Source organism: Zalophus californianus, chromosome 5 (assembly GCF_009762305.2).
Source record: "Zalophus californianus isolate mZalCal1 chromosome 5, mZalCal1.pri.v2, whole genome shotgun sequence".
Lineage (NCBI taxonomy): Eukaryota > Metazoa > Chordata > Mammalia > Carnivora > Otariidae > Zalophus > Zalophus californianus.
The window spans coordinates 140,865,720-141,154,077 of NC_045599.1; the positions used below are offsets into that span (position 1 = coordinate 140,865,720).

At 42.4% G+C, this 288,358-nt stretch overlaps 4 protein-coding genes across 6 annotated transcripts; 2 read left to right on the forward strand and 2 right to left on the reverse strand.

The window, feature by feature from the left end:
• The first annotated feature begins 798 nt into the window (after positions 1 to 798).
• RETREG1 (reticulophagy regulator 1) lies at positions 799 to 126,164 on the forward strand. Of its 3 annotated transcripts, XM_027605056.1 has the most exons (9): positions 799 to 1,112; positions 33,713 to 33,819; positions 39,687 to 39,717; positions 115,317 to 115,443; positions 117,951 to 118,035; positions 120,044 to 120,181; positions 120,991 to 121,055; positions 121,300 to 121,426; positions 123,933 to 126,164. In XM_027605056.1, exons 1-9 carry the CDS (start codon positions 799 to 801, stop codon positions 124,424 to 124,426), a joined length of 1,488 nt encoding a protein of 495 aa, XP_027460857.1. In that variant the 3' UTR covers positions 124,427 to 126,164. The 3 variants fall into 3 exon arrangements, with proteins under 3 accessions (XP_027460857.1, XP_027460858.1, XP_027460859.1); XM_027605057.2 differs by lacking the exons at positions 799 to 1,112; positions 33,713 to 33,819; positions 39,687 to 39,717 and adding exons at positions 87,189 to 87,697; positions 105,839 to 106,061; XM_027605058.2 differs by lacking the exons at positions 799 to 1,112; positions 33,713 to 33,819; positions 39,687 to 39,717 and adding an exon at positions 87,191 to 87,697.
• An 8,277-nt stretch (positions 126,165 to 134,441) lies between these two features.
• On the forward strand, positions 134,442 to 148,683 carry ZNF622 (zinc finger protein 622). The gene is made up of 6 exons (XM_027605490.2): positions 134,442 to 135,227; positions 136,225 to 136,473; positions 136,703 to 136,865; positions 140,777 to 140,889; positions 147,039 to 147,182; positions 148,409 to 148,683. The coding sequence occupies exons 1-6, from the start codon at positions 134,600 to 134,602 to the stop codon at positions 148,534 to 148,536; spliced, it is 1,425 nt and encodes a 474-aa protein (XP_027461291.1). The 5' UTR covers positions 134,442 to 134,599; the 3' UTR covers positions 148,537 to 148,683.
• A 70,879-nt stretch (positions 148,684 to 219,562) lies between these two features.
• LOC118357022 (40S ribosomal protein S17) lies at positions 219,563 to 220,042 on the reverse strand. The gene has a single exon (XM_035727813.1). It carries the CDS (start codon positions 220,014 to 220,016, stop codon positions 219,609 to 219,611), a length of 408 nt encoding a protein of 135 aa, XP_035583706.1. The 5' UTR covers positions 220,017 to 220,042; the 3' UTR covers positions 219,563 to 219,608.
• A 56,412-nt stretch (positions 220,043 to 276,454) lies between these two features.
• On the reverse strand, positions 276,455 to 277,211 carry LOC113929683 (transcription initiation factor TFIID subunit 9B-like). The gene has a single exon (XM_035727787.1). The coding sequence runs from the start codon at positions 277,205 to 277,207 to the stop codon at positions 276,455 to 276,457; it is 753 nt and encodes a 250-aa protein (XP_035583680.1). The 5' UTR covers positions 277,208 to 277,211.
• Positions 277,212 to 288,358: the final 11,147 nt, after the last annotated feature.

Genomic DNA, 288,358 nt, shown 5'->3' on the forward strand with positions numbered 1-288,358 from the left:
GCTTCCCCAGAAATACCAGGGCCAGTGAGAGCCGGGGTGGGCGGTCTCAGGAGTCCCTGTCACCCCCACTCCCAGACGCCTTACCCATGTCCTGATGGCTGTTGAGACACGGAGACCAGAGTGACTCAGAAGTAACCGTGGTCAAGGCTTGCCAAACCTTACTTGACACGCGCCAAGCGTCGGGTCTCCGCAGGGATCTGACTCCTCAGCTCCCGCTCACCTGCACCTCCCGCCAACCAGCGTGCGTTCGGGACCCCGCTGACTCCGCCCGCGATGGGGAAGCGCCCTCCCCCATCGCTGCGGCCTGACGCTCCTTAATTGACCCAAACGTTTTTGTTTTTTTTTTTCCCCTTCGTTTCTCAATCCAGCATTTATAGCATCACGTTACTCCCAGAGAACGAAAGACCTCTGCTGTGGTTGCAGAGGCGGCCCCCGCCGGGGCGCGGGGCTCAAATCCGCTGCCAGCGGGAGGGGCGTCTGGGCAAGCGGGGACCCAGAAAGTGAAGATGTGCGGGTGACTTGGCCGGGTCCCGGGCGCGGCCAGCGAGGGGGCGCGCGCTCCACGGGACGCCGCCCAGCCCCTCGGCGCCCAGCGCCCCGCCCCTGCGCGAACTTGGCCGCACCCACTTCCCCCGGGAGGCGCCCCTGCCGCCGCCGCCGCCACCGCCGCCGCGAGGGCTGACGTCACAAGGCACCCAGCCGCCAGCGCCCCGCGGTGCGCGCCCCGCGCGGGGACTCGGCGCCGACAGCCAGGCGCGCCGCGCGCGTGCCCGTCCCCGCCTGCGAGCGCGGCTGAAGATGGCGAGCCCCGCGCCTCCCGAGCACGCCGCCGAGGGATGCCCGGCTCCGGCAGTCGGGGAGCAGGCGCTGCGGCCGCCGCCGCCGCCCCGGGCTCCCCCCGAGGAGCAGGGGGAGGAAGCGCAGGAGGAAGGGGCGGTGGCGGCCGGCGCGGGGCGGCAGGTGGAGGAGGCCGCCGGCGGGGTGGCCGCCGCCGTGACCTGGCTGCTGGGGGAGCCCGTGCTGTGGTTGGGCTGCCGCGCGGACGAGCTCCTGAGCTGGAAGAGGCCGCTGCGCAGCCTGCTCGGCTTCGTCGCGGCCAACCTACTATTCTGGTGAGAGCTCGGGGTGGGTGGGGACGCCCAGGAGGGCAGGTGACCTTGGGGCGCCCAGGAGCAGGCGGAGGGCGCGCCCCAGGCCCGGTGTGGGGGTGCACCTTGAGCCCCGCGGAGGAAGTGTCAGCCCTGCCCCACTTTCTGGGCCACCTTTCTGGAACAGGTAGACGCACACTTCAACTTTCCTCCAGAAACACTTCCCAGTGAACAGTTGCTATCCTCCGTGTGCGTATCCAGCCTGGCATGGGAGGTGGTCGGCTGATCCGCATGCACCTGTACTTACAGGTGTGCCCAGCGTGCTTGGAAACTTTGGCTTTTGCTTTAAAAAACTCACAGGTCTTGGCCTGCTTCCCCAAATCATGCCAGTGCAAACGTGCTTGTACTTGTATTCGCTCTTTCACCCCGAGCAGACATCTGGACCGGCATAGGTACACGCCCAAGACTGTGCCGCCTTCATCAGCCACCTGAGATAGGCACTGAATGATTTGTTTTTCCATTCCCTGGAGGGTTAGGTTTACTGTCTTTACTCCCTGGTGAGAAAACAGGAGGCAAACAGGTGGATTATGTACATCGCCCCGCTGCCCGCGCCCCGTCCCGGGTATGTGCACAGTGTGATAAACAGTCATACTTTCAGGTGAAGTACAAGATAGAATCTACAGGAATGTTCTCTGAAAAGCCCCTGATCAACAGGTTTGTCTCTCCAAAAAGCTCCCCTCACCAGTAACGGCAGGCAAAGTGGCTCCTTCATTCAAGGACGTGCCCTGGCATTGGTTAGGAGTCTGATGGAGGGTGGAGAAAAGCTTCGTCTTTTTTGCAACTGTGTCCTCATAATCATGATCCCCACAGTGCAGAATAAGCAGGGGTTCAGCAGGAGATACCTTGTTACAGGACACGGACTTATTAACCTTAAAGTTAGGAAGTAAGAAAGTACATAAAACATACACCGCTTGCTATTTTCTAGGCTACCTGGAGCAACTTGAAAATTTTTCTGTTCTGTGCTAGTCTTGATTTCTCTTTAAAGTGAGCTGTATCTTCTCAGGGTCGCTGAATGTGAATTTATTTTGGTTATTTTAGCTGTATGTATTCTAGTGTTTATTCCAAATTTCTGTATCCTGTTCTGAAGTTATGTGAGTCCTCAGATAAGGAGGATATATTGCATTGTACTAGATCAAGCCACAGTACAATAATCTTAGGACGGTGTTTCCCTCATTGTACCAGTGAGGAACATGTTTTTAAAATTCTCTTAATTTTAAATTGTATTTACTTAAAAAACAGTTAATAGCCTCAGAGTTCAAACGTTTAAAGGTAAAAAAAGATACGTATTTCAGAGATCTCTTTCCCATGCCTGTCTCTGGCCACCCAGTCTTCTCCCAGAGACAACCAGTGTTACCAGTTTCCTCTGTATTGTTCCAGACTGTGCATATTTTTTAAAAATAGGAAATATTCTATGCAAACTGTAGGGTACTATTTGGGTTATTCCTCTTGTATGTCTTGGAGATCACTTCCTTGTTCTTTTTCAGTTGCAGAGAATTCCATCATAAGGATGTCAAAAATTATTTAACCTTTCTCCTACTGATGGACTAAGATATTTTCTAAACTTCTGCTATTTGAGTGTTCTAGCTAATGGCCTTGGACATGCATTATTTTGCATATATGAAAGCATTTCTGTAGGCTACGTTCCCAGAAGTGGAATTACTGGGTCCAAGAGAATGTGCATGTGTAATTTTTTTTAAGATTGATTTATTTGAGAGAGAGATGGAGCGCATGTGAGCAGGGGGAGGGGCAGAGGGAGAGGGAGAGAGAGAGAATCCCCAAGCGGGCTCCCCACTGAGCAGGGAGCCTTCATCCTGAGCTCAATCCCAAGACCCTGAGATCATGACCTGAGCTGAAATCAAGAGTTGGGTGTTTAACCGCCCCGGTGCACATGTTATTTTGATGGCTATCATTATAGAATTTCCTTGGCGGTCTATAAATTTATACTCCAGCCAGCAATGTGTATGACTGCCCATTTCTCTATACCCTTGCCAACAGTATTTTACCAGACTTTTTGATCTTGTATATCAGGTAGGTGAAAAGAGCATCTCAGTTTGGTTTTAATTTATATTTCTCTGGGTTTGGGCATTTTTTCTTCTGTTCAAGAGCCACTATAATTTTCTTTGCATTATCTATAAATAACTTTGTCCATGTTTTTAGTTGTGCCATTGGGCTTTTTCCCTATTGATTTGTAGGAACTCTTTTTAGATTAACAACTTTAGCCTAATTTCTGGAATGTAAATTACAAACATTTTTTTTCTATGATGTATTTTTAATAACATCCATTAAAGAAGGATTTTTGCATAAAATAATTGAAAGGCATATTTGGTATTATTTTGGAGTGATGTCTTCCATCCATTTTTTTAAACTTTTTTTTTTTTTTTTAGAGTAAGCTCTGCGCCCAGTGTACAGCTTGAACTCATGACCCTGAGATCAAGAGTCACACGCTCTGCTGACTGAGCCAGGAGAGCGCCCCCGTCCATTTTTTTTTTTTTTTTTTAATGAGTCTGATGGAGAGGCAAACAATGGCCAGGCATTCAGCCCAGCTAGTTATAGCTAGTTATAAGCTGCTTATCTGTTTTATTTCTTCTCCTCTTTGCAGTATCTACATTCCATGCATGTATTTTCTTTGACAAAAAGAGTCCTGCTTTTAAAATTCTGAAATACTTACACTAGTTGTAATTTCTGATCCATTTATTAATTTCATTAAAATGTTGGTGTTTTATCCCCCTCTCTTGCTTTTGTGGTTAAAATGATTTTCAGGGTCATCATTTTCTTTAATGTGCTTCTTATCAAGTGATCTTAAATTATGTGACACTCTAGCATTCTCTGTCCCAGGGACTCTAAAATTGTATTTTTTTATGAGAAAAAACGATCAATGTTAAAAATATAAGGAACCCAAATCTTGTCTTAAGCAAAAGTGATGATGTTTTTTCTTTAATTGGTGTTACTGCATTTTTGTGGAAATTAACTTTTTAAACCTTTTTTGAATGATTTGGTACGTGGTCCCAGCAGTAGCTTTCAAGACTTTGAGTTGGGGTTCAAAAGCTCTAACATTTTTCACCTGTCCTTTATCTGCAAGATTTTAGTGCTGTGCACTAGAAGCACAAAATCCGAGACACAGCCATAACAAATGGGTATAACATAAGGCCGCATGAAGCAGGTGTGGTGGAAGAAGCAGAGAAAGCATCATGCATTTGATGGAGTTTTGGGGGAGTGACAGCATAGTGGCTGGAATAGATCATGGGGTCTTCCTAAGGCGATTGTGCTTGAACAAGACCTGGGTGGACAGGACAATTTGGGTGGATCTAATATAAGGTCAACAGCATTCCAGCCCTAAGACATTGTTCTTAATGTTTTGACCAATATACTGAACAAGTGCGATCAGGTAGTGGTTGGTAGAGAAAAGTAGTAAGAGGAGACTGGCTAGGTGTTTTGGACACACAGTTGGGGACAGTGTGGTCACCCTGAATGTCAGACCATGTGTTTGGACTTGTTTTTTTTTTATAGGCAGTGGGGACAAAAAAATGTCAAAGTGCCCATGAATCTTTTAATGGGTAACTAAATTGTGGTACATGCATTCCTACCATAAAATACTATATCACGGTGAAGGGCACCTGGGTGGCTCAGTCGGTTGGGTGTCTGCCTTCAGCTCAGAACACGATCTCAGGGTCCTGGGATTGAGCCTGGTGTGTGGCTCCCTGCTCAGTGGGGAGTCTGCTTCTCCCTCTCTCTCTGCCCCTCCCCCAGCTCGTGCTCTCTCTCTCAAATAAATAAAATCTTTAAAAAAAAATACTATATCACAGTGAAAATAAACTGCAGCTATAGGCAACAACGAATTTTACAAATGTAACTTGGGCAAAAAAGCACACAATATGTGTAGAATGAATCAGTTTTTTAAAGGTTTTTGAACACATTTAACAGTATCGATTAGGGCTATAGACATAAGAGATTAGAAAGGCTTTTTTTTTTTTTTTAAGAGAGGGGGAGAAAGGTGGGGGAGAGGCAGAAGGAGTGGGGAGAGAGAATCCTAAGCAGGCTCCACGTTCAGTGTAGAGCCCCACGTGGGCCTCGATCCCAAGACCCTGAGATCATGACCTGAGCCGAGATCAAGAGTCGGACGCTTAACTGACTGAGCCACCCAGGCACCCCTAGAAAGACATTTCTTACCCCTAAAATCAAGAAAGTGTTTATCTCTGGGAGGAGTGAGAAGGTATGACCACAGAGAGGCACATAGAAAGTTCTGGGGTGTAGGCAGTGTTCTGTTTTTTGGCTCTGGTGGTGGTTACATGACATTCAAGTTCTGATTATTTTAAAACTGTGTGTCTGTGTGTATGTGTTCTTATCTATGATATATTTTATGAAAAATGCTGGAATACTAAATAATACTAAAAAAATGGCATTCACTCATAGCTCCAAGGAATTTGATAAAACACAGACCACAGATAGTGCCTGTCTCAAGTAGCAGGATTTCTACAACCTGAAATAGATTGAGCAATGGCCCAAGAGTCTTAGGGTTGTGTCTTTTTCATCTTACCAACAAAGAACATGTTTTTAAAATTCTTTTTCTTATTTTTAAATTTTACTTATTTTAAGAAATCGCTAATACCGCCTCACAGTTCAAAAGTTTAAAAGTACAAAAGGGTAAACAGCTTGAAGAACTCTTTCCCACGCCTGTCCCTGGCTACCCAGTTTCCTCTCAGAGGCAATCAGGGACACCACTTTTAGGCACAACATAAAATAGGATGGACCCAATGAAGCAGAAAACACCATTTATTTTTGTTTTTAAGGGATTAACTTGCAGTATACTGTCATTGAAATGCACACACTTCAAGTGTACAGCCAAATATATGCTCTGTATGCTATAACCATACAGCAATCAAGATCTAGAACACTCCATCACTCCACAAGATTTCTTCGAGTCCCTTATCTGTCAGTACCCACCTCCGGGGGTTAATCTGCTTTACATCACTATAGATTAGATCTGTCTTCCCTGAAGTTTCATATAAATGATACCATATTAACATGATGTCTTTTGTGTCTGGCTTTGTTTACTCAGCATAAAGTTTTGAGATTCATCCCTGTTGTATATATCCATGATTTGTTCCTTTTTATTGTTACCTAGTATGCCACTTAAGGGATATGCCACAATCTGTTTATCCATTTGCTAGGTGATGTTCATTTGGCTTCTTTTCAGGGTTGGCTATTATGAATAAACCTATTAAAAACTCCAGGCACAGATCTTTGTGTGAAATGTCTGTTTATGGTGAGAGTAGTGGCAAGCTCGGATCTTTGTTTTGTCTGGCGACATGGCCGTTGCCTCGGATAGGTAAGCGATGGAGCCAAATGACCCTCTCCTTAGTCTTCTTGCTGGTCAGAGTACTGCTATTGAATGCCTTATGATGCAGCCCCCCTCTTGGTTCAGATTGCCCCCACAGCCTAGAAAGCCGCTCTGGTGTGATTTAGTTTTGAACCCGCAGTTAGAGACCATGGCCTACAGAACAGTCTTAGCGTAGGCTGTTTCCTTCAGGGCATGTAACGTTGCACGATGACATTCCTCACCATTTGTGTAAATAAAAAAACTGCAAGAAAGTGGTTTGCTTGAGGTGACTACACAAGGGTGTACGTGGCAAGAGACCCGTGGAACTCCGCCTTCTGGGCATCTGTGCTGTCTGCCATGCCCAGGACCCACCGGGAGTCCTTGCGGCACCATCCTCAAGAGCTGGTTTGGAAGGTTGCAAAGTCCAACTCTCGCTTGGTTTCAAGAGCCCCCACTATACCGCCACTGATGGGTTCTTCCAGCTTGCATTGGAATAGTGGTCCTCAAAGAGTGGTCTCTGACCAGCATGGTCAAGGGCACCACCTGGGCACTTGTTAGAGACAAAGATCATGGGCTCCACTCCACCACGCCTACTGAACCAAGATCCCTGGAGGTGGGACCAAAGCATCTGAATTTTCTTCAGCTCCCTGGGTAACTCGATACACACACAAGTTTGAGAACCACTGCGTTTGATCCCACTTTCTGGGATCACAAGCCCAGTTCTCCATAAGGCAGCATTTCCCTTGGTGACAATGAAATAGTAAATATTTTCCTACAATGAATTAAGCCCACCTCTTGATTATCTCGGCAGCTGCCCAAGATCCACATCCCCTTTCTAGGACAATCCTTTGTTTCAAGATGCATTTTCTTCTTGCTCCTGCTGCGTCCTTTTCTCCCAGTTGAGAACTTCTGGGCTTCTTCCCTCACTGTTTTCCAGACTCTTCCGGACATGCTTCAGTTTATCTGTATTCCTCCTGAATGCAGCATTCCTGAGATGGTCTCACCGGTGTGTTCTCTCCCCCCTCCTCCTGGACAGCATTCACATAGCCTGAAATAGAATTTCTTTACTCTAATTGATAGTAACTCCCTTTGACAGATGCTATTATTGACAGTTGTTAGACTCTTATTTTATATACATACTTAAAGCTATACATATATGTATATAACTATACAATTATAGTTTGTCAAGCTATACTAAAATTACTAGGGACATTCATATTCAGTACCTTATTTAAATCTTATAGCAACTCAGTAAAGCAGTTATTGTTCCCTTTTTACACAAGAGGAAACTGAGGCTAGTAGGAGTTCAATTGAATTATCAAAGGATGACATTGACCTGTACCATTCAATAGAATATGTGCAGTGATGGAAATAGTCTACATTTGTACTGTCTGGTATAGTAGCCTCTTGTGGCTGTTGAGCATGTGAAATGTGGCTAGTCTGATGCAGGAACTGTATTTTAAATTTAAAGTTAAATTTTAAATAGCCACATGTGGCTAGCGGCTACCGGGTTGAGTAGCACAGTGCTAGACCATAGTCACAGGGCTGGGTTATGAAGCCATGCCCTCTTTCCACAAATTTTGTGTTGTTTTGTTGTTTTGTTGTTTTGTTTTACTGTGTCACTCTAAAGAGAAGATAGATTATGGCAGCCAATGATTAGGGCTTACATTTTGCAGCGTTATAGAATTAATGATTTCAGCATAGTGCAAAAATAATTATGTTGGAAGAATGTTGCTTCTGCATTAGGAAGGATTTTTTTTTTAGCTTGATAGCTAGTCTAGTCCATGTTCCTCACCTTATCTCTGCTCCAACTGGGCAATCAGCAGCTGTAGATGAGTGTCTGCTCCAGGCCCACGTGGTGCTGGGCCTAGAGGGTATACCAGAAGCCCCAGGTCTGTCCTTGGCTCTGAGGGCTTACGCTCCAGTTTATGAGGCATGGCTGGTTCAGCGAACTGATTGAAACAGTACACCACAATTTTAAATCGTATGCCACAGTCCCTAGAGCCTTACAGTTTTGCAATAGTGGAGATCAGGAGGGTTGGAATAGTTAATGAAAGCTCTGTATGAATTATCGATCGTATAGACCTAAAAGAGAAGATATAATTGTAAAAGCAAGATTAACAATGAGGGACAAACCCAGGAATAAATGGGGGTAAGAGCCAGATTCTGTCAGCATGGGGAGACTCACCTGTCTCATGCTGAGGGTACATTCTGGGGAGCGTGGAATAGAAGTTATTGTTCTTGGATGCCTGGAACCAGCATGGGATCTGAAAGACTGTAAGATATTCAAAAGGTTTGGTGAACTGAGCTTGGACTAGAGGATATTCCCCCCGCCTGAATAGGGTGGGGCTGGTTAAGAAAAGTCTTGCGAAACAGAAAGGCTACAGTTCACTGAAAATAGTTATGGACTTTTTTGTATTCAGCATTTAGCAGACATTTCTTGAGCGGTGGTCTCATGTGCCTATTATTAGACACAGTGTCTCTTTCATGAGTTCCCATGTAAAGCTGTTCTCTCAGACCTCAGTATCTTAGCACCAGGAACTTCTGGTTGAGGACCTAAAAGACAGGGTTGTTTTTACCAGATTAATTCTCATTCTAGAAACCCATCAGGTTTTCCTCTCTAATAACTACAAAGCTCTTCTTTAGTGATTTTGCACAATTTTGATTGTTATTTGGATAACTTTACCTCAGCTTTTTCCTACTTTTTTTTTTTTTCTTTTTATCCTGTTGTGCATGACTGTTTTTAAATTGGGGATGGATTCAAATGAGTACAAATAAATGAGGTGTATCATGATTTCTAGCTGCTGGGAATACAGTGATGACAAAGACACATTCTGATTCCTGGTGATAGAAACAGATTAGTAAGCAAATAATTCTAATGCAAGGTTATGCTATGCACACTAAATTATCACACGTGGGCCGGGAAGAAGCAATAGAGTTTCCTTAGATAACAAACAAGAGCCTAGGGCGCCTGGGTGGCTCAGTTGGTTAAGCAACTGCCTTCCGCTCAGGTCATGATCCTGGAGTCCCGGGATCAAGTCCCATATCGGGCTCCCTGCTCAGCAGGGAGTCTGCTTCTCCCTCTGACCCTCCCCCCTCTCATGTGCTCGCTCTCTCTCTCTCTCATTCTCTCTCTCTCAAATAAATAAATAAAATCTTTAAAAAAAAAAAAAAAAAACAAGAGCCTATGGGACTGGGCAGGAGACAAGACGATCAGTATTGTGAAAAGTCCAAGAGAGCTAAGACATATTGAGTAGCGGTTCTGTACTATGTACTCAGTTAATTCATGGAAGCCTGAACAGTAGCACTCTTACATACTCGCTTCTACAGATGGATGAAGAGACAGAAAGAAAAGGAGGAGGGGAGGGGGAGAGTTGTTTTATGTGCTCCGGGGAATATCCAGAGGTGAGGTTGGAAAGAGAAATGTTGGGGCCAGTTTATGAAGGGATTACCGTTGGGCTGTGCAAAGAATTCGGACTACATCAACACAGCAGTTTCCATCTGTCACCCCAATATAAATAGCATCGTGTTAGACCCTTCCTTCTGAAGGCTCCATTCAAAAATTCAACAAATATTTATTGAGTGTCTACTCTACCAATGTGGTTTTAGGTGCTAGAGATGTAACAGTGGACACAAAATGGGTATAGAGGATCCCTTTCTTCATGGAGCTCGTATTCCAGTGGTGGAAATGGCGGAAGAAAGACGACAAACAAATACACAAAAGGCTAGAAGCAGCTGGATGCTCTGGAGGAAACAAGCAGGGACAGGAGACAGGGAGTGGCAAGGAGGTGCTACTCTGCTGAAGTGGTCATTGCTGGCATCTCAGGGAGTGACCTTGAACAGACACCTGAAGAACGAGCTGGGGAATGGTCCACGCAGCTCCCTCTGTGGTGGAATGTCCAGAGGAAATGGTGTGCGCAGAGGCCCTCAGTGGAGGGGGCTTGGGTGTGAACGGGATTGCAAGGAGTGCAGCGCGGCTGCAGCTGGGTGAGCAAGGGGGAGACGCTGTTAGGTTAGCCCAGAAGCCCACGCAGCCGCTGTGCCAAATTCTGCTTTTTCGCTTTTTCTCGCCCCCCCCCCCCACCCCCGAATGAAGGAGGGGAGCGAGAGCCTGGGACCAGAGACCAGTTAGGAGCATCGCAGGAGCATGGGGGTGGTGAAGAGAGGCAGTGGGGGGTGGAGAAGAGGAGGTGGATTCAGGGGGGTACTGGAGGTAAAATCGGGAGTATCGAGTGACTTGGGGGGTGGGAAGAAAGAGGTGGAGGGTCTACGAGGAGCCCCCCCTCTCTTTCTGCACACTGCATTAAACAGTGTGAGGGTCCCTGAGGTTCAGCAGGTCGGGGCCATGGGGAAGGAGGGTGACCTGTCCAATCGTGGGAGGTTGAATTTGATGTGCCTGTGGGCCACCAAGTAGTTGTCCGAGTAAGTCCCTACCAGGTTAGCTCCATGGGCTGATGCTCAGGGGACAGATGGTTGCAGTACAGACTTGGGTATCTGGGGGTGCAAGCGTGGGCAGTTGGGGAATCCCCGGGGGAGCACTGACTGGGCAACAAGAGGAGGGCCTGGAGGACAATGTTGAGGAAACTGTCGTTACCAAGGTGGGTGCCCCCAAAGAGCCTCCTTTGCAGGAGCGTTGGAGGACGGTGGGTCCCAGGGGGAAGCACCAGGGAGGAGCCAGTTCAGCTAACTCTCTAGGGCATCAGCGAGCATTCCACGTGCAAGTGCTCCTTCCTGGCCTTGGTGAGAGAGAACAGTGTCTGCAAGGGCCCAGCAGAGGGGACAGATTCTCAGTTCTGTCCTCCCAGCCATGTCCTCCTGGCCACTTTGCGATTTGGCTAGCGCCCGACTTGGCCAAGATTCATGCCAATGCCTAGCTTTCACGCCAATGCCTAGCTTTCATGCCCGTTGAGATAACCTATTTGAATGTCAGAAGGTACGTTTTAAAGCTGTTCCTCTTTGCCTTCCTGTAGAGTCCTACCCCTGTCCCCTCCATGCCATTCTCCAGGTGCTGTGAGACCTCTGGGCGGGTCCTCCAAAGGACACTGGGGCCTGGGGAGCTGGCTACAGCTTTCCCGGGAAGGAGAGCAGGAAATCACACGTGATTGGGGGGAAAGCTCTCAGGTACATTGTTTTCTTGGCTTTATGTACGTTTAGCCATTTCTTCAGCGAATCCATTTTTATCAGGTTCCTGTATTTTCATCTTTGCCCTCATAGACCAGTTTTTTTTCAAGGAGCATTTTAGTCTATATTAGTTTAACAGTCAGTATTTTGAGGGGCATTCCCCATTTGCTTAAAGAAGTGCTATCAAATGTGTCCATGGTATCCATATATCATCACAGACATGCTTTTAGAAGCATAAAATGCTTCACTATCATCAAAGATTCTTCTGAAACGTTCTCTAGAGTGCTTTTTGTTCTCTGCAGATTTCTATGTATTTGGGAAGGAAATTTTCCTGTCTGGGAACGCAGGGGGCAGTACCTAAGTGAAACACATTGGGCCTGGTGTGGCCACTTGCATGGAAGGAATCTTAGAACCAGGGAAAGAGCAGGAGCCACCCATGGGGCAGCCAGCTGACTGAACCTTTCCAGTGAAAGGTTAAGCAGAAAGCTCACTCTTGCTGTGGCCCCCAGGTTCACTGGGTTTCTAGATAAACTGATTTGGCTACTGTGTAACAAGGCAGGTTTCACTGGACAGATGGGGATGCACAGTGTTGTAGCCTTGCATGATTCCACTTCATGGTGCCTGCAGTGGTCATCGATTTTAACAGCGACCATTTACTGGACTCTCCTGGGCACTGGGTATAGTTACTGTCTTACTGAATTCTCCTCCCACCGAGCAAGGGATCATAGACCCGTTTTGAAGGAGGGATACTGATGCTCGGGGCTTTTGAGTTGCTTGTCCCAAGATGCAGAGCTGCCATTCCAACCAGACTTCTTGTATGTTCTTCCCTCAATAACTAGACTCTCCTGCAAGGGGAGATTACTACATAAAATGAGGCAAGATTTTATACGGCTTACCCTGTCTGTCTTCTAGGACAAGTTCATTCTCAAATTAAAATATCAGCTGCCTCCCACATAGCTGGGTATGTCTGCTGTAGGGAAAGAAGTGAATTTCTTTTTCCTGGTAAAATTTCAGCACCTACCATGGCCTTCACCCACAGCTCCACTCTGCCACCTCGGTATTCCATTTTAGGCATTAATTACCCAAACTCCATGTGCATCAGTCCGAGATGCCAAATGGTCCAGCTTCATCCTATTTCAGGTCCCTTTTGGGCGGGCCCTCTAGCCTCAGGGATGGCTCTTTGTCCACAGGTAAAATGTCAAGTGGACTCTTGCATGTTCTCAGATGGCTCCACCCCGTGTACTTTGGGATGTGACATCTTGCTTGGTGTTTGGGAAATGAGGTCTTGTCTTTAAGGAGCACTCTGCCGCACCCTGGGTGGGGTTGGGCTGATACTGATGGCGGTGCCTTTATGGGAGGAGCACAAGAGGAGGTGGAGAGAGCCTAGATCTTCCTGCTTCTCCCCTGGCTCGTGTGCAAAGCCATCGTGCTCTGCAGCTGTTCGGGGCCCCAGGACCCCTCGTATTGGGAGTCCTCCCCCTGGGGCTTCCTGTTAATTTCAGTTGTGGCTCTGCCTGTCTTCCACGGTGCAGGGCGCAATTTGAAGGTATTTTATTTTTCTGATTCTTAGAAACGTAGGAAACCTTTGTTGACTACCACCTGGGTCAAAGAAAAAACCCTACAATTACAGAATATGTAGTAAATGATGATGAGAATCCTACACATGAAATGCAGTCACTGTCTTTCTTTGTATACACACAAATAGACTTTCTCTCTCTCTCGGGTCAATTAATTCCACCAGACTTTTAATAAAAAACAGTTGTCTCTTGCCCTGCCTTTTCTTAGGTCTCAGTCCTGTTTCTCAAAGCAACTATTGTTATCTTTCTGCTTTTGAGGTTTGTTTTTAGGCTTTTCTAAATAATATCCTCAAAATGCCATTCCTTTTTTTTTCTTTTTGACAATTATAAGCAATTTCTTGAAATTTTTTGAGGTATAATATATAATGTCAAACAATTGGTTTCAGGAAATCAACATAAAGATTTGATATTGGTATATAACGCAAAATGATCACCACAGTACGTCTAATTACTGTCTGTCACCAGACTTAGTTACAAGTTTATTTTTTTAAACGCCATTTCTCGACTTAGCTATCAGAGATAATATTTTTTCCCTCCCACCACAACCCACATATACACCCTTCCCTCTCCCATCCACTCTAATGATATCATAATTTGGGGCTCAGTCACTGACTGTAAGCATTGTTCATACAGGAGCTAAGGAGAACGCCCCATTTGCATTTCCTTCCTGGTCTAACTTTATTTTGCTGTTATTCTTAGCATGTTTTTTCTATTTGATCATTTTAACTCTCCAACGTTTCTAGAAAACTCCCTTTGATAAAGGGCAAACATCAGGCTGACACTTCAGTCTCTTTCCCTTTTACCTTTCCCTTGGAGCCATCCCTGCTGGAGCACCCACCCACTTGTTCCAGTCTAGTCCCCTGGGCCTGCTGTCCCTATAGGACATCCACACCATCACCTCCTCGCCTGTAGTGGAGCCTCTGTTACTGGATCCATGCTGAAAATTGGGTCAGGGGAAAGTTAGCAGCCTGAATGGGGGAGCTCCCATTTCTCCTTGAGAATTTTCATGGTAGCTCAAGGTTTTCTTTTTCTTTTTTTTTTTTTTTTTTAAGATTTTATTTATTTATTTGACAGAGAGTGGGAGAGAGAGCAGGAGAGCACAAGCAGGGGGAGCAGCAGAGGGAGAGGGAGAAGCAGGCTCCCCACTGAGCAGGGAGCCCGATGTGGGGCTCAATCTCAGGACCCCGGGATCATGACCTGAGCTGAAGGCAGACGCTTAACGACTGAGCCACCCAGGCACCCCAGTGGTAGCTTAAGATTTTCAGATGTTAATTTGAGTTTTTCATTTGTTTTTTCTCTGTTACTAGACTCTTTCTCGGTGAACTCTTCATTGTCCAGAGAGCACATTCCCTAGCTTTGAGAGAACTCAAAGGAAACCCATGTTTTGAGAACTTGCGTGCAGAAAACATCTTGATCCCAACCCTTCCAGTTGATTGCAGTTTGGCTTGGTTTAGAGTTCTGGGTTGGGAAACATTTCTCCTTAAAGTTTGGAAGCATTGCCTGTCCCCATCTGCTGCTTGTGTCCAGTGTTGCTTTCGAGCAGACATGCCTTTCCAAAGCCTCACCTCTTATAGATGATCTAGAGTTGGTCTGGCTTTTGACTTATGATTTCTGGTGTTTAGGTAAGCAGGGAATGGACCATGTTGCTGTGTTATTATTGCTCATGCTTTAGGTCTTCCAGGCAAGCTTAAAGCAGTTCTTTTTGGCGTTTGTGCCTTAAGGACCCAGTATTTCCTTGCAGTATAAAAGCTGCATATGACTTTTGTAGTCTGTTCTCTGGGTGGATGGAGTTGAACACAGGGCTTCTATGCGCATCCCAAGGGTATTCACTCAGAAAACAGCATGAGTGCTCCCCCCCCCCCGCCAGAGTGGTTCAGCGAGTCTTTCCTGGCTGGATGCTGTAGGCTTTGCTGAGCTGAACCCTGGGGGGGGCTGGGTGTCAGGCCTGGCACATGGCCTGGCTTTGAGTGAACACAGAAGATCCTAGAAGAGGCTGTGCCTAAACCAAACAAAAAGCAGAGAGAATTCATGCCTTGACCTTGTCAGCACAGAGCTCAAAACAAGTATCTTAACCTGCCACAGACAGGAGGTGCTGAGTTGAGAAAGCATCAGTGCGATTTGCATTTTAGATTTGGATTGGAGCTTAATGATACTTAGGTGCCAGTTTCTGCTTGTCAGCTTCCAAAAAGCCACCCTGGCACTTTTGCTTGTGTTTTGCTGGGCTTTGTAGCCCTGAAAGCAATGTACATCCAGAGTAACAGATTTCAGCCAAAGAATGAACGGAACGAATCTGTCAGAATCATCGAGGACCCTGAGTTCCCTGGTTCTTTGGAAGTACTAACCTGTGTTCGGGATTTAAAAGAAGATGCTTCTGTCTGTGATCACATTGAACTAGCTCTGACCTAGTAAACCACGTCATTTATTTTGTTAGCAGCTAAAGCCTTTCAAAAGAAGGCACCTGTATGATGAAATAAAAGGTAGAGGATCTCTGCTCTAGTTTAATCACCTCATTGTACAGATGAAGAAACTGAGTCCCAAGGCTCCACAGTGAGCTGGTGGCAGCATGACCCGTATCAGAGCCTCCTGACCCCTTTTTCTCAAAACTGCATGCCATTGAATGTTGAAAGAGTGAGCATGATGAAACCTAGGAAGCAAAATAATAATGCTCCCAAGTGTGGAAATCACCGACAATAGTTTGTAGGTCAGCGTGGAGATTATACTCTGTTGATCCAACCACGTCTTTGGGGGGCTTGAGAATCTGGAGCAAGTGATTGACCGACCTCCCCACGATTTGCCAGGACCCTCAAAAGCTCCCAGCAGTGTGCCTTGGGCATTTGCTTCTGACTTCACCTTCCCTTCTTCCCCACCATCAAATGAGCCAGAGTCTGTTAAAAGTCACTTTTGGCAAAAGGAGACTTTCTCTTGCTCTCTGTAGTAATGGCTTGCATTTGACTACCTCTACTTGAATCATCCAACTAATGGCAACACAACTTCTTTCAAATGATGAGGGTAAAGTCCATTCTGGAAAACCTTTTGTAAGAAGAATTCTTGTCATGTAAAAATACATTTGCCATTCAAAAGAGAAACATTTTTATGTTCCTGAATTACAAATTGATACTTGTGTTTTCTAAAACAGTAACAAGACCTGTCAAAATAGAGTCACTTTCATAGTTATCAATATCATAGTTACTTATCAAACACAACTTAAGGGCTTTTGTTGTTGTTAATAAAATCTCTAAAAGAGCTGCTGGCCTTTTCTCCTCCAGCTCTCCTGTTTATTCACAAAAAACATGCATGCACTCAGCGTTTTAAAAAACTGAAGGTTTCATGGGAAATAAAAAAACGTAAAATAAAGATCAAAGTTGTCCTTTAGAACAGCATGAGGGGAGGGACGCCTGGGTGACTCAGTTGGTTAAGCATCTGCCTTTGGCTGAAGTCAATCCCAGGCCCCTGGAATTGAGCCCCGCGTGGGGCTCCCTGCTCAGTAGGGAGTCTGCTTCTCCCTCTACCTGCCCCTCCCCCTGCTTGTGTGCTCTCTCTTTCTCTCTGACAAATAAGAAAAAAAAAAAAAAAACAGCATGGTTTAGGGAGTATGAAAGGGGATTCCACCATGAGTCAGAAGGCAGTTGCTCGTCTGGGGCTCTGTGGCTCACAAGTGCATAAAACCCAAGTCCATCTTTGCGGAAGAAATGGCCCGTAAGCTGGAGGAGGGACATAAGAAATTCTTTCTGCAGTTGAGTTCCTGTACCTTGAATGGGTATATCCTGGGGTACTGACTGTAGGATGGAAACCTTATTTCATCTACAAATTCATCTTTTTAGGAATACATATTTTCTTGGTCTACCTTTTGAATTTAACTTCTAGATACCGTCTCAGTAAATTCAAAACAACTGCATTGATGAACATCAAAAAGTTTTAGTGAGATACTTTCAACAGTTTATTATTGTAGTTTATGAGAAAATGGTATAATAAATTTTCAACTTTTTCTTAAAAATGATATGAAATAGTTAAAGATATTTAACAACAAAGTTTCAACTTCAGCTCTAGCTTTGTGTGTTAAAATAGATTTTAAAATATCCAATGGAAAATGATTTAAAAATTGCTTTTTTTAATTCACTAGTATTAGTGAACATTAGCTTTCTTTTATCAAAATGGATACTGATCATTTCCATTAAAATTTTTCACTTTAAATAATATCATTAAATATAGCTGAAAAGCTGACATGTTTGTATATTTTTTTAAGATTTATTTTAGAGAAAGAGTGTGAGCACAAGTGGGGGGAGGGGCAGAGGGAGAGAATCTCAAGCGGATGCTGTGCTGAACACAGAGCCCGACGTGGGGCTGGATCCCAGGACCCTGAGATCATGACCTGAGCTGAAATCAAGAGTCGGACGCTTAACCGCGTGAGCCCCGCAGATGCCCCCACGTTTGTATGCTGATGTCGTGTATGATTAAAACCCTGGATTCTGTGTATGTGCCAGCTCTCTTTAGTGCTGCCCATGAATCTCTGCTGTGTCGGGGGTTTACCTGCTGTAGACAGGTGCATGCCTTATGGCTTATAGCACATGCTTGACACATACCTGTGGCATTCAGGAGCATGGCTGTTAGCAAAAGAACCAGTCTTGGGCTGTAATCCCTAGAATGTCAGTGCTGATTGGCTTCTAGTTAGAACTCCCAGATGCCTAGTATGAAGCCCGGGACCATATTGGGCACTGGTATGGCTTTCATTATAAGTATGTCTGCTTGGGCTTGAGGGAGGTACATCTGCTACCCCTCCTCCGGATATGAGGATGTGTGAGTTGGCCAGGGCACCATTCTCTTTGTCCTCTTTGACCTGACCAGCCACATCATTTCAACAGGCCTTAGGCACAGTGGCATAATAGGACTGTCGCACTGACTTCCAGTAGGTTGTGAGAAGCCACATCTTCCCTTAAAGAAATAAAAATTGATCTAAGCAGAGATCCAAGGACCATTCATGTTATTGGTTGCTCCCCAAAAGGTCTTCAAAAATTGTCAAGAAATTCTGATGCTTCCCACACATTTTTTTTTCAGTGTTGGCAAGCTGTTACTATTATGATAGTGTGCTTTTTGGGAATTCATGATTAATGATTACATTAATTACATGCCTGATTACTTAATTATGTTAATTGACTTATTCAGCAAATATCGAATGAACAACAATACAAAAAAATATTGAGTACCTGCTGTCAGCCAGGTAATGATCTAGTGCTGGAGTGTCACCAGCAAGCAGGAGAGGTGGACCCTTCTCTTATGTAACCTGCAATTTGGTGTCAGGAAGGGCAGACGGTAAACAAATGAACAAGCAAATAAATACACAAGTAGAGATCAAGATGAGTACTATGAATGGAAAAGACTACCCTGGAAGAGCCCGGAGTGGACTAATTTGATTGCAGGCTGCCCAGGAGACGACTTTTCAGCACCATCTTGACTGAGTGTGACCACGGGCCACAGGGTGATGTCTTGATTCATTCATGTGCCTTTGCCAGGCTTCTGAAAACAGACACCTTTTGCTAAAGAACTTATGTTCTCCTGGATCAGAATAGCCAGTTCCGTTTGGGCATGGCAAATTTGAAGTTCGGAGGTCACCAACGACATGGTTGGGGTTGTTTTTAGAAGATGGGTTATTGACTCACAGAGGGCATCTCTATCATTTGTAGGCACAGTTTCCCTCCCATTCAAGGGTCATCCAATTGAAATGCAAGCTCATGATTAAAATGTAGATCAGGTTCTACTCCAGGCTCATGGTGCTTGCTGACTATGTTTGTGGTTGAACAGAGGTGTTTCCTTTTATTGCTCATGTTTAACATCAAATGTTATAAACACAGACACTGAGTCGCTCACTGAGGGGAGCTTAATGAGAGACTGTCATCTTTCCTTGTTACATATTATTGTATTCTTCTCCCCTCAGTTGTTTTTCACGGGGACTGGCTGTCTTATTTGGAGAGTTACTATGGCCCTGGGAATCTCCGGTGGAATTACCAGGAGAGTCTTATATTTTCCAGTAGAGCTTGGTGAGGGCTGTGCTAAGGGTTTGTCTCCCTTGTTTAATTAGAGAAAGTTGTTAGGGTTATTTCTACCACTGTGTACTGCCCACGTGTACACACCGAGGGGACAGGGAATGGGCAAGCCTGTAAAGGTAACACCTTCTAGGTCACCCATGTGAGTTTTTACACTGAGTGTGTTGGAGGAGGTGGCTCCTAGAACACTGCCCATCACTGTTTCTCTTGTTCTTCCTATTTTATAGCTCCCTTTTGGTAAAGAGTGAGAAGCCTTAAAAACAAAGAGACATACCCAGAATTTCACTTTTAACAAGTTGGGATGGTTCAGTTCATTATTGCTGTTCACCTCATAATGGTGGCTCGGGCTCTCAAAGTGAGCTTGGAGTGGTCATCTGCAATGTCCACTTATTTTACTCACTTGCTGTGTTTTACTGATTGATTCTTTCCACATTAAGAAGATATGGAAATGTTCACTGTATTAGTTGTCTTCTCTGTGGGTAAAAAGGGGGTGCCCTAATGATGAAGTATTAAATTCTTATAATAGGCTTTCGGGTCTGATCAAGATTCATTTGCCCAAAAAGGGATTGGTTGGAACTAGGGAGGCAGAGGCCAGGCAGGGGCTTCCTGTGAGGATGGAGAGGAGAGGGTGCAGGAGATAGGCTGGAGAACCAAGCCAACCTACGAAACAGAACCAAGACAGGGTGGGGGCCACATGGAGACATGGGGCTGAAGTCCAGCTATTTGTGCCCTTGAGTTTTTGGAGTAAAGGAGATGGAGAAACAAAAGGATCATTTGCACCTGTGGCAATGTCATCAGTCTTAGAGCTGCAGAGTGGCTGGATTCCTTTCAGGACCGTGGACAGGTTCAGGTACATTGGGGTGGGCTCTTGAATGGAATGTGGACATGAGCCGATGAGTGGTTGACCTTAACTTAATGGGCATTTGTTATTTTTTTTTTAAAGATTTTATTTATTTGACAGAGAGAGACACAGCGAGAGAGGGAACACAGGCAGGGGGAGTGGGAGAGGGAGAAGCAGGCTTCCCGCGGAGCAGGGAGCCCGATGCGGGGCTTGATCCCAGGACCCTGGGATCATGACCTGAGCCAAAGGCAGACGCTTAACGACTGAGCCACCCAGGTGCCCCTGGGCATTTGTTATTTTTTTAAAAAAAGTTTATGTATGTATGTATGTAATCTCTACACCCAACATGGGGTTCAAGCTCCTGACCCTGAGATCAAGAGTCATATGTTCTTCCAACTGAGCCAGCCAGGCGTCCTCTGAATGGGCATTTAAAAAGCAGGAGCTGATATGACGGTTGTTCTTTCAACTCTGGTCTCTAGAACGTGATTAAAGTGAGATGCCAAGGGCCTCTATATATGGCATGTAAATAGAATTTGTGAACAGGAGTCAATAAGACCCAATTCTTTCACTTACAGACTGCATGGTTTTAAACACATTGCTCCAGACTACTCTATTTATGAATATATTGCCGTATATCTTACTTCATTGGGTTGTTGAGGAACATAAAACGATATGGAGAAATGAAAATATCCAGCACATGGTAGGTTCTCATTACATGTCAGTTCATTTCTTAGGTGTGCCCGTAAAGGTTCACTGAATTCATTAGTGGGTGTCCCACTCACTTAAGAACTATTCTTCTTTGAAGCGTCTTCAGCACCTACCTGCCCTATGCTTACACCCAGTATATGCGTTGATTTATTTATGAAGGAGCTTGATATTTGGATCAATAATGTGGACAGCCTCTATGTTCAGAGTTATGGGTTCAGAGAGTGTTTGAATGGGAAACACCTTGAGAGATCTTCCCTTCTTCCCTCTTAATGTTCCGGTGCTGCATTGCAGTGCATGACTTTCATCAGATCTCTCTTTTCTTCTTCTAGCTCGTTTCTATGGCCGAATCTGGTAGTTAGTATGTAGCTTGCTGGTAACTCGGCTGCAGTGGGCTGCAGAGATTGACTCACCCACCCTGCTGGAAAGGCTGCTTCTACTGAGCAGCACTGACCACCTCGAGTAGGGGCAAGGCAAGATGGATTGGCAGATATTATACACTAGGTGGAGCTAAAGTACCCATTGTACTGCCCCTGGGGTGCTCCTTATTGATTTGCTCACGGCTTTTTTCATTAAAGCCAGAGAAGAGCAGGCCTGATTTCACTTTGCCTTGACCTCACATGAATTTGGTTCCACTCCATCAGTGCCTTTGGCTTCTCCCATTCCCTGGGCTCAAGAACACAGACTCCCTGCTGCTCCACGCCACTGTCCTTGTGTTTCATCACCAGGCCTTGCTGACCTGGGCACATTCCTTGAATTCACTGGATTATCACCACCCTTTTCTACTAGAGGCAGCCGGTTTCCCTCCTCCACTGCAGTGTGCTCTTTCTGATGGCTGTGAACCAACGTTTCCCTGCCCATGGGTGCCTTCCAAAATGTCTCATCTCCCTGTAGAAATTCTCTCATCTATTTTTTTTTTCTTCATTTTTCTCTTCTCTCTTGCTTCTAATTCACTTTTTTGGTCATCACGACTAAAGAAATACTTCTCTAGAAGAAAAGTCTTCTGAGTTTTATTTAGGCTTCAATTTGAAATTAATAGAGTCATTACTTCACTTCATGATTACCCTCTTTCTTTCCAAATTATTTAAAACCATACATTTTATTGACTTTTGAGAAACACATCTCCCTCTCTCCAACATACATGCATGTTTAAACAGATCTGAAATTGGGAGGTATTTTCATCTTACAATTCAGAGCATTATGGTTATTTGGCAGCTTTTTCTTTTTCCCTTAATGGTGCATAGTTTAATTTCATAAAGCATCTTCAGATACTGTTTTTGCACAATCTGTATAAAAGGCCAGGAAAAATGAAAGCCAATTTTAGTTGACATTCAGAATTTTGTAATGTTAGGGAATTTGGCTACCAGTATGCCTAACTCTCAAGAAGATGACAGAACTATCTTCCAGCAAAATGTGATAATATGGACTTGGAATAATGTTGGATAAATCATTATGCCTTATGAAGCCCTTCTTTTGTGATATGAGGTACTGTACTGTTACATAAAGCCAACATACATAAAGGACTCTGTCTAGGCAAAGTCTATGGTTATATACATTTCAGTAAAGGAAAACAGAACCCGCTTTTTGGATCTCTAGCTAAAAAAAGTTACAAACCAAATACTACAGATTAATTCCTACCTTATAATTATGGAGGGTTCCAGTGCTTTTATCCATGTATTTCCTTTCCTTGAAGACAAAAAAAAAATTGTATCTTTGCTGTTGACATCATTTCATTTCATAAGACAAAGTGGGTTATGCTATACCTAGAAGGGAGGGTTATAACGGGTTTCACACATGGGACACACTAAATGTTATCCTTTTTGTTCATAACAAGAGAAGGTTTTTTTAAAGATTTATTTATTTTAGAGAGGAGGGGGCACAGGGCAAGGGAGAGAGAATCTCCAGCAGGCTCCCCACTGAGCACGGAGCCTGATGCGGGGCTCAATCTCATGACCCCAAGATCAGACTGGAGCCGAAACCAAAAGTCGGACACTTAACCAACTGCGCCACCCCAGTGCTCCCATAACCAGAGAAAATTTTTGTTTGTTTTGTGAGTTATCCTTTTATTTGCTTTATGACAAATTTAGCCCATTGAGACATTTAATTTGGCCTTGAATGCTCATCATGAAGAAATGGAAAATTTAGCTTTTCCTTGTCAAATGGATACACAACTAGTAAAACAAATTTTTTTCTTTTTTAGAGATCTGTAGTTAGTCATGGAGTAGAGCTCACGGAACCTTTGCATCCTTTTGCATCATGTTGTCCACGGAACCCAGGGCCTGTCCTGCCCTCCAGCCAGTCTGGCCACTGTGCTGGGACTTTCTCCACTGCCGAGGCTGAGCGGGCACCTCCGGGGTCCTGCATGCATGCGGGTTGCTTGCAGATCCATAAAGGGACAAGGAAAAGCGGTGTTCCTGAATGATCCATGCACAGAAAGCTAAAATGATGGGTTACCTGAGAGTCGTGGGGTGCAGGACTGTCACATGGCGATGAGCAGTGAGTGTGGACTAACTGGACAGGGGCCAGAGCACATCATTTGATAGGAAATTTTCTATTTAAAATCGTGGACATGATTTAGAGATACCACACCTCTTCTGTTTTGTTTTGTTTTGTTTTTTTTAAATTTTATTTGAGAGAGAGCACGAAGGGGGAAGGTCAGAGGGAGAAGCAGACTCCCCGCTGAGCAGGGAGCCCGACGCGGGACTCGATCCCGGGACTCCAGGGTCATGACCTGAGCCGAAGGCAGTCGCTTAACCAACTGAGCCACCCCGGCGCCCCCTTCTGTTTTTGTTTTTTGTGTTTTTTTTAATATATATAACCATTAGACCCTTAACAATCTTTTAGGCTTTCTCTGGATCTCTGGCTATTGTCCTTACACTCTCTTTGATCTCTGAACATAGGGATTGAGTCATATTTCTTAGCTGACCCAGATAGCAGAGTGGAGACCAGTCCTACGAGTAGAACTAGTAAACCATCCCAATGCCAAGTGGGCTATGGCAGGTTATTTGAAAATCAGATGAAAATTTAAATTAGTGTTGCCAAATGAGAGAATAAAAGGCAGAAAGTGTAGAAAAAAATAGAAAACAGAAAAAAAGCACTTAGCAAGAAAACAGCAAGGGAAAAAAATGTAGGCAACCCAGAAGTGAATCAGAAATGATGCTATGCAAGCATGGCTAGCAGTCATCCATGGGCCCTAATAATCACAAGCTAAACATGAGTCACCTGGGCAGTGTGGAATTTTTTAAAGCAGTCATCACATTGAGGTGTAGAAATTGGATACAGTTTGCTAAAGGAAAAGTGCACGTACTGATTTGGAACTTTACCTTTCCATAGCAGCTAAACCATATAGTATGTTTTTATAAAACAAATGGGATATGGGGCACCTGGGTGGCTTAGTCGGTTAAGCATCTGCCTTCGGCTCAGGTCATGATCCCGGGGTCCTGGGATTGAGCCCCACATCGGGCTCCCTGCTTCTCCCTCTCCCCCTGCCTGCCGTTCTCCTTGCTTGTGCTCTCTTTCTGTCAAATGAATAAATAAAATCTTAAAAAAAAAACAAAAACAAATGGGGTTATTATTATATAAATACAATTTTATATGTTTGTAAAATTTATACACACACACACACACACATAATGTGGAATTGTCATTTGCAATGTTTACCTATCATGATATGTCTATGTATGTTGTAGTTGTCATATATAATGTTTGCTTGCCTTGGTTTCCAAAATCCGGAATATCCTTTATCAGATAGAAATTATATCCAATGTCAACTTAAAGAAGTACCTGTATCAGACTGATATTTTAATTTTAAAAAGATGTTTTTGTTGTTTTTTTTTTTTTTTGCCCCTGTGAATTAGGTATAGGAAAGCCCATCCATCTATAGAAAGATGTTTCGGATAGCCAGTCTTAGGGATTAGTGGTGCTTTCTCCATTTTGGGATCCACAGATATCCTCACAGGTCCCTAGGCTAATTTTGATAAAGGCAAGCGTTGGTGGCCTTTTTTATTGAATCAAAAATTATTTTAAGGAGAAAAAATAATTGGTCAGCTTTGGGGACCCCCCCCCTCCAAGATATGGTTCAGAAGGCCCCACACTTGGGGATTAATGCTGTGCAGATGCTGCCTTGCAATTCTGTAGTCTTTTTTTTTTTTTTAAGATTTTTATTTATTTATTTGACAGAGAGAGAGATAGAGAGAGCAGGAACACAAGCAGGGGCAGTGGGAGAGGGAGAAGCAGGCTTCCTGCTGAGTGGGGAGCACGATGGGGGGCTCGATCCCAGGACCCTGGGATCATGACCTGGGCCGAAGGCAGACGCCTGACGATTGAGCCACCCAGGCGCCCCAGACCTCCCTCTTCAAAATCTGTACTTTATCACTCTGCTTCTCATGATTTCTTGGACATCCTGCATTTTAAACACAATCTATCTCTCAATTATTGTCGAACAGCATTCAGGAATCCTCTGATCACCTGTGTATGGCCATCTTTGCCTTAAAATTGCACCATGGGAGATGTGATGACCACATGTGAGTTCTGTGAATGGGCAGACCGGCAAGGTCACTCTGGGGCTCGGATCAGGCTGTGCCCTGTGATACTCTTTGGCAGGTTCTAAAGGTGTTTAGTCCTGCAACTGAGAACTGTTTCACACCTCAAAGTAATTCTCAGCATAGTCAAGCAGATTGACACTTACACTTAGACTTTAGGAATGCATTAGGTTTCAGCAATGTGTTTAAGAAAATCTATTATTATGTCTTTGTGAATAAGATGGGGTAATATGGACAAAAATGTGGTAGACTGATCTATCATATTCATAAAGTGCTGATTAATCTGGGCCACTCTGGGAGCAGTCGCTAATGGGGAGTGACGGACACCAGGACTGACTGATAACTTTGATCAGTAGTGTCGCTGGGGACCAAGGACCCGCAGAAAGCAAATGGGTGGGTGCCGTGAAGCCGGACGAGAGAACAAATGGGGCCGACGACGCCATGAAGGTCTGTAGGTTTGTCTGTAGGTCTGAATGACGCTGTGTCAAATAAGAACACATTTGATAGGGCACACTTAGAGTCAAAAGTTGCATCTAAAAAATAGAATCCGTGGAGGTTTTAACTGTCTATAAATCCAAAAGAAGCTGGCATGCGGATGGACCTGTTTAAAAAAAAAAAGAAAAAGAGGCTGTTCCCAAAGAATTTGAAAACTTGTGACCACACAAAATCCTACACACAATAGCAATTTTATTCACAATTGCGAAAAATAGGAAGCAACCGAGATGCCCTTCAGTAGGTGAATGAAGAAACAGTGGTCCATCATATGACAGAATATTATTCAGTAATAAAAAGAAATGAACTGGGGCGCCTGGGTCGCTCAGTGGGTTAAGCATCTGCCTTCGGCTCAGGTCACGATCCCGGGGTCCTGGGATCGAGCCCCATGTTGGGCTCCCTGCTCGGTGTGGAGTCTGCTTCTCCCTCTCCCTCTGCCCCTCCCCCTGCTCGTGCTCTCTCTCCCTCAAATAAATAAATAAAATCTTTAAAAAAAAAAAAAAGAAAAGGTTGTACTGAAGAACTCAGGATCCTGCCGAAATAAGCTCCCACCAGCCAAGATGGGACACTTGAGGATCAGTAGGAATTACTCTGCTGTGCGCTGAAGTACATCAAATATGTTCATAACACTAAAGAAAGGAATGAAGAAAACCAACTTAGTTACCTTTAGAGGATACTAAGGAACTGCCTCATTATCTTGACAGCTGGTAAATAAAGAGAAAGAATCAAGTACTAATCCTGTCTCTCCACAAAAACAGACACATAGATCAATGGAACAGAAGAGAGAGCCCAGAAATGGACCCTCAACTCTATGGTCAACTTATCTTCGACAAAGCAGGAAAGAATGTCCAATGGCAAAAAGACAGTCTCTTCAACAAATGGTGTTGGGAAAATTGGACAGCCACATGCAGAAGAATGGAACTGGACCATCTCCTTACACCACACATGAAATAGACTCAAAATGGATGAAAGACCTAAATGTGAGACAGGAATCCATCACAGTCCTTGAGGAGAACACAGGTAGCAACCTCTTCGACCTCAGCAGTAGCAACTTCTTCCTAGAAACATCGCCAAAGGCAAGGGAAGCAAGGGCAAAAAGGAACTATTGGGACTTCATCAAGATAAAAAGCTTTTGCACAGCAAAGGAAACAGTCCACAAAGCCAAAAGACAACCGACAGAATGGGAGAAGATATTTGCAAATGACATATCAGATAAAGGGCTAGTATCCAAAATCTATAAAGAACTTATCAAACTCAACACCCAAGGAACAAATAATCCAATCAAGAAATGGGCAGAAGACATGAACAGACATTTCTGCAAAGAAGACATCCAAATAGCCAACAGACACATGAAAAAGTGCTCAACATCACTCGGCATCAGGGAAATCCAAATCAAAACCTCAGTGAGATACCACCTCACACCAGTCAGAATGGATAAAATGAACAAGTCAGGAAACAACAGATGTTGGCAGGGATGTGGAGAAAGGGGAAACCTCCTACACTGTCGGTGGGAATGCAAGCTGGTGCAGCCACTCTGGAAAACAGTATGGAGGGTCCTCAAAAAGTTGAAAATAGAGCTACCCTACAACCCAGCAATTACACTACTGGGTATTTACCCCAAAGATAAAAATGTAGTGATCCGAAGGGGCACGTGCACCCCGATGTTTATAGCAGCAATGTCCACAATAGCCAAACTATGGAAAAAGCCTAGATGTCCATCAACAGATGAATGGATAAAGAAGATGTGTATATATACACACACATACACACACAATGGAATATTATGCAGCCATCAAAAAAATGAAATCTTGCCATTTGCAACAATGTGGTTGGAACTAGAGGGTGTTATGCTGAGCGAAATAAGTCAATCAGAGAAAGACAAGTATCATATGATCTCACTGATATGAGGAATTTGAGAAACAAGACAGAGGATCATAGGGGAAGGGAGGGAAAAGTGAAACAAGATGAAATCAGAGAGGGAGACAAACCATAAGAGATTTTTAATCTCAGGAAACAAACTGAGGGTTGCTGGAGTGGTGGGGGGTGGGGGGAATGGGGTGGCTGGGTGATGGACACTGGGGAGGGTATGTGCTATGGTGAGCGCTGTGAATTGTGTAGGACTGATGAAATCACAGACCTGTACCCCTGAAATAAATAATACATTATATGTTAATTAAAAAAAAAGAAAAAGAATCCTGCCTCTCTTATGACATCCATCTCTCAGGGTACCAAACATCGATAGGGGAAGTTTCTCTTTATAGATCTTTAAAGATCTCCCCTTGGTATAGATCTGATCCAGCTCATACCTGAAGCAAGAATGAAGGGCGCTCACTCTTGTGTATCTCCTAAGGAACAGATAGTCAGGTAGTCCTCATCAGTGGCTGCTGATATCACAGAAATAGAGACACCAGACACCCAGACAGTATGTGCCTCCTGACAGAAATGCACACCACCATCTATCATGTAGTTGGAATTTTGAACCTAAATCCGGTCAAGTCTCTAGATCTAACTACCAGTTTTTTATAGTCTGCTCAAGGCATGGAGGAAAATGTTAAACTAAAGCACAGGATTCCATGAATGATTCTCAGACTGGAAAATTTTACTGGACAAATGAGTCTGTTTCTTCCACAAAGAACTTCAAGCAAGAGAGAGAGAGAGCAGGAGACCTATAAATTAAAAGAAACTCAAAACTCAATCAATTTCAATGTATGACTTCTTCACATCTTGTTTCTGTCTGTGTGTGCATGTCACGTGTGTACAAAAGGTGATTGGGTAAATGTGCATGCTGATGGGATATCTGACAGCATTAAGGAATTAAAACAATTTTTTAAGGGGAGATAGTGTTTTTATTGTTAGGCTAAAAAGTCCTTTTGGGGAAGATATGTGGCAATACTTGTAAATTTTACTTGTCAATAAATATTACAATATTATGAGAATTATATGATATGTCCAGTTTGCTTCAAGTAACCTTGGGCGATGGGGATGTCAGGTAGAATGGGGCCATAGATGCAAATTTGTTGTGACTTCTTTATTATACTTTGGTCTCTCTTGACCTGCTTGAAATTTACTAAAGTAGAACTTTTCAAGAAATAACTGTAACAACCCAAGCTCTCCCGAATATTAGGCAATTCGTGGAAAATGAAGAAATTAAACTCAAGTGTTCCTAAGATTTTATTTTCAAATCACAATTCTGTATAGCCACATACTTTATTTATTTTTTAAAGATTTTATTTATTTATTCATGAGAGACAGAGAGAGAGAGAGAGGCAGAGGGAGAAGCAGGCTCCCAAGGAGGAAGGAGCTCGATGCGGGACTCGATCCCAGGACCCTGGGATCATGACCTGAGCTGAAGCCAGACGCTTAACCATCTGAGCCACCCAGGCGCCCCAGCCACATACTTTGAATTGGAACCATGAGATGAATCATCTTAAATGTTGTAAATAATTAAAATACCAAATATGTATAGGTTTTTCTAAGTATGAATGATTAGTATTAGGGATTTGCTTTGCAAACATTTCTGTACTTAAGTCTTAGGGTCGAGGATGCTAACTTACCAAGGCGACAATCATGGAATCCCATATAATTTCAGCATTCCCTTCCTAAGTGGTTGTTGGGATTGCTTGCCTTTGCACCTGACCAAGGATTCGTATGTGTGTGTGTGTGTGTGTGTGTGTGTGTGTGTGTGTGTGTGTGTGTTGGTAAATAAAGTTTATTGGAATACAACCATACCCATTCTTTTATATAATATCTCTGCTGTTTTCACAGTGACAGAGTTAACAGATGTGACAGACTGTATGACCCATGAAGCTGAAAATATGTTCTATCTGGCCCTTTGGGGAAAATGTGCTGACCTGGTTGCAAAATATTATTTTTCCTTTCTCATTCACCTTAATGTGTTTGGCAATAGACATACAATTGTCCTTACTTCCAGACGGATTACAAATGATCACAGCATCATTTATTAAATAGTCCAGCCTTTATGATTGAGGATTCTTAATGACCAGTGAGACCCTTAGCCAAAATGTCCCCCTGGACCCTTGCCCTGGACCCCTAACGTTGCTATGGCAGTCAGTGCCCTCTAAGTGAAGTGTTCCAGGAGCCATGGCTGAGGGTTAAAGTCCCGTCATTACCTGATTTTTCTATTCCTGGAAGATCATAACTTCCACTAAGAAAATAACTAATGACCTTCACTGCTTGGGCTGGTTTTGCATGTCTTTATTTTTTTAAAGACATTTAACTGGTTTCCTGGCTAAGTGGACACTTTTAAACTTGAGAGAACTTTCCTAAGGCTTTGCCTGACTCTGCAAAGCAGGTTATTCTAATAAACCATACGAATTTAACATCTGTAGATTTTCTCTGATGCAGTGAATGGAACTGTGAGTTACAACTCATTTATGAGCCTTGAATCACCTTAGAATTATAGTCAACATTTAAAAATATAATAGAATTAAATGGAAAATATCAGAAGGCATTACAAATTATAAGGATAAATAATATTTGGGGGCACCTGCTGGTTCAGTCAGTAGAGTGTACAACTCTTGATTGCAGGGTTTTGAGTTCAAGCCCCTCACTGGGTATAGAGATTACTTAAAATATCTTTAAAAAAGGGATAAATTGGGGTGCTTGGGGTGGCTCAGTTTGTTAAGCATTCAACTCTTGATTTCGGCTCAGGTCATGATCTCGGAATTGTGAGATCGAGCCCTGTGTCGGGCTCCATGCTGAGCACAGAGTCTTCTTGAGATTCTCCCTCTCCCTCTGCCCCTGCTCTCTCCCTCTCTCTTTCTAAAAAAAAAAAAAAAAAAAAAGGATAAATATTATTTTTGAGACTTTGGTTTCATATGTATGTATTTAGATGTACATGAATTTCTTACCGTGGGTCACTATCAAATTTCGAAAACTTCCATGTCAGGGTCAGGTGGGGAAAACTGAGCGAGCCTGGCACACACACACACAACAGCAAGCAGTGATCATAAACTGATAGGAGGAGGTGAGCAAGAAGAAAACAAATACCAAAAAACAGCCTTGGTTAATACAAACATATACAAGCTCAAAGAATAGAGCCAGCAGCAGTCCCAGAGTAGAAGGACAAATTATTGTTACTAAAAAGCATAGTTGGCATTATAGATTTTCTGGTGTGTCTGCTCCTTCCCTCTGGACTTCTTGTTCACTATTTATTTCCTTTTGGTAGCACTGGCTGGCCCAATGTAGACACTTTCCAAAGAAGTATTTATTGAATGTAGATACTAGTAATTAGACCACCTGTTTCAGAGGATCTGGGGGAAGGAACCTGAGGTCTGGGAATTTGTATTTTAACAAGCTTTCCAGGCAGCAGCCTGTGGCTGTGGCAGACCAGTATTTAAGAAACACGGACTTATTCTACCTGCACGTTTTCCTGACCCAGGTCACACACACAGCTAACATTAGAACCAGAGCTGGAACCTGGGTTGCCCTGCTTCTGCAGGAGGACTTTACCCATAACTTCACCAGCATCTCACATTGACCGCTTCTCACCAAATACATTGCACAACCTTCTAATAAATCCTGAACTCCATGCTTTCTCACCGTCCCACCTCATCTTCTCAGTTGCCCTCAGGCGTTTTCCTAAATCGCCCATCATTCCATTTCCCTACCCTATACCTTTGGCTTTCTCTTTATTGCCAGTAACACTGAGACCAAATGCCCTAGCGTATCATTCAGGGCCTGCCACAGTGTGCCCCCAGCCTGTCCCCTCAATATCTTCTCTCTTTGCCAGTCTCCCAAATCTCTCCTATATCCATCTCCTTCTGCTGGGGGACCCCAGAACACTCGGCATACCCCAACACACCTTCCCCTTCCCTGACTCTGATCTTCTGTATATGTTGTATCCTCCAAGTGGAACAGCCTGTTTTCCTCTGAATTACATCCATGCTGCCAGGCCAAGTTCAAGGGCCATGTCTATAAAATCTTCCCTCAGCGAGTTAATCATCCTTTCTTCTTTGCTTCTCTTTGTTCTTTGCTCAATTTTTTTGTTTTTTTAAATTTTATTATGTTAATCACCATACATTACATCATTAGCTTTTGATGTAGTGTTCCATGATTCATTGTTTGCATATAACACCCAGTACTCAAATGCAGAACGTGCCCTCTTTAATACCCATCACCAGGCTAACCCATCCCCCCACCCCCCTCCCCTCTGGAACCCTCAGTTTGTTTCTCAGAGTCCATAGTCTCTCATGGTTCATCTCCCCCCTCCAATCCCCCCCTTCATTTTCCCTTCCTGCTATCTTTTTCTTCTTCTTCTTCTTCTTCTTTTTTAATATATAATGTATTATTTGTTTCAGAGGTGCAGGTCTGTGAAAGTCTTACGGTCTTACACAATTCACAGCGCTCACCATAGCACATACCCTCCCCAATGTCCATCACCAGCCACCCCATTCCTCCCACCCCCCATCACTCCAGCAACCCTCAGTTTGTTTCCTGAGATTAAGAATTCCTCATATCAGTGAGATCATATGATGCATGTCTTTCTCTGACTTATTTCGCTCAGCATAATACCCTCCAGTTCCATCCACATCATTACAAATGGCAAGATCTCATTCCTTTTGATGGCTGCATAATATTCCATTGTGTATACACACCACATCTTCTTTATCCATTTATCTGTCGGTGGACATCTTGGCTCTTTCCACAGTTTGGTTATTGTGGACATTGCTGCTATAAACATCGGGGTGCACATACCCCTTTGGATCACTACATTTGTATCTTTGGGGTAAATACCCAGTAGTGCCACTGCTGGGTCGTATGGTTCTTTGCTTATATTTTATTAGAGTACCTAAGACTCATTGTCTTGGATTTTGTTAGCTTGGCCTATGTTCCTCTCTGATGAGGAAGTAAGTTCCTGGAAGACGGGATTCTTTCTTTGTAGTATGTGTTTTTCTCTGTAAAGCTTACAGTGCCTTGCAACCAGTATTAAATGACATATATGTTAAGTTAGTGTTTCTGTGATTTTGATTACATCAAAATTAATATTAATTGACAGTTTGGCCAATTAACCTATATAGAACAGGCTTCACCCTCTACAAAGCCTCAGAGCTTGTGACTTATCAGCCATTCCATTTTTTTATCGGCCCAATTTTAAAGAAGTACTGCAGTGTTCATGTGCTCTTCACGATAAAGAATTCTTTGTTTCCCTCTGGAGAGGAAGGGGCCAGATAGACCAAAGAATAGTTATCTTGAAGAGAAGAGGCCAGCACCTTGGATCCTTAATTGCCATTTTCAAGAGATTGGAGGGAGGGGGCAATAGTTAAATAAATAAATGTGGCATAAAAGCAGCACATAGAGAACAGCGAGTAAAGGGCATCTGCAGTGGCTACTCTGCATATTGGAAAACCCTGCGGCTCTGCCTTTCTAGCACCTCATGATTTGGTTGCAGGTCAATTCCAGTCTCCATCTGTTAGCAGAGTGATATTTGGGCCACACCCAACATAGCAAATCCTCTGCCCAAATTAGAGGTTACAGCAGAAAGCCTAGCACAAAAGCATACTGGCTCAAGCGCTTTTATTTTGCTGACTTTGATGCCCATGAAATAACTTTGATGTGGGCTCGTTGGAGTGATTCTGAAAACTGAAATTTGGATTGTTGTTTCTGTGCTGAAACTAAACCTAATTTTTTTTTCTTCATTTGAGAGAGGGTGTGTGAGAGAGAATGAGAGAGTAGGAATAGGGGGAGGGGCAGAGGAGAAGCAGACTCCCCGCTGAGCAGGGAGCCTAACCATGAAAGGGGTAGGGTGCCTTGACTCTATCCGGTCCCAGGACCCTGGCATCAGGACCTGAGCCAAAGGCAGACGCTTAACCAACTTGAGCCACCCAGGGGCTGTGAAAGTAAACCTAATTTTTAAAAAAGGATAAAAATCCTCAAATTGAAATAATGATTTGTCTGTTTTTGCTGTTATAGGTTCCTTGCACTGACTCCATGGAGAGTGTATCACCTGATTTCTGTCATGATACTTGGGCGTGTTATTATGCAAATAATAAAGGATATGGTTTTATCTAGAGCTAGAGGTAAGAAAACTGAGAATTCATTTTTATGGTATGTAATTTTCTAGACCCTGAATGTCTGATCTTTGTGTAAGCATATTAACCAAGTAGTTTTAAAAGGGAACAACATAACAAATTATGTAGGCATTGACTTTGGTATTATTGTTTATTGAATACTTATATATTTGGTAAATATTTAATACTTATCAGTTACTTAGCTGATGTCCCTAGTCATAGCTACTGATCCTGGACAAAAGGTTTGTGTGTGCTGGTTTCTCTTTGGCTCTAAGTGCTACTTAAATATCATTTTGATATGTAAGTAGGCTGCAGCAAAGATAACAGTGAAATATTTATTACATCCCACATGATGAAACTTGGATCACTGGAAGCTGGCCTCGTTTATATGAAAGCTTTTTCTGCCTCAGTGAAGAAAAAAACAATGCAGGGCTTAAAAACAAGTAATAGTTGGGGTGCCTGGCTGGCCCTGTCAGTAGAGGTATGACCCTTGATCTTGGGGTCATGAGTTCAAGCCCCATGTTGGAGAGTACTTAAAAACAAAACCCCAGAAAACAAGTAATAGTTAAATAATTTTAACAAATGAGTTCACACTGATGAAAAAGGAACTAATTTTAAACATTGTTTAGAAGTGAGAAGTTGAATTACTTTTGAAATTTGTTTAAGGTATTTTCTGAGTAATTTGTATTATAAATCTGAGTCAAGCTTTTCTGTACTCGGAGAGGCCTCTTCTACCAGCTAGTTTTTGTGAATGAGCAAAACTCCGTCCTTGGAATAATTGAGCCCTGGGAACCTAAATGTGGTAAGATGATGGATTTGATCAAAAACCAGCCAAGAGGAAGTGGTTACAGTGAGACATTTAATTTCATTAAGTGTAACCCCCACACGGAGGGATAATGCTGGGTGGGGTCCATATGGATCAGTGCATATAAGGACTTGCCAAAGTTCTTGCTCTGGCAGGAATCCCAAGGCCTGCCTTGTGGGAAGCACCCTTGTTCTCCCTAAAGCCAACTCTGAGACCGGGGATAGAAGCTGTTACCGATCTCCCATCGTCGTGTTCTACAATGTGCCTTAACTCCGGTTTATCCTTTAAGTCTTTACAGTTCTTAGAGCAAACCATGTGCAAACCATTTTTCGAAAGATGGTTTCATATTGCTGTGTTTCAAGGTTTGAAGGGAATTCCTTCACTCTAGTGATCTAGGAAGGTGACAGAAAACTTGTGAATTTAAAGAATTTATGTGAAGAATCAACCTCCTGGAAGGGGGCAGCACCAAACTGGAGGTTTGGTTAGGAGACCCCCCACCAGTGCGTTTGTGTGCAGTTACTGCTTTTCATGAATCTCTAGATTAAGATTATGTTCTTGGATGCAGTGTTCCTTCTCTCCTCTCCCTCCCCGCCCCACCATTTTCTGCTTCAGAGGACAGTCACCCAGCTCCCTCACTTCTGTTTTTAAGATTTATTTATTTGAGAGAGAGACAGAGAGAAGATGCAAGTGGGGGAGGGGCAGAGGGAGAGAGAGAATCCTCAAGCAGACTCCCCGCTGAGCGTGGATCCCGGCACGGGGCTCCATCCCAGGACCCTGAGATTATGACCTGAGCCGAAATCAAGAGTCGGATGCTTAAACGACTGATCCCCCCAGGCGCCCCACCAACTCCCTAACTTTTAACCCTATCAGGCACCTGCCCCAGTACTTTCTGTTCACCACAGATGTAGTAAGGCTGCCTGGAGATAGAGCAGCTCACACTGTGGGGTTTTGCGCAGGGCCGGTCCAATCCACGCATGGCGATGCCCTGTTTCTTGCCCTGATTCCTAATGGATACAGGAGAGCCCATTTTTCTCCACTAGACTTCGTAACATCTTCACCCTCTGGGACCTTCTTCAGGGGAATCTTAGAAGAAAAGAACTGCTTAAAAAGTCTATCAATGGCCATTTTAGATGAGCATCTCAGCAGTGTTGGTGTTGCATCAAACTGGGTCGCATCTGGGCACACCTTATAAGGAGCAGACAAGCACGGAAGGCCAGGACAGAGCTGGAAAACTTTGCAACTGCTCTTTTCTCATTCTTGACCACTCACGCAGAGGTCATTCTCAGCCTTGACTCATTGGCTTGATGTTCTTGCAAAGACGGGACTTTCGTATTCCTAAAGGGTGGGACACCTCTGCTTACAAAGGTTCAGTCCTTTACCAAACTAAGCTGGGAGAGTTGGAAGAATACGAGCCTGAAGGGTCTAGTCCTTGAGCTCATTCACTCCACTCCCCGGTCGTGGAGGGCACCCATCCTGGACTGTGTTAGTGTCCTGGGGCTGCAGTAACAAATCATCAGCGTGGTGGCTCAAAACGACAGAAATCCCTTCTCTCACTGTTCTGGAGGCCAGTCATGCAAAATCAGTATAGCATGGGGCCAAAATCAAGGTGCTGGCAGGGCTGTGCCCCCTCCAGAGGCGCTAGGGAAGCATTCTTTTCTTCTCCCGGCCTCCGGTGCTTGCTTGGTGTATTGGCTTGCAGCCTCAACACTCCACTCCCTGCCTCCGGTGCTCCTGGCCCCCTCTCCTCTTCCATCCTCACCAGATCTCCCTCTGCCTCCCTTTTACAGGGATCCCTGTGACTGCATTTGGGGCCCAACCTGGATAACCCAGGACAGTCTCCACATCTCTTGATCCTTGACTGAATCCCATGTGGTACCTCCCTTTTTCCATATAAAGTAAGATTTTTCAGGGTTCGGGGCAGAAAAGCCCACTGTCACTCGGTCTCCTTATCCCATGAAATGGCAGAAACTGACCCGCAACCACGCAGTTGTGTGAGGGCCACCTAAGAGCATCGACTAGAAGTGCCTCGGGCGCAGTGACCCTCTGCCCCCTGCAGCTCTGATGCAGAATCTGAACAACACGGGGTTTGTTGGCCCATCAGGCAGTCTGTGTGGAGCGCCTTTCTGTGCGGGGCCTGCCTCAGCGCGGGGCTTGCAGGGGCTTCCAGATACCCCACCCCCATAGGCCTCTCTGCCCCCCCACCCCACCCCGGGAGCTCTCATGCCTCCATCTTGTAGGGCAGGGTGTGTCCCAGGCCAAGCTTTACGTCAGGGTTTTAACTGGGTGGCCTGCTATGCACCGAGAGGAAAGGAGAACCAGGATTAACCGCTGTGCTTTCCCGGCACTCCTCAGCCTATGACTGAAGGAACACTGGTGCCCACCCCGGCCTCCTTCAGTGGAGTCTGTGGAGACAAAGCACATAGACAAAGTCCGTGTGAGCCCTGCACATAGCTGGCAGGAGCCCGCCTCTGCAGACCTTTCAGCCCAGGGCCCTGCTGTGATGAATGTGTCTCTGCGAGGCGCCCAGTTCGAGCCAGATGCGGTTATGGAAACTCCGTGGCTTCCACCAGACCTGCCAGCCACTCGGGCCGGATGTCTTGGCTTTGCCGCAGCAGCTGGGAAAGCGTGAGCGGGTCCTCAGGCTCACGGGGCTGTTCTCTCCCCTCCCATCTCGGGGTTTCCGCTCCCCCCCCCCCCGCATTCCTGGTTGAAGATAGCAAACTTCCATTGTTACGAATTTAGTTTTATACCTCCTCTTCCCCCATGGTTATCTTTTTTCCTTCAAGATTTTATTTGAGAGAGAGAGAGCATGAGCGAGAGAGAGTGAGAGCATGCGTGGGGGAGGGGCAGAGGGAGATAAGCAGACTCTCCACTGAGCGGAGAGCCCGGCGCAGGGCTCGATCCCGGGACCCGAAGATCATGACCTAAGCCAAAGGCAGACACATCACCGACTGAGCCACCCAGGCGCCCCCCACATTGTGATCTTTAATACCATCTTAGATGCTTCCTATGAAGTAGGTGAGGCCCGAGTATGAAGATCCTTTCAGGTAAATTAATCTTTGTGGAACCTACCAGAGCCCACGTGTCTGTTGCGAGTCAGCAGCGTGAGCAGCCTCCAGCTGCGGTGGATTTCTCGCTCACTCTTGCTGGTGCCTACCTTGAGTGCACACTTCTCTTCATCCAGGCCCTGGGGAACTTTTCTGCAGCCATAGGCTCTTCCTCCATCGCCTACCCCTCTCTCTCATGACAGAAGAGCCCAGAATTTCCACACTGGTTCCCTTTAATATCCTATTCAAGAACCGCCCTGTGTGGTGGGGGGGAGGGCTCAGCAGGTCCCCACGTGGCCACCTGTGGAGCATATCCACCTGTCTCTTTATACTCTTCCTCCTGTGAAACCTGCACTGCCCACTTATGCCATGTTCTGCCAGCCCCTCGCTCCTCAGGAACCCGCTCTCTGCTTTCCGTGTAAGTGCTGCCCTGCTCAGCGTCTCCCCCCGCACTGCCCCCCAGCCCCGCACAGCCCAGCCTGCTCTGTGCTCCGTGACTGTGGTGCTCCTGCCCCTGCCATTCTAAATGTCTTCGTCCCCTTAGCCAGCAACCATACTCCTTTTCCTCACTTTTAATGACAGACCAAACAAGCAAACACCCCTTAGTGTTATCTGCTTTCTCTACTCTTGGATCCAGTGTTAACAGAGAAATGTCCTATGACAGGTGGTTTGTTAGTGCTCAACTTTATCCCACTTTCCAACATTACCTTGAGGCCTCACTAGTGCTCAGAATTCCTTGGATTCTTTTGAATCGTTTATTTGCTTTGTTTGACAAGCCATCTAACCCCCAAGTAGATGCCATCTAACCCCAAAAGCTTATAAGGATCATAAAAAATGAAACTCATTTAAAAAGGTGTAGTAGAGGAACAGGATTCTGATACGGTGACCGTAACTGAGCGACAGAGTCATCTCTGGGTTTACTGGCAGCCAAGGCAAAAAGGGAAACTAGACCAACTGAACAATTCTTCTAATAGTCTGATGAAAGAATGTGAGCAATTTTGAGAAACTTTTTTTCCTGGGACTCAATTTAAGAATTTATTACATAGATCTTTGATAGGGGAGACTGCAGAACAAAAGGGACAACATCGTTGGCATTCGTTTCATGGGAAAATGCAGAAACGGCCTCGTGGCCACTTCTAATATTGCACTTCATTAAAGCTGGTAGCTGAGAGTATAATATTAAGATATAGCACAGTAAAGAAAGAAAGCCAATCAAGAAAGCAAGTGATTGATCTAAGTATACATTTTTTTCTGTTGATTTCATTTGAGCCTAGGTATAAGCTCAAAACACCTAAAGAATAAATAGATAAAAATCTCCTTTCTCAAGTAACAGTTGTCTTCATTCTCCTTCCGTCAGCACCATTTCAGAACCCACCTTAAATGCCACCTCGGTTATTGGTGCTTCCTTGAGCGGCCTGTTTTTCTCTCTTCCCTGAACTCTCGTGGTTTGGGCTTTTTGTGTAGTTCCTACACCACCTACCTCGGTTCATATGTACTTGAGTGCATGCTAGGACTACCGCACTGAACAGTCAAGTCCCTGAGGCGGGACCACGTGTGATGTAGAGCTCTATCTCTCATGGGACCTGTCCAAGTGTTTTACATGTAGTAGGATCTCAAGTATTCATGGACTAATCGCATGAATTAATTATGGTACCGGAGGTATACACTGAATGGTTTGATAATTCCTAGAGTTTAAATATTTAAGCATTTCATTTTTTTTTTAGATTTTATTTATTTATTTGAGAGAGAGAGAGTGTGTGTGTGTGCGCACAAGCACAAGCCTCGGGGAGGGGCAGAAAGAGAGGGAAAGCAGACTCCCTGCTGAGCAGGGAGCCTGATTCGGGACTCAATCACAGGACCCTGGGATCATGACCTGAGCCAAAGGCAGACGCTTAACCGACTGAGCCACCCAGGCGCCCCTAAGCATTTCATGTTAAATAGCTCAGAATATTTCTAAGTTGAGAAATGCCTCAAGAGAAAAACACCTCCATTAATGTCTTGCTTTTTGCCTCTCCTTGTTACAGGTGCACAGTTGTGGAGAAGCCTCAGCGAAAGGTAAGGAACTTGGTTTTTTTTCAATGTTATTGCTAACAAGAGGGTAGGTGACTGAGGCTCCAAGATGTCCAGTGGATTCAGATCTATCAGTTGGTTCTCTCCTTCTTTAAAATTGACTTTATGTTTTAGAACAGTTGAGATTTACAGAAAAATTGAGAAGATAGTACAGAGTTTCCATATACAGATAGTACACCCCCTACCTTTCTTCTCTTCACATAGTAATATTACATTACTACCATACATTGTCACAATTAATCAATATCTTCTTATTAGCTAAAAGTCCATGCTGTGTGCAGATTTCCCTAGTTTTCGCCTGATGTCTTTTTTTTTGTTCTAGGATCCCATCCAGGATTCCACAATGCATTTCATAGACATACCTCCTTAGGCTCCTCTTGGCTGTGACAGTTTCTCAGACTTTTCTTATTTTTGTTGACCTTGACAGTTTTGAGGAGTACTAGTCAGATATATTGTAGGATGTCCCTTTATTAGAATTTGGTGTTTTTCTTGTGACTAGACTGAGGTTATGGGTTTGGGGAAGAAGAGCACAGCGGTAGAGTGCCATTGTTATCACATTGTATTAAGGGTACGTCTCATCGATGTGATTTATCATTACAGTTTTAACCTTGACCACCTGGCCAAAGTAATGTTTGTCCAGGTTTCTCCAAGTTGGTTATTTTAAGCAGGGGAATCTGCTTGGGAAATCAAATTAAGATCAGAAGGCTGTTGATAAGAACAGGATCAGAGAGAGTGATTTGAAATTGGTTAATGATGCTGCCCTTGTGACATGCAGGCCCCTTTAGGCACGAACCCATCCCTGGCTGGCCTGGCAGTACGGGGCTTGGGTTCTAGTGCTGCCCACCGCAGACACACTGGACCTCCTTGGGCAAGTGTGTAAGCTTCCTGTGCAAGTGAAGAATTTGAGCTTGCTCCTTAATTTTGGTTGGGGGAAGATGCGACCCAGTGAGCTTTTTATTTTTTTTTTATTTTTTATTTTTTTAAATTTTATTTATTTTTGAGAGAGAGAGAATGACACAGAGAGAGAGATAATGAGAGGGCTGAGGGTCAAAGGGAGAAGCAGACTCCCCGCTAAGCAGGGAGCCCGATGTGGGACTCGATCCCGGGACTCCAGGATCATGACCTGAGCCGAAGGCAGTCGCTTAACCAACTGAGCCACCCAGGTGCCCCCCAGTGAGCTTTTTAAAAAAACACTTTGTGTTGGGCGCCTGGGTGGCTCAGTTGGTTAAGCGACTGCCTTCGGCTCAGGTCATGATCCTGGAGTCCCGGGATCGAGTCCCGCATCGGGCTCCCTGCTCAGCGGGGAGTCTGCTTCTCCCTCTGACCCTCCCCCCTCTCATGTACTCTCTCTCTCATTCTCTCTCTCTCAAAATAAATAATAAATAAATCTTTTTAAAAAAAAGCACTTTGTGGGCACCTGGGTGGCTCAGATGGTTAAGCGTCTGCCTTCGGCTCAGGTCATGATCCCAGGGTCCTGGGATCGAGTCCCGCATCGGGCTCCCTGCTCCTTGGGAGCCTGCTTCTCCCTCTGCTTCTCTCTCTCTCTCTCTCTCTCCCTCTGTCTCTCATGAATAAATAAATAAAATCTTAAAAAAAAAAGAGCACTTTGTGATTTACTGGTCCTTATTTTGACTGGTGAAAGTATCAATTGCCTGCTTTTTCTAGAGCCCTTGCTGTCCAAGCCCTGTTTAGGAGCTGTTTGAGGGGTGCCTGGGTGGCTCAGTCGGTTAAGCATCTGCCTTCGGCTCAGGTCATGGTCCCAGGGTCCTGGGATCGAGCCCCGCATCGGGCTCCCTGCTCAGCAGGAAGCCTGCTTCTCCCTCTCCCACTCCCCCTGCTTGTGTTCCCTCTCTCGCTGTCTCTCTCTCTGTCAAATAAATAAATAAAATCTTTTAAAAAAAAGAAGCTGTTTGAGTGTTTGATAATGATTTGGAAAAAATAAAATAGTGAGCAGGACCAAGGAACTCACTTTGCCAATGCCAGGTTTGGTCAGGGAGTAAGTAGCTTATCATATGGCTTTTTTTTAGATTTATAATATTTCACTGCTTTGGGAAAGTGCTTATGTGCCTCCAGAGAAGGCATGATAATGGAAATAACCTTTTTTTTTTTTTTTAGATTTATATATCTCAGTGAGAGAGAGAGCAAGCAGGAGGAGGGGCAGAGGGAGTGAGCACAGGACGGGGGGAGGGGCAAAGGAGAGGGAGAAAAAAATCTCCCGCTGAGCGAGGAGCCTGTTGCAGGGCTTCTTCTCACAACCCTGAGGTTACAACCTGAGCCAAAACCAAGAGTCGGTCACTTAACCAACTGCGCCACGCAGGTGCCTTGGAAATAAGCTTTTTAAGGGAGGGTCTCATTCACTTCACAATTACCTGGATACATATTCAGGTTCATCCTGGTCCCAGCCCCACAGCTGATGATCTTGCCAAGTTCATTCCTCTCGGCCTCAGTTTTTCTCATCTGCTGAGGAGGTGAGAGAGAGAATCATTTCAGATATCCCTTCCAGCCCTAAAAAGTCTGTAATGCAATTTGAGGTATTTGCGTGTGTGAGATATTGTGATTCATAATAAGAAATATAGATTTGGCCTTTGTCCCCAAGGTTCTGGCACCAAATCACTAAAACTTTTGCACTTTCCTAATTGTTGAGAGAAAGGTGTCTTTTGTTATGTTAATGAGGAGGCTTTTCTAAGGCACCTAAGGACAAGGGCTGGTTGGCATGGGAATTGATTAGATTGGAAGATTGGAACTTTCAGTCCTGCTTCCCTTCTCTGGGGAAGGGAGAGGAGCTGGAGGTTGAACCAATCACCAATGGCCAATGATTTAATCAATTGTGCCTGTGGAATGAAGCCTCCATAAAAACCCAAAAGGACGGTGTTTGGAGAGCTTCCAGGTGGGTGACCACGTGATTTGTGGAGGAGCAGCCCATTTGGGGAGGCCATGAAAGCTCCCCACTCCTTCCCCATGCCTTGCCCTAGGCTTCTCTTCCAGCTGGTTGTTTCTTAGTTACATCTTTTGTAGCAAACCTGTAATGTAGTAAGTAAAATGTTTGAGTGCTGGGAGCTGCTGGAGCCAAGTAATGGAACTCGAGAGGGGATTGTTGGAACCTCCAGTATATAGCAGGTTGGTCAGAAGCACAGGTGACAGCCTGGGTTGCAAATGGCATCTGAAGTGGGGGAGGGGACAGCCTTGTGGGATGGAGCCTTAACCTGGCGGGGGGGTCTGACTCTATCTCCGGGTAGATAATGTCAGAATCAAGTTGAGTTGTAGAACCCTCAGCTGGTGACCTAGAATCGCTAGGTGGTGTGGAGAAGGTCCCCCTCTGGTCCCACCCCCACCCAGAAACTTGGGGATAAAGGCCAAATCTATATTTCTTATTATGAATCACAGTATCTCAAACACACAAATACCTCAGATTGCATTACAGACTTTTTAGGGCTGGAAGGGATATCTGAAATGATTCTCTCTCTCACCTCCTCAGCAGATGAGACAAACTGAGGCCAAGAGAGGAATGAACTTGGCAAGATCATCAGCTGTGGGACCAAAATTGTAGCTGGTGGTCAGAAGTGGGATCAAAGAATCATTCCCATTTCTTTCATTTTGTTATCTTGTTACGTTTTTGTTTGGCCGGTGACTCCTTCAAAGGGATTTAATCCACAGTAGAAGGGATACTTTGCGGTATTTTTACACTGGTTTTTTTTTTCCCCCCAGATTTTTATTTAAGTTCTAGCTAGTTAAAATATAGTGTGATATTGGTTTCAGGAATAGAATTTAGTGATTTATCACTTACATATAAGTGCTCATCAAAACAAGTACCCTTGATACCCATCACTCATCTAACCCATCCCCCACCTACCTCCCTTAAATAGTCTCTTTTGTTTGCCTCCCTCTCTCTTTATTTATTCCCCTTCCCCTGTGTTCATCTGTTTTGTTTCTTAAATCCCACATTTGAGTGAAATCATGATATCTTTCTCTGACTGCCTTATTTCACTTAACATAATACTCTTTAGCCCCATCCGTGTCGTTGCAAATGGCAAGATTTCATTCTTTTCGATGGCTGAGTTCACAGTTTCTCCTGTGTAATTGTATTCTGTTCTCTATTCATCATGGAGACATGAAATTACAATATTTATTCCTCTAATTTCTTTGATTCGGTATGTTGCTTATGGTGATTCTTAGTGTCTTGTACTGGGTAGTGCTTGTGTTTTTCACACTGAAAAATTCAGAACCACTTTATTTGAAGGACAAAATGCAGTGCTGTATGAGAGGCTCTTCTGAGTCAGAGAGGCGCGGTTTTGCTCACATGAGCATTGTGGGATTAGGGTCTTTCCACTTCTGTGGCTGGTTTGCTGTCTCACTCTCAGAACGAGCCAGGCCTTCTCTCTGTGGGGCTTTAATTGCTTCATTAAAGATCATTAAGTTCACTATAAAAAGGTGAGGCAAATAATGGACCATTCTCTCTTCATAATGCCATTGTAAAGCTTTTTAATTACAAAAGAGCTCCTTGCAAAGGGAACCGTTGTGCACTGTTGGTGGGAATGTAAATTGGTGTAGCCCCTATGCAAAACAGGGTGGAGGTTCCTAAAAACTTAAAAATAGAACTACCCTATGATCCAGCGATCCCACCGCTAGGTATACCCAGAAGGAAGGGACATCAGTGCCACAAACAGAAACCTGTACCAGCATGTTTACTGCAATGTTATTCAAAACAGCCAAGACGTTGAAAGAGCCTAAGTGTCCAACAGTGGACGAATGGATACATAGGGACATATATACAAGGGAATATTATTTAGCCATACAAAAAGAAGGAAATTCCGCTATTTGTGACAATATGGATGAACCTGGAGGGCATTGTGCTAAGTAACATAAGTCAGAGAAAGACAAACCTGTGTGGTCTCACTTATCTGTGGCATCTAAAAAAGCTGCTGATAAAAACAGGAGCGGAGCCTGGTAGCTGCCAGGGGCTGGGAGGGAAGGGAAATGAGAAGTTGGCCAAAGGGCATACATACACTTGCAGTTATAAGACCAGTGAGTCCTGGCGATCTAACGTACAACATGGCCGCTCTAGTCAACAATGTAATATTGTGTACTTGCAAGTTGCTAAGAGAGTGCACTTCAGTGTTGTCACCACCTCCCCAACAAAATGGGAATTATGTGAGGTGGAGGATGTGTTAGCTATCTGTGTGGTAATCATGTCACAATTTATGTGTATCAAACCCTCATATTGTACACGGTAAACTTATACAATGTTATATGTCAACTATGTCTCAGGAAAGCTAGAGAACAAAAAGGATCTCCCGCCTTCGGCTCGGGTCATGATCCTGGAGTCAGTCCCGGGATCGAGTCCCGCATCGGGCTCCCTGCTCGGCGGGGAGTCTGCTTCTCCCTCTGACCCTCTTCCCTCTTGTGCGCTCTCTCTCTCATTCTCTCCCACAAATAGATAAAACCTTCTCTAGTCTGATGGCTTATTTCCCAGACTGTTATTTACTCTTCGGGAAAATTTGCTTCTGTTGGCTTAGCTGAAAGTATTTCCCTCAAAATTTAGCATGAAGATGATACTGTACACTTATGTATATGTGTAGTTTCTCTGGGCATTTAAAGGCTATTCATAAAGTTCACATAGATCATACTGGTAAATAACAATAAAGTCAGCATCTAATTTCTGATGTGGTGATCAGTAATAAAAGTTGGATAATTTTAATCAGATGCTACTCATATATGGATTTTCATACATGGAAAGTTGATTTTGTGAAACTGCGGTTCACAGTGGGTAAGTTCTGAGAAGGGCTCCTGCTTGACCTATTTTTTAATAAACAGTATGTCACTAACTCTACAACCTGGACAGGGTGTATACAGAGCAGTCTGTCCACTGAACCAAATTAACATCTCTTATGGCTCATTCTGAGTATTGAAATGCAACCTGACCTTCAGTGTCCTAAGAGCTTTTTATTTCAGCACGTGACTCTGGCAGCTGACTGAATAAAATCTCATGTTAACAAAGGAGACATTGTGCACACTGCCTTTTAAAAACATAAATTTGTTTTCATTTTGGCCAGGTTTTTCTAAGTATAAATTTGACAGGAATAACTTCACTTGCATATATCCTGATCATTCAAAATTTCTTTACAGACTTCTTTAATAGTTGGGTATGTTATAACCAGATGAGCTATTCTCAAAATTCTCATCAAAAATCTTGTTTTATCGTTCAGTGCCAATTTACAGAAAATACCACTTTTTTTCATGGCAGCTAAAGAGTTTGGAAATTATGGCTGAGAACTCTGGGTTTTTCTAACAGGTGTCCCTGGAATCTCGATGCCTCTAGCAGGGTGCCCTTCACAAGAATCGGGGAGTGGCTTTCCAGTGATTTCATGAGGACATCAGATCTACTTTGCCTTACCTGGAGTTGACTCTTCAGAGGCATAGCAGAGAATTAACAGTCAGTATTTCTAGAGCCAGCAGGGATTAGCAAGAGTCGTGACCTTTTTGCCTCTACCTTGGTCAAATGGCGGGGGTGTCAGCGTGTCTCCGTCTCACCTGCTCTCAGGAGAAATATCTGTGTGGCCCCCCTTCATGGGATAAAATGCCCTTCTGCCTTGTCAGCTTCCTGATAACTGCCAGTCAGAGTATTCTAGCTGGTTCTATTTTTTTCCAAGGAAAAGGAGCCAAGAATCTTTGGTTGTAAAACCCAAGTCCTAAGCTTGCCCCGGCTCATATGCCCAGAACAGACTGGAGCATTTAAGTAGGGGATGTCTAATTAATTAAACCCTTGAGCATGACTTTATGTCTCTGTTAAAAGTGAAAAGTCATCTAGAATTTGCTAAATTGTCTCTCTCAGGAATAGAATTTAGTGTGAAAACTGCATTTTCAGTATTTATGAATCATCCTTACTCATCAAAATTACATTGACAAGGTGAATTACTAAGTAAAAAGCCTTGCATAGTCATATGGTATCTTAAAAAGTATCCTTTCTTTGCTGTTAAGCACAGCAATGATTTTTGACTTGCCCATTGAAACTAGTCGATTTTTACAGTTTGAGCATTTTTGAATGTGTCTAAAAGTCACCTTGTGACTTGTGTTTTATAATCTTGTCCTTGTACCTTTGTCATAAGGCATTATATTTGAAAGCTGTATTTTTTTTTCAATTTAATTTCAGCCAGAACTGTAGACAGGGAGCCACATCTCCATGAGTTTTAAAAGAAAATTTTGCTGCGAAGGATACATTTGAATGAATTAAATTGGGTAAAAATTATTTACTTTTAGAGAAAATATTCCCTTAAAATCAAAGTCTGCTGGATTTTAGCATAAGCATGTCTGAACTTGAATAAGTCTTTGGCTGAAGATGTCTGGGCTGGCCTGGGAGCGAAACACTATTCAAATCTCTATCCTGCCAAAATAAAAATCCAAATAGGCCTTTATTCCTTTTTTTCTCCCAAAATAATAATTGAACTCTATTCTGTAGTCCTGTATTGCACAATGGAGAGTCAAAGCCTCTTTCTTCCTTTCTGTCAGGAAAGAACAGCCAGCCCCATTCAGTGACTGATAGATGGCGAGCTCTCAGCCAGAGCTGCTGAGACTTGGTCTGGAAGTTTCTCTAAGTTTTTCATCCGGATTCCAATCTGTTGTATTCATTTTTTAAAGTTGTGGTTTGAAAATTAGACCAGTTTGAAGACAAGTATGGAACAAAGGACTCTAAACAGTTTTTAAAGCTAGTGTGGAGGACTAGCAGAATTCTGCTGCCTCTCTCTTCACCATGAGTGGTATACCTACATAGAAAATTACTTATGGGTTTTTGAAAATGCCCCCTGCTAGACATTTAGGGGCTGTCTTTGTCTCTCGGGAGCCTGTCAAACTGAAACATGGCTAGAACATGAGTTCAAGAGAAAAATCTCACCCTGAAATTCACATGGATCCTCACCACCGATGGGATACATTTCCTGAAGCATTAAAAATAAAACCAGGGTGCCTGGGTGGCTCAGTCGTTAAGCGTCTGCCTTCGGCTCGGGTCATGGTCCCAGGGTCCTGGGATCGAGTCCCACATCGGGCTCCCTGCTCAGCAAGAAGCCTGCTTCTCCCTCTCCCACTCCCCCTGCTTGTGTTCCTGCTCTCACCGTCTCTCTCTGTCAAATAAATAAATAAAATTTTTAAAATAAATAAATAAAAATAAATAAATAAATAAATAAATAAATAAATAAATAAATAAAAATAAAACCAAACAGGAAGTGCGTTTCATAGCCCACCGGCTTCATTGACAAGGGCAATCAATGGTTAGACCTGTTTCTGGCTGCATGTTCCTTTCATGAGTAACATAGTCTCCTTCTACCCAAGCAGATTTATCAAGTCAGAACATGGACAGAAAGCCAGGGGTCAGGCTTTCTGGGTCTGGGAGCAGTAGCCTTTAGGTGAGCCCTAAATGACTTAAAACTCAAGGCTCCTAAGTGAAAAGCCATCAATATTATGTTTTACTATAATGTATCATTTTTTGTTTGATAGTTTTTGACATTCCTTTAAATTAATGTTAACTCCATAACATTTAACATGAGTTCCATCACCCCCATTTAAAAAATTATTTTAGAGCTTCTTTATCTTTGCATAAATAAAAGTGTGCATACACCTCCATTTCCCACAGCAGCACCTTGAGTCCCTACAGCCCCTTGATAACAAATGAAAACGCTGACTCTGATCATTTTCATCCATGTTTCAGTTTATCTTAACCTCGTGCTCATTAGGTTTGATTAGGTCGTAGATCCTGAGTTATTGAAGATTTGAAAATGTGGTTCATTTACAAATGCATTAAAAAACTAAGACTAATTAATGTTACCTAATAGCATTCTTACTTCATTAGATTTAAAAAGCCAGAGAAAGAATGATTAGTGGTTAACATTTCTCATAACTTGGGGCGCCTGGGTGACTCAGTCGGTTAAGCGACTGCCTTCGGCTCAGGTCATGATCCTGGAGTCCCGGGATCGAGTCCCGCATCGGGCTCCCTGCTCAGCAGGGAGTCTGCTTCTCCCTCTGACCCTCTTCCCTCTCGTGTGCTCTCTCTCTCTCTTTCTCTCTCATTCTCGCTCTCTCAAGTAAGTAAATAAAATCTTTAAAAAAAAAAACATTTCTCATAACTTATCCTGGCCTATATTGTGATTATTTGAATATAAATTCAGACTTCAGAGTTAGTTGGAAGTTTCTGTTTACCTCTAACTCGCTTTGTTTCTTTTCTTTTCTTTCTTTTCTTTTTTTTTTTTCCTGCCTCTGTGTTTCTATCTCTTGGTCCCTCTCTGCCTCTCTTTTTGTCTCTGTTTTGTTCTTCTTTTTTCTCTTTCTCTTTGTCTCTCTGTTTCTTTTTTTCTGTCTCTTCCTCTTTGTCTCTTTCTTTACCGTTCCCAAACATGGTTATTTATACTCCTCTTTGCCTGGTAGTATTTAAAATATCTTCCCCCCTCCTGATTTTAAAAGTAATACATGCAATTGAAAACTGAAAATCTAGGAAACGTATAAAGAAGAAAACCTAAATCCCTTATAAATCCATCACCCAGAAATTAAACTCTTCCAATTTTGCTTGTTTTCTTTCAGTCTTTTCATAAAATTATATATGTCTATTTATTCATTATCCATCCTTTCAACCAACATTTATTGAGTGCCTTTACTGCCAGTATTTCTAAGCATTTGTGGAAGAAAACCCAGCAAACTCTGTCCTCATGGAGTTCATATTCTAGTGAGTAGGCCAGAAAAATATGCTACACCACATAATGTTACATGGTGAACCACGTTTAAGGAAACGAAAGCAGAAGAGGGGATGAGGGTATGTAGGCATGGGTGGGGAGGACCAGGTTTTAATAAAGTGCTCAGGAAAGACTTGACTGAAGATTTTGAGCAAAGCCTAGGAAGTGAGGTTGTGAAGCATGTCTGGGTAAAGAGCTTCTAGGCAGAGGGAACAGCAAGTGCAAAGGCCCTGAGACAGGAGCTGTATATGATATATGTATATATTTTTTATTTTATACCAATAAGGTTTTTTTTAATGCAGCCATAATAACTGGAATAAATGGAGTATTATGCAGTTCATTAAGATCATGTTGTAAGAGTATTTAGCAATCTGAAAATTTACCCTTTATCGCTAATTGTGTAAAAAAAAGACCAAAAAACCAAAAAAACTGTAGGTTTAAATAAGTGCAGGAAGGTATAATGTATGACATTATAATGATATGTTGGTACACATGTGGGATCGCTCTGTTAGGGGAATCCAGGTAGTTTTCATTTTCTTGATTTTGTTTACCCGCATTACATTTCCCTTTCTGTAATGAGCATGGTAGCTTTTATCAGGAAGAGAGACCATGAAGGGGGGAGCGTCCCATCAGGCGGGATGAGGTGTGTGACTGTGGCTGTTGGAGGTGACACACGGAAGTCTGCAGGCAGTGTGGCTCCAAGTGCCTAAGGGCCCTGACTGCCAAGCTCCCGTCCAGAGACAGGGCTCTGGTTACAAGGAGAGAGACTGGCGTGACCCTGTCATTGGAAATAAAGGTCACGGCCGATGTCCAGAGAAGCAGCTGGGCTCTATGGAAGGATGGAGCCTCAGAAATAAGTCAGAGGCAAAAAAAAAAAAGAAGTCAGAGGCATTACTGGGGGGGGGGGGTGGCGCATGGGAGCTGACCAGGCCAAGTGCCACTTGACATTAAGCCTCGTAGGATTGGGGTGAAGAAAAGTATTAATGCATTATTAAGTAATAAATGAAAATTATGGGACACCTGTGTGGCTCAATCGTTAAGCGTCTGCCTTCGGCTCAGGTCATGATCCCAGGGTCCTGGGATCGAGCCCCGCATCGGGCTCCCTGCTCAGCGGGAAGCCTGCTTCTCCCTCTCCCACTCCCCCTGCTTGTGTTCCTTCTCTTGCTGTGTCTCTCTCTGTCAAATAAATAAAATCTTTTAAAAAAATGAAAATTACTCATTTCCAAGGTCAGGTGGTGTCCGAGGGGTGGGATAAAATTCTTGAATTCTTCCTTTCTGAGGTTCTGCTACAGGCCCAAGGTTGAGCCTCCACATACAGGGGAAGGGCCTAACTGCATCTTCTCCTGATTGACACATGATCCATGAGTTTTTACTTAAGTAAAATTTGGAAACTCATTGTATCACTCAGACTAGGATCGATAGCTCCCAACTATAGGAGGACTTTAGGCAATTCAAACAAGAATGGAGCTGAGAAGACCTCATGTTCTCTTCTGAACAACCCACCCCTGGGTTAGTCCCTCTGTCTAGCTGTCCATCTATCAGTTATCAATCTATCAATCTACTTACCTGCACATATTCCTTAATTATATTTTAATGATAATATTTGATATATTGAAGAATATAACATACTTGTAAGTTGTAAACATTATAATAAAATGAATACACATGAGCCTTTCCCCCAGACAGGACTGGTGCTACTGTTTCTCCCTTACCTCCTCCTCCTGCTGCCGCCTCATGCCAAAGGCAAGAATGATCCTGAATTTTGTGGTCTTCATTCCATTGCTTTAAAAAAAATTATATATATATATGTGTGTGTGTGTGTGTGTGTGTATCTATATTGAAATTACATATACATGTATTCCTAAGATTTTTTGGGGGGCGAGTCTATAAAAATGGTACCATATTATGTAGTCTTCTAGAAGTAATGTCTTGACACTAAACATTTTTCAAAAAGATTAATCCATGTTGCTGTGTATAGCTGTGGTTCCTTCTGGGTTGTTGCTGTACAATGTCCCACCATGTGACTATACTGTATTTATTTACATATTGTCTTTTTACTGGACTTTGGGCACTTTCTTTTACCAGACTGTCCACTACTTCTTTTGAGTTTCTGAGCTTACTATAGGGCACTACTAAAAAATCACAAGAAAAAAGGTAAATGCCTAACACATAAAGGGAAGAGTTTCTTAGGCCAGAATACTGTATGTTTGCAAGCGTGTGTAAAATCTGTACCAAAACTTGGGCTGAGACCTAGTGTGGAATGAAGTTCTTGCCACGTGGCACGGTGCCCATGCTGGCCACCACTAGAGGGCGTGGGAGGGTGGGGACATCTGTGTGTCCCAGAAGCCGAGAATAACGTGGTTGCTGCTGGAACTTGGACATGTGGCTGCAGTGTTTCCAGTACTTGCACATTTCAGGGCAAAAACATTTGCGTCGCTCCAGTTACGGGAAGAAAATCCAGTGAAAGGTTATGTCCGTATGCGTACATGTATACATGTGGATAGACGCATGTGTTCGTTGCTTCCTCTCCCACCTATATTAAAATATAAGGGTAAAGAGTAGTGACAGGGACACATTCGTGGGGAGGACATTCACATACAAACCAGCCCAAACTACTTTGAGTTCATCACCCTTTTACTGCTTATTTCTAACGACTCACAAAATCTTCCACATGATCTTTATTATGTGCTCTCCAGAGTCTCTGCTTCCCTCACCTGTCCCTGACTTAGAACTTTCTCCTCTCTTGGAAGTGAAATGCATGGATTCCTTCCTTCCTCCCCGCACCCCCTCACCCCCAGCTCTAAATAACCTTGAATAGGGAACCCCAGAAAATTGCTTCATTTGCTCTTCTGAGGAGAGAAGACTTCTTGCTGTGTGGTTGGCCGCTAGGCATGAACTGCCCCATACACCATTGAGGGTGAAGGTCCCTGCTTGGTTGGGAAGCGTACAGAAGTGGCTGCCAAAAGTTGTCTTCAGGACCCGGGAGTGTTTGTGGTAGACTGCATGCCGCCCTCTTTCCCCACAACTACCAAAGACGTCCACCCCCTGATGCCCAGAGCTTATGGGTGACTGTGTGCCTTACATGGCGAAGGGGACTTTGCAGATGTGATTAAGTTAAGGGTCTCTAGAATGGGGAGAGGATCCTGGATGACCCAGGTAGGCCAGTGTATTCACAAGGGTCTTTTTAAGAGGGAAACAGGTGGCCAGAGAGGAGAAAGACACTGTGCTTTTGGCTTTGAGGTTGGAGCCCAGGGCCACAAGTCAAGGATTGCAAGCTGCCTCTGGAAAGTGGAAGAGGCCAGGAAACAGATTCTCCCCCGAAGCTTCTAGAAAGAATGTGGCCCAGCAGACCCACTTTAGATTCTGGTCACCAGAACAGTAGGATGATAAATGTGTGATTTTTCTGCCACCAAATTTGGTAGTTCATTACAGCAGCAATTCGAAACCGTGTTCCTTATGTGTGAAAGAACCCCCTTTGTTAGAAAACGTTGAGGGTGCATTTGCCAACTTACATCTCCGTCCACTGAAGAAATGCAGTGTGACCCCAGTTTGTGGGAGGAAACAAGGAGGCTTGAGGTGGCCAGCCAGAGTGGTCAAGCCGACGAAGCACCAGACCGGACAGGGAGCCCGGAATGTTCCTACTGGGCAAATAGAAATAAGAGCTTGGAAAGGGAACACGTGGTCAGGATGGTCAAGAAGGGTCTTGAAGATGCCATGGGTGGAGGTCAGGGGCAAGGAGTGTTTCAAGGAGGAGGCTGTACGTGATGTTCTAAGGGCACTGAGGAAGGCGACCGGATTGTATAAAAATATGAGTGTTTGTGGAGAACTTTATAAATAGTTCCCCATACTTTTGTTTATATGTGTGGAGGAGGCAGTGACTTTTTGGAGTAAAAAACCAAATTAAGGGGCTTACGGATAAAACGAGGGCTGAGAAAATGCAGGTGGGTCGTGTGAACCACATATTTGGGAAAATATTGGCAGTGGGGGTGTGGAGAGAAATGAATCTGTGATTTTTTTTGTTAATTTGTTTGTTTTTTGTTAATTTATTTTTATTGTGGTAGAAGAGCCATAATTGACCGTGAGTGACCTTTAGTCCCTTCACAGTATCCGGCACCCATCACCACTGTTGAGTTCCAGAATATTTCCTCACCCGAAAAGGAAGCCCCATTCCCTTCCCTCTAGCCCCTTGGTAACCACAAATGTGCTTTCCGTCTCCATGGATTTGCCTTCTTCTAGATATTTCCCACAAACCATACAATACGCGGCCTTGCTGTGTCTGGCTTCTTTCACTTAGCATCATATTTTTAAGGCTCATCCATTTTGTAGCGGGTGTTATTACTTCATTCTTTTTTATGGCTGAAAAATATTCCATTACTTGGATATATCACATTTTGCTGGTCTGGTCATCCGTGGATGGACATTTAGGTTGGTTCTGCCTTTAGGCTGTTGTGAAGAGTGAGCAGCTTGGTTTTCTCTTGCTTGGTTTTGTTTTCAGAACAGGGAGGCGCGACCCTGTGGGGGAAGGAGAGGCCTGTGGCCGGGCAGGACCGCTTCCATCCAGCAGACAGCACCTTGGACCTGGCGCCTGGCTACTGGGGGCCAGTCTGCACTGTCTTGAGGGGGCAGGATTCTGTCTGGGGAGAGAGGGGAACCTGGGCAAGTGGTGGGCTTTGCTCATCGTCCACGAATCCTACAGGAGAATGGAAGGTAGCATTAGGGAACTGGATAAATGCCGGATGCCAACATGGAAGCTGATTTTAGGGAGCACCAATGCCTCCAGCAGTGAGAGGACTGGTTCTAAAGGAAGAGCCCAAGGGTGTGCCCTTCACTTGTCATTTTCGTCATGCTTCCTTTCTCATTTTTTTTTAAAGGGGAGAAAGCATGCAGGAAGGAGGGAAATGAGAGGGGCAATGTTATTATTTAGAGGTATCTGGTAAAAGGAGGCAAAAGTGCATGATACGGTATCCTTATTGGGTAGATTGCATTGCTCGTGTGCTATTTATTAGGTTTTTTTTTTTTTGAAGGCTATTCTTACTTGTGCCTGTTTTTAAAACCTGAACAACTGGGAGAGAGAACTTATAATCCTGTAGTCATTTGGCTTGTATTCTTAGAGAGTATTTTTAAACGCTAACTTTCAGAGCCATCTAATGTCACTTAAAACACAAGAAGTGGTTCCAGTATTTATTTCTCCTGATCTGCAGGTTTTAGATTGTGAATAGTATTTTTACTTCCACTGAAAACACATTTTCCCCCCAGATCTCTTTCTTGATGTTTGCCTAAATTTTTTTGGTCAGTTGTCATTATCTTTATTAAAATGAGTGATGATATTTTCAGTCATGACTCAAGAGTCATCTGCTATAGAAAGAAAACTGTCTGAATTCCAAAGCTTATCAAGCTAAACATCCTCAAGTCAGAAATGGATGTGTATTTTGAATAAATTGCGCATTTAAAATACTTTTTTTTTGTTTTCTGGAGGCTAAATTCAAATGAAATCATCTTGCTTTAAAGGGCTTTTTGTGGCTGTGCCAGGCTTGGAATATGTAATGAAGACTCAGTAATTGAGAAAATTTTTAAATGAAGACTCAGTAATTGAAAGAAAAGAAACTTGTATTTTTATTTATTTTATTTTATTTTTTAAAAAGATTTTATTTATTCATGAGAGACACAGAGAGAGAGGCAGAGAGAGAGGGAGAAGCAGAGTCTCTGCTGAGCAAGGAGCCCGATGTGGGACTCCATCCCAGGACCCTGGGATCATGACCTGAGCTGAAGGCAGATGCTTAACTGACTGAGCCACTCAGGCCCCCTGAAACGTGTATTTTTAAATTGAGAAATTGATCTGAAACTGATTTGAGGTCAAAACAGGGGTATCCTAATCTAGGTCCTCATTAAACTAGAATAGAAAAGACTGCCCTTCTCCACAGCCTTGCTTACATATACCTAGGTGATTGAGTTGGACCATTTCTACTTGCCTAATGCAAGGGGGGAAGGGATCCTGGTTTGAGGAATTTGTTTGTGCTCTTTGTGAGGGCACATGGGAAGTTAGAGATTGACTTGGAAGTTTGACTCTGTTCCTTGTTCAAGGCACAAAAGTCCTCAACAGTGAAAGGCAACGTGGCTGGTAACAACTTTTCTCATGCTGGTTAGAATATAGGAAATCGATAATAGCAAGAAGGTAGTTAGCTAAAACTTTGGAGAAAACTCTTTCTTTTGGTACTTCCAACTGATTTCTGAAATAGAAGAAAAGCTGTTCTCTGCTAAGCAAGTGCTTTAGAGAAGTAGAGAGAGGCCAGTGAAAAGTTGACGCTGTTGCATTTACCGGAGTTGAGACTCTGATGTTGCGTCTCTGCCTTTGTCTGGGCTCACCACCTAGACTGTGCGTGAACTCTTGGGCCTGAGATTCTCTTTCTTCCCCTCACCCTCATTTTGCCCTTTTGAATTTAATAATGAAGGGAAATAGAGGGAATTCATTGGTTGATACAATTCATAGGAATGCAGAATTAGTAGGATGAAGCTACAGGTAATCCGAGCCGGGAAAAGATCTTAATGAAACAAAATCGTAAAGATAAGCTGTCCAGCACTCAGAGTTCTCAGTCCAGGGGAATTATTTTCTAGTCGCTTTTGCTTAAATAGTTCTAGCATCTCATGACCCTCCTTCTTTTTAGATACAAAGAAGGAATGTTCCCTTTCATATTCTTTTTGGACACTCTTTCCTGTCTGTTACCATTGTGCTCTGGGACTCCTGAATTCCAGTAGTTATTTCAAGGGATGTTGTAAATACTGGGGTGTGGGTCATGGTGGACTAAGCTATTTTCAGGCACATACTGCCTTCACTCATATTTTGACACCTTTGAAAGATAACTTGACAGCCACTCCCATGGGTCTGACATTGTGGTAAGGTCTGAGAGGAAGCGCGGGTCACATGGCTGGGTTACCTAACATCAAGACAGTATCAAGAGCAGAGTCATTAACCAAACTTGATCACCCTCCCCTCTCCCAACCCTCAAGTCTGATGGATCCTGGCTCCTTCTCCGTGTTATATAGAAGGAGAGAATCCAGACAAAATATAAAAGTGGATCTATATAAAATATTTTTGGTCAAAAAGGCTACAATATAATACAGTATTCTCAAGATCTTCTAAATTTTTTTTAATCAGCAGTTCACATGAAGCTAAACAGAAACAGGATTGATAACGAATATGTCATGATTCCCTGATTGCCATAACTTTTCTCTTTATTGAGTAAGGACCTGTAGTCAGGTATTGCTGTGTAATAAGCATACAGATCTCAGGGCAGGCAGTCAGCATTTACTTCTTGCTTTCTATCTGTAGACCAGCTGGGGTTCATCTGATTCGGGCTGGACATGGCTCCAAGCTTTGGATGTATCTAGGCCTGCTCCTCAGTCTTTCAGCCTTGTTGGACTAGAGGCTATCCAAGGCAAATTGTTCTTATGGACAAAGACCGTAGGAACCTAAAAGGGCAAACCCAATCATTCATGCACATTTCAAGCTTCTGCCTGTTAATTTCCAGTTGGCCAAAGGAAGTGACATGACCAACTCCAAAGCCAAAAAGGGGAAAATACATCGAGTTACCATAGGCCATGACAAGGGTGTGGACATGTAATACTCCTACAGGGGGTGAAGAATTGGGACTCATGATTTGATCTGGCATTAGGGTTTTTTATTATTAGGTTAGGATATTTCTCATATGATTATATTGGTTTTTATTCTATGTTCAGAATTTTTTTTCGATGTTGTATATTTTTTTCATTTATGGGATAAAAACTTCGAAGTCCAGTTTCTGTATTTATTTCTGAAGATAGCTACTTTAACCACCTTTTCTTAATGCTTCGTATTTATAGGGGCTTCTTGGATTTGGGGCCATAATTATTAGTTTTACCCAGCACTAATTTTAAGGAATTTACTCAATTCCTTATTATTCTTATATCTTTCCAAACCAGAACCATTTTACCCACTAATAATTGGAGGATATGAAATTATTGGCAAATTTGACATTATGGTGGCACATCTGTGTGTGTGTTCATATATTCAGAGCTGAAGGGCTTGTTTTGTTTTGTTTTAGAGAGCGAGCGAGCACACGCATGTGTAAGTAGGGCAGGGAGGGACAGGGGAGAAGGAGAGAGAGAATCTTAAGCGGGCTTCCCGACCACCCCAGAGACCAACACGTGGCTCGATCTCACAACCCTGAGATCATGACCTGAGCTGAAATCAAGAGTTGGATGCTTAATCAACTGAGCCACCCAGGCGCCCCTAGAGCTGAAGGATTTTCTAAAAGCTACTGTTATTATAGGACTGAACACCGAACATATTATACAGAAGGGTCTCATTATACATATTGAAAGGGGAACTTAGAAGAACCGGGTCCATTCTTTGACAAAATCATCCACCTATCTGGAGCCTAAATTAATGTTGCTAAAACAAGAGTTACTGTTTTGGCATCATAAATTCCCGCTGTTGGTAACACACTCGTGTTTATTCAGCAAAGTTAACTAGAGAAGCAGCTGTGTGCTAGGCTCTGTGCGAGGGGGAAAGTGAAGGTAGTTAGAATGTATTAAAAATGTCCCTGTATTTGGAAGGAACCAAATTCTCCTGTTAGCTGTTCAGGAGCTCATTAGCCAGCTACATTTTCTTGCAATAAAATATCTCTTATCCCAGGCCTGACTCTGAAGTGCTTCACTTGAACTTCTTGTGATATTTGTAAAAGAATGAAACATTTGACCAATGTCAATTTTTTGGTTGTGAGTAGAGAAAGGGAGGTGACAGTTCCCATGGTCACCCAAGAGCGAGGTCTCTGATAGAGCTTTGCTTTTTTGGATTCCTGCTTAAACTTTGGGGCCACTTTCCCTGTCAGAGTCTCGAGCACAAGTCAATGGCTCCATTCTTCCGAGATTTAGTAAACGCCTGCTGTGTGGAAGGCACTCTGTGGGACATCTGGCATAGGACCTCCTATTATGTCAGGATTTTATTGTATTTCCCTTGATGCTGGAACAAGGGAGAAGGTCTCAAATGTCAGAGAGGTGGTAGGAATAACAAAAGATTTGTACATTGTCAGGCATAGTCAAAGCTGTGTCAATTCACTTTTCAAACGATTCCTAAGAGATTCCATTGCTGTTTGTTCTACATAAAGAGAGCCTGCAGGCACCGGGATAAAAAGAGCTGGAAGTATTACATCATCAGAAAACATTTTCATTGGTACATCATGACTTGAGAGGAGGAAGTCCATGATTATATTTAGATTGATTCTGTTTTGCTCAGTGAAATGATAATCTTAAGACAATGTAAGAAACAGGAAGATGCAGGATATTTGAAGGCCACCTGATTTGTTGTACACACATCGATTAATATTTCAAAATTGGGGTCTGGTATTTTCATGTATATCAGCATCCTATTTTATGTTTTCCAGTCAGTTGTAATAATAGGTGTCTCATATTTAAATTATAGAAGCATCTTTGAGGTAATGTGTTGCACCTAACAATGTACCTCTTTTCAAAGGTTGACTATTTCTTTTTTTTTTTTTTTAAGATTTATTTATTTTAGAGAGAAAGGGAGATGGGGGGAGAAGGGGCAGAGATGGAGAGAGAGAGAATCCTCAAGCAGAGTCCACGCCGAGCATGGAGCCGGACACGGGGCTCGACCCCAGGACCCGGAGATCATGACCTGAGCTGAAATCAAGAGCCGGCTGCTTACCCGATTGAGCCACCCAGGCGCCCCCAAAGGTTGAATATTTCTTTATCAAGAATATGAAATTTCAAGATTTACGCAGTGGAAAAAAACAGAAGTACCAAAGGAAATTTTCTTTTTAGTGTTTTGTTTGGTTTTGTTTTACCTTAGGATTTTGGTCATTGAATCTCCTAGCTTGGTTTTTCATGACCTGTGAAGACTGGACTTGTTTAGATTCTCCCATTACAGGATACAGGTGTTAGTGCCCCGCCCGTGTGTTACGTTTTGTCCTAACCCAGCAGTGCATCTGGCCCAGGACCTTCGCCTTGGCCCCCTGCAGTGACTGTGCTCCAAGTGACCCTGGGGTGGCATTGTGGATGGGGAGAACCATGAGTCTCTAATTGACCTGTCTTTCCAAGGAAGCTTCTGTGGTGACAACAAACAGAAACCCCTCAATCTAGCCTTAATAGGGGAGGAGTTACTATTTGGACTCAGAGTATCACATGGAAGCTGGAACCAAGAAATGCACGGAGCCAGAAGCTGGAAAGTTACCAGGAACAGAAGCACCTCTGAGGGCTCCCCAGGAATCAGAGGGGGCAGATAGGGAGCTGGGAGTGCGGGGAGGGGCAGTTGAGGAAGTGGGAGCATCCTGGATGATGGTGCTGATAACCTGCTAATAACCATCATCCATTAGGTGCTTAATATTGCTGGTCACTGTGCTGAACGCTTTCAGTGTTACCTAATGTGTCTTTATGACAGTTCACGAGGCAGGAAGTCATAGCCCCACTTATGAGACAAGGACACCAAAACCCGGGTAAGTTACTTTACCAAAGTGATGGAGGAAAGATTTCCATGCCCATCCCTCCCCAGAGCCAACAGGCTGATCTCCATATTCTACTGCATCCTCTGTCAACCTGCTTCTATTTCCTTTTCTAGAACATGACCTTGTAAATAGTACACAGGCAAAGAAAGGTACAGTTAGAATTTAAAGTAAGAATTTAAAAATGTTTCATCACATGCCGATAATGAGGAAGCAAACGGGCCTTTGGTGTCCGCGCGGTGCCAGGCTACGAGATAGTCAGAGCCCTGACTCAGTGTGGTAGGAGGGACAGTCTCCGTGTTGGAGAGGCAAGTTATGCTTTTTGTGACTGAAATGTGTTTCTTTTCTCTTACTAAAAGTTTACTTTTAATATTGCTAAAGCTTGTTTTCATCACAAAAATGAGGCTGTATTCTTAGTAAAAATATGTTCATCTCTGTCATATCAACTAATTTTTTTCTTGGCATAGAGTTCCTCTTTATGTGTAAAAGAATTAAATCTTAGGAGGTGATATGGCACCAAGGGAAGAAACAATGGACTTTGAGCACGCCAGTTCATCTTGTAGGCCTGTTTCCTTACTGACTAAAGAAAGTGAGTAGGCTTACTTTACAGCTGGGCTAATCAAGACTGTCTGGTGATAAATCAGTGGAACAGAGTAGAGTCCAGAAATCAGACTCACATGTATGTGACAACCAATTTTCAACATAGGTTCAGAGGCAGTTCAGCAGAGAGAAGATGGCTTTTTAACAGGTAGTGCAGAAAAGTTGAATATCCATATGCAAAAATATAAACTTAGATGCATACCTTGCATCACATATAAAAATTAACTCCAAGGGCATTTAAACAGGCCCGAATGTAAACTTAAATCTATAAAACTTCTAGAAGAGAACACAGGAGAAAGTCTTCATAACCCCAAGTTAAGGAAAGATTTCTGGGATACAAGACTATAGGCATCATCCATAAAAGAAAATTTTAACAAATTGGACTTCATCAAGATTGAAAAACCTTTGGTCTGTAGCAAACAGTATTGAGGGAATGAAAAGTCAAGGCATAGAGTGGAAGAAAATACTTATAAACCATATATCTGAAAAGATCTGTATGTGGAGTATAGAAAGAACTCTTAAAACTTAATAAGAAAACAAGCAACCCAAGTTTTAAAAGTCCAAAGGATTTGAACAGATACTTCAACAAAGATAAACACATAAAAAGATGCCCACCGTTGTTAGTTGTTAGAACTGCAAATTACAGGCACAATGAGATACCACGACACTTATTGGAACAGCCAAAATTTAAAAAGACCATACCAGGTGTTGTGAAGATGTAGAGCAATAGCAACTCTCATATTCTGCTGGTGGGAAGGAATGTCAGATGGTTACAACCATTTGCTAAAACAGATGGGCGCAGGTTTCTGAAAAGGTAAACATACACCTACCATGTGATTCAGCCATTCCACTCCTAGGTATTTACCCAAGAGAAATGAGAGCATATGTCCGTACAAAGTCTTGTGTAAGAATGTTCATAGGAGCTTTATTGGTAAGAGCTAAAACCTGCCCATCATCAGGTGCATAGATAAGTAAATCCACAGAGTGGATCACTGCTCTGTAATAAAAAGGAACGAGTTATTGATACACTAGCAAGTAAAACAACCTGGATGAATCTTGAAATAATTATGCTGAATTAAAGAAACCAGACAAAAAATAGTCATGCTGTATGACTCCGTTTGTATAAAAATCTTAAAAGGCAAACTAATGTATTGTCACAGGAAGCAAATCAGTCCTTGCCTTGGAAGGGACGGGGGTGGTGCCGGGAAGGGCAGGAAGGAAGGAAGGATTCAGAAGGGCACCGGCAAACTTTAGAAGGCTGATGGCATTCTTCATTATAGTGATTTTGGTGATGGTTTCGTGGGTGAATACCTATGTCAAAAGTTACCAAAGAATGCACTTCAAATATGCAGTTGGTTGTATGTCAATTGCATGTCATAAAGCTACTTAGAATAAAAGCCAGTGGGTACCGCAATCAACAGTAATACTTGAATGAGAGCACAAATAGAAGTAGGAGCTGCTCTGTTTAGAAGCCAGCAGGAATTGCATTGTTTTCTGCAGAAAATTCCAGAACTTGTTCTGACACCGTTCCATATTGCTGAGATACCCCTTTCATGTGTGTTGTGCAGCATGTATTTCTTTTAGTTGAAATAATTAAAAGGTCCTTTGACTTCTGAGAATAATGTATTTCTCATTTTAGAAAAATGTCTTAGGGAGGCACAGTGCAAAGGTGGACAAGCGTGGACCTGACTTCTGAGCTGAGTTTCCTGTGAGATGGTTTTTGGCCTTCTTGTTTGTATGTCGTAAAAACAGAAACCAGAGGACTGGGTGCTTGGGACAACAGGTTCCACTGACTCTAAGACAAAGGTCTCCCCACCCCCAGACCGGCCTTCTGTCTTTCACAAGCCCTGTCACCTGCTTCGGTATATAGAGATGAGCAAAATGAAAAATAAATGTGCTTTAACGCCCCCACCCATCCCTGAAAAACCTTCAAGTAGGAGGAGTCAGGTAGGGTGTTTTGTTTTGTTTTGTTTTCCTAGTACCTTTTACTAATCTGTTGTGACAGCAGAGTGATGGTTGCCCTGGGCTGGGTTGGATTTCAAAGGAGGTGATCATGTAGGTTGGGTAGGTGTTTTCAGGTGGGTATTGGAAATGTTCTGTATCTTGCTTCCGATGGTGGTTTCAAGGGTGTAAACAGCTGCTAAAACTCACCAGATTTTGTGCTTTTAAAAATGCATCCAGTTTATGCTCTGTAAATCATATCTTGATAAAGTTGTTATTTTAGGAACTCCATACATTTCTGCCTTCAGCTCTCTGCCCACAGCTTCAGAAAATAGTGGACCCGGCACATGCACCCCCCAATTATGTCTTAATAAAATAATCCTATTGTTGCCTCCCTGAATCATCTCTTCTTAGGAAAGAAAGAATAACACCTTGTAGTTGCTGTTTCAGCCGTAGACCTATAGATTAGGTTTTATTGTTAAGCTTGGATACTGTTTGTTTATATCTTGTTTCTAAGGGCAAAGTCAGGGTGAAATGGAGGCAGTTTGTTTTAGCTAATGAACTACACAAGAGTGTGATTATTAGTCCTGTCGCTTCAAACATGCTAGCTCTGGGGCAGGGCATGGACCAGGGTGGTGGTCTATCCTGGAATCTCTCAAGCACAGGGATGCCATATAATAGATACTTGTTTACTTGTCACTTGACTGAATTGATGTTTTTTCCCCCCTTTAGTTCTGAATCATCCCTGTTAGACAATCCTCTCCTCCCTGATCCCCCAGCTGACACCAGGGTCGTCCCTGCTTGGTTCCGTGGAATGTGGATGAGCTGATAGGTGCGGGGTGCCCAGCACCCATGGCTTGTCTGGAACAGACATACTGCTGTCTCTGTTCTCCCTACCCTTGCATTTAAACATCAGTTAGTTCCACCTTATTTACTAACAAGCCTAAATCTTTCCCAGATCTGATCTTCCTACAACAAAGGAGTGACTTATTCACCTGTATGTGTGCGAATTTCCTGAACCGATTAGAACCACAAAGAGTTTCAGCTTCTCAATTTTTAGATTCTTCCCATAATAATTGAGACCGTGGTAGAGTGAATGCCTTATTAGCCCTGTGTCTCCGGGTGACAGAAACATTAATCCTGAGCTCTGAGTCAAGCCTCATCAGCTCTGCCCCGTTAGGCAGGTACACTCTGTCCTCTCAAGTTTGATCAATTATTGACTTCATAAATGACTGCTCAATAAACAAGCATAATGAGGTGATTGACTTGTTCCTAAGAAGGGGCTTAAAATGCACCAATAAGACAGCAATCATTGTCATAGAAAATAAAACTGTGTTGGTAATTTAATTTAGTTGGGAGATCCAGGCCAGATTGAGAAAGCTGAATCCCTAGATCCCCGCTAAAAAGGGCCCCAAAGAACCGATTTTTGTAAATGTATTCCCTGAATGTCTGTCCTAACCAATGAAGCAGTCAGGAATATAATTTATAATGCATTTTACATCTTAAAAAATCATTTGAATGTGTACTTCCCTTGGGCAGAATTCTTATCTGTTCATTTAAAAGTGTCCTACACATTTCTACCCTGAGCAAATGTTACTTTGAAGAGAAAAGTTATTTTAGGGGCTCCTGGGTGGCTCAGTCGTTAAGCATCTGCCTTCGGCTCAGGTCATGGTCCCAGGGTCCTGGGATCGAGCCCCGCATCGGGCTCCCTGCTCCGCGGGAAGCCTCCTTCTCCCTCTCCCACTCCCCCCTCTGGTGTTCCCTCTCTCGCTGTGTCTCTCTCTGTCAAATAAATAAGTAAAATCTTAAAAAAAAAAAAAAAAAGAAAAGTAATTTTAAAACATGCCATTCAATTCAGGCATATTTGATAAGTGGAGAATTTGGTACCAGTAATTATTTGACATCTAAATGGTGAATAAAATACTCATTAAATTTTGACAGTTACTCAAAACATGTTCAAGGCAATGAAGAGATGGAACCTGCCTTAAGCAATAGTGAAGGGACATGACAGGACATTGGTACTGGGACAGTTGGCTTTCTTGGTGGTTGTTGGGAGGGGCCCAGGGGGCCCAGGGACGGGGCAGCAAGCAGGAGGAGGTGAGACTGGGCACTGCAGGACCAAGGGCTGCCTTTTGACCTTTCCTGTCTGGCTCACTAAGTCCCCTCCCTAGATTACGAAACATGTTCTGGAAATTGTTTCCAGAGGGCACACATCTCTTTGGTGACAGCTTATTTCTGGATTCCTGGTGCAAATGCCTGGCCTCTGATGACATTCAGGGGTGTGTTTCATGGCCCATCATCTGATTAGTCACTGAATGCCAAGGACTCTCCCGGCTGGCTTAGGGTCAGAGCACGTGAGCACAGGAGGAAAGAAACTTGTTGATTTCCCCCAGGCTCCTTCCAACAGACCCTGCCTTCAGGTCTGCGGTCCCCCTTTATGGATGCCTGCAGCCCCATGGAAGTGAAATGCTGGGGCCCTTCCCAGAACAATGCTCTTTCAGCAGAGCTCTCTGAATCTCCTTGGGGTGGAATTTCAAGCTTTATGTCTGAAGAGATGATTTCAGTCACCTCTGAAAAATCTTGGAATACAAAATGAGCCTGTAACAGGTTCTTACAAGGAGTCCTCAGCTTTACTTTGAAGGAGGATGCTTTCATTCCTTTTTCGGTTCTGGGGTGAGGTAATGCGAGTTGGGGCATCCTGGTTAGACAGACTGAAGTTCACACCTTTCTCTACATTACTGTGCTCACCCGTAAAATGGGTGTAATAATAGGAACCCCGTCCCAGAGTCTTGGGGAGGCTAGAATGAACCCAGCATGTCCAGCATTTATCCCAGGATGGCACGTGTGCGGTTCATCTGGACTGTCACTGGTTATCTTCATCTTCTGGGAGAAATGAAAAAGCCCCTGATTTGCAGCCACTTCCATGCTCAGAGCAGGACTCCTCCGGGGGAGCCAGGAGGCACACTAATCCCCCAGCTGCCCAGAGCAGTCACCTCCCAGATGCCTGGAGCCTGGCGGCTTGGTCTTTGGAGCTGGAGCCAGGCGCCATCTGCTGGGTTTTGGGTAAGGCGGGTGGGGTGGTACTCGAGTCTCTGAGTCTGCTCCAAGGCCAGGGGCTGCACAGCGCAGGTATCTGGTCCTGATCTGGGCCCGCTTGAACCCTGTGTCTGACCTCGCACACATCAGTTAAAACGAAGGGGCTGAGTTGATCCTGTGCTGTTTCCCGAGTACATACTGGAATCTACCAGAAAGCTGAGTCCCTCTATATTCTGGGACTATCCTGAGGACTGAGGATTCCTGTGCTTTGTCCACCTGACATTTGGTCCAAAAGCAGCGGCCCCTGCCTGCAGTCTGAGAGAGCCGTCCCCAGGCAGGGGTGTCGCTCTCTCCTTGGCCTGCGCAGGTAAAGGCCCGGCCATGGGAATGCACTCTGCTGCAGGCTGCAACCCCGCTTCTCCTGCTCTCTGCACAACCACCGCCCCACACATCCATGCCTCACACCATTCTTTCCCTTTGAAGAAATACAGCCTTTGTTTGATCCGTGGTCCTAACCACACACCATGCCCCATTCTCGCCCATGCCCCGCGTTGTAGCTGCTGCAGATGTTAGCAGCTCTCCGCTTGGCTGATGAGGCCTGGACAGCCCAGGCTGGCAGCTTCCGGCAGAGGAGAGGAGGCATTTCCGGAACAGGCTCCGAGGCTCACTGCCTGTGGCTTCAACCAGCTCTTTTAACAGGTACCCGGCCCTGGGCCAGTCACAAAACTTCCAAGCCTCATTTCTTCACTTTTAATCCGTGGGAAATGCTGTTTAATTTGGGCGTCGTGGTGAGGATTAAAGCACAGGGAGACCTGCAGGGTGCCTGGCCCCTCGGTAAGGGCTCCAGGAGTTAAGAGTGGTTCTTGTGTTTGGCTGGCTGTCTGAGGCCAGCTGGTCAGTCCTGCTCAGGGCGTACCCTCACGTTCTAAGGGACAAGCCAGGCAGAGTGAGACTGGCATAGGGCTGGTCAGAGGAAGAGTAGGGAAGGATCCAGAAGGGTTGTCAGTTGAGATCAGGCCTTTTGCCATTTTGGACTATTGTGGTGTGAGGTGCAAAGTAGAGCCCCTTTTCTGACCATGGGTATGCTCTCCCCTACTCCGAGGGCTCATCTTGCGGGGCCCCCCAGGCAAATCCGTATTTAAAAAATATCCTTTCAGTCTGCCAGAATGCTCTCCCAAAACAAGAGTCGGAGATGAACTCAGAAGCCCATAGTTACCAGAGAGTCCAACTCTAATTTGTATAAAATGCCATCTCAGGTACCCTTCTTTGGTTTGGCACCTTCAACACTGTGCACGGATCTCCAGGCTTCTGGCAGACAGCTATAGCACCCCGTGATGATCCGCGTGTTTTCCACGCAGCGTACCCTGACACGTCTGTGGAGTGTGTGTTTTCCATGGGGATGAGGGAATAAAGGACGTGAAATGAGACACATGTGTCCTGAGACCTGCATGTCTTGGAGGCTCCTTGGGAGAGAAGTTGAATGTGTTGGAGTGTTGGTGAGCCCAGGTCCCAGGGTTGAACCAGCTTGGTGATTTTAGGTTTTGTGAAGCGATCTCTTGTACTCATAATCCTGGTCACCCTTGTCACCACCCTGAGTAATCAGATTCCTCATGTTTGAAGGCGAAAGGAGCGAGTTTGGGTTCTGTCAACACTGTCCAGCTTCAGGGCATTTGGTGAGAGCTTCTCTCTGTGAATGGACGAGTGGCTCACTGATGTCAAGGTCACCTCTGGGAAGAGACAGGTTTCTTCTTGAAAGCGGGCCTGCAAATATCCATCCATCTCAGCCTTTGGATGGTCCATTTTGAGCAAGGGAAGTGAAATGGGTGGGTGGGAGAGGTGGGCTTCAAAGGAGATAAAAGGATTTGTGAAATACTCTTGTACGCCACCGTGCAGTTTTAAATCAGTTACACATGACAGCTAGCACTTCCGTCAACGCCAACACAGTGTGCATTCAGAAACGACAACCCCCGTTCGGTGGAGGGCTCTCTCTCTGCACGTGGAATCACTGAGATCAAGTAGAGCATTCAGATCTTGTAAGGACTGATGCTGATGGTAAATACATGTGTGTACATTCGAGGAAGAGAGCGAGAAAGAAAAAAGCAGTATAGGCTCTCTAGTTTAAATGCTCCTTCCTTAGGACCCAGCTTCTCATAGCCTCTAACAGAAGGGGTCTTTCTAGGCTCACTTGTTTAATATCCAGCTTCTCTAACACTCTGGGAGCTCCATGAAGCTGAGACCATGCCTCCTTTTCCACTCCTGTATGCCCAGGACTCACCCAGCACTGTGCCTGGCACTTAATAAGTGCTCAGTAAAAATGCCTGGTGAATGCATGAGCCATCTGCCTCCCTTAAAGAGACCCATCATTTCCGGAAGAAAGATGATAGCAGAAGACATTGCCTTCTGGACTTTAGGCAGGGATATTTTTTTTTCTTTAAATTTTTATTGTTATGTTAATCACCATACATTACATCATTAGTTTTTGATGTAGTGTTCCATGATTCATTGTTTGTGCATAACACCCAGCGCTCCACGCAGAACGTGCCCTCCCTAATACCCGTCACTGGGCTAACCCATCCCCCCCACACCCCTCCCCTTGGCAGGGATATTTTATCAATGAGGCAATCCCTGGTACAGCATATAATTTGGAGGGGGCTTCTACTCTTAGCAAAGTAATACGATGGAGCTTCTGAGTCTTGTGTGAAAAGTGACTAGGAAAAACTCAGAAGAGGGAAATGAGAACTGGCTGGAATTGAAGTGTGAATGTTGCTCTGAGTACAGAAATACCCGGGCTACCCCTTCTGATTCATTCACACGTTATCACATGATTGCCTTGGCCTTGATAAGGTTGACTGGAATAAGCAGGGTAATCTCTCCTCTCCACCCGCTCTATACATCATTGCTCTCCAGCAGGGCTGGCCCAGCGTGGAGTGGTCTGCACTTCAGATGATAACCTTGGAGAGCCTCACTCCACGTGGCTTCAAACCAGTGGGTAGCTGGTGTCTCGGTTCTTAGAGTATGTGTAGACAGTGTATTTCTCACACATAATCGAAGTCTCAGCTACTCTGAACATAACTCTGATGCTCATTTTTTGTTGTTGCTGTTGCTGTTGATAAAATGTTCTTTATTGTAAATCAGTGGGTGTAGGGAAACTATGTCCTTCTTTTTGGCTGCCCAGACCTTTTTGAAGGACTTTCCCATGAAGGGAAATTTTCTGCCTTGGGAGACCCTGCCTTCCCACAGAAGAAGCTGGAGCTCACTTTCTCAGGCTTCCTTGAAGCTAGGAGGTAACCATGTCACCCAGCTCCACCAGCCAGATGCACGGACACCATTTTGAATTATGAAGCTGGTAATGAAGAAAGCAGGCTTAAAGGAATCCAATCCGTTCTGGTGAGGGTGGCAGTCAAGACGCGCTTTCTACAGGGTTGTGGTGGTGAGAGTTCTAGAGTATCCAGTGTTCTATGGGCTGCGCAGGTGCATCCGCTGGTATTTCTGATGGAGCAGTTCTGTGGTGAGATTTTAGTGGCATTTGTGACCTGGTTTCCTGGCCTGTCTAGCGTCTCCCTGGGATACCCTTCTGTGAATTCCTTTTCTGTTCAAACTAGTGAGAATAAGTCAGCCTTACTTGTCACCAGGAACCCTGGATGATTCTGTGGGTCATTCAAGTCCTAGACCATGAGGGTGGGAAATATCACCATAATCACCTTAGGCTCCCTGTTAGACCTCTGCCGGTTACCGTATAGACAGTTCTCCTTCCTTTCTGAGCATCAGTCAAGAAAGGCTTAGACCTAGAGACATCTAGGTTGTCCTGCCTTTGTGTCAGTTCCTCCCCAGTTGAAATTTGGCATTTGTCCTGGGAGGTGGGGAGGAATGGGGTAACGATCGTACTCTTGGGTTAAACAGTTAAGAGAATCTTGGACTTTTGGTGTCCATCTTGTCACCCACTAAAGTATACATTTCAGTCTTTTGCAAATTCCTTTCAACTCTAAGGTCTAGAATCCAGGATGAGCATTTTTCTAAAATTCCTTCACCTTTTTCCAGATCTTTCCAAAGTGCCACGTGCAATGAATTCAGATAACATATTGTATAAATTCACGTTTGTGTTTCTCTTGGGGTTTGCTATTAATTTTGTGGGATAAAATGATTCTAAATTATCTATCTTCAAAGTTACATTATTTTAAATTTTACTATAGTCTTTTCCATGAGCTATGTTATAGGAGCTTGAATAGTTTACAAAACCATGATACTGATGAACAAGGAACCCCTATTTCTTACTCAAGCCTGACTTATACTGTGGTCGCTCCAACTATAACTGCACACAGAGAATTCATGCAGTTATCTTCATGTTCCCAGATAATTTGCAGAATTTCTTGAGAAATATGCAAATCATACAGGTACACTTGGTAAAAAAAATTTTTTTAAGACTTTGTTTATTCAAGAGAGTTAGAGTGTGAGCCAGAGGAGGAGCAGAGCTTGAGAGCAGACTCCACGCTGAGCACAGAGCGACCCTGGGCGTTGATCTCACAACTCCAAGATCATGACCTGAGTTGAAGCCAAGAGTCGGATGCTCAACCAACTGAGCCACCCAGGCACCCCTGTAAAATATTCTAAGTGGTATCTAGGTAATTGCCTTAGCCTTTCCTTTATTGTCTGCATGGAGACCCAGCATGAAGAAATAAAGGGGGGACAAAAAAACCTTTTGAACACTAACAAGTAAATTGAGATGAAACCCCTGATGTTCTAGAAAACTGCATTATCACCTTGACACCCAGAGACTCAAGTGACAAGCCAGTGACATTCTCCATTGACTATCAGGGCACCTTGTGTGATCTGTGTCTATTTTTTAAGGGAGATTCCCAAGGCCAAGAAGGACATGGGTCCATTCCTTAGCTGCTGTTATTATCATCTGTCATCAAAGGGTGGGCTGGCTAGCAGGATTGAGGGACCCAAAATGAAGGAAACACTGAAAGATTGCTTCTTTCATTCATCATTCACTCATTCATTCATCCATTCCTTGTGTTGATATTCTGATGATAGTCAGAGAAAGGAAAGATCATTGTGATTGGAGAGAGCAATGTGGAAAATGTGAGATTGAAACTCTTCATCTCTTGGGTGTTGTTTTAAAGCAAACACTTAAGTGGGACAGTCAAAATGCCCACACTCTTCCCAGTGTTATACATATGATTATATTCTCACTCAATCTGCCATACCGAACCCGAATCCAATCCACTTTACAACGTTACGTATGCATTGAGTCTTCACAACCGTATGAAGTACTACTGTTATCCCGCTTTACAGATGAGGAGACAGGCACAGAAATGTTAAGGGGCTTGCCTGAGATCGCACAGCCAGCAGGTGGTAGGGCCAGTGGCAGACCAAGGCAGGCTGGCTCCAGGAGTCACGTGGCACAGGTGCCCCTCGGACCACGTGCACTGTGCCCGGCATAGTGAGAGGATCAGACACCAGAGACTGCCCTTTAGTGGTTCACTGCTCAGGCAAGGAATTACAACCCCCTTTGTGAAGTAAATGAGATTGAGAAACAGAGCGGAGGACTCTAGGTGGGGTGGGTTTCCTGGACGCAGTGGGTGCAGTGGAGATGAATGTACAGCGTGTTTGTGAGGATCACCCGGGAAGGGAGGATGAGGAGGAGTGGGCAGAGGGGCCGTGGAGCTGCCAGGAGGCCTGGCCTTCTGGGGCAGGGGGACCACCTCAAGTGATGGCGGGGCAGGGGAGCGGAATACAGAGCACAGCCCTCTGGGTGCAGGTCGAGCTACATTAGGCTGTGCTTGGACTTGATTGAGGCTGAAGATGAACCTGACGACCATGCGGGATAAACATGAACGGGGGAGCCTTAGAGTAGTGCCTGTGCACCCAAAGGACACTTAAGGTTAAACTGCACTCTCTACCTTGTGCCAGTTCTGGGTGGACCGACCGAATGTGCAATGATGCAGTTAAGGGCATGAAAAAAGATTCGCTAAAGTAGCTGCAATAGCTGGGAACTCATCAAGATGCTGGCGCTCTAAGGCTCGGCTTGCTGTTGAACGTTGCTGCCAAATAGTCCTCAGGTGTCTTCAGTGGGATGGTGATGTTATTAAATCAGATATTGATCCATGAAAAGAGTGTTTCTGGTTTGTTAAATTACCACACTGACAGGGAGGGTGGCTGGTTTGATTTGCACCTGAAATGATAAGAGGCTAATTATATGGCAGGGTGACCCATAGGGCAGGGGACGATCTCAGTCATAGCAACACAATATTTATCTGGACAGCGGACAGTCAAGCTGCTAATTCAAGATGCAATCTTTTCCAGGGACTCAGCCAATGCAATAAAAAACAACTTTCCCCATTCCTCACACAGGCACCCGCTGGTTCTCGGAAATACAACCACAGGTTATTTCTTGTCAGCTACCAATGTAAAACGTATTTACTGATGACCTTTTTAATAAGTATTTTTATATGAAATAATCACCATTTAAAAAGTCTGATCAGTGAAAGGGCACCAAAACACAGAACCCCAGAAATCTTTGCTTTTCTTTAAAAAGTACTTTAAAAAGTAGAATTTCAGACTTTATTTCTTTTAATTTGTAGATTTTATCTGATTACAAAAGGAATGCATACATGGGAAAAGTTTTGAAAATACACAAAAGAAAGCAGACAAAAGAAGAGAAGCCTAGTATAATAATATACTATATTTACTATAATATGCAATAAATATAATAATCACTAGTAATATTGGGGTAATAGTTCCTTCTAGGTAGTTTTCTTTGATTATAGACAGACACATATTCTTTTATAATTTGTGGGACTGTATAAAATACAAGAGTTGGCAAACGATGGCTTGCACTCATTCTCATTTATTGTCTGTATTACAACAGGGGAGTTGAGTAGCTGTGAAGAGACCACATGGCCCACAAACCTGAAAATATTTACTATCTGAGCGATGACAGAAAGGTTTTTCACCCGGTTTACTATGTCGGGCGTCCTATTGCCTTTAGAGGTTCTTCAGAACTGTGTGTTCTAGTGAGTAGATGGAAGTTTTCCTTGTTTCCACTTGTCCCTTATTCCTGATGGACACATTCAGTCCATCAGTAAACCTCCTTGGCTCCATTTCTAGGATGTGTCCTAGACACCCCTTGCCCCCATCATTGCCTTGAACCTGCGCCGGCTCTCCTCCCTCACTGGCTGCCTCTCCTCCCTCGATCACAGAGAGCTGATCTCCACACACCAACTAGAGCTAGCTGTCTCGATGATTTCCCATTCCACCCAGGATGCAGCGTGCGCCGACAGGGGGACCTTGGATGTGATGCCCGCCTAGCTGCCAGCATCCCACGAGAGCTTTTGGCCACTTGGAATTTATGAGCTTCCAGGCATATAAGTTTAAACGGTCCAATTTGGGGTGCCTGGATCGCTCAGGTGGTTGGACGTCTGCCTTTGGCTCAGGTCATGATGGTGGGGCCCTAGGATGGAGCCCCACACCGGGCTTCTCGCTCAGCGGGGAGCCTGCTTCTCCCTCTCCTTGCCCCTCGCCCTGCTCATGCACATGTGTGCGTGCTCTCTCTGTCAGATAAATAAATCTTAAAAAAAAATGAAGGGTCCAGTTTTCTACTCATACTAATTGTAACCACTGTAAAATCACTGTTTGCTAATTTAGTTATGTTCAGCATATAAAATCATATCTTATTTACACCCCATGTTAGCTTGAAAATGCTCTTTTTCCTGTTCTCCCTTCGTGTCCATTTTCTTGAAACTAGGGCCACTTTCTGAGAGTAACATATTTGCAGAACAAGTTGTCGCTCCTAAGTTGTGATGGAGCACTTTAAAAAATCAGTCACTGGAAATCGTACCAACCAAGCTATAAACAACTATTTGGATCAGTTTTTTGTTTTTTTGTTTTTTTTAGTTTTATCCTTTTCTCTCCAGTCTTACTGAGATAGAACTGAGCTATAACGTTGTATAAGTTGAAGATATACAACATAATGGTTAGAGATATGTATTTTTTCAAAATCATGACCACAGATCACCTCCTATAGTTACAAATTTTTCTTCGATGGGGTGAGAACTTTCAAAATCTCCTCTCTCCACAAATTTATAATATAGGATTGTTAACTATAGTCATTATGCTGTACATTATGTCCCCAGGACTTATTTGTCCTATAACTGGAAATTTGTGTACTTTGACCACCTTCACCCAATCTCTCTACCCGCTGCCTCTGGCACCCACCCATTTGTCCATCAGTCTTTAAACCATATGACCAGTTACTATATTACTTTTTCAATAAATTTCTTTTTAAACATATTTTAATTCCAGTATAGTTAACATACAGTGTTATATATTAGTTGCAGGTGCACAATATAGTGATTCAGCACTCCCATACAATACCTCATGCTCATCACGACAAGTGCCCTCCATCCCCATCACCTATTTCACCCATCCCCCAACCCCTTTTAAAAATCAATGTCTGAAAAGCATATTTACAATAACAGCCCCTTTGATTGTGAGGTCACGCCTCCACAAATAATTACGAAATCGGATAAATACCTTTTTCTTTCACTTGATACTGTTACTTGTTATTTTTATTTTTATTTTTATTTTTTTACCAATTCTATCAGGTAACATCTATGACATCTAAAAGCTTCTCCAACTAGCACTGATGGAGGTCATTTCTGCCATCCTTCTTCCCCGAACACTTTTCTGTTCACAATAGAGAAATTGAACGTACAGCCCTAGTATGACAGATCTAGTTAGAGCACAAGCATATGCCACATCCTCTTTTTCAGGGATAATTTCAAGTAAAACCAAGCAGAGCATGTTTTAAAGGGATGACTCTTACCCCGTGAGGGACCCTGAGGGGTACTGCCAGGTCCCCCTTTGGGAATGAACCCTGATTAATGCCTCTCCTAGGAGGAGCCTCACTCTACTGTTGAGGGTTGGGAACACCTGTTTTTCATTTTGGTGAGACTCCCTGTTCATCTCCTTACTTGAGGGCAGTGGTGCTTTCATGGGGTCTGAGAAGGGGACTCATCATTCTGGAAAATGTATGTACACATAGTGTTCTCTCTTGCACATCTCTCCGCAGCTGGTGCTTCCTGTCCTCTGTTACAGCTTCAGACACGGCTTGTCCCTTGCTCTTCACTTATATTTAGGACTTGAGGTGATTTTAAATTTTAACTTGCTCGTGATGGACCCAGATGCCAGATCAGGAGTAGTCTTACCCAAGTCCCTACCCTCCACAGTTTTCCATACGACTCGTGGTTTCATTGTCTCATGAAGTCAAGTTTGATATAAACAGTTGGCATTGGTTATAAAAAGGCGGCTGGAAAGCAGCATCTGGCCGTGTGAATCCACTATGGAAATTTACGGTGGACTGTGTGTGTGGCGTTGCCATGGTTGGATGCTAAAAAGAGGCGCAGGTAAAAGAAGCCAAGTGTCTCATTTCCATTTTTAAACTGTGAGCTTCCTCTAGTACTCAAAATAGGAAAGAAACATGAAAGGTAAGGACAAGTGGCACACGTGGAAAGGAAACCTGAAGTTGGTTTCGATCCTGGAAGTTTTATCATCATAAGGGGAAAAAAATGGCAGGTTGTTCCCGGCTTTGATGAGAACCGTTGGAAGTAGCTCACATGTGCACTCCGCTCACCTCCAGCGATGCTGCTCACACCAAGAAGGAGCATATACAGCGCCCTGTCTTGCATATGTCCATGGAGATGGGTGCACAGGCTTTCGTTACCCTGGGTCAGGCCACCTCTGACCGCTGGGTTTGGTCCTGGTGTTGTCTCTTGCCTGGTGCTGGCGCAGAGTGAGAAGGAAAAAAGATAACCTTGCGGGGTACCGGGTACACTGCGGGTAACCCCGGGCTCAGTGGCAGAGTGCAGGCCAAGGTTGGGCAGGTTGAGTGGAGCGGTGCCAAGAGGGCAATGAGGTGGTCTCTCCAGGTCTCTGAAGGGGTGGGAAGAGGAGTCATCGGAAGGGGCAGGTGGGCAGAAACCAGTTTGCAGCTGGAACAATGGGAGCCACGCAATCAATAACAGGGCGAAGGATTATAACCCAAATGATAAGTTCTTATGAGTCCAGCTGAGTCTTCACCGATACAAATGATTGAATAAATAAGTGAATGAGGGAGGGGGACTAATCTACTTTAGGGAGGAATTCCAGATCCTATAGTCACCACTCCCCCATTCAGGAGGTAGAGCTGTGTCCCTGTGCGTCCCTCCCACTCCCGTGAATGGGAATTGGACTTAGAGTTGCTTTCACACTGCAGCATGGAAAGGGAAAAACAATACCCTTATAATGGAGAGTCCTGGCAAATACTGCCTTTTCCAAGTGAGCAAGTTCACATCACCAGGGAGCAGTCATGTGGACGTTACGAACCTCTGACATGCTGTGAGGAAAAGGGCCCTTCACCTCTGTGATCTTTTTCCCCTAAAACCCACAAGCTTGGTCTAATGGTGAGAAAAGCATCAGACAAATCCGAATTGAGGGGCATTCTCTGGAATACTTGATACCTCCAAAATACTCCTCAGAACTGCGAAGGTGGGGAAACCAAGGCAAGCCTGAGCAGGTCTCAGACCACAGGAGGCTAAGAAGATAGGACAGCGGAATGCAGTGTGGTGTCTCAGTTGGGATCCTGGAAGAGGAAAAGGAGATGGGTGGGGGTGGGAATTGGTGAGATTCAAATGAAGTCTGGAGTTCCACTCTTAGGGACGTTGCAATGCTAGGGTTTAGTTGTGACAAATGTACTGGGGTCATAAAAGGTGTTCACCCGGAGCAACTAGGTGGGGGGTGGGGGGTGTATGGGAGCTCTCTGTATTGTCTTTGTCCCTCTTCTACAAATCTAAAATTCTTCCAAAACTTAAAATGTATTAAAATAAAACAAGTTGGGGTATGCTTATGGGAGACAAGCTCTGGATGCTGGAGGAAACCCATCATAAGGAATTCCTAAAGACAGGAAGTCGGGGATGAACACCATCAGAGCCTCACTGGACCCGGTCTCTCTTCTGAGGTCCTTTACAGTTTACATTTGGATTTGTCTCTCTCTATTTTTAAAGTTCATGGCTTTGCTAGTCACGGACGGGGTTCTACTCATGCCCTGATAGACATGAAATCACTATGGGATGCCTTCAAGTTGCTATGAGCAGATCATTTGGAACCATGTGGTGGCCAAAAGGAGGCAGACCACATTTCCGAGAGACCAGGTTTATTATCAGTCCGACAGTAGTTGAGGCACTAAGGAGATGCCGTCCCATTAGGTTACTGGAGGAATCTGCCCTCTACAAGAAGTGGTTGTGAGGTCTCTTAGGGCCCTCTTCTTTCCCACTTATCAAGACCCGCAGATGTTCAGCCTTACTTGTTGCATCTGCTTCTAAAGGGGCTGGTTCCTCGTCAGAAATGCCTCAAGGCTGTAGGATATTGGCCTGGGAGCACATTTCCCCAAACCCCATTGCCTGGGGGAGAGGTTCTTCCAGTGTCTGAGAGATCTCTCATCCCTCAGGCTGGGTCAGCAGGTGGAACTCACCCAGCCAAGGCCACAGGGGAGCCAGATGGCACGTGGTGAAAAGGGACGAGGAGGCTTTCTGGTCACCCAGCCCATAACCACAAAACCAATATGGAAATGATGATTAACTATTGTAGGACTGTTAAGCTGAAAAGTCTTCATTTCAGCTTGGCTTCTTCACAAAATACTGGGTGAATGTATAGCCAGGAAGCATCTTATCAGTTGCTATTTAAGGGATGAAAAATAAGTTTTAACACTGACATAACCAAAATGTGATAAAGAGGATCAACATATAAGTCTTACGCACTCCATAGTTAAACAGCTTATGAGTGCTTTGTCTAGCGTTGTATGTTTAAGCTCAAGAGAGGATGTTTGTTTTGAGCTGTGGGCCACTCTTGGAGAATCCCTCCGATTCTTACCATCCACACAGACCTCTGTCTCTGCAACTTGTGGCCTTAGAAATTTTCCATTTCCTGATGTTTGCTAAGAGCAGTGGGACCTGCCAGAGTTCTTTCTCTCCTATGGCTATTTGTTCTAAATTTCTTGGAACCAGAGATTCTCTGTTGAGGAACTTCACCCCTGAAATACACACGCAGACTTAGAAGAGAGCTTTAAAGAAGAAAGCAAACAGGACTATTCAGGATGGGTGTGTTCTGCGGAGGGGCACTTGAACCAAAGCCATTTGGCTTTGATTTTTACCAGCGTGTATATTCCTCCTGGAGTTTTAGAAGAGTGGTTTTTTTGTTTGTTTGTTTGTTTTTGTTTTTGTTTTTTTCTGTAGGGGAGGTTGTAGATGGATGGGAGGAACCAGAGAGAAAGAAATCAGCCTGAGACAGAGATATATCCACTGTTTTAAGGAGAGGAGTGGGGAAGTAAGTAGGAAGGAAACCAGTTGCAAGTGACCAACGGGCCCTCAGAGAGGGGATCTCACACCAGAGTTTGTAGAAGCCGTGTTTAGCACAGTGAAGTGGGTCTCAACACAAAAACAAGCCAGTGCCATAGGGAGCTGTGACGCAGGAGGTCCTAGCACCTGCCCTGTTTCATAGAGTCTTCTCGGAGCCTCCTGAGCCGTAGCCAGACTGCCTCTTCTTCTTCCTGTCAGTGTTTCCCGAGGCTACTCCTGTACTCTGTTCACCACCCTTTCCTGTTCTTCTCCTCCATCTTCCCTTACCCCACCCTTCCTGTTGTGAACCCGATGACTACTCAAAAGGGTTATTTGCAGTGTTTACACTTTGCTTCTTGGATTCCAGTGGTCACTAACTCCTAAATATCACAGTTTAAAAATCAGCAACCTATGGTGGATACTTGAATAATGTAAGTGTTAGGGGCACCAATCCCCTACACAGTTGATAAATACAGGTATAACTTTTAACTCCTCAAAAACGTTACTCATAGCATACTGTTGACCAGAAGACTTACCAATAACACGAACAGTTGATTAACACGTATCTTGTATGTTATATATATTATATGTTGTATTCTTACAACGAAGTGCTAGAGAAAAGAAAATGTTATTAAGAAAATCATAAGGGATGCCTGGGTGGCCCAATCGGTTAAGTGTCTGACTCTTGACTTCAGTGCACATTGTGATCTCAGGGTCATGGGCTCGAGCTCTGCATCGGGCTCCATGTTCAGCATGGAGTCTGCTTGAGATTCTCTCACACCCTCTCCCTCTGCCCCTCCCCCCTTGCACCGTCTCTCCAAAAAAAATCATAACAAAATACATTTACAGTCCTGAACTGTATTTATCAGAAAAAAAATTCACATGTAAGTGGACCCGTGTTGTTCAAGGGTTGACTGTATAATGAACTTTTTTAAATAAACATATCTGATCAGAAAGTTGGGACATCAGTATGCCCCCGTAGAGGTCAGCATGACAAAGATCTAGCTGGCACAGGACACAACTCTTGAAGGCTCTTGAGTCTTTACCATGTTCCCTACTAGCCCTTCTACCCCCCAGCTTCTCTCCACTCCTTGACCGCCTTTCCGCTCCTGCCATTTGCTGACTCTTCTCCCAGATCTCTCTCCTTCCACGCTTGTCCTTTCCGTCCTCCCAGGCTGGCTGGCTTCTCTAGCATCCTTTGGGTAGCTGCACTCTGTCATATCTAAACCATACTTCCCAGATAGCTTTGCTTCATCATACCACTTTGGGGGTGGGGCACAATTCCATGGCAAGGTCAGATGGTGGGTGTAGCATGGACCAGTTTGGAAAGGGGTGAGCGGCCCTCGCTGGCCAATCTGAGTGTCTGTGGCAAAGTTGGGTCCAGCTGGGGTCCCTACTGAGACCAAAATAAGTTATGTGACAATCCAGCACAAATTACCAAATTGAAGTTCCAACAAACAGGGGTAAGAAATGGTGAGGTATTGGGTCCAGCTGGTGGCCTGAACAGGTGCACGGATGAATGTGAAGGGGTCTGTTATTAATCATACCAGGACGTGAGGTGCAACTGAGGACTCTCCTAGGCTGGGAAGTAGGTTGACTATAGTGATACCCCCAGAAAAGGGTGAAGGTCAAGCAGAAAGCTGGAGGGCAGGGACTTCAGGGGCTCCATGTCTCGGTTTTAGAGTGCCAGCTATTTTTGGATGAAAAGAAATTTGAAGAAAACACTCTGTGTGCTAAGCTTAAAAAAAGTAAAAAGATAAAATGGGTAACTGGGTTGATTCTGTTCTCATTATTATGAAAAGAGACTGAGGAAAAAGTTTCCCACTTTCTCTTCCAGGCTGGGCTGTCCAGAGGATCTAGGTCACGGTTTTTCCACTGTATCTTGAGCAACTCTGGATTTTCAAGGACTCAATTCAGGGGTTGCCTTTGCAGGGGATGGAGGCCATGTTTCAGTGCCCTGCCCCCCCCCCAAACCTGAGTAACTCTTTTTGGTGGCTATATCTTTTATATACTAAAGTTTGTTATAACATCTGGGGAAAAAAAGTTTTTATTGCTCTGAAAGTCACCGATCTAGGACAAGTGTCAGTATGATTCCGCCAACCAGAAAACAAGAGAGAGGCTACCATCTTTCTCATTACTATGCATGTTGTGATTGTTCATCAGATTTTTCGTCATTGCTGAGTGGTGTGATTGACACCACATACACATAGGGTCACTTAATCCCTTGATTTGTTTTTCCCTTGATTTTTTTTTTTTTTTAATCTAAGGAAAAAATGTTCTTTTTTTTACTTTATTCCAAAAATACACTGTCTTTGATAGTAGCAAACATTCTCTGTTGGCAACCTTGGAGGTCTTTGGTGGGAGATGAGGAAGGTGGGGAAAGGCGATTTGTACATTTTTGAGCCAATAGGTGAAGGGAAGGATCACGTGGGTTTTCTTTTCCTCCTCCTTTCAACCAATACCTTTCTGTTACCAAAGAGTTAACTCCTCAAAGACAGGGACTGCTACTTGTCTGGCTTGAGAGAAAATCCTGAAGCCTGAGAGGTGTGTTGGGGATGTGCTTCGGAAGGCCTTGTTTCCCAGGTGAAAGAGCAGGGATTTTTTTTTTTAGATTATTATTATTATTTTTAAAGATATTTTTCATTAGTGATAGAAGCCACAGAAAAATTCCCCTTCCATTTAAAAGTCTATTTTTCTCTTTTTTGTCTTTAAAAACAATTTTTTTTCTTGTAAGAGCAACTTGTATGTACTTGTTACTGAAAAATATGAAACACAGGTGGGCAAAAAGAATAAAGTGAAAAATACTCATTATTTCCTTAAGCCACTGAAGAAAACCACAGTTAACACCTCAGTGTAGATCCTTTGAAATGTTTTTCCTTCCTTTTTCACTCCCTTCCTTCCTTGTCTTCTTAGTTTCCCTTTCTTCAGACATACCTTTCCAGGTGTTTTCATCAATAGATAAATGTATATTTTTACAAACAAAAATGTACATTTTTACATAAATGGGGCTATACACCTTTTCTATTTTCTCTTTTTTAGCTAACCATATCATGGAAAGATTTTAATAACACTCTCATCCTTTTTAGCAGCAGCATGGAATCTCATTGCACCAAAATTCAATTAATCCCTTATTGATAGGCCTCTAGGTTGTTTGGGTTTTTTGCAGTTATAAGGATGCTTATATTTATTTTATCTTTACATTTTAAAATTTTTGTGTGATTTACATAAAAATTTTACAAAAAACATGACATGACATTGAAAATATATATGCTCGGGGCACCCAGGTGGCTCAGTAGGTTGGGTGCCTGACTCTTCGTTTCGGCTTGGGTCACAGATCTCGAGGCTGTGGGATCCAGCCCCATGTCAGGCTCCATGCTCAGTGTGGAGTCAGCTTGGGATTGTTTCTCTCCCTCAGCTCATGCAGCACATTCTCTCTCTCTCCCTCTTTCTCCCTAAAATAAATGTCTCTTTAAAAAATGTAAAAAAATATATATATGTGTGTGTGTGTGTGTGTATATATATATGCTTATAACTTATAATTGCATTATATATTTGCAGGGTATATATTGCTCAGAATATTTGATCACAAGCATTTGGTTGCCCTTAGAGGAGACCAGACTGAACTAAGACAAAAAACAGAGTGAGCACAGAATCTCAGGGTGGCTTACAAACAGCTCAGTGATGGTGAGTCTTCCCTGTGCATAAGGGAGAGGAAGAGAGCCTACAGCTCCCATTTCTCTGCCCCTGTTGACCATTTGGAACATTTCTTCACTTACATAACTTATATTCACTAATAATATCACTTAAAAATACTAGTTTGTTCTGTTCTAGGAGCTAGCTCTACTATGCTTTATACTATTGCTGAGAAACAGCAATGAACAGGAAGTTTCATTGCCTGCTCTGGGAGGGAGGGATTCAGATAGCAGATATGTAAGCGGATAGTAAGATGAGATGTTGCTAAATTTTATGGAGAAAATACATCAGAATAATGGACTTGAGAATGATATGAGGGATTACTTTTCTAAAAACAGGAAAATGGGAGAAGAAATAGAAAAGCTTCAGGGAGGGGCAGATTGCAGAGATGGTGGGTCCTCTTTGGATTTGTTTTTTGGAGAAACGTGTGGGACTTCCATGAATTAAAGATAAACCAAGGCACATTATAAATTTTAAGAGTTTATATGTGCAAAAATCAGTGAATCAGGTCACACCAAGCTGGAAGTGATTAGGAGCATTCCCCGGACAGAAGCCAGGGGAAAGACTTTGGGAGGGACTACTGGAAACAAAGCAAGGCAATTATTTGATTGACTGTAACTCAAGTGGTTGCCTTATTCGGGAAAGCCTATTGGTTGCTTGCAATTGGTCATCCTTAGGTTAACCTTGAGGCATTTATAGACTTACATTTCAGTTTGCTAACGCACGATGCTAAAGCCTGAGAACCATCTCAATCTAAAGGTCTCCTTGCTTCACACAGCACAGGTTAATTAAGATGGTTAGTAGTCAGTGGTGTGTGAGTAAATTTTGAACAACTGGCTCACAATGGGTAGGGATGAGGTGGCTGATTTGTAGCATTTGCCAATTTCCATGGTGTAAATGTTCCCACCATGGCTGACTCAAACTACCTACTTTATATCACTGAACAGGAGAGGGAAGAGGTAGGAACAGTTTCCATAAGCTAGTTAGAGGCAGCTCCCGTGCACCACAGTTAGTGGGTGGTAGGACCTATGGGCTTGGAATTCTGGAGTGTGTCTGGCGGGGGATATAGGTTTGGGCATAGAGGTAGGGGTTAAAATCTGGGAGGAAGAGATTTCTAGGGAGATCGTATAGCATGGAAGGGGAGGTGGGCAGTGTTAGAGCACTAGGACTGTGCTCGCAAAGTGTGTGGGTCCCCTGCCAGCAACATCAGCAGCATCTGGGAGCAGATTCATGGCACATCTCTGGTCTGCAGAATTAGACTGGCCAGGGGTGGGGAAGCCCTGCCCTCAAGATCACCAGTGTTGGAGAGCCAGTTAGAAGAGGGGCATCTAGAGAGACCGAGAAGGAATGTTGAGAGAAGCTGGAGCTGCACACCGAAAGTGGAGTCTTTGAGCCAGGCGTGGGGACAGTGGCAGGACAGAGGGACAGCAGTGCCAGGGTCATGGTGGGGGCAAAATGAAGGTTGTAATTGGTGAGGAGTGATGACCACAGACCACTGGTTAGGACCTTCAGTTGTAAAGAACAGAAGACAGAGCTTAGTAACGAGGAGATGTGTGGTCAGTGATGCAGTTTCTGGGAGAGGCCCGGATACACTTGTGGCTGAAGGAAAGAGCCAGTAGAATTCGGGAGGGTCCTGAACCCGCAAGTTGGAGATGGGATAGAGGCAGCTGGGCGGCTCAGTCACGTAAGCATCTGCCTTCAGCTCAGGTCGTGATCCCGGGGCCCTGGGATCGAGCCCCGCGTCATGTCGGGCTCCCTGCTCAGTGGGAAGTCTGTTTGCCCTCTGCCCCTCCCCCACTCTTTATCTCTCCCAAATAAATAAATAAAATCTTTTTTTTAAAAAAAAGAAAAAAGGCGATGGGATAATTGGTGGCACAAATTGGAGAAGCGAGGAGGGGAGGGGATCAAGAACTTGGGACCCAGCCTGGCCTTGGAGAAGTTACTTATGGGATCTTATTCTTGTCTTCAGAGGCTGAGGGAAGGAGGGATGGAGAAGATATTAGCATATGGACTAAATGTTTCCTGGACTCTCCTAATACTCTCCTATTCATTGTCTTTTGTAAATCTCTACCCTTTACCCTTTTGATTAAAAGCAATTCTGGGGGCGCCTGGATGGTTCAGTCGGTTACAGGTCCGACTCTTGATTTCAGCTTGGGTCATGATCTCAGGGTCGTGAGACCGAGCCCCATGTCTGGGTCCATGCTGGGTGTAGAGTCTGCTTACGGTTCTCTCTCTCCCTGTCTCTCTGCCCCGCCCCCCCCCCAAAAGCAATTCTGGAAATGTTTCTGAAACAGTCAGTAAGATTGTGTGAGTCTGTTCTCACAATACCTTTTGTTTATATCTAACTTAAACCAATTTTGGCAGAGAAGTAGAAAATTAAAGCTCTAGAACTGTACAGACCACTAGAAATATAATGCAAGCTACATATATAAATTAAAATTTCTAGGAGCCATGTTAAATAAAAAAGAAGTGAAATTAATTTTAAGAATTTATTTTATTTGATCAATATGCCCACAATATTATCATTTCAACATGTAGTCAATATGAAAATTAGTAACGAGATATTTTACATTCGTTTTTCTTTCTACTGCGTCTTCACAATCTGTGCCAGCCACATTTCCTGTGCTCAGTGGCTGTCATTTTGGATGGTGTGGCTCTGGAGGGTCCACACAGTTTGGAGCACTGAATGCTGAGAGAAGAAATTAAAATGTACCTATTCTTAAGAGGTGACAAAGACTCTCTTTGATCAAACTCTAAAAGGCTTCCTCTGCGCTCTTTTGCAGCTAGGCTATATTCTTGGGTATGTTATCAAGAACCCAGTTTTTGTTTTTGTTTTTTTCTTAAATTTTTATTTAAGTAATCTCTATACCCAACATGGGGCTCGAACTCACAACCCCGAAATCAGGAGTCGCCTGTTCCTCTGACTGAGGAGCCAGGTGCCCCCTCGAGGACACAGTTTTAGCAAGAATCCTGTCAGGTCATTTTAGCGAGAATCCCTCGCCCTTGATATCTGATGACCCCACATCTCTGACCAAATTCCTCATTTCCCAACACCCCCAGGTAATATCCCATCAGCCTGGCCTGCCTTCAGCAAGAATTCTGTTAGGCCAGCTTAGCAAACAATTACCCTTTCTGTCTTAGTAATTTTCTGTCACCGATGACTCCCCCACTCCCGCACCCACACCCACAACTTGGCCATTCATGCTAACATTGCCCTGTTATCTCCAAGAGAGGGAGAGTCCCTCCTATTGTCTCTGACAGAAAGTTCCAGAGCCTTAGTCAAAACTGTTACAGAAGAGTGGGAAGAAAAAACTCAAACCAATGATTATGAAGAAAAGTAGACAATTACCTTTGATATGGCAATGATTTTCTTAGCTTGTATACTATATGATTAAACTGCAAAAAAATGTTTATTTAACATCTATTATTAAAAATGCATACATATTTTAGAAGAGTATAAATACAAGAAAACTTGAACTATGGAAGTGTCTGGCCACAAGAGCTTTCCCCAGAATGTACGGGCTCTGCTGTCTCTTCAGGTGGAGGAGTGACAAGGATACTCTGCACTGCAGTCTCTCCCGATCTGTCCACAGTGGGTCACCTAACTTTGCAGGGTCCCTTTTCCAGAGTCTGAGAATGTTGGAAAGCTTCTGGGGTCCTCAGGGTCTCTCCCGTGTGTGTGTGCCGTGAGCCTTACATTCAGGATGTCCAGTGGATTTCAGGTCAGCAGTGATGGGGAACCTTGTAACCACAACAGCCCGCCCCCCACCCCACAGGGCTGAAGGTGTCCCCGATGCCAGGAAGCCCCCTGCCCTGTCAGCCACGAAGCTTCACTCTGGTTTCTGTTACCTGTGCCATCCCTGTTTCCCCTCCTTGTTCTTGTGAATTTCAGAAATTAACACAAATATACCTGAAGGGGGAATCCATGGTTGGAGCAAGTCATTTAAAAATGCGTGAAGGAGTGCTTAAAGGAAGTATTTTAATAAATATTTCATGGTAGTAACGAGCAGTTCATCTGCCACAACACTAATCATGTAATTGTCCTCTAACACTGAGAGGCAGATTTCAGAAACGTATTCACTTCTGTTCTAAATAGCAACTTAAGTTTGACAACAACTGTGCTCAGATATTAAAAAAAAAAGTAAAACAGGAGTTTAGGAGAACAAAAGGTAAAATTAACAGGATAGAACTGTTAAAACAGAGAGTTAGATCCTAGAATTAGCTTTTTGCGGTTGATAACTTTAAATAAAAGTGTTGAAATAGTCTCACTGATGATGTTTCCAGTGTTTGAACTTTTCAGTTCTTTAAACATGGAATTTCTCACAACAGCACACATTTCTTTGGGTCTGAGAGGCACCTGCACAACCTGATCCTCAGAACTCTGCTAGGACTGTTCACCTTCAAGGTCAACAGTATTTGAGTTATGTGTTTGAGTACCCGCACTGACTTAATCTTAGAATTTGAAGTCTAGAACTTTAAATCTTGTGTGAGATATTAAGGAATAGTCAGAATTGTGGCACAAAATAGCTCACACTATCCAAAAGAAAGCAGGTTCACATGTAATCCATTTCAACTTTTCAATTCTTTGATGTTCTAGAAATGACACATGTAAATGTAAAATGTACAGTAAATATATATTGCTATGTAGTGACGAGGGAACACACACATTTTTAAAAGAAAAGCATATTGTTGCTTAATAATTAGATCTTGCTTACTGCTTTACCTAACGTTCCCAGTCAGGAAAAAAAAAATGATTTTAACCTTTTACACAAAGCTTTTAAAGTCTATTCCTAAAAGAATCTCAGCAATATTTCTCCTAGACTTTTTTTTTAATGACAAAGGAGCTATACTTTCTTTTTTTAATTGAGATATAATTAACACATAACCTATTAGTTTCAGGTAGGCAGCATAATGATTTGATATTCGTATGTATTGGGAAATGATGACCCTGATAAGTCTAGTTAACATCAGTCAGCACACACAGTTACTAATTTTTTCTTGTGATGAGAATTTTGAAGATCTACTTTCTCAGCACCTTTCAAACAGGTGACACAGTGTTGTTAGCTATGGTGACCGTGCTGTACATTACATCCTCAGGGCTGACTTATGTTATAACTGCAAGTTTGTACCTTTTGACCACCTCGCTCCAACCTTTTCTTCTAGCCACTTTGGAAGCAAGAAAACTTGAAGTGATTTTTGTCCTGCTCTTAGAAGCTGCAACCCATGAGGGTACTTGGTGATTGATTACTCCTTCAGGGTGATGAGCCAAGCTATAAAAATATCTCAGGCACACAGCCCGGCTGTGCGCCAGTGTCAGGCTGCTCCCCGATGACAGAGGGAAGTCTGCGGGAGATGTCCTGCCGCCCAGAGGAACACGTGGGCTCATTCGTGTGCAAGCTCCTTCTGAGTTGAGAAATCTAGATGACCCAAAGGAAGATTTTCTTGCAAAACGGCGTCCCTCAAAACACAGTTGTTCCTTGTGTTGTTTTCAGTAAAAGATCTTTTTGCTGAGTGGCTAAGCATTTTCAGAACAAACAAGGCTCTCAGCTCTGGCACGCACGGCCCATTTCACTCTCCGCCCCCACCCTCCTCCTATGAGTTGGAGATCTGATAGCCCAGCCTGAAGTTTTAGGCTCCCTGTGGCCACGCCGCCCTTTGATGGGTGCCTCGTTGTGCCAGGAAAAAAAAAAAAAAAAGGAAAGAGAAGGAGTGGGCAGGTCTAGGTGAAGTCATCCCAGTAAAGGTTAATAGCTGGGAGGTAACACCTTCTCACACCACTGAAGAGAGAATGGTTGCCCCCAGCTGCCTGTCACAGTACTGGGAGTAAGAGGTGACCTATTTATTTTTAGAAGGGGACAGTCATCATAACCTGGCTCTTAGCTTCATTCAAGGCAGGCAGGTGCTTTGGAAGTTTGTAAACACCTACTTTCTGAGTAAGAGAGGAGAGCTTTTTTCCCCAGAGGAGGGGACTTGACGACCAGGGATCTTCCCTCCTGCTACTTGCTGGTGAGTGGAGAACAAGACTTTCTAGCACACGAGGTCTGCAGCCCCGTCCACTCGGTCAGTGTTTTTACAGGGCAGAAATGCCTGAAGCTGATGACTTTGGACCAGGCCAAAGGTAATTCTGATATGTATTTACTTTTTCTCGAGTCTATTTCATGTGCTAGTTGTCTTTTTGAAAACATTATCACTAATTTCAAAAGTAGCTTAAAATTAAAACAAAGAGGAATGCCTTCCCTCAGTTCCGGGACAGAATTTTCTTGGGCACGAAGAGAGAAACATAAAATTCACTTAATAGACACTTAGAAACATAGGCAAGTAAGTGTTTTTCTGGAACAAGGAGGGGGATGGCCTGAATTTTTACAGAAGTGTTTCTCTCTGTACCACGTAGAATCTACTTGAATTTTTTGGTGTTTGATTTTTAACTTGACATGACGGTTGTTGGAAATCTAAGCCAGTGAATATTTTGTCAAATGTTTGAACACTCCTAAAGGTTAAACATTAGGCCAATAAGCCAATTTTGACCTAACTACACTTTTTTTCTGCCAGAGTTCTTATCTTTGGCAGTGTGATCTGTTGGGCCGCCACCTGCGGTATATTAATTGTTATCAGTGTCTTTGTTAACACTGAGCTCTAAGAAGGGGGATAGAGCCAGGAAGAGAAGCAGACAGTTAGTCCTGCTAACGTGGGCAGAACATGTGCCTATCGGGAAAGTCTCCATTTCTGGCCCCGTGGCTGTCTGCACAAAATTTGTATGAATCAGTTTCACTGGAATTCTAAGTAGGGTCATTGAGATTCAGATTGGAAGGAGGAAGAGAGCTGTTGGAAAAGGGGGGGTGGCTCCTGGGGCTCAGGTCATGATCTTGGGGTCCTGGGATCAAGCCCCCTGTGGACCTCCATGCTCAGTGGAGAGTCTGCCTGGGATTCTCTTTCTCTCCCTCTGCCCCTCCCCACCCCTGTGAGCCCACACGCGTGCTTGCTCACTTTCTCAAATAAATAATCTTAAAAAAAAAAAAAAAAAGGAAAAGGGGTTGAATGACAGTCTTATTGTCAGAAAAAGTAGAAACTGGTAACTCTTTAGGAACAGGAATGCCCAAATATTGTTTTGTCCTTCTATTAAAGATAAGCATCCCTTAAAGGCACAACATAGGGAATATAATCAATGGTATTGTCTTAGTGTTGTGTGGTGACAGATGGTAGCTACACCTGTGATGAGCACGGCATAATGTATAGACTTGTCCAATCACTGTGTTGTACACCTGAAACTAATGTAATATTGGTGTCAATTATACTCCCTCCAAAAAAAAGAAAAAAAGATATGCATCCCTTTTCAGCCATGGCTACATGGTGTGTGTGTGTGTGTGTGTGTGTGTGTGTGTGTGTTGACTATAATCAGTTTAATCAGTTGTACTTGTCTCCTTAAAGGATTCTTTTTAGGTTTTTAGTATTTATTTTCTTCCAGATTCCTTCCCAGTACATTAAAGGGGACATTCAGTTGACATTTAATTTAATAATGAAACAGCTTTCTATATAAAATGAGACATTAAATCAAGTACTTGAAGACATTTATAAAAGTGCCTAGACTTGGGACAACATGGACTAACCAGTTAAGAAAACAATTTCAGAGAAATGTAAATGCCAGTTTAGGTTTGAGATGATGGGTTGATCTACTGATAATTGTGTTTCCCCCCAATCTGAACATTTCTGAAAGCAGGACTTTCTCTTTTTCTCTTTGCGTCCTGGCATTCCTGCCAACTCTCTGCATAGAATTTTGCACAGGATAAGTATTTTTAATAAATACTTGTTGAATGTATTTATAAAGCGTTTTAGTACCTGCAGTAAATATCTAGGGAACCTGATCATTTTAGAAACTGAAGGGAGAGATTTGGCAGAAATGTAATAAAGATGACTTTAATGAAATGTAACATTATCACAATTAAATAGTAAGTAATTTTTGGTAATTATAAATATTTTGATTTAACTGCTTTAGATTTAAGTAAACAAAGATCTTTTTCTCAGCATGTTTTACTGGTTACTAAGGATAAACAGACAAGAAGACTAAGTATATATAATATACGTATATCTAATGATAGTTATTACCAAGGACTAGTAATATATTTTCTGAAAATGAGAAACTATTATTTCTCACTCCTTTGAAGTGGTAGACCCCTGCCCCCACTTTTTATTTTGATGAGATAAATGCCAGCTTTTAACAGTTGGTGGTTTTCTATACAACATACTTTGTTTGGCTCATTTTTTTTTTTTTTTGAAAGGGAATTTTACTCTTGCTAAATTTGAGATTGGATGCCATTGGATCACTCCTCTGGTGCCATGTCTGAAAGAGAAATAACTATTATAGTCTTGGGTCTGCTGACAAAACTTGTTGTTAGCACTCACATTCAGCAGGTTCTGGTTGAATTTCACATTCAGGCTTCTTCATGTTACTTTAGTCCCATTTTGCAATTTGGTGACCTGGATTGTTCTGTAACAGACAGGGAGTTAACTCCGAATTTAGTCTTGGAAATTGGTAGAAACCAAATGCTGGGAAGCTCCAGGCACACCATGACTGACTGCTGTATGCACCAAAGGACCCGGGGCTCCAGGGCACCATTTTATATTCACCAAATGGACCAACATGAGCATGACTGCCTGGGAGGGGAGCGGGCAGGGGAGAGACCCTCCTCCTCCTTGCTGTTTAAGGCGTTGCCAGAAATAGACACTCTTGGTAAGAACTTCCACAGACTCTGGGCCAGTGTCAAGGTCAGGATATGAGGGGAGAGGGTGTGAAAGATGCCATTTTGAAGCAGGGCATGGAAGGCAGAGACCCAAGCAGGAAGCACTGGGTGCCCGAGGAGAAGGAAAAGTGTGGGGGCGGTAACCCGGGAGAGAGACAGGAGCGAGAGAGGTGAGGAAAATTAACCAGAGGCCAGAGGCCTGGCTCCACATGGTCCCCTGCCCCACTTCAGTCCCCACCTCGGAGGCAGCAGGGTGGCCCTCAGGTGTCTCTAGGAGCAGGGAGTCAGGGAGGCCTGAGCAGGTGGGACCATTCCTGGTCCAGCTGCCAGGAAAGGGATGAACCCTAGGCTACCGCAGTGGAGCTCTGAATGTGTCCTCTTGTAGGAGCACATCCACAGGACATCCTTCCGTCCACACACCCACTGGGTCACTCTGCGTGCGTTTATCAAGTGTGGCATCTAAGCCCCGTGCTGTGCCCTGGGTGACAGGGGGACAGCTTACGCCCCTGCTTTCACAGGTCGTACTGTCGGAACGGGGCAGACAGACACTTCAAAAGTTAAAAAATAAGGAAAGAACTATTTTATTTTATTTTTAAATAATTTTTTAAAAAATACTTTTTGATGCTGTGTTCAATGATCCATCCTGTGTGTAGAACACCAATATCTTAGATAATAAGGGCTAAAAGTAATGTGGCAGAATACGTGACGTGTGTGATAGGAAGGCCTCTCCCAGGAGGTGTCCTTGAGCTGAGATTTGAAGGAGCTGGCCACGTGGGGGTGTGGGGAGGGTACAGTCTGGGAGGGGGACCCAGCACGGGCGCAGACCCCAAGAGGGGTACTCTGTACCTGCGAGGAACAGAGAGGCAGGGATGGAGGGCAATGCACAGGAGGGAGGCCAAGGCTCCCAGGGTTAGAGGCCAGGGTAGGAGGCTGGATGTTATTCAGAGGTGAGAATTCATTGGAGGGTCTGAAGCAGGGGGCTTGGGGCTACAGGGCCACCGACGTTCTTCACAGACATTATGAGGTAATATGCATTTGTTAATTGGCCTGAGACCCTCAGAGCCATTTATAACTTCTCGTGGAGCATGGATTCTGAAGGGTAAGAACACTAACTTTTGGAACGTAATAAGTTCATAAGTTGGGGATCAGCTGGAAAGGTATTTCAGAAATCATTATAAATTAGATATCAAGAAAATCCGAGGCTGCTGGTTGATATGTTGGAAGTTAATGACAGCACTGTTTTTGACAGAGTAGGTTGTGATCCCTGTCGGGTGGCAGATAACTGGGTCCCCCACGTGGTGCTACAGACCCGTCCCAGGTGCTTGGGCTTGTTGTTGGGGACCTTACCTCCTACAGAAAGACAGCAACTTTAGACAGAGAGTCTGACCCAGTGGGGTGGGCCCTGAGTGTGCAACAGGCTCCACTTTCATTTTGTTCAGACAAATGTCTCATAAATCCCAGGTAAGGAAGGGTGGTTTGATGTCTTGCTAACCACGGGACAGGAAAAGGGCGCTGACAGGATGCCCCCTTGGAAATTCCAGGTTGCAGTTGTTTTTAGATTGTGCAGGATCATCTGCTTATGTTTTACCCAGATCTAATACTTCACCAATAAATGGAATATCATCAAAAGGACAATGTGCATTTGTAGCGATTAAGAAACAACATGTTCACTGCTAATAGAGGACTCTGAAAAGTGTTGTTCTTTGACCTGTCATACTACACAGTTACGACTTAAAATTTTGGTTGAGGAAAGCCACTGAGCCTCTAAAACTGTACGTGTATAGCAGTTTCGCTCGCTCACAGATCGTACTGCCCTGTTCTGGAGTGGCTCACACAGCCATGAAATGAAGGAGTTGCCCTTTGAAGGGTGCAGTGAGACAGAGTGAGATGGTGGCCGGATGCTTGGCACACAAGGAGGAAGGACAGAGTAGCTGGAAGTGAGTGAGAGAAAGATGAAGGAGCGCCTCAATGGGCCTTGTTGGCAATGCTGTGCTGGTAAAGGTTTAACAGCCAGCCCCCTGGGGGAGGGGAAGCTCTGATTTGTAGCATCTTGTTCAGATTTATTTTAAAGAAAGAGAGAGAGTGAGAGCAGGAGGCGGGAGGGGCAGAGAGAGAGGGAGGGAGAGTCTTAGGCAGACTCCAAGCTAAGCATGAAGTCTGACACGGGGCTCAGACTCACGGAACCTAAGATCAGAACCTGAGCTGAAACCAAGAGTCGAACACTTAACCGACCGCGCCACCCAGGCTCCCCTGACCTTTAGCATTTGTTGATTCCTTTTCAGGCCACCCATATGAGGTCACTGAAAGTGGAGATGGGAAAAGATGCACAAAATTGGTTCTCGCAAGCTGGCGGGGGTCAACACCAGCACACAGAGTGATTGTGGTCGGATGCAAGAGTTAGTGTTGAGTTCTAACGGTGCTATTTCCTCTTCCTTTATATTCCCCAGGGCATGCCAGGTGTTCAGTTAAGGTTTGTGGAAGGAATTAATGATTCATTTTTCTTCCACCCTCCGGCATAGTCGTGGAAAATGTCTCTCGGGCACAGAACGTGTTTACCACTTTTGAAATCCTACTTTGTCCCAGCTGGGCTAATATTTGAAATTGATTAAAGACATGGAGAACAATAGAGTCTGTCCTTGTAGCAAGCAAGTTGGTTTTGTATGAGATCTCTTAATCTCCGGTTAACCAGCAGCACACTTCTCCAAACCTCACAGTCCCCCAAAGCTTCCGCTAATCAAGCTCCTGGTAAAGCTGATTTCTATTTTGCAAACACAGGGTGACAATTCTTTGCCATCCCTGAAATGTGATAAAGGTCTCTTGGGTTTCAAATGCCAGAGGAAGCCTGCAACTGCTGCACGGTGGGCCATGGAGAGGTGTGTCCCCGTGCTGGCCTGACAGAGGGAGAGGCTATTGTGTTAGTTTACCTTACTCCCAGGCTTTTGTCCCCTGGGGAGTGAGCCTGTGCCAAAGGCTTTTCGGTTGTCTTGCTGTCTTTCTTCACTGTGTAAATCTGGGTCCCATCGAAGGTATGTTGCATGCAGGGCGTTGCTGAGGGGAAATCTCAAACTCAATGTTGTTTTCCACGAAATGTTATAACTTTTCCTTTGGGGAAATGAAAACAGTATGGGGGAGAAAGGAATATAAAGAAGAAAGGATCATCTGTAATCTTATGACCGTAAAAAAATCCTGTTATGTTTTATCTTCTAGTGCTTTGGACAGATTTTCTTGGCAAAATTACAGTAACTGTATATGATACATACAATTTTGTATACGAGTTTTTTTTTTCTCATGAACATTTTCCCAATGGCATATAAACACTTTGGAAGCATTTTTTAAATGCCTACAAAATAGTCTTATCTTTAGATTTTCCCACATCTATCATTACTATATTGTTGAACATTGTTTTGTCGTGTATATGTGAGTGAGATATACCACTTTAATTCTTCTCCTTTGGGGAATGATTGATCAAAGGGTGTGAGATTTGAGCTGCAGGTTTCCTGAGGACTGGGCCCAGAATCATTTCCACCATGTCCTGTTGGTCAGACAACTAAGAAATCTAGATTTCAAGAGAGAAGAAAATGAACCTCACTTTTTCTTGGGAAGAATGTCAGAGAATTTGGGGGCTTTATTTTAAAGCTTCTAAAAAGAGAAAAAAATGTTTACTTAATCTATGTTTTTATAAAATGTTTATCATTTTTTATTTGAGAAGATATCTATGGTGAAAGTTTTGATCTGGCTCTGTACCTCTGAAACAAATAATGCAATATATGCTAAGAAAAAAAAAAGAAGAAGATAGCAGGAGGGGAAGAATGAAGGGGAGTAAATCGGAGGGGGAGACGAACCATGAGAGATGATGGACTCTGAAAAACAAACTGAGGGTTCTATAGGGGAGGGGGGGTGGGGGAATGGGTTAGCCTGGTGATGGGTATTAAAGAGGGCATGTTCTGCGTGGAGCACTGGGTGTTATGCACAAACAATGAATCATGGAACACTACATCAAAAACTAATGATGTAATGTATGGTGATTAACATAACAATAAAAAAATTAAAAAAAAGTTTTGATCTGGCTCCTATTCCTGCCCTTAGCAGAATCACAGACCAATGACATCTCTCTTCCTAACAGAGGAATACTCCAGGGGTCTAGTTTCTTGATGACTGTACTTACTTGTATAGAATAACTTTCCAGTCAATTGAAGCTCATATCTTTAGGCATAAACAGTTAACTGTTTTAACCATCTGTAGAGTGACTACAGGCATGGTCTTAGAATTATGCAAAGCTTTTTTCAACCCTGGCTGCGGGTATCAGCCTTACCATTTACTAGCTCGGTGACCTTGGGCAAGTTTCTTAACATCTCACTTTATCAGTAAAACGGAGATGATAATACTCTATTAGGTTTGTTTTATAGATCAAATATGGTAATCCATACTAAATATTTAGTATAGTGAATCACCCATGGTAAGTCTTCCGAAAGTAGTTAATAACAATAGTACTTCCATAGGTTAAACATTGCCTGGAGCAGTACAAAACTTTTACTTTTGAGTGCAAACACCTCAACCATGTGTGGTCTGATCATTGTGAATATCCTGATCGCAGTCATGACCTGTGTGGAAGATACGCAACAGACCATCCCCTCTCTCCAAGGTGTGGCCCCGGCCAGGGGAGATGCAGAATTTCCCACTGCCTTCCTAGCTGGTCAGGTCTAGGTGGTCTGTGTGTTCTTTCTGTTTGGAATAGGGCCATGGGGGTTGTATGTTTGATTCACAGTGTTTTGACCCTTCCTGGCATTGTTTTCGCGTGAGTGAGCATGGGTATTATGCTGCAGATCTGTGTTGAGTGAAAGTATTTACCTCTTTTGGGGAAGCAAGGATGTCTGCCCAACACTTCTGTCGGTGAGCAGAGTATCCACAAGAAGAAGTTCAGGTTCAAGAAGACATGCACGTGTCTCTCGTCCAAGTGGTACGTTTTAATCTTGTGAGCACGGTGAATCTTGTAAACGATCATATTTCCATCTCGGATTTAGTCAATTGGAGGTAAAATTATAGCTCATCTCTAGCAAGTATCTGGGGTCCTCTGGAATGCATTTCCCTATGTTCTTCTTCCCCTGGGTCTTTTAGCCCCATTCCCTTGGAGGGCCACCCCCACTATGACTGCATAGGCTGGGTACTAAGTCATCCAGCTGAGAGAACCTGTGGGGAGCTGGACTCCATCCCTGGCTCGGACCCCAAGCTGTGTGCCTGGTGTGGGGCTGCACCTCCTGAATGAAGGTGCACCATTTTTGTTCAAATGCATCTCTTATTTCTCTATGTCCTTTTTTTTTTTTTTTAAGATTTTCAAAATTTATTTAGAGAGAGAAACTGAGTGGGGGGAGGGGCAGAGAGAAAGGGAGAGAATCTCAAGCAGACTCCACACTGAGCGTAGAGCCTGACGTGGGGCTCGATTTCACCACCCTGAGATCAAGACCTGAGCTGAAATCAAGATTCAGATGCTCAACCCACTGAGCCACCCAGGCACCCCTTCTGTGTACTTTTATAAGTGACCTATAAATGTCCTTTGTGGATGAGAGTGAGGTGCAGCAGTTAGCAAGAGGGTCGCCTCTGCCACACACAGATTCCATAGATACATATATATGGAGAAACAGAAAATTAAGAGTTCCATCCACCTCATTTTAAACTTGGACTAGGAGACAAAAAGCTATTCATTTCCAGAGGAGGCTAGTTAAGGGATGGAGACAGGGTGAAGGAAACACAATGCCTCAGTTTTGTGTCCGAGAATATAGGGCATCAGCTGGCAGGGCTTTAAGAAAGGCTGCTTTGAAAATCAGTAATTTTCTTCAGCAAACTTCTCTTTCAACTAAACCCAGGGATTTCAGTTTGTTTCTGGGGCCGGTTGACCACTTGGCAGCCCAGTAAGAATGTATAACAGGAATGAGCCTAAACTCAAGAGGAAGGACCACCAGGCAGACGTGAGTTAAAGCTGTGTTTCCTTTTTTCTAACTGTTCTTGTGACACCACCGGTAAACTCTGAATGGAAAAATAAAAATGACCTCCTGGGGGGCATATTGGCTTCTGGCTCTTCAGCCAGTCATATTACTTCGTTCAGTGTCTTCCGTGAGTGAGATGAAATCGGGCATGACAGTTCTACCCCTGATCTGCCTTTCCCTGCATGTTTTCTACTTCTCTCTCCTCCACTCGCCCTCGAATCCCTGGGCTCCCCGTGCACCTTCACATCGTGAGCGGCTTGCTGTCTCTCTGAGTCCCTGGACATAGTGACGCATGGCCGTCCGTCCAGGTCACAAAGTGTTCTGATGCCGAAGTTGGGAAACAGTGGGGTAGAGAGTGTCCCGGATGCCCCTGGAAGAAAGCACAAGTTAGGGGGCGGTCAGGAGGACAGGTGTGTGGCTCTGCCTCACATGGGCAAGCTGATCCCCTTATTAGGGAGACAGATGAAGTGACAGTCTTGGAAGGAGCCTCCTAGGAGCCTTCCAAGCCAGGCCAAACTCTCTTCCCTCCTTCAGCCTCATTTTTACAAGGTGGGCCTGCCCTGGGCATGATTATCACCCACTGGGTAAATGCCGCCAAGGGCTATGAAGGATGTTGCTCTGTGGCTGTTAGCAGGCTTTGGGGAGGAATTGCCAGACTGAATTCTTTGCCTTGCAAGGGGTTGGGGGTGGGGGTGGGGCTGCCATTGTGAGTGCCTGGTGTGGGAAGAGGTTAGGGAAAGACTTGAACCCCCAAAAGTCCCTTTTCCCTGGTAACTGATTTATGAAGGGTTGCTGTGTCTCGAGGGTGGAGGCTGGTGCTCCAGAGTTGGGCGCCCCCCACACTGGTGGTGCCTAAGGAGCGTCATGTAGTAGTTACCAGCGTGATGTGGCCTTCCCCCTTCTGCCCTTCCCCCATTTGTGCACTTGCGAGCATTCTCTCTCTCTCTCTCTCTCTCTCTCTCTCATGCACTCTCTCGCAAATCTTGAAAAATCATTATACCTATAAACTCCATTTTTAGATAAGGTGAAGGGATTGCAGATGAGTTTATATTTTTCAGAAATTCCCAGTCTCTACTTCCTAGAGCATACATATTCTTGTATGCAGAAATCACAGGCTATGTGGCTTATGTATGTCTAAACGTGGCTCCCTCTTTCTAAAAAGTTAACAGAATGTTTTTAGAGTAGCTTGTAGCCTAAATGGCAGATAACTTTCCTTCCAAAGTAATTAAACTGAACATGAATTGTAAAGAGTCATAGTTTCCCCATTCTGAAAAATTTTGAAAACTTCCCTTTAGAAGCATATTTGTTTGTGCTAAGGAAGACTTTGAGATGTAGATTTCGTTATAAAAGGAACACACACGGGGATAAACTATAAACCTAGGGTGAATCTGTTTGCTTGCTGAAACAAGAAGAGATTTGCCTAGTAAAGTAAGACACGACAAACACTGGCAGCGACAATAAGAGGAGGAACTGATAATTCCATTTTGGGCAACAGCAGAGGCAAAAATGCGCCGCTATTGTGTTCCATGAGGCTAGTGTTGAGAGCTTGATGGCAAATGGCTTTATTCTCTCATGCTGGCTCCTGTAAACTAGAAATGGCACCTGGAGCTCTGAGAAGGATTGTGAGTCCTTGTCGAGAAGGTTCTGGAAAGAGTGTTATGACACATCAGTGTGGTCTGCCGTGCTCGGGGAGGAGGGACCGGTTGTGTGAGTGAATCATAAGGGCGTCAGGGTGAGGATGAGAGCAGGACTGCAGCAATAATCTTAATTAATTTAGATAAACTTGGAAAGACTTGAAAAGACTTCAAGGCTATTGATAGCACCTTGACTTTTTCCTTTCCGTTAGTTATCGGTGTTCTAGAGCTTGAGACCTTAGCAGCTTTACCCAGGAAAAATCTGAGGGTGAGATGCCTCTTGGCTAAAACCTGGATAAATTTCTAGAGCGAGGTCTATTTTGAGATCAGAAGGAAACCTTTCTCCCTGTAATACTTTCAGTCAAATCCGGGAGATATAACAGCTTCACCGGTAATAGGATAAGAAATTGTGTGCTTAGATCGCATGTTATTGGCAGGGGATCTGACTACCATCCAGTGGGCTGGAGCCAACAAGACCTGGGTTTTGATCCTGGTGCGGCTAGCTTTGGCTGTGTCGGCTTTCTAATCTGAAAAATGGGGGCATTTTACCCACTGTATCAGACAGAAGTGAGGATTAGAGATAATGCAATAAAACTCCTAATGCAGTTCCTAGCATTTGGTACATGCGCAATACATGAAGCGGGGAGAGGTGTTCGAATAGCGGGCACTCTTTGACCAGCTCCCACTTAGCTGGCTGAGTTAATCAGTGGCTCCCATCACTGCCGTGTAGCCACACGGCTCAGGCCCATGAAGCCCAGAACCCAGCCGACTAACGTAGCTCCGATGCCGCATCTACTCTGCAGCCTGTTTTTGTAGGTCAGATGTTATCAGAGCACAACCATGCTCTTTCATTTGCATATTGTTTTTGGCTGCGCCCCTGCTGTAATGACTGAGTTGCTATCTGGTCCTTTACAGAAAATGTCTCCTCTGGTCTCTATCTGCTTCCCCCATTTGGGTTGTGTTCCTACCAAGTCAGCATTCAGTATTTGCCAGTCTCTCAATGCGCATTGTGGTTGCTACAGTAATTTGTATCATTTTTAATGATAAATTATATAAACGGATGAAATAAGAGATCAAAGGGGTATCATTGTGGGAGATCCTGCTCGTTGTTCCCAAACACTCAGTTTCCCTTCCTCTGGTAACAGCGTCCCAAGTTTTAGCTGGATGATGACCGCCGGTCATTGAATTTCTTTTCCTAGGCTCTCTTGCAGCTATGCATGGCCCCGGAACTCTGTTCCAGCCAGCAAGAGGTGGATGGAAGCTTTGCACACCTCTTGTAGGCATGACCTTTGGGAGAGGAGTGCTCTCTGCTTCCCTTTTCCCTTCCTGCTGACTACCACCTGGATGGCCACATGGATGGCCACATGGATGGCATGGCAGGAGCTGCAGTGACTGTCCTGGCCCATGCAGTGAAGTGCGATGTGGAGAGTATCTGAGCCAAAACATACAAAGAGCTTAGGTCTACTACATTACAGAGATCCCATGTCAGCCCTAGGCCACTACGCTTCTGCTGTCCGTGAGGGAGAAATGAACTGCTCTTGTTTAAATCAGTCACTTTGACATTTGGTAGAATAGGTGGACTTATATCCTGAGATAGCTGCTTACCTCTGTGAAAACTAAGTTGAATGCACTGGAGAGAAGAAGTTCCTAATACTGCTTTTTTTAAAAAAAAGTGGACAAACAACTAAAAAGGTTGGTGGGGGATAAAAATTTAGAAAGATCCTTATATGAGGTGTTTGATTTGTCATTAAATTCTTGCTCGTCTTTAAAGAAATGATACTAGAAATCACAGCTAATTCACGGGGGTGTGTTTTATGCAAGAACACCAGTCTTTGTTCCAAGCCTGTTCCAAGTCATTTGGCAATTTCATAACTCCCCCGGCACATATAGGTAAGCTCGTATTTACTGGACTGAGCAGAATGCCCCAAGCGTGTTGCCAGCCAGCATTCAGGTTATACCCTGAGTCTAAGAATAGTCATACCAACTTCTCGTTAATATGGTTTAGAATTAATAGGTGATCTATATACCATCCTAGGGAAGGGGAGGAAGACGTTATCTAATCCTGAAAAAGCAGCTTAACAGTGACCACTGTTATTGCAATAAATAAGGGTGGGATATGATAGCCCTTTTAAACCCCATGATGCAAATCTGAAAAAGGAAGATTTAAGCACTCCCAGGTAATTAGGCCCTGACATTTACAGCGCCCACTGATTTGGGAAAATACGCCCTTACATCCTACCCCCACCTCTGGGATCTCCAGCAGCATGTTTCTGATGAAGTCAGTCCTAGGTTCCTCCTTTAACCAAACACAGAATTTCTAGTTGTGTGATTTACTGACTATACAAAAGCAAATGAAGCCTGTGCCGTGTCAGCCACCCTCACAGGTCCAGCTGACGGAGCCTGCAGAAGGGCAAGGCTGGCGGGGCACCTGAGTGCCTGGAAATCAGCGATCCCTTGTAAAGGAGGGACGAAATTCCTTACATGGCTTTCAGTTTTTCCATGGCAAGACCATAAGCATTTCACATGCCCTCCCCACCTCGGACATGGGAGTAGACTGGGCCTTTCTCAGCTGACTAGGAGGCCTGTCTGCTGGGAACCCCTCTGGCTTGAGATCTAGCACTTGGACTTGAGTACTGGATGTGTCCCTGATAACCACTGTCTGTCAAAGATTCTCTTTCCCATCAATATCTCCAAGGATGTTTTAAGGGATATTGCTAGCTTTAAAGAATCCTCTCTCAAGTTAATACAAATTTCTAGGCATGTTCTTGACATAAGAAAGTAAATTGCTGTTTATTTAATAGCAGTAGAGGACTTATTCAGAGTTTCTGTAAAGTCAGCTTTGCACGTAAACATGGGAATGGACAGACCCCTTCTGGAGTTTAAAATCCTTGAGCAGAAGGTGTTGATTATCCCGTCCAGCAGCACTCCACTTCGTGTCCATTAGGACCCTCTGATTTGAGGTATTCAAAGGTTGGCATGATCCCAGAAGGGACCCCAAGCAGCCCAAGTTCCTTCTGTGAAGGAGTCGGACCTCTGCGTAGCCTCCCTGGGACTACTGTGGTCGCCGTGCCACCGGTCTGCATGTTGTTATAAGCCCTCCATTCCTTAGCCATAATTTGTTAAAAGAATGTTAATTTCATTTGCTCTTGTGATTCTGAAGAGAGGAGTTCCTAACAGGATCCACAGAGTTGATTCATTCCTGGCCCTGCTGGCTATATATTCAAAGTGAACTTAATTTTTATGTGAACCGAATCATGTACTTAGCCTCTGAGGTGTGTGCGGGTTATGGTCTGTAGACGGGTCACCCAGACCATGCTGGACCTGGAAAACTTTGTTAAAGATGACATAGATTCGAAAGTACAAGGCCTTTTTTATGTATAACATGAGGAACAAAGGCATAATCTTTCTTTAAAAACAATTTTTATAGAACCCAACATTTTGATGAGCCATTTTTTCCATTTCTTGAAAATGCATTAAGGTAACACAAGCTAGAAAATAAAGAGAAGAAATGTGCATGATAGATTCAATTCTGATGAGAATATAGGAAGCATAGACTGTCAAGGCAATGATTAAAGAATGTATCTATGTCTCTGTTTCATTGCATGTTTGTTTAAAATAGTCTTTGTGTTGTTCATATTAACAGGTGATTTTCTTTGGCCGTCTGGCTCTGTTGGTTCCATTTTGGCTGTGGCCACTTCCCTGAGGACTCATTACCTTTATGGCTCTCCCTTAATGTTATGAGCTCCCAAGTAGGTCAGGATGAAATGTTTAGCACTGCTTAATTGATCTACTTAGCTGGCTGGAGACAACCCTTCGAATGTCCAGGCCCAGTTACATGCAATTTCCCAGTATTTCTGTCCTTGTGGTTCTGGGTAGTTCTCTGGTAGGAACGGCACATGACTGAGCTTGACCAAAGAGCTATTCATCTTGCTAAAGGATCTTAGCAAGTCTGCTTCATAGACCTAAATTATGAAGTACAAGCAGAAAATGGAATAATACTAAAAAAGAACATGGAATCATGATAAACTCTGCAACACATTTTGCTGCCTAGCAAATCCAGTAAACAAGGACCTGCAGTGAGACAAGTAAGAGGCACGGAGAGAAACTTGTGCCAGAGGGATGCGTGCTAGGTGTGAACATGTGCATCACTTTGCTGTAATATCTGATGGAGTGAAGATGACGTCCTAGAAATGGTGAGAATATTGGGCAAGCAGCTGACCTCCAGCATGCTGGCTTGGCCATTAACCCATGCAGAAAGCGCGCGTGGCAGCCATCAGGTTCTCCTGCACACCACTGACAGAGCCTTCAAGTGTAGAGGCGGAGCTGAATACCTGCAACAGGTAAAAATGAAGGCGGACAGAGTAGATGGGTGGGCATCTCACCGGCCTAATAAGGTTCAGCCCAGATCTTTCATATCTCATTTGTTTGCACCGGATTACATTTCATGGGAGAATGCTAATTTTTAAAAATAAGGTTTCCTGAGGAAATTAATAACGTGAATGAAAACGAAGTATTAGAATCTTCTTGATTCCAATCTCCTTGAATCTTTCTACATAAACTACACAAAGACACTTATCTAATGACTGTGCGTTAGAAATACATCGCAGGGCACCTCCTTTTCAGCTTGTTATTTGCCAAATTCCTGTACATGCATATGAAGAAGTGGGGGGAAATGCTTTCCGGTGGAAACTCTCTCTTAAATCAGGTTGGATTGATTCATTTTTATAATTTTGTTTTCTTAGAGGACCTACCAGTAGGAGAAAGAACTTCTTTGGCATTTGTCCTCACTCCATACACTCAGCCACTGTACACCCTCCTGAGGCAAAGACACCTCCAGAGGAACACATTTCACGTGCCATGTCCGCTTCTACCTTCTCTCTCACACACCCCTTTGCCTCACGGCAAATTCTTTCCATATCCCCCAGCATGTCAGGAAGGTAACCGCCACCATCCTCTTTCTTTCTTTCTATTTTTTTTTTAAAGACTTGTTTATTTTAGAAAGAGCATGAGTGGGGGAGGGGCAAAGGATGAGAGAGAGAGAGAGAAGCAGAACCCCCCACTGAGCGCAGAGCCCACACGGGGCTCGATCTCATGACCCTGAGATCATGACCTGAGCTGAAATCAAGAGTAAGATGCTTAACTGACTGAGCCCCTCAGGTGCCCCCATCCTCCTTCTAGCTTGTGCCTCCCCACACCCAGATCCATGGCCATCTCCCTTGCATTCTGCTTTTGAGTACTGCATGATACTCACTTACCGTGACGGCATGCCGTAGTCATACAATAGCTTATTCTCAAAATCTGCTTTTGAGGGAAGCTGATGGCAAGTTTGGCAAGCATTAAGACATCATAATGAGATTCTTATATTTTCTATGACTGATAAGAATGATCCCCTTGGTAAGGGTGTGTTCCTTTAAAAGCCACTGATGTCATTCAGTGACCGGCTTATATATGAGCGGGAGAGATGTAGTGTTTAAAAGGACAGATAGTCACTCCAGCTTGCCACTCCATGGTGTGCCTTTATCACAACAAATTATCCAAGCAAAATTAATTTTAATTGGCCTTTATAATAAGAGCACTTGGGAGGAACTTGATCATTCAGTCTGGCTTATATCTATGTATTCAGGCCCAGTGCAATGGGTACGGTCTCTAGAAAACAAAATTAGGGACTGTATTGTTAATGACAATGTTTGCACTGTAAGAAATAAATTCTGCAGTATTGTCACAGAAATTTCAGTTTCCTGTAACTAGGCCAAAGATGAAAGAAACAGGGAAGGGACATTTACTCTTGACTCCAACTACAGTGAATTCTGGATTGTACTTCATTGGAAATGGTGAGTCCCGAGTAGAATGCAAAGAAAGGCTTATATCCAATTTAGCGAACTTTCCTCTCAGTCATAATTTGTTTCCCTTGAGGAATGTTTCTTGACTCTCAGATATGATTCATCCTTTAGGGACAAAGTAGAAACCTTTTCTTCCCTCAAGGATCATGACCAAAGCGAATCTTGGCATTCCCAAAGAAAAGGGTGTTTAATCTCCTGCTTGTCTCAAGTAGGTGCTTGTTCCAAGACAGTAATGGAATTTAAATTGTTCATGCCCAGGCTGCTGAAAGTCTGCTTGTTGAAAAGTTTGCAAAATTGAAAACGCTGAAAAATAATGTCTAACTGGCATGTGTTTATGGAAATCCGAATAATGCAAGAAGTTGCGTGATGGCGGTTGAGTGCCAGGCTTCCAGATTGTCTCGGTGGATTGGTTGCCCTGATGGTCTCCACCCCAGGGGAAGAGAGAGTGCTTCGATTGAGCTGGAAGGGGAAAGGAGCCGTTTCACAAAGCAACTGATATTTGATTCCTTTGAAACTTAGTATTAAAAGAGAGCCCCAAATAGAACACCAAGTTGCCCCGAGGAAGGCGAGGCTCAGCTTCCTAGGCCAGCAGAAGCTGGAGCTCAGGGGGTGCCTCCTCGCCTGTGGCCTTGGGAGGACTTGCTCACGTGGCTAATTGGTCTGAGAAAGTGAAGGTTTCAAGTTGAGTGCTATGTAATTTCTTAATCTGGTGTTTGCTTATTTAATCCTCCAGTTGACACATCTTATTTGCTTTGTCATGGTTCTAATTCTGTGAGTGTTTGTGCAGAGAAATAGATCTCTGTTTTTATTTTGTTTCTCTGCCTACACACACTCACGCAAACACGCATGCATGCGGAGGGACGTATTATGTATCCGGAGGATTAAGAAAAATTCTAACACGTTGCACTAAGAAATGTTAAAATCTGTAACTGGATATTGACTGACCTTTCTAAGAAAAATTCGACAGGAATTAACATCAACAGATGTTCTCTCCCAGCAGAGAGCATGAGACCATTAGTCATTATCTGAGAATGAAGCACTACATAGGGCTCTAAGCCAAGGCATATTTATAGGTGTGATGGTTGAAGGAGCTGTATGTCACGGTTGCTAGGGGACAACTTAGGTTATAACTGATCCTTTTTTTGTAAAAGCTTGTCAGTATGGGATGTTGACATAGTTAACTTTCTGAAAACTATTGTTTGGTTTCTATTTCCAACTCCTATAAATAAAAATAAAAACAAGTAGTGTGACATAAGGTATATTCTCTGGGGGTAGGGGTAGTATGACAGACTCCTAAACCTCTTTGGAAATGAGTATTGTAATAGGAGTTCCTGGAGATATGGAAAATCTGAAAAGTGATTAGGATTGTGCATGCATGCGTGTGTGTGTGTGTGTGTGTGTGTGTGTGTGTGTGTGTGTGTGTGTGAGAGGAAACAATATCTGAAAATGTTTTCCAGTGAATTGAGGTTGCCTGACAAAAACAAAAAGGGACTCCTTTTTCTCTATCCCTTGTGAAGGTGGGACATTCGTTGATCTTTGCCTTCTGGCCCACTCGACTTGGTGGGGCCCCTGTCCTGCTCTCCGTGGGTGTCACAAATGCTCTCTCGTCCTGTGAGGGTCATGTCTGCAGAAGGTGCTTGAGGATTCGGGGATCCCCCATAGAGAAGTCAGACATTAGGACCCAAGTTTTGCCAGAAGGAATTCCACACAAAATACTGATTACCAGTTCAGAGTGCTTCTTGGAATAAATGAGACATATTTACCATAATTGCCTAACTTTGAAGGCGGTTTAACTTTCCATTTGCAAGAAGAAAAAAATTGAAACTATTCCATACAAACGAAAGTTGGTCTCCAAATTTTCAGGGCTTTTTGTCTGTTATTTTGCATATGTTTATACTTTGAAATGAATACATGCTAATTATTGCTGATCTGTAAGGGGACAGAAACATTCAGATAAGTCAACAAAAATCATGCATGGTGTCACTAAATAACCACTGCTCACTCCTGATACATTCTTCCTTTAATATCCTTTATCGCTTGCACTTATTCAATATTTCATTGCCTCATAGATGTCAAGCTCTGTCAGCTGCTGAAGACAGAGCTGTCTGTGCCCATGAATTCCTTTATGGAATTTAAAGTCTAATGGGGAAGTCAACATGACAGACAGAAATTAACGACAATTGATAATTGCTACAAAAGAAAATGAGAAGATGCCATGCCTGTCAGCAACAGCTCCTTCTCACCCTGCTTTCTCATGGGTGAACTGGAGGTGCTCCAGTCCCAGCCTTGCAGGTGTGGTGCTCATGGGGGGCGGGGTGGGGCTCCGGTGGCAAGGACTCAGTGAGAACATGCACAGAGCGCTTAACACTGAGTGTCCGCGCAGGAATGCTCCTCCAGCAGGAGCTACGGTCATGACTGTCATTGCCACACACTGTGGGATCACCGTGTGGAGCCTGCCTTAGAAACAGCTGAGGTCATGGAGACGGAAGACAGGCTTCTGAACTCCTTGGTCCTCCGTTGCACCTGGGAACCAGAGCTGCTTTTTAGAATTTTTATTTCTGTCGCTTGGTGTTGAGGGATTCCATAATCCTTCCCTTGTTACCGCTCCCCTGTGCTCTCCTGCTCATCTCTGAAGTGATCCCTGTGTTCCAATCCAGAGTCTTCTTCCTGTATCTCACCGCACATCATGAGCGTTCACAGTCCCATTTGGTATAGCCCTGTTCCATCGTGACCTTGAGCAAGGTGGTTAATGTATCCAGACCACCATTTCCTCTTCTGTAAGACCGGAATGATAGATAGCACCTCACACATAGGGGGACCGTAAGGACTGAATGGGATCCTAAGTTTACAGCAAGTGGAACAGCGCCTCGCCCCTGCTGTTAGCGAGGACTCTTATTTCATGTTCCCTATTAACCCCCTTGACTGGAATGATAACTCAGCTGCCTTGATGGGAATTACTCACCCTGTTTGCATCTTTCCATTTTACTGAACATTGTCACCTGAATAAAACTATGTCATACTTGGGCGCCTGGGTGGCTCGGTTGGGTGTCTGCCTTCAGCTTGGGTGATGATCCCAGCATGCAGGGATCGAGTCCTGAGTTGGGCTCTCCGCTCAGTGGGGAGTCTGCATCTCCCTCTGCCCCTCCCCCGCTCGTGCTCGCTCTCACTCTCTCTCACAAAAATAAATAAAAAATCTTAAAAAAAAAAAACCTGTCATACTGAACTCTGTAATCTTATTCCATAACTCTTTTTAAATAGTTGTTTCTGCCTCATAATTTAAAATATATTATACTTCTCACTGCACCTACTGAAAAATATAGCACTTTGTGTTGTGTCGGAAATGCCGGAAGCCAAACCGAAGCCAGCTTAAACAGAAGCCAAACTGAAGTTGGCTTCCCCAAAGGGATGTCCATGGATGGCATCTAAAGCTCCAGAAATATGCAAAAAGATTTGAGTTTGGATATATTTTAAAACTCTATTTTTTTTGGTTTAGAAAAATAACTTTCAGTTATAAAAAATACTTTTTGACTTAAGTTCCCGAGTATATGCTAAAAAGATCCGTTGTCCTGTAAAGCATTACAATGGTGTAAAGGCAGTCTTGGCTTCTCCTTGCACATCCAGTCCCCAACTTTCTTTTAAGTTCTGTTTTTTCCCCAATAGCCCTAGATACAAGTACATGTCATTTTATAAAGGTGAATTTCATGTACCGTGAGTGTGTGTGTGTGTGTGTAATTATTTTGGGGTCACGTGTAAACCTTCACGTACTGGTGGAGGCATCACTAAAAGCCTGGAGCCAGGAAGGGTACCTGACAGCAAGTTTTCTGTACTCAGTGCAGATTTATTGACTTGAACGGGAGGCAAATGGTACAGAGACAGGTTTGTTTGTTTGTTTGTTTGTTTTTAAAGATTTTTTTTATTTATTCATTCGAGACACAGAGATACAGAGAGAGAGAGAGAGAACATGAGCAGGGAGAGAGGCAGAGGGAGAGGGAGAAGCAGACTCCCCGCTGAGCCAGGAGCCTGATGCAGGTTTGATCCCAGGACCCCGGGATCATGACCTGAGCCGAAGGCAGATGCTCAACCATCTGAGCCACCCAGGCGCCCCTGGAGAGAGGTTTTTTGTGCTCTGCCAAGATTCATTTGTTCAGCCTGATATTTTCTAGTGCTCAAAGACTCTTTGGGCAAAGGAGATGAAGCAGGCAGCTAGCACATGCTCTTACTGAATTACAGTCTATTTTTAAAGAGCGCGGGAGTGTCCCCATTTCTTGGTCTTACAGAACCCCCTAATGGAGGAGGCTGTGTGCTGCGTTCTGAAACTAAAGTGCCTTCAAATTTCATCTCTGTGGCCACTAAATGGTATAGAGACAAATTTGACTTTTAATATAAAATTTAGACATGATTTATTAATATGGCTTTTTTTTTTAAGGAAAAAGTTACACAATAATTTAAAAGCCAGGTGCGAACATAACATAAAATCATTCAGACCCCAGTTTGAACGTGTGAGTTCCTTGGTTCTTAACAGAACTCCCCACTCTGTATTCCCACAAATGACACAGTGAGATTGCTTTAAATCAGTTCGATCCTTTTGGAGCTTGCTTGTAAGACTTTTGCGATCAAAACAGCCATTTAGTTGAGGGCTAATTATTCTCCTACTAAGGCAAGACCCTTCTGAGAATTCTGTCCAGTGTCTGTGAATTCTGAGGTTTTCCCGTCTGGTTGGTGAGACCAGGCATCCTTCTCAGTGCTGCGTGAGTGCAGGACTCCTCCCCATCGTCCCTTCTGCTGGCTTGTTCCTGGCCCCCAGGTCCCTCATGCTCCTTTACCTTGGCCCTCAGCTGAAGACCCAGACCCCGCACATGGCCAGTGGTCTCTCTGCAGGCCCAGCTGCCCCCACACTCTGTCCTGCCATCTCCAGCCTCTTTGGCCTTCAGTTTGGACCCTGAGTTCTGTCTCCTCAGCTCAGGCAGTCCCTGGATGCACTGGGTTGCCCTTCCCTACTCTGTGGCCCGGAAACTCAAGGCCAGGCCACTGGACTGTCACAGGACTCACCACCTTTCAGAGATCAGCATCCTTCCTTCAGGCCCAGGATCTTGAAAATCATTGTTTCCTATATTTTGTCTTCCTTCTTTCCTTTCCCTCCATTCCTTCCATTCCTTCCTTCCCTCCTTCTATTGTTGTTGTTTCCAGTGGGGGGGCAGATTGGATCCCCCATATATCATCTTGCCTAAAGCCAGTTCTCCTCTTGTCTCTGTTTTGAACCAGGAATTCTATGTAACTTTCTCATAGGGTGTTTCTTGCAGTGACTCTGGGTAAAAAAAAAAAATACCTGCCTCAGAATCACTTGGGATGGTCATTAAAAATGCAGGTTTCTGAGCTTTACCCCAGACCTGTTCCATCAGAATCTCTGGAGTGAGGTCCAGAAGGCTGCTGTTTAAACAGTGCCTGGGGCGGTGGGGAGCAGAGGGCGTTCCACGCACACTCAGTTTGGGAACTGTCTAAAGGACTTCATTTGGCCACATCACCTACTGCGTATACTTAATTGTATTCTAATAGGGATATGGAGGCAGAAGAAGGGATGTTGGTTTCCAATTCCACTAGGAAGCCTCAGCTCCCTTCTTTGATGAAGTGAGGCTGCTTGTCTAAGGAGGCATCCTCCTCATTTTTATTCGCCTTGGACTGTCACAGGCAGGTGAAACCATAAATTCCTCAGCTGCTGAAAAAGCACTTCACCGGGCTCAGGGCTCTTTGGTAAATAACTGCTTACCTTGACCATGCAGAGTGTCCTTTGCTAAAAATCTGTACCTTAGTTTTTGTTGAGAAGATAACGGTAACAAAATGGAATCTGCCAAGGCCTTTAGTTTCGAAAGCTTTTTTGGAAAGCACTGCATGTCTGCAGATCCTTGGGCAAAGACCATTTGAAAGCCACGAGGGGGCAGGGAGTTGTGAACTTGAACTGGATTCACCAAGAGTGAGGGAAGTTGGGGATAACAGTCATGAGGGAGGGACTCTTAACTGGTCCTTATCTTGTGGCTGGAGTGTGCAGAGGTTCATTCCTTAACGAGGGCATGAGTGACAGAGAAAGCTGGGCCCGGAGGGGGGGTGAGGGTGAAGGACCAAAGATCCTTACTGGAAAATGCAGTTTTCTCTCTGAAACTAAAGAGGAAGGAGATAAACCCTGGAATATTATCCTGAAGCCATTGGTAATTTTCTCCGCCAGATGAGCTTCAATCATAGAAGACTTAGACTCTTTGGTTAAGAACTCAGTGAAGCCTCAAGCCATTTTTAAGCCTCCTTTTATGTTAGTTGGGCCTTACATTGCATGTTGATCGGTGCCAAGGATGGTGGGAAGATAGCCACACACCATGCAAAAGATCTGTCTCCCCAGCATCATCCAATATTCACAGGAGATCCTTTCTCTGGTTATGTGTTCTCCAGACAAGGCTCTCCAGGAAAACCTAGAGTTCCATGATGGAGCAACTCTGTGTGTGTATGTGTACGTCATCTGTATTAAAACATCAACCAGACACCGAGCATGAATCTTAGTTTCCGCTGAGTGTTTAGATTCTGCCCACGAAGCACTTTCTTTTCTTGGAAAGGGTGGGTACTAACTGGTGCCATGTTGGTACTGGTCAGTCACACCTCAATCCTCCTGACTCTGGAAAGGAGTGAGAAGGAACGTGGAATGTTCTTCCTTGTTGTAAGTTATATGTAGACTCTTCAAAGGAGGTCATTGAATTTCTCCATTCTTTGAGGAGGGCACATGTTTTGAACAAAGAGAATCACTGGAAACCAGGACTCATGGCCTCAGGTCTTGGCTCTGCCCTGAACTAGCTCAGAAAACTTGGGTTTCACTTTACTCATCTACACAATAAGACTGAAAAGTTGACATCAAATGTCCTATTTCAGTCTGAATTATACAACTATATTAGATGTTATTCAGTTATATGTTATGCACCTGTGTTACCTGAATTGAAATGTGATGACATGATATACATTAATGGTAGACTGTATACAAGGGAAGACTATAGAAATGTATGTTCCAGTGGGACTCAGAATTACTTGCTGGACAGTTTAAAACTATAATGAAACTCCCAGAGAGTGACTCTTCTGAATCCATGTTTCATGTATTTTTTAAAGATGTATTTATTTATCTGAGAGAGAGAGCATGCGTGCGCACATGTGCAAGAGCATGAGCAGGGGGGCAGAGAGAGAAGGGGAGAGAGTCTCAAGCGGACTCATGCTGAGTGCAGGGTTTGTCTCGGGGCTTGAACTCATGACCCTGAGATCATGACCTGAACTGAAACCAAGAGTCTGATGCTTAACTGACTAAGCCACCCAGGTGCCCCAGATCCATGTTTCGTTTGAAGTGTAGAGTGGGATCTCTTCTTTGCTTTTGATTTGAATTTTTTTTTTAGCTGTACATATTTCCTTTAAATTTTACTCAGCACAATCTATACATTTTTTTTCTCAAACATTAACTGTGTTTTTAAATATTTACTATTCTTTCCAAAACCCATCTGGTTAGATAATATTTTCATGTTTTACACAATGGATTCCTCATTTCTGTAACAATAATTCAAATATCAGTTAGACTTATTTAAGGTTATTGCGTTAATATAAGTAACCATGGAATTTATTGTCCTATCATACTGTCACATAAGGGCCTTTTCCAAAGGGGAGGAATTTAATATAAATAAGAGTGTCCTTGTATGACAATGGAAAATATTCACCAATTGAATATTTTCGTTTCTTCTTCCCACCAAGCGGTGGTGTCTGTAGACACAGGGACAGTGCTACAGGTATTCAGTTTGTGCTGGTTGGAAATAACACTAGGAAACACACTGAGTATAATGTGAGACACAAAGGGGGAACTGGATAACATTTTATTGAATAAATGAGTAAGGATGGATGGATGCTGAGGTTTCTTCATATCCACTTGAATCCCACGATGAAAATAGGTAAGATCCTTAAATGTGAAACGAGATTTTTAGTTAATTCATGGTGATGTGTTTTAAGCACCTTAAATTGTATGAAGACTTCACCATGACATTATCTCTGTAGAAATAAGTTAGGTAATTTTAGATAATTTAGTATTAGAGTAGGCTCCTTTCTGATTTTAGGGTATTTACTTACTAGAATAGGAAATATGTATACAAATGTTGTGTCACTTCTGAGATAGGAATCCTAAAGGTAGTATTAGAACAAGGTTTCAGCATCTATAAGGTATAGCTTACTCAGAAACTATGTTTCATGGCTCTCGCTAGCAGAAATATTGTTTGGTTCACAAATAAATAAACTGAGGCAAAAACTTAAGTAACATTTATATACAGAATGTGAAATGAGATATACTCTTGTAAAACTGTTATGAAATAAAAAGCATGATTATACGTTTAAGTATCAAGAAATTTTTTTATTTAGTTTTTTAAAAGATTTAATTTATTTGAGAGAGAGAGAGCATGAGCAGGGGGAGGGGCAGAGGAAGAGGGAGAAGCAGGCTCCCCGTTGAGCAGGGAGTCCCACACAGGCCTCAATCCCAGGACCCCAGGATCATGACCTGAGCCAAAGGCAGATGCTTAACTGACTGAGCCACCCAGGCGCCCCTCAGTAAATTTTTAAATAAACGCCGTGTGTGTGTGTGTGTGTGTGTAGCTTTAAGAACACTAATAAGTCAATTTGCATGTATCCATCACCTAAGTTAAGAAATAAAACATGACCAATACTCAAGAAGCCTCACTGTGACATGCCTCTCTGGCCATATTCTCTCCATACCCCCACACCATCCCTGCCTTAGGTAACCGTTTTCCTAAATCTTGGGTGTTTTGTTTTGTTTTGTTTTGTTTCGTTTTGTTTTAAATCATTTCGTTGCTTAAACAATCTGTTGGCTTAGCATGACTTTGAGCTTTATATAAATAAAATCATAGTGTATGTATTCTCTGATTTTTCTTTTCTCTCAATATTCTGATTAGGAGGTTTACATACAAACATGGAGTTCATTCATTTCCATTGCTATTTCATCTTTCATTGCCTGAACACAACTCACTTCATCTGTTGATTATCCTGATGAAAAGACTCTTAAATTTGTTTCAAAATATGAAATGGGCATTCATTCCATTTGAATCGTTAAAAGAATGATAAACCATTCCATAATACGTTTTTCATTGATTTTTGCTAGAATTGTATTTGCCGGGACAGTTCAACCGAATCCTTAAATACTACTCAATATGCACAGAGAATAGAAATTAAAATCTGTATTGCTGTCAACTGTGTGGCCCCAGTAAATGGAACAGTGGCCTAGCCTATCCTAGCCAGTTTGCAATAAGTTATTCTCGGAAAGGAGGCCACAAGGCGCCTGGGTGGCTCAGTCGGTGAAGCATCTGCCTTCGGCTCAGGTCATGGTCCTGGGATCCTGGGATGGAGCCCATGTGGGGCTCCCTGCTCAGTGGAGAGTCTGCTTCTCTCTCTCTCCATCTCTCCCCCGCAACTTGTGTGCTCTTTCTCTCTCTCTTTCAAATAAATAAATAAAATCTTTAAAGCAAAAAGGAAATCACAGTTTAATAATCTTATTATTTCCTTTGCCACTTGTAGTTTTTGCCCTCCTGTACAGAATATTTTCCCATTAAGCAGACCTATTGGCAAGATTTTGTTACAGAAAGTGGCTTCCTAGCCATGCACTTAGTGTTTCCTTTAATAGGTCTGGAATCGTTCATAAGGTATGCAAAGCTAGTGCTAAATTTGGTCACCAATGGAAACAGGCTTGCTCTGTGATTCAAGAGAGGGGTAGAGTTAATGGATGCGTAAACCACTCCCCGACAGCTAAACGTCCCCAAAAGTTCATTTCTTATGATAGGAAATCATTTGGCAAGTGTCTACCTCATGGAAAGCATAAACCTGGAGAACTGGTAACTCAGTGACTCTGGTAGAGCATTAGTTGACTCTGACAGAATAAAGGGGAAGGAAAGTGAAACAGCTTTTTTTTTTTCTTTTTTAATGCTATTGCATTCATTTAAATATAACTTAAAATTATATTTAAAAAGGAAATATTATCTAATCTACAAATTGTCTTAGTGTTCAAGGTATATTAAAAAGAAATAGGGGCACCTAGGTGGCAGTTGGCTAAGCATCTGACTTGGTTTCGGCTCAGGTCATGATCTCAGGGTCATGGGATCTAGCCCCGAGTCAAGCCCCGTGACGGGCTCCAGGCTTATGGAGTCTGCTTGGGATTTTCTCTCTCCCTCTCCCTTTGCCCTTCCCCACACCCCCCACCACATGCTCCCTCAAATCAATTAAAATTTATAGATTAGATAATTAAATTTCCTTTTTTAATATAATTTTAAGTTATATTTAAATCCTTAAAAAAAAATAGAATCCACATATACACAGTCTCTGGGGAGCTGAGCACCTAAGGGCCAAAGTAGCTTTGATTTGTGTTAGGACTACTGGATTTGAATCCAGAGATCATCTTACTCTGATTCCCTTGCAGTTGTAGCTCGGATGATAGTTCACTAATAATCTTTGTCTTCTACTAGAAACATTCATTTATTGCCGTATCCTTAGCTCTATGGCAGTGCCTTCCACGTGGTAGGCACTAACAATTATCTATTAAATGAAAGAATTTGGTGGCCCTTGATAGAGCTTGTTTTAACTGGTATATTTCTGTGATGAGTTAGTATTGCAAGAGTGGGATTTGAATGCGATTGTGATTTTAGGGGAATGCCCTGTGTTTGCGTATCTTCTTCCTGGAGAGATGGTTACTGGTTTTTAGCTTTTTGAAAAAGGTTCCTGTGGGAAAATGAGGTCAGGGACACAGAGCACATGCATGACCAATGCATCACATTCAACATGTGGGGGAAGGTACAGTAGAAAAATACAAGGTATTTTGAGACCCTGTTGAGTTTAGCAGTTTCTATTGAGTTGACGAACTATAATATATACTGAGAAGGCATTGTTGTTGACGATGATGACGATGATTAGGAGATCAATGCCAAGGTTTCTCTAAAAAGACTGTGGCTTCCCTATCCTTAAGGTTTCAAACATTTCTAAAAAGTCCCTCCAGACCCGGTATGATTAGGTCCTGTCCCACCTTCCGAGCTTCATGCAGCATTACTCTTCTGGCTGACTCTGCCTCTGCTGGAGCCACACGTGGGGCTCTGTAGAATAGTGCTGGTAGCTTCTTCTGGCTCCAGGCCCTCTGCCTATGTTGTACACTGTTCTATTTGGAACTCTTCCAAGCCCTCTTGATAGACTCTGCTAATCCAGATTTTGGCATAAAAGTAACTTCTTCAGAGACGTCTCAAAGGCCCCACCCTATACTTCACCCTCTTCCTTTAATTGTAATGGGATAGTTGTGCAGCAAATTGCTTAGCCTGTATCTCTTCTCTTGGCACAAGCTTCATTAGGCAGGTATCGGGCTTGTTCACCTCTGAATTCACAGGGCTTTTCTAGAGAGTGTGGCCAAGAGCAGGTGCTCAATAAATATTTGCTAAAGCAATGAATGTTGAATCATCAAAAGTGCAGCTAAAATTTTTTGTTTTCTTTTTCTCTCTTTAGCTGGGAAGTTATCAATTCCAAACCAGATGAAAGACCCAGGTTCAGCCACTGTATTGCAGAATCATGGATGAATTTCAGCATATTTCTTCAAGAAATGTCTCTTTTTAAACAGCAGAGCCCTGGCAAGGCAAGTTTTCCAGCATAGGAGAATTACCGGGTGTGCTTTAGAATGTGCAATAAATTGGAAACGAATGAATTAACCTATTTTATCAGCTTATAAGGGTTCTCCGGCCCTGGATATAATATACTAGGAGCAAATTCCATAAAAGCTGGTATTAGTGAGGTTCAGAAATGTGAGGGTGTTAGCACTAGAAAATCCTCAAACTTATATTTCAAGATTGGATGGGTTTTCTATTTTATACATGTTTATCTAACTCATTAACAAAAATGGTGACTGGTCTTGCTATCAGCCAGACCAAGGAGAAAAAAAATACCTTATGAAGAATCTCAGTTTAAAAACAGACACATACATGCAGAGAACAGACGGGTGGTTTCCAGAAAGAAGAGTGGCAGGGCAGTGGGCAAAATAGGGGAAAGGGATTAAAAAGTATAAACTTCCAGTTATGAAAGTCATCACTATGTTGTACACTGGAAACTAACGTAACATTATAGGTCAACTACACTTCAATTCAAAAAAGTGAGTAAGTCACAGGGATGTAAATTACAGATAAGGAATGTCGTCAATAATATCATGTTAAGTACGTAGGTGACAGATAGTAACTAGACTTGTCAGTATCCAGAATGTATGTAAATGTTGAATCGCTGTGTTGTACACCGAAAACTCGTAACATTGTATGTCAATTACAATTCAATAAAAAAAGAATTTGTTTCTATTACTTAGGCTGGTTCCGAAGTCAAAGGGAGATGAAATGAACATACGGTCCTTTGAGGGTGCTTTTGGAGATAAATAGAGTCAGTCTAAAAAGTAAAGATTCCTATATGATCTATCTAGTAAAGAAAACCTGTGGCAAAGACACTCAGAGTCTTTATATAAATGGAATGTGTGTTTTTCCAATTAAGATGAAAACCCCAGAGGAGAAGGGTCGCAAGTGGTTTGGAAGGGTTTGCACGGTGCACACCGTTGGAGTACTTGGATGTGTAGAGGTGGCTTCAGCTGTGATTGTGAGAATGTGGGTTTAAGGGCAGAGCCATCACCAGTGTTGTGTTCAAGTTCCTTGAACCTCCACCTGTAGTTGGAAGAGCCTAGGAATGTCGACACTGAAAAATCCCTCTGGTTGCACCATGTACAGGCCATCGCTTAACTCCAGTAGTATTGATAATAGAACCGTGCTTGGACACATTTTGAGCATATTAGAGTGGCAACGTTGTATATGTGTGGATTTTTTTTTTTAATCCCCAAAGGTAATTCTTAGCATAGATACCCATATGGTGGAGAGGGAGAGTTGCATTTTTGATGCCTATTTTACTGAAATGATTAAACACATTTTTAGAAAATTCTGAACTTAAAACTTCTGCATTGGATTGCATTAATGTACTCCAAGTCAATTGGCTTAAGATGATGTTACAGATTTAGGGGCTAATATGAAATCTCTTTGTGAAATCGAATTCCGGACATGGTAATGTTTTCCTACACTTATTCTTTCAATGCTTATGGTCCTTCCTCTTCCATTTTGCTATTCGAATTGCATATTCTTCAAGGGCCTCTGCTGTTTCAGAAACAGCTCTTAAGTTTGTTCTGTAAGTTCATCTGTTCTCCTTTTGACTAGTTAACTTACTAACCCTGTGCCGAAGATTGGGAAATCAAGTTTCATCTGACGGTGTTAATCAGTTACTGATCAGAGTTATGTATTCTTTCCTCATATGTCTTTTTGAAATTCCCTTAATGAATTTTCTTTGCTTGCCAATTTAATACCGTAATTTAAAGATAAATCAAAAGAATAAAAGTAGTTTATTTTTAAGACTGGGATGTGGAAAACAAGTGAAGGCTTTATGGGAGATTTTTTTGTCATGATGTTTAAATTTCTTAAAACAACCAAGATTTTTTTGGTCATAACTGACAGAAGGAAAATAAGCACATTTCACCGTAGGAATTTCATTTCATTCCCATTTGGTTCCTAAGTGACCTAGAAGTGGGGTCAATTTGAGGAATGCATATGGTTAGGAAGGCTAGTGATGGCCAGTGGATTCATCCTAGCAGTTTATCACCTGTGCAAATTGCCATTCTATTTATATAAATGCCTCTAATTTCTGCTTTGCTGTGTTTATGAATTTTGATGAGTCTATAGAAGTAGTTCGAACTTGCAGGGTTATTGACCAGGCTGCATTATTTTCAGTGACTGATCCTGAGGAAAAGAAGTTTCTGGGGACATACTAGTCTTCAGTTCTCTTGCATCTGACAGTAATATAGCCACAGGCATGATTAATGGGAGATGTTCTCTGTGCCAGAAATTAGCTTCTGGAACCTCACAATGATTATCACTAAGTGTTAGAGTGGACTAAGGCAGGCTGAACACAGCAGTCATCAGGCAGACCCAAATACAAAAGAACACTGTTTGAAAAACATTTGCCATAACATGGTAGGTCACATATAGATAAATAATTGTCTGTGTATCCTGTGCCCGAAAATGTCTTGGAGTTATAGATAATGTCACATCTTGTTTCTGTTATCTCTAGTTTTGTCTCCTGGTCTGCAGTGTGTGCACATTTTTTACAGTCTTGGGAAGTTACATTCCTGGAGTTATACTCAGCTATCTACTGTGTAAGTATGGTAGAACATTTGGCTAATTTATGTGATGCCTGTGGTATCATTCAATGGTCAACATGGCCTTCCATAGTTTGGAAGAGGAAGGATGAGTCCTTAACTATACAGCATATTGGTTATCCTTTAATTTCCTGCTCTACAAAGTTTCTCCTTTTCCTAGAGACATGTTTATATTTTAGAGTTGGAGGAACGGCTGCCAAAAGGCAGGGTGGGTTACAAGTGATTTGATTTGATTTTAAATTATGTCAGTAAAACTATAAGTAAGCTATATTTCCCATCCCCCACAAACACACTAATCCCTTTGCCTTTGTGTATGTTCTGTGGCTCAAAAAATAATTAAAACCACAATGTCATACCATTACACCCCCACCAGAATGACTAAAATTTAAAATACTGACCATAGCAAGTATTAGCAAGGATACAGAGCAACTAGAAATTCTCACATACTGTTGGTGGGTAGATAGAACGGTAAAAACACTTTGGATAACCGTTTAGCAGTTTCTTAAAAACTATATATGACCCAGCTATTCCACAGCTAGGTATTTACCCAAGGGAAATGAAAGTATATACCTACACAAAGACTCGTCTGCAAATGTTCACAGCAACTGTATTTGTAGTAACCAAAGACAGAACACAATCTTATCTGTCCATCCATAGACATACCGGTAAACAAACTGTGGTATATCCATACAATGACTACTCAGCATGAAAAAAATGGATGTACGCAACAGTCTGGATAAATCTCCAAATAATTAGATTGAATGGGAAAAGCCACGTAAAAAAGAACATACACTGTGTGATTCCATTTATACATCATTCAAATTCATCTTTAGCTAATAGCAAAGCACACAAATGGTTGCCTAAGGATGAGGTGCGTAGGGGCAGGGCAAGGCAAGAGAGAAGGATTAACAGGAAGATGGGAAAAATCTAGGGGGTGATGGATATGTTCACTATCTTCATTGTGGTGATGGTTTCTTAGTTGTATGCATATGTCAGAACTTATCAAATTGTACACTTTAAATATGTACAATTTATTATATGTCAAATATAACTCCACAGTGCTGTAAAAAAAAAAAAAAAGTATAGATTTCCATCTTCTCCTGAAAAATACGGTCTTGTGCTGCCACCTTGAGATGGGACAGGCACTCTCCACTGAACTAACCCTGGTTATTTCCCCATTTTTCTTACACCAGCTTTTAAAATGTACATATGCTTCCTTGGCTTCTAGTGATATTTGAGGTTGCAACTCCTATTTAAAAGGTAAATGGGCACATTTTCTAACAACAACAAAGAAGTAAACACTAGGGAATACAGTACATTCTCTAGATCAGGCTTCATTTCTTTTTGTATTCCTAATGTGTAACATCCATGGCAGATGATCAAAGCACAAATCCACTCTCTCAGATGGAACTCATATAGACTACCAGCCCTTGATTGCCTTGTTTAGGAACTAAAGGAGAAGAGAGCCAGGGGATAGTCTGATATAGGCCAGGCATTATTCAGATGGTTTGCATTCACTTCATTTATTCTTCACAAAACCGCAAGAGATAATATTATTATCCCAATATTACTGATGAGAGGCTAATAGATAATAACTTTCCTATAGCGAAATGGCTTATTCAACAAATAAGTAGAGTGCAGATTTTAATCCAGGACTGTTGTCAAGAAAGCATGTAATCTTTGTGTCAACGTTGAGGGTGAAAGAATAAAAGGGAGAAAGTTGATTTAATAGCAAGTCCTTGAAAACAGTGACTGTAAGCATAGTGTGTGCATGCATGCGTGTGTGTGTGTGTGTGTGTGTGTGTGTGTGTGTGTGTGTGTAGGGGAAAATGTATTCATTAACAGGAGGAAGAATAGAAATTATGAACTTATTTCACAGAGGCACTTCTCTAAGAAAAAAACTTGTATTTGTCTTACTGACTGAACTATTTTTGTGAGATACTCAGAGGTAGCCTTTTGAAAGGAAGGTCATCTTACTGACGTGCTCTTCCTTTCTATGTTTCAGTGCTGTGTGCATTTTTGTGTCCCCTATTAAAGTGTAATGATATTGGACAAAAACTATACAGCAAAATCAAGTCAGTTCTGCTGAAGCTAGATTTTGGAATTGGAGAATATATTAATCAGAAGAAACGTAAGAGATCTGGTAGGTAAAGTTTGAATTTTAGATTCCATGCATGGGATGGGATGTCAGCTGCCTGTTTATTATGAAATCACTTTGAATATGTCTCAAAGTGCTTTTAGCCTTTTATTACATATTGAAGCTAATCCCCCCAAAGTAATGTAGTCTTTACCTATTTATTTAGGCTTTTATGCTTTTCTCAAACACGTTAGAAATTCACTTTTTAATTCAAATTGTCAGGGGAAGGAGGAAAGAATTTAATAATTCTATATTTGCTACTTATGATTTCCTTTGTTTCAGTTGTCTTATTTTGGGGTGGACAGTTGCAAATAAAAAACCGCGCTAGGGCTAAGAAAGAGTGTGGGAGCCGCATAAGAGGGGATGGAGAGAAGAAGGGAAAGAAAAGAAAACGGAGGAAAACCCAAAGTGATCGTTTTTCACTCTTTAACTTGGCCTGTGACCTTATAGGTTCTCAAACTATAGCAAGCATCAGTCGCCTGGAGGGATTATTAAAGCATAGAGTCCTGGGCCCCACCCCAGAGTTTCTGATTTAGTTGGTATAGTTGGTAAGGCCTGAGAATTTGCATTTCTAAAAAGTTCCCATCAGCGGTGCTGCTGCTGGGTCAGTCCCTACTAGAATCACTGATATGGACCGTTCCCTTGGAACTGAAACATTTGCAGATACGTGAAGCTTGTTGTGTGCACACATTCAATTAAATGGAAGCACTGGAGACTCTGAGGAATGTGGGTCAGGGTACCACTGTAGAATGGATAAAGTACACTATGTCTAAGCTGACCAGGACACTGAAAGCCTCTAAATTTTTTCTCAACAGAAGCAGATAAAGAAAAAAGTCACAAAGATGACAGTGAATTAGACCTTTCAGCTCTTTGTCCTAAGGTATTTTTTGTTTGGTTTTCCATTTGTTGCTGTGCGGTTTGACTGTAAATTTATTTATATGCCCTGAAGCTGAATGATTTGCCTAATGGGCTCCTCCTATTTCTCTAAGATGATTGAACAGTTTCAAAAGGAGAGTGATTCATCTGGTTTTTATTATTCTGATAGTTTGGGGGTTCGTATGGAGTTTTCAAAAAGATTTCTGTCAGAAGTTTCAAATGTGTCATTGCTGTCTATGTTAACACAGATTAGCCTCACGGTTGCGGCCAAAGAGCTGTCTGTGTCTGACACGGACGTGTCCGAGGTCTCCTGGACTGACAATGGGACCTTCAACCTGTCAGAAGGGTACACTCCACAGACAGACACTTCTGATGGTATGCTCACATTTTTACATATTCTTCTTTTTAATATTATGAGTATCTGCAAAAATATTTACCTCTGTCAACTGCTGAATGAATACACAAAATATGGCGTATCTCTACAGCGGACTACCACTTGGCTATAAAAACAAAGTACGGGTACATGCCATGACTTGGATGAACCTTGAAAACATTATGCTGAGTGAAAGAAGTCAAACACACAAGTCCACCTATTGTATCAGTCCATTTACATGAAACACCCAGAAGAGGCAAATCCATTTGGACAGAAAGTAGTTTACTGGCTGCTAGGGGCTGAGGGAAGAGGAATGGTGGTGAGTGGTAATTAATATGAGTTTTTTGTAATGATGAAATTAGGTATTTGGTGGTTGTAAAGCTTTGTGAGTATATTAAAAACCACTGAGTTGTACACTTTAAAAGGGCAAATTTTATGGTATATGAATCATATCTCAAAAGCTTTTACTTTTTTAAAAGTATGAGAAAAAGATCTAAGACAGTCAATATACAAATCTGCCTTTATTTTGAAAACAAATAAATAATTGACAGTGAAAACAATTTCTGAAATGTCTGGTGGCAAATATCCATTACTTTTGGCAACAATGGAAGGAATGGAAGAGAGACACTCATCCCATACATCCAGGGCTAGTCCTCATTAAAAAGGATTGAAGTGCAGAGGACCAGCTCCCCAAGTCTAAAGCTGACTCCACTCATGTTTGTCTTCAAAGTTAGTTTAAAAAAAATTTTTTTATAATTAGGATAAATATAGTTTAAAATAGACAGTCTTGTGCAGTAACTTAACATTTACTAGCCTCATTGGATTATTTCAAGTCATTTTAGCCATATACTGAAAATATGAGGCTATAATGGAAGATTATGAATTGCTTTATATGTGTTTTTACAAGCAAGAACACACTTTCTTTTCCTAGAGGACGGAGGGAGGCTGTGCAATGTTTGAAAGACAGGCTTGGAGACTGGGACACCCAAGTGTAGTCTTGCTTTTGTCATTAGCTACCTGTGTGACTTTGAACAGGTGACATAATTTCTGTGGGCTTCAATTTCCTCACCTTTAAAGTGTATTAGAATATTCATGGGGCAACCTGGTGGCTCAGTTGGTAGAACATGTGACTCTTGATCATGGGGTTGTGAGATCAAGCCCCACATTGGACTTAGAGTCTACTTAAAAAACAAACAAACAAAAAAAAACCTCAAGCTGTACAAGCCCAACATTATCAAGATAAGGATAGCAAACCCTTTGTTCTTAAGCATTACACAACAAAAGGGGCAGCAGTAATCCAACCCACACAGAAGGCTTTAACTCTTTGTTGTAAAGAGTTAACTGTTGTACTGAAAACTTTTCTATGGAAAGTGAAAAACAATAAAATCACTGTCTGCCTACTAACCTGACATTGCTTTCAAATGTCCCAAATCTTAAAGTGTTCCTGTATGTATTCTGAACACAAGTTTGGCAAATAGGGCATGGTCACTTTCAGCAATATTTAGGGAAAGCCAAATGTTTCCATAAGCTCTTAAGTTGAATATGGGATAGAAGGAGCAATATTTCTTTTAATTCATTGCTTTAAACAAACATAGGTTACAGATGCTGAGATATACATCTCTATGGATGAATAATGCTGAGGCAGGATAATACTCACCCTTTGTTACACCAGAATCCATGAAAACCTCCAATTGAAGTATTTTTTTTAACTTGTGATCATGCATATCCATATTGGCTTAAAGTGAAAACCCTCCCTGGGGCAGGATAAAACTTTTGTTTACGATAACATTTAAACTTCAGTACACATATACAGTGGAATATTACTCAGCCATAAAAAGAATGAAATCTTGCCATTTGCAATGATGTGGATGGAGCTAGAGAGTATTATGCTAAGCAAAATAAGTCAGAGAAAGAGAAATAGCATATGATTTCATTTGTATGTGGAATTTAAGAAAAAAGACAAATGAGCAAAAGGAAAAAAAGAGAGAGGCAAACCAAGAAACAGACTCTTTAAAATAGTGAACAGACTATGGTTACCAGAGGGGAGGTGGATGGGGGATGGGTAGAATAGGTGATGGGGATTAAGGAGGGCACTTGTGATGAGCACTGGTGTTGTATGGAAGCGTTATCACTATATTGTATACCTGAAATTCATACACTGTATGTTAACTTGCTGGAATTTAAATAAAAACTTAAAAAAAAAAGTTAAGTCAAGCCTCAAGCTAACGTTAGGTTGAACATTAAGCCATTACATATACTGTTTGGTACTTAGGAGAAAAACTAAAGTAGCAGGGACATGCGGTATTTGTGTATTTGTAGAGTGGTAGTGTCCCAGATTTGAAAGGGGTCCAGTATGTGCTTAAGTTGATTTAAACTGAGCCAGGAGGCTAGGTGAATGTCAAGTTTGCCTGGAGGGTTCGGACTGAAGTCAGATTATCGTTTAGACAGTTCTTTTCTTTCAAATTCATCGCGGTGCTCAAGCATGAACTTGTGTTATACATTCCACAGATCTTGACCGACCGAGCGAAGAAGTTTTCTCTCGAGACCTTTCCGATTTTCCATCGGTAGAAAACGGCACGGGAACAAATGATGAAGATGAATTCAGCCTTGGCTTGCCCACTGAGCAAAGGAGAAAAAAAGAGCAGTTGGACAGCGGTCTCAGAGCGAGCGGAGAGAGGCAGTCGGCAGCTGGTCTCACCCTTCCTTTGAGCAGTGACCAAACCTTTCACTTGATGCGCAACCTGGCTGGGGACGCCATCGCGGCCGCAGTGACAGCAGCCATCAAAGAGCAGTTGGAAGGTGCGCAGCAAGCACTTTCTCAGGCTGCCCCCAGCCCAGGCGATGACACAGACCCTGAGGAAGGTGATGACTTTGAACTACTTGACCAGTCAGAGCTTGATCAAATTGAGAGTGAATTGGGACTTTCACAAGACCAAGAAGCAGAAGCACAGCAAAATAAGAAGTCTTCGGGCTTCCTTTCAAATCTACTCGGAGGCCCTTAGTCTGGGAATCAACTTGTTCAACACAGCACAGATGAAACTACCAAAAAAATTCAAACAAGCAAAAAAAAAAAAAAAGAAGAAAAAAAGAAAAGGAAAAAAATTTTTTGAACTGTGAGCTTTACTGATTACTTCAGATTTTTTTTCTTATTTTCCCTTCTGCAGTGAATTAATTGGGTATATATCAGCTGATACTGATTTCCTATAGTTATTTTTATGTAATAAGCATGGAAATGAACTTTATATACATATATATACAAACTGTGTTGTCAGAGATGAATATTAGAGGTTGTTTTTAAAGCAAAAACACCAAATTATTGGGATCCTCCTATAAGTATTCCTTATTTTTTTTCTTTACAATTAATTTTTCAAGCATGCAAAAACAGTTTATTGTAACTCACTGATATAGTAACAATTAGTTGTGAATACAAGGAGTATCAGCTCCTTTGTTACTGATACTTGGAAACAGTTAAAAAATTTTGGTAGATTCTGATTTAAAAAAAACAAAAATTATCAAGTTATCTTTAGTTGAAGGACTTGGGAAATATTATCAAAATTAATTTCCTAGGAAAAATTTTAAAAATATATTTAACTACTCTGCATAGGCTGATACATTTCCATGTTACTTCTGCAGTTATAGACTTAGGCTTACCTGTAGTAAATGGCATGCTCCATGGACTGCCAGCTCTGGTCTTGGCAATGGGTGATATTAACCCATAGAAAGCAAGTAATTATATATCACATAGACAGTGGTTTTGATGTAAACAGAGACTGGGCTGTGTTTTGTTGTTCAATTGTCATGTATTTGTGATAGAGATGTTGTAAAGTGCGGGTCTATTCTGCCTGCTCAGACCTAAGTTAAACCCTCATCTTTCATGTTATGTCATAGAAAACGTCTCTTAAAGTTGTGAAGCTAGTTCCTGGTATGTTCTAGGAGTGATGCTGTCATCAGCATTAGAGAAACAGTGACTGTTTTCGTAGTCTGTATGGAGTCTGCAACAGGAGAGAAATTTGCTTGGCTTTAAGGTGTATTTATTTGCTCCTGAAGTCTAAATATGTCATCTGTTTCTACTGGGAAGCCAGAATATATTTTTCCTTTATTTTAAACTTTTTAGATCACCTTCAAATAACCAAATTTGACTTAGGCTTTTAACAAAGGGTTTAGCAGAAATCAAGCTAATTTTGTTTTTGTAATACAAACTTTTAATAGTGTTGAGGGACCATGTCAGCCAACTACCAACAATCCCTTCAATCTTCAGGTACAGCTGGCATTTCTACAGATGCATACAGACATCTGAGACCCTCAGAAAGGAAGGATAATCCAAGAATATAGGGAATCTGTGGTCCCTTCCCTTCATTTTATTCCTTTCCTTATATTTCTAAAAGACAATAGGTAATCTGATGTTTTAACGTAGCATCTCTTATTTATTTTTTCTTTCTGAGGTATTAAAATATCTAGACTGGATTTTGCCAAATCTTAAAGGGAGAAAAGTTATCGAGGACTTTGAACACTTGCTTTTTTGAGTTGACTATGCTTAATATGTTGTTAGTGCCTCATGACTGTGTTTGATGTCCTTTATCGATACAAAGTGAGCCTGTGCCTTCATTTTCTTGCCCATTTTGGTACAAAAACCTGGTGTTAGATCTATGAACTGTGTGGGTTAGGGAGGAATATACCTGAATTCTATTCAATACAAGTTTCTGGACATAAAGAAAAATACAGTCACATATTTATAAAATAGTTGTCACCAGGATTCTTTTTTTTTTTTTTTATGTGTATGCTTCTGCTTTTAAAAAATGTTCTTGGCCATGAAGTCAAAAAGTTTACAGGTCATTTCAATTTTTTCATTGAGGGGAAAATAAGAAGTTGATCCAAGTAACTAAAGAATGTGTTAAAAGTCACTGGACAAGCTTACAAAAAGGATAAACTCAAGAGTTGGTGGTAGGAACAATAAAGCAAGGATCAAATATTATAAACTATAAATTAAAAGTGGTTTGGGGATGGCGAGGTTGTTAGGGTAGAAAAATGTGTTACTAGCAATATGGAGGAGACATACCAGCTCTCTATGGATAGTAGCATTGTACTTCAATATTTATTCGAGAACATATGTCATTACAAATTTACATAATGCAATAACAGTACTCAATTCGGACAAACAGGGATGCTGAGGATGGGGTGTATATGTGTGTGTGTGTGTGTGTGTGTGTGTGTGTGTGTGTGTGTGTGTGTGTGTTGGTGGGTATACTGTATATAATCCTATTTCTGGTTTTAAGATAGAGTAACAATAAACCCCGATGACTGATCCAGTACAGAGGGGGACTATATATCCCTTACCATGAGAATGTATGCATTCATTAAAGTGTGAAACATGGGGTTTTTTTAATTGTAAAGGAGGTGTAGAAAATATTTTGCTCTCTTCCTGTAGAAAATGCTGAGCAAAATTAGACAGTGGGAATAGCATACATTGATCATGCATTTTGACCTGAAACAATAAAACAGGGCTCAAGAAGTTCAAGCTTGCTTTGGAAAGTCAATCCAGGCTTAAAGCGGTGTTTATGTTCTCATTCTGAATCATCATTGCTTTTTTTACCCTAAAAATCTTCAAAAGTGATTTTTAAAAAACTGCCCCCCCCATGTAGTAGAATACTAGGAAAACAAATATTTATAAGGCTTTGCAATTGGCAAACATCCTCAACATATTTAGGCATCTCTTATATTTGAAATAAGTGCAACTCTTTTTCCTTTAAAAATAGCAAATTCCAGTATACTACTGATTTTAGGCAAGAAGCAAATTAAGCAAATTCTTATATTTAAGAAAAAAGTGACTTAAACATTTTCCTTTTCTGTTTATAATTTAGGTTGATGTAGTTCTTTATACTGCTCCAGCTATATTAGTTATAAGATAGGAAATTATTCTGAAAATCCCTTACTAAACTACTGTTGTCCTAGGTCATTTGTATCATGATGAAGTTAGAAAGTCTCAGAACTATATTTTTGTGTATTATTCCTCTACTTCCACTGCAGTATTTAAGTTAGGATGGGATGTCATAAATATGAGTTCTAGTTCTGATGTTAATATTATGGCCTCCTAAGATACAATGTTAAAGTCACATAACATCCCCAAACTATCACTTCAATTTCCCCAAACATAAAATTAGGAAGCTAATTATTCTCTCACACGGGGATGTTTATAGACTGAATGGAAAAAAGTGTCTGAAGGTCTTTCAGGAGAAAAATAGGCTATATATAACCAAGATAGTGATTTTTTTTTTTCCCCTGCCTGTGTTTCAACTAAGCCATCTTTTCAAACATTAAGACAAAGTCAATCAACAAGTAACTGCTCATAAGAAAACTCTAAAGTTCTTTCAGTGGGACTAGCACTATACTGGCCTCATAATCCAATAAATGCTGTGGAATAAAAAGATGAAAACTGTTGCGGAAATGCCTATTTTTTTAGTTGACTCTGGACCATGTGTGAGGTTCTACACTAGCCATTTTTAATGGATCTGACACTGGCTGGGAGACTCCAAGTCAGTCACATAACATCTGCTCCCGTTTCCTTCATCTGTGAAGTTAAGTTATAGCACCTGCACCTCGCAGTGTGTAATTAAATGTCTAAGACTGTGGTTGGCAAACTATGGCCTAAGGGCCGAATCTGGCCTGCCACTGTTTTTGTATGGAATAGCAGCTAAGAATGATTTTTTAAAACTTGTAAATAGTTGAAAAAAATCAGAACAGTTCATGACATGTGTAAAATATATGAAATTCAAAATTCATCCATAAAGAAAGTTTTGTTAGAACACAGCCACACTCATTTATGTGCTGTCTATGGCTGCTTTTATGTGAAAAAGTTGAATAGTTGTGGAGACCATAGGCCTATAAAGCCTAAAATATTTACTATTTTACCCTTTGTAGGAAAAGTTTGCCAACCATTGGTCTAATACATAGAAAACAGTTACAGTTAGAACCGTGTAATCCTCCTGACCCTACAATTAAGTAGTAGGAAGAACGTTTTTCAGAAGGAAAGGGTTCAATTACCCACAGTCACGTAGCTAGTAAGGGGGGAAGCCAGTTTGTCCCCAAAGCCTATTCCCTTTCCAATATGTCACATTATCTAATATTTTTTGTTTTTTAAATACATTAAGAATGATCATAATTTTAAATAGGTCAGCAGAATTTTACTAAATATTAAAGACTGAATTTATTTTATTTAGATTATTTTTTTCTTTTTTCAAAGAATCCAGAAACTGGCTGATCTGTTCTATTTTAAATGCTGTGAAACCAGGTTTTTTCAATTCTTTGAGAATATCTCAATTCTTTGTTAATTTAAGCACAGAAAACTCTGCATATCGAGATGCCCAAAAACCAAGAGGTAGTAAAATGTTTTAAAATTGTTTATTGAAAATCGTAATTCTTTACTTAACTTTTTTTACAAACACAGAATTCAAAGAAGTAAACCATTTAATAAATGTTAGTTTTATATTTTTTGTTACCCCCCCAAAAGTTAATCCCAACCAAGCCTTTTAAGTTTTCCTTTTAAAAACCATGGTCGCTGGGGCGCTGGGTGGCTCAGTCGTTAAGCGTCTGCCTTCGGCTCAGGTCATGATCCCAGGGTCCTGGGATGGAGCCCTGCATCCACCCAGCATCAGGCTCCCTGCTCGGTGGGAAGCCTGCTTCTCCCTCTCCCACTCCCCCTACTTGTGTTCCCTCTCTCGCTGTCTCTCTCTGTCAAATAATAAAATCTTAAGAAAAACAAAAACAAGTTGCTACTGCAATATAGGTATGTGAAAAGTAGTAAGCCTGTCACAACAGACGACTGTCTATCAATACCAGTATCTCAGCTGACTTGAAGATGAGCTCATTTCCTCTTATTTTAAATTTTGTAGTAATCAAAAATCAACATTCCAACATCTTTCAGGATTGGAAAGGGACTACATCTTCATGGATACTGTCACTTTTATAGTGTGTAACATAACTTCAGTAGTTTGGCAATTAAGTGAACTATCTTAAGGGCTATGTCACAGTACCCAGAAACAAATTCTAAATTTTAATATTTTCAAATCTAAAGTTTTTACATGGGCAGTCTCAGTTTAAATTCTTCAGTAAAATGATTAATTTGGTAAGAAACATTTTTTACAGCATTGTCAGCAGCGATTAATTCAATACTCTGAATATACGGCAGAGAAGTTTAACACAAGGTCCCTTGGTCAGTCGTCTTGCATTTACCAAGGAGCTATTGGCTATAGACCTGCCCCTTTCTAGTGTTTTTCCAACCCATTCCAGATACTGCTGCTGGACCTCAAGGACCACTCCTATTCCTTATGCCCATATAAACTGAAACTCTTTTTGAGTTCCTACTGTTTACCAAATGAAGAATGAACAACAAAGTGTAGCATTCAACCCTTTACCCAATACCTTAATCCTCTCTAGTCTTATTTCGTCTTTACCTGTATCTTATGCTTCAACACAAACTAGACTTATATTCTTCCTAAATATGTCCTGTAGTTTCCTCCCTCCCTAGTATTTCTTCTACCTTCCACCTCCCTCCTTCAGTTGCAGATGAAGTCCGCCATCTTCTCCCTCTTTCACCACCCATCTGAAATGTCAGCTCCCTAATGAAAACTTTTCGGATCTACTTGGATAAGATTTCTCTCTTCTAAATACCCATCGCACCTTTATATTTTGTTGTACATGACCCAGTCTGTAATGTGGTCGTTGGGTATTTCTTACCATCCTTATCAAATTATAAGAAACTCCTTGAGGGTAGGGAAGTCTTAATTTAAAACTAGTAGAGTATTTTAAAGGATGATATGATGTGATTCATAATAAATATACACTTGGTCTTTGTCCATTCCTGGCACAGAGCTCACAAAAAAACAAAGTGTTAAAGAGGATAACAGTGTTTTGGGTTATGTTAATGAAGTGACTTTTGGAAAGCCCATAGATGACCTGTGGATGAGAGCTGGTTGCCATGGGACCTAACGATATGATTAGAGGGTTGCGATTTTCAGTCCCACCCCCTCACACCTCTGGGGAGGAGAAGGGAGCTGGAGGTTGAGTTCAATCACCAAAGATTTAATCAATCATGCCAATGTAATGAAACTGCCATAAAACCTCAAAAGAATGGGGTTCAGAGACCTTTTAGGTCAGTGAACCAGAACAAATCCATGTGCCAGGTGGGTGGTGCACCCCAAACTCCATGGGGACAGAAGCTCCTGTGTTTGGGACCCTTCTGGACCTCACCCCGTGTATCTCTTCATCTGGCTATTCATCTGTATCCTTTAATATCCTTTGTAATAAACCAGTAATCTAGTAAGTAAACTGGTTTCCTGAGTTTTGTGAGCTACTCCAGCAAATAAATCAAACCAGAGAGGGTTGTCTGGCTTATAGCCAGTTGGTCAGAAGCACAGGTAACAACCTGGACCTGCTATTGGCATCTGAAGTGGGGTCAGTCTTGTGGGACGGAGCCCTTAACCTGTGGGATCTGGCCCTGTCTCCAGGTAGATAGTGTCAGAGTTGAGCTGACTTGTAGGACTCCCAGCCGGTGTCTGAGAATTGCTTGTTGGTGTGGAAAAAACACACATATTGGAGATTGGTAGTATGGGGGACAGGTAGTGGGAGCTACTGAAAGCCAGGCAAAGGACTTTAAACCGCATTCTCTGGGCAACTGACAACCATTCTCGAACATAAACAGTGACCTGTGAGGCAAAATGGCTTAGGAAAATTAGTCTGATGATCTGCACGTACTGCAGTGCAGACCACGAAGACAGAGGAAGGCTATCTAGGAGACTGCAGAAGAAGAGCAGTACATTGGAAAATATGGAAAAGAACAATGGCCCTGGGAAGAGGAAAAGTAAAGAGCGTTTTGAACTTCGAAGGGTTCAAAGATGCTGACATGGAAGGGTCATGAAAATGAATCGAAGGAGACAAGGAGGAAATAGCACACGAAGAATGAACAGATGCTGGAAGACTCATAAAATAAGAAAAAAGTAAAACCAAAATTTCTTTATATAGCCATATTTGCCTTCCTTTTTAGAGAAACTTGAAAATATACGTTGTTTTTGCTTATCCCCATTGATGACTAGTACTAGGTACATTTCTTAAAGTGGGTATCTTTTCCAGAGGGCTTACCTATTTTAAAAGATTTTGACCATCTCAAAAGCAAGTTTCCTGAAATAAAAATCACCCTCAGACAACTTTTGCGGTAAAAAAATTCTTTTCAAATACCGAACAATCTATGTGCCAGCACTGTTCTGGCACTGGGCATAGAGCAATGAAAGGAGCCTGGTTTGCCCAGGATGGTTAGGTTTCCTGGGATACGGGACTTCAAGGGTTAAAAACTGGGACATCAGTGACAAACCACCAGTGCTAGTGGTAGCCAATCTCCCATGATGTTCCTCAGACACCCCATTCATGCCCCTGTGTAGTCCCCTCCCATATTAAACAGGGCTGACCTTCATACATAACAGCACATTGTAGAAACGGCTGTGTGTGACTTCCAAGGCTAGGTCATAAAAGACACAGTGGCTTTCACTTTGTTCTTTCTGGGGAAACTGGCTGCCATGTTATGAGGACAGTCAAGTGGCTCTATGGAACAGTCCGCTTGGTGAGCAACCAAGTCTCTTGCCATCCGCATGTCAAGGAGCCATCTTCCAAGCGATTCTTCCGGCCAAACCTTCACATGACTTGAGTCCTGGTCCTCATGTTACTGCAACTTCCTGAGACCCTGAGCCACGCAAATTTCCGGCTGATAGGAATGTTCCGGGCTTGTTGTTTTAAGCTGCTAGATTTTGGGGTAATCTGACATGGAGGAACGATAATTAACACAGTGCTATAGAGAAAAGTTATGCTTAATAAAGACAAGAATTTGGGCCTAGGCAGTACTTTTGACAAGAGGGTATGGATAGGCCTCTCTTAGAAAGGCATTTGGGCAGGAGCCTTAAAAATAAGGGAGCAAGCCAGCAAAAGAACTTTTCAAACAGACGGATTAAAGGATTTCTAAGACTTCCTGGCAACAACAGATGCTTGTTTAGCCTCGTTCAGACAGGAACATAAAAAGGGTCTGAAGTGTGACAAAAACGTGACTGAGGTGGGGTGAACGGGGGGGGCAGGGAGTGTGGCAGGAGGTCACGGGTAGGTAGGGGTGACGGCAGATCACACGGAGCCTTCTGGAAGCAAGACTAAGTGTCTCAGTCTGTTCCCGCCGCTGTAACAAAACACCAGACTGCGTGGCTTGTAGGCAACAAAATAAAGTCCCTTCTGGAGGCTGGGAGTCCTCGCTCAGGAGGCCAGCACGCTGCAGGGAGGGCCCGTCCTCCTACTCAGACTTCTCAGGGTAACCCCCGCGGGGCGGGGGGGGGGGTCTCTCTTAGAGGAGCACTGCCCTCCCGGCCACATCCCTGTGTTCAGTCCCGGCAGCCTCCCAGACGCCCCACGTGGGCATTAGGTTTTCAACATACGGACTGAAGGCAGGGGGAGACGCACACATTCAGACCAAAAGAAGGAAGGTGTTTGAATCTTATTCTGGGTCTGGGGAAGCCACTGGAGGGTTGTGAACAAGAGCAACGGGACTTGACCTACATACTAAAAAACGTCCGTCTTGGGGCGCCTGGGTGGCTCGGTTGGTTGGGCGACGGCCCTCGGCTCGGGTCATGATCCTGGAGTCCCAGGATCGAGTCCCGCATCGGGCTCCCCGCTCGGCGGGGAGTCTGCTTCTCCCTCGGACCCTCTTCCCTCTCGTGCTCTCTCTCTCTCTCAAATAAATAAATAAAATCTTAAAAAAAAAAAAAAAAGTCCGTCTTCCTGGCCGCTTGGATTCTGAGCATGCAAAGTTCAATTCTGTACCAGGGCTGACAGGTTGGGCTAGGCTGTGCAGATGAGCCGAGGAGCTGCTAAAACTCGACACTCAGCTTTCCCCACCTGCGCTGTCGCCTGTGGGGCCCCGTAGTTCACCGCTCGCCTGAAATGCGGCTGACCTTAACTGCGACGGGCTGTGACTGTGATACACACCGAAGTCCCGAGGTCCGCTACCCCCGAGCGAGGGTCAAGTTTCCCGTTACGTCTTCTGGATTGATGACAAGTTCAAACGACAATATTTGTATATACTGAGTTGGATAAAACATATGTCTTATCTCTTTCTTTTTGCATTTTTAAAACCGGGGCTGCTATTGGACTGAGGAGGACCCACGTGGCTCGGATTACACGTCTCCGGCCAGCGGCTTGGCTGTGCTCCTAGCTGGCAACCTTTTCATTCAAGCGGTGCGCCCTCCGCTGGAAGGGCTTGCCCCCGACAAGCCGAGGCTCTGGCCCGGCCTCGCCGGTTTTCCTGCGAATTCCCGCAGCCTCCGGCCCGAGGCCCCGGCTTGCCGGGACTCCCGCCGGCACGGCGGGCACTCGGCTGCTCTGAACAGCGGGCCTGGCTTTCGCCACACCCGTTCACGGGGCTCCCGGAGCGCAGCGCTAGATTCTCGGAGAGGCCCCGACCTTCGCTCGGCCACCGGACCCCTCCTCCGGGGCAGCATGCCCCTTCGGCACGTCACCTCACACCGCGCAAGCACGGGGAAAGCAAGCTGGTGGGCGCGGCGCCGGGTCATCAACACCTTCCCCCACGGACCCAGTCAACACCCTCCTCCGGCTGGTCCAATCAACATTCACCTCAGGCTGGCCCAGTCAACACCCACTTCAGGCTGGTCCAATCAACACCCACCTCAGGCTGGTCCAGTCAACACCCGCCTCAGGCTGGTCCAATCAACACCCACCTCAGGCTGGTCCAATCAACATTCACCTCAGGTTGGCCCGGTCAACACCCACTCCAGGCTGGTCCAATCAACACCCACCTCAGGCTGGTCCAATCAACACTCTCCTCAGGCCGACTCAGCACCCAGTTCAACACCCACTTCAGGCCGACTGGGCGGGGCCTGGTTAGCTACAGGCCTTCCTTCGCCCTCCCGGATCCGCGGCGGAAGACGTAGCTACAGATCGAGAGGCGGGACTTCCTGTCCAGCTGAGCATAACTTCCCTCGTGTGCCGGAACTTCTCACAGACCCGGCCTGGAAGGCAGCGTGCTCTTTGCCGTGTGGGGGGCTCTGAGGCGAATAGAGGTTTGAACGTCTGGTGGCGTCGAGACTCTCGTCGCTAGAATTTTGCCGTGGCCGCCTCCTATTTCGGCCCTGGCGATGGCGACGTACACCTGCATTACCTGCCGGGTGGCGTTCGGCGACGCGGACGTGCAGCGGGCCCACTACAAGACGGATTGGCACCGCTACAACCTGAAGCGCAAAGTGGCCGACATGGCCCCGGTCACTGCCGAGGGGTTCCAGGAGCGGGTGCGGGCGCAGCGGGCGGTGGCGGAGCAGGAGAGCAAGGGCACGGCCACCTACTGCACCGTCTGCAGTAAGAAGTTTGCCTCGTTCAACGCCTACGAAAACCATCTCAAGTCCCGGCGGCACGTGGAGCTGGAGAAGAAGGCGGTGCGCGCCGTGAATCGGAAAGTGGAGATGATGAATGAAAAGAACTTGGAGAAGGGGCTGGGCGTGGACAGCGTGGACAAGGATGCCCTGAACGCGGCCATCCAGCGGGCCGTCAAGGCTCAGCCGTCCATGTCTCCCAAGAGGGGCCCCGCGGCGCCCGAGGAGGAGCCCGGGAGTCCCGCGGCGCTGGCCCGCGGAGGACGCGGGACTCACGAGCGGGACCCGGCCGAGAAGCCTCCCCGGCTCCAGTGGTTTGAACAGCAGGCGAAGAAGTTGGCAAAGCAGCAGGAGGAGGAGGAGGAGGAGGAGGGTGAGGAGGACCTGGACGAAGAAGGTAATGCCCTCCCCTTAAGTGTCCAGATTTATCCTCGAAGCTGGAGGGGAGGAGGTGCTCGTTTTTAAGGGAAAATGAGGCGTGCGGGCCGTTTCAGTTCCTTTCTGGAGTGACCCGTCTGGCCATCATCCCCACGGGGAGTTTTAGTTAATTCTGCTTAGTAAACTGTTGTCGATTCAGGGCCTCTTCTGGGGCGAGGGCGGGAGGAATAGGTTCTTGTTAATAGTTACAGAATGAACGGATGACCTCTGTCGTGAATGGGGAGGCATTTGACAGACGCCTAGGAGGGCGTGCCACGGGCCGTACCGATTTGTGGAGGATTGGTAATTCGGGGTTTCTAGTTACCATGGCTTTGCACCTAGCTTAGTTGATTAAAACACAAAATGAGGGCTTCAGAATGAGCTGACTAACCTGAACTGTGGAGCTGGAGCCAGCCACCGAGCCTCCTTAATTTTGTGACCTTTTTTTTTTTTTAAAGATTTTATTTTATTTATTGGAGAGAGAATGAGGCGGAGAGCTTGGGGCGGGGGGGAGGGTCCGAGGGAGAGGCCGGCTCCCCGCCGAGCAGGGAGCCCGATGCGGGACTCGATCCCGGGACTCCAGGATCCTGACCTGAGCCGAGGGCCGTCGCCCGACCAACAGCCACCCCGGCGCCCCAATTTTATGAGCTTTTTATTCCTTCCTGCCCTCATCCCACATCCAGTTATCCTGATGGTGTTCATACAGGCTTAGGAAAGAAGGACAAGACTCCCTCAAGGGCTTTACTGTACTCTGGAAAAGAAAGATTAAGGAATTTCTTAGCAACACAAACTCGTCTGGATAAATGGACCAGCTAAAATTGAGATCTTGTAACAGAGTTTGTCCTTGGATGTAACTGGCATTCTCTCCCCCCTCAGATATAAGACTGTCCCATCTCATGTTCGTGAATCTTTGCGGTTTCTTCAATTGCAGTTACCACTTTCTTAAACTAACTGTTTTTCAAATCTCTGTCTTGAAGATTGGGAAGATATTGATTCTGATGAAGAGTTAGAATGTGAGTTTGCTGACGCCATGGACATGGACGAAGCAGAGGAGGAGACTGGGGGAGGCCCCCTCATTGGTGCCATCCCCGTAACAGACTGCTTATTTTGTCCCCATCATTCAAGCTCTCTTATGAAGAATGTGGCTCATATGACTAAAGTCCACAGCTTCTTTATTCCTGATATAGAATATCTTTCGGATCTTAAAGGACTGATTAAATATTTGGGTAAGTACAATAGTTTTCCTTTTAATGAGGAAATACCACATTGTTGGGGGACAAGTTTTAAGGGAACATTCGTTTTTTTGCTTCTCATCAGTCTTTGATTTAATTATGTGCTTATTTTGTAAAGATCAAAAACTTGATGTGTGTTTTTTGAATCGTGGAGATAAATTGTGAGCCTTAATCTGGCTTCAGAAAGCTCCTCTCACGTTTTGTCCTCAAATTATTTTTCCAGGAGAGAAAGTTGGTGTTGGGAAGATTTGCTTGTGGTGCAATGAGAAAGGGAAGTCCTTCTACTCCACGGAAGCTGTACAGGCGCACATGAATGACAAAAGCCACTGTAAGCTCTTCACAGATGGCGATGCTGCTTTGGAATTCGCAGACTTCTATGATTTTAGGTAAGTCTGCGGTTTGTAATGTGAGGCAAAGTGAGGTCTTCATATTTGCATTGAATGGGTACTAGGTGTGCTGGTGCCTGACGTGTGTCCGGCACAGTACAATATATGCTTTATAACTCTTGTAAAACTTCCATGTAGGTGATTGTTCGCTCTCATTTTGTGGATAAGAAACTGACTATGAGAGTTGAGCACACATTTAATAAAAGAGATCTGATAAAGAGACGATCTCAGGCCCACACTGAAGTTTGACTTGAAAACTCGTTTTTCTTTTTTTGTGGTTTAAATGGTGAGGAGCTCAGTTTTGCCAGTTACCTTGTGAACAGAGGGACTGAAATTAGATTTCACATCTTGGTTTCCCTGAGAGTCCTTGAATCACAAGCTGTCTCCCAAGGGAATTGAGGTGGTTGCTGGGGGAGCTAGGCCAGTCCCAGGTATTTGATGGTGACATTATCCCATAGGTGATTCACCCTTAATTAGAAAGTTGGATAATTTGTCCATGATGCAAGGAATCTTTACCAGGCGCTTTTGAACAGTTAATTACTAGTGCCATGATGCCTTTGACCTAGTACATGCTACACAAGCAATTGTGTGTAATTACCATGCCAAGCATGCGTAGTCTCCAGATACGTGTGTTCAGAAAAGTCCCAGTCTCTTAAATCATCCTTTTGCATTTTCCTCCTGATTTCTCATTCTTCTTTTGCATTGAGGAAAAGTTTTTCATTTCAGCCATTTTGGTGGCTGGGTTGTGGTTTTAATTAGCATTTCCCTGATGATAATTAATGTAGTTGAAAACCTTTTTAAATTAATTGGTCATTTAGATATTTCTTTTTTTTTCTTTAAATTTTTTTATTGTTGTGTTAATCACCATACATTACATCATTAGTTTTTGATGTGTAGTGTTCCATGATTCATTGTTTGTGCATAACACCCAGTGCTCTACGCAGAACGTGTCCTCTTTAATACCCATCACCAGGCTAACCCATCCCCCTACCCCCCTCCCATCTAGAACCCCCCCGTTTGTTTTCCAGAGTCCATTGTCTCCCATGGTTCGTCTCCCCCTCCGATTTACCCCCCTTCATTCTTCCCCTCCTGCTATCTTCTTTTTTTTTTTTCTTAACATATATTGCATTATTTGTTTCAGAGGTACAGATCTGTGATTCAGCAGTCTTGCACAATTCACAGCGCTCACCATAGCACATACCCTCCCCAATGTCTATCACCCAGCCACCCCATCCCTCCCACCCCCCACCACTCCAGCAACCCTCAGTTTGTTTCCTGAGATTAAGAATTCTTCCTATCAGTGAGGTCATAGGATACATGTCTTTCTCTGATTGACTTATTTCACTCAGCATAACACCCTCCAGTTCCATCCACGTCGTTGCAAATGGCAAGATCTCATTCCTTTTGATGGCTGCATGATATTCCATCGTGTATATATACCACATCTTCTTTATCCATTCATCTGTCGATGGACATCTTGGCTCTCTCCACAATTTGGCTATTGTGGACATTGCTGCTGTAAACATTGGGGTGCACGTACCCCTTCGGATCCGTACATTTGTATCTTTGTGGTAAATACCCAGTAGTGCAATTGCTGGATCGTATGGTAGCTCTATTTTCAACTGTTTGAGGAACCTCCATACTGTTTTCCAGAGTGGCTGCACCAGCTTGCATTCCCACCAACAGTGTAGGAGGGTTCCCCTTTCTCCGCATCCCCACCAACATCTGTCGTTTCCTGACTTGTTCATTCTAGCCATTCTGACTGGTGTGAGGTGGTATCTCATTGAGGTTTTGATTTGGATTTCCCTGATGCCGAGCGATGTTGAGCACTTTTTCACGTGTCTGTTGGCTGTTTGGATGTCATCTTTGGAAAAATATCTGTTCATGTCTTCTGCCCATTTCTTGATTGGATTATTTGTTCTTTGGGTGTTGAGTTTGATAAGTTCTTTGTAGATTTTGGATACTAGCCCTTTATCTGATATGTCATTTGGAAATATTTTCTCCCATTTTGTCGGTTGTCTTTTGGTTTTGTTGGGATTGGGTTATCTGTCTTACTGTTAACATTTTAAAGTGTAATTCTCCAATTATTTTCTGTGTATATTTGAGACTATTTCTAGGAACATAGAGATTCTTCTAGAATTGCACTGTCCAATATGGCAAATACTTGGTGTATTCATACGGCTATTTAAATTAATTAGAAATGAAGTTTAAAATTTAAAAATTCAGTTCTTTAATTGCACTACCTAGATTTCAAAGCTCAGTGCTTAAAAGCACATGTAACTAGTAGCTCCTATATTGGACACACAGGTATAGAAAGTTTCTGTGCTCATAAAATTCTATTGGATGGCACTGTTCTAAAACTTGTTTTTAGAATGGTTAAATTGAGGATAGCTGCATTTCCAGCTCTACATTCTCCTCTTCTTCCTAGCTGGCAACCCTCCTAGAGAGAAAAAAATAGGTGAAAGAATTTAGTTATAGGTCATTTGCTCAGTTTTTTTTTTTTTTAAGCACAATTTTATGTTAACAGCAAATTTGAGCAGAAGGTTACAGAGATTTCCCATATAACCCCTGCCCCCAAATCCACACATGCATGACCTCCCTCATTGTGGACATCCCTCATTAGTGGCACATTTGTTATAATTGATGAACTTATATTAAGACCTCATCATCACCAAGTGCATGGTTTACGTTAGGGTTCACTGTTAGTGTTGTGCATTTTGTAGGTTTGGACAAATGCGTAATGACATGTGTCTACCATCATAGTATCATACAGAGTAGTGTCACTGCCCTGAAAGTCATATGGAGTCCACCTATTCTTCTCCCCTTATCTTTTCAGACTGGCTTCTTTCGCTTAGTAATATACATTTAAGTTTTCTCTGTGTCTTTTCATAGCTGGATAGTTCATTTCTTTTTAGTACTGAATTCTGTTCCGTTGTCCAGATATACCACAGTTTATCCAGTCACACCTACTGAAAGTTGTTTTGGTTGCTTCAAGTTTGGGCACTTATGAATAAAGCTGCTATAACCATCAGTGTGCAGGTTTTTGTGTTGACATGTTTTCAGCTTCTTTAGATGAATACTAAACAGTGCTGTGTCCTGTGGTATGTTTGGTTTTGCAAGAATGCCCAACTGTCTTGCAAAATGGCTGCACCATTTTGTGCTCCCACCAGCAATGAATGAGAATTCTTATTGCTCCACATTCTCACCTTCATTTGGTGTTGTCATGTTCTGGATTTTGGCCATTTTAATAAGTGTGTGATGTTATCTCATTTGGTTTTGCATTTCCCTGATGACATGATGTGAAACAACTTTTTACATGTTTATTTGCAATCTGTATATCTTAGTGAGGTACCCAATAAGGTCTTTGCCCCATTTTAAAATCTGATTTGTGTTCTTATTGTTGAGTTTTAAGAGTTGTTTGTGTATTTTGAATAATGGTCCTTTATCAGATGTGTCTTCTGCAAATATTTTTTCCCAGCCTATGGCTTCTGTTTTACTTCTCTGACAGTTTTTCCCAGAGCAGAAGGTTTTTCATTTTAATGAAGTCCAACTTATCATTATTCGTTTCATGGATTGTGCCTTTGGTGGTGTATGTAAAAAGTCCTCACCAAACCCTCAGTCATCGAGATTTTCTCCCATGTTATGTGCTAGGCATTCTTTTAGTTTCGCGTTTTACACTTAGGTCTGTGATCCATCTTCAGTTTATAGGTCACTTGCATACTTTTTATTACAGAGGTTGCTACCAAGTTGGTTTTTCTCCTACACCTTTTCAGCCTGCCATCCCTGCAACTGTTTATCCCCTGCTTTTAGGTAGCTAGTGGGTTTGCCATTTTGCAAATACAGTTTGTCTTTTAGTTAAATTTGAGGTATTGGTCTTTTTATTAATGCCATTCTTAATGCCACCATTACAGGAGTAGCTATCCAGATTACAAGGAAGGGGGGCACCCTGATGAGACTGAGGATTTGTCCTCAGAAAAGACATTAGAATATGATGATGAAACCATGGAGCTGATTCTACCTTCTGGTAAGTGTATTTGTCAAAGATAAATAGCTTAATGCCGGTGAGATTATCAGAGAGGCCTGTTTGCATCAATCCCATTTTGAGGGAAGTAAACTTTAAGTTTTATGTTCTCGGATACACAGTAAACTCTGAAGGTTGCCACTTAGCTCTTGTGTGAGCTGTTTTGTTGAAATTAAATCCGTGTTTTTGCTTACTTCTGTTACGATTCCAAATGCTTTGATCAGTCATTTCCTTTCAAATACATAGACATTTTCCTTTTGGTTCTTTATTATTATTATTGCCTCATTTAGGTTTTTCTTGTAAATGATGGCCCTACTCTTATTCTTTGAACTGATTCCTGTTTGCTCATGTTGCTCAGACTTCCAGCCGGTAGTCTGTACCGGGAGTAGCTGGTTGACAGTGTGCAGTTGCCTGTTTGTATTCTAATTATGTCAGGGAGGCTTGAAGTCTGAATTGTGCCTGCTACTTTAGTGAACATTTGACTGATGTGGGAATTTATCCCAGGTATGAAGAGGTGGGGGGAAGAAAAGCCATGAGTATGAGAAGTACCCAGTATTGTTTACAGTGTTATGATTAGCTGATAAGAATGGGAGAAGCTATGAGACACCTGTGAGAAGGAAAGGGCATGGAACAGTAGAGAGAATAAGATCCTACTAATATGTGGTACTTACTGAGCAGTTAGCATGGTGGGTGGATATATTATTTTATCTTTACAAGCCTGTGGGTTAGATTCATATCCTTATTTGACCTGTGAGCCAGCTACAACTTAGATAGGTTGAATAATTGACCCACGATCATAGTCAGTGAAGCCTTTTCCTCCACTGCCCTACCCTGCCTTGGGAGATGTGCAGCAACGCTGGGGCAGGAGCAGCTCTCCTGCTCGTGGAGATGACTGTGATGAAGAAGCCGTCTTAAATTATTTGCTTTTCATGTAGAATATCACTGCTTAGGTACAGACGGCCCTCGTTAACTTGGAATAATTGCCTTTTAAGTCTAAAGGGCAGCTTTAGAGCATGACAGTAGAAGGAAAGGGCAGGCCGAACCGGTCCTGAAGATGTAATTCTCCTTACAGTGATGAGAAAGGTATCAGGCACAATATTGTGGCCTGTGCGAGACACAGGAGCAAAACAGGCCTAAATATATCGCAGAAAACCTCTTGTAGTTTTCCTCTGGTGAAAATACCAATACATTACGGCAGAAATAAGCTAAATAACTTAATTTCTAAGACTATCTTTTGCCCCTTAGCTCATCAGCGTCCACTTCCTTAACTGTAGACAGATGACCCAGACTGTGAGTGAGCTGAATAAGATGGCCCTGTAAAGCAGTACCTGGCACGTCCTCATGAATGGGGGCTTCGCTTTGCCTCAACTTCAGCATATTCTGTCCCAAAATGTGCACAACGATGAGCATATTCTATTTAAGAAGTATAGTCTATTTGAGAGAAATTTTCATCTAAACATAAAATTTTGCAACTTAGGAGGTTTTTGGGGTTTTTTTTGGTCTAGAAAACACATTTTCCTAGGATGATTGAGTTTTCTAAGATTAGCCAAAGCCCAAAATGGGCATCTTATTAGGATATTCCCTTCCTCTCCCACATCGGAACAATTACGAAGTGCAAATCCTGAACAGCCTTTGAATATTTCTTTGTCTTCTCTTTAACACTTGTCTGTGTCTCCATTACCGACACTTTATGTCCATCTCCAATCCGGTTTGCACTCCACCACCCAGAGCATTGTTCTAATACACCAGTCTGTTTTCTTTTTCCTTTGGAATTCCCCCAGGGAGAGCCATTGTTTTTCCGGTAAGTTAGTTTCTCCAGCTGCACCCGCATCCGGTGCTATTCCTCTACCCGCCCACGGGCACTTCCCCCGCTCTGGGACTCTGCACAGCTGATGCCTCTCTGTCTTACTGCTACTCCTTCTTTAAGACTTGGGCTCACCCTTCCATCAGCTGTTTTGAACTCAGCTCCTGCGCTGAGTGTGGAGTCTCCTCAGCTCCCTGGACACTTGCATATCTGTGGTAACATTCCTCTCCTTTGTAGTTGTTGGCTTGCTTGCCTGGCTTCCCCCATTACTTTTCAGAAAAAGATTGCTTCTTTCATCTCAGCACAGGGTCTCCAGATAAATGTGTGTTGACTGAGTGATTAAGTGAGAGGTTGGAGGTGACTTTTTAAAAGGAAAGCAAGGTTGATTCCCTTGGGCCTGCTGCAGACTAGGAGCCCCAGAGCAGAAGGAACCACTGTGGGCTAAGAAGCTAAGACGCCCCTCAGGGACTTGGAATCATTGGCCTGAAACACTGGGGAGCCGGTTGCTTGTCTCTACATCCTCATGTAGTCAAAGAAGAAAGTGGCATGAGATTAACTTGAAGGTCCAATTTCCCTGGTGTTTAAAGCCTGGGTTTCCTTGCTAACTGCTGCTGGTCCACCTACTGAGTCATGTTATTTTAAAATATTAGATGATAAACCTTAGGACAGCTCTTTTATATTAGACTTGGAAGTAGTGAAGAATGGTAAGTATGGTAATACTGTGAAATACTGTACTTTTAGACAGACTCAGGGAAGACCTTACCAGCAGCCAGATACTACCTTACCCCACAGGTTCTTAACCAGGCCATACAATTTTTTTTTTTTTTCTGTATGTGCATTTTCCTGGGGAAAGGCCATAGTGATTAAGGTCACTTGTGTGGGTGTGGCTCAGTCAGTTCAGTGTCTGCCTTCGGCTCAGGTCATGGTGTCTGGGTCCTGGGATTGAGGGCCTGGAATCGGGTTCCCTGCTCAGCGGGGAGTCTGCTTCTGCCTCTGCCCTCCCCCCTCCCCTGGTTGTGAGTGCACATGCACACTCTCTCCCTCCCTCAAAAAAATAAAAAAAAAATCTTTAAAGTCACCTGTATGGCCATGCATTTTTTTTTTTTTTTAACTGTGTGGATAAGTACATTTTTTTCTGGGGGAAATGCTGTAGTTTTTTAAAAGCATCTGTGACTTGGAGAAGATTAAGAGCCACCAGTACGATTATCTAAATACATGTCATTCATTACATTCATGGGTCTTCACAGATGATTGACTGCTGAGACCTTATTATAGAATTTGTTTAAATAAAAACAAAACATAGCTTTCTTAGTGAATCAAAGACTGCTAGTATTCTGAAATTTCTTCCAGCTATACTGGTACCTCTCTCTTCATGTCACCCATACTTTCATCATCTTATATTAAAAACTAGTCATCCTTCAGTCAATCTTGATTATAATGCAAAATGATGGTTTCTAGTCCATTGGTTTGCTCTCATGTCTCAGTACTGGCTCGGGAGGTTTTCTAATGAACCAAGAGAATTGGGAGGTCTCTAAATAAGCACAGTAAACAGGAACAGTCTTACAGCTGTGTATTCAATCACCTGTTTATGGCTTTGAGCAAATTTACCATTCAGAAACCTTTTCAGTTATACTCAGTTCCTTGACTGTATTAGCATGGATGTTGGCATGAAGCTAATTTGAAAGGGATACTCATGTGGAGAGCTTGGTGATATTTAATCAGCCACACTTAGTAGGGCCTGCTTTCAGCTGGTTTCAAAAGCGATAGTTGTGATGTTTTAAATTTAGTTATTTCAGATCCAGTAGGTGATCCCAGAGCCAGTGACAAAGAGCGTCCAGTAGAGGGCACTGTGAGCATTTACTGTGAAGGCTGTGGTCTGTCTCAGTTCCTTGAGTTTCCTTGAGTTAGTTTCCTTTCGTGCTCATCAGCTGCTGTGGAGTAAGTTGGTGTGAAAGACATCCAGTTAGCCGCTGAGGAGCCAGGTGAAACTGGTGGTGGATCCACGAGAATGTGTAATTAATCTTCGGAAAATTACAGTTGGAGGTAATTTCGTTTCCACTGTCTAATGGCTTCGATTATAAGGCTGTTTGTTAAGTAGGAGTGGACAGTTTTTAAGTAGGAGCTGACATTTTACACATAGTTATTGCTATGGTGAACGATAGATGGACAGATTGTGGCTTTACCGTAACTACGACTTACCCATTTTCCTTGAGGAGGGCCTTCAAGTTGAGCTGTACAAGCACGTTATTCTTGGGGCTTGCTGTCGGGGGCTCACTGTCATTGACATGGGACAGGGGTAGCTCTCGACTGTGTGTGTCTTCAGTTCCCCTGCTGGCTGCGGAAACCTTGGCTTTGAGTAATGAAACCTTTTCAGGGATGTTTCTCAATAATACATATGTCCAAATGCTGCTTAAGAAGATAAATACATCGGTTTACTTTGTCCTAATCACGAACATTGTCATGTAATGATTTTGAGCATTGCAAACCTGGAGCGTCCTGACCTATTATACATAGAAAATGATAATAAATAGTGCTGGGGTCTCCTGCCACAGCAGCCTTCATTTAAGCTTGAGTCTCTGTCCGTCAGCTGCATCTTACGCATTTCCTGGGGTCTAGGAGCTCTGGTACCTCTAAGGCTGCCAGAAGAATCAGGTTCAAGGAAACGTGTTTCATCCGTCTTGTATCCAAAAACCAAATCATCTTTGAATTGAAAGGGTTTTTTTGGTCATCTCTTGCATCCTATCACAAAAAACAACCGACTTAAAGTAACTCCTTTCCCATGTCTATGTAACAAGCAAACTATTTCCTAGGTGGCTTGCCTCAGGTACAGGGACTTAAAATAACCTGACAGAACTTTTTCATGTAAATGAAAGGTCTGAATCCTAAAAGCAAATACATTTGTAATATTTATAGTCTCCTGTTCATGGTCTTTCTACACAAAAATTCTGAAAGAAATGGTTTTATATATGTAAGGGTAAAACTTTCCTAGAAGCTGTACACGTGGTTCTGTCTAGCCATAGTTCCTGTATTCATGCTCAGGGGAAATCGCTGTTTCACGCCCCATGTATGTATGCTGTTGTTGAATTGCTACGTGTTTATGTCTGTCTGGGAAGGTATTTGGTTAATATTCTTGTGAGAGAATCGTATTCAGTGTTGTATTTCGAATGCCTTTGGGTAATGCTGACAGCACTGTGCCAGGAGCACCTGGGGAGAGTCACTGCTCTGATGGAGCCTGCAGTTAGTCACCGCTGAAGCCTGCCCCCTTCCCCTGCGCCTGCTGCGAAGCTGAGGCTTGGCACACTCTTCCTATAAAGGGCTAGGTAGTCCGTAGTAATTCATTTTTTTTTTTAAGATTTTATTTATTTATTTGACAGAGAGAGCAACACAGCGAGAGAGGGAACACAAGCAGGGGGAGTGGGAGAGGGAGAAGCAGACTCCCCCGTTGAGCAGGGAGCCCGATGCAGGGCTCGTTCCCAAGACACCGGGATCACGACCTGAGCTGAAGGCAGACGCTTAACGACTGAGCCACCCAGGCGCCCCTGTAGTAATTCATTTCTGAAAGCATGATTGACTTGCATAGTTTTACCAGATCCTAGATAAGCAAAAGCTGTAGAGGAAATTCAGCTTAATCATCCTTTAAAATTCTAGCTCACCAGGTGATTTCCATCCTGTAGAAAACAATGGGGCAGGGTTTCTCAGTGTAGTGACCTTTTAGGCCAGGTAATTCTTTGTTGTGGAGGACTGTCCTGTGCATTGTAGGATGTTTGGCGATATCCTTGACCTCTATCCACTAGCTGCTGGTAGTCCCCCTCCAGGTTTAACACCAAAAATGTCTCCATTCAGTGCCAAATGTCCCTGGAGATAAAAAATGATCCCTGTTTGGGAACCACCCCCACAGAGAATTTAAGCAAAAGAAAGGTGGATTGGTTTACTCTAGACCCAGACTGTGATTTTTAAGATTTTAAGCATCAGGATTATTGTGTGCTTTATCTTTGTATTAAGAGAAAAAAAAAGTTAAAGTCCCTTATCTCCTTCCTTGGGCCCTATTCATGTTAGTAGGTGTTGCTGTGTGAATTTCTAGAAAGGCATATTTTATATAAGTACAAGATGCTGAGTATTTCATGTAACAGTGACTTGCCATTTTTCTAAAAAATTCCTTTACGTTTTGATTTTCTGTCTTTCGTTTTTTAATATCTTTTTTTTGAGCAGGTAGAGCATTGTTTCTCCTGGCATATCCATTTTCCAGCTAGATACCCTTAAAAGTCTGGTTGGGAAAGCCCTTGCTCTGCAGCTCTACCTTGAAGAATTATCCAGTTCAGTGTTTTCATTTTGCTCTTTTGAAAAACAGGTGCCAGAGTGGGTCACCGCTCCTTGATGAGATACTACAAACAGCGATTTGGCTTGTCAAGAGCTGTGGCCATTGCTAAGAATCAGAAGGCCGTGGGCCGGATACTGCAGCAGTACAGAGCCCTGGGATGGACCGGCAGCACAGGTGTGTTGATACTTAAAACCGTGGACTAGCCCAGAAACTCGTGTTACAAGATGGGGTTTGGGTGAAGTCCTTTGCATTTATGTTGTCCTTATGGATCCTCCCTAGAGGAAACTTAACTTCTTGGCTCTGGGAGCTTCCATTACTACTGGATACGTTTATGGCAATGAGCCCAAAGCTCCATTACTTAAAAACTTCACAATCCTGGCACAGTAACTTTCTAAAATGGCATATAGATAGTAGTTACAGAAATAAGTACTGAGTAGTCAACAAAGGTTGAAATTATCCTGGAGGTTATACAGAGGAATTAACTAGTGTTCTTGTGGCAATAGCTTGAGCTATGGAGTCATACATGACTTACTTGATATATACTAAGCGGTTCTTACACAATGAGCGTGAGTAATTCAAGTCACCTAAGCCTCTGTTTCCTCATTTATAAAATTGGGATAATAATAAGACCCACCGGGCAGAGTTGTGTGGGTTGACTGTCCTAATGCACGTATGATACAGTACGTGGACATAATAAAGGCTAGCTATCACTCCTTGTAGTTTTCCCATAGAAAACGTAATAAGAGTTAGAGGAATAAAGCGGGCCTAGAGATTGCTAAGCTTTGAAACCTCATCAATATCAAATTATTTAAATCTATTCTGATGTGTCTGCTCTATGCAGCTCAATCCTTCGATCCTCGGGGAGAACATCAGTCCACTAAAGGTTTGTGGAGTGGACAAAGGAGAGCTCTCTTAGGATGTCATGGAAAGCCCTAGACAGAGAAAATCTGTGTTCAGTGCCACTGTGTTTATATATATACCCGTGGCTTCCTTCCCTGTGCCTTGCCTATGAGCTGCGAAGCCACTTAAATCTAGCAGACACTGACTTCATCTTACTCTTGTCAGGAACTACTGTCTGATTGAATTTATAGTCTCCACCTTTCTCTGTCACCTTTGATTGATGGGGCATTACCTTTGGGGCTTATAGACCCTTCCAGATAATGAAAACCAGAGAGGCTTCTCCCAGAGAAATGTGTACAGGTACAGGTTGTCGTATGCAGTTCTGGGTGCACATAACCCCCACTCCTGTTACACGGAGACCCCAGGTTAGCAGCTCTTCTTTAAATCTAAGAACCCAGTGACCCCATAACTAGCCTTGAGATTCTCTGTAAAGATTGGATTTTTTTCTGATCACAAATAACAAACCTTTGCCTCGTTGCTTGTCCCTTTTGCAACCACAGGAGCGGCTCTTATGCGTGAGCGGGACATGCAGTATGTCCAGAGGATGAAATCCAAGTGGATGCTGAAGACGGGAATGAAGAACAATGCCACCAAGCAGATGCACTTTAGGCCCCAAGTGAGATTCTGAGGGTCTACCAAGGATTGAGGGATCCGCCTCTTGCACCAGTGGCCTCACCTGCTGACCCGTGGGAGCTGGATTGTGTGTCAGACCCTTTTTGCTGCTCCGCTCCCTGTACTTTATCTGTTCTGACCTAAGAATAAAAGTCAGAATCTGGTTGGGTTTTCAATGTCATTTCTGGACAGGGTTTAAAGGTTATGTTTTCATAAAGTGAGTGCTGTGTCTACTGGGCTCTGGGATCCAAACTACTGCCCAGCAAGTGTGTTATGCCTCAGCTTTTGACTGATTTCTGGCTGTCAGAGTCACATGGGAAACTCCGGCGTAACTTGTCCCCTCAAACTTGGTTTAACCTTGCCCTGGCACTGGCACCTACATAAGGGGGCTCGGAAACTACGGAAGAAGTTGAATGTCACTCATTTGAATGTGTTGTGGCTCATGAGGTGGCACAAGTCACTTTCGCTAAGTCCAGGCAAAGGTAGGCAGCATGCCATTGGCTTGCCGGAAAGATTCTTTATCTGAATGTGACCGCACAAAGCACAACAGCGCTGTGTACTCTGTTTCCAGGGCTGCCTTTCCTTGAGCAGTTAGTTGAGGAAGAAAATCAATGTAAAATGTTTAGATCTCGTTTTAGAAACAAAAACTGACGTCAGGGCTCAACATGAAGAGCTTCTCCATTCAGGTGCCTTGGGGTGGGGGAGGCAGTCGTATGTGGGAAATGAAGTTAAACAGGAAGCTCAAACTGTTGAGCTATTTTGTGACTTTGGAAAAGTGACTTGGTTTCTTAAATCTGTAAAATGAGATGTTTGTTACCTCACAGGTGGTTGTGGGGGTTAAGTAAGTCAGCCAAAGTGTGTTGAAGTTCTCCCTTCTAGAGCAAACCTGCTCCACTGAGGAAGGCTGACGTTCTAGTTGGAGCGGTGGTCTCTCCGTAGTGGGTGCTGGGTGAATGGGCCTGCCCTTACCAGCTACTCACTGGCCCTCGTTTGCAGACATGGGTCTTTTTCTGTAAACTTTGGATGCAGAATTGAATTAATTCTATTTCCTCAGTACACAGGTTCACTCTCGCTAACAGCGAAGGACTCCCTGGTTTTAATTTTGCTCCTCCAGCCTGTTTTCTAACGTTCTTCTCACACAGGTCCCTATTCTCTTGTGTTTGACCCATCTTTAAATCTGTATCCTAGGAAAAAGTTGTCATGCTTCACATGGGGTAGGTGAAGTTCTTCACTGAGTGTACCTGATTCTGTGCTATAGCCTCTGTCAGTTTTGTTTCTTATTCAACATTGTGTCCCTCAACATGATATGCTGAGATCATTACCGCTGACACCTGCTGTCTCCAACCCCCCCGTTTACCACACCAGCCTAGCTCAGTCAGTGTACCTTATTTGTATACATACCCTTTTAACTTTGAAGTGCTTTACCTGTGGTGAGTAATGAAGGCAGTATGTTGACCAACAAAATACTCCCTCCATTTATCTCCTTCCAGACTTAAGGAGCTACCTTCTTAGTTCGGTTTTGGGTTTGTGGAGCAATTCTATATCACTTCTCTCCACATCATAATTTTTTTTTTGTTTTAAAGATTCCATTTATTTGACAGAAAGAGACAGAGCGAGAGAGGGAACACAAGCAGGGGGAGTGGGAGAGGGAGAAGCAGGCTTCCCGCGGAGCAGGGAGCCCGATGCGGGGCTCAATCCCAGGACCCTGGGACCCTGAACTGAGCCGAAGGCAGACGCTTAACGACTGAGCCACCCAGGCCCCCCTCTCCACATCATAATTTTATAAAATACAGTTTGTGTGGCTTTGGAAAGGAGGGCAAAGAAAAAATAAATTTAAACATCACCCATACATAGTTACAAAACATTTTTCTTACACCGAGGACTTTGAATATTACTTTCTTAGCAACTTACAAATACGCAGTACAGTATTATTACCTATATTCACCATGCTGTTTATCCCACCCCATGTCTTAAAACGGATAGTTTCTACTTTGACCCACTTCACCCATGCATTTCCTTTTGATTAAATCTAGACTTAATCTAAATTGACCCAAAAGTAAATCTTTGTTCAATCAAATTCCTATAGATAGTTCCCCTCAAGGCCCATTACCCTTCAGTCAGTTGTGTGAACTAACAGTGGGCACCAGAATACCAGAATAATCCTATCGAAGTTCTTCATCGGTACCAAGGTAGTGCTCGCTGTTGTGGCTGGCTGACCAGGACATGTGTGCACTCTCCTGCTGGGAGTTCTCCCAGGACCACATGGCCCTGGCAAGTGGATTGGTCCGTCTTTAGCTTGAGACATCAAGGCTGGGATCAAAAATGAGAGAGCTAACCTTGTTCCTCTCTGTGCATGTGTGTAACCAAAGCCCCTGGCCGCTTTGCCGATTGCACTTCCTATCTGCAGACTAGCCACAGGCTTGATATATTCTCTCTGCTTTGCAGAGTGTGAATTTGTGTTTCGCGGAGGACAAGATGCTTTTGTGAGCCATTTTGTTTCTCGACTGTGAGGTGTAGGTAGCGTTGCTATTTCAGGGATGAGAAAACAGATCCAGGGAGGTTCAGTAACTTGTTTAGGGAGACCCAGAAGGAAACCAGAAATGGTGATTTCTGGTACAGCATTTTTACTATTGCAACACTGTCGAACAGAATCCTCAGCAACATCCCATCCTAGGGAGCACACTCTGTGGGGCCATAAACATTTATGCAAGTGTTGCAAGCCATGGAACCTTTTTTGTTTTGTTTTGTTTTAAAGGTTTTATTTATTTATTTGACAGAGACAGCGAGAGAGGGAACACAGCAAGGGGGAGTGGGAGAGGGAGAAGCGGGCTTCCCGCTGAGCAGGGAGCCCGATGTGGGGCTCCATCCCAGGACGCCGGGATCACGGCGAAGCCGAAGGCAGATGCCCAGCGACTGAGCCACCCAGGCGCCCCCATAAAAAGAATCTTGTTCTAAATCTAGAAATACATAGAATTTAATGTTACACACATGATACATGCATAAATAACATAACTGTTACACACATGAAAGAAAATACCATATTTTCTTTCCTAGAATGTGAGCAAATTTGGCCCCCAACCAGTTTTGGTTATTTGTGGATTCTTATTTAAGCTGCTTTCCTCCACCTTAGTCATCTCTAAACCGTTAAGATCCCATTGGATATTATTTGGAATTCACAATAATTCTTTTGGAGAAGACCAGGTAGGAGCTGTATTGCTAACTCTAAATGTGCAGACATTTTTGCAAGAGGATTGCTGGTAGTCCCAGCGAAATTGAAAAGTGCTTGGAAGAATACACGTTATTTCATTTAGACTCATTTGCAATCGGTACATTAATGATGACGCTGAAATTGATGGAGATAAGGAAGATTTGATTAGCTTGTTAATGCTGCAAACACTTGAACTTTAGAATATAATTTATTGATCATTTGTGGGCCAGGCTGTTATTCCCAAATCTGTTTTCCTTCTTCCCAGCCAGAAACTACTTCCCGCCTCCCATGAGGCAAGGTATGGTTGTGTGGCTGAATTTGGGCCAACAGATGTGAGCCGAGGTGATGGATGCAAGTGAAGTTCAGATCATCTCCAATTGTGAGACAAGAGGCATTTTTAGAATCTGCCCCTTTTTCCTCTCACCAGCTGGAAGTGACGGATTGACCTCTGTCGCCCATGCAGATGAGGCTAACACCTTAGGGGACAGCCAAGCAATGGCGTAAGAAGAAACCCGGGTCACAAAATGACATCATGGAGAAGAGCTGCCCTGAACACCCATGCAGGCTGGACTGTTAGGTGAAAGAAGTTGAAGGCCCTGTGCTGAGGAGTTTCTGTTGTAGGAGCGCAGTTTATAATAGTGTGGAACCCCATGATAACACCAATATGACATGGCATGATGCAAATTTATTTAAGCTACAATTAGCAGTTGCTGTTTTTTTTTTTTTAATTTTATTTATTTATTTGAGACAGAGGGAGCACAAGCAGTGGGGAGGGACAGGGGGAGGGAGAGAGAGAAGCAGACTCCCCACGGAGCCGAGAGCCTGATGCGGGACTCGATCCCAGGACCCTGAGATCATGACCTGAGCCGAAGGCAGATGCTTAGCCGACTGAGCCCCACAGGTGCCCCCTAGCAGTTGCTGTTTCTTATCTTCCCTCTCGTCTGTTCTCAACCTGAGGTGAGCTGAATTCTCTTATGCACGGTCGGGTTGGGAGACAGGGAAAGGGTGCCTCAAGGTCGTTTGGAATTTTGTCAGAATGATATTTTCAATACTCTCTTTTTTTATACTTTTGGAGACAGTACAGACTGAAAATGAAGGTTTTGGTTGGCAACTTTACAACACGTCTGCTAATTATTTGGCCCTCCTCCCACAGAGAGGTGGGGTCTACCGTCCCTCTCCTTGAAGCTGGGGTGGCCTTAGTGACTTGCTCATAACCAACAAAAATGCAACAGGAGTGATACCAATGACTTCCGAGAAGCATCGTAAAATGCAATCCGGCTCTGACACTGCTTCCTTGGACACTTGACCATCTAAGAATTCTGACTTCTCCGGGAGGTCACACTATAAGACAGCCCAGGCCGCGCCGAGAAGTCACTGTACGTGCTCTGGTTGACGGTCCCAGCTGAGGCCCTAGTCAGCAGCCAGCGCCAATCACCAGCATCCGAGGGCACCATCTTGCATGTCTAGTCCAGTCGAGTCTTCAGGCCACTGCAGTACCCACTGACAGCTGATTGCAACCACCTGGCAAGTGCCAAGCAAAACCGACCCGGATGAGACCTCCCCAAATTCCTGCCCCACAGAAGCCACGAAGAGAGTCGGTTAAGATCTGACTCTTGATTCCAGCTCAGGTCATGATCTTAGGGTTGTGAGATCAAGGTCGGCGTCTGGCTCCACGCTCACCACAGAGTTTGCCTGAGATCCTCTCCTTCTGCCGCTTTCCCCACTCGCATGTGCACGCGCTCTCGCTCTCTCTCTCCCCTCTCTCAGATAAAGAAATATTTTTTGAAAAACCTTTCAGTGCTCAGAGCTCTGGGGATTTGGGGATTGCAGGTAAGGGATTGTGGGCCTTACCAAATGCTACCGTACCAGCACCAAGCTCGGGACTGTGTCCGTGCAATTTCATTTCATTCTCTCAACTTCATGAGCAAGAAACAGACATCTCAGGATCCAGAAACATCTTTGCTGCTTTTTTCCTTTCAACCAGCTTTACAGGATCCCCGGATTGGAGCAGTGGCCTCTCACAATCTATGGCCAAATGTTGTTATATTTGGGTGGGGGGAGGGGGACGAGATGTGTGAAGCGTGTGTGTGTGTGTTTGAAAATGAGCAGATCAGCATCAACAGTCATTTTCTTTATTTCTTTTAAACACATGTCTTAATGAATGTGTAGAAAGTTCATATCTGGTCTGTTGAAAATCCCCCTGGCCAGGAACCTAATTTCCTGAAGAACAAAGATAAGGTGAGATGATATATTTTGAGTACCAGTAAAATCCATTACCTGCTGCATTGATAGAGATAGAAACTGAACACACGGTCACATGTGAAAATGTGTACACAAGGCCCCAGACTGATGCTTCATGCTCATCACCTCCAATGTACAGAATCTCACACAGAAACACCTGCCAGTAAACTTCTGAAGAATTTATCAGAATTTGAAATTACACGAGTTTATGATGAGGCTTGAGGATCTTGAGAAACCATTTCCATCACTGGCTTTTGTGGGATTTTATAATAATTTGTGGCTTCAAAAATAAAAAAAAAAATTTAAATGATTTTTTTTTTTTCTGCCTCTACCTGTATTAGTATTCGGAGTTCAGCGGGAAATGCTTTCTGTGTATTTGGACATCGATACATAACACACACATTGGTAGGCACTTTATTTTGTTGATTCCAACTTAAATACATATATATTTTTAAATTGTGGTAGACCTCTTTAAGTTTGCCACTGTCATTAATTCAGTATCCTGCTATTAAAATGTCCCCTCCCTGGCCAGGCCAAAAAACACCAAATGTCAGAGACAGGGAAGTACAAAGATTGCCTTTTTGTAATACCGATCTTTAGGTAAGTTGTTATGACCGCTGCAGAGATTTAGGAAGACGTGATTTTCCTCCTTTTTTTCTTCATCTTCCCTTCCACCCTCCCTCCCACCCTCCCTCCCTCTTTCCTTCCTTCCTTCCTTCCTTCCTTCCTTTCTTCCTTCCGCCCTCCCTTCCTCCCTCCCTCCCTCCCTCTCACCCTCCCTCTTTCCTTCCTTCTTTCCTTCCTTCCTTCCTTCCATTAGTACCACCATCTATGAGCTTATGAGATTAGTTGATAAACTGACATGAGGTCCTGCATAATGTTACCCTGGGCCAAGTATCCCATTTTATAACAAAAGAAGAGCTATGATGGGTCCATATCCTTTCGCTGATGCAAAAGCTTTATATTTTAGTGTGGTATCAATAGTTTATTTTTGCTTTTGTTTTGCTTGCCTGAGAAGATGTATCTAGAAAAATGTTTCTATGGCTGATGTCAAAGAAATTGCTGCTTATGTTTTCTTCTGGGAGTTTTATGGTTTCACGTTTAGATCTTTAATCAATTCTGAGTTTGTTTTTGTGTATGGTATAAGAAAGTGGTCAAGTTTCACTCTTTTGCACGTAACTGTCCCATTTTCCCGGCACCATTTGTTAAAGAAACTGCCTTTTTCCTATATATATTCTCACCTCCTTTGTCATAGGTTAATTGACCATATAAGTATGGGTTTATTTCTGGGCAATCTATTTTATTCCACTGATCTGTGTGTCAATTTTGTGCCTGTACCATACCGTTTTGTTTACTTAAAAAATGGGCAGATGACCCGAGTAGACAAAGATGACATACAGATGCCAAACAAACACATGAAAAGATGCTCAACATCACTCATCATCAGGGAAATGCAAATGAAAATGCAGTGAGATATCATTTCACACCTGTCAGAGTGGCTAGAATCAAAAAGACAAGAAATAACGAGTATTGGTGAAAATACGGTGCACTGTTGGTGGAGATGCAAGTTGGTGCAGCTACTGTGGAAAACATTATGGAGGTTTCTCAAAAAATCAAAAATAGGAATACCTTATAATCCAGTAATTCTACTACTGGGTACTTACCCAAAGAAAACAAAAACACTTATTTAAAAAGATATATGCACACCTATCTTTACTGCAGCTTTATTTCCAGTAGCCAAGCGATGGAAACAATCCAAGTGTCCATCAACAGACGAATGGATAAAGAACATGTGGTATATATACCATGGAATATTACTCAGCCATAAAAAGAATGAAATCTTGCCATTTGCAACAACATGGATGGACCTAGAGGGTATGATGCTAAGTGAAATAAGTCAGACAAAAAAAGACAAATACCATATGATTTCACTCATATATGGAATCTAAAAAACAAAATGAATAAACAAGCAAAGAAAGAAAGAGACAAACAACAACAACAACAAAACCAGACTTTTAAATACAGAGAACAAACTGGTGGTTGCCAGAGGGGAGGTAGGGGGAGGGGGTGAAATAGATAAAGGGGATTAAGAAGTACAAAATTCCTGTTACAAAATAAGTAAGTCACAGAGATGAAAACTATAGCAGAGAGAATATAGTCAATAAGATTGTAATAACATTGTTTGGTGACAGATGGTCACTATGCTTATTGTGGTGAGCGCTGAGTAATGTATGGAATTGTCAAATTATTATGTCATACACCTGAAACTAATATAACACTGTATGTTAATTATACTTCAGTTTTAAAAGCTGCTAATCAATTATCCTTCCAATCAAGGTACATCAAAGTGGAATAGTCACACATAACAATTTGACAAAATATGTCATTAATAAAGTGATTTTTCTGGAAAAAAAAAAACCACACCAGGGATTAAGAGTAAATAATTTTTCCCTTACAAATTGAAAATTAAAATATTTAGTAGTTGCACTCAGTGGAAAACTCTTTGCTGAACACAAAGGGCTTTGTTTCTACTAGAAGGCATCTCTGCACAGAATCTTTCCTTCAGTGAGCTTTTGGTGTTTCAATTATTTATTTTTTAATCAACTTCTAATCCGTTGTTTGGATAGATGTGTCTGAAGTATTTTTAAAGTGTACTATGTTTTTAAAATTAGATCTCCATCTGTCATTATGTGGAATGTGTGTGGGCAGATGGTGAATGGACTTATTTTAACCCCTGAATGCTATTAGCTTGTTTAACTGTATCTTGGGAAAGAAGGGCCATTAGGAGTGGTCTTTTCCTCCTCCTCAAAATTCATTTGTGACCCACTTTGTGATCCCCAACATCAGTTCTTTGAAACAAACAAGTCATTACTTAAACCTCTTTAGGGAAGATCACAGACAACTGATCTGCAGAACCTATATTCTCTTCCCATCTCCAAATTATTTCCTTGCAACAAGAGAGACATGTTCACTGAATATATCATAGATCTTTTAATTCACTGAATTTCTTTCTTAAGCTGAAGGGTTTTAATGTTCTTTCTATTTAAATTAGTGATAGTGTTAGGTGCCAACAGAACGTGGAAAGTGATGAATCTCTTCATTTCTACATGTTTTTTGATGTTCCTCTTAACCATCGTTTTTTAGGGTTAAATTTTATCAATATGAAAATTTCCAAACATACATGATGGTACCGAGCACAGTTTAGTGGACTTTCATTTACCCATTGCTCAGCATCAACAATTACCAACATGTCATAAATCTTGTTTCATTTACCTATGTCTACTTCTGCCCCATCCTGTGACACACAAACATGCACGTGCGGGCACACACACACACACACACACACACAATTTCTTCCTGGAGTATTTGAAGAAACACCAGACATTGCGTCATTTTCCTCATAAAGTACTTTATATGCATTTAAATAGTAAGACTTACTTAAAAAAATAACCACCTGGGTATTGTCATCCTCCAGTATAACAATATCCTAAATAGTCTAATGCCCAACCCATATTCAAATGTCCCCAACTGTCTCAAAGTCATTCTTTTACAGCTGACCTATTCAAATACTAAGAAACAATAAGGTCCAAAAGCTGCAACGGCCTCTCTTAAGTATTTAGTCTACATCATCCCAGCCTCCCTCTCATGCCTTTGCATTTGTTAGAAAAATCAAATGGTTTATCCTTTATGTTCCATATTCTAGAATTGCACAATTGTTTCTCTGTGGTGTTTTTAACTTGTTCCTCTGTCTCTGTACTTCCTATAAACTGGTAGTTACACGTGAGAGTTGATTTGATTAAAGTTCAATTTTTTTCTTTAAGCTGTAATATTCCTTATTCTGTGAACTTCCGGTGGAATCAGACCATGAACTCATGATGCCCGGTGGCCTCACAGCCAGTAATACCAGTCATCAGTCCAGGTGACGTCAGCACGCTCCATCTTCCACCAGCCTGTCGGCTTAGCGTTTACCAGCCACCATTGCCAGTGTTTCATTAAAGCTCAAAATGGCAAATTTTCTTACTGTCATTCCTCCTGCATTATGAGCCACAATTCTTCTACACAGAAGAATGTATTCTCTTCAATTATTTGGCTCCCTGAAATACAGTGTATATAGGAAAGGCTGGACAAATGCTTGATTCTTTCTGTATATTTATCAATTAGCAGAGTAATAAACTGGTGCCCTCATGACCTCCAATGGCAACTAGTAAGTTTTTTAGAAAGTATCATTACGAACTCACGAATTTCTATATTTTTAGTATTTTAATTGAACATGATTCTTCTTTTTGAGAGTCATGGGATCCTGTTCAAGTTAGCTTTCTTTTGATGTGACCCATTTAGTCTTTGATAGTTTCTTGCCTTTCTGCATTTCAAGATGTCCTAGGTTTATCTTGTACGTCTCAGATTCCATATAGATTACAAAAGGTGATTTACTGGGATGAGAGGAGTTAACTGTTTTGTTTTGTTTTTAAGATTTATTTATTCATTTTAGAGAGAGACAGAGAACGAGTGGGAGGGGCAGAGGGAGAAAGAATCTGAAGCAGACTCCATGCTGAGCACAGAGCCCGACACGGGGCTCAATCTCAGGACCCTGAGATCACGACCTGAGCCAAAACCAAGAGACGGGCTGCTCAACTGACTACACCACCAAGGCACCCCAGGAGTCAACTATTTTTAAGGTGTTTTGATATGGTGGAAAGTGTGTGGGCTTTGGAGCTTGGTAGATCAAGGTTAGAATCTTGGCTCCATGGCTTACTAGTTCTGGACTCTTAAAAAGGCCTTATCTCACAAAATGAGGATAAGAGACTCTGTAAGGAGGAAGTTACAATAATATAGAAAGTTATTTTATCATAATGTTAAGTGGAAAAAGCAGGATTCACACTTCTATACACAACGCACATGGGAACCACTGTGATCAAATAGGCTACTGTGGTGATGGTGGTATCTTTTGATGGTGGGACTACAGGTCAAAGATCTCTTCTTTATGCCTCATACTATACTTTTCCACATAACCTAGAATGGGAAGAAATAAGATAAGCTTATTAAAAGAAAAATAAGCCTTTACCACAAATCCTATAGTGTTGATCAAAATTCATCTGGGTTGTGATTCATTGCATACACTTTTTATATCTCTCACGGTCAATTTAATCTACTTGTCCTTTAGCAGAATTTAATGCAAATTATATAATAAAGAAAAATACTGATGTAACTATACTCTGTCGTCTGCTTCCTTTCTCTGTGCCATGTCGTATTGATTTCAATAGACCAGGTCAAAGCTGAGTGTTTCTTGCTTTCAAGGATGACCTCTGAAGGCCTCATACCATTTTGCCTTCTTGCTCCCAGGGGAGAGTCTCTAATTTCTGGATTGGCAGTTGAAGGCAGAGCAGTAAAAATAGGAAGTAAACTAAAATCTCCATTTGACATGTTTATAAATCAATTTTCCTACGGGACAGAATTGTTGGTGTTGGTGCTCACTGAAAATAGTCTTATTGATCAGAAACCTAAACCAGTTGGTTTTTTATTCACCTGAGGATTCAGATTGATTCAGGTTGACTTGTAAAACATTAATCCATCTGCAATCCTTTAACACTATGACAAATAATAAAAACTTCTGTGGAAGTTATCTGCAGAGGTTTCTAATCTAGGATTCAATCTGATTTTCGGGGATGAGATTTTGATGTTGGAGTCAAGGGTCATAATTTCCTCTTTTAAAACATGCAGTGAAATTCTATAGACATTTGGGGTCTAAGGGAGGGTGATAATCATGGATAACATTTTTCTTCCATTTTTTTTCTATTTAAATACATCTTATTTCAAAAAAGAGCTCTTGAGTTTAATTTTGAAAAAGTGTAGGCTAAGTCCTCCTTTGTGGAAACTTGACAAGGGTGGCTTGCCCTATCAATTCTGAACAATGAATTGCCTTTGATAAGTCTTCAGGTGGCTGTGTAAGAAGAAACACGTAAAAGAAAGTGTCCTGGTAATTGCAGACAACTGGTAAGGGTTTGTTTTTGTTTTTTTTTTTCCACTTTCCTTTCTTATTTCTCCTCGGCAATGAGCTGATTTGGTTGCTGATCTATAGATGAACTGAACCCAAGCATTTAGCATCAGGACTATTGTCCCTAAAAGTGCTGCCTCATTCAACAACACATCTTTAGTGAACATTTGTTCCTGGTGTGGGTTAGCTGGTGAATGTTAGAAATACATTGGTGATGAAGACAGTGCTGCTCACAAAGGCCCTACAGCCTCGCTAGCCAGACTGTATATACACATACCAGTAAATAAGAGATTAGCAGAGACATGCCAAGTGTGACGTGTGATGTGTGATGACAGGGAGCCAGCCATCCCCATGGATGGTGTATCAGTCAGGGTTCTCCAGAGAAACAGAACCAACAGCATCTCTCTCTCTGTCTCTGTCTCTTTCATTTTAAGGAATTGGCTCATGCAATTGTGGGCAGCTGGGAACAGGTAAGCTGGAGGCCTACGGAAGAGTCGATGTCGCAGACTCTAGTCTGAAGGCAGTACTGAGGCAGAGTTCCCTCTTCCTTGGGGCATCTCAATCTTTGTCTCTTAAGGCCTGCAGCTGATTGAATGAGGCTCACCTGATTCATTCCCATGGCACAAACTCAAGATTCAAAAGGGTATATAGTGAAAGTAAATATCCCTCTCACTCTGGACCTCAAGCCACCTTAAGTCCTTCCCCAGAGGCAGTACCTTTAACCAGATTGTTGATTTCCTTGTAGAGATGGTCTATGCATTTATGAGCAAATGAGTGTAGACACTTTTTTAAAATATACCACTAATAGCGCATTGCTTTTTTTCAGGTAACCTAATATCTTGGAGATTTGAATGAAGCTGAATTAAGTGGAAGCTGCCTTATGTTTGTATGGCTGCAGAATATTCTGTTGTACAAATATACCATAATTTACTTAGTCCCTCATCTAGATTGTTTCCAGTCTTGTATAGTAAAGACAATCTGGTTGTAAATATCCTTGTACACACATTTCCCCTGCATTTCTTTCTTTCTTCTAAAAGGTTTTATTTATTTATTTATTTATTTATTTATTTATTTATTTATTTATTTATTTAATTTAGAGAGTGTGCATGAGTTGGGGGGGCAGAGGGAGAAGGAGAGAGAGAATCTCAAGCAGACCCTGTGCTGAGCGAGAAGCCCAACGCAGGGCTTGATCTCACAACCCCGAGATCATGACCCGAGCCAAAATCAAGAGTCAGAGGCTTAACTGGCTGAGTCCCCCAGGCACAACCTCCTGCCTTTCTTTAAGAAAAATTCCTAAAGATAGAATTACTAGGTCAAAGGGTATGTGTGTTTGGAATGTTAACATATTAACAAATTATCCTCTATAGAGGACATGCCAGTTAACACACCTACAACTGGTTATTTTCAGCTCCAACTTACAAATGTATAAATAAGATATCACAGGAGATATTTTCATATCACATACATGATATCAGGGTATTATACTAGCTGATCCAGTCTCTCCTTTTCTCCCATTCCCCAGTGGCCAACCACCAGCATCTGGAAGTCGGCTGCTTGGGTGTAGTCTGAAGAAAGGGAACCAAGTGAAGGCAGCTCGCCAAAGGAAAGGACCAGCCCAGAGCTTCACCTAGTACCGTTTGCTCTGATCAAGTACCAAAGTATTCGTCTCCTCTTGGTGACTTGCCCAAGCTCACATGGTTCTTAGGTGTCAGGAGTACACCCTGGACTCTCATTCAAGTTCTTGTTCAACTCTTGATTTTCTGAGACCCTCAGGGGCAGAGATTTGTGTCCGTGTCTAACTGAGCTAATTCATCTACATGGTTGACAAGCTGGTTCTTGTGCGTTGTTTTGCACAGTTCCTGGTACCTAGTGAGCACTCAAGCAGACATTCTGGTGCTTTCGGGGGTGTGGCACAGGTGGCTGGGTGGTGGGGAACTGGAGGGCCTGGAAGGAGTTGGAAGTCCCTGGGGCTGGAGGGGAAGCACCAGAGACAGCTTGCATGACGCCCCCCCCCCCCCCCCCCGCCCCGTCCTTGCCACCATGGAATCCAGGCAGTTCCAGCTCGGTAGCTTCATTTGAGCCATGGGGGCAGATGAGCATTTTTCTTAATTGAGCAAGAACTAATGAGAGCTCTATTTCTTTGAATCTGCCCATTGAACGAGAACAAACACTAATTACCGCTGGGCTGGAAAGGCCAGATACAATTTATCAAATGAGAGGGCGTCTTCCCCCATCCGTTAGAAAACAGTGTGCCGAGGGCCGCAGGCTCTCCAGCGGGGAGAGGCCATCCCTGGCTGCCGCGTTAACTACAGAGCAAAGGCCCCATAAACTGGGAGTCGCGGGGGAAGCAATTAAACATGGCGCTGCCCCTGCAGCCATGTTCCAGCAGCTGCCTGGGTCGGAGCGGTCAGGGCTCAGCGACTCGCAGGACGACTGGGGAATGAGAATGTGCTGCTTTTCTCTGCGGGCGCGAGGAAGGCCCCGGTGGGGGAGTTGGTCTCTCCTGAGTCGGATGGGATTTGGAGCTCGGGGTGCCTATCCACCCCCGCCCCGGCCCGGCCCCCCAGCCAGGCCCCTCCTCGTGGCCCGCTGATGGAGGCAGGTAGGCACATTGGACACAGCCGGTGGGAAATCTCGACTCCAGGGGAAGCAAGAGGTGTCTGGCTTCTTTTTAACCGTAAATGCAACCTACTATTTCACATGTTACAGCTCCCATTCCACCAAATGCCCACTTTTCCTCCTCCACAGTGGGAGCCCAGAGAGTATTTCTATGTCTTTGGGGCTCAGTGAAGTTGGTGGTTATCCTGCATAGAGATAGTGTAGTCAGCTGGGCTTATAATAAAAGCATAAGCCCCTTCATTTTATGCTGGAAAGTTGAGTTATCGAGGACATTGGCATTAGTCCATGAAGGACAAGACTGGGTAAGGTCTAGGCATTGATAAGGTTAATGGGTGTGTGGGGGCCCACAAAGCAGAGGCTGCCCCCCGTGGTCCAGCCCCCCCCATCACAAATCCAAACCTAAGTCCGCCGGCACTCACGGAGGCACCTGCCAAGGACCCTAACACACACCGGTGCTCCAGCAGCGGCTAGCTCCCCTCCGCCTGGAAACGAGGACCTGCCGGCCGTATGAGGAAGTGGCCGACCTCCTAGCCAGTCGCGCTCTGTTTCCTCTTCTCATGCTCTACACCCTTGCTCTTGCCCCAGATCCTCTGGGAATAGTGCTCCCCTGCTTGGGCGGCACACAGTCCATCCATGGATTGCTTTGCCTGAATAAAGGACATCAAACTAATTACTAAGTGGTTTCTTTTTTGCCATCTGGTAGCCTGGAGAAAGAGTAAAGCGCAGGACACGCGGGTTTCTCTCCCCTTGTTTTGACCATTTCCTGCAGGAGCTGGGAGCCTGAGTGAGTCGTGTTGACACCAACACCCACGTCCCCAGAGCACCCCCAGGCACCTGCTTGATTCCGGGTGTGCGGCCCAGGCCTGTCTGGGCGTGGACACCTCCTTGGCTCACCCTGTCTGCTCTGTAATCCCGGTCAAGGGGCCACTGCAGTCCCTGTTCCAAGGCTTGGGCCAGATCCTGCTCTGCTCCAGTTCTCTGGGTTTCTGGAAGGACTAGGGCACATTGTCTTAGGACCTATAGGCCACAAAAAGCATCGTTGTCTGTTTGTCCATGGTTAAGAATTTGATTACCCCAGTTAGAATCCGGGTTCCACCTGCTCCTGTGTGTCTTTGGGGGAACTACTTGCCCTCTTTGTGACCTGGCTTCTGTATCTCTGGTATACGGATAACAATCGTACCTGCCTCACAGGACTGTTGTGGAAGTTAAAAGAAACCCTGTAAGGGAGTTAGAATGGTGCCTTCTGTGTAGGGAGCCCTCCAGCCCCTGAATATGGTGACCTTATCTTTGACCTCTCTTCTGGGGCTCACGCCCGGTTTGGCTGGGACAGCAAGGGGGGTGGGCAGGAGGTGGGGGGACACTGCCCCGTTGCCCTTTATCTCTTGCCTTTGCACAAGCAATTTCCCTCTCCTCATTCTGGTACCGAAAAACTGTAAAATGTCTCAAGTCTGTCAACAGAGGAACTGGATGCCCACCGGGGTCACTACTCAGTGTGAACCCAGTCTGGCCTTTACTAGGCCCCTGTGAACAAGCCCTGGATCATTCGGGGTGTCCTCCGGAGGCCTGTTGTATGCACTCTGGTGGCCCTCCGGGGCCTGCTCGCCTATCTTGTCACCTAAAACCCAGTTAGTGCAGCTCATCTGCCATGATCACCTAAATGACTCCTGAACTTCGGGTAAAGACAGGCATTTATAAACATTCTTATCCCCAAGGCTATGCCTCCTAAAGGCTTTCCCTTCCAGAAGAACTGCACACTAGCTGCGAGGGGTTCCTCTCCAGATGGGGTGGTGGTGCCAGGCTTTCAGGGACAGTCCCTCCTCCCAACCTCCCTCTTGTCACAGAGAACTGTGGGAAAGTGTGTTCTCTCTGAGCTCCTGGCTGGGCCTGAGCCCTTCCCCCTGCCCCACCTAGGCCTTTTCCAGCCCTGCTGGGGTCAGTGGGGATGATGGACATGATTTATTTGCCATTATAAATGATGTGGGAAACACAAGCAAAAGAAAAATTAAATTTCCTTATACCTTCAGTCCACTGACAAGTCCTTGGAACAGGCCGAGTGACATTCCTCTGGGAGCTCGGCTGCCTCGATGTTGACACCTTGCTAAGGGCCAAAGGCAATCTTAGCCCGACCCCCAGGACCTTGTGAGTCTACTTTAACATATAGAAATTCCTTTGGGAACTTCCTTTATCTCTCCCCCTCGCCCCAAGATACATGTTGGCAGTCATCCTGCAAGCATATGACCCATTGATATACATCTGAAGGATCTCATGACTAAGGTTTCATTAGATGGTAATAAATGACGTTTTCCTAACAATAGCTAGCCCCCCTCAAGGTCCTGGAAACCTTGCCTCCAAGTTCCTCGGACTTCCACTATCCCTAACCCCCTCCCGGCGTGGAAGTATACAATGGGCCACTCCTCATGACCCCAGTGCTCATCTTTCCGCCCACGGGTCCTGCCCCCATGCTTTAATAAAACCACCTCTTTGCACCTCAAGAATTCTTTCTTGGCCAACAGCTCCATACCGCAACATCCTTCCTACATCAATAAATATAATTATTTTTGCATGATGTCAATTATAATGATTTACCTTTTTATTAAGCAGTTGTGATTCTTATTCCCTCCCATTTCATCTCCAAATAACTATTTTAACTCCTCTTTCATCTTTCCCTTTGACTTATAATTGCTTTCCTTAGCCTTTTTTAAACCGGCTTTATTGAGGTACAATTGATAAAGAACTGCACATACTTAATGAGGACATTTGAGGAGTTTGGACACGAGTAAGCACCCTTGATACCATCACCACAATCAGGGTAATAGACACAGCCAGCACCTCCCAAATTTTCCGGGGTGCCCACTCTCCTAACATACAACTTGTGTATGCAGTAAGAAAACTTAATTTTTTTATTATGAAGCTCCCTTTCCTTTTACATTAAAATCTTTATTGAACATTCATTTGCTAATATTGGCACTTTTAATATTGTTAGAAAAAATAAACTGAAGTATATTAAAAATGTTGGGATTTTTTGAGGACAAATCTACCTGAATCAGGTAGCACCCAAATAGAAGTCAGGAGCGCCTCACCCACAGTAGCCGGGGAGAAACCTTTATAGAGAAAAGCTGGAAGCTCAATAAGGAAATGACTGATGGGCCACAGCTGAAAGCCTAGCCGGCTGTTGGGGATTGCTTGTTCTTGGGTTTGGATTTCGGAACCCTGAGACATTTCCGGGCTTCCCATTTAGTTTGCTTACGGAGGGCACCGCAGCCTGACTTCCACATCCATCCAATGGCCTCCTGGATTAATTAATTTAACAGTATCAGTTGAATGAGACCGTTCACCAAATACAAATGTTCAATAATTTCACTATCTACATTTCTTTTAAAAAATGAGAATACTTTAAAAAAAAAGTTCACACGGCACCTGGGTGGCACAGTCAGTTAAACTTCCTACTCTTGGTTTCGGCTCAGGTTGTGATCTCAGGGTGGTGAGATCGGTCCCCGGGGTGGGGCTCCATGCTGGGTGCCGCACCTGCTTGAGCTTCTCTCTCCCGCTCCCTCTGCCCCTCCCCCCACTGGTGCTTGTGCTTGCCTCTCTCTGAAAAAAAAGAAAAAAGAAAAAAGTTCTTAGGAGCTGAGCACAATGTCCACTTCAAGGGGGCGAATCCCACACTTTGGGAACAAGGATTTGGGGATGAAAATCCCACTCCCTACCTGTTTTTCAGTCTCTCTCTTTCAATCGCTCTCTCACACACACACCTGTGATGGTTTTTTCCACCTGCACCCGGGTTATGACGCAGGAATAAAAACATTTAGGAGGGCTGTTCTCACTGGCCACAGACTCCGGCAGAATCCAGTGGTCACCCTGAACCCTACTTTCCTCACCTTTAAAATGAAGAAATTCAATTTCTTCTCTAAGGTCACTTCCTCATATCCCACAACCCTCTGCCCCATCCCGAAGAGCTCCAATTTATTGTGGCGATTAATCCAACAAAGGCAAGTTCTTATTTGCATACAAATAGAATGCTAATCATGAAGTGCAGATAAAGCTCATCAGAATCAAGATGGGCTGCCAGGACCCCATCCTTCTGGAGGTGCCCAGACAGGCAAACCTGGGCAGGAGAAATTAAATTTAACTCGAACAGTAGAGCGCTCTCGGTTATCGGCGGCCCCAGGTGTACTGAATGGCGTCTGGCTCCCAAGCACTCAGTGTGGGGAGGCCTTATCGCTCCAGTCCTGGAATTTGGAATCATTATCTATCAGTGCAGAGGGATTAAAAATAACGTTTGGGTGTGATGGACAGTGGCTGGGAGTCAGCCGCACAGAGACGTTTACTGTTCGCAGAAGAGAGTCTGGGCAGAGCCAAAGTCAGGAGGCCAAGGCACGTGACTCAGGACCACCAGCAGATTATCACGGTCACCTTGGGAACATTCCTTTGACTTCTCTGCCACTGAGTTTTAGTCGTCATTTTGATTTGATTTCTTCTTATCTCGCTGTGTTGTGACAAGAATACAATAAAATAGGGTGGTAACAGCCTGTTGGAACATTATGAGTACAAGCCATATAAATGGCCAATTTTCAGGCCACCACTATTCAGTATTTTATGATAGGCTCGATACCGTGAGTGGTGATAGCCAACATCAAGCGCCTACTGTGTGGCAGCATCGTTATAGGTGTTTTAAATAAATCAATTTATGCTTTAAGCTCTTTGAATATATCAATTTAGTTAATTCTTACAACTTGCAAGATAGGTACTTCATGATTGCCATTTAGGAGATTAGAAAACGAAGGTAAAGTAATTTGCCCAAGGTCATAGCTAGTATCTAGTATCTAGTATCTAGAAACTGCCCACTTTTTTTTTTTTTTAAGATTCGTTTACTTATTTTAGAGCCCAACGTGGGGCTCAATTTTGTGACCCTGAGATCATGACCTGAGCTGAAACCAAGAGTTAGACGCTGAACCGACTGAGCCACCCAGGCGCCCCTAGTAACTGCCCTCTTAACCACAATATTATATACCCTTCAATCATCATCATGAACCTTATTTAGAAATTAATCTTTTATGTGATATATATTTCACTAATTTGAGATAATACTATAATTTTGAGGTGTGTTTCAGTTAATACTATATAAGCACATTCCCATGTCTTTAAAATCCATTCTTAGATATAATTGAAGGATGCATATCATTATATTGAAAAGAATTACTGTAATCGGCTTGAACTATGATTCTACATATGCAAATCCTGGAGGCAGAGAGCACCGTGAGGATAGGAAGGTGGATTTAGGGGATTAGTGAAAAGAAGACAAGAATCATGGCCTCCATGAATAGCTTGGACTGCCCCATCACGCATCGATTAGATGAGGCATAAGCTTACTGTGTGCAGCGTTCTCACTTAGAAAGTAGAAGAAATGTCTTTTCTGGACCAATGCAGCGGATGTCATAAAGATAGGCGGGTATTGGAAAGTGATTTAAACGCACTGAAAGAAAAGGCCTGCATAAATTCAGGAGGATCATATGGAGAAATAGTCTGGGTGATGTTTGTCACAATGCCCATCATATTCAGCCTTAACATCTACTGTGGGAGGCTGCGAGTGGGGTGAAGGGAGAATCTTTTCTGTAGGTCCCAGGTCAGAAGACCAGGCAAGGAGTCAACCCTCATGAGGCAGGTGACCAGAGGGGGGAAAAAAAAAGGACCATAATGAACTTGCTCTCTATTTACCATGAGGATTTGGATGGAGATTGATGATCCGGCCAAACCTTCCATCTGAATTTAGTCTGGTTCCATCACGACAAGTCATATATCTTTTTGGGTCAGGTTGTGGCGCAACTTATGCTATTTCCGTCACATTCTGACCTGTTTGTCATTTGCAATGAGAAGTAAATGACCCAGAAACACCAGGATAGGGGCCTGTAAGTGGCTTTTCTTCCCAGACCAATTAGGAAATACCCACCAACAAAGCGTGTTGTAATGTATCATTAATTGCCATCTTGCATCTTTAAGCTCCATAAGTAACAACTGTCAATGAGCTCTTACCAGGTATCAAGGAATAGAAACCAAAGCTGGACTAGGTGAGATGAATAAAGCACTCACCCGGGGCACAAAATTTGAAGGGGCATCAACAAGCTTAGTAATCAAGATAAGTAATATTCATATGCAATATTTAAAAAAAAAACCAAATCAGCAGACTCGTCCCTCCTTTTATTGCCAATAAATCTTAGCATCTGACTGATGCTTGTAAGTGCTTTCCATAATCAATGCCTTTCTTTCCAGTCTATCACCATGCTTTAACTCCCCGTCTTAGCCTGGGCTGCCGTAACAAAGTACCATGGACGGGGTGCTTTAAACAGCAGACATTTATTTCCCACAGTTCTGGAGGCTAGAAGTCCAAGATCAAGGTGCCCCTATGGTCGAGGTCTTGTGAGGACTCTTCCTGGCTTTTAGGTGGCTGTCCTCCTGCTGTGTCCTCACATGAGAGAGAGAGAGAGAGAGAGAGAGAGAGGATGGGAGGAGAGGGAGAGTACGGGAGGGAGAGAGAAAGATCAGGAACGCTGGTCTTTCTTTCTCTTCTTATAAGGACACTGATCCCATCACTGGGGGCTCACCCTCATGCCTCATCTACACCTTATCACCACCTAAATAAAGACTCCACCTCCCCAAAACCATCACGTAGGGGGTTTGGATTTTAACACATGAATTTGTGTCAGGAGGTATAAGGTATTTACTATAATCCCTGTTCCCCCTCTCTGCCTCTTTTTCTATTTCTTGTGTGAAAATGTGGGCACAGAGATGTTAAATGACTTGCCCAAGTTCACGCGGTAAATAAGTTATGGAACTAGGATTTGAACCCGGTGGCCTGCCCCCCCCCCCCGAGCCTGCACTTTTATCCACTCTTGCTACACTGCCCATAAAGCAAAAGAATGATCTTTTCTCAAGAGAAATCTTGCTCAAGCTACAGGCAGAACACAGTAATGATTTCAGGGACAGTTGAAATCTTCCCACATCTTGATTTCTTGCATGCAGATCTAGAAGCCTCCCTGTAAAGTGAAAGTAGCCCCTGGGAGGTGGGAGGAGAGGATGGGGGCACTTCTTGGCCATGAATTGATTAGTGGTGCCTTAGCTTGACAGTGGTTAGGTGAGCTGTCAGGCCCGGAAGTCATGGTGTGGAGGGGAGGTAAGTCTTGATGAGGTGTAAAGATTAGAGAAGAGTCCGGGTAGAGCATACAGCCCCAAGCAGGTGAAGAGCATCGGGGGTTCAGGGAGCAAGCATGGGCATGCCCCGACCCCATGAAGCAGGTGCAGGAGAGCTGAAGGAAGGGAGGGGCAGTGGAGTGTGCGAGGAGGGTCAGAGGGGTGCAAAGGGCCCCCTTCCTCTCTCTAGGGAAGTAGCCTCAATGGTTGGCAGAATCACCAAACGCTGCAGTGTCTTGCTTAATGTTCACTGGTGTGTCTGTGAGTGTTACGGTTGCTAATTTCTGTTCCGCCTGAATTTGCTAGTGTCCTCTCTGTGAATAATCCCCGTTGCCTCTCAGGGCTGACACAGAACATGCCCAGTGTTGTTAAACGGCGCTAGGGGAGGCCCATGCAGTCCAGAGGGCCTTGTCCAAGGTCACACCATGATCCACAGCCAGGATTTGGACTCAAGCCCAGATTCTGACGTGTAAGTCCCTGCTTCAGCCATTACTTGCTGACATTCCTTGTTAATTCTCCTTATCCACAAATTTGCAGGCTTCACAAGCTCCAGAGTGAAATTAATTTCTGTAGTCGTTGGTGCCTTCAATCCTTTTTTTTTTTTTTTTTGGTTCAACTACCCTCTGTGGAAACTGAGATGAATCTCAGAGATTCCTCGGTATGCTCAGTAGTCTCTACCCAGTTAACCAGCAGTTGAGCTGTGAGTCTAGACATGCACCCATTTCTCCTCTTTTCACGTTGGCCTTGCCATGGACTGAATGTTGGTGTCCCTGCAAAATTCGTATGCTGAAATCCTAAGCCCCAAAGTGATGGTAGGGAATTTGGGAGGTGATTGGGGCATGAGGGTGGAGTCCTCATGAATGCGACTAGTGCTTTGATAAGAAGAGACCCAAGAGAACTTGCTTCCTCTCTCTGTCCTCCGCCACGTGAGGACATAGGAAGAACACGGTCCTCTGTAAAGATAGAAGAGACTTCTCCATCGGAACCAGACCCCGCGGGCACCCTGATCTGGGGCGTCCCAGCGTCCACATGCGCGAGAATTCAACTTACGTTGCTTAAGCTACCAGTCTGTGGTATTTTTGTTAGAGTACCCTCACTGAATAGGACAGCCCTTTGCAGAATTTGTGGTTCAATGTGGTGTGGGTCCTTAAGAACAGAATGCCTTTCCAGGTTTCTCCTCATGCCTAGAAAGATGCAAAATGCCTTTGATGTCCTTAAATAATGACCAAAAATAGTGACACCTGAGTATCTGGACCTTTGCCTCTGAGGTATGCCTGGATATGTGAAGACAGTAATTTCCAAAGTAGTACCAAGAGGGGTCATCCAGGGTTCAGGCAGGAAGCATCCGTTCATCCTCCGCCTCATCCAGTCCTGAGCCCCTGGAACGGAGAACACTGGCTGTTTCTTCAAAAGCCATGCTATCCCTACCTCTGCCCCATGGCTTCGCATTTCCTGGTAGATCCAGCTTCTCACAACGGTATTCACATGCCAGATGTGTTACTAGATTCTCCTGAAGACTCTTGAAGCTAGTCCTGGCTATAATGGAACCTAAGAGAAATGGATGTGGTATGACTGTGTATGTGAGGGGATCTTAAGCAAAGTTGATTCCCTAATAAAAGAGATTCGTGGAAGGAAGCACCAGTGTTTTTCACTGAATGCTATTATGACTGTATATGATGGCTGGATCTTTGGCAGCCACCTTGCAGCCCCAAGGGTTAAACATTACGACATTGTGAAGAGTGAAAAGATGGGAGAGTGTTGGATGTTATTGCTGAATTATCGCACCAAACTGGGAATCACCCTTTCTCGAGTCTTCTTGCTTCATGGGATAAATGCTTGTATTGTTTGAGCTACTTTTTTTTTAAAGATTTTATTTATTTATTCACGAGAGACAGAAGGAGAGAGAGAGGGGGAGAGAGAGAGAGAAGCAGAGGGAGAAGCAGGCTCCCAAGGATCAGGGAGCCCGATGTGGGACTCGATCCCAGGACCCTGGGATCACGACCTGAGCCGAAGGCAGACGCTTAACCATCTGAGCCACCCAGGCACCCCTTGTTTGAGCTACTTTTTAAAAAATGTATTTATTTATTTGGTAGAGAGAGAGAGGAGGGGGGAGGAACAGAGGGAAAGAACCTCGAGCAGACTCCATGCAGAGCAGAGAGCCCAGAGCAGGGCTGGATCTCAAGACCCAGAGATCATGACCTGAACCGTAACCAAGAGTCAGATGCTCAACCAACTGCACCACCCAGGCGCTCCTGAGCTACTTCTCATGGAAGACTTAGGACCTGCAGCTGAAAACCTCCCGCCACGCTCTTGCCCCCTACTTGCTTGCACACTCATTCTCCTTGGAGCTGTGCCTAAGGCAGCTCCCTCCTCACAAACATGCATTGTTTCCAGGCTTATTTCTTTTGGCACAAGAGTTCCATATGTGCACACACACACACACACACACACACGATGCCTTGATTCACTTCCTGTCAATTCAGGGCGCACACGCGCGTGTGTGTGTATGTGTGTATGTGTGTGATATTTCAAGTGCCCAGGAACTACTGCAGAAAGGAAGAAAGTACACAAAGGTAAAGTGACGGTGACAACTGGCTCAGGGTCATAGATGGTCTGGGTACTGAATGAGAAGGTCCTCAGCTATGTGGGCGGTGGCAGGTCGTCTCTATTCAAGGATTGCTCATGCTTTCCCCGAGGCTCCTGCCAAGGAGACATTTATATTCCATTGACTCAGCACTAGCAGGAAAATTCAAGACAGGCTGGATTTGCTTTTCAGGGCTTAAGGTGCTCTAGTAGTGGGCTCCTGGTAAGGGATGGGAGGCATTTAGGGTGGGGTCAGGAAAGGCGAAGGGCTGCTCTGGATTTACACGGCTAATTAGAAGGATCGCGCCATGTGGGGCAAAGGTGCAGAGGACGGTGCCTTGGGGCACAGGACCCGTGCCTTCCCAGAGTGAGAGCCAAGCATGGGACCAAGCATGGGGGCACTAGCCAAGCATGAACCCAAATGTTAGGAAAGCAGATCTCCAAGGGCCAGGGGAAAGAATATGTAAGTGGCTAAGGTTGTCCTGGCTTATAGAGAAGCGGGGCTTGGGAGACTTGGTGCAGAGGATGGGGCAGTCTGGGAAAGGCAGGGCTGGGAGCAGGTGTGAGGCTGTGACGTGGGGAGGAGAAGGGCTCAGTCCACTGCAGGGGGGAGGAAAACCACACAGCAGGGTTTCTAGAACGTTACTAGTCACCAAAAGTCATGGCCACAGAGAGCCGGCTTTGGTCCGGGCTCCTCACAGGGAAAGAGAACTTGAATGGAACATAAGGCTGAAGACACATGGGGATTACCGGAGGGATAGATTTTGTTAAAAAAAAAAAAAAATGCATGCTGAGTCCCACGCATTTCCAACCAGCATTCAGATTCAAGCTTTTTAGAGATCCTAATTAATCGGTCCCTGGGATTTACATTTTGAGAAAGACTTTCAGGTGATCCCAATGATCAGACAGGTTTGGAAACTTCAGAAATTAGCAGTAACAACGCTGACCTGGGAGCTTGGCAGTAGGGAATGGATGGACTGAGGGTGAGCAGACGGTCGGGCCTCGGGCATCCAGACAAGGACATAAGCTCTCTCCTCTGGGAAATTACAGAGTCACCCAACGAGGGGAGGGCCACCCGCAAGCCTGGGGAGAGTACATGTACCCGCGGCACGAGGTTTGTGCTGATGCCTCTATTTTACACCCGAGAGAACTTGAGGTTCAGAGGGGATCTGCCCAAGGTCACACCTCCAGGAAGGGTTGGAACTGGGATGCAGGCCCAGGTTTTTCTTCTTTGCCACTGACCGTGGCAGCGTGACTTCAAGGAAGGAGGAACATGCCATTTGCCGTGGACTCAGGAAGCCTCTGTCCCTTGGTTCGAGGAGAAGGCATACCCACCGTGGCTGATGTTCTTTCTAGAGTTTACCAGCCAACAACAAGAACTATGTTCCTTTTTGGTTTTTCTGCAATAGATATTTTGGGCAGCAATACATTAGGCCTTAAATTAAAATAGCAATTAAAATATTATGCAAAGTGTTCCTTTAGGTATAACGTACTAATTTATTGTAAGGCAGTTTACGTTCTTCTTTGTGGAGCTTCATGAGTTTCTTTCAGAAGAACTGTAAAAAGCATGCTCGCGGAGAGGAGGCTGTGTTGCTTTTTAAATAAGCAATGTAGCTGTCGCCGGATGTTATGAAGATTGATTACTGATGCGTTTTTAATGCAGATAATTATTAGATAATAGGGTTTTCCCCCTCTAAATTTCCAGTAGAAGGGAATCACTGAGTTCTTCCATTTTAAATTAAAGGCTTTCTACAATTGGTTTTTCAATAAGCCTTAAAATGTATGATCAAATTCAATTATGTCACAAACACACTTAGAATGAAGCCCACTGCAGATGTTTCTCCCTCATACTTTTATGTCTGGATTCCAACGAACAGTCTTGAGAACGAGGACCGAGTATGACCCATACCTACCCTAACCAACGTGCCGAGTAGAGCAGTATTCCTGCATAGGAAGTGCTCCATGCTCCATAAATGTTTGTTGGATGAATGAATGTCATATGCTGTTGTTGTTTTTTAAGATTTTAGTTATTTATTTGAGAGAGAGAGAGCGAGCACGACCAGGGAGGGTGCGGAGGGGAAGGAGCAGAGGGAGAGGGAGGAGCAGGGCAAGCAGGAGAAGCAGACTCTCTGCTGAGCAGGGAGCCCCACCCGGGGCTCGATCCCAGGACCCTGAGATCATGACCTGAGCCGAAGGCAGACGCTTAACCCACTGAGCCACCCAGGCGCCCCTCATATGCTGTTGTTTTATTGGAAACACTAAGTCAAAGATTTCCTCTGCTAAGTCCACGCGTCCTAAGCTCGTTTATCAGTGATGGAGTGCTATACAGGCTTCATACTTCCTGTCTCTCTCTGTTCTCTTCAGGAAGAGGGCAAGGTGCTAAGGCAAACTTGGCCTCAGGTCTCTGCTCAGCAGACATGGCCGACTCCTTTGCCTACTCGGGTTAAGAAAGAATAAGCCCAACTGTGTCCCTGTTGTCCTCACTGAAGGGAGCTTGAAACTGTTCCATCCTAGCAATACCAAGCAGTTGGCCTGTGGTTCAGCCTCACTGAGACAGCCAGCGGAGAATTTCAGGGCAGCCAAGAGCTCAAAGATGACCGAGGTGGAGCTCCCACAGAGATTCTTCTTAAACTTTTCTATCTGATGGCTAAGAAATGTACGTTTAAGAAGAATTGTCTCTGGGAGAGACTGGGGCACAGAGCCCAATGGGACTTGTGGAAAGAAAAACATTTCCTTGAAGTCTCTAGTTTTATCTTAAAAATACACGCAAATTTTCATTGCAAACCATAATGGGCCTATTTGTTATAATAAAATAAAACAAAGTGAGCAAAGCAGAAGCTTCCTGAGCATCTTTGGTTAAAATTGAATTGAGTGTGATTTCTGGAAAAGTAGCCTGAGTTGAAAAGAGCTGACATTGAATATCCGATTTGGAACCCATTAATGTCCTTCTCTGACTTGGTTTACAGTATTTGGAAAACATACACTCACATAGAAATGACGCGTGCATCTTCTGTTTGCCAAGCTGCATGTGGGTAATCACCAACGACAGATGCCTAGAATGCAGTCACGGAGATGGCATGATGTCACGTTTTCAGCCGTAGTTTGTTCAACCTTGGGTAAGTGTTCCTTCCTGAGAGGTGAAGCCACTTGCGTCGTGTGATGGGTAATTTTTTATGTTGACTTGCCTAGGCCATGGGACCCAGATGTTCCTTCAAACATTAGTCTAGATGTTTCTGGCAAGTTTTTTTTTTTTTTTTTTGAAGAGATTAACATTTAAACTGGTAGACTCCATGATACCAATGGATGGGTCTCACGCAATTAGTTGAAGGCCGTGTCCCTGGGGGAAGAGGGAATTCTAGTAGCAAGCCGTCCTCAGAGGCGAATTGCAGCTCTTCCCTAGGGCTCCAGCCTGCCTTGCCTACCCCACAGATTTGGGACATGCCAGCTTCCACAATCGAGTGAGTGCATTCCTTAAAAATCAGTTTCTCTCTCTCTCTCTCTCTCTCTCTCCCTCTCTCCTGCCCACCAACGCACACACAAACACACACACGCATGCATGCACGAACGCACGCACGCACACATCCTATAGGTTTTGTTTCTCTAGAGAATTCTGACTCATACAGGTCAAATGGTGAGCTGAAAGGGTAACTGATTCATTGGTCATCAAGAAAATAGTCATCAAGGAATCTTTTCAGAGAACAGAAATGACTGACAATGCCATTGCTCATTAATGCTGGAATGTTCAACACACACTCATGAACTAAGTCACAAAAGTCTTATCCCTTCCATCATGATCCACTCCTTGTCAGCTTGCAGACCCCATCTTCATCACAGCTTTGCCTGGGATTAGATGTTTGAGAGAAGTCATTCTAGTCTGGTCATTTCTACTAAGAAAGCCAATGAAGACACACTGAGTTAATTTAATGAATCCAGTTTTTTTTTTTTTTTTTTTTTTTTTTTTTTTTTTTTTTTTTACCTTTTCTAAAGATGCCCTTGTTTTCACCTCAAGAGGAAAAGCTATCCGTTCACCCCTGGGTTTCTAAATTCTGATCTACACCTCCTAGTATGATAACCATTTGGGTTAGCCCGGGACTGGGGTTTTCCAGAATATGGGATTTTTAGTGCTGGAACCTGGAGAGTTTCATGCAAACTGAGCTTCATCAGTTTACATCTCTTTGTAGTAGACTGTGCTCGCAAAACCCTTTCTTTTTCATTACGAATCAGTCTGAAATAATGAGTCTCCAAGTCAACAATATTTGCTCTTTTTTGGTCATCCCACTGAATGTGGAAAAAAACTGAAGAGGCAGGCAGTCCCTTAAGGAGGTCTTGGAAACAGATGCACTAGCTGCTGGCCTTTAGGATGCACCATGGCACGCCCACATTGTTACTGCTCAGATTAGCCTCCAGCTCTCATATCCCGTTACTATGTTTTTCTAGCTGACAAAGCATTAGTGATGACTTACTTTTTTCTGTGACTATATAATAAGAAGTACCAAGAACTAAGTTTTTCTCAAGTGATATAACTGAGCTCTTGCACACTGAGAAATCAGACAGATCCTGTGTCCAAGTAGGTCAGCACCAGCCCTCTGTTCCAGGTACATTTGCATAATTCATTCCCTCCCCAGAATGTCTCCCAAGACAATAATAATCTCACCCAGGTCCCTGGTAATGCACAAGAACCAAACGACCAAAGCACTCTCAGCATACTACAGTGTTTTCATCCAGCCTCATGGAAAGCACAATGTATTTTCCAATATGGAAAATTGAGATTCTTCCCATTTTGTTTGCTTATGGTGTCACAACACCTTTTGAGGGCAAAATTTCCAAGTTTTCCTTAAATTGTTGGTAAAATCAGGGTCCCTGGAAATGTAAGATAGACTTAAGAAGGTCAGGGAAGCATTTAGGGGAGTCCTCAAGGACAATGGCCTTTGCTCTCTGTCCTGTTATCCTCCAGATTAAGGATGGGATGAACCAAAATATTTTTTCAACTAGGATTCTAAAGTGACTATATTTGTGGCTAAGATTTATGAAGTGGGTCTGTGTAGTACATTCATGGGTCCAGTTAATTAAAGGGCTAAAGGCTAGTGAGACCATAGAGGATTAACAATACTGGTGGTTGGTCTCCGTAAACATAACAAAGATTTCAAATAGTCAGGATTGCGACCAATGGAATTAATTGATTGTGTAAACTCTAGACTACAGGGTTCTTGTTTACACATCTTTATATGCCCCTCAGCTCCTCACCCAGGGCCCTGCACAAGAAGATGATCAATAAGACTGGTTGACGTACTGCCAACAGCTTCAATTTGTACAAATTAATGAAAAGAAATGTGAGGTCCGTTGTCACAGTTCCTTTGCGTGTGCTGTAAGCCCCTGAAAGAGGGAGGCTCCTATGATATCATGATCCGGGAAACGCATTTCAAGGAACACAAAAGTTATCTTACTGCTCAGGCTGTTCTTTCACAAAATAAAACCATAGCAAGGATTCATTTAATTAGCAAAATGTAAAGAAGAAAAAATCAGCTGGTGAAGAGGGTGAATAACAGTAATCTGGAAGAGATGATGGGGGGGGGGGTGGAATGAAGCCCGGGAATCGTCTGTTGGAGGAAGGAGATACATTTCCACCATCAAGGCAAGGCTGGGGGCCATCAGGACTTGGGAGGAACGGAGAAGTAAGAGTCTGGTGTAAAAGCAGTGTTTTAAGCAGTGATATCACTTATTACAGTTGTGGGAGTGAGAGAGTGGGAAGCAATTTAGGAAATGCAGACAGAGGGGTTCAATCACTTGGAAATATTCCACTTAGCTGAACCTTGACCATTTATGGTAGTATAATTTGTTAAATAATAAATATAATAAATAAATATAAGTCATAGAATTTCTTATAGGTACTCTTCTGTGATATATTTTGTAATTCTAAAATATTTTAAGATTCTACCTTGAAATATCCCCTCAAACATTAATTAAGGTTTTTATCCACGATATAGTGTGAGCCCATGTTATGTAAGAGGCACTGAGCTGCTTGGTTTGGACAATAGTCTTTGTGTTCGAGGAACTCAAAACCTAGTGACAGAATTCTCGTCCCTGAGAGTCTGGGCTCTGCTTGGTAAAAATGGGATTTTCTTAGGATGTAACAGCATCCAAATGTATGAGTGGGGTGTAGTTCCTAGAATTAAACTTTGGCCCAGACCAGAGCTTTCCTTTATTCACTGTGATAGCCTGGACTGCTTAGCATTGCCTGGCATACAGTCGGTGCTTAATGATTATTCACTGAAGAAGGCGAGGGAGCAGCAGGAGGATGGGTGGCACATCCATTGGACACAGAAGTGCCTGCACATAAATAAGATATCCCTGTGCTCAGACCCCTCTCTTCTTTCTTAGGGTGCTGTAGCTAATAGACAAACTTAGAAATCAGCCAGAGAGTACAAATGTTTGGCAAATAACAGGTATGGGCTTCATCTTAACAGTTCCCTGAGCCCAAATATGAACTGGGACTTTTGGGTTCATATTTGAATTCATTTGATTCCAGTATTCAAAATGTTTTTGAGTTTTGTTGCTGAATTAGGAAAAGGACATCTGCTCCTTGAGTAAAGGTGACCCAGCCACTAAATCGGTATTAGATTACATATTAGATGCAGGTTAGGTCACATGTCCTTGAATCAGTCTGGTGGTGACGTAATTCTGATGTGAAACAGGGTTAGAAATATTGAAGCTTTTCCAGGCATTTGGAAAATATGTTTATGATCCAGCAGGCTTTTGGACTTCAAGTTCCCATCAGCTTGTTTTTTACTTGTACCCATAGCCACGTAAGGAATAGCTTAAGCAAGAAATTTAGAGGGCATGATTTTATCCTTAAGGAGCTGCACTCTGACTCAGAAAGGGGCAGTTGTAAATAGCTTCATTTTAGAGTTCCTGGACCCAATTTCCAATTTCCCCTCCACACAACACTAAGAAATTCTTGGACATCAGCAAGGTGTCCAAGAATTCAAATGAATTCTGATAATACCTACCCACAGATAGCATTAGATTCTATGGGTTAAAGGCTCAGTCCTTCAAGACTTCCCCCCGACCCCACCCCCCACTTCAGGCGCCAGTCACAAGCTCGGACTGTTACTGGTCTGGCCAACCAGTTACAGACCAGAGGTTCCAATAACCTCCTTAGGTTTGATTAATTTGTTAGAGTGACTCACAGAACTCAGGGACACAATTACTTACATTTACCCGTTTATTAAAGGATATAATAAAGACTGTGACTGAACAACCGGATGAAGAGACTCAGAGGGAGAGAATGGGGAAAAGACAGGGGCTTCCTTGCTCTCTCCAGGGCACCACGGTCCCCACATCTCCATGTGTTCACCAACCAGAAAGCTCTCCAACCCCATCCTTTTGGGTTTTTATGGAGGCTTCACTGCATTGTCATGATTGACTAAGTCATGGACCATTGGTGACTGACCCAACAAACAGCTTCTCTCCCCTCCCTGGAAAGTTCCAACCCTCTAGTCACATGGTTGGTTCCCCCAGCAACCAGGACCCATGCTTAGGTGGGATCCAAAAGTCACCTTCTTAACAAAGGATACCTTTATTACTCTGAACACTTAGGAAATTCCAAGGGTTTGGGGAGCTGTGAGCCCAAGAACTGTGGAGAAGCCCAAACACATACCTCTTATAAATCACAGTATCTCAAGCTTAAGTTTATTTGACCTGTTCTAAGCACTTGGTGTATTTGAGAACACATTTCAACACTTAAAAATCCTTTCCCTTCCTCCTTTCTTGAATGGATGGCCATTTTTCCTCTCTTTTCTGCTTTGTTCAAATAGTGAAATTGGCAGGACACATTTATTTGCATGAAATCCAATTGTTTTCCTGATGGGCCATACCACCTGCAGCCTTTAATAAAAGAAGTTTCCATGGCATGTGTCCTGAAAAACATCACTCTTGTTCTTTCTTGTTAGTAATTTTATTACCATAGTGTGTGATTTTCTTAAATTAATAAGTAAAATATTTATTGAGTTCTTACCATGTGCCAGATACTATAGTAGGGGTTTTATATATTTTTAATTCCATTTTGATACATATGTATTTATTTAATCTTCAAAAATATCCTGCAATGTATTATTTACCTTGTTGAGAGAACGAAACAGAAACTCAGAGAGTTGGAATAACTTGCCCAAAGTCATGTTGCTGTTAAATATTCAAACTGGTATTCTAGTCTCTGAATCCACAGTCTTTGTTCATTATTCACCATGCTGGTGCCAAGTCAACTGTTTCCTCATTCATTTGGCCCTAGTTCCTGGTCTGATCTCAAAGCAAGTCAGTCCTCAATCATACAATTGAGCCAAGTTAGGTAGACATAAGCTAAGATCCTCTAAGGAGAACAGCTAGCAATATTTGAGGCTCTACAGTCCTGGACTCTGTGCTATCATTGATGTCTATTTTCACAATTCAGTGACACGCATGCAGGAAGGCTGGGGGAAAAGAAAAATAATAATAAAAGAAGTTTTCAGAAACATTAAGACAAACTGTTAACTGTTGGTAGATGAAGGGAATAAGAACTTTTAAAATTGTCAAACCATTTCCTTTGCATTTCTCGATGTAGGGCGTTGCAGGGAGGAGCACCATTCTAAGAATGAAGTTCAGTCCCGTTTCTTTGGTATCGAAACACAGCCCTAAAAAAACAACATGACTCTGGGGATATACGTCAGAGATCCGGCAGTGATCTTTAAACAGGAAACCATTGCTGCTCTAGAATATTCATTTTCTTCCTGACCACTTTCAGTTAATAGAGTGAAAGTTAAAAGCATCAAACTCATGCAAAAGCTTTTATGAAAATGAATGTATCAAACAAATGGATCTTTAAAAAAATCCGAGAGTTGATGCACACTAATAATATTAGCTTCAATTATATTTAGCCTTTTTCAAATAAAGCCCTTGCAAATAGATAAGAGAGGACAGCTTCTATTTCTGCTTCTCTCCCCACCGAAACCTCCCTCTACGCAGAATGACTCATGCCTTAGTCTGTGGCCCAAACAGCAAGTCCAGGGATCAACAAAAGACCAGAAGGAAGATGGTGCCTCCCCTCTTCTCTTCCTGAAGTGCTAACACAAAGGTCTCCCAGGAGAGGCTGAAATGGGTCAGGATGTTGAATTTTCTCTATCTGGCAAATTTCCTTCCTTTATACTTATTGCCGTCCTCTCCCAGATGCCATTCAATTAAATAAAAATAAATGTTAACACTATTAGGAGGCTGAGATAACTCTGTGGCGCATACTAATTCACCCCGGTCTGTCTGCAGTGTGTTTTCAAATGCCAAGCCCAGCTCAATTTGTTTCTGGATCTCTGGAAACACTATTTATAACATGAGTTGTCACCCCATTGGAGACATTTTCTGTAAGTGATAATGAACCTTGCCATGTTTCTACAGGAGGATACGTCTTAGCGAATCACAGCCTTCCCTCTGCATAACGTTAGCATTATCAAGTTAGCCTTAGAATACCTGCAGATTGGGTGGAAGAAGGAAAAAACCAGTTTGCAGATGTCTGGTAACTAAGCACAGAGGCTTCATAGTTTCGTTTTGTTTTCCTCCAGAATGAATCACTTGTCAGAGGAAATTACATTGATAACTTTCATGCAGTTACATTGATAACAAATTAACACTCCCAGTCACTGTGTGTATTAATCTGTAGTGGTGTAAGTCTACTTCCCCACTGTTCCTTAATATGCATCTGAGCCAATAACAGTTTCCATCATTGGGCAGAAACAATAGGGAGGCCTCTCTCACCCATCTGGAAATTGACACTTTTATTTCTCTGTTTTCCATTTCTGTTCCCATCCTGAGATGGTTGTTTGCAATGTCTCATAGCCGTTCGTGACATTACTACTGATTACAACATAATGATTCCCCGTTGATTCAATGTGGTTTCCCTGGGGTTGTCAGAGGTGGATCAGGAGGCAAGTAGAAATTGTAGCCACTAACAAATGGTAGGCCGGTAGCTACCTACCTATCTTGGAAGGCAAAGGTGGGATACAGAGTAGCAATTTAAGTCCTATGTACAGAGTAACATACTCATTTTCTAAAACGCATCAGCAGTAAATTCCGTAAAACAACAGGTTTGATGAATCATAAAGTTTGCCTCTGCTTATCTAATCAACTGAATCTGCAAATCACCAAGCTTATTCTTTATGTAACCACAAACTCAAGAAGTTTTTTCAGTGATGTCTTTATCATTTTGGTTTTATGTACAAATCAAAATGACAGTTACTTTGACAATTGTAAACTCAATTAACAGCTTGGCAAATGAAACCCTGTCTTTTCAGTTGCTCTAGTCATAAATCTGCAATCAGCACTCAGCCAGTAATCGTATGTATGTAAAACCAAACTGTGCCATCCAGAATATTCCTAGTTAACTTAAACTCCAGCCCTTGGTCCCGCTCCCCCCCCACCACCACGACTCCATGAAGGATGAATGCAAGGCTATTTTAAAAATATTTTTGTATTCTTAACATACTTGAAAAACCTCATAGCAGGAAATGTGATTTTGGGGTAATTTAATATCACATTAGCTAACTTGGAGGGGAGAGAAGGTTTTTGTCTTTATTTTTGCCTCTTAATTTTGTGGAGCTTAGGCCTTTGTGGGAAAAAGTCAACAAAGCCTGACACATACCTAATGAATTAACATACTGAGTTAAACTAAGTTATACTTTAACAACATACAGAAAATAACTCACAGACGAAGGAGTTGGTTCAGTTCCTGGAAGACAGTTCATTGTAAATTTCTGGGGCAGTCCTCTTGGGGGTGGTGGTGGGTATGAGCAAGGACAGACAATGAGACAAAGTATGTCCACGAATTCAGTTGCCTGATGTAATAAACATAGAATTTATGATCATTTGGTTAAGAAACAGGGCTGAGGTTTATCTTCACATATTAATCACAAAGTATTTGACTGAGATAGGAAACAACATGAAACTGTTTAAGTTGTTAAAATTAGACATTTAAAAATATTTTATTTATTTGAGGTGGGGGAGGGAGGGTGTGCGAGCAGGGGGAGGAGCAGAGGGAGATGGAGAGAGAGAATCTCAAGCAGACTCCACACTCAGCATGGAGACCCACTCGGGGCTCGATCTCATGACCCTGAGATAATGACATGAGCTGAAATCCGGAGTCCGGTCGCTTAGCTCACTGAGCCAATGCTCGCCATGATGAGTGTAGTCAGCATCTGTCACCATACAAAGTTATTACAATATTATTGACTATACTTCTTATGTTGTACTTTTCATTATTGTGACTTATTATTTTAATACCTGGAAGTTTGTGCCTCTTAATCCCCTTCACCTGTTTTGCCCATCCCCTTCCAGCACCCCCACCTGCCCTTCCTTTGGCAACCACCAGTTTGTTCTCTGTATTTATGAGCCAGATATATTAGTTTTCTAGTTTATTAAGTATTAAACATAATATTTTTTACTTGAGACTTTATTTAAAAATCTTCTGGGATGCACATCTCCTTTCTTCCTTTGCTACACAGACTTTGTTCCAATGATCGAAATCTTATTTTGTGATTTGAGGATTTTGTTTTATGATTTGTGAACAAGGTGCGTTTTCCAAGTATTACTTTGAATCATGCAGTGATGTTACAGAAGATGAAAGACTGAGTCAACCCAAGGACATAACATTTCCTTGTCATTGCTTCTTCCTCACAAAATGAATGAGTACACATATACACGCGTGGTTAATTGAGGCTGTTAACTCCAATTTGAGGATTTCTGTACTATCTAAAAATACAGAGATTGTGTTGAGATTTAGTTCTACAAATTATTGCATCATTTTCTTGATCATTTTCTTTCTTCTTTTTAAGATTTTTTTAAAAATTTATTTATTTGACAAAGAGATAGAGAACACAAGTAGGCAGAGCGGCAGGCAGAGGGAGAGGGAGAAGCAGGCTCTCCGCTGAGCAGGGAGCCGGGCGCGGGGCTCGATCCCAGGAGCCTGGGATCATGACCTGAGCCGAAGGCAGCCGCTTAACCAACTGAGCCACACAGGTGCCCCTTGATCATTTTCTTTTGCCAACAAAAAATTCCCATACTCCCAGGAAATGACTATTCCATAGCAATAGTAACAAGTCGCAACCAAAATTTAAACTGTTCTGCGTCAGGCTCCCTGCTTAGCGGAGAGTCTGCTTCTCCCTCTCCCTCTGCCCCTCCCCCCACTTGTGTGTGCACCTACTTGTGCGTGCTTTCTCCCTCTCAATAAATAAATAAAATCTTTAAAAAATAAAAGAGAGAGAGAGAGAATTCTATAGCCACGGAGCTAACACAACTAGTTTTAAACATTTTTAATCAACCAGCAACTGACCCCAGTGGTTGTGCTTCTGAAAGCCAGCAATCAGCATTAGCCTTTCACTTTGGAAAGTCAGCCAATAGGGACCATTGGGTTTGCTCCAGTGACCAGGACTCTGAAAGTGAATCCATCACCAAGTCTCGCCTAAGCAACTATGTTTCTCCAGCTGACAGCACCCCACTCCTGGCTCTGATAACCGCCCCCCAATCCCTGACGTTCATGCTTGTTGAATACCCTACATCAGATCGGGTACCTACTTTTCTCGGAGATGATGCCCATCTAGCATAACTGTCCCTTATTTAAGGAAGTAATACATTCAGATTTGTGGTTTGTTGTTGTTTGTTTAAGATTTGACACTTCTATTTCTTCCTAATAACACTAAAGTATTGACTTGTCTCCAGACCATCGAGCTCTCCTTTATGTCCCTTTGTGGTAGACCATGTGGAACAAATGAAAACTTGACCTTCTTAACTCTTTTATTCCAACGATCTTATTTCTTGATGGATCATCTCAAGCATAAGGCATAAGTAAATGATTTGTCTTCCTTGGGGCATGATACAAGACCATAGCTTTTCCAATTTGCACATTGTGGCAGTTTAGATGTCCAGAGAGACCCCTCCCGGGACGGTGCACCTAAAAATGCTGTATCAAAACTCAACCTTTCACATCTTTAATAATGCATGGTTAAGCTGGGAGAAGTAAAAGAATTTCTCAGGGTCTTTCTAGCAATTTCGTGAAAGTACAAACCCAAAGAGCAACATAGTGCTGGAGCCAGCATGTGCCCAGGGAGTGTCTGATAAAGCTTGGTGCCAATTTCCTGGGTTTTAATGGGACCAATGCACAGAGACAGGACACATAGCCTGAGCCCCGAACAGGGAAAGGGGGTCAAGTTGGAGTTCTTGCATACATCTAAAGTAGAAGAAATTTTCCCTACTGACGAAGATGTTAGAGACACATCCTTTCTCAAGCTTGGCTTTCAATGAATTGGAGGAAATTTCCACTTATAATTTCCAACCCCGAGTCTGCTATCAGAAGAGTTGGGGAGCAAATTCCTTCTGCCTGGTTGAGCGTGGAAAATATAGAGTAGTCTTGGTTTGGTAGTGCCCCCCAGAGGCTGGCAGATGCAAATGCAAATACTCTCAAGAGCAACAATTTAAACTATGGCCTAGGAAAGCCCCATAGATAAACTTCCAAGAACATGAGTTCATAATTAAAAAAAAAAAAACAAACAAAAAAATTAAACAAAACAATCCATTATTAAAAAAGTCAGCAGTAAGAAACAGAGCACAGAATTAGATTTGCAAAGCCATTAGACATGGAAATGGTCAGGAGCAGAATGTGACACCAGTATGTTTGATGTTTTAATAAAAGAAAGGTCTGAGAATAGAATGAAGAAATAAAAGATCAAAATTTACCAGATAGATCTGAAAAGAACCAAATAGAACTACTTGATATGAAAAATACAATAATGATGCTCAGAGGTGGTGTTCAAGGTACCTCTCTTCTGGAAAGAATGCCTAGTCTCCCAGTGTACATCTGTGTGGCTGGCTTCTTCCTCAGGCAAAATAGGAAAATCAGGGAAGTTGATACCAAAGGAAAGGTTCAGTCTCTTGTGGTATCTGAGGTGACCCGACATTTAACTTTCATTTCCTAGCCTGGCTTTTGAACTACCTGAGAGAGAAGACAAAGTAAGAAGACACAGTACATTGCCACTTTAACGGATGAGATGGTTTTGGGGAACCTGGCTTTTATCCGTGAGCAAGTAGACCTCCTAAGTCAGAACTTCAAAATGAGGCAGACTTTAACACCAATCACTCGGTGGGGCTAGGATAGAACAGAACTCACGCTGTTGGGGCACTCCCAAGAAAGAAGTAGAAGAAGCAGCAGAAAAATGTCTTACTCCCAAACCACCAAGATTTGTCCGACCACCTGCCCCGAGGCACAGTGAATCCCAGGGTGATGAAAGGCAGAGCGTTTGCTAAGGACGTTCCATCTGCATGAAAGCAACTTTAGGAGCCGAGGAGGAGCATTTGGCCCTGGAGTCCATTCAGGGTGTGGTCATTCCCCATCTGGGAGGAGATTAGCAGGCTCATACCCTCCTAATGCTGCTCCCGATACCAACCACTGTCTTTTGGGCACCATCTTGGATTATACGCGCCGAGCGGACTTTGCTCCCAGAACCCTCTGGAATGAGTTAGAGAGATGTATTAATAAACTGAAAGCCAAGGCTACTCTGAACCCCAGGCTGAAAATTCAATCCTTCCATTTCCATTCCAAATGATCATCAGCTACATTGTCCCATTCAGCTTATTCTGGTGTCTCTTTAACTCAGAGATTCTGAGATGAAGTTCAAGGGCAACACTCCTAACAAGGTACGATAATACAGTACAACAACGTAGATGCCCCGTTTCTGACTCCAAACCCTCTCCTATTCTAAACTTCCCTGTAGGAAATTAGAGTCCAAAGATTAATTCCCCTTGCAGGTTAAAGTTTAAATGAACGTAATTAAAGTTAAAGTTAATTAATTAATTAATTAAGTTTGAATTAACATCTGGAAGTCACTTCTGTTTTCTGTGAGAGTCAAAAATGGAAAGATATTATACAGTTCCCTCATCTCTCAATTTCTTATTCTGGCTGTTTTAGCTGGAGGGTTCTTACTGCCTAGGTCAGTGGTTTTCAAATTTCTCATCTCAGTGTCCCTTTAACAGCTGTTGAGAACACGGAAGTACTTAACAAAGTTAATTATATTAGAAAGTAAAACAGAGACATTTAAAAATACCCATGAATTCATTTAAACATAACAAAATAAACCCATTACAATTTGACATAGCTAACATATATTTATTAAAAAACAACTCTATTTTCTAAAACAAAAATATATAGTGAAAAAGAGTGACTTTTTTTTTTTTACATGTTTGCAGATTTTTTTCAATGTTTGGTTTAATAGGAGACATCTGGGTTCTTGCAGCCATTTCTGCGTTCAATCTGTTGCAATATGTTCTTTTGGTTGAAAAATCTGGGAAACTCCAGCCTGATACAGATACACAGTTGGAAGAGACAGATGTATTTTTCATACCTGTTTGGGATAACTATGGAATTTCTTCTTTGGTATTACACTAATACTAGGTAAGCACTAGTTTCTTAAAGGTCAGTTTCAGTATAGAATCCGAAACCCTATCCTTGCACTTTTCATACTTATTTACATTTTAATCCATTGGACTATCTTGAATTTTGAAAGGATCTTTTTTTACCCATGTGTAATTTTGTTAAAATCATATTTTGGTCATTTGGAAAATACTGGTTCATTGAATTAGCCAGATCTCCTGAATGTTGACGTGTTTCATTATTCAATATCAAAAAATCATATTTGAGGGGCGCCTGGCTGGCTCAGTTGAAGGAGGCTGTGACTCTTGAACTCGGGGTTGAGAGTTCAAGCCCCATGTTGGGTGTAGAGGTTACTTAAGTAAGTAAGCTTAAAAGAATCACATTTGTTAGTATCACCACCATCTCATCAGAGAAATCATTAAGTTTTAGGAAGCTGTTAAGCTCATGGTGGTAGATAACACATTTTTAAAAATTCTTATTTTTGCTGATAGCTTAACTTTTATCATTGGTGACAATTACTGTCAACTGTTTTCCTTGAATTGACAGGCTCTTTGCTCATTTTTGAGTGATTGATGCCAAACACCCAAGTTGAATAACCATAATAGTTCCTTTCAATAAAAAAAGATGTTCATAAAAAAAAAAAAAGCCTTTGGACCCCCTTGGTAAGCGTCCGACTCTTGATTTGCACTCAGGTTATGCTCTCAGGGTTGTGAGATGGAGCCCCGCTTTAGCTCCATGCTCAGTGCAGAATCTGCTTGATATTCTCTCTCCCTCTGCCCCTTCCCACATCTCAAATAAATAAAGTCTTTAAAAAAAAAAAAAGCCCAGTTCAGCTCTGAATTGAAACAATTGCCCTTGTGCTTGTCCTCGAGACAACCTTTGTATTTTGGTACATAGCAAAAGAATTCTATGTGGCTTTTCCGTTTTGTCAAATATTAAAATATTAACATTTTTAATATTAAAATATTAAAATATTTTATATTAAATAATATTAAATATAAATATTTAATATTAATATATTTGTTAAACATAAAATTTAATAAATATTAAATTATAATATTTAATATTAATATTTTAATATTAAAAGGATGTGTACTCAAGGGATGGAATTTAATCATTTTTACAGTTTTTCCAAGGACATTCTTTTTCTGTTTTTTGTTTTTTTTTTTTTTTAGGGGGAGAGAGAGCAAGTTGGGGAAGGGTGGGGGAAAGAAAGAGAATCCTAAGCAGGCTCCACGCCCTGCAGAGAGCCCCGTGGGGGCTCGATCTCACAACCCTGAGATCGTGACCTGAGCCAAAATCAAGAGTTGAACGCTTAACCAACTGAGCCATCCCAGCAGCCCCTCGTCAAGGATGTTCTTAAGGGAAAGCAGACTTAAAACTTCTTTCATGAGTGTGGGGTAGTGAAGAACTCCATGACTACTAGCAGGGTTGGGTGGCCTGTGGCCATGGGGCTGGCAGTCTCTACACCCCTGCTTCTGCACCAGCAGTGCATGCGTCAGCAAATGACAACAGCAAATCCCATCTTACCCTTATTAAGAATAGTTTCGAGAACAGAGAAGAAAGGACAATCATTTTGCCCTGGCAGACCCCCTGAAGGTGTCGTTGGCCATCCTTTGAGGTCTGTGCTCTGGGGAGATCCCAGGGCTGTATCTACCTGGATTGGGTATCGTTCCTTTTAAGCTTCAGGAGTGGTGTTAGTCCAGTGAAAATCTCCAAGTACCTTTCTTTTTAAAGAGTTTAAAGAGTTCATAGAACATACCCAGGTATCACAGCCCTGACCCCATGCCTACCAAACTGAGAAAAGTGGCCAATCCTTGACTCCAAGGATAGCTCTTCCCAGCAAAACCAGGTTTCTAGAATCCAGAGAAGTAATTTGCCCCAGGAAATAGCAGAGAATCAGACAAACTTGGGAGAAAGTTTGCTGGCTTCCATCTTCTCTAGACAACGCTAATTGTCTGAAATCCATGAGATTTGAACTTAAGCTTGATGGGAACAAAATCCTCCCAGCAAGGGCTCATCTAGAAGGAAAATCCACATAGACACATCTGCGTAAGAGTGGCATTTGAAGCATGGCAGATTTCTTGCAAAGTTTAGAGATTTGCAATTATTATAAATCCCATTACCAGTGGTTGACATTTCTGCTTTTGCCATCCCGTAGATCCCTAACCTACCGAGCTACATTTCCCATTCACTTTGCCTGCTGGTGCCTGGCGCCAACAATTTAAATCTAGAACTGCACTCAGTGCTCTGCCATGCAATTGGGATTCTCTAGCACAGTCATTTAAAACAGCAAATATGTTCTGCCCTCTAATGTCTCGGACGCTCTTTTCTCTACAGTTGGATTGTTGCCTTGGCTGTGCCTACTTAGGTAAGGCTGCACTGGTAGAGGTCAAGGACAAGCTGTAGCACCTGTACTTGGAGGTTCCCTCACCTGCTAATGGCCCACACCTTTGCCAAGACCTGCAGCACCAGGGTTGGCTTACAAAGTTCCCATGAGGCACATCTACGGAGGGCTTCTGTGTGACTCATGTTTGGCTGAGATGCTCTCGCCACCACCATGGGAAGCCTTGTGCTTTTGGGTGGCTATGGTGCTCTGTGCCTTCCCTTGCTGAGGCCTGTGAACCTTATCAACTTCCAGCTCCGTGCAAGCAACGGTGCCTGTCAATGGCCTGTGGACACAGCTAGCATAAGCTGCAGTGATGTACCAAGGTCAAATACTATGTAGCCTGAGGCATAAAGATCTGCCCAGCCTGTAGTACTTAAAATCCAATTGCATGATTGTGTTAACCATTGTGTAGAAGCATCTACAAACTTCTGAGGTCAAAATACCTGCTTGTGTGCTACAATTAGAGGTTCAAAGCCACTTCCTGGACTCAATCATTCTACATATATTTTACTTCTCCAAAATTCTACTCCATGTCTTTTTCCTAAGATAACTGACTTATGGTGCTGGATATTGGTACATTTGAGGTTATATCCCCCCAACTATAAGCCCGCATGCCTTTGGCCACAGGAGCTGGGGCTACTTCCAAAAGATTTACGGTGTAAGGAGCAGAGGAGATCAGCGTTCTTTGCAGAGAAGGAATGGAAGGGAAATGTCGGGGAGAGAAGAGAAAAGCATACCTCTCCTTCGCAACTAAACCATCACATTGAAATGCTCAATTCCCCCTGAGGAAGAAGTCAGGGGCAAAGAGGCCTGGAGTATTTAATGGGGTTTGCTTCTTCTGATGGAAAACACCAGGACAGGGGCAAAAGTATGACCTTGCAAGCAACATCTTGCCTCCACTTACTATTCGTTTGTTGTTACTACTTTAATTTCTATAAGCTACAGTTTTCTGGTTTTTAAAATGGAGACGGTAATACCTGCATGGAATGATCATTATATTGCTTAGGGAGAATATGTGTAAAGCTAGTCCAGGCATACACAGTTGGCCCAGAGAGGAGAGAAATATTCACAACTAGATATATTACAAGACCGAGGGTGCATTAAATGCTACAATAAAGGAGGAACCAAGTGCTCTAAAGACTCAAATGAAATAAAATTTCATTCTAACATGAGCTTGTTCATTCTAACAGGAGAAGGGTGGCTCTGGAGTTGAGTTTTAAGCTTTCATGAGGGTCTCTCCATCATTCAGTTCATTTGATGAGCACATTGTCTTGATCATTCCCCCTCTTAGAGGCCCTAGGAGAGCAGAGATATCGATGTGAATAATGGGGGTCCTGAATCTGTAAATCCAGATAGAGACCATCACACACACGTGCATGTGCTCACACGATATAGACACAAGAGAAATCCACAGTACGCATCTGTGAGCAAAGCGGTGCCCAGCATTCGTGCTCTGTTTGGGCAGAGGATGCAGGAGGGACAAGTCTGGAAGCACTTGTCTGAGATGTTTTCCTAGAAGCTGGAAGTGTTATTGATGAAAATAAGAATGAGACAGGAGAATGAGAGTAATGTTTAGAAGCAAGGTTATTTAAGATCTGGGTGCAAGGGAATAAGGCAGTTAGTGTGATCAGAATAAAGTTGGCTTATTGGAACAGGCTCCTTCTGAGGGGTTTGCTCGGGGGAGATACCCGAGTTGGGTTGAAGAATTCCCAGGGGAACCAGGGGGCAGGAGGAAGCTTGTGGTTCAGGAACAAGCCATTCCCTACATCTGGGTAGCCATGTGCTTCTGGTCAGGATATTCCTTTTTATATCTTTGATATCCAAGATAGAAGATCATAGTTTAATCACAAATGTTAAGTCCATTTAGAAATTCTGCCAATGATGCAGGATGCATTTCATTTAAGGTTAGAAAAAGACTGTGACATAATGTTCCCAATAATACATCATTTATGTTTGAGCACGAACGTGTTTTAAAAGTGGGTGAACTGAAGCTGGAAAATCAGTTGTACTTTGTAATCTACAATTACGCCCATTTTGTGAGTATTTCAGTTCATGTGAAGAAGTTCAATGAAAGGAATCCGTAATTTCCTAGCCTACTTAATGGATGGAAATAGCGTTAATGGCCTCCAATGTCTCGGCTTTAGTCAGGCTTCTTGTCTGAAGGAAAGTACCTTGCATGGTTTCAACTCAGCAAGCTGCAGACCAAAGGTCTGTGCCACACACAGGACAGCTGGTGGCCAGGGGTGCGTCCGCGGTCCGTGGAGTGGAGAGAGAACCCCAGCACAGTGAGTGGAGCCTCTCTCCCCAGCTTGGCAGGGCTCCCCAGCAGAGAGCCTGCATCACTGAACAGCCATGTCAGGTTATTGACCATCATAAACTTAAGTCTCACCGAAGCATGAATAAATAAATTAGCATCTTGAAAGTACATAACAATGAAAAGGAAGTAGAGAGTAGCTGCAGGGTCAGAAGAGTGCTCTAAAGTGCAGTGGTTTGGATAATGTAAATATTGAATCAGAGCTTCCCCTGCCCAGGTGAGCCCCTGAAGAGAATTTGCTCTTTGCACACGGATGCTGATTCCGCTGATCCACCAGCGTTTGGGAAGCAGGGGCTTGGGAGTTATTTCTGCCAGTTCTTTCTTATCATTCCATTTTGCAGTGAAAAGGGAAATTTACAGAGCATTGATTGGGGTGTGGGTTACTTCCTGGGGCCTCAGAATAGAGCAAGGCCGAGGGCCCCCTTGGAGCCTGGTCTTGTGCTCTTGGTCTTCCTGGCCTTTTGGAGAGTCTACCCCTATAGATTCTTGGATGGGATCGTAAATCAGCTACACCAGATTCATTGCATTTTGTTCCCCAACAGTAGCCTAGGCCTGGGAGGGATTTCATTACTCAGCTCCAGTCCCAACACCTCCAGACTGGCCCTATGTGTTTTTGTAAGGACGGCACTGAAGTTGCTAGACTCTTTCTCTCACACTGTGGGAGACACTAAGTTTCTGTTCAGCATTCTAAACGCTACCTGACTAGCTCCAGAGTGTTGTAGCCACCTACGTGGGTGTCCTATTGAAGTCCAAAGTATGCTAGAAAATGCACATTTCTCTCTGTTTTTTATTAAACGGCGCATTAGGAACATGTTCATCATAACCCTGATTTAATTGCAAATTGGTCTGTTTAATTAATTATCCTCCCTTTATTCCTATTTCCCCATTCTACCTCCTGCGTCCCCATCCCTCCATCAAATGGCAGACATTCTGCCCTATGACAGATACCAGGTTGATAGGAATTTGGCTAATTGGGTGTCTGGGGCAGCATCATTTCTCTATACCGACTTTCCCTCACTGGGGAAATTATACTGTGAAGCAAATTGGCAATTACAGTAACCACACAATCCTGTAGATGACATCGTGTCCCAGTTATTTCTGTTAGGCAGACATGCAACCAGAATGCAACCAAGTCAGTTTGGCCCAGTTCTTCCCCTAGTGGCGAATTCTTCCCAGGTGATTCTGGGGCACGTCATGATGCAGTTAGACCACCCAAACGGAGCGGAGCTGGTGGAGACCTTCCTTTCGCAAGGCGTCAGGCAGAGGGAGACCGTAGGGGCTGCAGTCAGTAACTGGCGTCCCAGCTCTGCTGGGTGGCAGGTGTTCCCTTATGCACGGGATGTGCAGAGCCTTGCACGAGGACAGTTGTCAACAGGTGAGATCAGGAAGGGCTTCCAGCAAGAGGCGTGGGATGTGGAAGTACAGCACCGCTGATCCTGCAAATCCTCGTCTTGCCGGGGGCCTTTGCTGGATGCCGGACCACGGGCTCCTTTCCCCTGCGGGCGAGGATCAGCCTGGCAGATGGTGAGGCGCGCCGGCAGCTGCCCAGCGATGGAGACAGTTACACGTAGAGGTGCGCTGGGAAAGGGCAGGCTGCCCGGCTTCAGTGAACAAAACTGTTATTCAGTCCGAGCTCCGAGCTCCGCTGCAGAGCCTGGAGGAGGCCCAGCTCAAGTAGCTTGTCACTAACCAAACCTGTTAATAAAGAGGCTGGAGGCATTCTGATTCAGCGCTTTGACCTTGCTTCGTTCCCGGAGCTGGCAGGCACTGCCGTAAAATGGTTCTGATCTTCATCGTGATTCTTGTCTTCATCGGGGGTGGGGACTCTGACCTGGGGGGCTGGGCATGAATGAATCGGGTGAATGTGAATAAAAGCATATTTCAGAACAGGCGGATAGCTGAGAGGGAGCGTCAGCCTCACTCTGAGTCCCGTGTTGTCCCAGGGAGAGAACTGGGGAGCACAGGCTGAGAGCAGGTACGCGTCTTTGAGGCTAGGTGCTGTGGAGTGGCTCCTGTCTGCATTGGGGGCCAGGCAAAGAGAAAGAGATGGAAGCTGACAGGCCTCTCTCGGAACCAGCCGTTGCTGTCAGGTTTGGTTTCTGTCGCCGAGGTTACACCGGACAGCAGAGTAGAACCCAGCCTCTCTCTGTGACCTTCCCTTGCTCATCTGGCTTTGGAAAAGAGTCTCAAATCTTCTTCACTTGCTCTGAATCATTGCTTTGGAATGTGGGGGGCCCTTGGCACTTACTGTTGTGTTCTTGGTCTCTGGGCCCTCAGTCAAAAGTCAGATAGAGTTTCGTTCTAACATTCAATCATATGTTTCCTCCCTGGGCAGGGCAGTGGGGGAATATGGTTAGGGAAATATGCCTTAGGGATTTACTTCACGTTAAAAAATATTTACTAGGCACTTAATACATATGCAAGAATATACCAGTAACTGAAGTAGGTATTAGAGATGTATATTAATTAACTGATAAATTAGACAAATACCTATTAGAAACCTACTATGGGTCAGGCACTGTGCCGAGCATCGGGGATACAGCAATTAAAAAAAAGTCAACATTCTTGCTCTCGTGGAGCTTACACTATAGTGGGAGGAGGCTCAAAATCAACAAAAGACATAGGTCAAGTAACAGGAGCATAGCAGGTGAAACTGGCGTCTCCAGCCAACCTCACGTGGCTCGAACCCTGGCCCCACCACTGAATTATTGTGTGATGTGGGGCAAAGCACTTAATATCCCTGCACCTCAGGTTCCTTATCTGCGAATTGGAATCCCGAAGGGACCCCCCCACCTTGCATCGTTGCTGTGAGGGTTGGATGAGATAGTGTTTTTAAGACTCTCAGAACGAGGCCACGTATAGTGAGCCCCATAGAAGGGTTTGCTCTCATGATGTCCCTGTTGCATGGCAGTGAATATTCCAGAGTCACTGCATCTGAAAGGGACAGGGAGGGGCAGGTGGGTTATGTTTCACATGGGGCGCTCAGGGAAGGTCTTGCTAGAGCCAAGACCTGAGGAGGTCAGGGAGGGAAGAGTGAGGTCCCCTGGGGGAGGAGTCTGCCAGGTGGAGGAAGCTGCCAGGGCAAAGGTCCTGGCTCCCAGGGAGTCAGGAATATTAAAAAGAAAACCAGCCAGAGGCTGATGTGACTGCAGTGAGCAAAAGGGCACGTGACAATGAAGAGGGTGGTGGAGATGGGTCCCCTGGGGCTCTGCAGGTCACTGTGAAGGCAAATACATGGAAAGATCCCCTGGCCTCCATAAGCTGATCGCTTTCTTGGCAAAGGTGATAGCCTGGAGGTGATTGTCGACAACAATTGTAGGGTTTAGAGTCCTGGGGATATAATTAAAAATTGTTCCTCTATGTGTTTAGTACTTGGTTTACTATTCTGTGACAGGTGGAATAAGTCCTTGAGTTTCCTACTCGGCCTATTCTTTTTTTTTTTTTGGTGAGCAAACAATAATTTAACATCAATATAGGGAAAAAATGAAAGGAAAAGATAACCCATGATTCTGCCACCTTAGCAGAATAATTATCTTGATTTTACCACACTTTATACCGGAAGCTTTTAAATAGAATGGGGGTAATAATATCTCCTCACCAGGTTGCTGACAATGGGACAAATATCATTTGACAGTGAAGGGGAGGGTGCATCCTGGCAACAAACCCCCTTCTCAGAATGTGCAGCTACAGAGGTCGGTGGCCCTCGTGTGGAAAGTCTGCCATTGGGATTCAGGAATAAAGAGCTGTGTGTGTGGCAGACGAGGAAGGTCCCACTGCAGGCACGTTGCAGGAGGGAGGACAAGCCACCAAAGAGGAAGCTGACTTTGCAAGGCATTGGAATATCTGCAAGGCTTATTTAGTTGAGACTTGGGGCGTCCCATTAAATAATGATTAAAGGTGACCCACACCGTATGTGCCCAGCACATAGAAGATGCTCAGTACGATGGAAGTCTGTATTCTTCTATCCATGTTCTGCTTCTTATATTTTAAATTAAAAAGAAGCCAATGCCATTGCCAAGGTACTCATTGGCCGTGAGGGACAATTCACAGCAACAAATATTTATTGTGAAGTAGCTGAGCCCCTCTATGGGGTAGGGATGGGCATTTCATCAGACTGATACCTAATTTGTGACGACGATTAAGTGTTCCCTCATGAGTATAATTGAAGGCTAGGTTAAGTGACAAAAAGAAAGTACAGACAGAGGACTGGGGGGAACCAAGAGTGTGTGATCATGCGATCACATGATGAGGATAAGCTTCACGTAGCCAGTGTGGGCTTCAGGGAGGAGGACCAATTCTGAAGAGAGGAATAGGATTTGACAGAAGAGAGGGAAGCCCGTTCCAGGTGCAGGGACCGGCAGAGCCCAAAGGAAAGTGTGGACCCTCTCAGGAGACTGCACAGGTCCCACAGGACAGTGGGCAAGAGGAAGGGAGGAAATCCCAGGGGTCCTGCTGGAGAGAAGGGGGAGGGGTTTGAACTGAACTTAATGGCCATTGAGAAACCATGGTCATTTTCTGTAGATGACTCCAGAAATAACCATGGAGCAGAATTGCATGTCTGGTGTAGACTAGCGTAGGGAGGCACAAGAGGCAGGAAAAGCTGTTTAGAACCTGCTCGTGAGGATGAAAACTAACATTCTGCGGGGCATCCCCTCAGTGCTAGGTTCTTTTATCCTTGCTGATAGGTTAAGTCGTTCAGTTGAGGTCACAGAGCTGGCCAAGGGCACTCCTGGCATGATGGTGGTGGCAGCCTCACTTCTAGAAGCTGTGAGAACATCCGCTCTGTGCTACTACTGGTAGAAGGAACAATGACCCCAATTCAGGGGCAACAGAAGAGATGGCAGGCAGGGAAAGGTTTGGAGAAAATGCATGGTGTTAAAGCTTCATGATCTGGCAAGCAAATACCCAAAGGAGGACGGGAGAAGTCCAGGAGAATGCCAAGGTTTTGCTTATGGGCAACTGGGAAATAACAGATCTATAACAGAAACAAGAACATCACAAAAAACCCGAAAGATATTGGACCTCTACAGTTTAAGAGATTAAGCAGTGTTTCTTACCTCTGGGGGCACATTGGAATCCCCTGAGTTGTTAAAAAAAGCTGGGTTCATGGATTCCAGCCAGACTGCTAACTCAGACTCTCTCGGGTGGAGACAGCATACTGGTATTTTGTAAAAGCTGCAGGTGATTCCAATGTGCTGTCAGGCCTGAGAAACCCTTCACTGGAAGAAACCCTAGGCTCTGATGCTCCCAAGAAATTTAAGAGCTAGAGAGAAATATCTTGGGAGCATGCACAGAGGTGAGAATTGAAGTTATGAGATTGGACAAGAACACTTAGGGAGAGTAAATAAGAAATTTTAAAAAGCCTGTCATTATCTCAAAGGAAATTGGGACAAACAGTGTGAATGGATTTTTACAAACCTTCACCAGTTGTGGGGAAACAGCTCAAAACCTTTGCTATGTTCACAAAGGGAACAAAGGAAGAAATGCAGGATTGAGATTTGGGAAATCTGGATCTTAACAGTTGATACTATCTGGTAGTATGATCTTAATCATTCACTCATTTAATAAAAAATTACTAGGCACTTGTTACGTGCCAGATGTTAACCTAGGGAGTGGGACTATAGAAATGAACAAAACTGGAAATCTTTGCCATCCTTGAGTTTACATTCTAGTTAAAGAGATTGGACTAGATTAACTCTCAAGATTTCTTTTTGCGTGTCAAGAGTGGCGGATGTGGGGGCATCTGGCTGGCTCAGTCGGAAGAGCATACGACACTTGATCTCAGGGTTGTGAGTTCGAGCCCCGTGTTGGCTGGGTGTAGAAATTACTTAAAAACAAAATAAAAATGAGTAGTAGAAGTGTAAATAGAGATAATGGGGATTAAAGTCACTACATGGATATCTTCTTGTAGATTAATTCTCCCCCTCTCCACCTTGCTCTGGGCCCTGGTAGGTGATCTGAGGGGCCACATCAGGGAGTCTCTTGTCCTCTGGCTTCTAGGTGACTTTGACCAGTAGGAGTAGGGCCCTTGCTAGGAGACTGGGAAGCGGGAGGAGAGGGAGGTCCAGGCATTTATTGCTTCAGCTTTCTCCCTGCAAAGTCACCACAGATTTGCTGTGTCGCTCTACTGAAGGCTACCAGCCTAGCTAGCAGGTGGTCGTCGTCACTTCCTGTCAGGAATCTTGTAACTACTTCTTCCCCTTGCCCAGTTAAGTCCTAGAATGATACAACACTGTCCCTTGTTGATTTCTCTGTGGACTCTTCCCTGTAGACTCTGAGCACATCTCTGAACAATTCCATCACACTGGTTTGGTGTGCCATTTGTTTCTTGTGTTTCCGTGTGAGTTTTAAAAAAACACCCTTTGTTGACTTTAGAGCTCATGGATGGCCTATCCAACTTTTTAAAAAAACATTTTATGTATTTATTTGAGAGAGTGAGAGTGTGTGGGGGGAGGAGCAGAAGAAGAGAGACAAGCAGACTCCCCGCTGAGCATGGAGCCTGACATGGGGCTCAATCCCGCGACCCTGAGATCCTGACCAGAGCAAAAATCAAGAGTCATATGCTTAACTGACTGCGCCACCCAGGTGCCCCCTAATCCATCTTTGAAACTACTATTATGTAGAATTCTTTTCACCAGTTGATATGGCTTTCACTTTATTTACTGGGTCTTTATATATGGCAGTTTGAAAGTTCTCCTAATACTCTGGCTTTGCCACTAGGAATCCTTTTCGATTCCAAACCTGGATGTACTTAAAATCAATTAATTTTTCTTTTCCCGATGCTCACTTGTAGAAGTAGACTTTCAGCGGTCTCTGACTTGACTCTCCCCATGGAAAAAATCAAAGGTAAAAACAATATCCTGGAGCTTGATGGTGGTGGTATGAGGAGCAAGAACACTTAAGTAAGAAGTGAGGGACATTCCTCCCTCATTGAAAAAGAGAGGAACTTTTGGTTTTGTCTTTGTGCATCTCAAACATGGACGCTCATTGGAAGCACTTGGTACATGAGCCCCCCAAACCTCCCCCGCAAAGATTCTGGTGGGTAATTGGTTTGGGGGTTTGACTGAGCAACTCTGCAGCAACATTCCCTGAGCAACATCTAATGAGAAGTCAAGATCAAAAAGCTCTGCTCTAGGAATATTAAACACTTGTAGATTCCCAAACTAAGCATCCTGTTCCATGTCTTTGCTTATGTTACTTCGGGCTGTTCATTTTAATGCATCTTCCCCCTTAGAAGCCTTCCCTGATTTCCTTGGCCAGGGCCTCTCCTTTGCCATTATAGCATTGTCTTCTTTGTACTGAATGGGTCTATAGATGTGTCTACATCCAGACAGTGCGTATTTATCCTTTAAAAAAAAATATATATATATATATATAAATATATATATATATATTTTTTTTTTTTGCTTGGCAGAATCTATTCCCCCTCTCTAGTTAGGGAGAATCTCCCACTGTGTAAGTTTGATGAAGCCCCAGGAGCAGATACTCCCTAGGTTGGACTTGGAACTTTTAATCTTGGGAGACTAACAAAAAGCCAGTGAGAATTCAGAGTTCTTTCACTGTCCAGTGGTGGTGGCAGGGGCAGCGACCCTCCAGCGGTGTCCCAGGGCATGCTGTCACAGCTAGTGACCCAACCATAGTGCCTTTCCACATGCTTTTGGCAGTGGTAGCTTCTCTTGGTTCCAGTGTGAGTGTCCAGCTATTCTGGTGATTTTTTGGAGCTATTCAGTAACCTTTTTAAAAATCTTTTTTTTTTTTTATTAAAAATAGCCAGAGTGGTTTCTGTCCCTAACAACCAGGAAGACTAACCAATATTCTACCCTACTAGAATTATCAGCTTCTCAAAGTACGGACCACGTCTCCATCCTTTATTGCCCCAGGGTCTGGTACATGATACATTCACAAGACACGTTGAACATTTGAACAAGGAACAAATTTCGTAACCCTCTAAGAAACCAATTGTGAGAACTCGTATATATCAGATGCACTGTTTTCCAATGATCTATAATATATCTTTCGTTTTACAACATGCCATTCTGTCATACAGGATAAATTAATTAGACCGTCAAGATAAGTTTTGTGGATCTACTCTTTAATCTTTTTAAAAGTGCTGAAGAAAAAAAAAATCTTTGGAGTCTGGTGTCATCTACCCACAGACCAAGCCAAGTTTTCCCGGGTGAGATGTATGGACCCAGATGCAAATGCTTATCAGAGCCAAATGGACACTCTCCCGCTCTCTGCCTCTCTCGACTGCCTTCTCTTATACTCTCCATCCCATCCCCCATTCTCCTGCCCCTCCTCCTCCACTTGCTTTGACAGATTGCTGACTTCACAGCTGCCACTGTGGAGTCCCAGACTCCTGGCTCCCTGAAGGCACCACATCCTGCTAGACTGCACACTCATTACAGGATGTGCTGAGTCTAGACATCCACCATCAACACCAAGTTTTATCTTATGCCCACGAGACTCACAGTGCACATCATTCGATGAAAAGTTCTTAGACCGGGAACAAGGGGAAGCAGAAAAAGTAAATGCATGACGATCACTCCCTGCTCTTAATTGTATTTCTCTGTTTCCACCAGGCAGTGCTCACCTCTGTTTTCTCTCTCTCTCTCCCTACTGCCTTCCAGCTCTGTTTCAGACGGGAGAGAGTAGCAACTGGTGGGGAGCACTGAAGAAACAGGAGTGGTGTGTGGGGCGGGGTGGGTGGGGTGGAAAGAGAGTGGTAAAGATGAAAAATGGCAAGAAGGAAATAAAAGCAAAGACTATCCACTAGGTTAAAACTTTTTGACATCCAGGGAAAAGCCTCAAGTCTGCCGGGATCTGCAGTCAAGGAACAAGGGAGCAACTGGAAGAATCTTTTTTCCAGGGAATTCCTTGATGAGCAGTCAAGCCACAACTTTCACATTCCACTTGATTTTCTTCTCATCTTCCTCCAGTCTCAAACAAGCGTACCAATGACTTGCGTACATTATTACACAAGCAACCAGTGCAATCTTATCCTTCTATTGTAAGCGTTGGTTTTCACCTAACGCTAGAAGGAGATTTCTCAAACCCTCATTTCAAGAAGCAGTTGGATTGCATTGGGGAAAAAAGAATCACTCCTACTCTATAAAAACGACAAGCTATTAGTGCCGACAGGCCATAAAAATCACTTCATTCAACCCTTCCCTTTACAGATAAAGAAATTAGGCACAGATATTTTGAGTGCACAGCTGTTTGACAGAAGAGCTCAGAATAGAGACTTTTCTACTGAGTCATGATAAGAGCAGAGAGGAGCCTTTAGTCAAAGAGGAAGAGAAGATGATTAGGTTGGGGAAGCTCGTGTTAATAATTTATTCTTGTATTTGTGTTGTTCAGAATTTGAGGATGCTTTTTGATAAATTATTCATGGTGGAAGAAGGTAAAGAAAACATCAGATGCCATAGTACATCTGATCTGACCCTTTGGGGAAGAACCATTGCCTTGGCCCAGCGTAGTACAGTGAAATAGTCCATCAAGGGTCTTTGAATACAACCAGTGAGCACCTTTCACAGGTGTCCTGAAACACTCGGGAAAATAAAGACAGCATCTGCCTCAAGGGACTGTTCGACACCCTTTTGCATAATGAGCCCGAAGAAATGTCTGCCTCTTGAAGTCAGGTGAGAATTCTGCCAGGTGAACATGAAACACTGGGTTTCTGCAAGTCACAAAAGCAAGAGGCTGTGCCTTCCCTGGGTGAGAGGGACATTAGTGGAGACGAGATAGAAAATCCATCCTGGGGGCGCGTGGGTGGCTCAGTCATTAAGCGTCTGCCTTCGGCTCAGGTCGTGCTCCCAGGGTCCTGGGATCAAGCCCCACATCGGGCTCCCTGCTCAGCGGGAAGCCTGCTTCTTCCTCTCCCACTCCCCCTGCTTGTGTTCCCTCTCTCGCTGTCTCTCTCTCTGTCAAATACATAAATAAAATCTTAAAAAAAAAAAAAAGAAAAGAAAATCATTCCTGGTGACTGGACTGTTTCAAACACCTCATACACTTTCATCTCATTAACAGTGCTGACAAAAAGGCTTGATGAGCAAAGAGTGAGGGAAGGTGCAAATTATGGAGTAAAAGCTGGTGACCCCTTTCAGGGAACGGAAGATGAAGTGAGATGATCTGAAGAGCTAGACACATGTTTGTTTCATCTTCTTTTTGTTCTAAGGTCTTTAGTCACGGAAGCTTGTGGACTCTATTTGAGACTAAAACAGTCGACCTCAAGTTCTGTCCGATTTAACTGGCGTAGGTAGCCTCTCTACTACTCGGCTAAGGTTAACAATTGACCCCAGGGCTATGTGTTAGGAATGTGGATCACAATCTTGAAAACAAGTTATGAGTCTTTTCAAGAAATGGAAATTTTATAAAAGAGTGGAAATTGATTTAACATGGGTAGCTGGTCTTGGGAATCATATATTTTTCTTTCTGGCTTTTATGAGATTTACTTTTCAGTTTGCCCAAACTAAAGGAAAGAATTCCAGGACAGCATTTGTGGATTTCTGCTTAAGTCGATGCCCAAGGTTCTGGAATAAAGGAATGGAACAAAATCTTGGGGTTGACTGAATTATACACATGTAATATATATTTAGAAATGAAGAGACAGACAAATGTCTCTCTATAATAATATCACTAAGCTAGCAGAGTTTCTTTCTTTCAAATGGAAAATAGGCAGCGGGGTAGTAGTGCAATTTCTGAAACTGAGCTATAATTATATTTATTTGTAAGTCTGCACAACAAATAGAAGTAGTAATTCAGCTAGTTCGCTTTGGCCTCTGTGTCCACCCATCTCCCCATTGTACCCGACCCTCCTCCCTCATTGCCCTAACCCAGTCAATGAATTTGTGAATACTGAGTTGGAATTCGGCCAGGAATATCTGAAAAATGCCGTCTCACATTGCCTGAATCTATAAGGAGGAAATTATTCAGACGATTGATGCTCCTTAGGGCAGAACATTAAATTGATCCTTTGGCAAGGAATAGCTCATGTAACTTAACACAGCAATTCCCATAAATACCAATGTGATTATTAACCCGAAGTAAGACTTACCTATTTCTTAAAACTAGACAAGAAACTGTTCTATGTACATTTTTGTGTGGTTGTTATGTTCAATATGTGTGTATCTTGACTTGCTCAAACCAACCATGACATAAATTACACTAATGAAAATGCTTTGTCAAGCATGCACTGGGCTTGATGAAACACTTCCATTATAAGACTTTGTTTTCAAGTACATACCTTTCAAGTAAAATTATCCTCCAGACTGACATTTCTTTTCTGCTTTTTCTTGGCTAAGTGGAATTCTCTTTTCAACAGAAAGTTGTATTGTATTCTCTTCTGCCACGTGACTGTATTTTAGTCGTTCAAACTTGCAGAAATTATATTTTCAACTATTGCTTTTGTGTTTTGAACCTAACATATTTGTAAAACTTTTCTCTCCCAGTATGGCATTTTTCGCATTAATTTGTTTATTCATACTTTCATCTGTTCACTCCTTCAGTTAGATATTTGAGTGTCTGCCTTATGCCAGACTCAGTGTTCTAAGCACTGGGTGTTCACTAATAAGCCCAAAAGGCATGGTCCCAGGGAATGACAAAGACAAATTAAAGCCCGAGTTGGGGGGGGGGGGTCCGTGCTCAGTGGGGAGTCTGCTTCTCCCTCTCCCTCTGCCCCTCCCCCATGCTTTCTCTCTCAAATAAATTAAAAAAATCTTTAAAAAAAAGAAAAATTAAAAAGATGGGGCCCCTGGGGGGCTCAGTTGATTAAGTGTCCGGCTCTTGACCACAGCTCAGGTCTTGATCTCAGGGTCATGAGTTCAAGCCCCACGCTGGGCTCCGTGCTGGGTGTGGAGCCTACTTAAAAAAAAAAAAAAAAAAAAAAAAAAGAGTAATTCAACAGGTAAGTGAGGCATCGGGGAAGAGTGCCATTTTAGGGTAGTCAGCGCACACTTCTCTGGGGATGTAACATTTGAACAGAGACCAGAATGAAGTAAGAATGAGCCAAGCAAATGTCTGAGGGGAGAAGGCTCAACACAACATGAGCAAAGACCTTGGAGAGAGAACATGGTGGGCATTTCTACATAAAATGTGCATGGTCTCCTCTTTACCTCTTGAAAACGCCTTCTTTCAAAAATAACTCTGAATTATTGGCCTTGTGGAATTCAATTGCTCCCTGATTTTGAATAGAATGCCTGTTCCACTGACCATTAATTTCAGTAAACATGTCTGTTGTACAATGTGAGAAGCAGATATTCCAAATCTAGAGAAAAGAACGTTGGCATGGACTTGCCCTGGTGGGGCTGGTAACCGAAACAAAGAGATGAATAATTAAAGGCTATGTGACAACGATTGCAGGAGGTTTTTGAAAATGTTTCGTATGAACATAATTAAAATAACACTTTTTTCCAGTCATTGTCGAGCATTTAAAATCTGGCTGTGAAAGGCTTCGCTGGGTTTGGGGAAAGACAGTTCTCTTTGCTCCCTCCCCACCCCAATAATAAATGAGCTAGTTGTTTATTTTACTCCATGGATTTCTTTGTGTTTGTGAACTAAATAGAAGACACTCAGAATTTTACGGGCTTTTAGTGGCTCTCTATGCAGATATGCCACAGGGAAGAATGCCTGGTGGATTCAGATTGTTTCTATCCGTAAGACCAAGGTCATATGATGGGACAGCTGGTAGCAGTGTGACCAAATCAAGCCGTTGGGTTTGTCAGATCCTACCTACTCTCTGGTTACATCTGCAGCTGTTGAACCAATCCAACTGTAGTTCTCTTGGGGATGTTACCTGTGTCCCCTTCCCCATCACAACAGTCACTTCTCCCCCTTCCCTAAAGATCTTAGCTCCTGACTCACACCCACCACTACGACTCCAGGCCCCGTTCTTGGAGATTCCAGTGCCCATGGGGCCTCCCAGTCCCTTGACTTTCATGAGTTAATGATCTCATCCTCCTCCATCTCAGCCCACCACTCCTTCCTCGTCCTTCACTTATAAACACTGTGTTGCTCCCACATCCTCCCTTTGTAATGCTTTCCCTCTGGTACCCTGGTCCCAACAACTCTGTTACCCCCAAGGGTTCTAACATCTTGTCACTGTCCCTTACTTTCCTCATGTCCTAGCTTTGCTCCTCCACTTCCAGACCCCTCATTAAAATCATCCCTTGCCTAAATCTTCAGCTCCCTTGTCCCTCTCTACATTACCAGCATTTCCTTGTCTCCCTGAACGCAGCTAGAGTGATGCGGGTGGCACTCTAAATTCATGTTTGCTGACATCAAGCAGTCCAAGCATGCTTGTTGGCCATCAGGCCGTTTCCCCACATCAATCACCCTCCTGCTCTCTAGGTGACAATCTCAACTTTTCTCCTCTCTTCTCAGACGTCCACATCTCAGCTGATGACCTTCCTGAATTTCCCTGAAAAGCCTGAAGTACTCAAAGGAGAACCACCATAGCTCTCATCACATCCCATCTCCCTGTGTATTTGCCCATGTGATCTTATTTGTCTTCTCCTATTATGGCTGACTCAACTCTGTGAATATCTCATCCACTGGTGTATACTTGTGGACATGGCTCCAGCAATTTAAACCCTCTCTAATACGTCAGCAATTTCCCCCAGTCTACTGGGATGTAACCATCAGCATACAGGCATGCTCCTATTTCTCCATTCCTAGAGAAAGGGAAAAAAAATCACTTGAACCTATTTCACCTTCCAGCTATTACTCTATTTCTTTCTTTTATAGAAAACCTTCTGGGGGGAGGCACCTGAGTGGCTCAGTCAGTTGAGTGTCCAATTCCTTGATTTGGCTCACATCATGATCTCATGGGTCATGGGATTGAGCCCCGCATCAGACTCCACAATTGGCAGGGAGTCTGCTTGAAGGTTCTCTCCCTCTGCCCCTCCCCCTGCATGTGCTCTCTCTCTTTCAATAAATAAATAAATCTTAAAAGAAAAAAGCTTCTTGAAAGTGTGGTCTATATACTCTTTCTCTAGTTTTTCTCCTCCAATTGAATTGACATCATCCAGGTTTCCATCCCTATGAAGGCACCAAAATTACTCCTACCAACATCATCACTGACATCAACATTGCCAAGTCCAGTGGTCTTTTCCTTGGTGGTTATCTACCTTGACTGTCAGGATTTGATGCAGTTGCTTTCTCTCTCCTCTTGAATCACTTTCTTCACTTGACTTCCAGGACACTCCATTTGCCTGGTTTCCTACTTCTCAGGCTCTTTTTTAAGTTCTTTTCCATGTCCTATCTTCAATATTGAGGTTCCCTCAGACTCATCTTAATTTGTATAAGAGTTTGAGACCCAGTGGGGTTAGAACCTCCTGTACTGAGCAGCACAAATCTAGAGGGAATGTTCTATGATTAGCGTCAAGATTAAATAGGCTCTGGGTCAGATTGCTTGGATTTGGACTTCAATCACTCCCCCACCCACATACACACATGTACACTTACTAGCTGTTTTCTCACTCCAAGTCAGCTAGAAGTAATGTTAGTACATACTTCATGGGGGATCTTTTTAGGATTAAAAGCAATAACATAGGCAAGGAGGTTAACATATAGTAAAAACTCAATAAACATTACCTATTAAAAATATGGCCGAAATGGTGAAATGGCGGGTTTTTCAATCTCTTAAACCATTGGAGCTTCAAGTAAGACCTAGTAAACCATATACCTTGCCTACTCTTATGTTCTACAATAATAAAACAATTGCAACACGAACCCTTATTGGAATTAATGCGATGAGTACCACTTCTGATAAGAAGCTAGTGGAGGTGATTAAATATTAAAAGTGGGTTACCAATATTACTGAAAGCCCCAAATGCAAATGTGGATAAACATTAATGCTGTGAAAGATTGTTCTACTGACCTGAAAGATCCTCACAGTCCTGACTACTTCCCCTTCCCTGAATTGCAACAGGAGAAACTCAAGCTTCTCACATGACCAACTGTTCTGGGTTCCAGTGTATGCTATTCAAAACTGAGCCAGCTAGAAGAACATAGTCCAAGGAATATTTTGCCAAAGAGCATATCTGCGGTATCTGCAATATAAGTTTGGAAAATTCTGGATTACGATTGCTTTTAAATGGCAGGACTTCTCAAAACCTCTTCCATTCTCATCTGCATGATGAATCTTCATAAAGAGATCTTTTCATTAGGGTTTCCAAACCAATATACCATGGAAGACTTCAACTTTCTTAAAAGAAGTATCTTTGTATTATGTTCTTCAGAACAATTTTTGGGATAGAGAACACCACAGTTTACCTTGTGTCCGATTTGCTTTACCATTTTCTCTTTGGGGCTTAGCCTAGTATGTGACACATGATAGGTGTTTAATAAATATTTGTTAAAGGAACAAAATATAAGCAAATGTTTTCCAATCTTTAAAGGCATATGTCGAGCAATACATTATTTATAACCATTCATGATATAATCACTGATCTTGGATAGTCATGATATAGGCAACTCCTTTTGTCCCAAATCTAAGCTAATCATTATAAACTGATCCCGGCAGGAGGATTCAGTATTTGAAGGTAGGAAAAAAGAGATTTTAGTAACCAATTTGTGTCTTAAAACAGTTTCCGGATCTTATACATGTATATTATCACTTTAAATACGTGGCTTTGAAAAAGTGTATATTTCATTCCTCAGAGAAGGTTTAGATTACATGGCCATGAAGCATCTCATTCACTCGTCTCATTTCACTCAACTTTGCATCTGCTCTGTGCCAAACGCTATTTCAAGCACTGGTGATCCAGGGGTGAACAGAGCTGATGAGCTGAGGAAGGTTGTGTTCTCAAGTGGCTTGCAGGCTAGTGGGGGCAAGGGGAGGATGCATATAATTTAAAAAGTAAACAAATTTAAAAGTGAATCAGCTACAGACTGAGATAAATACTGTTACGGCAACAAGAAAGAAATGAAGCGGAAGAGAGTCAGGGGGCAGGAAACCATCCAGGTACGAGAGAAAACACAGGCACAGGGACAGAGCTCAGGCCAAACGTGCCAGTGAAAATGAAGGAACAATCTCAGCGTCGCATCCTAGTCTGGAGGCCCCTGGAGACTCAAGGATGACTCGAGGGGTTGGGCAGGCACCGTTATGTGGAAGTGGCCAGAACCTGGGAGCCAGCTGAGATGAGATGTGGCCCAACAGGAACAACAGCTCCAGGCAGAGATAGAGGATGCACAAGAAAGAGATGGTGGCCGACATATAGCTCCGCATTGGTCTTCGTACTGCCCTGGGTTGTTTACTTCTTCACAGTGGGCTGAGAGCTGTTAGTTCAATGGTCTGTCAGCTCCAAGCTCAGTATTTGACACATCCAGTTGTTTTAAACATACCCCAAATAAGCAGAATTTTTTGCCACTTAGAGCCTGGTTGGTCTGCACACTTCATGAAGCTACCCAACATCTACTCATATATAAGATGAGCCCTGGGGCTATAAAGACCCCAAGTTACTGCCGCTGCACTTTGGGAGCCCTCTGACCCCTGCTGGCTGGCTGAGTGAGGTCACTTAGACATGTAGGGCCCCTCTCTGACCCCCGTCCCCTTGGACCTCCCTTGTCCTTCTTCTGGATGGTGCCCCAATGCTAGAGCCTCTGGACAGTCTCATGCTTGGAGGGACTTGCCTTAACAAGTAAAGTCTGCAAAGTGACACCCAAATGATGCTTGTGCACGCTACTGCCACCTTGTGGTCATATCTTTTTCCTTGCTCTGACCTGAAGTCCCTCCTGTTCTGGGCAGATGGGATCACCAGTCACAGCAGCTCTGGTCCAGCTGTGGGAGGAGGCGCCTTTCTTTGGAAGGCCACAGAATCAAGGCAAATGGAGAGACCTTGAACCAGAGAAGTAAAGGGGCTTATTCCCTCTCACATGCTATATTGTGGAAAGCCTGGAGAATCTCTATTTCTGAATATAATTTTCCACTTCCAATTTTTGGGGACAAACTTGGTCGCTATAGAAAAATCTACAGCCCAGGTATATTTAGGAATAGGTCTTAAACCTTCAGATCTCATGTAATAAACCTTTTCTTTCTTTCTTTTTTTAAAGATTTTATTTATTTATTTATTTGAGAGAGAATGAGATAGAGAGAGAGCATGAGACGGGGGAGGGTCTGAGGGAGAAGCAGACTCACTGCTGAGCAGGGAGCCCGATGTGGGACTCGATCCCGGGACTCCAGGATCATGACCTGAGCCGAAGGCAGTCGCTTAACCAACTGAGCCACCCTGGCGCCCCATGTAATAAACCTTTTCTATATCATTAAGTGCTCAAATGTTTGCCATAATTGGAAAAGGTAGTCACTCCTCTAGCTGCCAGTCTCAAGCAAATGGGCAGTATGTGAACGTGGCTACGTTACACTTTTTGTTTATTGTAAACTCTGGTCCATTCTTGTATTTTGTAAGATGTAACAATTCACACTTCTAATCTAACGGCATGAGGATAGTTTAATTCTTCTGGGAGCAAGAGGTAAACTATCTACAGCATTCCAAATATAAAGCAACTTCAACAAAATTGATTTTTTGGCATAGTGTCTTGGAGAAAGAGAGTTGGCTATTTAGACTAAATGCAAGACACGTGGCCTGTCGCAGTCATAAGGATTCCCCACTCAGAGCCCCATGAATAATACACTTGAACCATTTTGAAAGTTTCACTTTCAAAATGGTTGGAATAAGACAAAGACTGAGTTTGAAGGAGGACAGGGCAGAGTAAAATATTCGGTTGAGTGAAAGAGTAGTATGAAAGTCAAGCAATGAACTATTCAGCCTGGTGCCTGTGTATTGGATGAAGGAAAAGTAACAGAAGAGACCCTCAGTATTGCTCTACATCCTTTTTGTGTCTCTGGCCAATCCCACCTCCCCACTGTCACCATACTTGAACCCCCACTCCACCTCTGTGGACCCCTTAGCTGATGATGTGACTTCTTATCAAAGAGAAGATGCGGTTGGGGCGCCTGGGTGGATCAGTCTGTTAAGTATCCGACTGTTGGTTTTGGCTCAAGTCATGATCTCGGGGTTTTGGGATTGAGCCCTGCGTCAGCTCCACACTCATTGGGGAGTCTGCTTAGGATCCTCTCCCTCTGCCCTCCCTCCCCTGCATGAGCCTGCGCTCATGCTCTCTCTCTAAAACAAAACAGAAAAAGAAGATGGAGTATTTGACAAATATTTGACACCTCCTTTCCCTTCCAGCTAGTGTTCGAAGTGACTCCTATCTCAGAGCAACAGAGTTCCAGAGTTCTCTGAAATGCCACCTTCTCCATGTGAGTGCCTGATTCACGCTGCCGCCCTTGTGCTAGACCAGCTCCCTCCACCATCTGCGATACTTCTCTGGTCTCTCCTCCCTGCTGCTTATAAAACTGCAAAAAATGTTGCCGATTGAATTTTTTTTTAATTTTTTTCTCTCCCTTGCTTTCAGGTTCCTATCCAGCTTCTTTACTTTCTTTTTTTTTTTTTAAAGATTTTATTTATTTATTTGAGAGAGAGAGAATGAGAGACAGAGAGCACGAGAGGGAAGAGGGTCAGAGGGAGAAGCAGGCTCCCTGCTGAGCAGGGAGCCCGATGCGGGACTCGATCCCAGGACTCCAGGATCATGACCTGAGCTGAAGGCAGTCGCTTAACCAACTGAGCCACCCAGGCGCCCCCAGCTTCTTTACTTTCTTTTGAGGCCAGCCTTCCTGAAAGAATACTCCGCTCCCAAACCACTTTCTACGTTCCCATTCATTCCTCAGCCAATTCCAGGGCATCCTCCCCAAACTGTCTGCCAAGGTGATCGCTCGGGTCCCCCTCTCCCACCCATATCTTAGAGCCGGGAAATTTCACTTGAAAATTCTCTTGAGGATTGGGAGAATCTGGTAAAACTGGGCTAACATTTCCACAACGCAACCACGGGCTGGAGCTGAACGGCAGCTTGTCCATCTGGATGCTATGTTACCTTCCCGAACCTTTAGACATGAGCTTTCGACCTGCTCTGTTTTCCTTACCCACATGCCTCAAGAACAGTTCTGATGATGACCTGTCCTGTCTTTGATGGTATTCGTCAGCTCGCTGTCTGCCAAACCTCAAGAATTCCCCAGAAGCACATTGTGACATCTTCTGGGATCCAGAACTTACTGGAACATACTTAAAGAAGTAAACTTAATCATAATAGTTTACCCAAAACCTGCCTTTTTGTGGCTAGCCGTGGGCAAGGGATTGTGTAGGGTTCTGGGACTGAAGCAGCTCTGCCATTTTGGAATGTTGTTGAGACTCTCGAGTCAGTCAGCCTTACTCGGGAGCTCCTGAAGACTCCTAACCTCAGACCGTGCTCTTTTCTGCCCCCGGTGTGCCAGCATTTCTCCAAGTCTGTGGCTTTCTTTTCATTTGCACACCTATCACCATTTTATCTAATGTAATGCCACTCCCAAAGTAGCAAAAATGCCGGCATATATGTATTTATGCATGTATGTGCATGTGTGTATATATGTGTACATACACATGTATGTAGTATGTATATGTATAGAACATATAAAATGTATCCTATGCACATATCTATATTTCTTCTAATATGCAAATTTATGTCTATATCTAACACAGCATATTTATATGAATTGTAATTTTATGCACATGATACATAATTTCTCTTGTTATATGACTATATATATATTTCATATATATATTATGATAAACACACTAGATATTGGTATGTCTATGATCCAGGTCCATCAATTGGTTGTTTGTTTCAAAATTACAATATATAGGCTGATTCAATTCTTTAATGTTACTTTTTAAAAATACAGATTCATGTTTTTGGCACAAAACTTTGGAAACAAAATAAGGAAAAAGAACAAAACTCATAAAATAGCTGTTGATGTTTTGATGAAAGTGCTACATTTTATATAATTTAAAAAGTCATTGATTATGAGCTATACCACTAAGAAAGATTTAAAAAAATAAACAAGATGGGGAATTTAATAAGATAAGAGGAACCCCGCCCCTCAGCTCCCAAATAAATCTGGGACACAGAAGGTACAACATGCCATATAGAAAGAAATAGAAAAAAACTTTAATTCTGAACTTAGTGCTGGGGGAAAGAAGGAAAAAATTCTCCCTTGATAATTTGAATTACAAGTTGTTACGTATATGCAGGCTCGTGGTTTGAAGTCACAGCTCCCATGTGTTTTAAAACTCCTGAAGAAGAGAATTGAATTTAATTTAAAAACTGGCAGAAGCAATTGTAAATTCTCTCTGGAAGAATTCTGTCGGCAGTTGTCCAAGACACAATTGATTTTAAGGTACAGCCAGGTTGTAAGAGAAGAGTGCATCACAGAATAAAGTTGTTTATTCTGAATATGTATTTATGAATTTTTTCTTAAGAAAATGAGATCATATCCTGTATGCTTTTTCTATCCAGTCTGTTAGGGCATGAGCTTTAGAGTCGGACAAACCTGTATTCAAACCACATTTTTTCTACTCACTGGCTCTGTAAGTTCTGAATCCAAGTACTAAGCTTTAGCAAGGAATTTAACCTAAGTATTTAAGTGAGAAATACTTATACAAAGTACATAACTACTTCTTTTTCTTTTTAAGATTTTATTTATTTATTTGAGACACAGAGAAAGAGCACAAGCAGGGAGGGGCAGAGGGAGAGAGAGAAGCAGTCTGTCCACTGAGCAGGGAGCCCGTTGTGGGGCTCCATCCCAGGACCCTGGGATCGTGACCTGAGCCGAAGGCAGACGCTTAACTGAGCCACCCAGGTGCTCCCAAAGTGCATAACTACTTCTAAGCTCAGTTTCCTCAGATGAAATGAAGTAGCAATAGCACATACCACCCCAGAGGCCGAGGTGAGTGTAAGAGAAGTATAGAAACTAGCAGATAGTGGGCACTCATGACATTTAAAAAATATTATGATTAAAATACATATATATATAATCATTATTCTGATTTCTCACTGGGCAATGGGTCACAGAGTCTTTCCATTACAGTAAATTCAAATCTACACTTTTGTACTTGAGAGCTGCCTAATAAGCTGAGAGGGACAATAGCATTCAACATTTAGATTATCTCCAATTTTTCTATGTATAACCAAAGCTGGAACAGAAATCTGTATACACATATTTTGACATATTTTACTTTTTAAGAGAAATTGCTAATAGCTTACTTTAAAAAAGACTTTCTTCCTCTCTTTCTTTTCTCCTTCTCTCCCTCTCTCTCTCTCTCTTTCTTTTTTTTTAAGGACTTTATTTATTTGAGAGAGAGAGCCAGAGAGAGAGCACAAGTAGGGGGAGCGGTAGAGGGAGAGGGAGAAGCAGACTCCCCACTGAACAGAGAGCCCGATGCAGGACTTGATCCCAGGACTCTGGGACCAACTTGAGCTGAGGGCAGATGCTTAACCAACTGAGCCACCCAGGCTTGCTTGCTTGCTTGCTTGCTTTCTTTCTTTCTTTCTTTCTCTTCCTTCCTTCCTTCCTTCCTTCCTTCCTTCCTTCCTTCCTTCCTTCCTTCCTTCCTTCCTTCCTTCCTTCCTTCCTTCCTTCCTTCCTTCCTTCCTTCCTTCCTTCCTTCCTTCCTTCCTTCCTTTCTTTCTTTCTTTCTTTCTTTCTTTCTTTCTTTCTTTCTTTCTTTCTTTCTTTCTTCTTTTTCTTTCTTTCTTTTTTTCTTTCCTTCCTTCCTTCCTTCCTTCCTTCCTTCCTTCCTTCCTTCCTTCCTTCCTCCCTCCCTCCCTTCCTTCCTTCCTTTCCTACTTTCTTTTTTTCAAGTAGGCTCTACGCCCAACATGGGGCTTGAACTCACAGCCCTGAGATCAAGAGTTGTATGCTGCACCAACTGAGCCAGCCAGGCACCACAAGATTTTATTTCTTTAGAGCAGTTTGAGGTTCACAGTGAAATTGAGAGGAAGGTATAGAGATTGTCAATCTAAATGCCCCACCCCCCACATGCATAGCCTCCCCCATCATCAACATCCCCTACAACAGTGGGACATTTGTTACAATTGATTAACCTGCATCAACACATCATCATTACCTAGTGTCCATAGTTTACATTAGGGTTCACTCTTGGTGGTATACGTTCTATGGGTTTGGACAAATGTATAATGTATCCATCTTTATAGTGTCCATCATTATCGTACCACAGAGAGTAGTTTCACTGCCCTAAAAATTCTGTGGGTTCCACCTATTCTCCCCACTTTTCTTTTCAGACTGGCTTCTTTCACTTAAGTAATATGCATTTAAGTTTCCTCATGTCTTTTCCTGACTTGACAGTTCATTTCTTTTTAGCACTGAATAATATTCCGTTGACTGGATGGACCACAGTTTATATAATCCCCTCACCTACTGAAGGATATTTCAGTGGCTTCCAAGTTTGGGCAATTATGAATAAAGCTGCTATCAACATCCATGTGGACATAAGTAAATACCAAGCGGCAGAAATGCTGGATCCTATGGTAAGAGTATGTTTGGTTTTGCAAGAGACCACCAAACTCCTCCAAAGCTGCACCATTTTGCATTCCCGCCAGCAAGGAAGGAGCGTTCCTGTTGCTCCACATCTTCATCAACATTTGATGTTGTTAGTGGTCTGCATTCTGATCATTCTAATAGGTATGTAGTCATATCTCATTGTTTTAACTGCTCACTTTTTATATTTATTTATTTATTTATTTATTTATTTATTTACTTACTTACTTAGCCAAAATCCAGGAATGAATAACTGCTTACTTTTTAAATACTCTATTTTAAATTATCTTTGTCGTCAGATACTTGCCTGGTCTGCTTTTAAAACTGCTTCTCATTTCCTTCTAATATGACCACAGACTCCCCAGTTTGGTCCTTTTTTGACTTCTTAGAGACTTTCTCTCCAGCTTCTTCCAGACTCAGAGGCTACATTAACTACCTTCAAAACGTCTTGGTCAGACTCTGTCCCATGCTTTCTTTTATTTGCAAATCTTTGTTTTTATCCTTCCTGGTTTTGATTTGCTAGTTCTACTTTCCTGGCATTCTTCTCTACTAGACAGGATTCTGCTTCTGGTCACGTGTAACCTTCTTCTTTGCAGTCAGATCTCCTTTAACAAAAGAATCTTAAATGGAGCTTTGTAGCCCCCAGAGACTCTATTTGGGAAGGAGAGTCCATTTTCACTGAGTCCAGGTCATGAATCATGAATCAAGTTTTGTAAGAGATCCTGATGTTCATGTTAACATGACTTGGGAGCAAGCTGTGTGGTGTAACAACAATGACCTGAATCCCATAATGATTTGTGAGGTCACCATTCTTCTCCAACTTGCTGATGCTGCAAGCTACCAAATATCAAAGCAAATGCTAATTTTACAATTAAAATAATAAATTACATGGGAAATGAAACTAATTTCATAGGTAGTTCAACTGACATATCACACATTGATTAAAATGGTCAAACGAGAGACACAGGCGAAAATTGCTGGAAGAATGGTGGAACCAGTCTCACCAAATTTCAAGTACTATAGGGTAACACAACTAACAGCGCACCAGATAACAGAGAGCATCAGGTGACCCTGAGTAAATGTCTGTTGCTAATTAATGGATGCTATACTAGCATAAGGAAACCACCCACCACAGGAAAGGCAAACAAGGTCAGTGAATTACGAAGACACAATATTGTGTTTTAAACAGTGTGACATGCAGTTCTGTTGAGTGAACCCAACTGAAACAGTCCAACAATAGAAACAGAAAACATGTTTAAAGGCATTTGCCATGACATAGGATAAGCTGGTGTATTTGTTTTTTTTTTTTTTTAAGATTTTATTTTTAAGTAATCTCTATACCCACTGTGGGGCTTGAACTCACAACCTCAAGATCAAGAGTTGCATGCTCCACCGACTGAGCCAGCCAGGTGCCCCTGTATTCATTTTTTTATGCTGGAATTACAAATTACTGCAAATATTATGGTTTAAAACAACACCCATATATTAATTCACAGAAGTTTTGGTGGATTTGGCTGATGTCTCTGCTCCAGGATCTCACAAGTCTAAAATTAAAGTTAGCAGTATAGCTGAGCTATGTGTTTTGTTTTGTTTTCTGGAGGCTCTGGAGAGGAATCTACTTCCAAGCTCATTCAGGTTGTTGGCAGAATCAAGTTCCTTACAACTGTAGGACTGAGGTCCCCATTCCCTTGCTGGCTTTCTGTTCCCTTTATGTGGCCTTGTCCGTCTTCTGCCGCCAACGGCATGAAGAGTCCTTCTCAAGCTGCAAATCTCTCTGATGTCTCCTGTATTCTCCTACCTCATTGTCATGCCAGCAACAGGAGAAGTTCTCTTGCTTTTAAGACCTAATGTGATGAGGCCACCTGGGTGGACCTAACATAACACAATCACAGGAGTGCTAGCTCCACTAAATTCACAGGTTTGGGGAATTAAAGTATGGAATCTTGGGGTCCCTTCCCAGAAATTCTGCCTCCTGCAGTGGGGTGCTAAAAACACACAGAAATCTCCAGCTTATGGACACAGAAATTAGAAACTCCTATAAAAACACATTTGTGGAGAGATTTTGTTGTTGAGCTTCCATTTGAAGAGTAGTACTGATTACATGATAGTTTCAGTTCAAACTTTTACCTTATTTTAGCATTTGTAAGTTTTTTTCCAAACATTTTTTATGTCAAGGTGATCATGAGCTCAAAAGAGAAGTAGCTAGCTTTTAATGATACAAGTTTTGTAGGTAATAAAAACTAGGAAAGAATATGCATACATGTAGTGATTACTTTAATGAGCTATGCCTTTATGCTGTTTTGGTTTGGGGATAACATCTCCTTATGAGGTAGTGTGATCTACTAGAGGTTTCTTCGATGTTGGCTTTTGTAGAGGTCAGATTAGGAATTAGGTCTGAGGACTGTCTGAATCTATGCAATGTTGTGACTAGGGCTAATTCTATAACTATGAGATTTTATTATTTATTCTTTCTGATATAACTTCGGAAAATGTCAAGCAATGAAACTTGTCTCTCATCTGCCTTTATCTCTTGTCATAAACACTCTTTATTTTTTTTCTCCTTGGCTCATACCTTCTCCTGACATATTATATATTTATTTCTTTACCATATATATCTCTCTTGACAACCCCTCCCCAACTAGAATGTAAGTCTGTGAAGGCAGAACCTCTATGTTGCTGCTTTTATAATCCCTGTGCCTGAACAGTGCCTGACATATATAGTAAGTACCCAACACTCTATGTTGAATGAATGAATAAATACATAAATATTAGGTGGGACATCAATTTTCCTACACATCGTTCAAGCAAATGAGACTGCCTTTATTTTATTAGAAGCTATTGTTAGGAAAAGGGAGATATTTCAGATGATTTATATGCAAAATGTAGAAAAGTGTGTGAAGTTTGACCCTTGGTAACAAAGATGGGAATCACCTCTTGGAAATAGTTCAGGAAAAGAGGCAGATGGGATTGCAGTGAATTGTGACTTCAAATCAAGCTGTGGTGCAGACAGAGGTAGGTGTTACCTGGCCACCAGAACTCATGACCTATGCCAGTTTTTGCGACTCAGAGACATCGTTAAGCATCAAAATTAAGGGGACTCTAGAATCACCCTGGATTCAAATGCAGACCGTGGAGCCTCCAGCAGTTCATCAATGGTACTTGGTTTTCCCAGCCTAGCACTGGCTCCCCAAGGGGTCTCTGCTTATAGGTCTCTGCTCCAGTAGATCATTATTCTGTTTCTGCCTGTCTCTCTCTCTCCAGTTTGGGGTGGTGGGGGGGGTGAAGTGGGTCTGTGAGCCCTGTGACCTGACTCATCTAGCAGATTTAAAAAGAGGTGATTTTTTTTCACTTATAATTTTTTTTTTTTTTGTAGAAAAAGAGTTTTGGATATTCCAGTTTGTTCAGCTTTTTACTTCTTGTTAGGATGATGTAGCAACAGTAGCGATTTCTAATCCCCTTGCATGCTAACATGGAAGCCCAAAGTCCTCCAAGGTTCTTTTTTATTCTGCTAATTATATTTCAATATTACTGCTTACTTGCCTCTCTAATACTGTTTATTGTATTTTATGATTACAAAAAAAGATTGTTCTGAGTCCACAGACTTCATGAAAATGCCAAGGGGATCCAGGGCATACACAAAAAGTTTAAAAACCCCTGATCTAAATGGATAGGAAACAAACCAAAAAATAATGGTGTTTGATTCCATGTTGTTGGGCAGTCAGGTCTTCCAAGTTTGGTAGAATTTCATGGAGTTTTAGGGTAGTGGGTGATAATCATATAAAAGAGCTTCTCAAAGTACATTAATCCTGTGGCTTTGGGTAAGCACTGATTCGCACCTCTGTCAAGGTCTGGCCATGGCTCCTCTTGGACAGCAGTCGGGGCATCAGTGAGGATAAGAAAGGAAATCAGTGGGAGAATCAAAATATGATAAAATCTGTTAAAGAAAATAATCTGCTCTAGAGCCCAGGTTTGTAAGCCAGTCAACAAGAGTTTTGGAATAAAGAGTAGAACCAATCACGGGCTCTTCCTGCCGAAGCCACTGGGATAATCACGCAGACTCTCACTGGATAATTGTCTCAGATCCAGTGGGGTTTTTTTTAAAGCAGTTTAAAAAAAATTCACTGCCAGAGAAGCTTTCAGTTATGTTTCTGGCCAGTCTCTCTTTCCCAGCAGCTGCTCTCAGCCAATGAAGAAATGAATATATCACGCATTCTTTTTATTATAATCACCATGTACCTAGCAGCTTCAAAACACTGGAAGCTTTTGCAATTACTATCGCCGCCAGAGCCTTGATAATATCTGCTTCATAGTACTCAAAAAACAGGTAGAATGGAGCTGCTCCGTGGGCAAACCCGATGGCACGCTGCCGAGGAGTGACTCCATTCAGGCTTGGCAGAACCCAGGAAGGTGATGCTTCCCAGAAAGGCCGGAACAAATTAAACATCCAGCAGAGAAAAATGTGTGTTGACAAAATGGCCTGAGCCCATTCTTCAAAGTAAAAAATTGAAGCTGTGCTTTTGGTGGATATAGACATGGATCACTGAGAATAGGCTTAGTTTAAAGGGAAAAAAGTAATAAAAGGCCACTCTCTGTTTCTTGTTTCAGCTCCTCTATTTTTTTTTTTTTTTTTTTTTTTTTTTTTTTTTTTGTTGTTGTCCAAGGTTTATTGAAGATATTACAGCACAGCAGAAAGATTCAAACGGCTCCACGTGGTGTTTTGAAATTCATCCCAACTGTAGGCTGAGTGACCTGCAGGTTGGACAGACTGCCAAAGTCCAAGAGTTTCAACATTTCCTTAGTGTCAGGGTCTACTTCAATGATCTCCTGATCCAGGGCTGAGACCTCGGGCACGTAATTATCCCTCCTTTCTCTCTCCTCCTCCTGCAGCTTGATGGAGATGCCTCGCACCGGGCCCCTCTGAATCCGCTTCATCAGGTGTGTGACATAGCCTGCGATCTTGTTGCGGAGCTTCTTGCTGGGGATGATGGCGATCTCCTCGCACACGCGCTTGTTGGTGTGGAAGTCGTTGCCCAGGCGCGTGTAGTACTTCTCAATGATGACCCGGGCCGCCTTCTTCACGGTTTTGGTGCGGACGCGGCCCATGTTGGCGGGTATAGTAAAAGAGCTCAGCTCCTCTATTTCTAAAAAGACTAATACAAGAATACAATCTGAGAGAATTTCTTAGTTAGTACCCAACCCCAACGACACACGTTATGAAGCAGAGAGGCTTGTATCCTTTGTCAAAGAGAAGATACCAAAGAATTCCATTTCTTTATTCAAATTATCTTCTTCTAATATAGTTGGGTAGAAGAAGAATTTTAGAGGTTTCTATTTTGTTTTGTTTATAATGGACAACTTAAATAATCTTTAATCATCTTTCAGCTCTTCTTTCCAATTTACCAAACACTGATTATGCATCTAGAATTTCATGGCAAACAGAGCCCCAGATTTCCAAATCATTCTCAAATCTTCTAGCACATTCCCACTCTATAATAAAAAAAATTTCATAAATGAACCTGCATATGCTATACGAGAAAGAAGAGAAAAACTGAGGAGCTGAAATTTATGCAGGACGAAGGAATTTTACTTAGGATCGAGTTTCAGCTTTCAGGTGTGTGGCTTAAGTACCTTAGTTGAGGAAAGAAAGACCAAACAGTTGTGATGAACCTAGAGGAATGCTTTACTTCATTACTCCCCAAGTCTGAAACTGCAGCTGAGGAGTAGACACTGAAGGGAAAGGCATAGAGGTGAGAACTCACTAGCTTTGTTTTCCTCTTGCCTACATAAGGGTATTTTACTTACTGTTATCAGTTTGGGGGAAAGGTCATATGAAATTTTTTTTTGATACTCTGATAATTATATTTATGGAGTATGTTCATTTTCAAAATTTTTGGAAGAGTAGGAGCATTATATAGAAGACGGGGGGACTTATCTGCAATAAATCTGCAGATTGTTAAAAAAAAAAATGGAGCCAGAATAAAGAAAGAATGCTGCCTACGCCATGGGCATAACACATTTCAAACTGATTTTATCAGGGTTTCTTTACCAGGTGTCCATGTACCTTTGTATTTAGGGGAGCTGCAAACATGGATGGGAAAAAATTATATTCTTGTTTTTTGAAACTTTAACTGAAATTGAGCACTTCCTTCAATTGTGAATATAGGTTTTTTATTAGACTGTCAAAGGGATTCATGCATGGCACTACACACAAATGGTTAAAACTCCTTGAATAGCAGTATTTTCACCAACAAATGGGAAAATAAAAATTTCTCACATTTGAACCAAAATATCAGTGCTTTCAACTAGTAAATATATGAATCTGGTAAGATAGGTTTTAGATCAAAGGACACTGATAATATTACCCACCGCACTCTAAATATATATCATCTTAGTCTCTACAACTGCTATTTTCATCTCCATTCTACCTGTTCTTTGAGTACTATGAAACAGATATTATCAAGGCTCTGGGGGCTATAGTAATTGCAAAAGCTTCCAGTGTTTTGCCTCCAGCCTCATTGCTGCCTCCTCCTATCTGGCCATCGAGCAGCAAAGAAGAGCACCCCCTGGACTTAACACCACCATTTCAGATTTCCCCACCAGTGTCCCAGAGACACAGTGCAAGCAGGAACACAAGCAGCGGGAGCGGGAGAGGGAGAAGCAGGCTCCCTGCCGAGCAGGGGGCCCGATGCAGGACTCGATCCCAGGACCCTGCGAACATGACCTGAGCCGAAGGCAGACGCTTAACAACTGAGCCACCCAGGCGCCCCCTCAGTAAACTCCTGGACTCAGAAGATTTTTGTCAACTATTAAAGGACTCTTATTTGGGCTTTTTGTTTTGTTATTCTAGTCATGTTTTGCTGTTTTCTCCCGTGTCTCCCCACTTGGTGCCAAGACTCCTTAACTGTCATAACTTGAAGCCCACAGATGGCCCTTTCCACCCAGGATATCCACACATGCAGTCTCCCTTGGATTCAGCTGCCTCTGCTTTCATAACTCATATCTCTATAAGCCCCAACTGACCAACGTTGACCCATAGGTAAGGACATCTCTATGTACCTATTCAGCAGGAAGAAGTTAAAAAAGATGAGAACTTGCACTCTCAGCAAACTTAAAGATTTAAGGGTCAAAACTGTTGGGGGGGGGCGTGGTGGGAATGATGTGGGAAGCAAAGGCAGAAGAAAAATCATTGTATTTCCTTACTATCTACAGCCCATTGACAAGTCCTTGAAACAGGAAGAGTGACCTTCCTCCAGGGACTCAACTGCCTCCAACTTAATACTTTGCCAAGGGCAAAAGGCAATCTTAGCCCAGCCCCCAGGATCCTGTAAACATCTCCTTTAACGTACAAAAACTCCTTTGGAAACTTCCTTTATCTCTACCTGGCAAAATACATGTTGGCAATCAACCTCCAAACATGGGATCCACCGATAATACATCTGAAGGATCTCATGACTGAGTTTTTACTAAACAGTAATAAATGACCTTTCCTCACAAAAGCTATCTCCCTCAAGGTCCTGGAAATCCTGTTTCCAAAATACCTGGGAGGCTTAAGCTATCCTGAACCCCCTCCCAACTCCAAAGTATATAATGAGCCACTCCTCATGGCCCCAGTGCCGCTCTTTTCTGCCCACAGGTCCTGTCCTGCGTTAATAAAACCACGTTTTTGCACCAAAAAAAAAAAAAAAAAAGCTTCCAGTGTTTTGAAGCTGCTAGGTACATGGTGATTATAATAAAAGGAATGCGTGATATATTTTTTTTTATTGAGAGATAAGAAGCAATTACTTAATACCTCACTTGAACTCTGTGTGTACTGGGTCCTCATAGTATTTATTGCCTTCTTACATTCTTTTATAGACCCAATTTTTTGAGCATCTGCCTTGTACAAGACATGATGCCAAAGTGGGGGGTTAGTGTTTTGTTGGGCCATTGGAGATATCCACACTTACTCATCCACACAAAACTAATATACTCTTCCTGGTGATCTCATGCAATTCTAAGCAGATAAGGTCACTTCTACCTCCCTAACTTCCACGTCCAATTCTCCAGGTCATTAGGACCAATAGACAGAAGACTATGGAGAGACTGTCACAAACTCATTCACTGTAGACCACAAATGAAAGCTTGTTTCCCAACAATGGTGTTCCAGAAGTATCATTCGGATCTTCAGTATTTATATGCTGCTTGTGAATATCAAGACTTTATCAAGTTTGAGTCAAGTTGACTCATTTGATGTGTGTTCCTTATTCAAAACAAAGATAATTGATGAGACAATATTGGACATTTCAGTTGAAATGCTGAGTCTCCTGATTTATAGCTGAGGCAGGTATTTAATTTAATTTTCAAAAGAAGTTATAAAAATTGAGTCCTTTGAGTGTCATTTAACTCTAACAATATTATAAGAATAACCAGCTGAAACAATAGAAAACTAAGGTTGAATGCCATTTACATTTTATGGAAAGAAAGCTGATTTCATGCCTGTTTGTTGGCAAATGGAATATATCTTTAAAATAATTTTTAAGGTATTTGTCAGCATCTTTTATCCAGGTGAGTATGTACACCTCTGCCCAGTTCCATGAGGAAGATCTCCAAGCCCTGGTCCTCACATTCTTTCTCAAGCTAAGAGGTAGAACCAACAGTATAGGACTCTCATTACAGTGCTGAACCGATTCTTAGGCTAGTAGTTCTGTACATATGCCTGTTCTCGGGCACGCTAATCTACCAAATCCCAGTTTCCTCATCTGTAAAATAGGCATAATAATAATAGCATCTACTTCACAGGGTTGTTAAGGGAATCAAATGAGATAGTTCAGGGAAAATGCCTAGCAGAATATCTTGTACACAGTGACACCAAATACATGCTTATCACTTTTATTATTGTCATATTGTTATCATGCACTCCAAAAATAAAGCCATTGACATGTACTACACCAACTTCCCAGTCTCTTCTCCATCTATAAATTTATTTTCTCCATCTCATCCTTGCGTTAGTCGGTTTTGTCCCATTAAGAGGTCTACTTCCTCTTGATAAGATTCCATTCTTCATCCATATACTTGGCCTTATTTTTTCACATGGCTTTCTAGATCTTCAATCCCTTCCTACCTTTGGCTTTTTTTCTTAAGTCTATAAACACGGGCAAACTCATTCTAATCTGAACAAAAAACACCCCTTCTGACCCTAGAACCCGTACAAACACCCTCAACTGCCATATCCCTCTCCTATTTTCAAACTTCTTAAGCTTTTGGACATACAATCACCATGTCTTAACCATTTCCAGTCCCCAACTTTGCACTCTAAGCACACCATTTTTTCTAACCCGTGAGTCTTTGTGCAAGTTCTCCTCTTGGTTGGGAAAGTCCAGACCTCATTTCTTCATCTGGATATCTTCTCCTTACCATAAAAGATTCATCTTAGGGGTTACATCATCAAGAAGTACTCCCCGACTCTCCCAGGCAGTGGTCATCAGATCCTCTTCTGTGAACCTATGTGATTCTATCTCTCTCTGGTACAGCACTTATCCTGTGTATCATAACCATCTGTGCCCCTCAAAAAATGCTTGCTAGACTGAGGTGACCTCAAATACTATGTTGAAGGACTAAGTTTCATGATATCTTTTTCTTAGGATATTAGATCAAGTGAACAATGAAGTAAATGAATAGGTGAAATTTCTTTTTCCTCTCCCAGAGAAATTAGCCATCAGTTAAATATAGAAATCTTTAGCTGAGAAACATTACTATATGTTCATTTAGTTAATTTGCTCATTATTAATGAGCTTCAGTTATTATATATGTCAATAGATGAATTGATAAATGGATGGATGTAGTAGATAGATAAACGGTCTAGAAAGCAAGAGGCCTGAGGTAGATCTAGTCAACTGTGCGAATCAACTCTGTGATCTTAGAGAATGCATTAATTTCTCCACGCTAATTCCTCTTTCTTAATTTCGCCATCTATAAATATGGAAATAGTAGCCTTTGCCCTGTCTATAGGACAGAGTTTCTAAGAGGTTCAAATGAGACAATATATGTCAGACCTCTGTGTAGATAGTCGAGGGGCGCCTGGGTGGCTCAGTCAGTTAAGCGTCTGACTCTTGATCTCAGCTCAGTTCTTGATCTCAGGGTCATGAGTTCAAGCCCCACACTGGTTTCCAAGCTAGGCATAGAGCCTACTTAAATTTAAAAAATAAATAAATAGTCCAATTGTTTATAATAGAACAGCATTGTTATTAATACAGACACAATTGTTATTCCCAAATAATTTATAGTCTAATAATTTAAATTGGCTAATCCTTTCCATTGAATGAATCATACAATGAAATCATACAAAGACTCACCATTAATCTCTGTGTTTATACTGTTATTAATATTAATTATAATTAATAATATTTATATTTATTAATAAGCATTAATATGTTTATATTAATATTTCCAAAGTCATTTAAGTCCAACCTCTTGTATGTCAGAGGTATCTAGGGCTACAGATTTATTTCCCGGCCCAAACCATTGTTTTTCTTATTTAACTATAAAAAAATACCTTGAACGCTTTATTATACCTTTCAAGCCTTTCAACTTAGGTTAAAATTAAACTTGAGACTCAATTTACAGTTGTAAATGGCTGTTTTTATCTCATTTTACCCTCAAATTTCAGTTGAAGTTCCTTGGTGAGTGTGGTAGATGTGGTTAGCTGCCTAGCCAACAGCCTTCTTCCGTCCTCCTTCCACCTTGTTTATGGAATACCGATTGTGTTCAGGAACCCGACAGCCATGATTTACTAGCCTCTTCCCCAGGAGATGAATCTCAGTTGCTCTAAGCCAATCATAACAACCTCATTCCTCTTTGCCAATGATTGGTTTACCGGTTGGCACGTGACCCAAATCTGGCTCATGAAGTCTAAGAAGTCTGTTGTGCAGGAATAAAGGATGTTCTGGGAAAGATTTTCTTCCCAGATGAAAAGAAATAGACATGCAAGAAGAAGCCTTCTTCTTTCTTCCGGCTTTTAGGTGTTGTTATGAGAGTACATGTTGGTTGGCACTCTGGCCAGCTGTCTTCAGACCATGGAGGAAAAGTTAGGAGACCTATAGTAAAGGTGACATCCATAAACTTCTGAATTAACCGACCCTGGAACTGCTTACTCAACATTAGAAGAGTGAAAAAGACAGGCCAAAGTATGAAACATGATACTTTCAACAAGAATATAAAAAGAGACCAAAAATAGGTAGACTTGAATAGGCACTTTGCATAGAACATATGCAAATCATCGAATAATACGTGAAATAGTGGTCAACATCATTGGTCTTCAGGAAAATGCAAGTTAAAACCACAATATAGCACAGTATACCGACCAGAATTGGTACAATAAAAAACATTGACAAACCAAGTGGTAGTGAAAATAGGGGACACTAGCTAGAATTCTCGGATTGTTGTTGGAAAGTACTCTGGGAAACTCTTTGACAATATCGAGTAAAATGGATTTCGCATACCTGCTGAACCAGCAATTCTATTCCTGGGTATCACCCAAGAGAGATGTGGACATGTGTTTACCAAGAATACTCAGAGCAGTACTCTTTTGAATACCCTCAAATTGCACACAGCCCAAATATTCATCAGTGTAAAATGGATACATGTATTATGGTATATTCATATAATCAGACACTAAGGAACAATATAAATGGGGCGCCTGGGTGGCTCAGTCCGTTAAGCAGCAGACTCTTGATTTCGGCTCAGGTCTTGATCTCAGGGCTGTGGGATCAGCCCCACATGGGGCTCCTGCTCAGTGCAGAGTCTGCTTCAGTATTTCTCTTTCCCTCTCCTGCACCGCCCCTCAAATGAATAAAATCTTTAAAAAAAAAAAAAGAACAATATAAATATATAAACTGTTAACATACAACAACATAAACACATTACTTTTTTTTTTTTAAAGATTTATTAATTTTATTTTTAGGGAGAGGGTGGGGGGAGGAGCAGAGGGAGAGGGAGAGAGAATCTCAAGCAGACTGCCGCTGAGCCCGGAGCCTGGACATGGGGTTCATCTCCCCATCCCGAGATTAGTACCTCAGAGGAAACCAACAGTTGGACTGCACCACCCAGGCGCCCCAACATAAATACGTTTCATAAACGTAAATTTGAGCAAAGGAAGCAGGCGTACTATATGGCTTCACTTGCATAAAGTTCCAAAACAAGCAAAACTTAATTTCTGTTCTTGTAAGTCAAGGCAGTGACCGGGAAGGGGGCCACAAAAGGATTTTTCCGCTTCTGGCGATGCTCTGCTTCTCGATCATGGGTTTTGATTACATGTTCTGTTCACTTTATGTATGAAAATTAAGGGAGTTATATGTTAATATCTGTATAGAGTTGGCCCTGGAACACAGGTCTGAACCGCATGGGTCCAGCTATTCACTCTTTTTGGTTTGGGGTTTTTTGCTGCACAAGCTTTATTGTTTACATTTGGTCCAGGGATTGGGTGAGGGGCTCCAGGGTGGCTAAAAAGCTGGGTAGCAGTTGCAAGCAGAGGCTCCCGCAGAAGCCCTGAGACCAGGGGGACACCAGAGGGGCCCCCCAAGGGCCGCTGGGCTGCGGAGGCTCCTGGTGGTGCTGGAGGAGGAGCCCCTGGAAGAGATACTCGCTAGCCCCGCCTGCGGGGGGCCAGCCTGCGCAAGCGCCCCACGGGGTCGCCATTTCCTGATGCGTTTCACTTGCTCCTCCAGGCAGTGGCTCCCCAGGAAGTCCTGGAGGGAGGTGTGCACCTGCAGAACCCGGAGCACGAAGATCCAAAAAGGTCTGCTTCAGGTTCTTCGCCAGAATCATGGTGGCTTCCATGGCCCAGGGTTTTACCCCGTGCCTCTTGGAGCAGCTTCTGTGCCGCTTGGAAGACTGTCCGGCGCCCAGCTGGTTTGCATCTTCAGGAGCTGCGGGGCGGGCGCCCCCGGGGCTTCTCCTCGGCCAACCCGGGGAAGAAGTGGCCCGAGCCCCTGAGAGGCACGTCGTCCTGGGAGATAGGAAGCCCAGAGAGAGGCAGGTAGGTGCAGGAGGCCCCGGATTCTTGATGACCAGGCGGCTGGCGACAGCTCCTGTGGAATAGTTCTGAGGCATCTGGGAGCTCCTGGCTTGGGGGGGGGGGGGGGAGGGTTGCAGTAAGGAGCTAAGCTCAAAATAAGGTGTTGGCTGGTCCCCAGGGCAGGGGGTGGCTGAGAAGACAGTTCTGAAGGTTGCAACTGGAAAAGAGGTTGGTGGGTGGTCGGAGGCTGGAAGAAGGGGCATCCCTGGACTTGTTCCTTCCAAATATTGTTGAAGGAAGGGACAGGTCTGCTGGATTTCTGGGGGCACTGCCTATAGGCTGATTCTTTTTTTACAGTACAGGACTGGAAATGTCTTTTCTCTTCCTTACCACTTTCTTAATAACATTTTCTTTTCTCTGGTTACTTTATTGCAAGAATACCGTATTAGTGCATATAACATACAAAACATGTGTTAATTCACCGCTTGTGTTATCATTAAGGCTTCGGGGCAACAGCAGTCTATTAGTAGTTAAGTTTGGAGGGAATTGAAAGTTATACTTGGATTTTCTACAATGGGAGGATCAGCACCCCTAACCCCCATGTTGTTCAAGGACCAGCTGTACTTCTTCCAAATATATGTTTGCTTCAATAAAAAGGCTATTTAAAAAGTAATTGAAAGAGAAGAAAAATAAGGTAAGAAGAAATAAAAAGGAACAGAAGATAGAGGAAGAGTGTAAAGGGAAAACAGAGTTTGCCAAGGGTGATGGGGGGTTTACCAAGGGTGATGCCAACGGAGCAGTGTATGGCTTGGGGTTCTTACAAACCTTTTGTGGGTTAAATGCTTCCAGCATCTTCAATCCAGACTGTGGCTGTCTCTTTCTGTTCTTGAAGGTAAAAAGTAACTTGATTTTCTCTGAAAAATTAGAATTCACTGTTTAGAGCTATTCATCTGCTAGAAGGAGTCAGATCCTTGTGATTCTGATTCTTGAATGATTTCATAGTTATGAGTCCATTTCTATTTCTGGGTAGCACGTAATCTTAGATGCATAAATTTTATTTGTACTACTTAGACTAATATACTAGCAAAGTCAATGCATTTTCCGAGTATATAAGGAAATATAAGACGCAGTATGTATAATCAGTTTGGAATTTAGGTAAAGACTTAATAATTAACAGCTTTTTTAAACGTTGCCAGACCTTGATGATTTCCTTCTCTTTAGAACTCCTCCAACATTAGTCCCTATTCCATATTGTTGAACAGTAAATTCTATTCTGCCTTGGGTTGTTGGCAGGTTTTGTGTGTTTGTTTTATTTTTCCCTCCACATATGCTAATTTTGGCCTCCTGCATAGACCACAAGCCATTTGAAGGTAGGATCCATGTCTTATAATCTTTTAAAAATTTCTCTAACCTTTGGGCTTTATTCATAGTAAATATTCAGTTTTTACTGAATAATTGCTGGTCACTCTCATGCTCAGGTTCGATAAGGAGAGGCCATGCTCATAGGCAAGTGACGGGGAATTTTTCTTGGCAACACTGAAGGATAGAATGGGTATTCTTCTGTTTATTGTGTTATAGGAACTCAGAAATTGACTAGGAACATCATGACAGTCTCTATCAGTCCTATGGCCTATGCATGTGACAAATATAACAGGGAAATTATTGTTTGCCTTACCCAGCACCAAACAACTCAGTTGACTTTTTTTTTTTTCTTAAACAGAATTGACTAAATTACCCAATTGTTTTGCCTTTGTGTAGACAGAGCCTGGGATTCTATTGATGAAACCATATTTCATGCTCATGCTCTGCAACAGCTGTAGTTCACCAAATTGAAATAACTTAATGAGGTATTGATTTTGCTGCTCAGCATGATCTGAAATAACTACCAAAATTGTGGGAGGCAACATCATAAGGGAGGAGGGAGAGAAAGGTGAATTTCTAATGAATACACTAGATGAGTTCCTGTCAAGTTGATTATTTGAATTGGATGCTTTAGAATTAGAGAAATGAATTATTAATTGGAAATGAAAAACATGAGTTCATTTTGCTCATTTGGAATTTGGAATTGGAACTGAATCACATGCACTTCAGGAAACATAAAAGTTAAAAAAAAAAAAACAACCCTAGCTCAGAGATAAATTATAGTGGTAAGTTATTTTTCAAGCCAATTTTTAGTTGTTCAAACTAGAAGAAATGGAGAAAGCCTTAGAGTGGAAATAAGACTCTAGGGAGAGGAAATAAAGGAACTGTTCCTTTTGCATGTTTCCTAAATACTCCCTGGTGGCTCTTAATGAGCTGCATTATTGCGTTTTGGCTCTGGAGTTGGATGGAGCTCTGCCATAAATTAGCAAGGTGGAGAGAATTTGAATGAGGGTACTGCACAGACAAGCATACAGGAAACCTCTTCCTCATATTCCATTTTGACTAGATTCTGATTCTGTGGACAAATGGTTGGCATCCTGAGGGCCATCTCAAAGGTACCCAACTTTGCAAAGAACTTTCTATAATCACTGGGTTGACAGCTCTGCTACCCAGGTAAATTTATATTGACCAGACACGTTGTCCTAAGCCACTTCCATACACTCTTCCCAGTTGTCCCATCTCCTTTCATTAAGAAAACTTATTGATTATTTGAATGAAATAAATTTGGTGTTCCTCAAGAACATGGAGTGCTTCTATTATAAAACAGATTAGAACCAGAATGGTTGGGGTGCCTGGGTGGCTCAGTTGGTTAAGCATCTGCCTTCGGCTCAGGTCATGATCCCAGGGTCCTGGGATGGAGTCCCTATGGAGCTCCCTGCTCAGCAGGGAGTCTGCTTCTCCCTCTCCCTCGGCCCCTCCCTCCCCCTCATGCTCTCATGGGCCGGGGGGGGGGGGGGGGGGGGGGGGGAGAGGGAATCTTAAAAAAAAGAACCAGAAAGGATGGCACAGTCTACCAGAAGAGGAAATGGCCCTGAAGCAAAGCAGAGGAGGTTGGGGGTGGGGGGGCTGGTCATGAAGAATTCCCGGCGAATTGCATATGGAGAGGCTGCGTGGGTCAAGGAAATCATGGGGAAGAAAATAAGCAGCCTCTTACTAGAAGGGCCTCTTAGGGCCCTTAAACTCTCAGATGCTTTCTCAAATTTAGATTTGGTTTCTTGATTTCAAGCAGATTCCTTTAAAGTAGTGGTTCTCAACTTGGGACAAGGGTGATTTTTGCCTCCCAGGGGACATTAGGAGATGTCTGGAGACCTTTTGGTTGTCACAGCTGGGGAGAAGGGAGGCACAGGTGGCATCTAGTGGGTAGAGGCCAGGGATGCTGATAAATATGTTCTAAAGCACAGGACGGCCCCATTCGCCCCAGCTTTGCTCCACACAACAAAGATTGATCTGGCCCCAAATGTCCAGAATGACAAGGTTGAGAAATCCTGAAAGGAAGGACCAGTTTTTATGGTCATGGAAGAAGGAGGAACTAATAAAAAATTAGGAAGGACTTAAGTCCTGCTGAGTAAAGGAGAGAAATACCAGCCAGGAGAGGCAAAGACATGACAAGACGATTTAACGCTCCTGCCAAGTATATGGAGTTTCGTGACTGTGATATCTGCACTGTGTGGCTTCCAGTCACTTTGGCTTCTTGCCCAGAGCCTCGGGCTTGTAACTGATTTGCATATAATGATGTGTTTACATAAAACATAGTTACAATAAATACCAGCAACAGTGGGTGGTTTTTCTTTAATGTATCTTCTCCATGGTCAGATAATGATCATTTATTAGGCATCCGCTGGGCCCTGGTGCTGTGTTCAGTATGTATTTTTTAAAGGTATTCACATTTAGTTTCCTTTGTTTTAAAACAGCTGCCTATATCAGCTATCCCCAGGAGGATAGTTTAATTGTTCCAGAAATAGAAGGATCTTCTTTTGAGTCCCTTGCTTTTCCACATGTAGAATAAGTTAGTACAGAGGAAATACAGCTTTGGGATGGGAAGACTTTCAGGGTTTCTGCACTAGGAAAAATAGTTCTCATGCGCTTGAAATATTAATAGTCCTAAGGAGCTTAAAGGGATTTGCATGTCACAACCTTAAACAGTGTTATTCTAAATCTGTTTCCTGGGTCTCAAATGAGAAGTTGGCTCTGAGCTCTAAAATCTCTTTCCACTGAGAGTCTAGGATTCTGTTCTTCTCAGCCAGCCAGTTAGAAGTGAGGCATTTGGGTCCTGCTCTCATCTGGACAGGCTGCAGGATTTGTAACCATTGATTTCAAGGGCCTCAGGAAGCTGGTAGGACTTTTTGAATATGTGCATTTTCCTGGGGTGAGTTTCCATATTTATTTGATAATCTCAATAGTCTGTGATTCTAAAAAAATTAACCTCTGCAGTGGGATGGAATGCTAATGAAGTCAGGATTATAAGCTTCCACTCTTACGGATATTAATAGAGGAAACTCTATCCCGTAGCCCAAGACCTCACCACTGACCCTGGGGATCGACATGCAAATGTGTGCTATTAGTCACAGAGGCACAAGAGAAAACCACACATACTGGTCAGGGGCCCCCATGGCCTCTACTCCACCCAGTGACCACCGATAACAAAGAGCTGCTATGAAATCTCATCAATCAGAGCTACATGTGGGATTTTGGAGGACCAATAAATGACGCTCCTCTTTCTCTCCAGATTGTGGAGCCAGCAGAGAGACAGGCTAGAGAAGACAGATGGGGAGTAAAAAGAAAGTTGGCTTTATTATTGATTAAGCTGATGGGAAAACATGGCTTATCCATTTGGGCCAAATAGGCTTAGGAGCATTCCCCCTGAATTCGGAAGTCTTCTAGCAGCTGTCCCTGGCCCAGCCAGGCAGCGCAGGTGGGCTCCTTTCCTTCAGCTGAACAGAACGTCTGATCTGCAGAAGGCCATTGTCTCTCTGAAGGGCCTGGGCCGGCGTTGCTCAGCTCTGTCTACTGACCTCACCAATCTGGTCTGTCTCTCCTCCCCATGAACAAAGGGTGGAGAGCAGCTTTCCCCAATAACTTTCCCTTCTGGGGTTTTGGATGCACATTATCTGCTCTCTTTAGAACATCAGGAGTTAGGAATACATTTTTCCCCCCAATTTTAAGTGCATCTCTGAATCAATGGCAGATTGAAATACAATAGTGGTGGGGAGATATCATAAGTGATTTATTTTTAAAAAATGGGGATAAAAGCCCTTCAAGGCAATAGAAAGCAGGACAAGAATTGACCAGAGAGTTTTTGGAGAGACTGCCCAGTATCTCTTGAGGCCAACTGATGAGTTAGACATTGTCAAATGGAGCTAAAATATACTGGAAGGAAGTGCTTTAGAGCAGGGGATATGGGAGTGGACGTCAGAGGAGTGATCCCTTACATGAACCATGGACTGAAGATGTGTCACATTCTGGGAGAGACTTTTCTGTTTTCCTTCTCCCGCTTTACCTTCCTTGGCTCTCCAAATAGTTTCCTGACTTTCTATCAAACATTCTCTAAACTTAATTTTTAAAAAAATTTTAAGATTTTATTTATTTGTCCGAGAAGAGAGCACAAGCAGGGGGAGGGCCAAGCAGAGAGGCAGAAGGAGAAGCAGGCTCCCCGCCGAGCAAGGAGCCCGATGCAGGACTCGATCGCAGGACCCTGGGATCATGACCTGAGCCGAAGGCAGCCGCTTGACCGACTAAGCCACCCAGGCGTCCCCATTCTCTAAACTTTAAATGCTTTCAAGTTGTCACTCTTCTGCAATAATAACAGCTATCTTTTGGGTAAGGTCAAGACAACGCCTTTGTGGGAGAGGCGGATGTTCTCAAGAGGCTTCTGGATTCTTCATCTGTAGAGTGACCCAATGCCCCAGTTTGTCTTGTGGGTCTCAGTGTATACATGATGTCCCAGTATAACCATTAAATGCATTTCCATTCACCCTCAAGAGTGTCCTGATTTGGATAATAAATTATATGTTCACTCTACTTTTCTTTAATACTTTTTGTTTTTTTAAGAGAGGAGTGGATTTATTGCTACTTGTGTATTAAAATTTGTTTTATAAAAGACAGTGTCATGGTTTCTGCCTTTAAGGAGAGCCAGTTGATTATAATAATAAAGCAGGCATTGACATGGTGCTTTGCACCTTACAGAATAACAGATTTATTTAAAGGGTTGAATGATAGGGCGTCAATTTATTTTGATTAGATGGATGAATAGGTGAAGCTAGAGTGATAGGTACAGTAGGCATTAATATATTAATTACACATAAATTATCAACATCATGTCACGCCTTTGTGTAGTTTTTGTTCCTACCTAACCTAGTAATTCTTATTGTATGAGACTTCTTTCTTTCTTGTCTTTTTCTTGGTGGCCAGTGATACTTGAAATCATTGATCTTTCAAAGAGTTGGCATTTCTTCCCTACTCCTAATTCATACTTTCTTTCGCCTCTAATTAGAACTCTTTTCCAGCCTCTATGAAGATGCCAGTTTTTGTACACATTATTGTATAAAGTGAGATAAAACTGGTAAGTGGGTGCGCATCCCTGGTCTCAAAACAAACCGCTGTGGGGCATGGTGTCTTCGGTTTGGGATGGAGTCATTGAAACCCTCTTTGTACATGACTCTCTGCACAGATCTTCTCCACCATGTTGTGAAACCCAGCCTGTTGTTCTTTGGTCGCTCCCTCCCTCCCTTCCTCCCTCCTTTTTTCCTTCCTTCCTTCCTTCCTAAGTAGGCTCCACCCCCAGCATGGAGCCCAGTGTGGGGCTTGAACTCACAACCCTGAGATCAAGACCTGAGCTGAGATTAAGAGTCAGATGCTTAACCAACTGAGCCACACAGGCGCACCCTGTATCTCCACTTATTAACGGCTTTGTCATGTAGAAGAGAATGAAGAGCTTATATAAAGCAAGGTGGGTTGCCCCTCTCTTTCCTTCCCTTCAAACTCACTGTCAGAGGGGAAGGTTGGTGTGGTGGGCGTTTCAGTATCTGGATTCACTCTAGTGATTGTGCCCTGGACTGATAGCTAACCCTTAGGACCCTAGTATGGTAGCATTGCTTGTGAAAATAGGGAAATATTTCTGAAACATTTGACAGATAGTCAGTTCCGAAGTCTCCCTCTAAGTTATTCTGCCCCCAATTTCCTTGACTCTCCCCTCAGGTACTGCTGGATGTCCCCAGATCCAGCAAATAAGGGTGAACACATGGCGTAGCAAGGGGCTACTGGAATCTTGCTCCAACCCATTCTGATTAGCTGGTGCCTTTGCCCTATTAGGTTGTTGAATACCACCCCTGGTTGTTCTCTGGGACCTCTTCTTTGAGGTGCTTAAACATGGATTTGGTATGACCTTACACAATTTTAAAAATAGAAATCAAACTAGTACTTTGGAATTGAGTTTAGTTCTTTCCCCTATTGTGTGTGTATGTGTGTGTACGTGTGTGAACGTGTGTGAATGTGTGTGGACGTGTGTGAACGTGTGTGTACGTGTGTGTACGTGTGGGGGGGTCATGTGTGCGCATGCACACATAGCAGTGGACCTGACTCATTTTCTGTTTTTTAGGGTGTCTCCAATTAACATTTCTGCTCAACAGTTGGGCTGACCATTTTGTTCTCATAGAAGACACCCTTTAGAGGTATTCTCTTCAAACAAAACATGTAAATTTCTTTTAGTACCTGTCGTACTAAAGTTTTTGATTAACTTTGGTAATGGAGAGCTCACTCCCCCAGATGTCATTTTCCCCTCTGAAATAAATTACATAGGATAATCTACACCCATTTCTCAGAAATTTTCTTTATCGCAAAGAACCATATCTGATATTCAGCAACAGGATTCATCCCTTTGTGTAAAAATGTTTCTCTGGATAATCTTCCTTTCGCTATCCTCTCCACATGCGTATTCATGAACACTTTATAACATTTGAGAAATGACACAAACCTGAAGAAACCACATGACCTGATTCCCATCTTTTGGCTCAGAAATATGCTCTGTACATTTAAGTAATCAGTCCTTAGGTAATCAATTGTTTCTATCAAAGGAATGAATGCATGAAAAATGGAGGACCCCAGGCAGAAAATAGTTTGTTTTTTTTCTTTTTTTTAGCCTTTATAGAAAATTCCCCCGGGATAGAAATTTCATGAATCTGATTGGCCTGTTTCAATATTTAATCATAGCAAAGATCAAGAGTTTCCCCTTAGGCCTAGATGAAATCTCTCTACCTTTAATTAAAGCTAATTTCTTCTTCTTTACTACTCTGGGTGGGTTTCCTTTGTCTGGCTGCATTCCCAGATCATCCTTCTTGTTGACAGGGCAGAGGGAGAAGGAAGAAAGACCAAATGTGTATTACAGGAGTCTGGTATTCTAGAAACTCTGTTACTAAATTTACCACCCCATATAGTGATGGGAAACATTTTCTTTCATCATTCTAGATATCTGATTATGTTAAAAAGTAAAAAAAAAAAAAAAAAGCTATCTACTTTGCTGTAGCAAGTGAGACCACCTCTTTTTGTATACCAGGTCATGTTTCAGCTTTGGATGTTCAGACAGAAGGAAAAGGCTGTTGTTGTAAACATGTAGGGGAAAGCACTTAACTTTTTTTTTTTTTTTTTACGAAAAGCTATTCATTACAACCTATGCTCCAATGTAAAAGTAAGAATTATGTATTTTCCCTCTTGAGCTTGACCTTCTAACTTCTAATTAGGCCAGTTAACATACCCTCACTGATTCTCCCAGAGTGGGATCAGGAAGCACAGAAAGAAGTACCGGGAGACTCTTCGTGCTAGGACTTTAGTACTGGTTATATACGGAAGCGTATCAGTGATCCTTTTTTTAAAAAAGATTTTATTTATTTATTTGACAGAGAGAGAGCATAAGGAGGGGGAGCAGCAGAGGGAGAGGGAGAAGCAGGCTCCATCCCAGGACCCTGGGGTCCTGACCTGAGCTGAAGGCAGATGCCTAACTGACTGAGCCTCCCAGGTGCCCCTCAATGATCCTTCAATGGCAAAACTCGTGACTTTACTTGACTTTTAGTTTCTATGATTTTGAAAGGATACTAAATTTGAAGGAGGCTTTAGAGAGATTATAGTTTAATCCCCTGTGCAAAAGAGGAAATTGTTGCTCATGCATTGACCATAAACAAATATTCTTCCTCGAAGGATTGAGCATTGAGGAGCAATACTGAACAACATTGAACAACAACCTTTGCCTCTTTGGAAAAATCTGGATCAACTCCTGACACCCTACTGCCAGGGTGCCCATCAGTTAGTAATATGTAGAAAGGAGGAATACAGTGCCTCTAATGTCCCTGGCTTGGTGGATGTGTCCTTTAGGACATTTAATCTTTTAAAAATTAATTCTGTGATTATGGAATAACGTCTTGATATCTGAGCTATGAGGGAGAGAGTCCTGGGCAAATAACTCATATAGATTATTCTCCCGATGTAAAATAATAACTAAATCATTACCATTCTGATTTTTAAATATTTCTTATAATTTTCATTGTTTGGAGGTCCTTTTTTTTTTTTTTTTAAATAAAGCTCTGTGTGGGCTTGAATTTCCTTACTGGATTCTTTTAAACAAACATATGCTGAGTGTCTACCATTCATTTATTTATTCAACCAGAATGTACTTCGTGTTTGTTATTACCCGTACTGCTGTAGGTGCTGGGGATATGGTAGAAATAAAAGAAATTCCTACACTCACAGAGCTTTTGGTCTCATTACAAATACAGGTGAATAAGACGAATCCTGTCTTTGCTTCCCTGAGCTTGGAGCTTAGCAGGAAAGACAAAATCTAAATTGATTGCTATAAGTAGTATGATGAATATTCATTACAGGGGTAACAGAAGGTATAGAGTACCTAATGACTGATTACCTAAATATGTATAGACAACAGGGCAGTGAAACCAAGTTCTGGGGTCAAGGGAGATTCCTCAAGAAGGGGAGAGAGAGAGAGACATTTAAGCTGGTTTCTGAAGGGTGAATAGGAGTTCAGTGATCTGGGGGGTTGGGAGAGAGAATGATTCATCAGAGGGAATAACATGTGTGAGTTTTGGAACTGAGAGAAAGAATGGCACTTTGTAAAACTGGGATGAACTAGAGCAGAGAATATGTGGGAATATGGAGAGAGGGAAGGCATGAAATGAGGTCCCATTGTTGAGGGCTTTGCAAACCATCTTAAGGCGACTGTACTGTATTTGAAGCGCAGTGGGGAGCCACTGTGGGTTTTGAAGCATATTGCTTTTATTTAAGGATCCCTCTTATAGCAATATGGATAAGAGAATGGAAGGACAAACCCTAGATGACACGAGTGACCCTGTAGTTGACATAATTTAGGTAGAAGATGCTGGCAAAGGGGACGGGATGAAATGCAGGGATTTGAGTAACACTTTGGAAGTAGAATGATTAGACATGTGTGAAAGCCATTGAAGAGAATGATCATGTATGCATAAGAAGGACAATTCAAGGGTGGCTTCTAGAATTTTGGTTCTGGATTCAGAGGGCTACAGATCAGATTGTCAGACCATAGACCTGCATAATTTCCCATCTTTCTGTTTTTCTTCCTTAATTTGGGGATGCACTTGTATATCTGACCAACCAGCTATCTCTTGCAGGCCTTCATACCAAGGAGAGCGCCCCGTGTTACACGTGCATCTGTGTTCCAGTGAGAATTGTTATATATAAAGTCATTGAGCCCCCTAGCTAGGTTTTCAGGTGGACTGACCATCTTCTGAATTCTATTCAACAGTATTCATTGCTAAACAGAACCTCTAAAATGATTATGTCAGAAGTAGCTAAGGCTCTGTCTACATCATGCTACCAATTGACCGTTAACTTCCTCAACTGTTCCACTCAAAAAGCAGACTTGAGATACTGGTTTCCTTTTCTGAATTGACTGTTGTTCAAGGCTGATTGCACATTACCCGTTGCTTTTGTATTGTGAAAACTCAATACATCTACTCCCCCTCTGAGTCAGAAGGGGAATCATTTGGATTAATATTTTATTATTTTAAAATGCCTCCAAGATGCTATCTGATTCATTCTCATAACAATTTTGGGAGACAGGAAGGAAGCAGGTAAATGCGTACTTCACAGTTTTTACTTAATGGCAGATTTAGTGCTGTTTGGTCATAGATGAAAAATGAAGAAATTATTCATGTGGAATCTAATGTAAGATCATCATTCTTGGTGACATTTATGACTTGCTTCTGGCAGGAATTTTGTTTGTTGTTGCAACATGAGGAATGTTCTACGCTTTGTATTTGAAGGTGACACCACTATCCCTCCATTAGCTGTACATGTGCTTTGAGATGTTTTTCTAATGGAAAGGACAGATTTTCATTAAGCCATTTGTACTTTCTCTTGACATTGTGACAATTGACACACATTTGTGATGCCTGACTTGGGATAGGTCTTATAACCATAACCACCAGCAGAGAAAAACAAATTGCCTGCCTGGGAATTTGAACTTTTGCCCCCAGCCTCATTAGCACAGTGTACTAACCAATGAGGGTAGCCACGGGCATGCAATTATAGAACAGCATGAATCAAACCTGGTCTAGGGCCCTGAAATTTAACCTTTGACTATATCCATTAGCCTTGACACATCTCCATGAAAGAATGGGGCCTTTCTCCTGAGGCATATACTCCAGAATTGTTTGCTGTTATCTTTCATCGAGATTTATTTCTCAACTTTAACAAGAATAGGAACATTAGTGAATCCTGAAGTAAAATTTAGTGTTTCTATAATACTAGGTATTTATTTTTGAGTGATATTTATAAATACGGTCATTCATCTGTGACAATTGTTTTCAATAACTTCTCTTTTGTAGTATGGGTGTGCTTGAACCACATCTGAATTTATGTCTGTCCACATGTGGGAGAGAATAACATTTTAGAATTGGAGCACAGATGTCAGGACACCGTCCAAAGTGAGAGCTTCACAGAAATGCTAGAGAGTGGACAGAGAGCCATGTAAAGAATTAAAGAAAAAAAATGCAGATTCATTGCAGTCAATATATTCTTGCAAACTATTTTGAAAATGAAGCACTTAATTACATTGTAATTATTAATTATTTCAAACCAGTGGCAATTACATGAATATAAAACCACTCAAGGGGGACACCTGGGTGGCTCAGTTAAGCATCTGCCTTGGGCTAAGGTCATGATCCTAGGATCCCGGTATTGAGTCCTGCATCAGGCTCCCTGCTCAGTGGGGAGTCCGCTTCTCCATCTCCCTCTGTCGGCTGCTCCGCCTGCTAGTGTGTTCTCTCTCTCTCTGTCTGACAAATAAATAAATAAAATCTTAAAAAAAAACAACAAACAAAAGCTCAGGGAAGGGAAGATGCTATGGGCATGGATGTTATGTTTATAAACTATGTTAGTTAGCTTGGGCTGATAGAACAAAATACCATGGAATGGGTGACTTAAACAACTGATGTATTTCTCCCAGTTTTGGAGGCTGGGGAGTCCAAGATCAAGGTTGGACCTACGGATTTAGTTCCTGGTGAGGTTCTCTTCCCGGCTTTCAGACTGCTGTCTTCTTGCTGTGTTTGCACATGGTGGAGAGAGAGAATGCCCTGGTCTCTTTCTCTTCTAGAGACACTCATCCTGTTGTGGGTACTGCATTCCTCATGACTTCTTCGAAACCTAGGTTCCACCCTAAGGCCCTGCCTACCTCTAAATACTGTCACTTTGGGCGTTAGGGTTTCCACATATGGATGTGAGGGGACGTGAACATTCAGTCATAACAAAAGCTGAAAGGAACTTGACTCTTTTGATTGGCAAACAAGTTCCGTGGTCTCCCTCACTTCCCTTCCTCAGCCAGCCTTTTAAGTCCTGCCGATTGTGCCATCGTCGTCTTTCTCTAATCCAGACCTCATACTAGGGCACCTGAGCTGATCCAGACCTTCTCGTTTCTCAGGTGGACATAGCTCCCACCTGTCTGCTGTCTCCCATCCTACCGCCCTTTAGTCCATTTTTCAGAATTTGTAACATGGAATTGAGATCCTGTCACTCACTTGCTTCAGTTCATTCCAAGGATTGCCATTACTCTTAGGATGATTCACTGCTATATTCCCCAGCACCAATAACAATGCCTGCACATAATAAGTGCTCAATAAATAGATGTATGTGTGCCTAATAGTAATACACAGTAAGTTCTCTCTTTCTCTATACATATATGTATGTATATCAATATATGTATAGATAGAAAATGAGTTTTTTAGAATACTATTTGTTTAGAAGCAGTTTTAGGTTCACAGCGACATTAAGAGGAAGGAACAAAGATTTCCCGTGTATCCTTTGCCCCCACACAGGCATAGCCTTCTCCATTATCAACATTTCCCACCAGAGTGGTACACTTCTTAGAACTGATAAACCTTCACTGATACATCATAATCACCCGAAGTCCATAGTTTATATAAGGGCTCACTTTTGGTATGATACATTCTATGGATTTGGACGAAAGTATAATGATGCATATCCATTATTGTAGTATCATATGGAGTATTTTCATTGCTCTAAAAATCCTTTGTACTCTGCCTATTCATCCCTCCTCCAACCACCTCCCCCCCAACCCTTGGGAGCCATTAAACTTTTTACTGTCTCCATAGTTTTGCTTTATCCAGCATGTTATATAATTGGTACATAAACAGTACGTAGCTGTTTCAGACTGGCTTCTTTTACTTAGTTATATGCATTTAAGTTTCCTCCATGTCTTTTCATGGCTTGATAGCTCATTTCTCCTTGGTGCTGAATAATATTCTAGTGTCTGGATATACCACAGTTTATTTATACATTCACCTACTGAAGGATGTTTTGGTTGCTTCCACGTTTCAGCAATTATAAGTAAAGCTGGTATAAACATCCACCTGTAGGTTTTGTGTAATTTCCAACTCCTCTGGGTAAATAATAAGCAGCACAAATTTCCAACTCCTCTGGGTAAATAATAAGCAGCACAAATACTGGATCATTTGGTAAGAGTATGTTTAGTTTTGCAAGAAACTGCCATATTGTCTTGCAAGGTGGCTGTACCATTTTGCATTCCCACCAACAAAGAAGGAGAATTCCTGTCATTCTACATTTTCACCAGCATTTGGTTTTCTTAGTGTTTCAGATTTTGGGCATTCTTTTTTTTTTTTAAGATTTAATTTATTTGTCAGAGAGAGAGAGAGAGCACAAGAAGGGAGAACAGCAGACAAAGGGAGAAGCAGACTTCCCACGGGGCTCAATCCCAGGACCCTGGGATCATGACCTGAAGCGAAGGCAGATGCTTAACTGACTGAGCCACCCAGGCACCCCTAGATTTTGGGCATTCTAATAAGTGTATAGTGGTCAATAAACATATTATGAATGTAACTCACCTATATCATGGGACTGGTATGACACCACTGAAGAGCTGATGTCTTTGTTGAGTACTATAAATATACATTATTTATGTCCAGAATCAGAGTACAGATGTCACCCCTTTGCAAACACAGACCTGATCATCAAGGGACTAGCCTGCCATTTCTCTGCTCTACCCCTATGGCTCATCAGTGGTCTGTCTTTAGAGGACAGGAAGCCATGCATGACTTGGCCACCGTTTTGCTTTTTTTTTTTTGAATGACTTTTTTTTTTTTCCTTTTTAATGACTTCACAGTAACTTGCCTCAGTGGGAAGAAAATAATTGATGGCAATTATTTAAAAAAAGATTGTCTAATGAAAACTTAGCTGCATTTTTGCCTATATACAAAAAGTGCAAATTATTGAGGAGGCTCTTGACTCCAATGAGCTAAGAAAAATACCAGTCCAGTTTCATATTGAAATGTTTATACCATGAGTTCATAAATATGAAAAGAGGAAAGGCTAACCACATGCTTTTTAATCCATCAAAAATTCAAATAATAGTTAAATGTTTAAACTGTTTTGTAAGGTTCAGTTTTCTAAGTTCTATATTCATGATCTATAAAATTAGGAAATAAATTGAAACAGTTGTCTATAAAATAGCCTTCAATAAAGGTTGACCAAATTTTTAGCAGCTTAGATCCGTTTATTATTGAGTACATACTTAATAGGAATAACAATTTATAATAACTACTAACTGCATCTCTGTTTTCAATTTGTTACCTTTACATACATAAATATAATTTCAACCTTGTGCTATTTCTGTGAGCCATGTGTCATTATTTCAGTCTTGCAGAAAAGGGGACTAAGGATTAGAATGGTTAAGTGGCTTGTCTGAGAGCACATAGGATGAGACAGTAGTGGAGTACAATGTTTCCTGCCTGGGTGACCCCTTCTTCTGAGTGTGTCTGAGTGGGCTCCAGTTAATGACTTTCCAACGAGCTATCTAAATTTTTGTTGTTTAAATGTTATTTTGCTGCATTTGATATTCCTGGAAATAAGTTTGCTGTCAGGGAAGATTTCTTAAAAACTAGTCTACATTTGGGGGGCTTGGGTTGCTCAGTCGATTAATTTGGACTCTTGGTTTCAGCTCAGGTCCTAATCTCATGGCTCATGGCTGATGGGATCAAGCCCCAAGTTGGGCTTCACTCTCAGCGGGAGTCTGCTTGGATATTCTCTCTCTTTGCCCCTCCCCGTGCTCACAAGTGCGCGCGTGTGCACTCTCTCTCTCTCTCTCTAAATAAATAATCTTTAAAAAAAAAAAGTAGTCTACATTCAATTATTTCCATTTGCTCCTATTTCCACTCTTCAGTTTCCACTTCAATCTTCCCACTAATCCCTCTGACCTGGAACAGATGGGTTATGTGCTCTCTCCTCTACTAAAAAAAGAGAGAAGAGACTGTGCTTTTATTGCTATGCATCAAATTGTGGGCACTTAACAAAGACCTGTAGGAAGAAGGAATCAGTAAACAGATGAATAGGCTATGAGCTGGAGGCCTCTGTCATATGAAGATCCCCCCAAATGGTACCTGTACGAATAGAAGTTCATCTGAGAGGCAACTCTTACTTTGGAAACTCTTACTTTGCATACCACCCTGGGGCCAGGGGTTCTGCTGGACATCTAAGCAGAGGTGGCCCTGAAGGAGAAAAGAAGAAAGGGAACCAAATGTTAAAAGGAAGGAGTTGGAAAATAGGAGAAACAAAAGAGAGAGAAAGCGGGAGAGGAAGCACGGGGAAGAATCCTGGGGACCAGGTGGAGGCCCAGGGAACGGTGATTAGAGGCTCAGGAGTCCTCAGCAACAGGAGGAGCGGGATTATCCTGTTGTTCACCCTAGCTGCCCCTGTGTCAGTAAGGGGAGCATAGCACCCTTATACCCCGGTCCCCTGCACAAGTCCCCACTCTGACCTCTGGGTGCACCTCTCCCCCAGGGCGAGGCATCCGCAGCATCAAGGAGACATGCGCACCTGGAATCCTGCTCTGGGCCCTGGGATCCTGAAATGCCCTGCCCAGCTGGTCCCCATGCACACCTGGAATCACCCCTGGGCCCCAGGATCCTGAAATGTCCTGCCCAGCTGGCCCCCAGGCTGCCTCCAAGGTCTTCGCAGACCTCCCCCATTCAGCATCTGAGGGCAGACAGCTGGGCAGGGGCGTTGACCTTTACGTGCAAGGTATACTCTGAGTGGGGTCTCAACTAAAGTGCTACACCTAGGTCCTGAAGGCCATTTTCGAGGCCCTGGACAGGCAGAGTGGGTCTAGAGTGGCCCTGAGGCCTCAATATATTGACAGAAGAGAGAAGTTGTAGATGTCCCAACTTCGTTCTGACTCCCAAATCCGTGCTGAACCTCACCTAGGCCTAGATGTAACTGGCTCTTCTGTAAGTCCTTCAGATTTTTCCTTTTCTTAGAAAGTTGAAAAACAGCATTACACAAAATATTTTTTTTTTAAAGATTAAATAAAATCTTTCTTTATTTGAGAGAGAGAATGAGATAGAGCATGAGAGAGGGGAGGGTCGGAGGGAGAAGCAGACTCCCCGGCGAGCAGGGAGCCCGACTCGGGACTCGATCCCGGGACTCCAGGATCATGACCTGAGCCGAAGGCAGTCGCTCAACCAACTGAGCCACCCAGGCGCCCAACACAAAATGTTTGAAAACCCAACCACACCTACTCCCAACACAATTAACCCTGTCAACATTTTGGCATCTTTGCTTCTAGTCTCTTTTTTCCTATGTAGATACTAAACACAATGATGCTGGTGACATATAATATATTACCATTTCTTTGTAAAGTTTTTTGATATAATTTCAAACTTAAAGTTGGAAGAATAACACAAAGAACTCCTCCATGTCTTCTACCCAGATAAACTGCTTGCCCACAGTTTGCCTCTTTTGCTCTATTTTTCTTTTCCTTTTCCTTCCATCCTTCTTTACTCCCTCCCGGCTTTCTTCGTAGCATTCTCTCTCTCTGCAGTGATTTTTCTGAACCATCAGAGGCTAAGTTCTAGTATTTCGTTTACTCCAAAGTATTTCATGTGTGTTCGCTACAAACAAGGACATTCCAGGGATCACAACCAAGAACCTGAACATTGGTACAACACTGTTATTTCAGTCACGGCCCAAAGTTGCTCGATTGTCCCAATAATGTCATTCTAGGTATTTTTGGGTTTGGCTCAGAATCCAGTCCAGGATCAGGCGTTGCACCTAGCTGTCATGTCTCTTTAGTCAGTGTCTCAGCTTCCTTTGTCTCCCATGACCTTGACCTTGTTGAAGGGTATAGGCCAGTTCTTCTGTAGAATGTTCTTTAACTTGGCTTTTTCTGACATTTCCTTGTGATTAGATTCAGTGTATTTATTTTTGGCAGGAACATAAGAGATGTGGTGTTGGTTATTTCCCAGAACATTGTAATAAACAGTTTGGAACCCTCCAGTAAGGCTCCTCTGACCATCCTGATTCCTGTTCCTGACTCTTCCATCTCCCTGACCCCCTACCCCAAGTTGGATATAACCACTCTGAAGTGCACATCCTCCTGTCCTTTAAAAATATATTTACAAACCTATGTGTGTATCAAGAGACAATCTATACTATTAATTTTATACGTTTATAGTTATACAAGTAGCTATACATACAAAACATTTATAATACGTTTGAACTCCATCCTTGATGATGCATATGGACCTATATAATTCCTTTTACCATTCAGATTCTTCAGTCTAATGTGGACCAGGGAATTTCTCTAGGTGGCTGCAATATGGATTCCACAAGATCATGTCTGTCTTGCTTACCACCGTGTGCCCAGTCCAGGGCCTTTCCATCGTCGGTGCTCAACTCATTTCTGTTGGATGGACTGAGAGATCTCCAGGGTTAGAGGAATCTTCCAAGCCGGCTCCAGGGCAATTTCCCATACCTTGTTCAGTCAGCACCGGGAGAGCTTCCTGAACCCCAAAATTGTAATGTTAGCTCCTAGGTCGGAAAGTTCTGATGCATGAAACCTCACATTTCTACAAGTTTTCTTAAAAATTTGTTTTTGAATTCACATTAAGAGAGAGGAACTAGTAATCAAGATTAATGTTAGCACATACTTACTTACTGTCATAAAAGAACATTATTAGTATTTGAGAACAGCAAGTCTCCATATATTGCTGCTATTAAAACTTCAACACAAAGCTCTTTCAGGATGTTTTAATGATCAGTGAATGACTTAATGAATGTTGAGCTGCAGGCTATTAACCCTGAATCTGACCTCTATTAGCTATGAATTAAGGCAGAAATGTAGGCTGCTAAGAAGGGCTCGGAATAAATGTGGGGCGTAATTAAGCTTCAGTGGGTCCCTAGATTTTTGCATTTCCCATCGTAACCTGTATAATCGCCCAAAGAGTTGATCACTCTGAATCTTAAAAACAGAAATACTTCTTATTCTTTGATTCTGAGTTTGTATACAGATGAAATGGTGTGCATTCTTCTTTCTCACTTTGAAGAGTAGCAGAAAAAAAGAGAGACTCTGTATAAGTAAAATTGATGATAGAGGACGCCAACTGCCATGCTTTTGACCATGTAATACAATTGTCTGGGGAAAATGGCTTAGTATTCCTGTTTTCACAAAAGGAGACTTTTGTAATCGGCCAAGTGCAAACACACAGGGTTTTACCTTCTCTGAAGAATCAAGCAAAGCCCATTTCTTCTAATCAACAGGATATCTGATTGAATAGTATATTGTATAACTCTGGTATATCAAATTCAGTGCTCTTTGAATATTTATGAAGCATAAGGAATTCAGTCGGTTGATATATCCTGTAAGATTTTACATTTTTTTTTATTTGTAGCTTTTGGACAAAACAAAAATCATTCCTAAAGGTGATGATTTTAAGACAGATTTTCCTGTTATATAAGCCAAATTGGGTTAAAATAGATTTCCTTCTTTTTTTTTTTTTTAAAGATTTTTTATTTATTTTTTGACTCAGAGAGAGACAGCGAGAGAGGGAACACAAGCAGGGGGAGAGGGAGAGGGAGAAGCAGGCTTCCCGCGGAGCAGGGAGCCCGATGCGGGGCTCGATCCCAGGACCCTGGGATCATGACCTGAGCCGAAGGCAGATGCTTAACGACTGAGCCACCCAGGTGCTCCTAGATTTCCTTCTTTTTAATCAGGTTTTCTGGTGTAGAACTTTAAAATTCTGGAGACTTTAGAAAGGAAGAAAGATAAGAAGGAAAGAAGGAAGATAGAATGGAAGGGAGAAAGAAAGAAAATAGACCTTTTCATAAAATTAATTCCTCCCTTGAAGAACTGTGTAGAGGCACAGAGGATCCCCATGTCCTCCTGAAAGACAGATGTGAAGAGTTATGTGCATGGTTCATAGTGATCAAGGGAGCCCCTAACCAGAAATAGGGAGCCCTGCGACCTAATGGCCAATGTGTAGAACATATGACAATACCTAACTCTTGGACTTAAACGCCAGCACATCCCTTATAAAAATTAATGCTAAGGGATTACAAGAGAGGCCACAGTTCTCTAGTATGCCTGGAGATTCCATCTCTTCTCTGCTCCTACCAGGAAGTAGAGAGATTTCCCCCAAAATATGTGTCATCAGAGAATGGTCCTTGAAGAAGCAAAAGAGAAGAGAGATGGACTATGTGTATAGTTACATATCCCTGTTGTATGTATATGTATACATGTGTACATGTGCACACACATGCACACACATATTTTAAAAGCTGGGCTAGAGGCTGTATTAATTAATGACAATATCAACCTTTTTAAAGACTGTGAAAGTGTTGGTTTATTCTTCTTGAGGAAGCAGGGTCACTCCACTGTGATCAACCCCATTAAATCAGGCAGAATAACGGCTCCCTGAAGAGATACACATTCTGGAACCTGTGAATACATTAGCTCACTGGGAAAAAGGGGTTTTGTGGATGTGATTAAGAGAAGGATCTTAAGGGGCGCCTGGGTGGCTCAGTCCTTAAGCGTCTGCCTTCGGCTCAGGTCATGGTCCCAGGGTCCTGGGATCAAGCCCCGCATCGGGCTCCCTGCTCAGCGGGAAGCCTGCTTCTCCCTCTGCCACTCCCCCTGCTCGTGTTCCCTCTCTCGCTGTCTCTCTCTGTCAAATAAATAAATAAGATCTTTAAAAAAAGAGAGAGAGAGAAGGATCTTAAGGTAGAGAAGTTATCCTTGATTCTCCAGGTGGGCTGTGCAATCACAGGATTCTTAAAAAGATTGAAGAAAGAGGCAGAAGAGAAAGAGGAAAAGTGACAAGAGGAGCAGGGACCAAAGTCAGGAGAAGATTTTGAGGAGTCTGCTGCTGGCTTTGGAGATGGAGGGAAGTGCCACAAGCCAAGGGATGTACTCAGTCTCTAGAGGCTAGAAAACATATGGATTCTTCCTGAGAGGCTTTAGAGGAATGTAGTTCTGTTGACACCTTGATTGTAGCCCACTAAGACCCATTTTGGACCTCTGACCTCTAGAACTGTAAGATAATAAATCTGTGTTGTCTTAAGTCACTGAATCTGTGGTAATTTGTTGTAGTATCAGTAGGAGCCTAATGCACTGAAGCACTGATTTCCAGATGAGAGTCTCTGATGTTCTCTAGTGCAGCACTGACTACGAAGATCTTGTGTTCTAGTTGGTGCCACTACCGGGTGGTGGAGACTCTGTATGCCCGAGTCTCTGTGTTACCACATGACTACTACTTAGACTGGTAGCAGACTCTGCTCAAATGAGAAATAAACTCTCTTCTGATAAGACCTGGAGATTTTAAGATTATTTGGTTCCCCTGGGTAACCTAGCCTTTCCCCATTAGTACCCAAGCTCTGCCTGGTAAACTCAGATCTTCACAAATGAGGTTAGATCAGTGGTGTGCTGATAAATGGTTATCAACCAGTTCACAGAAAAAAAAGAAAAAAACAAAAAACCAGCCCTGATTTGTAGTGTTGCTGATTTCTATGGTATAAATATTCCCACCATGGCTAACTTCAAGCTACATATGATTTCACTGAATGAAAATCAATATGCACAGTCAGCTTTTATGACTCTGTGTAACTTGTTCTAGCCCACTTCTGGGTGAACCTTGATTGGATCTAAAATACGGGGCAGAGTTTGCCTATTTTGTAAATTTAACAGTGGCATATCTATAGGGGACACAGCCTGTTTGGAGTAACAATAAATTGGAAAGCCTATATTTAGTAATAGTTTGTATTAAGACTTTTAAGCCGGGAATTAGAAGATTGAAATCGTGCCTGGTAAAATAAATTCTAGCACTTAAATTTTAAGATCCATTTAATATACCCAATCGAGACGAATCATTTGGCAAATTATTGTGTGTTTTGGGTTTAAATGATGGCTATATATCTTATTTTTGTGGAAAGAGGAAGTTACTGCTATAGTAAAATAAAGGAAAGTGAAAATAGGACATTTTGGATTTTTTTTGTACAAAGACTAAATGAATTTTTGTACATTTGTTTTACAAGTCAGTCATTATTATTACCTATGTAAATATTTAAGAGTATATAAATGTCAACCCAGGAGTTTAGCTAAGTTAAATTATAATTTAAATAACTATCCTTTTCATACAATGTTTCTTGTGAGACTCAATGTCACGAATTATGTGCTCCTGTAAAAACAGCCCACCTAAATTATCTGGGAAAATATTTCAAGTGTCATTTTTTTAAAAAAGATTCTTAATATCAAATAATAGTATTATTTCTAATGTTAATTTAAATATATTTTTCTAAAGCCCCTAATGAAATTTGGAACTTAAAACCAATTCACTATTTAAAAAGTGAATAATTTATAGTTATCTAAAATCTTCTAAGGAGGGGCATATGGGTGGCTCAGTTGGCTAAGTGTTCGATTCTTGATTTCGGCTCAGGTCTTGATCTCAGGGTTGTGAGGCTGAGCCCCACCATGGGCTCCATGCTCAGCGCAGAGTCTGCTTCAGATTCTCAAGATTCTCTCTCTGCCCCTTTCCCCTGCTCATGCACTCTAAATAGTAAGTAAGTAAAATCTTTAAAAATAAAATAAAATAAAATCTTCTAAGGATTTAAAAGGTATCATACAACTCTCTGTGATAAGAGATAGTTAAGTACCATAAGGTAATTATGACTGTATGCATTATTAAGCATATTCATTTTAAAAGTAAAAACTCGTGTTTAACAAAGGAGTGAAAAAAAACCCAAAGACTAAAAAGCAAAGACACAAAGCACAGAAAAGGCAACGCTTGCAATTTTGCCTAGGATGGAGGACCCATGAGATGTGCCCGCCTGTCCGAATCAAAACCCCTGACCTCATCTTTGAAGTGAATGGGTCCTGTCACCCAGACTCCCCGGAAGAGTTGCTCTCTGTCTGCGCTCTGTCGTCAGCATGAGGAGGGGAAAAGCTGTCTGCCTTCTGTGTGTTCTGCCCCAACAGCAAAACTGGCTGCCCTCAGTCTAGCATGCAGCCTCCTTCTCTAGAGTCTGTTAGCATGTGTATCGCCTGTAGACGATTGTGAAAACATTAGTCACTGGCACAGATGTTACAAAATAGTTGTTGTGGGGGCACCTGGGTGGCTCAGCCGTTGGGCGTCTGCCTTCGGCTCAGGTCACGATCCCAGAGTCCTGGGATGGAGCCCCGCATTGGGCTCCCTGCTCCGCGGGAAGCCTTCTTCTCCCTCTCCCACTCCCCCTGCATGTGTTCCCTCTCTTGCTGTGTCTCTCTTTGTCAAATAAATAAAATCTTTAAAAAAAAAAAAGTTGTTGTGGTTGAAAGCTCAGCCAAGACTGTGGCCAGGCCTCATTCTTAAACTCCATCTTTGCTCTCATTTCTATCAACTAGTCAGTTTCCTCTGAGGATCTTTCAGATGCTGCCCTTCACAATCAGTCCTTAATGCTGTGGACACGTGTGTGTGAGTGCATGTGTGCACATACACACCCATGTGCACACACTTATGCAAGGCATGCATAGACACACGTGTGCATATACAGAACTGCGCATGTGTGCACACACACACACAAGATTGGGAGACTTGGAGCACACACGCACGCACACACAGTTTGCAGACTTGTAGGAAGTACTTTGAATCATTGAATTATCTGGGGGCTTTCCAGACGGCCACTTGGCTGTACTCTCCCCTTGCTCTTGCATTTCACGGCTTGGCACACAGAAGCAAAGTGGGGTAGGTGATGGAAATAACATCATGATATACGCGCTCTTCCCCTGTGGCTCTGTACCACTACTGGAGCCATCCTGCAGAGCAGGTGCACATTTGTGCAAAGCTGTGATGGCAGAGACGTTTATCCTCCCCATTGGGAGCCATTTGTGAACATTCAGGTTGATTTTATTTATATGGAAGAAATGCTGTCCAGAGGAATGTATCCTAGTAATTGTATATATTTGTATTTGTAGGATGGCAGAAGTGCACACGTGCAAAGGTGACAGGACTCATTTACGTTAAAGATAAGATCAGGGTTTTGGAACAGAGTGATCCAGCAGTTACATAATGATTCAGACAGGCAGGGAAGTCCAATGGCCCCCTCTAAGACAAATTTAAGGACTTCTAAAATACTTTCTTTCCAAATTGGGATTATTCTATTAGACTGCTAAGAACATTTACTTATTCCACAGGTCACATTGTAAAAGGAATGGTGATGCCCTTCTGGACTGAAAATACTTTGAATGTTCACATCATCTAGAATCAACAGAGGCAGGGAAACATTGAAATTTTGAAAAAAAAGTAGCCAAGTTTTGGGCAGAGAGCCAAAGTGGTCAGGTGCCACTTACCACAAAATCTATAGCAAATGGAACAGTGGGACTGTGTTTGAGCCTGTGTTCCTTGAAAGCAGAACCTGAGACAAAGTTCACAGTATGCGGATATTTTATTTGGCATTGTGATTCCAGGGAGCAGGAATGCAGGACATAGGGAATGAAACAGAGAAGAAAAGAAAGCCAATATTAAGAGGCATTATTGAGGTGGGCCAGTCCTCTGGGTACCAGTGCTCCGTTGTGCTGGAACTGCTGAGGAGCTTCATGAAATGTGCCTCAGAAGTGACTACATGAGGGGCACCTGGATGGCTCAGTCATTTGAGCTTCTGACTCTTGGTTTGGGCTCACGTCATGATCTCATGGGTTGTGGGATCGAGCCACCTCAGGCTCCATGCTCACCAGGGAGTCTGCTTGAAGATTCTCTCCCTCTGCCTTTCCCCCCACACATGCGAGCGCTTGCCTGTGCACACACACTCTCTCTCTCTGGAATGAAGAAATCAATCTTTGGAAAAAAAGAAGTGACTACATGAGAGACAAAAGGAGGAATAGTTTTTCATTGATTCCAGTTTACCATTTGTTAAGGGTAGCTTCATGAGTGGTAACACCCCCTCATACATTTTTAAGTTCCTGAGGCAGTAATCAAAAGATGTGTGTGCAGGTCCGCACAAGGTACTGTCAGATTGAACTTGCCTGAAGCTGCTAGAAACATGGGCACAACCAGGAGCCTGAGCAAAGGCTAGAATGAGGCAGTGCCAAGTGGATGAAAGTAATATACAGGAAGTATCTGATACAGACTGATTATCTTAGTCAGTTTTCACTAATGTGCCACAGTAACAAATAGCCCTGAAATCTGTTTAAAAAAACAAGCATATGATGACTCTTAAGGCATTGACTCTGACATGACACATATCACTTCTCTTCATGTTACATTGGCCAAAGCAAGCCATAAGGCCAAGTAGCACAGACAGGAAAATAAACTCCACAGGGAAGCATTATAAAGCACATGGCAACAGGCAGGATTGTATTGTGCTCTCACAAGGAGGGCGGAGAATGAATAGGAGCAATAGTATAATCTAACACAGGGGATCTCCCCATGAGAAATGTTTACAGGAAGGCCTGTGAGCCTTCTTATTACTCCCCCAGTGGTCAACTTAGATAATTAATGTAATTATTACAAAGCATTGGCAATATGTGATAAAGTATGCCATTCACAGATTTGAGAAGCCCTCTTCTCTGAGCTTGACACATGTGATAAGAGAGAAAGCACAAAAACTGAGCCAGATTCATCAAAGACACTGACACCAGTGTTGCTGTCAAGAAAAAGTCTTCCCATTCCTATCCATGCCTCTCACAATAAGACGACAATGGCTTTAAAATTACACACCCACACACCCACACACACCTACACTTCTTTCTCTTAGACACAGGACTGAAAATAGAAACATCTGACTTGAACTTCAGAAAGGTGGTGAATGTCCACAGGAGCTCCTGGGTGCTTTGAGATGATCTGCTTCCAGCTCTCAGACCTTCTGTTTTCACCGTGGCTTGTGCATAAGTAAAATTCAACTCAAAGTTCAGAATTAGCTGACTACTGTTGAGATCTCCTCCCGGTGGGTTCTGCCCTATATATTTAAGAAGCTCAAGGAAATCTCACAGACAATTGCCTTCTTTGTAGAGAAGAGATTTTAATTTTTAATGGGCATGCTGTCTTAGTCTCTTTGGGCTGCAATAACAGAATAACAGAGACTGGTGGCTCATACGCAACTGAAGTTTATTTCTCATGGTTTCGGAGGCTGGAAGTCCAAGATCAGGGTGCCGACATGGTCATGGTCTGGTGAGAGAGATCCTCCTGGTTCATAGCTGGCACCTCCTCACTGTGTCCTCACATGGTGGAAGGGGCAAGGGATTTCTATGGAACTTCTTTTATAAGAGGACTAGTTCTATCAGGAATTAATCACCTTTCATAAGTCCTACCTCCTAACACCATCAACTTTGGGGGTTAGGATGTCAACATATAAATTTGGAGAGACACAGCCATTCAAACCATAGCACATGCTTATTTCCTACCAAGTTGAAATTTTTCAACCAACTTGTGGTTTTGGCTACCTCTTAACTTTTAAGGCATATGCTTTCAAGGCAGATACAGTATTACTTTTATAGTTTGACTGAGGTATGATTAGTATACAAAAGGCAGCACATAATTAATGTGTACAATTTGGTGAGTTTGGACATCTGTATATACTCATGTTACTGTCATCACAGTCTGGGGAATAAACATACTTTTCACCTCCCAAAGGGCAGACTCCGGATCACTTGTCTCTTTTCTGCCAAAAACTGTTGTAACCATTTTCTCATTAAAAAACGAGGGCTTGGCATCAAAAGGAATGAAATCTTGCCATTTGCGACAACATGGATGGAACTGGAAGGTATTATTCTGAGCGAAATAAGTCAATCAGAGAAGGACATGTATCATGTGATCACACCGATATGAGGAATTCTTAATATCAGGAAACAAACTAAGGGTTGCTGGAGTGGTGGGGGGCGGGAGGGATGGGGTGGCCGGGTGATGGACATTGGGGAGGGTATGTGCTATGGTGAGCGCTGTGAATTGTGTAAGACTGTTGAATCACAGACCTGTACCTCTGAAACAAATAATACATTATATGTTAAAAAAAAAAGAAGATAGTAGGAAGGGAAAAATGAAGCGGGGGGGGGGGGGAATCAGAGGGAGAGACGAACCATGAGAGACTGTGGACTCTGAGAAACAGATTGAGGGTTCTAGAGGGGAGGGGGGTAGGGTGATGGGTTAGCCTGGTGATGGGTATTAAAGAGGGCATGTATTGAATGGAGCACTGGGTGTTATACGCAAACAATGAATCATGGAACACTACATCAAAAACTAATGATATAATGTATGGTGTTTAACATAACATAATAAAATTAAAAAAAAAAGCGAGGGCTTGGAACTACAGTTCTTCTTGACCAGTTATTCTACTATCAAAATACATTTGGACAGCTGAGGTGCAGATACAGGAATTCTAAATGGCATAGCCATCTAAAAGTAACTGTTTAAATGAAGTTAGAGGCTAAAAACCATTTAGGAGAATAAAATTCTCTATGCAATCACTGTAATAAATCCTAACAGTGGAAACAGTCATTGAAACTGAACTTCAGGGATTATCGTGACCTCTGGAATGTAGCCTTTAATTTCTAAAAAACTTTTTTTTAATACTAATTGGTCATCATTTGTAACAATATTTAAATTAATGTCTATAATTTTATTTTATTTTTAAAATTTTTAAAGATTATTTATTTGAGAGAGAGAGAGCGTGTGCAAGTGTGGGGAAGGGGAGAGGGAGAGAATCTCAAGCAGACTCCCCACTGAGTGCGAAGCCCACCGAGGGGCTCGCTCTCTTGACCCATGAGATCATGACCTGAGCCGAAATCAGGAGTTGGCTGCTTAACCGACCGAGCCACCTAGGCACCCCTTAATGTCTGCAATTTAGCAGACATATAAATAGGTTTGCTTCACTTTCCAGAAAAGCTTTGGAATTCACTTAACTCCACCTCCATGCATAAAGGATAAGTATAGTGATGACTCCTTATGGTGAAACAATTCAAATACATGGCTGATTATTGTCACATGACCAGGAAGGGCCTTCGGTGTTGTCTTAATGAGGGTAGGATAAGATAAATAATGTAAGACCATAGGTAAGGGCCAAAATGGTCTTAGAGGTAACAAAGTGATGCAGCAATAAGGGATCAATACCAGTAAAGTCTGTGAGGGACTGAGGGAAGTTGGCTGCAGTTGGGTTTATTTTGGGGACAGGTGGAGACATTTATCCCTGTTAAATGCATCTCCCTTTATACAATCAGTGAGATTATATAAGGACCCAACATCCCATGACGTGTCTTGGTTTTGGTTGAATGTGACATGTATAAAGAATAATAAGGCTGAATTTTCCTTGTGATTTAGGGAAGGAGGGCAGAATGACTGTCACAGCCATTTCTAGTTACATTTGACAGAGCAGATGTGGCCCTGTAGCTGGCCAGTCTGCTGAATTTAAGGGCATTATTTTCTTTGTCTACATAAAAGTAATTGTTCGAAGTGCAAAGATTTAATACCAAATTATGCAAGGATAAATCATTAGACATATCAGTTAAAGTCTCTAGGGATAAAGTAATGTTATGATCAGGAATTAATTATTTCCCCTGTCATATTGGGTTTTTAAAAGACAGGGAAGTACCCCAGGAGCAGTGAGTCCACCTACCAGCCAGATCCTGGTTTTTAATAATATTCTCAAATCAAAGGAACCAGAGTTTTGGAGAAATGACTTATTCCAGGACTGAGGCAGGAAATTCAAAAGATCAGTCTAGAGTACATAATAGCATCAGAAAGTAAGGAAGTGCCCCTCTCCTCTCCAAACCCCACAATGATAGGGTCTGTCAAAGGAGCATGAAAGCTAACTGGAAGATTTCCCAATAGCCAAAGCTGGAATGATTTGATCAGTAAAATAAATAAAGTAGTATTAGATTATAATCTAAAGAATAAATAAGTATCCATATGGATATAAATAAGTGATTAAGTAAATGAACAAATGCAAGAGAAGAGACACATCTGTGCAGAAGAATTCCAAAATACGTATATAGATACTCTGAACCACAGAGGGAGAGCATAATTCCCCATTCTTCAGGTGTGGGCTGCAAATAGTGAATTCATTCAAGTATGGAAAGAAAGAGGAAAAAAAGAATAAATTTGCAGTGGGAAATCTGACAAACACCGCCTTAGCTTGGTGGTCGAGGTCCATATTAACAGTCATAAATCAAGTTGATATATACCCATGGTATGATGTAATGAGAACGGCATGTTAACCTCTGTGGTCTTCCTCCCGATAACTTATAACCCCAGTCTTATCATGAGAAAAACATCACATTCCAGTAATGGATCATTCTACAAAATACCTGACTATTTTCTCAAAACTGTCAATGTCATCAAAAACAAGGAAAATCTGAGAAATTGTCACAGCCAAGAGGAGCCTAAAGAGACATGATGACTAAAAATGTAATACAATGTCCTGGGTAGGATCCTGGAACAGAAGAAAGACATGAGGTTAGAACTAGGGAAATCTGAATAAACTATTGACTTTAGCTAATATGAGTGTATCAATATTAGTTCATTAATAAATGAACATAAATGTACCATACTTATTTGCAGGTGACATGATAACTATATATAGAATACCCAAAAGGCTCCACCAAAAAACTACTAGAACTGATAGATTCAGTAAAACTGCAGGATATAAAATCAATGTGCAGAAATCTGTTGCATTTCTATACATATATTAATAATGAAGCAGCAGGAAGATAAATTAAGAAAACAGTCCCATTTATAATTACACTAAAAATAATAAGATACCTAGGAGTAAACCTAACCAAAGAGGTGAAAGACCTGTACTCTGAAAACTATAAAACATTGATGAAAGAAATTGAAGATGACAGAAAGAAATGGAAAGACATTCCATGCTCATGGATTGGAAGAATAAATATTGTTAAAATGTCTGTACTACCCAAAGCCGTCTACCGATTTAATGCAATCCCTATTAAAATACCAACAGCATTTTTCACAGACCTAGAACAATCAATACTAAAAATTATTGAAACCACTAAAGACCGTGAATAGCCAAAGCAGTCTTGAAAAATCAAAGCAATGCAAAGCTGGAGGCATCACAATTCTAGACTTCAAGTTATATTACAAAGCTGAAGTCATCAAAACAGTATGATACTGTCACAAAAATAGACACAGAGATCAGAAGAACAGAATGGAAAGCCCAGAAGTAAACCCACAACTATATGGTCAATCTTCAACAAAGCAGGAAAGAATATCTAATGGGGAAAAGGACAGTCTCTTCAACAAATGGTGTTGGGAAAACTGGAAAGCTACATGGAGAAGAATGAAACTGGACCACTTTCTTACACCATACACAAAAGTAAACTCAAAATGGATTCAAGACCTAAACGTGAGACCTGAAACAATAAAAATTGTAGAAGAGAGCACAGGCAGTGATGTCTCTGACATCAGCCATAGCAACATTTTTCTAGATGTGTCTCCTGAGGCAAGGGAAACAAAAGCAAAAACAAAACAAAAAAAACCAAAACAACAAAAAACTATTGGGACTTCATCAAAATAGAAAGCTCTGCACAGCAAAGGAAACAACAAAACTAAAAGGCAACCTACGGAATGGGTGAGTATAATACTAAGTGAAATGTCAGAGAAAGACAGCCTATGATTTCACTTACATGTAAAATTTAAAAAACAAAACAAATAAACAAACCAGAAACAGATTCATAAATATAGAGAACAAACATGGTTGCTAGAGGAGAGGGGGGTGAGGAGATGGGCAAAATAGGTGAAGGTGATTAAGAGGTACAAACTTCTAGTTACAAAATAAATAAGTCATAGAAACAAAAAAGTACAACATAGGGGTAGTCAATAACATTGTAATAATGTTGTATGATGACAATTACTACACTTATGGTGGTAAGCGTTGTATAATGTAGAGACTTGTTGAATCACTATGTTGTACACCTGAAACTAATGTAACATTCTGTGTCAGCTATATTTAAATAGTAAAAAACTCTAAAATAGTCTCAAGGGCAAAATTTAAGGGGATGACAACGTAAGTAATATTTCACTGAAATATTTTTCAAAAGCAAAATGAATGAAAAAAATGAATGTAAAGAAAATGTTTAAAAAACATTAATTCCAGTGTAGTTAAGATACAGTGTTGTTACTAGTTTCAGGCATACAATACAGTGTTTCAACACTTCCATACAATACCCCGTACTCACCACGGCAAGTACACTCCTTAATCCCATCACCTATTTCACCCTTCCCCACCCCCCACCTCCCCTCTGGTAGCCATCAGTTGGTCTCTTTTTCTTTCTCTCTCTTTTTTCACCTTTGCTGGTTTGTTTTGTTTCTTAAATTCCAAATGTGAGTGAGATCATATGGTACTTGTTTTCTCCGACTGGATTTATTTCACTTAGTATTATGCTCTCTTAGCTCCATCTTTGTTTTAGCAAATGGCAAGATTTCATTCCTTTTCAATGCTAAATAGTATTCCATTATATAATCTATATACATATAGATATTTATATTTACATATGTATATAAATCACATCTTCTTTATCCATCTTCACATATCACAATTTTTTAAAGATTTTATTTATTTGAGGAGAGAGAGAGAGAGGAAGCACGAGCAGGGGGAGGGACAGTGGAAGAGGGAGAAGCAGACTCCCTGTTGAGTGAGGAGCCTGTGGAGCTCAGTCCCAGGAGCTTGAGATCATGACCTGAACTGAAGTCAGATGCCCAACTGACTGAGCCTCCCAGGCGCCCATATATCACAGGTTTTTAAAAGATTTTATTTATTTATTTCACAGAGAGAACAAGCACAACCTGGGTGGTGGGGCAGAGGGAGAGGCGGAAGCAGACTCCCCACTGAGCAGGGAGTCCAAAGCAGGGCTTGATCCCAGGACCCTGGGATCATGACCTGAGCCGAAGGCAGACGGTTCACGAACTGAGCCACCGAGGCGCCCCCACATATCACAATTTTTTTTAAAAGACAGGATCAGTACCAGTGCCAGGTTGACCCACAATGGGTTCTGAGGCAAAAGGTAAAATCAGTAAATTAAATGCAGATCCTATCTGCATTTAAATTTTTGACCATTTGTCCATCATGGATTTTTTTGGTATTCATTTGATTTTTAAAGGATATTGCTGTAAACCATTACCTTCTTGAGTACTGAGTTTTTGGTGCTTCTCAATTTTGTGCTCAAGACCTCACCCAAGCCTCAGTCTTGGATGTGTGTCTCACATTTCATCTTCTTCCTCTTTTCCTTTGTCTCTCTGCTCCAACCACAATGGTTGCCTTATATTCCCTGGAACAGTCTAGACAAGTTCCTACATTTGGGCTTCTGCATTGGAATCCCCTCTTCCTGAAATGTACCAGAAAAGTACATAGCTTGGTTCCTCAGCTCTTCTCAGTCCTTTGTACAAAACACACTTTTTCTGAAAGGTCTATCCTGGCAATTGTACCTAAATTTAAAATCTGTTTTTGCCCTCCTGCAGCTTCCAATTTTCCTTTTCAGCCCTGTCTTTAAAAGAAAAATCTCCATGGCACTTCTCATTTCCTTTACCAGATAGTTTTCTGAAGGCAGAGTTTTTTTGTGTTTATTTTGGTCACTGCCATAATAATTGTCACTGCCATAATAATTGTTCAGCAAATATTTGTTGAATAAATGACTGGTTTAACCACTCCAAGATCCACTGAGAGGCTTTGGAAGGGTCACTGATTCATTTGATTCAGATAGACGTCAACTGTACAGTGTTTAAGAAGTAGAATAGACTCAGTCTGAAAGGCTAATTGAATTAAGAAAAGTTTCTGCAAAATGGTATTGGGCATGGTCATTGATTTTTTTTTTTAATACTGAAAATCTGCATTTATCCCAATCTTCTGCAAGAAAACATTATCTGAATAGGATGCTCCCAAAATGACTTGGAAAAATATGCCAAAACCTATATTCTAAAATTCCAAAAAGTACACTTAACTACTAGTAAATGAGGAAAATGTTGATGTATTTTTTTTAAAAAGATTTTATTTATTTATTTGACAGAGAGAGACACAGTGAGAGAGGGAACACAAGCAGGGGGAGTGGGAGAGGGAGAAGCAGGCTTCTTGCGGAGCAGGGAGCCCGATGCGGGGCTCTACCCCAGGGCCCTGGGATCATGACCTGAGCCGAAGGCATATGCTTAACAACTGAGCCACACAGGCGCCCCAAAATATTGATGTATTTTGTGGCTATTGCTGTCCTGGATGTTGCAGAATTTATCTGGCAAGAGCAAAATAGTCCCCATTGTCTGAAATTTGAAAGTCTGATTCTGTTGAGTCAAAAAACTGAAGTATTTCACTGATTATCTTTATTCCCTCCCCAATGAATATTTCAAACAATTGGAAATGTGCATTCTAATATTATGAACACTCAGATTTTCATCAAATTGTCAAATTGTACTATTGTTCCCTATTTGCTCAAAATTTCCTTTCCTTTTTTCCCCTAAGAAATAAAACCTGATAGATAGGATAGATAATATATGCCTCCTCTTTCCCATGGTCCTTCCTCCCTCTCCAGTTAAGTACTCTCCCTAAATTTGTTGTTTATCATTCACATGCATGTGAATGCTTTCATTAATATGTATGTATCCATAAACAATTTATAGTTGTTTTGCAGATTTTTAAAACCTTCTATAAATTTCATCCTACTGTATATATCCATCTGAAACATTTTTTCTGTTCTTAAAAATTATGTTTTTAAGATTCATCCATGTTGATACATGTAGCTTTGGCTACTGTAGTATTACACCGTAGAAATATGCCTGTCCACCATTGTAAACAATGTTGTACATATCATTCATTTTATTTATCTCCTTGAGTTTACACCTGGGTGCATTCTAGGATTGCTACCCAGGAATAGGTCTGTATATCTGCAACTTTACTAGAAGTCGACCGATTGTTATCCAAAGTAATTATGCTGGGGTGCCTGGGTGGCTCAGTCGGCTAAGCCAATAACTTGATTTCGGCTTAGGTCATGATCTCAGTGTCGTAAGATTGAGCCCTGTGTCCAACTCCATACTGGGTGTGGAGCCTGCTTAAGATTCTCTCTCTTCCTCTCCCTCTGCCCCCACCTCCCCCACCACTGCTTGCTCTCTCTTTCTCAAGTCTCTTAAAAGAAAAAATTAGGGGCGCCTGGGTGGCTCAGATGGTTAAGCATCTGCCTTCGGCTCAGGTCATGATCCCAGGGTCCTGGGATCAAGTCCCGCATCGGGCTCCCTGCTAGCCTGCTTCTCTCTCTGCCTCTCTCTCTCTCTCTCTCTCTCTCTGACTCTCATGAATAAATAAAACATTAAAAAATTAAAAAAAATTATACCAGTTATAGGCATTTTCTGTTAGGTCATGGCATATGTTCTGGGAATCAGCTTTTTGTACAAAAATGGTATCACCTAATCGAATCACTCCTCTCAAACTCCATTGTTCTTTCTAAGTGTCTTCTGATTTTATCCAGAAAGCTCATCCATACTCAGGGGTTAAATTTCTATTACTGCCAAAATTCTAGAGAATTAACGTAGGATTTAAAAGCAATTTCATGAAAGGAGCCCCAAAATATTTTAAGCAGTCGTATTATCACTGGAATGATGTTCTGCAGCTTACAGCTCTGCAGTACTATCTCTCATGTTAATGTGTAAATGTGTTGTTTATTCAAAAAATATTATTTAATAGACATATTAGTAGAGAAAGGTGCAAAAAAAAAAAAAGCTTGGAACAGAAGAATGATGAATATATTACAAAAACAATTTACTCAGCATTACCTGGGGCTCCTTCTGTCGGCCCAGTGATCATGAACCTGGAAAGGGGACGAGGAGGATTCGTGCCGTGCCTGTCTGAGACAGAGTTACTGCGAGCGGTCCTGAGAGCGTTGACAGAGCAAGGTGTCCATCACAGGGCTCTCTGCATTGCCTCCAGTGGTGCTCTCGAAGCCTCTCCGGTTGCCCACGCACCAATATTTGAGGTGGAGACAGGGAGGGGGAAAGCACCACTTTCTTTTGGCAACTTTTATTATATTGCTTTACTCTAAAGTAAGCCTTAGCCCCTCATTTTCTGCTCCTGTTGTGCTATGATTATATCACTTTTCCCTCCTTTTCATTTTCCCTTTTGTCCTCAAAGTGAAAGATACCAGACGTAGGACGGCAAGGGGGGACACGCTAGAATGAAGAGATTATTTCTACACTCAAGCTTGGGTGAAGCTAGAGGAAGGATAGGTAGTGGCTTCGCCCCAATTTCTGCCCCCCCCCCCCCCCCCCCCGCAAACAGCACTGAAACATTCTTTGTGTCCTTTTAATGGTTCTGCTTTATTTTCCCCAAAGCATTTTTGGGTTGAACAGTGACTCATGGTCTCCATGTCTCCCCTCCCCACCTACAAGAATGTTATATTTCCTTTTGTGCCTTCCTGCAGTGGGAAGAGAACCTGGTTAGACAGCTGATAGAAAAAAAAATCTTCTAAATAATTTGTCTATAACATTAAAGCCCTATTAGTGAAGAACATCATTTTGGCAAAAAAGCACTACTTTAATTCAAGAGAACATAGTCCAGCTGTCAACCTACAACTGTCGCCATTTTCCAACCAGAAAGTAAGATTCAGAGGTCATTTGGTAGAAAATGGCTTTGTCAATACCAAGCTTAATGTCACCACTATGGCTGTGTTCCACTCTCCCATTCTGAAGTGGGACTTTGTAAAAATGCTTGGGTGGAGGGAGGTTAACATTTTTCAGAACTTTAATAGAATTCCTGAACTTGCTTTTCTCAAGGTGATAAGGGACTTGGCCTCGATGGAACAGCCATTTGGAAAAAGTGTATGCAGTGTTCGAACTCTACAAACACTATCAGGGAGAAATGGGGTGAATTAAGGGATTTATCTTCATGTGTTCCAGTGGTTGAAACAATGTTGCTCAATTTCTGTGCCACTTACATCATGTCTACTGGAATAGGGAAATGGCTTTAAGTGGCTTCCTGAACTTTTCTCTGTACGAATAGTTTAGGGGTCTGAGAAACTTTGCACACCTAGACTTGAGAAGCAGTTTGAAATTCGTTTGAAATTCAAAAGACATTTATGAACTGCTGATGACATGCCTTCGTGTCATGGGTGATCCTCAGAACGTATCTCTGAAACCCTAGTCCCTTTCCCCAGTAAGGTTATTGCCAAGTGTATTAATTTCTTAGTGCCGCTGTAACAAATTAGCACAAACTGGGTGGTTTAGAACAAAAGAAATGTGTTCTCCCACAGCTCAGGAGGCCATAAGTCCAAGGTTATGATGTCAGTAGGGTTTGTTCTTCCTGGAATAGCTGAAAGAGAAATGTCTCGTGCCTCTCTCCTAGGTGGCTGCCAATAATCCTCAGTGTTTTTTAGGTTGTAGATGCAATCTCTGGATGTATTCCAGTCTCAGCTTCCATCTTCACACTGCCTTCTTCTCTTTGTTTCTCTCCTCTTATAAGAATACCAATCTCTGGATTTAGGGCCCACCTAAATTTCTTCGCGATTGCCATCCACTGCTCTTTGAACTGCTTGTGTTCATGGTAAGAACACACAGTGATGCCTACCATACAGTGATACCATCTCTGTTACCCCTGTGAGTGCTGAGAGACTGAGCCCAAGAGAGAGCTGAGAGGTGAACCAGATCATCTGTATACTTTATGTGAGCATCAGGTCCAATTATCATGCTTTCCAAGTCACTAGAGATCCAAGTTTTCCAGGTTATCCATCCTTACCAGGACACTATTTCCCATACCTTCCCAAATCCAACCAGTCACACAGTTCTCTGAATCTCCCACCTACTGGCAATAATGAACTGTCTGCCATTAGCAAAATCCTATATTTTTAACAGCTCTTCTCTGTACAAACTTTGACCTTCATGATCCAACTAAAACTCTCCCTAACGACTCTGATTTCCTTGTAAACCCTTCATATGGTGCTGTTTTTCTTATACACACTGCATACCACTTGACCTGGCAGTGGGGTAGTAGACCTTTTGTTCTTTATTGCTGCTTATAGACACTGTCTCTTCTCCTCTCCCTCAAAAATCCCTAAGCCTCTGGTCAGAACCCATCACCTGCTAATTTTCCTGGTGGTAGTCATTGACCAACATCCCAGTCATGTCATCATTCATTGAGGTTTTTGTTCCCTGGTCCACGGTCTTTTTCTCCAACAGTTGGCATCTCACTACCTTTACCTTCCTTCCAGACATCTTTTCTTGCCCCACGACAACCACTCTGGAAGAGTGGAGTCCAATGGAAATAAAATCTGAGCGGCAAATGTGAACTAATTTTAAATGTTACAGTAGCCACATTATAGAAATTAAAAAAAAAGTGAAATTAATTTTCATGATATCTTTTATTGACCCAAAATTCAAAACACTATCATTTCAATATATGATAAACATAAAAATATTAATGATATGTTTTATGTTTTTATACCAAGTCATTGAAACTTAATGTGTATTTTATCCTTATAGCATATTTCAATTTGAATGAGCCAAGTATCAGTCCTTCGTGGCCACACACGGCTAGGGTTACCATATGTATAGCTCACTCAGCACTAGAGAACGGTTATGCTCCAGGTTTTGTCATAACTAGTGACTGAGACACCACCACCCTCTCGATCTTGAGGGTTTCATACCCTGATACCGCCTCCTCACTTCCTGAGTCATTGACCCTAGAACTCAGGGTCCAAGAACTCTTCCACTCTAAGAAGACTTCTAATCAACTGACCTACCTCTGCTTTACTGTCTCTTATCCCTCTAATAGCCATACTTCCCTTCTTAGGAAGCTTAGCATTCATTACATTCTACTGACTGCCATGTCTCCCTTACAAATAGACTCACTCCCTCTCTCCCTCCTTTGTACTTGGCTAGTAAAACACCAACTCTGGTTAAGCTCAGCTCTTGACACCTGTTCCACACCTGCACCAGAACAGCTGACTGTGCCTGGAGAAAACACATGACCAGAAGAATCTCAATGAGACCTCAGAAATATGCTGTATTTCCTTAACCAGTGAAGTCTCTCATTCTCTGAGACAACTGTTTAACATTTTCTCCTCTCTTCCCAAACTGATTATCCCACTCCACATCGCACTTGGAAAATAGAAGCAAAGGCAGAGGAGAGCAACCTAATTTGGTTCCAGCAAATCTATCAACCTCACAGTGCCTAAATCGCGCCATTCTGCCTGTTGTCCTGTTGACATGATGGAGGGTGTGTGCTTCTGTCTTAGGCCCACCTCTCCTCCTGCACCTGGATCCTAGCCTAGCTCACTACTCAAGGACTTTGCTCCTAAACCTATTGTCTCTCTCTCCTACATCGTCAGTTGTTACCTCCCCAAAGGAACACATCTCATCCTATACAGAAAGGCTACAGTATATCACAGATCACCGAAAAAAAGTTCCCCCTTGATCTTTCAATCTCCTCCAGGAACTGCCCCACTTATCTGTTCGCCTTTAAGCAAGTTCCTTGCAGGAGTTGCCTATCTTTTCCATTCCTAGTTTTTTTTTTTTTTGCCTCTAATTATCTTTTTAATCCCCTCTATTTAGGCTTTTGTCCCTATTCATTCTCCCCACCCCTGCAAATTCTCTTGTCAAAGTCACTGTTGACTTTGATCTTGCTGGAACCAATGTAAATTTCTTGATACTCATTTTATTTCAACTTTCAGCACATTGGACACAGCCACTCTATACTTCTTAAAGCACTTTGCCTTCTATGACTCAACTTCTTGTTTTCCATTTACCTCATTGGCTTCTTCCCTTTCACTCTCTTGATGAATCTATTATCTCTGCCCTTCTCTTCATGTTGGAATGTCCCACAGCTTCTCACAATTCTTCCCTGTAACTGAACTCATCTCGTCAATTCTCATAACTTTAAATACCCCTACATGCTGATCTCCCCAACATTTTTTCCTCTCTCACTGAGCTCTCTCTTGAGCTCCAGAGACTCTTATAATCAACTGCCTTGTCAACATCTTCTAGAGGCCTTCACATGATCTCAGATGTAACATTTCCCACTCACCATTGTTACCACCTCTGCCAAACCACTCTTCCTCCAGTTATTCATGTCAGAAATCTAAGATTTGAGTCCTGATTCTCTATTTTCCTTCATATGCCATTTCTAATCCATCAGCAAGTCCTGATTGGTCTACTTTAAAAATATATATGAATCTAATCCCAATTCTTATCACTTCTCCCTCCACCCTAGTCTGAGGCACCATGGTCTCCCTGCTCCAGATTCATAACTCCCACAGAGTGAACCGTTCATATGTAAGTCAGTATACTTCCAACTGAATCCACAGCTTTCTGTCACACATAGAACAAAATCCAAACAACTTGATATGGCTTACAACCCCTACATGATCTGGCCCCTGCCCACCGCAGTGATTTCATCCCCTGCCATCTTTCTCCTTTGCTTATTCCCATCTGTCTTCAGTGGCCATCTGGCTGATCTCTGCATACACCAAGATCATTTCTGGCCCAGGCATTTGTGCTTTTTAGTCCCTCCCACTGGAACACTCTTTTAAAAGGGCTTTAAAGAGCTTGTTCTTACAGGTATTCTTAAAGTCTTTTCTCCAGTGTCCACACTAACAAGTATAAACACCACCACCACCACCATCACCATGAATAAAACATACCTAGGACTTAAACCTAGTTTTCATGATGCCCCCAAATAAGTAAACAAACAAATAAGTAGAATCTCCAAAATTAAAAAAAAAAAAAAAAAAAAGGCCACCAAACTCCTCTTACCATCTGTGATACTGTTTTCCTCGGTATCCACTTCCGGAGGATGTCAGTCAATGTCTGAGAAGCCCAGGAGAAAAGAAGGACCTTGAATATTAATTGATGAGAAGAAGGAAGGGAGGGCCTTAGACTCTGCTTAATGTCTAAACATCCCTCCTGCCCAGAAACATTTTGATACATATAGTTGTTTTACTGGGAGGATAGGTTCAATTTTTTTTTTAAATAACTCTATTAGTTAGGATTTCTGTTTAAGTGGCTCAGATCCAAAATGGCAATGTCGTAGACAAGATAGTTTATTTTTCTTTTATTTAGAAGTCTGGGCTGGTATCATGACTCTGCTCTGCAAAGTCTCTAGGGGCCCAGGCTCCTTCTGTCTTATTGATCTGCCATCCCTAGAATACCCACTGGCCATTCCAAGATGGCTCCCCCTCCAACACAGAAGGAGGAGGGGAGAAGGGAGAGCAAACCCTTTGCCTTTAAGGTACTAACCCAAAAGTGGCACACATTATCTCTACCAATACACCGTTGGCCAGAACCTGGTTATGTGAGCATCCCTAGCTAGCTGCATGGGAGATGGCTAAGTTTGTTTGGGATGTGTTATACACTAGCTGAAAATCAGGGGTTTTTATTGTTACACTAAAAGGGGTGAAATGCTAGTAGGTAATGATGAGAAACTTGAATAATACACATTTGATAAAAAAAAATCACAAAAGAAATTATAGAATGACTGCTTTGTAATGAGCTGGCTATCATGTGCACATGTATGCGTGTATATTTGTGTATGTGTATAAATACTTGTGTGTATATAAGAGAGAGAGAGAAACTCCTGAAAGATTGATAAGCTCTCCCCAAAGAGGAGTTCAGGGAGGTTTGGGAAGCATCATGGAATAAGTCTATAACTTCCCAGGGCAATGACTTTAGAGAGGGTATCAATAATTTGAGTTCTTAACGCCTGCTGTGTTTGTACTTCATACAAATGCATGAGGATGAACCTCATACTCTGTGTATTAGGAACATGACATGATTTATACCTGCATAACCAGATATGTGGTATAACAAAGAACTTTTTAATTTCCTCATTAGAATAAGTAATCATGACTGTAAACAGCTATCAGTATGATTATAGGCTTTAGTAATACCTATGGATGATGCAAGTCTGATTTTAGGTGTAACGGTCTCTCCCTCCTTCTCCCCCTTTAGCTTTGCCTTGACTGCTGTTAAATGCTATCCTTTTAATCAGTCTTGATTGCTTTGCCTTGCTTTGAGACTTGCTTAGAGACTCCTCAGAGGCACATTGTTTCATGGGAGACAGCTGTTCTTTCCTAGCTCACACTGACTGCGGTTATATATAGTGACGATAATAATTGTCTGCACATACGCACACAGCACATGGGGACCCACTGATGAAAATTAGTGTTTTGTACGTATGTAGTGCTTTCCTTTGATTGCATTTACAAACATCCAGCCTCACTTCTCCCCTCCAGCTGCTGCAGTGTACCTCCTTAGCTCACAGAGGGCTCAAAAGTTGCCCCCTCAACCTCCAAGACTCCTTTACAACTTTATAATTAACACTCTCACTGTTTAGTGATTAAAACTCTATACTGTTTCACCTTCCACGTTCTATTTTGATTAAAAAAAAAAAAATCAGATCTCCAGGCTTTTAATTCTTTGAATTTTACTCTGTAAATAAAGCTTTTCTTTGGTGCATTTAAAGCAATTTCTAGGTAAATTCCACTTACAAAACTGCAATATATGTGAAATTGATACATTTGTAACATTCCGCTATACTTCCATTTCCCCTGAGGCACCTGTGACTATTAAAAAGAAATGGTTTAAAAATATTGATTACCCTTGAGAAGAAAAGTGGAACTAGATCCTTCTTAATGTGTTTGATAATACTTCTTCTTTGTTTAAAATACCAACCCAAGTTTCTTCACCAATCATCCAGAATTTAAAATAAGCAGTTCCTAAAAATGGAGACCATCTATTTGAAATAACAGGGTCATTACAAAGCACCCTCCTATGTACCATTTGTTTGTGGGGTCAGCCTAATCAGAGCTCATAGGCACAGTGACAAAGGTCTCCTCTCACTGCCAGATGAGACATCTCTAAATCACAAAATGTGGTCGTTCGCCACACTGGCCTTTGCATAACAATCAATTTTGAAGTTGGTAGTTGTATTAAAGGGCATGATATTTACACTAGGGTGCACACTCTTCAGGGTCTCTGGTTTTTATTGGCTTTTAGGTCTTCATATTAACTCTGTTTTTCATCCTAGTTTTGAATATCCTCATGTTCACTTTTCATTGTCATGGAAAATCCTGCTGTTTTTTGTTTGTTTCTTTTTTTCATGTAACACATCACAACGTTGTTGTTACCACGATTTTCTTCACAGTTTACCGCGGCAGCATAAATTTCCCTACATCCTGTTTGAACTGCACTGGGACCATAGCAGAGTGAACTAGATGGCTTTCTCCAAAAGAGAGACCCTGGGAGAGGGCACACCATGTCTGAGGTCACAGATAACTCCAGTGGCCACAGTGTATATGGTACCCAAAGCCGATGCGGTCAGTAATTGTGGAGGAAGTGGCCCCTCTTGGCTTTTCTTCCCAGGCTGGCTTCGCTCTTGCTGCATCCAGCCTTTCCTGGTGGTGGTTTTGTGCGGGTGCAGTACATGACAGACTGCACTGGGCAAGGCTTCTGCTCTGGGCTCTATCTCTTCCTTTGTCAGTTTTGATATGATAGATGGCATCTCTGAGTCTATGTACTCTCGTTTACGAGGGGTGGTGTAATGCACTGGACTTGAGAGTAGGCTACTCGCATTCTAATTTTGGTTTTGTCTGACTGTGCAACCTTGAGCAATTTACATCCTCTCAGGGATTTGGGCACAGTGCATGAAGTCACACATTGGAAGGGTCTGCCTTGTATCAGAGGTTTATAGTTCTCTGCTTTCTTGTTATATTGGCCTCCCACCACTTTTGTGAGAAGTCTGTTCAGGTGAAAGGAGACAGCACACTTTGAATATTGCTTGGGAGTGTTCATGTGGTTTTCGGTTATGGAATGCATAATGAGAAGGTACATTTAGATCAGATAAAACCATTACTGATGACGAGGTTGAGTTGAGAACATGCACACCTCTGACCTGGCTCAGTGACTTTGAAAGTGATTCCCATGTGAGTCAAGTCCTCATGTGTATTTTCTGTTTTTTTTTTTTTTTTTAAGATTTTATGTATTTATTTGACAGAGAGAGAGAGATAGCAAGAGCAGGAACACAAGCAGGGGGAGTGGGAGAGGGAGAAGCAGGCTTCCTGCCTAGCTGGGAGCCCAATGTGGGACTTGATCCCAGGACCCCGGGATCATGACCTGAGCTGAAGGCAGACGCTTAACGACTGAGCCACCCGGTCACCCTGTATTTTCTGTTTTTTTAATAATCTCAAACACTGTGTGAATTTCACAGTTTGAAATTAACCTTGAGGGGCTCAAAATTATGCCACTTTATTTGGCTTCTGTTGCAGATGTGAAGGGTTCCAAGTGATCCCTGTACACAAATTATACAAATGGTGCCTTGACACAGCCAATAGAATGAAGCCAGTTAGGGCTTAATTAGTCTCTGCCAACGAGCTCGTTCAGTGTGCTCTTGTGCTGGCTGGACTCCATTCCCCAGGCCCCTCCAATTTACTCTCTAGTCTTATTTGTCCTGCTCTTTGCCCTGACTGGCTGGTACTGTGGATGGAATCCTGGAATCCTGGAGCTCCTTCACCCTTACAGTTGAGTGTGGCCACAGAGAAGGGCTAGCAGAGGTTCAGAGGGTGGGAGGAGAGAGAGGTCAGAGTATTTCTGACTCAATTCCTCATTACTCAGTCTCTCTTGGGAGCCCATTCCTTCAATGCCCACAGCCATGGTCTCTCTTCCAAAGCTCCAGCTCTCACTGGGCTTCTTCAACATCAGTTACTGTCCTTGCCCTTCCAGTTTTAGGATTGAAAAACTTCCGACCGTTGCTGCTCTTTTGGGCCCCACTGTCTGTTGTTTATTCCCTTAATCCTTCCCCTAACTCTGTGAAGAGTCCCTCCCTTAAAACCTCCATATTTGAATCATCTAGGGTGAATCCTGTTTCCTGCCTGACCCTGGTCTTTACTCTTGAGGGCCCTCAGTTCACCAGGAGTCTACGCAGTGGATACCCATACTCCTGTTTTCCTCTTCTTAGACCCTGTACCGTGTTAGGTCATGAAAAAGCTTCACCCCTGGGCTATATCCAATTGTTCTGGCAGAAATGTCTTCAATCAATTAGCTTTATATGTTCATCTCAATTTGGGGGTGAGGGTGACAATGAAACATAATACAAGCATGAGAAACATTTCATCTTCTCTAAAATTAAGTGAATGTCCAAAGTTATTCATTCAGGTAGGACTTCACATGATAAACTTCTCTACCTTAAAAAAGTTCTCTTTTTTTTGTCTCAATATTAATACGATTATTAAGTATATAATTTCTCTATAAACTCCCCCAAAATATTTTAGGCAGTAGTCAGGGTATAAATTACACATACATAAAATGACATTAATATTACTTTTGTTACATGATGAAGTCAAGGATCTTTTGGCGCATAGCCATACTGGGAAGGGATTGCCTCCTCCTTGGCTTATTGGACCCTCTAGTTCTTAGTGCTGTGGAAGTAGGGACTAAAATGATGAAAGAATAAGAAAAATTGACGGACCTAAATATCCATACAATACTGAACTCACCACAGTATAGAGAATCTTTCTATGTTAATAAAAGAGGGAAAAGAGATAAGGATGTTCAGATATTTTAAGAAATTTGAGAAGCAAAGTATAAAAGAATAAAACGGAGGAAGAGTAAAGTTTTGCAAGATCTCATAATTTAAGCTAAATGGCTTCCCAACCTTTTGAAAAGGTGGATAGGAAGAAAAGTATTTAATCACCTAAGGCTTCATGGAGAAGTTAAAGATAATATAGGGAAGTCTTATTTAAGTAAAAAAAAAAAAAAAAAAAGACATTATTGGTAATTAAAAAAGACTAGAAATTATCTAAAATTAAAATTTAGAGGGAAGAGGGTAAATATATGTGGCAAAAAAACAGAAGACTAAGGCAGAGTGGTTGAAGCGCTTTAGAAATATTTCTATTAAGATAAGAAAAAAAAAAGTAAAACCTCCAGAGAAAAGCAAGTATGTTAATAAATGAGACAAAATTCTCTGACTTTTGCAGATGGCTTGAAGAAATCAATAATTCAAAATTTTTACATATATATATATATATATATATATATATATATATATATATATAAATCCCTTGAGTAGGTTGCCACTAAAGGAATTATTGTTACCATCTCGAATGAGCCATCTGTAGGGTCAATGAGGAGCCACCCCAAGTGGTCTTTCCCTAAAAAAATTCAAGATGTTGTACAGTGAATAAGCACTGAGAAATTGTAACCTTCTGTGATGGTTTGAATTGTGTCCCCTAAAGAAATATGTTGGAAGTCCTAAGCCCTGGTACTAATGGATGCAGCCCTGTTGGAAATAGGATCTTTGTAGATGTAATTGAGTTAGGATGAAGGCATAGGGTGGGTCTTTATTTTTTTTTTTTAAGATTTTATTTATTTATTTGAGAGGGAGAATGAGAGATAGAGAGCACGAGAGGGAAGAGGGTCAGAGGGAGAAGCAGACTCCCCGCTGAGCAGGGAGCCCGATGTGGGACTCGATCCTGGGACTCCAGGATCATGACCTGAGCCGAAGGCAGTCGCTTAACCAACTGAGCCACCCAGGCGCCCAGGGTGGGTCTTTAGTCCAGTACGACTGGTGTCCCTTTGAGTAGAGGGAAATTTGGGCCAGGCACAGATACCGAGTGGGACATGTGAGGACAGAGGCAGAGACTGGAGTCATGCAGCTGCAAGTCAAGGAATGACAAGGATGGTAGAAGCTTGGTATAGAACAGGGGGATCGACCCAGAGTCTCAGAACTGAGAGAGAGTACATTTCTATTGTTATAAGCCACCCAGTTGGTGATCCTTCCTAGGAAATGAACACAAGTTCCCTCTTCTTTCTCTTGTCCTTCATGACAGTGAAGTACAGAAGGAGAGGTTCCTCGTGGGTACAGGCAATCAGGGACTGCATTCTTTACAGAGAACTTGTAAATAATAATACAGTTCAACTAACAGTTGGCCTGCTCATTGTTATCACCATGGCTCACCAATTTCAAACCACGTTAGTGACCATCAATTAGTCCTCTCCCCCCATGTGGGGTTGGTGTAAGATCTAAGCATTTGCTGCAATTATTGTTGAATTTTAACAATACATATTAAGCTTCCAATTAGCACACTTAAATTCTGTATCTTTTAATGAAAAATGTTTTCCACACAGAAGTTAAGTTGGAGAATTCACAGTTACACAGTCAGCCTGCATCACAGACAGATTCTGCTACTTAACACTCCTTTCATAGTAGAGCTTTGGAATTGCTTGAGCTCTGGGTTTGTGTCTTCCACACCTTGATACTAGATATTCCTGTGTTTAAAGAGCAGATTCAAAGTAAACAGTGAGAGCACTCTGCCTCCCTAATGTGGCCACTTGGAGTTTTTTATTTGCATGTAAGTTTTTTTGACAGAAAAATTGAAAAGCTGCTAGAAAGGAAAGCAAAGACATGGATGGTATTGTGGTTTCTAGAATTTATTCTGAAGTAGGGTTTTTATGATTCTTGACTGAACTTATTCTTGTGTTTAAGACTTTTTCTAACTACCTGTAGATCTGTGGCGTAATGTGAAAGAAACTCATCTAAAATAAAATAAATAAAAAGTGTGATTCAATCCACTGTGATTGAGACTGAGTGGACAAATCTCATTATGTCGTGTATTGAACATGAATATATGAAGATCGATATTGATGAAATCATTGGCAAATTTGCAAAGACTTGAAACAGAAGCTGTTACACTATTATCCATTACTGTAATAAATCAATATTTATGCATCAATCTTCTGGTCTTTTTAAATATATATATATTTTCTGTAATAAAAACGTACTAATCCATTACTGCATTACTTTCCTACCATAAGCTGGGAGGCTTAAACAACAGCAATTTATTTTCTCATAGTTCTGGGGGCCAGAAAACTGAAATCAAGGTGTTGGCAGGGTTGGTTCTTTTTGGAGGCTCTGAGGCAGAATCTGTTTGATGCATCTCTCCCAGACTCTTGTGGCTGTGGGCACTCTCCCATCTCTGCCTCTGCCTTCTCATAAGGTTTCTCCCCTGTGTCTGTGTTTTTCTTCTCCTCTTTTTATTCTTTTTTTTCTAAGTTCAATTTTTTATTAATAATCTTGGAACAAATACATTAACAATTTCTTAGAGTTATAAACCATTTTACAATTTTGAAGGAATTTTCACATATGCCAATTAAAAACCCTCACAACATCCCTTTGAGGTAGGTAGGATCGGTGTTATTTTCCTATTACTGAGAACTAGGCTCAGAGGGGAAGTAAGGTCACATAGTTGGTAAATGATGGAACCAGGACTAGAACCTAGGCTTTTTGACATGCTGCTTCCCTAAGAACATTCAAGTAATGATATCCTATGCTATATAATGAACATTTTTCTCCTGTGATGATCAGATCTGTTTTTATAAGTTTGATACTACCTTTTTCCTAATATTCAAAAACACTCAAACTGTGATGAGACATGTCTTCTCTGTCGCTCGACTCTTTCTCTTGAATGTATCAAGCACCATCCCAACATGAAACTTTCTTGTATTATAAGTTTTAAGGATCCTTGGTTCTAAGTTCTAAATTATGATATGAAAATTTATTTTAGAAAATTCTGCAAAACTCCTATATTGAATATGTCAAACTTACTTTAAAACAACAAGCCCATTTATATTTTTGAAAGCTTTGTAATCTTTCCCACCAAGATGTTTAAACGTGTATAAATGGAAAATAGGGGAAAGTGTTTAGCAACATTACTGGGAAACCTATGCACAGTACACATACGTGCAGGTCACATTATACCAACTTGTTTTTGTTGTTGGCCTTCTAGAGGAAGGAAAACCATTACAGAATTTTCATCTGATCCCATCTCATATATGATATCCAGCAGGGTTCAAGCAGTAGTGATCATAGCATATATGTATCTGGTAGAAAGGAAAAAAAACACTTGCTCTTCAGTGGTTTTTGCTTAGGTCCAGTGTAAATATACTTATCAAGGCAGACCTTAAGCTATAGCATCATTGTTAAATTTAGAAATGTGAAATATGGTGGCGTTATCGACTTGGAATATAAGATGAACCGTAACTGACCCCAAACTATGTGTTAAAAGCAAAGTAAAGCTCAGCGTGAAAGGCAATGGATAAAACTCAAGTGCTCTGGTATGGAGAGAAAAACAGCAAAGCAAACTTTCAGGCATGTAAAGCAGGTTTTAAAAACAGGAAAATGACACTGTATTATCAGGAATTACATGTTTTTAAACTCAAGTTTTGGCCTTCTAAGAGTATTGGGAGAAACTTAAGCCTCTGGGGAAGAAGTAGTACAGAAAATGAATGGGATCTGGAGATGGGGTTGAGGACATGGGAGGTTAGGGAACACCAAGAAACAAATACACTCCAAAGGAATTTAGAATCCCTTTAAACCCATCCTTTCCAAAAAATACTTCCTAAAGTTAGAGATTTGGTCAAAAAAGTTGGTGAAAACAAAAATTGTGACTATTTTACCTTATAAAAGAAAGTAGTATTTAAATGTAGATTAGAAATTATGCTATTAAAGATTAGTCCACTGATCAGGCTGTAGAAACTGAAACTTAAGTGCTGCTGTCAGTGATACGAGGCAGAAAACTGCTTCCAAATATAAAATTGTCATGGTAGAATTCAACATTAATCAAAATATTCAGAAACAAATACTTTATTACTTGAAGCCTAATGAAAAACCATTGGTATGCTTACCCTAAGATACCTGTTTTAAGAAAAAAAAAGAAATTAACAATTTAAGCTAATGTGAAAAATACTGCAGGTACATTTAAGTTTTCTAAGATAAAATTTGAGAAGATAGAGAATATTCTAGTTCAGTATAATGGGCTCCAAACCGACTACACGTTTGAAATACATCTTGATTGTATTCCTTACATAGTATCATTATCATCATCTTCTTTGTGTTTTCTCTTCAATGGGTTTGATTCATTGGTCATGTTCTGTGATGAAACCATGTTTGTGGTAATAAGAATATTTTTGGGTCCAATTATTGAAGGATTAATCAGAACGTTTTGAACGGCAGTTGTTGCAGGAACTGATTTGACAGGTGTGGACTGAGAAAGTGGAATCTGCACCGTAAATCTTTGGCTTGTCAGTGACACTGGAAGTGCAGCTTTATTTGGGACAGATATTTGTGGGGTTGGTACAGTAGGAGTGGAAGGTCTGCTACCAACAGCACCAACACTTAACTGTGGTACTAGTCTTCCTTGGTTAGATCCCTTTTTAATTAAGGACTTCACCCTATAGTTTGGAGCTGTTAAGCAGTATCTGTCAGGTGGCAGTCTGTGTCCTGCATATGGCTTAATCAGTGGGAAAGGGGTTTGATTTTTCTGCCTTGCAATATCCAGTAAAAATTCTCTCAGAGGCAGAGAAGTAAAAGATTGATCAGCATGACACTGCATTGCCAGTCTCACATCATCTGCACCAACATTAGGTTTCTTAACATGGCTTGAATAAATTTTTGCATCATCCAGAATTGTAGTCACATATTGGAAAGCAAATTCCAACATTTGATTTATAACCCTTGGTTCATACTCTGTAATTCCCATATCCTTCAGGATTTGTGCCATCACCAAGGCATCTCTCGGAGTGTTCTTGGGAGGTGCCATCTTGCTGGACTCCATGTTATCCTGCCACTTGTCACCCGGAGAGAGAGCCTCTTTTTATTCTTTTTTAAATATTTTATTTATTTATTTGAGAAAGAGAGAGAGCGTGCTCATGTACCCATGAGCCGGGGAGAGGGGGCGAGGAGGAGAGAGAGAAGCAGACTCCCCACTGAGCGGAGAGCCTGACGTGGGTCTCGATCCCAGGACCCTTGAGATCATGACCTGAGCTGAAGGCAGATGCTTAACCAACTGAGCCACCCAGGTACCCCTTTCTCCTCCTCTTATAAGGGCTCTTATCATTGGATATACAGATCACCCAGTTAATCTTGAGATCCTCTACTTAATTATATCTTCAAGGACCCTGGTACCAGGGGTTAGGACTTGGACATATCTTGGGGGAACCACAATTCAACCCAATACAGGGACCTTTTTTCTTATTTTGTACTGCAATATTTATTTTATCTTTTAATCTTTAAAATTTTTTGGCATGATTTTATATGCAAAGCTTCAAAAAATTTTCACTGTCTCTGTTTCTCTTTGTGGCCACTGTTATTATTAATTTCACTTTATGAGTATTACTAAAAGTACTGAAAATGATTATGATTTATGGAGTAAAGTGGAACAAAAAATTATCCACTCCAAGTGTCAAATAGCTAGATATGGATTGCTTCTGGGCTGAGTTTTCAAAGGAACACAACAGAAAGTGGATTAGAGGCTGGAAAGAGAAAAGTGGGAGAAGAATCTGAGAACTCATCAGAATGGTGAAGACTCAGTAGAGGCTGGAAAGAGAAAAGTGGGAGAAGAATCTGAGAACTCATCAGGATGGTGATCTCATCGTGTAGAGCCTAACAGCATGAGCTTCGGAGTTGGACAATCAGGATTCATCACCCCATCCTGTTGCCCTTACAATGATATTTGACCTTAGCATGACTTCACCAAGTACAGGGACTTTTCAGAAGAGGATGCAGGAAGGGAAACTCATAATCAGTTTTCACTTGATGGGCATGGAAGGGTGCAAATGGAGGACCTGGTGGGCCCTGCAGAGCTGGCAAGGATGAAGCAGATCCAGGCAGCTTGGGCAGAAGGACAGTGGGGGAGTGGCTCTGGACACATAGACGATAACATGTGGGCATGAGGACTGGGAGAGAAGGAGCCAGCCAAGATGTGCTTACTTCAGTGCCTATTCTTTCATCTGTAATGGAAAAATGGAAGATGAAAGAAGACGAATGAGCTACCCAATTAGTAGGCCATGAGATACCAGTGCTAAATGGGCCTGTAGAAAAGAAATCATCCAAGCTCCTCCATTTTCAAAGAGAAATGTGAAGTCTACAGAGGTCAGATGTATTATCTGGGACAACTCATTATGTTGGTGTGGAAGTCACCATTCCACAGTGCAGGAAAATTATGTGTAGCTCCTGTAGTAAGCTGTCATCACCTGCCACAGAGACTCCTTTGAATGCTCTCCTACATGTTTATACAGAATAACTGGTGCCAAGCAAATACACCTATGCAAGTATTGCAATTATAGCCTCGAATTTATTACAGGAAGAAAATAAAAACAAAGTGAAAAAGATTAAAAATTGAGTCAAATAATACACTTTACTCGGAAATACTTGTGTAAATTTAGTCTCAGATATGTTAAATGACAACCACTTAGAAATGCATTACAGAATTCCTTTAATAAAATGTAAAATCCAGAGTTAATAGCTATATATATATTTTAATGACACACATTTATTGCCGCACATAATTCATTGCATATATTAAGTATGAAATTTCCTGTGGGCAATAATAAATGTGATTTATAAGTCACAAGTTTGTGTGAAGTCTATTTCTTATTCTCTTGAGGACAGTTCCAAAAACCATAAAAAAATAGAAAAAAGTCTAAAACAATTAGAGATGTATTTGTTTGTGGAATCATCTTTGTTTCAGTTCATTCTACAAGATATATTTTAAAATACAACTAGCTTATTTATATTCCTATCATAAAAATTATACAGAAATTAAAAGATGCAGTCTTAAGGCTTTCTTCTTTTTAATCACTCAAGGAACATACTAATTTTTCAAGATTGTGAGTAAATAATTTTCTTCTGCCTTTTTTAAATTTAAAAATGAACTTTTACTACTACAAAATTAGTGAATATAAATGATAAATTTTTTTTTAAATAAGGTTAAAAAAATGAAAACACAAGGCAACATACTAAATGGGAGAAGGTATTTGTAAATGATATTTCCTGATAAGGGGTTAATATCCAAAACATATAAAGAAATTACACCAGAAAAAAACAAATAATCCCATTAAAAATGGTCAGAGGACCTGAATAGACACTTTTCCAAAGAAGATGGACAGATGGCCAACAGACTCATGAAAAGATCCTCAACATCGCTCATCATCAGGGAAATACAAATCAAAACCACACTTAGATATCACCTCACACTTGTCAGGATAACTAATATCAAAAAGACAAGAAATAACAAATATTTGCAAGGATGTGGAGGAAAAGGAACCTTCATGCACTGTTGATTGTAATGTAAATTGGTGCAGCCATTGTGGAAAACAATATGGAGGTTCCTCAAAAATTTAAAAAGAATACCAATTTCTTCCATAAGTGTTCTATAGTTTTCAGAATACAGATCTTTTACTTCTTTGGTTAGGTTTATTTCTAGGTATCTTATTGTTTTTGGTGCAGTTGTAAATAGGATCCATTCCTTGATTTCTTTTTCTGCTGCTTTGTTATTGGTGTGTAGAACTGCAACAGGTTTCTGCACATTGATTTTATATCCTTCAACTTTGCTGAATTCATGTATTCTAGCAATTTTTTGGTGGAGTCTTTCAGGTTTTCTAGAGTATCATGTCATCTGCAAATAATGAAAGTGACTTCTTCCTTGCCAGTTTTGGTGTCTCTTATTTCTTTTTGTTGTCTGATTTCTGAAGCTAAGACTTCCAGTACTATGTTAAATAGTAATGGTGAGAGTGGACATCCTTGTCTTGTTCCTGACAATAGGGGAAAGGCTCTCAGCTCATGGATTGGGAGAAAAAACATTGTTAAAATGTCTATACTACCTAAAGCAATCTACACATCTAAAGTAATCCCTATCAAAATACCACCAGCATTTTTCACAGAGCTAGAACAGACAATCCTAAAATTTGTATGGAACCACAAAAGACCCCAGATAGCCAAAGCAATTCTAAAAAGAAAAACACAACTGAAGGCATCACAATTCCAGATTTCAAGATCTATTACAAAACTGTAGTCATCAAGACAGTATGGCCCTGACACAAAAACAGACACATAGATCAATTGAACCAAATAGAGAACCCAGAAATGGACCCACAACTATATGGTCAACTAATCTCCAACAAAGCAGGAAAGAATATCCAATGGAAAAAAGACAGTCTCTTAAACAAATGGTGTTGGGAAAACTGGACAGCAACATGCAGAAGAATGAAACTGGACCACTTTCTTGAGCCATACACAAAAATCAGTTCAAAATGGATGAAAGACCTAAATGTGAGACAGGAATCCATCAAAATCCTAGAGGAGATCAGAGGCAGAAACCTCTTTGGCCTCAGCCACAGCGACTTCTTACTAGACATGTCACCGGAGGCAATATGAATAGAAATAAACTATTGGGACAACACCAAAATAAAAAGCTTCTGTACAGCAGAGGCAATAATCAACAAAACTAAAAAACAACTTTAGAATGGGAGAAGATATTTGCAAATGACATATTTGATAAAGGGTTAGTATCCAAAATCTATAAAGAACTAATCAAACTCAACACCCATAAAACAAATAATCCAGTTAAGAAATGGGCAGAAAACATGAATAGACACTTTTCTAAAGAAGACATCCAGATGGCTAACAGATACATGAAAAGATGCTCAGCATCACTCAGCATCAGGGAAATACAAATCAAAACCATAATGAGATACCACCTCACACCTGTCAGAATTGCTAAAATTAACAATACACAAACCAACAGGTGTTGGCGAGACTGCAGAGAAAGGGGAGCCCTCTTGCATTGTTGGTGGGACTGCAAACTGGTACAGACACTCCGGAGAACAGTATGGAGGTTCCTCAAAAAAAAACCCAAAAAACTGAAAATAGAGCTACCTTAGAATCCAGCAATTTCACTAGGTATTTACCTAAAGGAAACAAAAATACAGATTCAAAGGGATATATGAACCCCAAAGTTTATAATAGCATTATCAACAATAGCCAAACTATGGAGAGAGCCCAAGTGTCCGTTGACTGATGAATAAAGAAGATATGATATATATATACAATGAAATATTACTCAGCCATCAAAAAAACTAAATCTTGCCATTTGCAACAACATGGATGGAGCCAGAGGGTATTATGCTAAGCGAAATAAGTCAGTCAGAGAAATATAGATACCTATATGACCTCACTCAATTGTAGAATTTAAGAAACAAAACAGATGAACATATGGTAAGGGGGTAAAGAAAAAAAGGAGAGAGGGAAACAAACCAGAAGAGACTCTCAATGATAGAGAACAAACTAAGGGTTGATGGAGGGAGGTGGGTGTGGGATGGGCTAGATGGGTGGTGGGTATTAAAGAGGGCACTTGTGATGAGCACTGGGTGTTGTATGTAAGTGATGACTCACTGAATTCTACTCCAGAAACCAAGGTTGCACTGTATGTTACCTAACTAAAATTTAAATAAGTCAAAACAAATAAATAAAAGAATACCATATAATCCAGTAATTCCACTACTGAGTATTTGTCCAGAGAAAAGAAATACACTAATTTGAAATGATATATGCCCTCCCTGTGCTTATTACAGCATTATTTACAATAGCCAAGATATGGAAGCAGCGCAAATATCCATCAATAGATACATGGATAAAGAAGATGTGGTGTGTGTGTGTGTAACAGTGGAACATTCCACACACTGGAAAATTACACAGCCATAAGAAAGAATGAAATCGTGCCATTTGCAACAAAATAGATGGATCTAGAGGTTATAATGTCAAGTGAAATAAGTCCATCAGAGAAAGACAAATACCATATGATTTCACCCGTAGGTGGAATTTAAGAAACAAAACAAATGAACAAAGGAACGAACAAAACCCACACTTTTAATATAGAGAGAAACTAATGGTTATCAGGGGGGAAGGGGGTGAGGGGATGGGTGAAATAAATATGGGGATTAAGAATACATTTATTATGGTGAGCCGTGGTGAGTAATGTATAGAATGGTTGAATCACTCTGTTGTACATCTGAATCTAATATAACACTGTATGTTAATTATACTGGAATTTAAAAAAAAGGAAGATGTGATATAAATATACAATGGAATATTACTCAACCACATAAAGAATGAGATCTTGCCATTTGTAACAACATGGTTGGACCTAGAGGGTATTATGCCAAGTGAAATAAGTCAGACAGAGAAAGACAAATACCATATGATTTCACTCATATGTGGAATCTAAAAGTCAAATGAACAAACAAACAAACAAAAGCCAAAACAGACTCATAAATACAAAGAACAAACTGGGGGTTACCAATGGGAAGTGGAATTGGGGGACGGGCAAAAATGAGTGGAGGGGAGTGGCCTCCAGTTACGGGATGAGTAAATCACAGGGATGAAAGTTACAGCATAGGGAATACAGTCAATTGTATTGTGATAGCGTTGTATGGTGACAGATGGTAGCTACACTTGTGAGCACAGCATAACATACAGAATTATTGAGTCACTATGTGGTACACCCAAAACTAATGTACCATTGTGTACATTAACTATGCTTCAATAAAAAAAGAAAAAAATATTAAAATACTATATTCCCAACACTAGTAGCACTTTATTGAACATATCTGTAAAGTTTTATACATGTACATTTTTAAACAAATGAAATAGTATATGTAATGGGTAGTGAGTGATTTGTTTTTGTCAGTTAACATTTTCTGTTTTTCCATGTAAATGAAACTATCCCAACTAGTATCCAAATCCTATTAACTTGTCCCAATTATAACCAAATGTCTTTGCAGCTGGTTTGTCCCAAGAAGAATCTCAATCAGGACTATCTATTGAATCCTGTTGTTATATTAAGTCTGTAATCTAGAACAAGGGCTGCTGGCCAAATCCATCAGGCTGCTGGTTTTTGTAAATAAAGTTTTATGGGAACACAGGCATTCATTTATTTAGGCCTTGCCCATGGCTGCTTTCATCTATAAAGGAAGAGTTGAGTAGTTGTGACAGAGGCCAGGTAGCCCACAAAATCTAAAATATTTCTATCTGGCTCTTTTCAAAAAAGATTCGCTTACTCTTAATCTAGAATAGAACAGTCTTTTTTTTTTTTTTTTAAATGATACTGAATTGTTGATGTGATTGGGCCTGTTATCACACTTTCTGGATTTATCTGGTTGCTTCTTATAGTATCTTAACTTATTCTTCCTACTGGATATTTTTTCCCATTTCATTATAATAATCTCAATTACCTTAGTGTCAGTATCACCGGGCTTTCATACACACTAAAAGGACACATTAAATGAAATGAATGAAGGGAATTCTCTGATCCTGCCAAAATCTTATTTTTTTTTCTGAAATTCCTTTGACTGGGGATAAGTCCTTTCATTATATCAATAGGAAAACAAAATTTTCAAATGAAAATATCTTAGGAGAAAGTGTAATGGAGGAGCAGCACAGCCAATGACTGGATTTTAAGGCAGGAGATGAGGGGAGGTAGGGAAGATAAAGCACTATTGGAAACCCAGTCATACCAAGGTATGAGTGATTGACAAGGTCCAGGCTTATGAGAAACAGAAGCATAGGGCATGCAGAAAGGCTTTGTGTTCCTGAAAGAGTAGAGGGAAGAGAAACCATAAAGAAGAGAAAATGGAAATTTCAAGGATAAACTATTCTAAAATTTTGTCTGGAGCCCATTCTGAGCAGTAAGAATTGCATGGGTAAGAGAGAGTGTCCAACCATTTCAAAATCAATGATGTTTCCATTTTCTTTGTGGGAGGCATCACAGTCATACATACCTACCACTTGCCTAGTACTGTTCTGGTTACATTTCTGTAAGGTGAATTCCAAGTATCCTTTAGGGGCCTAACCCTATCCTTTCACATGTAATATTCAGGATCTGTCAGTGAGTTACAACAGAATAATTTGAAATCTAACAACAGAATAACTTGAAAACTGTCATAAAGCTTGATACAGGACAAGCTTTTTAAGTACTAGATAATTCTTTTGTGATCATTGATTATAGCATGTTAATTGACTTCTGCCCAAAGATTAAGCAAAGTTGAGTTCGCTAAACTTCCCACAGCAAAGGAGATCATCACCTTATCTTAAAGGGAGGAAGTTAGGGAAGGATTTCTTTTAAAAGGATTTTGAGGTCTGGGCCAAGTGTTTAAGATGGGTCTTTCAAAGCAGGGACTGGGTCAGTCTGGTGAACGTGGCAAAGCAAAGTTCTGATGAGCAAGCTCTTTGAATAGGTGAACAAGTCTTTGTTCTGACAGGAGAGCTGTTTGCCCAGATGAGCAAACTGTTTGCCTTGATAAATTGGCTTGTAAGCATTTCCTGAAACAAAGGGTGAAGTTAATTATTGGTTTCCAGTCTTATCTTCCAGGGCATGAATTACCTGGGACAATCAGGTCATATTCACATAGGTGGTCTCAGTTTTCAGTCCTAATGGCTGAGTTATGTTGATGCAGATGGTCTCATGCCTCAAGAACTTTATGGAAATTAAAAGAAAACTAGGGCATAAAATTATTGCCTTAATTATTTTTATATATTAATCAGAGATATTTATTTTGTAATCCTAAAGTTATATTGGAAATTTTCCTATTTGCTTTCAATGAATACTTAATTATTTTGGTCATTTATTTTGAGTGACCCAATTATTTGTAAGAACAAATATTAAAAGTATGGTCTTAAACATGCTGGACCTTTTCCCTTAGTGATAATTGTAGCTGCTTAGACAACTTTTTAAAATTAAATATGTCAAATCTAACATGTAATTTACATCTAACGTGTTGTTTCTAATAAAATGTGAGGAAGGAATCTATGTGTTTGAATAGATATGAAAGAACAGTTTTGCCAGTTAAAATGATTCCTTGAGATATTTGATATAAAAAAGTCAGTATTTCATTCATACTTTCCCTACATTTAACAGATATTTATTGGGCATCTACCCTTTGCAAGGCACCATATAAAGTCTCTAGAGAATTTAAAGGTGAATTTTTCCAAGACCCTGACCTCCAGGAGCTGATAGTTTAATAAGATGGATGGCAGAGAAAACTATAAGTGAAGGAGATTTTATGCAAATCAAGAGGAGTCATATAATGTACTTCCAAACAATAGTATTAAAGTATAATTTTTAAAAAGTTAAAAACATGATTCTCATGCAAATATAGAATGACATGAGTCAGAGTTTTATTAACTCATTAATGAGGGAACTATTAAAATGATAAAGCTGGTCCAAAGATCATTTTGAGGAACTAGATATTTATTGGCACTTTGAGAAAAGAATGTTGAAATGTGAGGGGTAGGTTAGATGCAAAGTTAGTTAATGTCCTACAGGGCAGGAAAATCATAACCTTGAGGATTGTTTTCTTCCAGAATAAAATCTACAAGTAAACATGCAATTTCACACAGTCTAAGGTCTTAATTTAGAGTAAATGACAAATTCAAACACACACTTTCCCTGAGATGATTAAATAATCTTTATAGGAGCCTATTATACATGACGTTGAAAGTAGTGTTTTCATGTGGGAATTCCTAAGTGACATTTCTTGGGGATGTTATTCTAAATCCTGAATCCCAAGAAAAATCAGTTGAGAAAATGGGAAACAGGAAAACGTATTAAAGTTCTCCTATGAGAATTAAAGCTTATCAATGTAGAGACATTATTGGCTCAAAGGAATCCATGGACACCAAGGAGAAAGCAAGGGCAGTAAATGATCATGCACAGAGTAGAAGATTAAATTCAATGTTTCTAGGAATATATCTAGGTAAAATTTTAGACAATTTTTCTTAACAGACAAAACACTCTTAGAGAAAGCTGTGGACAAGGAATCATTTAAACATGGGAAAACACAGATGGGGTGTGGGTAGGAGGAAAGAGGGGCTTTCTAAGCAAAGGGAACTCTGTGAACAGAAGCAGAACGTTTGGAAAGTGAGAGGAATCTATAAAACCTATAAACAAGGGAAGATGAGGATGGGACCAGATGGTAGGAGGTCTTGAGGTTCCAAGATAGGATTTGAGTTTTACTTTGTGAGCAGAGTAGTTATGCGATTATAGATGGGTTTTATGTATATAATTAAGGCTGTAGATTGTTGGAAAGGGGCTGAAGGAAGCTAGGTGGAAGGAGCGATGACACTGGAGTCAGTCAGATGGGTTAGGGCAATGTTACGGTATAGTTTAGAGGTAATGCTGGCCTTAACCGGGTTAGCAGCAGTAGGTGTAGAGAACAAGGGGAAAACAGGTGCGCTACTATCTTGGTAATCGATTCCAAAAGGCAGGTCAAATGCCTGGATGTGTGTATTAGGGGATGGGGAGGGGCTGGTAAGAATGCAAGAAGAGTTAAAAATAAGCGTGAGACTAGGAAATACTCATATAGGAAAAGAAAAAGTATTTCTGCTTTTCCGTTAAAATGGCTTATTATGATGATTATCTTACCAATAAATTTGAATATTTATCAAAAGAAGGATTTTCTGTAAGTTATCTCATTTGAAATAAATTTTGCTTCTGTGTCAAAGTTATGGAAAAATTAAAAAAAATTTTTTTCCAAAATATATTTTATCTTTTGCAAGAGAAGGTCATTTAGACAATAACCAAAATATTATGGGGTCAGTTGGCTTTGGAATTAAGCCAATCCAGATAGCAAGGGTCTAGATAGAACCTCAACAATTGAGTACCCCAAACTTGGGGTTCTCTTGAGTCTGTGTCTTTGTTAATATCTACCGGCCATTGGCATTATGAATGGACAGTGAGAAAAACAAAGGAAAGTGTTTTGGAGGTAGGAAGGGAATGGGTTGGGGGGAGGGAGAGTCTTAGCAGAATAATCTCCCCCACCCCACCTTTCTCTTAGAAGGAAGAGAACAAACTTTATCCGTGAGAATATGGAACATTAAAATCAATACTAATGGGGCGCCTGGGTGGCTCAGTTGGTTAAGCGACTGCCTTCGGCTCAGGTCATGATCCTGGAGTCCCGGGATCGAGTCCCACATCGGGCTCCCTGCTCGGCAGGGAGTCTGCTTCTCCCTCTGACCCTCTTCCCTCTTGTGCTCTGTCTCATTCTCTCTCTCTCAAATAAATAAATAAAATCTTTAAAAAAAATAAATAAAATCAATACTAATGGTATTGACTCATCGATTCATTCAGTCCTATATAATTAATTCTTATTCTGAGGACCTTGGATTAGCCATCTACTCTCAGGAAGATGGATTAGCCATCTACTCTCAGGAAGGTTCCTGCATCTGCACTAAAGAGACTCCTGGATATCCTGACTCAGTATACTTTTGGTCTTGGTTTTTCTAAGCTATAGAATGGCTATACTTTTGGGATGTGTTGATATATATGTTATGGGATGCGTGTCTTTGGCATGTGTGTGTATATATAATGCTTAGTTACCTATGTTTCCGTATTTTATTTCACATAGAAATTATCTTGCTATCCAAAGATTCTCCATTAATTAACTTAGTTTACTTTAGGGTGTAAAATTATCTAAGCACCTTAGAGATTATTTTCAAGCTGACATATTACAAAACATAATTACTGTTATAAAAATGTTAGAATCATGTTTCAGTTTAGTTGAACACATAATTTTATATTTTTTTACATTCCTAAACATTTTATAGATGTCAGTTATCTGATCAGTAAACTGATATAAATCATTTAAGAAGTCAAATTAACTAGGATCTTCAAAAAAAAAAATCCCATTTGTTTGTGTTCTGTGCCTCACTGATAGCATGCCACACTGATACCATCAAGGAAAATATATATAATTGGTGTTATTTTTTTTAAATCAAAATTATTCACTATGTCTGACTTGTCCAAAGATTCACTTTAAATACGGGAACCTGAATTCCTTTGAAAAGAAGCTCCTTAGCCTGTGGTTTCTTTTCTTTTGTTTTGTTTTACTTAAAAGGCTAGCATAATAAAAGTATTAGAAACTCAGTTTCTTTA

Coding starts and splice junctions, on each gene's coding strand:
- ZNF622 (XM_027605490.2), top strand. CDS start 134,600: ATGGCGACGTACACCTGCATTACCTGCCGGGTGGCGTTCGGCGACGCG. Junction 136,866..140,776: donor GCAGACTTCTATGATTTTAG/GTAAGTCTGCGG, acceptor CCACCATTACAG/GAGTAGCTATCCAGATTACA. Junction 140,890..147,038: donor GGAGCTGATTCTACCTTCTG/GTAAGTGTATTT, acceptor TTTGAAAAACAG/GTGCCAGAGTGGGTCACCGC.
- RETREG1 (XM_027605056.1), top strand. CDS start 799: ATGGCGAGCCCCGCGCCTCCCGAGCACGCCGCCGAGGGATGCCCGGCT. Junction 121,056..121,299: donor TTTCAGCTCTTTGTCCTAAG/GTATTTTTTGTT, acceptor ATGTTAACACAG/ATTAGCCTCACGGTTGCGGC. Junction 121,427..123,932: donor ACAGACAGACACTTCTGATG/GTATGCTCACAT, acceptor TACATTCCACAG/ATCTTGACCGACCGAGCGAA.
- LOC118357022 (XM_035727813.1), bottom strand. CDS start 220,016: ATGGGCCGCGTCCGCACCAAAACCGTGAAGAAGGCGGCCCGGGTCATC.
- LOC113929683 (XM_035727787.1), bottom strand. CDS start 277,207: ATGGAGTCCAGCAAGATGGCACCTCCCAAGAACACTCCGAGAGATGCC.